The sequence below is a fragment of the Bolinopsis microptera genome, chromosome 10, assembly GCF_026151205.1.
Source record: "Bolinopsis microptera isolate Bmic1 chromosome 10, MBARI_Bmic_1.0, whole genome shotgun sequence".
In the NCBI taxonomy this organism is placed as follows: Eukaryota; Metazoa; Ctenophora; class Tentaculata; order Lobata; family Bolinopsidae; genus Bolinopsis; species Bolinopsis microptera.
The window spans coordinates 3,186,072-3,474,429 of NC_087081.1; the positions used below are offsets into that span (position 1 = coordinate 3,186,072).

Consider the following 288,358-nt stretch of genomic DNA (forward strand, 5'->3'; position numbering starts at 1 on the left):
CAAAACAGTCAAATCTACCATCACAGTTCTGGGAATGAGATATTAGTTGCTCTTTCACATTTGTCCGGTTCTTCGTATTCTCACAGACTAAATGGTTGGTACACATCTGCTCATCTGACCTGTCACCACAGTCATCGACTAGATCACAAACTTGACTATACTTTATACATTTGGCATTTTCACATTGGAAAATGTTGTTCTCATATTCAGCTTCATTAGACCTTGTCACAAGAGTCAAAGAATTGTTAGCGAGAGTGTAGACTCGATCAGGATACTGACCAGGACATGAATCATAGTTTAGAAAAGTGTTCTGAAGAGGACAAGTCGAGTTTACACATAAATCCATGCAACTTAAGAAGACATAATATTCGCCAAATAGACCTGTACAGTCCACTTTGGAATTTGGGACGTTGAGCATTATCTTGACACCAAAAGCATTTCCTGCTGGACTCTCAAACTCCCTAATATGACAAGCTGAATTGTATTCAGATTTCTTTATTGATTGACACAAATCTCGCCCAGCACATGTTTTGATAACAGCTGTTGTATCGATAGTTGGGAAATCTCTTGAAATCGTACAGATCTCATTTTCGACTTCACAAGAGTTTACACCATCACAAAGAAGATCAAACTCAACATAACTTTTCTTTGAATCTCCAGGACACAGCAAAACGTCCTGACAGGTTTTGTTTCCTACGATTAGTCGATCAGTACCTCCATCTTTCTCTCCACAGTGTGTCAGCTCAATGTTCCTTTTTCATCTTCTCCATTCAGACAATCAGATTGGTTATCCGATAACCAACTGACAGGAATCTCCATACTTCTATCAGGATTAAAACTACGTTCACAATTGAAGTAACCCACCGTTGTAAGTTGGCATATGTCAAGGGTCTCATCACTGCTATCTTCACAATCACTAATACCATCACAAAGTTTGTGTTTATGAACAACACATGATGTATCATGCTCAGATGGTAAAATACATTCACTATCTAGGTTATCATCACATAGATTTGCTGGGTTTTCTACCAAGGGACTATCACAAACCACGTACTTTGATACACTTGACCTATAACCATTGATCAAACAGTAACCACCCACTCTGTACACATCAGTGCAGTTTGTTTGGTCTAGATAACCGTAACAATACGGAGATACGTATGAACTGAGATCGAACACAGCACACCTAGTGTAGCTGAATATGGGGACCAGACTCTCCTCTCCATCCCAGTATTTCTTACCGAAATGAAGACAGGTCTCAAGCGTGGTGTTCTCAACATCAGTACAGTTCATCTCATCCTCCTTGTTTAAACAACTATAGTATCCGTTACAAACAAATTCAACTGGCACATACCCTCCAATTAAATCTTCAGTATCACAGTAAACTCCGTATACGTGACCACCACACACAGCCTCATCCTCACAAAACATCGAGTCACACTTGTCGTTACAACCATCTACTATGTTGCTGCTGTCATACCGTGACATATTAGTGTTATCACCCCAATCATTTTCAGAATCGACAAAAGTTTGTACACTTAAATTTGTATCATTCTTTAAATGACCTCCACAAAGGTAATTGCTATCTCCTGTTATTTTCGTGTTGAACCCACACGCCTGATAAAAGTTCGGGTCATTAACACACAGGAAAGTAGGGACTACGGGTGGAAGATGAATAATTGATATTCCAACAGCATCTTGTTCCCTGCATTGTGCTGATTCCGGGAAGCATTCTGTTTACGCTCTCATCATTCTGTAGGATGAGATATCGTTCATTTAAAATTGGGTAATTATAGGCCTGTCAAGGATTGCAGCCTAATTAAGAGCTGATCAATTGCAGCTAGTTGTGCCATATAAGGGATAACTGAGGTCACGTGACATTCAGTCCTATCACGTGACCGCTAATCCTATCACGTGACCTTGATTCGTAAAGCCTCGGGCACGTGATCACATTCGTAACGTGTCGTATGCCGACTAGGAGATTTTGTGACGTCACCAGAGCTGAAGCTACTTGATCAGGCCTTATATGGAATAATATCGTGTATCGGGTGTAATTGGACCTAATTAGAGCAGCTGAGCGCTCAATTATAGCAGCATCTGGTACCACCTTCTGAAACCCTGCAGACAGCTGGCCCAAAGAATCGAAATTAGAAGGATTATTTATTGATGGAAATCGAAGCGGAAACCTTGTAACCCTATGTTTTCGATGACGCCGAACAAGATTAAACAGGTTATAATTGTCCTACTCTCGTGTAAATTGCTCTAAAACGTGATTGAAATTTTAATGATGCTATCAATTGTAATACAGTTTTTACATTAAGCTTGTAGGGATCCCAGATATTGGTCGGTTTAAAGTTAACGGTATTTGGTTCCAAGTTCAAACCGTTTTATGTTCAGTGTCAATAGCCATTGCGACCTCAAGCAATTATTTGGCTCATTAGTTAAACCGTTTTTAAGCTTAATTAAGCAACGCCACGCACTGATTAGATATTTCAGATATACCGTTAGTATTGCCTCGCAAGCAATCCGCCCATATAAATAGTTAGAGTTTTGGAGTAAAGTTATCCCACATTTTCACTATTCCCTTTAGTCGGTCTTGTTTATACGTGTTGTTCTATTCCCTAATATACCCTTTTGTTCTAACGTTGTTATCCTCCTTGTTTCTCTTTGTTTGATCCTTCTCAAAGTAAAGAACGCAAAGTAAATTCAAGTAGGAACACGGCAAACCTACAAGTGGCGCGAACGGTAGGATCTATTCATCATCATGGGAGAACGAACCTTCGCAAACCAAGAAGAACTCGAAGCATATGTCGCAGAAAGGATTAAAGCACAGTCGGACAAGGACAACCAAGGCAAGGTACCCTACCTGCCCACACGAAAGCCAGAGCGGTTCAACCCAGCTCTGTCCACATTCTCTGATTGGATCCTTGGATGGGAATCATACATGACGCTGCTCCACCTGCCCAAAGGAGTCCTGGGAGTCCTCAAAACCTTCCTGGAGACGGATGCACTAAAACTCATCAGCTCGAGACAGTTCTCAGATGAGGAAGAGACAAACTGGGAAGAAACAGTTAAGCCGACGTTGATGGCCATACTAGACTCAGACAGAGTCATAGACAAAGAGGCCCTGAAGAGCAAATTCCTGAAGACTGCTCAACAACTATCCGAAGACATCGCTACTTTCGGAAGCAGGGTTAAAAGAGCGTACTTTGAGGCGTACGGGGCTGCGGCCAACGAAGATCTATTGAAGCTCGTGTTCCAGAATGGACTGCGGAACAGGAATCTTGTACTACAGCTTTCAATGTGGCAAATGGATTTGACCGATACGCCAAGGACATTTACCGAGGTCCTGACAAGAGCCCAGAAAATCGAGTCGGCCATGGGAGTCAGCACAGCATTGGAGATCAACGATCAAACACACGACATTCTCGCTATCAACAGGCATACACCAGAACCTCCTCGAACTAGGGCTGAATTCCCAGCTGAACGACGCAGCTTCTATCCTCACCACCAGCAACAAGCAAGAGCGCCTATGAACTTCAGACCTGAGCACACTCGAGGTATAGATGCAGGACAAAGCGGACCATCACGATATAGGCACCAGGAGACACGGACTTGTTTCTATTGCAACAGAGTTGGTCATATAGTAAGGGACTGCAGGACAAAGCAGAGGGACCAGTACAGAGACAGGAACCAGAATCAACACGGAGGTTCTTCATCCCACAACAACCCGGCTTCGGAAAACTAATAAGGCCCTCCCACGACAAAAGGGGGAGGGCCCCTGATAGTATATACCTTTGTCAAGGAGACGTGTACATAGAAGCCCAAGTCGGTAGCCGGCCTTCCGAGTTTATGTTGATTGACACAGGCTCCTCTCAAAACCTCATTTCATCAGAACACCTAAAAGACCTAGGAATTGAACAGAGAAACCTCAACAAGTGCACGGCGAACCTTGCCGGAGTCACAGGTACTAAAAAAAGTATTTAGTCGAGCGCTCCCCCTCCTCTGTCCATTTCACACGTGATCTGGTAATTGCACCTCTCACCTCCTGATCTATAATATGATTTAAATCCAACTCTGCTTCAAATAATTTCTTCTGTAGTATCGTACAGTTTACTAGATTCGAATCGTTTTTACAGTCTTCAATATCTTTTTTTAACTTTTCTTTTTTCACTGTGATTTCTTTTTTTTTTCTTTTTACCAAAGGTCATTCCAAACTGTTTTATTTTGATTTTTATAACGCATGGTTTTCCTTGTGGCTCAAAAGAAAACGAAGGATGTCCTTGTTTGTCGGAGGACTGTGACATGGAAGGCTGTCACACGTTCCATCAATAAAATCTGACAACTTCATTGCAATATTGAGAAAACTATTTGAGAAATGATCACTATTCATATAGCGGTGTTACATTGATTTTAGTTACGTTGCAATTTTACTCGACTCTTATCAGTTCACTTCTTATCAGTGCGATCGCAGTAAGTTTTACTGTGTGCAACAGTTACATAACTGTAACTGTATAATACACATAACATTAACTCTGTAATGCACTTCAAACTGCAGTATAAAGAGTACGCACTTCGCACAAATGACAAGAAGGTAATGGTAATACGATTTTTGGTATTAATATCTTAATATTAATAACACGGCTTGTTCGATTCAAGCCCGTTCAATGTGGTCAATACCTGATGTGCGGATCACAGGCTTCGTTATTTACAATAACTGAGATTAGGCAGATATAGCGGTTCCAGTCGTTACCTGGGGACCCCAGGCTGTAATATTCATAAAAATTGAAGCTGCGGCGGAATGACAATCTGGGATGAGTGCGGCCCAGGAATGCCAGCCGTTACGCCGCTCAGCTTAATGTAAAAACTGTATTACAATTGATAGCATCATTAAAATTTCAATCACGTTTTAGAGCAATTTACACGAGAGTAGGACAATTATAACCTGTTTAATCTTGTTCGGCGTCATCGAAAACATAGGGTTACAAGGTTTCCGCTTCGATTTCCATCAATAAATAATCCTTCTAATTTCGATTCTTTGGGCCAGCTGTCTGCAGGGTTTCAGAAGGTGGTACCAGATGCTGCTATAATTGAGCGCTCAGCTGCTCTAATTAGGTCCAATTACACCCGATACACGATATTATTCCATATAAGGCCTGATCAAGTAGCTTCAGCTCTGGTGACGTCACAAAATCTCCTAGTCGGCATACGACACGTTACGAATGTGATCACGTGCCCGAGGCTTTACGAATCAAGGTCACGTGATAGGATTAGCGGTCACGTGATAGGACTGAATGTCACGTGACCTCAGTTATCCCTTATATGGCACAACTAGCTGCAATTGATCAGCTCTTAATTAGGCTGCAATCCTTGACAGGCCTATAATTACCCAATTTTAAATGAACGATATCTCATCCTACAGAATGATGAGAGCGTAAACAGAATGCTTCCCGGAATCAGCACAATGAAGGGAACAAGATGCTGTTGGAATATCAATTATTCATCTTCCACCCGTAGTCCCTACAGGAAAGAGACACTGGCTAGTGTGTAAATCTCACGTTTTATACCTTCAACTAATCTGTTCTGTTGCACATAGGTTACGTTGGAATACGGGCACATGTGAAAGTACTCTTTTTTACTGTCATCAAAACACAGATTCTTCAGGAATCCCCCAATATTTGTTACTGTGCAACTAACTGGTGTTTGGATCCTTTCACTTCTCCTCGACACACCCTGGATGATATGTTTTGTCAATATCTTTGTTATAAAAATAATAATCTATTTTTTGTTTAATATTGATGTAAAGAATATAAACCAGGGACCATCAATGTCTTAACATATTCACCCTAAATAAATCTTGATCAGTTCGATATCGCTTACTCCTCAATTATTCAGTTAAACTAAACCTGCATGACTGAAGCAGTGTAGCCAAATAGTGTCTCCATATCGACAGTTGTTACTCATGATCATAACAACACAAACTGATATGTCAGTGTCATCCTTTTTACAGCTCACGTCATCCATTGTAGTTGGAACCTCAGTTTGATCTTGCCAGTAATTCCTGAATTATTAAACAGATGCGTGAAGACTAAACAATATTCAAAATATGTAATGACTCGAAAAGATACCAAAATGAAACAAGGTTTCCATTCCAACAGTAATGTAAGTTTATATACCAACTAAAACTCAGTGTCACTCACTCAGGAAGGTATTTCATGCTTCTAGAGTAACTCCCCCAATATGAGAAGTGATGCCCGATAGACCGACAGAAAAGCTGTGCTGAATGCCAGTTAAACTCGTGTTTACAAACAGCTCCTTTTTTCTCTTCCCCAGTTTGCTTGTTAATGACTGTTGCCATCAAAAGACCTTGGCTATCATTTACCACCTCTGTTCTGTTTACCATGTTTACTAGAGTTGCACCCCCAAATTCCCACACACGCTCTGAAATTATCATAGAAACACTAACAGTTGGTGGACGTTCGTTTTTACGACAATATAAAATCCTAAAAAAGGTAACATCACTACTTTGAAAGTTTGAACCGCAGAAACCTTATACTATTATGTATAATGGTCCACTGATTTTTGGGTATAGACTTTGAGTACCTCAATCGTGTCTTGTGAAATCCTCAGTGACCTTGTAAGATGGTCATTCAAGAAAAATTCAGTCGAACAGCGAAATTTGGGTCACGGAAAGCTGAAATTCGAATATGTCCTACAGGTAGGACATATTCAAAATTTTCATTGCATCAAAGTTTTCTCCGGATTTACTGCTTCCAGTACCTTGTTGGCGACTTGTGTCACTCTCACTGACCTCACTGATTGGTCACTGGTCAAAATTTCAATCAAAACCACGAAATTTCGGCCAAGAATATTATGATGATTTTCCGTTTATCAAAGCTTTCTTTGGGAATAAAAATTTGAGAACCTCAATACTCAATAGTTAACATGACCTCGTAGAACACTGCTGTTCATTGTACATCAGTTAATTTAAAAGTTATCCAACTACTAACCTATATAGAACGCATCTGACGCAGTGTCCCAATAAGAGTCGAACTCTATACTGCTCACTCTTCGTCTCCAATAAGTTTCCCAGGTATCAGCGTAGTTAGGGTGATCGCACGTGTCAGTGGATAATGTTATGTTAAGAACCAGCTTTCCGTTACAATAGATAACAATTCTGTAACCCCGTCTTTCGATTACCCAGTGTTTATCAGCTTCTACTGATAAACTTTCAGGGAAGAGGGCCCTTCCGTCCTGACAATGCGGCAGTCGATACTCCACAGTGGAAGAGAAGTAGATCACAATACCCCCTGCCCCATTCTCTTCATTGTCGTACTCGTAGAACGATATCATTGTCATGTCTCCACTGCCCACTAAACTGTTTGTTTTCAGGTGTAGGTATGATGTCTCAAGGTCAGCATGGATATATTTGTCACGTACTACAGCTTTCCAATATCTGTTGATTAATTAAAAGGGTCGTGATCTTTCTAAACAATAAGATTTAATCTTCACGCTGCAATGTCAAGGGTTCAGACAAATTCCACAGGAGAATTGGAATTTAGACGAATAGATTACCTGTTCTGTTGGTACAATTTAGCCACACGCTTTGATCACTACTGCAACTGTGTGCTGATATCTTGACATAACATTCGGATTTTCCATCATTAAGGTCCTTGTCTTTGCAGCTTACAGCACCTAAAATCATTGAGGTGTTGGTATTTTGTTTTAACAACGTCCTGAATTATTTTCATAAAATCATCAGAGCATGGCTTTTTGACATAACGTGTTTCAATCAATTATACAGGGTGTTTCAACACTCGTGTCCAAATTATTTGAGATTATAATTTTTATATTTTATAAAGGAGCAAATTAAATGAAATCGGTTTGGAAATGCTTGTTAGGTTTTACATTTTAGTCTGAATTAAACAATTGTTGGCGCGCGGTGCTGAAATGTTCAAGTACATTGTTAATTTCACCATGTACGCATCCCGCTAGGGACAAATTGATAGCATTGTATTATTATTTTGAGTTAGTATTACTATTTTGCAAAGACCCGTGTCAGGTTGCATAAACAATAAACATATTATGGTTACATAGAAAATAGAAATATACACGATTTTCAAATTCAATATAGAATTATATCAACTGGGCGGCGCTCGGCCTGTCTCTCCGCCATATCTGCATGCTTATATAAACCGCAAAGACTGGGGTCCCCAGGTGGTATGGAATATGATAAAATACTTCATCCCGGATCGGGAAATTGAGCGGCCATCCACAAAAGAAAAGCGGCCGCATTTCTTGTTATATTTTATAAAGGAGCAAATTAAATGAAATCGGTTTGGAAATGCTTGTTAGGTTTTACATTTTAGTTATTTCTTGAAAAATCGTGTAAAAAGCCATTTTTTCACAATTTTGCAATCTTTCGAAATTTTCTTCGAAAAATTTAAAATTTAGCCCTATCAAACGAGAAGAGAATAGATATCGTCAAGCTTCTCTGTGTCAACGGAAGCAGTTGGACGGCTGCTAGGAGTGCACTTTCGAATAAATACGGAAAATCAGGCAGGACAGTTCATCCCAAGACTATTCAACGACATGGGTGAAGAAATTTGAGAATGAGACTGTGGAGTGTGGAAGGTCCAAAGACCAGGGTGAAGGTGACTGTTTGGATAGGTCTCGGTAACCATGGTGTCTTCGGATCTCACTTTTTCGAGAATGAAGATGAGAAGGCAGACACGATAAGGACAGCTTCAGATCAAGTCCCAAAAAAGTAGAGCAGCCGAAAAACAACATCAGAAGGGAAGCTAAAAAGTTAAAACTTGACATGGTAAAACGTGCAATAGACAATATGATTTGAGGGTTCCAAACCTGTTATGCCTGAAGGGAGCTTGGTTTGGAAAGTTTATGAAATATTTGGGTTATTTTTGATATGTATTTTGAAATGTAATAATTTATCTATAATTTAAAACAAAAATCGAACTGTTTTACCTATTTGTTAGATTTTAAGGGCCATTCAAAATTTGGAATAATATAATTTATTTAAAACACCCTGTATTTAAAATAATTATTTAAGTATACCAAGAAAAACTCACTCAGAAATGAGGTGCAATTCGTTTGGCTTACTGTCCCACTCTCCCTGTTCGTTTCCAAGGTAACCACAAAAGGTATTTGCTGTGTACCAGTTAAAGTTCCCAAGACACACTGTCCTGTTCACTCTTTCTCTGCTTTTCTTATTGATCAAGTTTAAAACAAGCAACCCTTCATCTTTTAAACGAACACCAGTTCCGTACACCTCATTGATTAGGATAGCTCCATGAAACTGCCAATCTGAGATAATGAATTACAGATAGTGAACCAGGTAATCTGTGCTATTCAATGTAAGTTTACCTTACTCGGGATTATTATAACCGGGATAAAGTGGTGGGTTTTGGAAGATTCCGCCATATTTTTCCCGGTCAAAAATTTTACCAGTCATAAAAAAACCCGCCGACTCAGATTATGGGGTTCCAAGGGGGTGGTGATCATCATATTTTACCTGAAGTCTCATATGTGCTAGAGAAGACTTTTGAAGCAGTGGATGGAGGGCTGTAACTTTATTGGCGGTTGCTACCATAATTTCGTTATAAAAATCACAATTTGGTTATAGAAATCAGATTTCAGGGTGGACCGTGATTCTCACTTTTCTTGCCCATGAAGTGAGTAAACTGTGCCACTATTTCATGCAGGTCCACGGTGGATTGATTCCTGGAACAGTTGAAGATGCAAAGCCAAGACGTTCCCCAATACCAAGCGGTGGGCAGGAAATTAAGCTCCGGCTGACCTTCAGAGCAGTAGCCCCATTAGCGGACAAAATGAAAGTCTTGTTAAGACAACAATTCAACTTCGAATTTGACGGTCAGCAGCAGGGGGATATCAATAATGATAATGGAGGGGACATTAGCGATAATGAGAATGAGAATACGCTTTAATGAAGATTTGACTTATCATTGCTATAGATTTATTTTCCTTTAAATACTAGACGTGTCTTTTTTTCTATTTCTGAGTAATATCAGTAACTGTAAATTGAAATAACTTCTTTAACAAGTAACAAAAACAGAAATTTCGGTTGAAAATTTGTTGACCTTTGAAAAAAAACTTGAAAGGTCGGCCACCGGTAAATACATGACCGGGATAATTTGGCGGGTTTTGGGAAATAGTGTCATATTTTTCCCGGTTATTAATTTTCCCAGTCATAAATTAACCCGCTATAATATTCCCGAGTAAGGTACACATTATTTTTGATTTAGCTCCGAAAGTTGGTCTGCTTGTAAGATAAATCGTACTTAAGAGAGTCACAAAAACAAGATTTAACCTTTTATTTTTAAGTAGTTAGATCTTTTTGACTGACCCTGGTGCTCCTCCACAATTTTACCTTCTTCTCTGTCCTCAGCTCTAACCCCACAATTAAGCACCGTCATTAAACTGCAAACAGGAAAAGCTAATTAATTAATTGTTTTAATTAGTATTGACCAATATAAAAGATTTAATGCAAGACACAACTCTTGCTGCAATATTGCTTACATAGTTCTGATTTGATACTGTTAATATCAAGAATCCAGAAACGATAAACGAATCACTCCTTTAAATTTTAGGTAAAACTAAATGGTTCTCAGTTCTCACCCTATCAACCATGGAATCAAATTACACCTCATTTCGTCACCGATAAAACTAAAAAGTGTGTAATTGTATTGATTCTCCTCAGCGTTTCTCCTCGATCGTAAAACAAAATAGCCTTGCTATAATAATACCTGTACGTTAAAGTTAAAACGAGACTCGATCAAATAGTGAACAAATGAACTGATTTTCGTAGTTTTCATTATATTAATCTAAAGACAAAGGATACGAACGATTGGAAGCAAAATTGTTAATAGCTTGTCGATTATTCGAATTTTCACATTAATCTAAAGACAAAGGACACGTACGATTGGAAGCAGAATGATTAATAGTTTGTCAATGGATCGAATTTTCAAATTAATCTAATGACAAAGGATACGAACGATTTGAAGAAAAATGGTTAATAGCTTGTCGATTGATCGAATTTTAAAATTAATCTAAAGACAAAGGACACGTACGATTGGAAACAGAACGGTTAATAGTTTGTCAATGGATCTAATTTTCACATACCTTAGTTCCAAAAAATTTGTGATCTATTATATTGAGCTCAATATATACGAGCCCGAAAAATTTGGGCGAAAAATTTGGAATCATTTGGGCGACCAAATGATTCCAAGGCATAATTCCTTCGAAAAATGAACGATTTTCCTCTAAAACTTCAATTAGATCTATCAAACTAAGCGCCACATACACTCGGGGAACAAGGAAGGGTGTACAGAATTGGATATGAGGAGAAAACCATTTTTCCACGGATCTTAGGGTGAAATGTCAAATACCAAAATTTAGGTTAGCAAAAATTTTAGTCGACGAAAAAGATTTTAACAATTAATTTGTGTGCAAAAAATTTGGGCGACAAATTTTTCGTTGCCCAAATTTTTGGGGAATAAGGTAATCAAAGACGAAGTCAAGGAGAATGATTATAATTTGAAATTGCATGGTCATAAATGTCTATCTTCCAGATGGTATCTAATATATATTTCACTCAGTCAAATTGCAAATAGACTGCTTGTGATGGGACAAACAATATGAGTTGTTATTGACTGAATATGCTAGATCGTTGTTGCATTTAAATTTAATACTGATACACATAACAAGAACGTATTTCGAGTCTGTGTCAAAACATAGTACAAACACATGGACAAATTATCACTCTAATGCAACCTAATTATATTAGATATATATATGGATAGACATCTTTGAGCTCATAGCAGGTTAATCAGAATGGGCCGGTATCCGAAATCATAATTAGCAAATATATAATACAATATAAGGTAGCAATAAACAAATAATAAACAAATAATAAACAAACAATATATACCGATTAACACTGATATACCACTACTGCAGTGGGCAGTGGCAGTATACGATGATTACTAATAGGACAAAATATCAAACCGGGACAGTTCTTTTGTTAGTCAGTGCAAGTCTAGTTTACTATTGTAGGTTTTAACAGCTACTAAAGCCGTAGTACATACATATTACATTGCTGGGCGGCGCTCAGCTTGTCATTCCGCGAATCTCTATTCATACAGGGTGGGCCAAAAGTCAGTACCCATACGTTGGCCTTTATAGCTCAGTCACTCAGTGCCCAATTTAAATACTTCTTTCTTGTATGACTTACTACCACCACTGGTTCGAGGAATTTGTCAACTCGAAAAATATTCGCGTTCATTTTTTTCAAATGAGGTTCATTTTCCCATTTATTTGATAGTTTGGATAGTCAGATCAAGCTAAATGTTATTGAATTGTGTTTGGCCATTCGAATTACGTTTGTCCTGAAAGAATTCGAACTGTAGCTTCTCAGATGACCGAGATATGAAGCATAACGAGTTTATTCATTACGTGTGATCAGGTGATTGGTTTACCTAATCACGTGATAAGGTGACCCCGTTAACTACCCCGTTAAACATTATGGGAATTGTTAAGGGTGCCCAATTAAGGTGTCGTGTCACAGTGTCACATAATCACCCAGTCAATTTTGTTAACGAGATACAGAAAATGCTTGATAACTTCGTCATTTCTAATTCGTTTTGCCTCATGTTTTCAGATCATATGCAACATTTGATAATCTACCGTCTCTGAAAAAATTAGGCGTTCAGCATGTCCAGAGCAAACAATATAGGTGTTTTAATATTGAATGGGCGTGGTCTAAAATATTCGAATTTTCTAATTTTGGCGACGGAATCCTCGAACCAGTAAGTACAGTATGCCATCTGCAAAGCAACATCTCTCAAATATAAAACACGGCGGAGCTATTAAGGCCAACGTATGGGTACTGACTTTTGGCCCACCCTGTATGTTTATGAACATGATAGCCTGCATGGGGTCCGGCCCAGGTGAAACCAACGTTACGATGAAAACTGCGATCAAATGCCGCGCATTTATTATACAGGCGTACGTTTATAAACGTATATATATAAATATTAATATATTGCATATTTAATTGTTGCTCAGCAACTCACCCACGGTCAATTATTACTGCTTTTCATACAAGTTACAACAAAATCTTCATGTTATGTATTCTGGGTTTGGATGCAGGATATTACCCGCTTAAAATATTTCCAACGCGTTACATAATACTCAATAAATGTGATAGATTTGTAGTGTTGTAATTAGTTTAATTAGTTTATAATATTTCCAATACATATTGTTTATTTGTACGGGTATCACCCGTTGAAAGTTTGTATAGCTATTTGTAACTATAAGGATCTTCAATCGATAGTCTTTATAGTAGTAACAGTAATATTGAGACTGTGAGTGTGATCATCTCGTGATTTAGTCTATTCAGGTGCCTTCTAGGAACATGATTACGAAGAACAAGAATCAGTCCTTTTGGAACACAAGGAAGTGCCACGTGTTGTTACAAATATAAACAGTCTTTCATTAAGTCAAGTAACGCGAAGTAACGCTATAAGCTGCTAAGTAAAGCTTTGAACTGCTTTACTGGGCGGCGCTCAGGTAATGAAGTGCTCTGTGCTACTCTTACTCGAACATCCTTTTAAACTCTTGTCTGGGTTAATTTGATAGGTAACGAGAAAATAATTTCATAGTCGAAACCTGTATTCTTGCAAGCTCCAGACTGTCTGGAGTCCAGACAGTAGAAGTTTGAGTTCAAGGCATTTACAACTACAGCCTCCAAACCTTTATGAACCACCTAAACGTAAACACTAAAGAGAAAAAGGGCTGCATGAAGATCGTTGAAATTAGCATGAGGGCATCGTACACCATCTATCTGTCCAGAAACACTATTGTATGGACAGATGATTGGGAGTTAGTCTAATGATTGGGACTTATACTAACCATGAAAGTGATATTGCTGTGTCGTTGAAAGACCGTACTACCAGTCAAAGATGTACCTCATCACGCGACGACAAGCAGTTATGCTTGTAGGTGAATACTGAATATGCACTTATATAGTTGAAGTTGATCTACTGTATAATACTCCATTCAAAATAAATCTAAGATGACGTTAATACTTATATAATGTACTTAACATCTGCAATCTGCATCCATATTGGTTAGCTGTAATCAAAAAGTTACGCTTTCATCCCCCGATTCAAAATATTTAATACTATTACTATGAAGTAGCTATTGAATGGTGAAAATTCTAATATGGTGAGCAACGAAAGCAATGTTACTATGACAATTCAAACCAATAACGTTAACCTGCAATCAATACAAGAGATCACAAAAAAAAACTTCCACATGTTACATGAGTCAGCAAGGATAGGATTCCTTGACAGGAGGACAACATCTGATCGGACAAGTACTAAACCGTAAAGTCTGTGATTTCTGCACCATCATCAAACAGCTAGAGGAAACTGGTTGATCTGCTGTGGAGGCAGAACCAAATTGAAGGAACATAAAAAATAACATGCCAAGAAATTGCACTGTGCTTTGCTCAACTTGATTGGAGAGTACGTGTTCTATAACCGAAGATCCAGTTCTTTCACGGTCAACTACTATAGGTAACGTTACGGCACTGCATACCATGATGTGTCTAGTTAATAACTAAGTAATGTTCGGTAGATATTATGTAGTACTTGAACAGAGTGTAAAACGTGTGTACATCACCATTTTCTGTGATATATAATACCATTTGATGTATCTGTATTCAGTGTGTGTAATTTTAATTTAGTATTTTAACTAGTGTAGAATTATTTATAATTGTATACTATTTATAGTATACAATTATACGAATGTTTATAAACATTCGTACCAATTTTAGCCTGAATATGGCGTTGTCTCTTCAAACCGGATATTATCCAACTATCATTATTAACAAAGTAATCTAATACCCCCTTCCCATCTTCGTAACGGTAATCAGTTTTGTCTGTATCCAGAGTACACGCTGCAAGGAAGGTGTTTCGTAGTAAGTGGTTAGTGGTCTCTCTCTGTTCTGGTCAACAGTTTCTGGCCTCCTACTTAAAGAGTTCGTGCCCACAGAGTGCAACTCCCGCTAGCTGCACGCCAGGATTCCCAAATTACATACGAAATCATAAACAAATAAATATCAACGCAACAGACCTCTGGAGTCTTGAAGCTGTCGCTGCCTGTCTTAGAGCAAACCCACTTCCGTTGTAACGGTCAAAAGTGGTACAATGATGGTTCATATAGATGTTCACTTAAGGTCACGTGAGTGCCTTCTCCTGGCACTTTATGCATTTAATTATTATAACTGTTGAGAACATAATATGCCTCCACATAACTACGCGAATGTACCAGTTTTATTACAGATGAATGTTAAATTGAATGTCATTAAAAATAAAGATAACAACCTTTTTAGAATTTAATGAATTATTATAGCAGCATACATGACATAATATTAATAAGATTTGCTTGCAGAAAGTAAATTTCGAATTATAAGCTGTTACGGCAAGGATAATATTTATCTGCTTGATACCTTACAATCATAAAATCCATTGCATTTTTAAACGCACTTTTGACCGTTGAATCGATTAAAAGTGGTTTAAAGTGATTTAAAATAAATTTTCATGGTAAAATTTGCCATATCTGCTAAAATAAACCTAAATTTGATGTTTTTTTTTCCAAATTTTTAACAATATTGCATATAGATTTGTCAGTATTTTTGTAAAGCTGGTTTTTGAATGAATTATAACGGTCATACATGTATCAAATGAACCGGAAAATATTTGTATTCTATTTGTCTCAATTTTTCCTTCCGGGAAGTACCCACTTGATATACTTTATCGAAGTTTTATTTTGTTCACTCCACAGGTGTTTTAGATTATGATTTGTTAGGCCGCAAAAAATATAACAGAAAAGTGGCCTCCTTTCCGAAACAGCTTCTTTCTACTACAGTAAGCATTAGGGTTACTATAGCAACCCTACTCCCTAGTAAGCATTCATATGGCAATTTCATATAATCTCAACAGCACAAACGATTAAAAACGATTATGTACACAAAGTTCCCAAATAGGTAAGTACTTAAGTGTAATGTTTAAAAAGTTCAATTAAAATTTCAGTATTTCTATCCAATATTCATATTGACTTATCATCATTAAAAAACACTTAAGTCCAGAGGCACATATTAGGTGCGGTAAAAAAATCGAAATTATGCAGTACCGCACCCGACTATAAAGGTAAAATGTGCGGTAAGTTGCGGTAAATTTTTACCAATTATGCGGCAAATGTGCGGCGATTTTTTCGAAATTTGTGCGGGAATTGTGCGGTTTTCTTTTGCATTTTCTCAAGGACTTTGGAAATTCTAAACGTATAACCGCCGCTCTTATCAAAAATAGGTCTGTTTATGTGTTACTGAGGGTGTAGTTCTTTACTAAGACCATGATTGAACCTATATTGAGATTCAGTTATCTGAGAACAGTGACTTAGAGTAATCAGATGATGTGGTGAAGTTACGAATGATAACTGATAAACTATAATCAAAGTATGGTAACGACGAGGGTTTCATAACGGCCTGGATCACGGTCCCGAAAGGGCCTGGGTAACGGTCCCGAAAGGGCCTGGGTCACGGTCCCAAAAGGGCCTGGGTCACGGTCCCGAAAGGGCCTGTGTCACGTGGTAACTGGGTCACGTGGCCTAGGCATGAGTTCCAAAAGGGCCTGGGTCCCGGTCCCGAAAGGGCCTGGGTCAGGGTCCCGAAAGGGCCTGTGTCACGTGGTAACTGGGTCACGTGGCCTAGGTATGAGTTCCAAAAGGGCCTGGGTCACGGTCCCGAAAGGGCCTGAATCACGGTCCTAAAAGGGCCTGGGTCAGGGTCCCGAAAGGGCCTGAGTCACGGTCCTAAAAGGGCCTGGGTCAGGGTCCCGAAAGGGCCTGAGTCACGGTCCTAAAAGGGCCCGACTATAACATATTTTGGTTTTTACACTCGAAAATCTTAACGCGAAAATTTCAAAATTATGCGAAATTACGCGGAAAATGCTAGATTATGCGGAAACATGCAGAAAATTACAAAATGTGCGGACATGTGCGGAAAACAATAAATTATGCGGACACGTGCGGAAAACGGTAAATTGTGCGATCCCGCACCCATCGCACCTAATATGTGCCTCTGCTTAAGTCTAACAGTCTAGACTTGTTCGTCCGTGTTTATAATGCACCTTTCTATTGCTTTTAAGCTTAAACTTCGGCGGTTAAATTGCTAACTATGTTACATCTCTGTTCCTTGCCGTAAGGTCTTTCAACTTTCAAGCAAATTTTACTTCTCATTTCTACGAGAATGTGCTCTTGGAGTCGGGCGGTTCCTGGGGTAACATTTCTCAGTCCTTGCGAGAATTGAGAAGATCACTTATGTCACGGTGCACCCGGGATGACGGAGATTTCTCTGTCTCGGTTTGTAGTTCGTTTCGGGACTTTTACACCAGGGCACTGAGCCGCTCCTCGGAGTGCAGTTTCTTCTGTGGGCTGTCTGCAGCGCTGTTCTGGGATGGTACGACATTTGGTCTTCTCAGATTTTACACCACGACGTGTTACCCCCGCGATATCTTCACCATAAACCTCAACCATATCCCTATGTTCATTCCTCACCCTGAACCTACTGCACTGACCCTTTACGCTAACCCTGACCCGTGAATTGTTATTGTGGGGTAAACCTTCGTGGGGTAAAATGTTCGTTCCTCGTTCTAGGCGCTAGGACGAACCTGAAACAGATCAAATTAATTTACAATCCCACCATATACAAAGTTTAAAATTACTCCAGTTTTAATAAGTGGAATTATTGTTAAGTTGTTATGTGATGTGAGCCATTCGACAGTCACTTTATTTAATTAGTATCAGAAATTTCTGCATGAAAGGCAGAGTGCTTCAATAGGACAGACTAAAGGTAATTAATACAGATTCAGGCTCCCTATTTCTATTATTCAAACTGAATAATTCGAGACTTATGCACTTGATCAAACCTTTAAACCCCCAATCTCCAGATAAGGTGATAAAATATAGAGATTAGATAAGGACTAACCTTTAGATAAGGATTAGATAAGGAGAGATTAGATAAGGAGAGATTAGATAAGGATTAGATAAGGAGAGATTAGATAAGGACTAACCTTTAGATAAGGTGAGAGTAGATCTAAGATACTGTCTCAGACTCGTACCCCTTGTCACCAGGATCATGGGCTTCATCACTGAGTTAAGGAAGACACTTACATTCCCGGTGAAGTACACCAGGTAGTACTCGTGCTTAAAGAACCTGACGCTCGGGTTATAGAACAGAAGTGTAAGCTCGGTGATGAAATAGAGGCAACTGAAGAGAAGTGAGGAGACGGTGAGCTGGAGAACTGTAACTGTGATTGTCCTTTTTTGTCCTTGTGTGGCTCTGTTTGTTGTCTTCCTGAGCAGGGATATGCAGATAAACACAGCACAGACGACGGTTATAACAGCAGGAAGAACGAACGGGATCCCGAGGAGGATCACGTAAGATAACTCCTGGGTGATCTGCGGGTACACCTTCCACAGGAACTCGTTCCCTGTTTGAGCGTTAATCACGAGGAAGACAACACTAAACATGTAGTCCTTGACCCTCTCCGACCCGGACTCTATCACCACGATCTCGTTCACCACTAGAGCTACCCAGATAGCCGGGTACACCCAGAGCACCGCTTTAATGAGCGTGTTGTTAACCTGGTAGACAGGGAACAACACGTTGATAGCTCGAGTTATACACAGGACCAGGTTGTATAGGTTCTCCGTGCGGGAGGCGATGGCGAAGATGAACGCTTCAAATGGGACTAGGAGCCGGAGGGGGTGGATGGAGTAGTTGATAGACGCGGCCAGGATCCCACCGTGCAGTATAGCACACCTGAAATAGTTCTCAGGGTTATTTATTGTTCGTCACTTTAGAACAATTTCGCTATAAGGAAGAGAGCGATTGATACCACTGTTGAAATAAAAGTATCATTCATTTATTAAGCTCAGATGCGTTCCAAATCCTCTCTAATCCCCAAAAAGGTTTACGGAGTTTATATGTGAACATGCAGTTCTAAAGAAATGTATTGCCCTGAAATCCACCTCAATATGATCACTTGGGTCAAAGCCTAAACTGGGTTTAATCAAAATATTGATTTAAAGCAAGAACATGTGTGATAATAATTAATAGAAACTTATGAATTAATTTAATATCTTGCATTATAGCATCATGAACACCTTAATGCTTAGCATTATAACTGGAATATTAATATTCCAAACCACAGCTTGCTCAGTATTAGTAGTCATAGTATATTATGCTAAAGATGATTTAGAGTTAAAATGGTACCCTGTAGAGTGTAGACTTAGAGTATTGCATTTTAAATTTAATGCCACACCTTGAATTGGTCCTAACATTAGGTGTTATCAACTTAAGCCCAGCTATCAATGATTATACTAATTTTGGTGACCTGCTACCTGCAGCTTTGCATTCGAAGCGAATTTAATTCGAATAATACGTTTAAAGGTTTAATGCGAACTTAACAGCAGTGCCTGCAGTTTTGCAGAGGCTGGTTGATAAAATTTGAGACAGTATTTAACGAGCAAAACTGGTGAAGCAGACTACTGTAGTCTGCTTACTACAGTAAACTTTTGTTAATTTTGAAGTTTAAATCTCGGCCATTTCCAATAAACCCCATTATGAATGAATTTGAATTAAATACTTAAGTTTAGCGCTGATGATGTATTGATAAATAATTCGATCTGATTAGCAATCACGTGTTTCTTGAGAATTGGGAATTGTCATTAACAAAAGTTTACTATCAGAGTATCGTGAAAAATTGTTTAAAAATGCCACAGGGAGGTAAAACCGCCAAAATATCGAATATTTCTGGAAAATTGGATTACTGACTTTCCTTTCAACATGATCCCTGCATAAACCTGATTTTGAACAACTTACAAAATTAAGTGATGAGAGATTATGTCAATTTTCGAATTTTGGCTATCATACTTTCTGAACCTACTCTTAGTCTGATATATAAACAATAAAATAACCAAAAAATGAATCATTACTAAGTAATTAACTTACATGCCGAGAGAGCAGTCGAGAACAGCATTGTAACGGTAAATAATGTGCTGGATATTACTGTTCTTGTTGCGGTAGAATAGGAAAATGAACGCGTTCATACACACACTGAAAATGGAAAAAATGTAAATTATATTTTAACGTTATATTATAACGTTACGACACTAATGGGCCTAGCAGAGTTACTGCTTTTTCCTGTGCCAACAAACGATCTTACCACTGCAGCCTTTTAAAAGTAAAAGTCTTGGTACGAAGATTCTGAATGAAGCTACCATCCCTTTGTATAATTATAATCCAGCAATAAAACCGGAAACTGACTATAAATTTATGAAAATAAATAAATAAATAAATAAATAAATAAAATAAAATAAAATTATTAATTTAATTGGAAGTCCCACGACAATTAATTCGCAAAGTCTGCACTCTGCTGTACTGTATTTCCGAATCAGTAATATATCATGAAATATATATCGAATATTAAATATTGCTAAATATTACCTGATTACTCCGATAACAGATACTAGGAGGATGATGACGACATTGAACCTCTCATCAGTAAGGTAAGTGCTCAGTGTACTCGTAGTGTTGGGAATCTGTGTGGACTGCAAAGTTATCGGGTCATTCATCTTGAACCTACACAAGATTATTGGTCAGATTTAGAATAAATATTTTAAAATGTTTTATTTCTTCAAACCCGGTAACTTAAGGATAAATGAAATAAATTGAAATGGTAATTGTATATAAACCTAGAGTGGGAGAATTTTGTCCAAACGCAACTCTTGCAAGAATTTTCGAATATGTCAGTCAGAAAATCAATTTTTTAAATCTGCAGCAAAAGGACACAAAGTATATTGTGTCCGGTAAAAGCAGATTGCAGCAGTGAGCAGTGACAGATCACAGATGACTAAAGAATAACGAAAATTTAGTCTATGACTTTATAATATTTCTGATCCACTGTACACTCTTGATCCTATTAAAACTAAAAGCGACTTGAAACTAAAACTATAGGGTCTAGACATTGATCAAGATCGCCCAATCCAAGCAGGCTATATGTCTCGCTGACCTGCAAAAAAGTCAGCACTTCCTTGTAAGGATATCAGGCGATCATTAAATATTTGTAAGTAGCCATTCAGGCCCTGCGGCCTGCACGGCTACTTACAAATATCTAATGATCAATTGCAGGACCTTGAAGATATCGATTGTCAGAATAATCTTAAGAAAACTCAAAACGCAATCGTCATTTCAAAATTGAACTTTGAGATTGCTTCGGTTCAACATTTATTTTCAGCTCAATCTGAAAAATGCAATCGCTTTCTTTGGGCCCGTGTTATAAACTTATAACTATCCAATCAACCAAACCACAAGCCGTGTACCGCGTACGGATCAACGAGTTTTTATAACTGTTCCTTGGTCCCAGCACTTGATCACATGATCAGGTTATGCGCCGCGTGAGAGGATTAATATTAAAAACAAAGACATATGCACCGCGTTACTACACAATTAAACTGCAAGCAATAAGAAATTAATAGAATGTAAGTCTATAGATTTGATTCGTGGTTGTAACAAACTTTAAGTTTTCCCATATCGGATGCAACTGGCAAGAGTGTTGCGGTGTCCATAGGCATCTTCCGATTAAAATACAGGGACTGCTATAAGCATAAGATCCCCAAAGTTACTTCGTGTAACTTTAATTTTGAATTGAGTGGGGAACTTAAATAAACTCGAGATAATTTCATGGTATCTTTAAAGCGCAAGAGTGTGAGGCTGTGCCACTTTGCAAACCAACAAGTTTTTAGCCGCAATATAGTGGGATAAGAATAAAAAGCAAAACCACTGAAATATTAGTATTACCATTTTACCATTGCTATTATAATAGACTGATCCATACCAATACAACAAGTTTTGCACCAAGGCCAGAGCCCAGAACCAGTTTTATGTGGCGCTATTTATATCTTATTAAGTGTTTTTAAATGATTTTACTCTCATTTATGTAGGTTGATATATTTATAAGTTTATAAGTTGATAGTTTATAGGAAAAAAAAAATTCCCCAGCTTCTCAGCAATTGTGGCCACTTATTTCCATAAGGAATGTTAATCAATTATCCTTCACAGTTTTTGGATTACCACAGAGCCACATAGATCTGGAGGGGGATTAATTAAATCATATAACTATAAGTGATACGAAAATTAGACGATCATATCTCCTTAAAAATGGTCCCGGAAACCAACCTGCACATTTTCAAACTGGATTGAGACAAACGTCTTTAACATTAACAAGAATTGCGCCCGTTGTTTCGTTTCGGCGGACGTTATAGATTTCCATTCACTATAACTATAAATATAGGCTCCAATCAGCTCACTTCATAATAATAATATTGATACACATCAGTATACACTATACTACGCATGCCACGTACAAATTGGGCTCATTAGTATTTAGTATAACCTAATACTATACATTACATAGTATACATTAAAATACACTCGCGCCGCTCATTCATTGACAGGCTATAGCTATATATACATCACATCTCCGCAAGCAATACTCGCGCGCTGCACTGCGCGCTAGTTGACATGGTTACTAACGGAAGTACGTACAGACGACATATTTAAACCCACATACCATGTTCTCCAAAATCCACGTTTTTCTGCCTAAACGTCCATTCGTAACCTTTCACTATTGCCTTTTTACAAAAGGGTGAACGGAAAAAATTGTGCACAGAAGTTCATACTATCATGTTAAGGGAAAAATACCCCTGTACAGGGCCGGTCACTGCAAAGTGAGAACAATTCTATAATTTTGGTGAGTGCACAATTTAGAAACCAAGGACCTGCTTGAGTTGACACGTTATATACACCGCCTCGTGATATTCTATTAGCCAACCCGGCTGATCCCCCACCCCTCTCCCTATCCCACCCACTGCACCTTCCATTATATTATTATAATAATAATAATATATTATTAATATGACTAGTAGTGCACCGTCCTTCCCGAAAACCATTTTGAGTGTCCCTGAGTACCCCTTCTATAGCCGGCTGGATCCTATTAAGCACCATTCTATTTAGAGTCTTAGCTACAAGTGAAGTCAAAGATGGTGAAGTCAAAGATTGTTTTCGGGAAGAACGGTCTACTACTAGTCATATCTTGGCACTCAGAAGGATTTTAGAGGGGGCTAGACAGAAAAATTTACCGGCAGCTATGGTGTTTGTCGATTTTAAAAAGGCCTTTGATTCACTTCACCGGGGAATTTTGATGCAAATACTAAAGGCCTATGGAATACCGGACAGTATTGTAGATATCATTAATCTACTCTATGTAAACACGAAGGGCAAAGTTATAACACCAGATGGGGACACCGAGCTATTTGATATCCTGGCAGGAGTTCTTCAAGCCTCGAGGACATACGTTAGCACCATACTTGTTCATTATAGCCCTTGACTATTGCATGAGACAAGCCTTAAGCAAGCACCCTGAAATAGGATTTACCATTAAGCCTTATCGGAGTAGGACAGTCAAGGCGGAGAAGATATCAGACACTGGTTTTGCAGATGACATTGCTCTGATAGCAGATACTGTAAAGGAGGCAGAGACACTGATGCTAGAGGTAGAAAGGGTTGCTGCTACAGTGGGACTTAAAATGATTGAAGGGAAAACCAAATTCATTACTCAGAACATCGAGAACCCTGATACCATCAAGTCCCTGGGTAACAACACAATAGAGCACGTGGAAGACTTTACCTATCTTGGTTCTAGAATCAGAGACAGTGAGAGTGATATCAGGGTGAGGAAAGGAAGAGCATGGGGAGCATGACTGGGGAAAGTCTATCGAGACCAGAGTGTTCACAGCACTAGTCGGGTCGGTGCTTTTATACGGTTCCGAGACTTGGACTATGACGAAAAGGCTAGAGAAGATGGTTAATGGTTGCTATACACGAATGTTAAGAATGGCCCTTAACATCAATCAATATCGAGACCATGTCAGCAACCACAGCCTGTATGGTCCAAGATAACCCAACGAAGACTCAGACTTGCAGGTCATGCTCACCGACATCCGGAGCTGACACTGAACAAACTGATCCTCTGGAAGCCGAGTCATGGGCACACTAGCAGGGGGCGACCTTACTTAACACTACCAGATAACCTAAAAGCAAATACTGGGCTGAAATCAGTAGATGAGATAGCTAGACTGATGGAGGACAGAAAGTTGTGGAGAACTGTTGTCAGTGGATCTCGGGAATACTACCCGCCTTAAGTCAAGTCAGTCATTATTAATATACTATACTAAGTTTGTTCAAGTTCGCACATTACACTATAATAACTATAAGTGCTAATAAACACTACACACGGTATTACGCGGCTCTGCTATATCACAGTGCTGTGTGATATTATCACAGTACCCCCTGCCAAGTTAACTAGAATCGTGCAGTGCTACAGTGCTTCAACCTCAGGAATTAGCCTTTGTGTGTGTCTTGATGTGTAGCTTAGTTAGACTCGTGGTTCTTACTTAGTGCTGGGATCTATAAGTTTCTTTCTTTCAGATACCAAGTTTAAGTACCTATATAAGATTAGATGTAGAACCTTAACATGATAATAGTGATGTTGTTGATCCGTTTGAAGCTTTCTTTAGTTTTCATATTTCAGACGGCAGGACGGCTGTTTACAAAATCTCCCAAACTTGAACAGAGCCTAAAAATATTTAAAAAGGTGGTCATGTTAACTGCTGCTAACTCATGTGCGAATTCAAACAGAGCATCAAAGAAGTGGTCATATCTGAACCATTTCTCAATAAAATTGTAAATTACAGTCATTACAAGTGGCGGATTATAATAATCTTCATTTAAAGACACGACCAGCATTTCACTAAATTAGGTAATGCCAATGGTACTTAATCAGAGTCAATAACGGGCCAGCAGAGGCTAAATAGTTGACGTTCTCACGCGTTAATGCCTAAAATGCGAGTATGCGATCACGCGTTCATTTTCTAATTCTATTTCTAGAGCTTTACAAATAGACACAGCCTCTCTAAAAAGAAAAGAAAAGTGTTGCCTTCTTTACTGCTCCACAATCAACCAACTGAATAACTATTTAACAGTCATGGTATTTATTACTGGCCGCGCTCAGCCTGTCATTCCGCCGAATCTCTATTATGTTTATGAACATAATAGCCTGGGGTCCCCATGTAAGGTATTTAACGTGCTTTTAGAAACAGGTGAGAACAAGGTACAGAACTGCATTAATTAAAAGCTACTATAGCAGCTCTACCTACTGTTTATTCATTAAAAGCAAACCATTAAATACGGGTACTTTAATGTCCACTTTTCGGGATGGAATAAAAACTCCAGCTTCTATCCCGGTACCTCCCTGCCTCCCTGCTTCCCTGCCTCCCTGCCTCCCTGCCTCCCTGCCTCCCTGCTTCCCTGCCTCCCTGCCTCCCTGCCTCCCTGCCTCCCTGCTTCCCTGCCTCCCTGCCTCCCTGCCTCCCTGCCTCCCTGCCTCCCTGCCTCCCTGCCTCCCTGCCTCCCTGCCTCCCTGCCTCCCTGCCTCCCTGCCTCCCTGCCTCCCTGCCTCCCTGCCTCCCTGCCTCCCTGCCTCCCTGCCTCCCTGCCTCCCTGCCTCCCTGCCTCCCTGCCTCCCTGCCTCCCTGCCTCCCTGCCTCCCTGCCTCCCTGCCTTCCTGCCTCCCTGCCTCCCTGCCTCCCTGCCCCCTGCCTCCCTGCCTCCCTGCCTCCCTGCCTCACTGCCTCCCTGCCACTTATATTTTACCTAACAAAAATTAGCTAATTCTCATCATTCTATTTGAAAAAGTACTCTTTTACTTTAGCCGCGGGCAAATATAATCCTTTTTTATCTAAAAATCTGATCACAATTGCTTAGTTTTTCTGAAATGATGATTTCAAAAAGGATATTTGTTGGAAATTGGTGATTGATAAAGCAATAATAACGAAACTATTTGTCATGATGATGCACGAGGACATGACTTGATTACGGCTTAATCACTTAATGATGTAAGCGATTGAGAGACATGCACTATGGATACCACCCACTGCGGTTGCTCGGTGCTTTATCACTGATGAATTTACACATGATAGTAATAGTACATGTAAAATAGTCATGGTCACTTCAATACTTGCATCGTCTGAAGAACATTTCATCTTCGCCGGATCTTTGTGGTCGTGTTGGAACGTAAAGAAATATCTTTTATTTCCAACATTTCCCGCAAAAAAACCAAAAAGATTACCGACAGTTCAGAATGCACCTTTCATGACACCTGAAGTTGTAACTTGTTGGCAATATAAATACTTGAATCTCAAGCAAGAGTCTGCAAGTCCAGACAGAACGGATCAAGTGGTGCATGGCACATGCCACCCACTTCATGGTGCCCCGGGGAGCCTAAGTAAGATTTAATTGATCACGTGACTTGCTTTAGGTCACGTGACTTGCGCGCGTCTTAAGAATTATTACCATGTGATGGAATTATCGATTGTTTGATTAGTGCAGTTGTTGTTTTTCTGATTAGGTAATAGTTTTAGTCTATCACGTTTGTTGATACGTTTTGGTTTTCTTCCCATAACTTTTTTTCCTCAATTTTCTAAGAAATATTACAAATTTTGGTCCAAGTTATTGATTAGTGTGTTTTCCATTAAGAAAACCACCTCTATCATATAGTCAGATCCATCTCAATCATTTAAATCCGAGAAACTCAATATTTATGATTACCACCTACAGTCCTCACTCCTCTCTTCCTAAGTTCCTAGTATCTGAAGCTTCTCAAAGAATCTGTAAAGCATCTCATATAATACCCCATCATAAAGATATAAAGAGGTTTCACTGTATTTATACTCCCTGATTGAGCAATATAAGATCAAAGAGTTGCTTTAGGCTCAGACATCAGCTCCTGAGTTAACTAAAGTTGGTATTCATTATTTCCAATATGCTAAAATATTCGTAAAGAGCCGTTAATTTATATACTTATAGTCTCGCATTTAAGCTTACGTATTTCGTTACTATCCGAAAAGCTTATAAAACTGTATGTCTATTGTCTACGTTACGTAATGTCTGTTGATTATAATTTCCTGTCTATACTAAATACGTTTTCTTCCTTTATTTTTGCCATCGATTCACTGGACTTACCAGGGGAGAAGAAGTTTAGAAGTAGACCTTAAATTAATCTATTGATCTCGCTGGTTAGTGGTTATGCATTCATGTAAACGAAATCTATTTATTGATGATATTTTTTATCTGTTCTGTCTCCGTAATTTACTTTTAGCTTACCTTACTCGGGATTCGGGAATATTATAGCGGGTTAATTTATGACTGGGAAAATTAATGACCGGAAAAAATATGGCGGAATTTTCCAAAACCCACCAAGCATCAAAATGTATTATTACTAGTTTACCTTACTCGGGAATAGTATAGCGGTTTAATTTATGACTGGGAAAATTAATGACCGGGAAAAATATGGCGGAATTCACTTTATCCCAGTCATAATATTCCCGAGTAAGGTATGACAAGAGATATTGGCAGAAATTACAATGAAGTTTTGACATTTAGTTATTTGTTTTATAAAAATATTAGATTTGGGTGTTGTTTTTAGTTATCCCTTCTTTAGAACTTTTAATTAATATAAAGATATGACTTCGTCAAATAACCTAATGTCCCATTTTAAGCTATTCAATGAAGGTAATCAGCCTAATCTTGACCACTATTCTAACTTCTACTATAGTATCAAGTGAGTACCAAGAATTTATTAAATAAACTGACACTTATAAAGTTATAAAAATGTAATTAATTGATTAATTAATAAATCTACAACAACTTAATGATTTTAAAAATCTATCCAACATTCGGAGCATTCCTGTTCACGGGAAAGTTGTGAAATTGTAAAGCTATGATCAGTCTCGCCTTCGCGTCACTTTCTCGCTTTAACCCCAATCTGATCGCCTGACTGCCAGATCTATATATTAACTTAGCCATGTAACTTGACTTGTGATTAAAAATGGTGCTAGGCAATTTTCAATTTTGATTTAAAAAGGGATGATCTATTTCGGACAAGAGTTAAATAAATTAAACTGCCTGGTCGACTCTTTAGCAAGGATTCCTGCTAATAAAGTAATACTCTAATACTCTAATAGAACGTACAATTTTCAATTTTGTTCTGCAAGTCAACCAATATTGTAGCAACTTATATTATTTTCACTTTACATATATAACCCTTGTAACCACCTTGCTATATCTCAGAGGCAGGCAGAGCATCCGCATGCTATTCTTTCGTGGACCATCTAGGTCCAGTCTCTCTTAAAAACAGAAACAAAACAAAAACTTGTATTTGGTAATTTCATTACGATTTCAGAACACACTAAAGGGGAAAGAAATGTGATTAAATCAGATCATTTTATAATCAAGACAGTGTGGTACTTTTCCAAATTTAATATCAAAATTTTACTAAAAAACCAGCGAGTAACGAAACACTAGTTAAGTCTACTTCAGTGACCTTCAAAAATATAATTATGAAAAATGTAATAATCGGACGATTATACACAGGGATATGATTTTTAACTTTCATCACAAAACGATCAACACAATCATATTTTAAAAAAAATGATACAATCACAACCCAAAGAGTGAAGCAACGATATAAGCAGTAGCTGCACTGTATAGTGCTGAATATATAAAGATCTCCTGAAATCATTTCTTTAGAGATTTTGTAGTCACAATCACATATTATAAGTATAACATCATGCTTGGAACTGATTATATACTCTCGGCCCCAAAACCAATGTTATAACTAATATATATATTATTAAAATGTACTACCACGCGCGCAGGGAGCTTATATTCTGATGTTAGTTGTAGTTTTATAGGCCGTGTATCTGTTTATATAATTATAACATGTTGCTTGAACCAAAAACTAATTCTGTTTCCTCTGAAAGAATTTAATCTGAAAGTTCGTCCATGTTATTTAGTTATAGATGTAGAACAAGTCCAAATTAATAAACACGTAAAAAGTCAATGATAAGAAATACTGTAAGGTATTCGCAAAAATTAAGTGACATGATAACAATATAACGTTGATATGGAAATTTAGTGCCTCAAAAGGGACATTTTAAAAATGTCTCGTTGGGAAATAACGTATGCTGTCCAAAATAGCAAAGCCAAGGGAGTAGTTTATAAAGCATGCACACTGCGCAGACTATTGCCGTAGATTGGGGTCTGCAATTACTGAATTAGTATTTCTTCATCGTATTACTATAAGTATTAGGTGATATTTTAATAGAGGATAGAGGTTCCTCCATACCAGCTTACTTATTGATTGATTTCTGCACAGTAAACAATGGATCAGCCACTTATAGTTATAGTTCAAGTTGTACTGTGCCACCCACTTTCCAAAGAGCAAGCTGGTAAGTGGTAATGGTATAGTGGTATTGCTATTCATTGTGGATATTTGTTATATAACTGGTTAGAATTTTGCCAAAACTCAGATATGGGGATGAAAATGTCACGTGTGGTGTCTGGATAATGGCATTGCGATGGCAAATTCATTTTCTGTGCACCTGAGCGGTCGAAAGGACGTTGAACGTCAGCTATAATATAATATTTTAAGTTTGACAATGGTTGCAAAATAGAACTACAAGTGCGACAAACTTAATTTTAAAACTGATCCTCATTGGTTGGAAAAGTCCGTCTCGCATTTTCTAAGACAGTGCTCAGCTATTGCTCAACTTAAATGGAAATTATTTTCAGAAATATTACCTCTCTGTCAACAGGTCAACGATATCTTCGACAACCAACATAATTATATCATTGTAAACTTTGCAGTTTGCAACCTACACCGAGCGTGTTAATATTGTGTCCGAATCACTGGATCAGACCGGAGTAACCTAAAACTTATTTCGTTCGGCTGCATGGTTCTCTTCTTATGGGCTCAACTTCTCTCCAAAATTAAAAAAGCAAAAGAAAAACAAGGACTAATTTAACAGTTAACTTAACACAAATAAATCAATGGAAACAAAAATTGATCCTATCCGTGACTGATCTTTGAACTGTATAGTTCTCTAACTTCTCTAACCGAATATCGCAGAACTTGACATATGAACTGCGTTATAACGCACCTCGCTATAACACGAACCTCCTTACATAACGCGGTTTTTTGGGCAAAATGTGAAGGAAAAATAGGACACAACCTTAAAATTGCATGGATTGATGCTCTACAAAGCTCCTCCTAAGAGAACATTAAGTGCAAATGCAATATGTGCATCAAAAACTGATCAAACTTTGTAATAACGCAGACCCCGCTATAGCGCGTTATATTGGTATAATTATAAACTCTTTCCTCCCTCAAATATGTGCGTTAAATTGCGAGGAAATAAAGAGTCGAGTATGGATGCTGATTGCTACTTCATAGTAAGTTAATATCCAACCCATGACCTAAAAGGGATCTGCTAGACTTACTGCACGTGTTATTCTGCAATTGCAAAAATTTGCAATTCCGAGAAACTATATATCTGTCGGTTGCCACCTATAAGTATAAGTATTTAGCATTATCATTAAATGGTGGCCTGCAGTTCATGGTTGGTTTCAAAGCACCCACTGAACCTCAAAACTTAATTTTAAACTGATCCTCATTGGTTGGAAAAGTCCGTCTCGCATTTTCTAGGACAGTGCTCAGCTATTGCTCAACTTATATGGAAATTAAGTTGAGTGCAAAGGAAGCTGCGTCCACCGTTGCACTCGAGTATGTGCACCAAAAACTGACCTAAGATCAAACTTTGTTATAACGCGGCCGATCCCGCTATAACGCGTTGTATTGGTATAATTATAAACTCTTTCTTCCCTCGAATATGTGCGTTAAATTTCGAGGAAATAAAGACTCGAGTATGGATCTGCTGATTGCTTACTTCACGTGTTTTTCGGCAATTGCAAAAAGTTGCAATTCCGAGAAACTATAAATCTGTCGGTTGCCACCTTATAGTATTTAGCAATATTATTAAATGGTGGCCTGGAGTTGGTTGGTTTCAAAGCACCCACTGAACCTCAAAAGGAAGCTGCGTCCACCGTTGCACCTAACGTATAATGGCGTTCCTCAAATCTAGGGTAATGATATAAAGGCACATATCCTAATATCGTTACCACATCTTACAATGGTGACCAACTGGTAGTTGCACAATTTTGGAATGGTATGGGACCCAATTAAGACATATCAATAGATCTTACCCTACTCTCAAGATAGACCTGCAGACGGGGATATTACAGTGATAGCATTTACAAATAAATACGCGTCTCGTATATAATTGTGTGGGCAACTCCGAACATAATGGCATCTTTATCATACCCGGGTCCCGGCTGAACGATAAAATCTAAACGTAAAAATGATGGTCACGTCGTCAAGAAATGATTGCTTGAAAACCGGGAACACCGTGCAATTTAGTTATAGATAATGGCAGAGTGCAACTTGTATTTTACCCACGAGCGAGTTAAGTATTTGGGGGCGTCAGTAAATTCACCTGTCTAGACGTTCACATGAGCGATGTGAGTGGGTGCAGTGAGTATGATCATAGACCTTCCAGTGACAAACTTAAATGGTTATAATAGGTTCATGACCGACTGCACGATTTAATGATTATATATACGCGGGTCAGCAGGTGGGCGTTAATCTAATATCTTCTTCTGATTGGTCGGCGTCGACAGTAAGCCTTCCTTACGGTGGTTTTCACAACGCGTCCCCATTTCCCCAACTCCTGCTGCTGGAGAGAGAGACTTCCAAATTATATACCATAAATATATTAAACATATATATCGACAACATACTCCGAGAGTCGTGAAGTTCTGTTACCACTGCCCCTGGTGCAACCCCGCTGGGTTAACGACGGAGAGACAGGGACTTCCAGGGGAGGTCATGGCCTGCTACATGCAACTCGTAGGAGTATGCAATCTTCCTGTAATGTCACAGTAGACCGCTCCTCTATCGGTTTTTTGAGAGGCCGATCCAAAACCAAATCCTGGAGTTACACAGGACATGGAAGCCTGTGAACGTGTTAAATCCTGGGGTTACACGAGACGCGCGGTAGCCTGTGAGCCTGTGAACGTGTTAAATCCAGGGGTTACACGAGACGTGGTAGCCTGTGAGCGTGTAGACCGCTCCTCTATCGTTGTTTTGAGTGTCCGATACAAAACCAAATCCTAGGGTACACAAGACGTGGAAGCCTGTGAGCGTGTTAGAGTCTGTTAGCGTCCTGGGGTTACACGAGACGTGGTAGCCTGTGAGCGTGTAGACCGCTCCTCTATCGTTGTTTTGAGTGTCCGATCCAAAACCAAATCCTAGGGTACACAAGACGTGGAAGCCTGTGAGCGTGTTAGAGTCTGTTAGCGTCCTTGGGTTACAAGAGACGTGGTAGCCTGAGAGCGTGTAGACCGCTCCTCTATCGTTGTTTTGAGCGTCCGATACAAAACCAAATCCTGGCGTTACACTAGACGAGTAGACGTTCATGAAGCCTGTGAGCGTGTTTATAGTTTCCTGCGGAAGGTGTTATTATCCTGCGGACGGCGTTAGTTGCCTGTGGGAAGAGCGGTTATGCTGCGGTTCTAAGGTTAGTAGAGGCTCTTAGAGCCTTTCCTTTGTTGTAGAGATGACTAGTCCCTTCCTTTGCTTAGGTTAGAAACACCCATGCACCTCCCGTTCGAGCCACCCACCCCACACCGTGTGGAGGTTCAGTGAGGTTTTCGTGGGGCGTGAATCTAACATCATGATTAGCATCACTAGTATGAGCTACCACTTTACTAGTATAGTATGTTGTTTGTGGCAATCCTCAAACTGCTAAATGCTTCGGCCAGAATCACCACCAATTCTAAATTATGTAAAAATAGGCTGTTATATAATCTACTGATTTGTATGTTTGTTTGTTTATAGAACCCGCGTCCTCAATCTCGCGTCGTATACAGATGGCACACATCAAGGGTATCGATTAAGTTTTTTGAGCTTTCTGTAAAACTGCAGTTATAATTGTACTAAAATATTTATATTAGTAATTTTGATCGATATCAAAATATTGGTACTTACACTCACATTTTACGGGCACACTGAGTGCGACAATCCTTCATTCAATTTTATGAGCATAGTAGGATCCGTGTGACAAATATCTGTTGTAAAGGAGTATACGCAAACTGCTAAATGCTTCAAGCTATGGTTCTTTGACTCGCACCATATTTGTACTGTTTTATACCAGAGAAGAGAGGTCATTGTAGATCCTGATGGAAACGGAATCCACCTAACAGTACTGTCCAAGAGAGAGATAGCTCGCTCTCTTGCTACCTGTGTCAAAGAATTTATGGGGCGCAGCTACTTAATTCGAAAACACTGGCCGCTAAGACGGGAGTATGTTTCTTCATTGGGCAGACCTTAGAACAGCAATACAATCTACAAACATACTACATCGAAAATTTGGACATAATTATTAATCTACTAAGAATCGTACAGTATACGAACCATGTCTTATCTGCACCAGCTTGCGGCTAATCGAAATCTTATCTTTACTAAGTTGAACCACGTAATCAGACCACTAAGTACATACACTTACAAGTTACAAATACAGAATACAAGTCACATTCACATCTCACATACTTCAATTAACTTTTTAAACTTATTCCCACAGAACAACACATAACTGAATCGATTTCTCTAGTTAGGAGCTGAAGTTAGGGACCCGGACAGAGTGTTCACAAAACCTCGCACGTTTTCTCACTCTTCCCTGGCCCCATTTTCTTGGCTCACTCATCTGGAGTAGATACTTTCAGTGACTGTTTTTCCGTGTACTTTATTATATATTAATATACAGTAGCAAACCTGTATCTACATTTAAACAAGAGTATCATTTACAGCCAAAAAATGGTAGTTATCCGAAGTAGTAAAAATAGCTGTAAGGCCTGTACAAAGCGCCTAGTCTCACACAAGATAAGCATCACTTGTAGTATTTGTTATATGACATATCACCCAAAATGTGCTCACCTAACACCTAGCGACATAACTGAACTTACTGGAGAATGGTCTTGCTACAGCTGCATTTCAGAAATTCTTCCAGTGGGCGCCGTCATGCCTCTATTACCATCACGGCCTATACAAATCCCAGTCTCAAATAAACGAGAAAAATGTCACACTTGCACAAAAATTGGGAATATAAGACAAATGACCAAGTGTTGCTACTGTGACAACCTATCCCACACAAGATGTTCTGCTGGCTCAACAGGCTGCAAAGAATGCTTGAGAAAAATTTTCCCAGCATATGATGTCTCCATTAGACAGCTTCACATGATAAATTTCAGTAACACTATTAGGTTTAACCCCTTTAATCGCGACCACCTATCAAATCAAATAGGTGATCGTGATGATACTGATGCTGATTTGAATCCATGGGAAACAACGTCTAGTCTTCTAAATAACTGCAAATATTATACCGCGAAAGCGATAAAAAATACGAAGGAGTATGAATTAAAAGTTTTCTCGCTAAACGTTAGGTCACTTAATGGGACCATTGAAGAATTTCGGGAGAATATAGATCAATACACAAAATACGACGTTCTCTGCTGACTGCTTCAATGAAACAAATTGTAACACGGAATGTTTGCCTTTTCAGGGAGAGGAGCTCGAACTATACTAGACGGTTTCTATCCACCGTATGATCAGACTCCCGCAAGAGCGTCAAATCGTGGTGGAGGATTAGTCATATATGTTAACAAAAAACTATGTGAATTATCTGACATAAACGTTAAGAGCGCTCTATGTTGCCACGATAATCCTAAGATAGGAGAATTCTTGGTTGCAGAACTTACCTTGAAAGGGCACAAAAACGCGTTAATCTGTAATATATATCGCTCTCCAAGTGGGGATTTGAATGGTTTCCTCCGTAACTTAGCAAGACATCGAAACAAAAATATCATACTGGCCGGTGATACTAACATAGACCTACTTGATTACGGGAGAATAGACTCTGTTACTAAGAGTAAGTATGTGGACACTCTAGCAGAGCATGGTTTCGCTCCTGTGATATCAAGACCAACTAGAGTCACAGATCACAGTGCGACTATCATTGACCATATTTTCGTCAATAATTGCCACGCTGTTACAAAATCGGGAGTAATTTCTGAATCAATCTCTGACCACTTGGCAACTTTTGTCACAATTATGGTTGATCAGAATAGGCTCAGTTGTTAACTTCAAGAAGATACCACAGAAACATCTTCTCGAGTAATAAACGATGACAGTATCAAAAAGTTCGAGAACGACATTTCTGCGGTAGACTGGAACTTGGTTAATAACTATGATTCTGTAGATGAAAAATTTGAGGCTTTCGATAAAAAATATAGTGAACTATACGACAGAAATTTCCCAATTAAGGCAAAAAAGAGTAAACCAGGCCGCCGTAAAAACACAAAGCCGTGGATCCAAGAATGGTTACGGTGCGCGTGTGATCGCAAAAATAAATTTTATGAAGATTTTGTCACAAACCCGACCACTGAAAATGATATTAGGTACAAGAAAATGAAGAAATTTGTGAATAAACACGTGGATAAGGCCAAAAACAAATATTACAACGCGTACTTTACAAAATATTCTAGCGACAGCAGAAAACAATGGCAAATGGTTAATAACTTGTTTATGTTAAACAGAAAGAAAAAAGGCAAAATTAAGATAAACAAAATTAACTATAATGGGAGCGAGATAACAGATTCTCAGCAAATTGCGAATAGCTTCAATGACTATTTCTGCAATATAGCTGAGACTCTTAAGAGAGAAAATGGTCTCGTATGCTCTGAGGGCCGGACTATCGTAACAGAAACTCAAGATAGCAAATGCCAGCGGAGCATGAATCTAGAAGATTCGTCCGCATCAGAAATAATTGAAATAGTTAAGGGTTTGAAGATTAAGTCGACTTCTGATATGAGTATACTTCCCCTGAAAAAAGTGAGCAATATACTTGCACCAGTGCTTAGCTGCCTAGTCTCTGCGTCTCTACATCAGGGGAAGTTAAAAGTTTCCACATAAATTGAAAATCGCGAAAGTAATTCCACTTCACAAAGGTGGGTCACGTGCTGAAGTTTCAAACTATCGACCTATCTCACTACTCTCATGTTTCTCAAAAATCTTTGAAAAAATTATGCAAGCGCGACTATTAGATCACTTAAAGACAGAGAAAATCCTATTTGACTCTCAATACGGATTTCGGGCTGGGCAGAGCTGCGAACATGCTTTACTAGAAGCCCAAAACCATATTCACAGGGCACTAGAAAAAAAGCAGGTCACAGCACTGCTTCTATTGGACTACAGCAAGGCCTTTGACATGGTTGACAGCAGTATTCTTCTGAGAAAACTTGAGCACTATGGAGTTCGGGGGTTGGCTTTATCTTGGTTTGACTCATATCTAACCGATAGAGAGCAATACGTGAGCGTCAACAACTGCAAGTCCTCTCACCTCAAACTTAACTACGGAGTACCACAGGGCTCCATTCTCGGACCAATTCTGTTCATAATTTACATCAACGACCTTCCTCAGATTAGTAGTTTAGCTAAACATATTTATTTCGCTGACGACGCAAACCTAATAATAAGTACAGATACATTTGAACAACTTAATGCAATGGTGAATGAGATTCTGACTTTGATAATTGATTGGGCTACTAATAACGGGCTTAAATTAAATGCTAGCAAAACTAAATATATGATCTTTACAAATAAGAAAACTGAGGATATAGAAATCTACATGGGAGATGAACGACTAAAGCAAAGTTATCACGAAAAGTTTCTTGGCGTGATCATTGATACCAAGCTAAATTGGGCCCACCACATTAGACATTTAGCCACTAAAGTATCTAGAAATGCGGGCATTCTCTACAAACTCAAAGGCTCAGTACCTAACAAAGCACTCAAGTTGATATACAACAGCTTTGTTCAGTCTCACTTGTACTACTGCTGCACAGTTTGGGGAACAAGATCGCTAAACTCCATTAAAAGAGTCTTCTCGGCCCAGAAAAAGGGCATTCGCGCTGCAGATAACCAATACCACCGCTATTTTTATGACAAAGATCTGAATAGCACACCTTCACACATAAAGGAAATTTTCAATAAACTAGAAGTATTAGCTTTACCGAACGTGATAGCTAAATGTATATTATGCTTAATGCACAAAGTTTATTCTAACACTGCACCACCAAATATTATAAGAATGTTCACTGTTTCAAACTTAAACGCACCTAGAAGAGAACCTGAGTTCTTTGCAGTACCATTTAACCGTTTATGTAATTCAGACAAGAGCATTTCTTACATTGGGCCTAAGTTATATAACAAAACAGTCAACATTATTAACAAGGACATAAAATACGTCACCACTTGCCTACAAGACAAATTCCTAAATTCATTCAAGTCTACAGTCAGCAAGCATGTGCTTACTGCACAAGCACTTAACCCGGATGACAAGGACTGGAACAACTCAAATTTCGTATTTTTAGAAATTTAAATAATTTGGTACAACATACGTTGATCATAATAACGAGCAACAAAACTTTAACCTCATAACGAAATATGACTATCTTCGAGCATTTTTTTTACAATGCTATCGATACCGCGCAATTTCACTGTCATTTACAACTTTTAAAAGATAAAAATATCACCGCGCATTCTTCAGACCCTGTGTCGCTGTTCTAAATTTATGTCAAGAGATAAGAGTTATTCAAAAATGTTTAATAGTACTATTTAAATTTGCTAATAGCATAATCATACTTTATACATTATTAATATTTTATACATTGTGTGCATATATTTATATTTGATTGTAATTAAAGATTTTAAGGCGTTAGTGCCGAGTAATGCCTTCGGGTAGTGCTCCTCAATCAATCAATCAATCAAACGCGGGTAGTGTTCACTTTTCTGATATCGACTGCGTGTCCTAGTCCTACATACTTTAAAATTGCAAATTGATCCCAAAGTTTTACACTATGTACTGGGATTTTACAAACAGAGTGACTAATTAAATAAATAAATTCACTATATTCTTGATACAGTAAAACCCCGATTTAACGCGCCCTGATTTAACGCAAACCCCGATTTACCGCGGCAATTTCCTTTCTCCCAAATAGGGCTTAACATACACAGGAGGGGCAAAGTGCAAAGAAACTGCTGCTCACTGCTGCTCACTGCTGCTCACTGCTGCTCACTGCTGCTCACAGTGAGCAAGCAAAACCCCGATTTACCGCAAACCCCGATTTACCGCAAACCCCGATTTACCGCGGCTATTTCCTTTCCCAAAACTCCGCAGTAATTAATCGGCGTTTTACTGTAAAACTATAATTTAGTAATATAAAATGATGTAATCTTTCGAAATGTCAATTTATTACCTGGTTGCTTTGATTTACTCTGAACTAAATGTGAATAATGCTGCAATTTTTAATTGCTCAAATACCTATGAATTATAATTTTCTAGCAATAAATCCCAATTTTTAAATCGACAATTCTTCGCAATTTTTTTCCCTGATAAAGACTAAAAGAAATGAGTATCATCTAATGACACTATCAACTTATTTCAAAATTATATGCTTTGCTACTGCAGTTACCTTGGTTCAATTTTACTGCAAAGCAATTACGATGGCAATGTAACTATGTACTTTCCTTCAAACCACCCAAAACTTACTACTTTACCAGCTAACCAACCCATTATAAACAATAAGAATAGTCACTAGAAGATAGTTAGAGGTTGGTAAGATTGAGGGTAACCAATCATGGTGACCCTCGAAGTTTAGCACCCTAAAAGTATTGATTTTTGTCAGCAAAAGTTAAAGATTTTACTACAAAGCAAAGTCGATTGCATTGTAAACTTTTAACTGCTTTCCTTCAAAGCACCTTTAACCAGCAAATCAACCAATCACAAACAAAGTGAGATATCCCGAGAAATTCTATAACAGCTTTATAATTGTAAAAATTCAATTCTCGGCTAAGATTATTTTTTCTTGTAGCTTAAAAGCAGCCCTGTGCTAAAATGCTCCCATAACTGAACACGTTGACGAATACAAACGCTCTAAAGGTGTTAATATATGAGCGTATTAGAGGTGAAAAATCATTTTGGATGAGACTTTTTATAAGTGGATGAGTGATACGACAGGTTTTTATATCTGATTACCCAGCTTGCTGAACTACTATCTAACTTCTTTTAAATTAAGTCTCAGTGTGAGCTGTGGACAGGGCACAGAGGAAATTTATTTTCTTCGAAATTAAATTTCCACTATAGCAAGGTTTAATGCATAATTATTAGCGTAACTCATTACAAATTAATTAAGTAGCACCTTCCTGAATAGTTTCAAGTTGATTTGATAAACCTACAAAAAGTTTATACGCAAAAACACGCAGTTTTTCTAGTTTTTTGCAATTTTGACCGTGACAATCTTACTTTATATAAAGCGAGACGATATATATCCGTACCATTTTACTGACACCACGGCATCAACTTTAACACGACTTTTCGCAAAAACCGTGAAACTTTTTTGACTGGGTCAAATGTATAAATAGTCTTCAAATCAGCATGAAAAAATAAAAAAATAGGCCAAGAAATAAAAATGTTAGTGCCAAAAATTTGGACCCCCAAGTGTTGTCAAAAACGCGAATTAAATAGGTAATAATTTATTTAGTCTCTCGAGTCTTGACACCACTTATATTATTAAGGGTTAGACGGGTTCCTGCTAGTTCACTAAATACATATGTAATACCGATTACACCATCGTTTTTAACGCGTTAAAATGATCTAGCAACCAGTTCATATTAAAAATGTCCAAAACAGTTCCCTATTAATCTTATGTGAGCAGTTTTTGATAAATTTAGACGTGAATCGCTTAATTAAATCTTTAGACTACTTTAAATTGATTCAGCGGTAAAGAATACTTTTTTAAAAACAACAACAACATATGGGTTTTATTATTTTAATGTTCGAGCAGATATTCCCAAATAATCCCCGTAACAGGCTGTGGTTACCCGGCCCAGAAATTGAAGCTGCATTTTGGCAAACCAATATTACAGTAACAATAGGTAGTGCGCCATCGACAGTGAGCCGCGCGTGCCGACTGTAGGATGTTTTTTTAGCGCTAATTTCGGCCAGCACAATTTTCTTCAAACAAATAGATATTAGGTATCCTTCCCGACCTCTGATTGCAACAAAAATTGGTAAGCTTATCTCATAGACTTACAAGGAAAGTGTCCGAAAAGTTTAAAGCATATCCAACCATCAGACATTATGTTACAGCTAAAAGCAGCGTATTTTGCCCCATTTTGATCACTACATCAACTCCGATATCCACCAAATTTTTCGGACAGTCGTGAAAGCCCTATTGGAAGGTCGTCGCCAATTTTCAGAATGATCTCATTCAAGGAACTGAAGATATATACAAATAATACGACAAAAATCAACGAATTTGGTCAAATTTGGTCAAATTACGCAGCTAATTTTGCTCCAAAAGCCGCGCACCATCGAATATGGCACCTAGGCGAAACTCACTGATCTTTCCAAAAAGGTATGACAATTATTTGGTATTGTGAAAATTCTCACAGTCTCTAGAAAACAATGGTACAACAAATTTTTAAATCCGAGCAAGTTTATTTTTATGGTGCACCCCCTAGTAACAAGAATTGCGCCCGTTGTTTCGTTTTGGCGGACGCTAGATTTCCATTCACTATAACTATAAATATAATCCAATCAGCTCACTTCATAATAATAATATTGATACACATCAGTACACTATACTACGCATGCCACCTACATAAATTGGGCTTATTACCTAATACTATATAGTATATACTACATATTATACATTAAAATACAGTCGCGCCGCGCATTCATTGACAGGCTAGCTATATACATCATATCTCCGCAAGCAATACTCGCGCGCTGCACTGCACGCTAGTTGACATGGTTACTAACGGAAGTACGTACCGACGACATATTTTAACCCACCTACAACGTTCTCCAAAATCCACGTTTTTCTGCAAAAACGTCCATTCGTAACCTTTCACTATTGCCTTTTTATAAATAAAAAGGGTGAACGGAAAAAATTAGAAGCGCATAGTATCCTACGTAAGTTTATGGGACTATATATACAGGGTGTACCACAGAAAGTGTGACTTTTTTGAGAAATGATACAAAATATTATGAAGGAGCAGTTGCTAAAATCTCTTCATCACATTGTGTCACTACGTGTCGAATTTATGCATACCAAATTTCAACTTCAAGTCCCTATTAATTTTTGATTTCTCACAAATCGCTATTTTGTTATGTTTTCTAGCCGTTGAAAAACAAAATAAAGTTTAGCAATGCTTGGGAGAATGATCATCCCCGCTGCCGGCTGCAGCAAGTGAAGCTTATGAATTTAATGATGGTAAAATGGTGATCTTTACTCGTGTTATCAGTTGTTGATAAGTTGATAGTTATACTATTAATGCTTCTATCGATGTTACCAGACATATACCAGTTTCCTGGAAAATGGGGATTCATCAAGTTTAATAAATGGTATCATTTTATTTTGTCAACTCAGTAAAGAGAACCGCAAGTTTAATAGCACCAGCTATGAACTTAATGTCAATGATAAGATTATAGAATTCGCTTGGGGTCCACTATTATAATAGTGCACTGATCTCAAACAGGGGGTTGGGATTTATTTTGATTATATTAGTATTTCTATCGAATATATTTTACTAAACGGATTTTTGACCGTAGAAACGAATGAAAGTGGTCAGGTATAAAGATTGGATTGATTTTAATGTGTATTTTAATTAACTTAGTCTCACTTTGTGACTTCAACTACAGTGCCGGGCCAGGAGGGGACATGCACAAATTTTAAACTTTACTTATAGTCCACTCTCCCGGTAATATGTTGCAATCTGACCGGAAATGGCGATACTGTTATAGTTAATTAATAGTATTATTATTGTTAATAGTATTATTATAATTAATAGTATTATTATTACTAATAAGAAGGTATTAATAATACTTGATAAGGACCTGAGAATCCCAAGAAACCATGATAATATATTTGCTGTACGAGGGCTATGCTGATGAGGACTCAACGAAATGAAAGAAAGCTTTGGCAATCTGATATATCTCAGCAAGGCTAATATTAATAATATTAACAAATCAATAGTTATACAGCTTGGCATGCACCCCAGCTCATATCACCGCCCCACCATTTCATTGATGATAGAAATTAGAAATTAGAACGATCATTACAAAATTACATGTGTCTGATATAGTCTGACAAACCAATAACCTAGCCCATATAATAATAAATACGTTATTTATAATATATTACACAGTGTGCAGAATGCAGATAAACGTATTGAGTATGATATGATGATCCTTGCCGTTTTCCATATTCAGCTTTATAGACAATTTTGAAATTGTAACCAGATAACAAATAATATGATACAAATTTGATTTTGGGGAAAAAGTCCCAAACAACTCCTAGCTACAGAGTTCATTCAGATTTTTACAATTTCTTTGCGAGGACTTGAGAATGAAAGTGATATTTCTGAATGGAACTATATTGATTTATGAGTGACTAATCGAAATCGGACAGCAAAAGCTATAGGATTCTGGGGCAAAATTTGTAGTGTTCCCGTTGATATTGATATTATTATTATTCATTATTATAATACTATTAGTCACAGGAGGGGCTAAGTACTTACTACTTAACTACTATCGAGCTTCTGTATGGTCGATTGTATTAGAAATCGGAAATAGAGATCGTTGACAGGGTCACCGCGAGTAGGTGCAATCGATATCTCAACTAAAGTAATTAATTACAAATTATCTCACCTAAAGTAATTAATTAATTAATTAAAAACCGGTTCTTTTGCGATAGTCAAAACGCGACAACTAGCGCTGGATGGCGACAACTAGCGCTATCCAGCGCTAGTTGTCGCCATCCAGCGCTAGTTGTCGCTATCCAGCGCTGGATAACGCTGGCCAGCGCAAAATATATTTGTTCGATAATTGTCGCTATCCAGCGCTAGTTGTCGCCATCCAGCGCTAGTTGTCGCCATCCAGCGCTAGTTGTCGCTATCCAGCGCTAGTTGTCGCTGGCTATGCGACACTGTCGCACGCGATAGTTTGCGATGGCCAGCGCAACTAGATTGGCCATCGCAGAAAACAGAAAAAACCCAAAAAATTATTGTTTTTATAAAATTATTCTTCAAAAAAGCACAAACTTCAATAGCGAATATCTTTATGAAGGAGCAAGGTAGGAAAACTTTCCGGTAGATTTTCAGAATGCTTGAACAATTATCTAAGGTGAAAATGTCCTCAGATTTTGAATAAAATTACTCCTTAATGCTTTAAAATCGATTTGAAAAGTTGTTATTTTGTCAAAAATCAAGTTTTAAAAACACTTAAATTGATGACGTCATCAAGTGATGATGATGACGATAAATTATTTTTCGATATAATGTAAACTAAAGTATAAAAAATTATCTTCAAAACCTGTGGTTCGAAATGACTGTATCTTTTATACTTTTGAATCTACGGACACTTAAATGTAGGCTACAATTTACTGCAAAAGCGTCTATACATATATACATATATATATATATAGCTTCACGACAATCTGTTGTAAAACAGGGGTTCCAGAAAACCCACTTCCCGATACTCCTGCAACATGAAATTTTTTTTACAGTCGATTTGGACAAGGTCTAGACGCTCTGCAAAGTTTCAGATCTCTAACTCAATTTTAACATGGTTTTTAAGGCACCTGAATATGGCGATTTTTGGTTTTTTACCTAATTTCGTATAACATGCTGGCGCGTATTTTGCGCAAATTTCTTAAAAACCTCCACATAACTATTTCTTATTCCTGTCATCATTAACATTGAATTAGAATGTTTTGAACTTAAATATACCTGCTGAACTACTTTCGATGAGTCTTAATGCCTGGAAAACAATAAAGGGGATATAATAGTATAGGGGGTACATAGTGTTGTGAATATAAGGGCAACGGTTATGCTTGCCAGCATTGTGATATATCTTCACGACAATCTGTTGTAAAACAGGGGTTCCAGAAAACCCACTTCCCGATACTCCTGAAACATGAAATTTTTTTCACTGTCGATTTGGACAAGGTCTAGACGCCCTGCAAAGTTTCAGATCTCTAACTCAATTTTAACATGGTTTTTAAGGCACCTGAATATGGCGATTTTGGGTTTTTTACCTAATTTCGTATAACATGCTGGCGCGAATTTTGCGAAAATTTCTTAAAAACCTCCATATAACTATTTCTTATTCCTGTCATCTTTAACATTGAATTAGAATGTTTTGAACTTAAATGTACCTGCTGAACTACTTTCGAAAGAGTTTTAATGCCTGGAAAACAATAAAGGGGATATAATAGTATAGGGGGTAAATAGTATTGTGAATATAAGGGCGACGGTAATGCTTGCCAGCATTGTGATATATAGCTTCACGACAATCTGTTGTAAAACAGGGGTTCCAGAAAACCCACTTCCCGATACTCCTGCAACATGAAATTTTTTTTACAGTCGATTTGGACAAGGTCTAGACGCTCTGCAAAGTTTCAGATCTCTAACTCGATTTTAACATGGTTTTTAAGGCACCTGAATATGGCGATTTTGGGTTTTTTACCTTATTTCGTATAACATGCTGGCGCGTATTTTGCGCAAATTTCTTAAAAACCTCCACATAACTATTTCTTATTCCTGTCATCTTTAACATTGAATTAGAATGTTTTGAACTTAAATATACCTGCTGAACTACTTTCGATGAGTCTTAATGCCTGGAAAACAATAAAGGGGATATAATAGTATAGGGGGTACATAGTGTTGTGAATATAAGGGCAACGGTTATGCTTGCCAGCATTGTGATATCACGTGATCGATACAGTTTTTCGACAATATCTCGTCAGGATCAGAGCATTTTAACCCTATGTCATGGGGGTTGATTCGGAATTAGCGTTCGAAAATACATTGCATCGATTGAAGTTGGTTACAACCATCGGGGGCCCTTTTAGAACAATCTCGAAGATCGACTGTAGAGTGATTTAGCACGCTCGATATTAGTACTACTCGTCAGTCAGCGCTGGCCAGCGCAATATAGTTGCGATATTACTCGTCAGCTAGCGCTGGCCAGCGCTAGCTGACGAGTAATAGCGCAAAAATTTTGCGCTGGATATCGATGGCCAGCGCTGGCCAGCGCTGGCTATCGCTTAGCGCTGGCCAGCGCTAGTTGTCGCTATCCAGCGCTATTTTTCGCGACAATTATCGAAAATTTATCGAAAATTTATCAAAAATTGATATTTTGCGCTGGTTAGCGCTGGTTAGCGCTGGATAGTGCTGGCTAGCGCTGGATAGCGCTGGATAGCAACAACTAGCGCTGGCCAGCGCTAGTTGTCGCCATCCAGCGCTAGTTGTCGCTATCCAGCGCTGGCCAGCGCTAGGTAGTTATCGAACTGTTTTCTGCGATGGCCAGCGCTAGTTATCGAACTGTTTTCTGCGATGGCCAGTTGCGCTGGCCATCGCAAACTATCGCGTGCGACAGTGTCGCATAGCCAGCGACAACTAGCGCTGGATAGCGACAACTAGCGCTGGATGGCGACAACTTGCGCTGGATAGCGACAACTAGCGCTGGATAGCGACAATTATCGAACAAATATATTTTGCGCTGGCCAGCGTTATCCAGCGCTGGATAGCGACAACTAGCGCTGGATGGCGACAACTAGCGCTGGATAGCGCTAGTTGTCGCCATCCAGCGCTAGTTGTCGCGTTTTGACTATCGCAAAAGAACCTAAAAACATACAGCAATTAATTACGAATTAAGAGGACGTGCTGCGTGGAATATGCAGTATTCCCCTTCATAACACGCTTTTGTACAACGCGTTTACTGCATAATTTATAATATTACTAGCGGTTTTTCGGAAAAATGTTTCATCCCCTTTTACTTGGAGTCAACATTTTCAATTTGTATCCTTATTAGTTTGAACGAAATAGCGTTCTGGCATTTTATTCACTTCGTTCAAAATATGATGTTATTTTAGCTTTAAGATCATGATTAATTGTCAATTATGTCTCTTGTCATCTCTGCAATGCAAATAGCTCCTATGTTAGAGCTGATTTTAAAGCGACTAATCAGTGACCCTCTGTACAACGCAGTTATTTTACGATAAATCTATCATCCCAAAAACTGCGTTGTAAAGATCAGAGGGAGATATTACTGGGTGGCGCTCAGTCTGTCATTCCGCCGAATCTATATTGTTTTATATGAACATAATAGTCGGGGATCCCCAGGTAGAGGCCAGAGGGAGATACTGTATGCAGTATGTCAACTCATGCAAGGAAATGTTAATTTAAGCAATCACAAGCTATGAATAAATAAACCCTGTAAATTCTGCAGGTGTTAAGAGACTGTACTGCATGGATTTAATCTAAGAAAAAAGTAATTTATATTTGAGGGAGTAAAGTTATAACTATTGTATTTGTAAGGCTTAATTGCATAATATTGATTATTATCAACTACTAAATTAACACTGAGGAGAAATAAACAATATTGCTCGCATTTCTGTGGAATTTTATCGTTTGAAACAATTCACTAATTTTGAAAAATTAATATTTCTCTGGAAGCAAATATTTGTCGCGCTTGCCAAAACGTTTGAAGAGCATACTGCATAGAGATCGAATGAATGAATAAGGTATTTATTGGACTTGAAAATGAGTCTGGGAACTTAGGACATTGACTGGGAAAATAAATGTTAAATCGACGTAAATATTGAAAAAACTCACTTCCAATACCAGAGCGTGGCTTTTTAAACAGGCATCTAATATTTTGTTTATTCTCACGACTTCCATATTCACTTATTACTATTCAAGTATCTAGGGTATTTATATGTTATGAATATCTTTAAGATGAGAGCGATTGCTTTACTTCCTTTTGCTTTGGTTGTAAATCTGTAAATGTAATTGACTTGACGTCACACTGCATGGTAACTCCTTCATTTACATTTAACAAGCAGTTTGACAAGGCCCATTAAACAACCAAACTCTATCATCTGCAGGTGTCACTGATTGTAGTTTCGTAGCTTTTTATCTATAAATATTTATACATGGATCAGATATCAACAATTTTTTGGGAAAACATGTTCGGAAACATGACACACATTTATTGACACTAAACACTTAAATCTATTGATAACAACTGCGTTGACGATAGCGAGAAAACTATTGAGTGTTCATGTGTGCTGCACATCGTGATTAAAAATAAATATCCCTCCTATTTAGTTTGACACTTTTGACTGATATCCTGAGGGGACCTGAGTCCTGAATGAGCTATTTTACCCGGCTGCATAAGTGTACAATAAACAAACTGTGATACAATGGAAGTAGCAAATCAGCTCCAGGATAAAAAACACTGTCAAATATAGTGATAAACTGTGGATATTACTATTATCTTATTATAGTGGTAATCCTGCACTAAGCCAACCTCTTTAGTCTTTATCATTCAGGGACTCATCTTTGTACAAATAACCAGCTAAGAAGAGTTGTGCTTTGATCAAGAGCGACATGATAATGATATTATCATTGATAACATGGCCTTGACACCTATGATGCTTCGAGCTGAGCCTTCTAAACACTAACTCATACCTGTATACGCTTTAAATAAGCTAACAGATGCTGGTCAATATCTGTACGCTATAACCAGCTTTTACAGGCTGTTTCACTCATTGGCGTGTAGCCAAATTGTAATTTATTGGTCGTACGCCACGGATTGAAACCTTTGAAGCTAATTGGGTGGTCCTGGCCGGCCAGAATCATACAAACTTACAATTATAAAGGAACCAAACAAATCGACCGTTAGTATAATATCGAGTCAAACTGGATAATGGATACCAGAAGTCAAACTTTATGCAGAGTTCACTGTTCCCTTCATGCACTTAGTGACGAAAATGCCTAGTACCTAGACGTCCCTCCTGGTAAAATACTGGTGCTCTGAAACAAGCATTAAATAAGTTTATAAAATAGTATTATAAATGCTTTGGCCATAGTCCAAGAATATCGACACAGCTCTGAGTTTTTTGTAATTAAACTGTAGCTTCTCTCGGTAATGTCCTCATTATATGCAAGTTAAAACTATTAATTGAATAATTAGCTATAATGAATTCCCGTTTCGCTTTACTACTTTCATAAAATTTTAAGTTTTGAAATTTTCAAGACAAAGTGAAACAGAGATCTGCCCTTTTTAAAATGATGTATAATATAATATTATATAATTAATAATAATGTTTTCAACCGTTTCATCTTTATTGATACTAAAATTGATCCCCTTATTAAGAAAATAATGATTCATAGATATATCGAAGAGGATTCACGAAATGTTTCATGTTAATTAACTAATGAATGTGCAAGCCCACATCCTCTGGACACTGGCAAGCAAATGGGCGCATGGTCTCCATGTTGTCAATGTGAGAGTCATCGAATTCTCCCCATCGGGAGAATGAAAGAGCATCCTGTCCGCCCTTTTTCCGCAATTTTCTGCTCCCATTATCGTTTCCCTTCTTCTCATGCCAGGGGAATACCCAATCACTACCCTTTTCAGGTAGCACGAGTTCTCCATCCGTCCATACCCAAGTACCCTCTTCTCCTGCATCACTTCCTCCTACCCAAAGCCAGTTTGTGTCGACCCATTCGTTATCTTCCGTTAGTTCCTCGACCGGGCCGAGGAAATGAACCATGGCTGCCAAGATCTCCTCAACCTCTTCGTTGCTGCGGATTTTAGCAAGATGAAGTCCTGCTTCTTCGCATGCCTCTTTAGCATCTACCCATTTCAACTGTTCTTTGGACAGGACATATTTGCCCTGGTAGTCACAGGCGTAGGGATGTTCCAGTTGTTTGAATGTGTCGTCCCACAAACCATCGTGGTTGATCCTCATCTGGTTCTGGTAACATCTGGGTTTTTCATCGCACTTCTTATCTGATGATGACTTCTTGCCATATTTCAAAGAATATTGGTCTGGCTGTGCTTTCTTACGGTTATCAAAGTTGAACCACCTTTGGAAGTCAAGTGGATGTGATCCGTCTGCCCATTCCCAATCCAAGGGATCGTAGTCTCCTCGCTTCAGCCCAACGACGTCGTTGTTCTTTGTCTTTCTGAGACCAGACCACACCCACTTTTTGCTGGTCCAAGGTGATTTGTCGTCTTGATCTACAATCGGGTAAGCTTTTTCTAGAAGCGCCATCAGATCATGGTTCTTTTCCTCGTCATCAACTGTAGCCAGCCTTCCTTCTTCGCCTAATCCGGCACCAAGGTTGAATTTCTTGCAGTTAGCGCTCGCTTCTTCGTACTGCACCAGCTCAGTGAACAGGACAATGTTGCAGGTAGCGTACGCTTTGTCTCCGAGCCCCAGGAGTTTATTCAGCCCGGTTATCTGTTTGTGGTCGATTGATGCACTAGCACAACAAACTATTGTCAACAGGAGGATTACTTGACGATCCATTTTCAGACTATCGGATGAGTTTCAGAAAATGGGGATTAACAGGTTGAGAGGTCCGGGGCACTCTCTTAAGTAGTAGGAAACAGCACTGGATTTAAACAAAGCTGGTTTATTGTTAATCGTTTGGACAATATATTGAAGTTTTAATACTGATTTATATAATTACAATGATAATACTCAAATTTAATTAGTATCAGGATAATAATAAAATGATCTCAAGTGCTATGAGGTTAGTTTTCTAATTGTTCCATGTGCGTTATTGTGCGTATTTACCTAATACCAACCGTACCAATTTACCAATGATACTAGTTAAATACAATGAAAATGGTCGATTGAATTTAAACATAAATTTAATCTGATAAAAGTTGCGACTTGAGAAAGATTCCATGCTGTTCACAATCAAAACTAATTCTAAACGGTACAATATTTATGATACATAGGTAGAATTTATCAAATTTACAATGAGATATTTTGGTGAGAATGAAATGGATAATGACCAAGCTCCTATATCATTAAGATTTAAGATACTGGGAATTTGTGCCCGATGTGGCCAAATTTCAAATCGTTCGCGCTGCGATGTTTAATTTCGTTAGGTGATGGAGCTACTAATAAGTAATTCCTCAAATTTACCTGATATATTATGTACAATGAAAATAATATTTTGATGTTGAAAATTTAATCCAATTTGAATACTGAAACCACTGGTAATATTTTATAGTCAGGATGACGAATAAAATAAAAATCATGAAACTAAATATTCAACCAAAATGTACGATATTTTGAAAAAAAGTTTGCAATAAATTCGGTTTTAATTAATTTGGTTTAGAAATTTGTCTTTCAAGATTTTATTTAATATGTTTTGATTTTTTGAGACGAATTTGTTACGCATTGAGGTACAACTTTGAGGCACCTGGGAAAAAGTTTGAGGCACTGAGGCACTAATTGACTCACTTGAGGTACCAATCCGCATCACTTGAGGCACCACTTTGAGGCACTTGGGAAAACATTCTGGGGTATTTAGTAAGGGGAAAAGTGGTCGATTTAAGGGTTCCGTTGGATTTGAATGTTCACAAGGATTTCTCAACGGAATATGGTAGTTAGGACCCCTACAAACATAATTAGACTTGTCACCAATTTTGTATCTCACGGAAACACCTCTTTTTACCACTTTTTACCACCTTCTTACCACCTTTCTGGTTTGCCAACTATCTTTAGTTGTGAACGTCGTAGAAGGTTGCAAATTAATCGAGGATGTTCATCTCATCAAAGAGAAAAACTTTTTACGTTGGATAATCAGCTAATTGGATAATTACCAATTAGCTAATTACCAAAAAAAGTGAAACTTTTTTATTGGCTCAAAATGATTGAAATCGTTCGTAACACGGAGAAATGTAGTTTTTAGAAAAACTTCAAAAATTGTTCACTTAAAAATTTTTTTCGAGACTTGAAAAAAATTTCGAAAATTTGAAAAAAAAAATTTCCGCCAAAAGTGATCGAATTGCATGAAACGTGGATAAAAATGCTTTGCAGAAAAACTTCGAAGATTTTTAGATTGGGGAATACTAAAATCATCAATATTTGAAGTTGGAGTTCAGTAAATCTCGACATATTTTATTAATTAGGAATAGCTTAGCGGAAAGGGCTGAACCTGAAAAAGGTTAACCACACAATATTAGAGTTTCATAACTAATTACAATTCAGCGTTATCAAATTCCACATAAATAAACAGCACAAAAGGACCATTTAAGATCGAACCGATTTTACCTGCTGTACTATCATTTTATTGATTTCAATGATCAAAACCTCTGTACCGTCAATCTTGCCAATCTATACCGGGTATCTGAATGTACCGGACCTCTTATTTACCTCTATAATTAGACCCAGTTGTGCAAGAAATGCGATTTCTCACAGGAGTTTCTTTTAGTTTTAACTGTGCACTTTTTGTCACTCTCGCAAGAGGCCCGGTATTATAGGGGGTATAGGAAGCGAGTGTAAATATACCTTCCATCATCCACTGTGGCTTTATTGTATTGTGAATGCGCATGCCGCTTCGTTTGTTATGCCAGATACCTCAAATAACCCCCATATCTCATTGCCAGGGTCGGGATAGAGCTGGAGATAGCATCGAGAGGTTGCTAGAAATAGCTAGATTTAGAGTAAACTGGTGGTAGCTGGGTGGTGCTAGCATGGATGTAGCAGAACGTAGCTACACGGGGTTTCATTGGAGTTGGTTATTTTAATGGCCAAAGAGTGCCGGAACTAAAGTTACTTAAGATTGCAGTTGAGGGGCAGTGTAAACCACGGTGGAGTCACTGAGTCAGGGACACAGAGCTACAGTGCAGGAGTACTGCAAAAGAACAGTGCAAGTGATACAGTCTGCAACAGTAAAACGCCGACAAAGCTAGACTTAGAGTGAACTGATGGAAGCTGGGTGGTGCTAAAATGGAGGTAGCAGAACGTACTACATGATGAAAACAGGAAAACTAAGGCTGGTTGAGACCTAAAAAGTAAAAAGATGTGAATATGACCTGATAGATCCAGTGAAGAGCGAGTAGCGAAGAGTTTGATCACTAACCTAAAGCTCTAAAGAAGAAGAGGGCTAAAGAGACTCACTTCGATCAATAAATCCGGTACGGCAAGGTCTGTAGCCTTGATAAGAAGATACCATGAAGTAATTCATGCGGAAAAGTCGATTTATATAAAGGGTTTCGTTGTATCTAAAAAGGTTGGGTCAGTCTCTCTGTTTTCATCAGATTCTGATGAAAGGCTGTTAAGCTCAGGACGGTGATCTTAATAGGTCGGATAGCTGTACCTGGTTGCTTCCAGCCCACCCTTGTCGCTTGGGTATAAGTTCTCACCCCACCTCTTCCAAAAATACCTGAGCAGGAAACCCTCCTTCCTCCTCTTCTTTCAAACACAATCAGGTTCCTGCTCCTCTCCTCCTCTGCAGCCACAATCTTACTCATTCGGCGTTCTGTTGCAGACTGTATCACTTGCACTGTTCTTTTGCAGTACTCCTGCACTGTAGCTCTGTGTCCCTGACTCAGTGACTCCACCGTGGTTTACACTGCCCCTCAACTGCAATCTTAAGTAACTTTAGTTCCGGCACTCTTTGGCCATTAAAATAACCAACTCCAATGAAACCCCGTGTAGCTACGTTCTGCTACATCCATGCTAGCACCACCCAGCTACCACAAGTTTACTCTAAATCTAGCTATTTCTAGCAACCTCTCGATGCTATCTTCAGCTCTATCCCGACCCTGGCAATGATTTTTTTTCAAATTTTCGAAATTTTTTTCCAAGTCTCGAAAAAATTTTTAAGTGAACAATTTTTGAAGTTTTTCTAAAAACTACATTTCTCCGTGTTACAAACGATTTCAATCATTTTGAGCCAATAAAAAAGTTTCACTTTTTTTGGTAATTAGCTAATTGGTAATTATCCAATTAGCTGATTATCCAACGTAAAAAGTTTTTCTCTTTGATGAGATGAACATCCTCGATTAATTTGCAACCTTCTACGACGTTCACAACTAAAGATAGTTGGCAAACCAGAAAGGTGGTAAGAAGGTGGTAAAAAGTGGTAAAAAGAGGTGTTTCCGTGAGATACAAAATTGGTGACAGGTCTAATTATGTTCGTAGGGGTCCTAACTACCATATTCCGTTGAGAAATCCTTGTGAACATTCAAATCCAACGGAATGCCACTTTTCCCCTTACTATTTTTAATAATTTCCCTTAGATTTTTTTTCCCTATGTTTTCAAGCTAATTAAATTCGATTGTTAAATTGTACGCTCCCACTAAATTGCTCGCCCACATTTCAAGAAAATTCTCGTGAAAAGGCCCTGAGGGTACAAAAGTAATTTTAATCGGTGTATTTTGGACCCCGATTCCGAATCACCCCCCATGATGTAGGGTAAAAATGCTTCCCTGGCCTGGAGAGTTATGGTCACATGACTGGCTACTAGGCTAGTAGTACTAGTAGTAAAACACGAATTTTATTGTTTAGGGCTCGGGTTAGGGTTAGGGTTGTGGTTAGGGTTATGGATAGCTTTGGAGTTATGGTCAGGGTTGGGATTAGGGTTTATGTAAAACCGTTTTGTTCGGCTGCAAAACCATAAAAACCAAAGTCACGTGATAATTAGTAAGAGCCAAAATTCTAACTTGGTAAAAATTCAATCAAACTAATTGATTTTAGTATGAATATATTTTGCATCTTTAACAGCGGTGAGGTCATACTCATAACAAGCAATCTGCAATACACAGTCAAATTTTGATAAGCCAAAAATTAAAAAAAAATGTATGGTAAATAAATCATTTCGTTCTTGAATCGTAGTAAAAAATCTTTTACAGTCCAATTGCCAATATGCAAGTGGTTTGCAGTTTTCAGAAATTTAACAAAATGCCAACTGTTCTGATTAATATTCGCATTTTATAAATTAGTGGTATATAAGTTTTTAGTAGTACTGGTTATAGTGGTATGCTGCGTTGAGTGCCAGACTTTGGACGCTGCACTGTTTTATAAATTAATGGTATTTAAGTTTATAGTATATGGTACTTTAATATCACTGACATGAGACATCTCCGTGAACAGGTAACCTTGGTAAAAACTTTTACCGATTTAATCAATCGGACATTATAAATTGTGATATACCGCGCCGTAACAAGCTGGTAGTGGTAACCTTTAGTTTTATGAGTTATATAACCTGTCAAGGAATTTAACTACAACCCGTTTACTGCACCTCAACAGAATCATGAAACTAATTATATTCAACCAAAAATGTACAATATTTTCTTTAAGATTGAAAAAACAATTTTGGATAACAAAGTTAATATAACATGTTTCAAACAAAAACGCTAGATCTCACCGCCATCTAAAACAAATCAAGTCCAAAAACGCTCGTACACGTTCCAACGACTCAACACACTAGACTACGAACTTATACAACACATTAAGTCTAAGACGCACCAGCAGAAGCACTCCCAGACTGGATATCACAGTTACAGTGGGCAGCTCGCTCTGAACCGTCAGAGATAGAGCTGAGATAACAGTTCCAGTCATTAAGGAAACGTTCACCACGATGTTATAAATTTATTGCATCGTATAACTGAACTTAATCGCTGTTTAATATCACCGACATCTCCGTAAACAGGTAACCATGGTTATCTGTTATTTATTGCAATAATGACGTAGCGCTGTCGGCAGTGCGCGCTGATCAGGTACATTGGTACAAGCAATTTAGATCGACTGACGATAAAACTGTTTACGATTATATGCCATTTGACCTTGACAGTTGAGGCACTGAGGTAAAAACTTTTACCGATTTAATCAATCGGACATTATAAATTGTGATATACCGCGCCGTAACAAGCTGGTAGTGGTAACCTTTACTCATTTAGTTTTATGAGTTATATAACCTGTCAAGGAATTTAACTACAACCCGTTTACTACACCTCAAACCATCCAGAGCTTACCCACGTCTTCCCATCGCCTGGAGACTCCAACATCCACAACTGCATGGTGCTCGTCCTCATCTTCCTGCCAGACAGTGGATAACTTCCAAATTTAACAACAGAACTATTGGTGAAGGACTAGTTGTACCTTGGCCACCTCGTAGTTCTGACATGACACCTCCAGACTTCTTCTTCTGGGGATGGCTTAAGTATCAAATTTACAAGGAGGGTCCTGCTCATGACATCTTTGAACTGAAAAGACGTATTCATATTGTAGACTGCTGTAGAGATGTTCCAGTAAAGTTCCACGCTAGGCCCTAGGGCTTGCCGATCAGTAAAACGGCGCTGCAAGTTGGTCGTAGAGAAGAACGGAGGTCATATTGATAATTTTCTGTAGATTTATTGTTCATGTTTTTTATGATTGTGTGCATATTTTGAATAAATTTATCCTTTTGCAACAGTTATGTTTCACTATTCATTTTCCGCTAAGAATTCTTTAATAATTCCTAAGGCTCAGGTAGCATGCTTAAAGCATGGCATGTGGGGTAGGTACGCGATATCAGATTTACACAGTGGGAATTTTAAGGGTAGCCCAATTAAGGTGTCGTGTAACATGCTAATAAGATAAACTAAATGCTTAAGGGGAGATACACCAACAACGTTTTTGCTCCGAACATCGATTTTATTTGATATTATGGTTAAATAGACAAAAAGAATAAGATTGCACACCTTCAAAATTTTCTAAAAATATTCCCTCATCGAGAAAAAAAATATTTTTCTTTTTCGAAAATTTTTAAAATTTGGAGAAGTCTATCACTGTAATACCGATAGTTCAGTCATTTTCAAAGTTTTTTGGCTGATTTTTTTACTGAACATTACTTACACTCCGTACAAGACAACCCTTTAAAGGATTATATAATTGAACAATAAATGACCAAGTTACAGACCGAACAAGGTGAAAAAAGAAAAAGTGGGATTTTTGCCTACCACCAAAATTGTACATTTTACCACTCGCCCAGGTCATCAGATATCGCTTCAAAAATTCTTGTGAGTGTAGCTGATGATCATATCAAACTTTTTGGAACAGGATTTCTCTCAGTTTTGAGTTTTAAGGTATGAAATGTGGCCTCAAACGACTTAGTAAAATTCATCGTATAAAACACAGCGGAGCTATTAAGGCCAACATATGCCCAATGACTTTTGGCCCACCCTGTATTATATATGTATATACCTATAAATAGTTGTTGTTTGGTTTCCCAAAGAGAGTGCTCGACTGTAGTTAAGCAGGAGCATTATAATTCGAACAATTGAAACAAATCAAATACCAATCATCAGTGATGATTGGTATTGTTTTTATACATATCATGAAACGGATCGTTTGCCCGCCAATTTGATTTGTTTCAATTGTTCGAATTATGTATATACCTATATATATATTGCCTCGCTTTATATATAGTAAGATGATGATTTATGTGAACACAAAAACGAAACATATCGAAACTCGAAAGCGGCCGTCCATCAAAATAATTACTTTTTAATTGAGTGAACTGTTAAAATAATTAACATCTTCGGGCAAGATTGGCATTTTTTATTGTATGACGAACAATGCAATTTGCTTTCTAATCTTTTCGACGATCCTTGACCTAATCTCGATTCTCAACATGCGCGCTTGTTTCACATCTGAATTAACTTTAAGTTTTTTTTTTCACAAAATGCTCATACTCAATTACTAACAAAGGTACAGATTTCGATTTTACAGATATTGATTTCGGGTGTGAAGTGTACTTCATCCCAGTAACAACCAACTTAGTGGCGTTTTACGAGAAAACTGCAAGTTTCCAGGCAAGTGATGATATTATGACAGGCAAGAAGTTATTATAACATTATTATAACACTGTTATAGCTATGAAAGTTTGAGTTTATCATGTTAATTTATCTGGAAAAGTGCGTTATGAAAATCTCAAACCAAGTCAGTTTGTATTTTAAATATATGAGCGTAAAATAGTCATTAAAAGGTATAAAAACCTGAACAATGCATTATTCCAATCTTCATTGATGGTATTATATAATTCTTGTTTTTACGTTTAATTTTAACCCCTCACTATACAGGTTACTGTGTATCTGCTGCCAGAGATGGTATTAATTCTTGTTTTTAAGTTTAAGTTTAACCCCTCACTATACAGGTTACTGTGGTATTAATTCCTGTTTTTAAGTTTAAGTTTAACCCCTCACTATAAAGGTTACTGTGTATCCGCTGCCAGAGATGGTATTAATTCCTGTTTTTAAGTTTAATTTTAACCCCTCACTATACAGGTGACTGTGTATCCGCTGCCAGAGATGGTATTAATTCCTGTTTTTAAGTTTAATTTTAACCCCTCACTATGCAGGTTACTGTGTATCCGCTGCCAGAGATGGTATTAATTCCTGTTTTTAAGTTTAATTTTAACCCCTCACTATGCAGGTTACTGTGTATCCGCTGCCAGAGATGGTATTAATTCCTGTTTTTAAGTTTAATTTTAACCCCTCACTATACAGGTTACTGTGTATCCGCTGCCAGAGATGGTATTAATTCCTGTTTTTAAGTTTAAGTTTAACCCCTCACTATACAGGTTACTGTGGTATTAATTCCTGTTTTTAAGTTTAATTTTAACCCCTCACTATACAGGTTACTGTGTATCCGCTGCCAGAGATGGTATTAATTCCTGTTTTTAAGTTTAAGTTTAACCCCTCACTATACAGTTTACTGTGTATCCGCTGCCAGAGATGGTATTAATTCCTGTTTTTAAGTTTAAGTTTAACCCCTCACTATACAGGTTACTGTGGTATTAATTCCCGTTTTTAAGTTTAAATTTAACCCCTCACTATACAGGTGACTGTGTATCCGCTGCCAGAGATGGTATTAATTCCTGTTTTTAAGTTTAAGTTTAATCCCTCACTATACAGGTTACTGTGGTAAGAATTCCTGTTTTTAAGTTTAAGTTTAACCCCTCACTATATGAGTATACAGGTTACTGTGTACCCGCTGCCCGAGAACTGTGCAAACATAGACCGGAACAATATAACTTGGGTCAAACTTGATGGCTCTCTACCGATAAGCAGGTTAACAAATTCAATTGTGAAGTAATAAAATATTAATTAAGTGTTATTTACTAGAAATATTAAGTTGTGGGGTATTCGAATTACAGCTGCAGACTGCAATGAAATCCAGCACATATTTGGAATGATTAAAGGAGGGGAAATTCAAATTTATGACACAGCCACACAGGGTGTTTCACAAAAAGTGTCTAGTTTTTGATTTATTTTAAAATTTGCTACAAAAGATTAAAGAAGTAACTATTTATATTTTGGTTATAAACGGAATGAAATAAAACAAAACAATAATATGTGACTCAATAATTAATTATCTGCTCAACCCATCGTCCTTTATGGAGAGGATATTATTTTGATACCGGGAATTAAACATGAAATGACCAAGGAGAACACTAACGAACTCGTCTTGGTAATACAGCAATTCATTTAAAAAAGACAAGTAAAAAAGAATGGAGGCTGTGCAAAGGTAAGGCGGGAGGGTTATTTAAAACAGTTACATCACCGTACGTTAACAAAGTGGTATTTCACAGAATAGAAATGAGCTACGATCAGGAGGACACTTTAGCTACACTTAAAATGAGAGCCCTTGAAGAATCTGACTTGGGAGTTTACAGGTATGACATAATTAATTGTATTGGTATATGAAACTATAAAAATGCCGGTTTAAAAAAACCCGAATAGGAACTATTCGGGTAAAGTTGAAGATTGTTTTGGGTTGAGTTATTTGACATTTGTTATTGTTTTATTGTCCCATGGTCTCACAAATATGGCAATGAGTATCCCAGCTGCATATAATGCAGTGTACTAATAGCAGCAGATATGAGATAACAACACGATTGCTTACTGCTTTACTGATAGGCGTGCAAGAAATTCCTGAGCTGAGTAGGGCCGGTAGCTCAATTGGTAGAGCACCAGGCATGTTACTCGGAGGTTGGCGGATCATACCCGCCCTGGCCCTATGCCGGCCCATGATTTTCCGAATAACTTACCAGTGGAAATCTAGTCGATTCAAATATCTGCTTGCTTGGTACTCATGGTCGATACAATCACAGCCCAACTAAATTCTTGATCAGACTGATTCACCTACATGTGCATACGTCATCTGGGAGCCGTCAGTTGAGCTTGCTCTCTGACTCGTGGGTTGAAAACATCGTGTACAGTACTTCGTGAGTAGTACAGTACTTCACAACGATAATCCGCCTTACGAATTACTGCACGCCTTGGTTAGAACAATGGGACAGATTTACCGGCTTGTTTAATAAATAATCATCAAACATTCATCAAATCAGAAGTTTTAAAAGTTAAACTTGTTATACAGGTGCGAGGTAAACTACAAAGGAACCCTTTACTCGAGTGAAAACATCGCCCTGGATCTCCGAAGTAAGTTTTGAATAAACTTGGCTTGTGTACATAATATTAGGCCTTTTTTAAAAGGCTATTGACGTTTAAAAAAAGGACGTTCATGCTTTCATTTATTATTTCCTGTTATTTGCACTTCGTTACTAGTGAGCATTATAAACTTTTCCAATATTTATTTTTAATTTCGAAGCATGAAGCGCATGAAGAATATTACTTCTATTCCTAATTATTATAATCTACATGTTATATCCAGCCGATGCTGAAGTAAGAGCTCAACCTTATAACCTGTACAGCTTTATTAAAAAAACGTAGTTTACAAATCAACATACAGAGATATAGATTACTGACGTTAAACTAACCAATGATCGCGTCGTATCATGTTCAGAAAGGTAAAATGAGCTATTGAGAATGATATGAACTATTTAATTTAATTCATCCGTCAAAGATTTGATTGGACTGTCAGATTGTGTCTTAAATCTGATAGATGCATTAAAAATGCCATTATAGTCTGCATGAAATGCAAGTTAAAGTAAATCTGTAAATGACCTGACTATTATTCGTCTGGAGCTATAAGATTCAGATGCTTTAAAATGTACGGAAACGCAAATTCCTGAGTTGGGACTATTTCGACCAGTATAACTGGGAAGGATTCTGGTATCCAAACATGTCGAGATGAGTAACCAAAGTCCCAATATGAGTTGTGTCTCATAAAAAAACGGTTTGTCTCGCATATATAAATAAATGCGAATATTTGAGATTTGGGTTGATATCACGATTTAAAACCCAACAAGTGATATACTGAAACTCAATGCGTGGGAGAAGGAATGGCTCCTAAGATTCAATGTGAAGGATGGCAAGTGTAAGGTACTACATATTGGGCGTAACAATCCAATGCACGAGTACTTCATGAATGGGGAACGCCTCCCCCAAGTGAAGGCAGAAAAGGATCTTGGAGTTCTAACTACCAGAAACCTGGACTGGAGTGATCATATAGATAAGTCCGTGAAAAAAGCCAAGTCTGTTATAGGCTGGATCAAACGAAGTTTGATCTGCCGTAACAAATTTGTTATGCTAAATGTCTACAGAACTCTAGTTCGACCTCACATCGAATACGCTGTGCAAGTGTGGAATCTACCAGCAGAGCACGGAAACTGGAGGACTATTAAGAAGATAGAAGACGTTCAGAGAGAATTTACACGAATAATCGACGGGATTGGTATCCTACCATACGATGAGAGACTGAGAATCCTCCAGTTAACAACACTACTGGAGCGCCGTATGAGGGGTGATCTTATTGAAACCTTTAAAATAACGACGGGTAAAGTGGACTATGGACAAGATCTTTTCAGGATATCACGTAGCGGTACCAAGATCCTAAAAGATAAAAGAGGAAATCAGGTCCTCAGTAACCGTGTTGCCAATTACTGGAACAAAGTACCAAGTTCGGTTAAAGAAGCCAGTTCAGTAGACGCATTCAAAGCTCGACTTCAATGTTATAAAAATGAACTGATAGCGAGTGGAGCATCGTCAAAGGGTCACTTCTGGGATCTCAGCGAAACCTTGATGTCAAAAATAAATACATGTGAGCATGATTCATATGCACATTTCATGTCTAATAACCCATTGATTGCTAAATACCGAGGAATCAATGTTTCTTGATTGTTAAATTCAGAACTACATGTTAACGTCCTTAAAATAATTAATCATTAAATGTTCCGGATAGGAACATTTTTCTTTTTGATAATATTGTGCGAACTGCAATAGCGTAGAGTGCAGTTGGGTTTCAAGTTTTGTCGAGATGGCCATGTGGCCATACACAGTGGCTGCGCTGCAACTAGCGCACAAATTTGGCGCCCCGCCGTCAGTCGAACTAAGTAGACCTTACGTCGATTTATCGTTAACAACGCATGATTTTGCCATTTGCACAAATATTGTAAAAATGCGCGGTCGAGCCGCGCACAGTCAACACAATTTTTGATGAAACAGCTACAAGCTAGAGCCAATATACTCTGCAAGCTTTTCAGTCAGCCTCTTCCACATACCAGGCAGCATTAATTTGCATTACCTCTTCCACAAGTACTCCACTCAAAAATTAGATTTCTAGAGCTCAATCTAGGATCATTTCTTTGTGCACTGTTTCAAAACGCGATCGTACGCTACCTTTTGTTCGCAGTTTTTTACCTTCTGTTCACAGCTTTTTTAAAAATTTGTTATTCATTGTGTATTGGCATATTTGTTATATGCTTTTTATTGTTCATGAAGTTGATGACATGAGCATATTATTGTCATGTTTTGTTGATCGTGCAAATTTTAAATTGCTTCATTATACTATACTTCTCCGGTTTTAGAAAATGGATTCTGTGAATTCTAATAAAGATACACGCCCTCATATTGAGCTAAATACTCTTTTCGAGACAGGAGCATGATTAACCAATGGATCGTTTGTGAGTAAAAATGTTCAAGTTTCTATTAAGAATGCTTTTGTTTAGATAAATTCATCGTTCAAAATATTATGGCTCAACGTTATTAGTATTACCGTACACGTATCTATTTTACAGTTACTCTATTTTAGGATATGACCCGATATTTTATATTACTGTATCTATTTTACAGGACATTTCTACCGTCAGTACCAATCTGCTCAGCAACTCCTTTTCTAACAACCATCATATGGCCATCGGTATATAGGACGACCTCATAAGACCTTTCCGGACATCCTACAAGATCAGAAGATACTGGATTGCAATCTGATAAGGTTCGTTGGCTCATGAGTGATAGAGATAAATGGAGAGAAGCGCTGTCACGAAACTGGAAACTCGTTCCAGACTTCATCGACCTAGGCAGGTAGGCATTTTACAATTATTTCAGAATAATATGACCTGACATGTTAATTATTACCGTATCTGTTTTACAATTACTTCAAGATATGAATCAGTGTTCAAAAATGCGTCAATTCAAGTTGGTCTAGTTCGATCGGCCCTTCTAGAACTATATCCGTGTTTCCTAAAAAAGGTTCATCATTTTTTCCAGTTGTTTCTTGCACCCTCTAGATCTCCTCCCATATTTGGGCCATTCGTATCGGCCAATTGAGCAGAAATTCAGGAAGCTTGGTTTCAGATATTTTTGTGATATCAGACATGTGTAATTGTACGCTCCTGTCACCAGTGTACACATCATTTTAGACTACTAGTTCATCTTCCTATGTGGTTATTGGCCTTTTGTTATTAACCTCATTACACACGGTTAGCAAGCTGTTTCCACCTCACTTTCCTTAATTAGGCTTCTTTGTCACCCCTTTTGTTTACTCTACAGACTGACAGGCTTAGTTATACTCCATTAATTGGATGATGTTAGTTTAAGACCGGCATATGTGTCACGTGAATATATTTAGAGGCAATCAGGGAGACTGTCGGGACTCTTTCTCTGTATTACTCTTGATAAAACGTATTACTCTCGTAAAACGGTGAATTCAACGGTAAATGTACTTAAACGCACTTTTAACCTTAGTTGTAGTGAACGCTGAACTTAGTCGTACTGAACGTACGTTCCAATCATTTTGTAGTGAACGTTTGTGAACGTTAGTATACGTTAGTCAATATTTTGATAATTTTCCGATAGTTTTTAACTTAAGATGGATACAATGAGATAAAACCATGTTGTTGGAATTAGACAGTAAATAAACAATGACCAAACTGACCAACTATGGTTACCACAGCAAATATACTGTTCTCGTATCTTGCGGTCGATTTAACGGTCTGTTCATGGTACTTCCCAAAAGATTTGGGGTATGATTACCCTGAAGGCTGAAACTTAAGAAGTCAAAGGTAAAATTGTTAAACTTAAAGTTGCTCAAGGATACGTTTCTTTCTCTGGAATTTGATCTTCCACAAAACTTCATTAGGGATCGATGTGTAAAATGTACATCGTTCTTATATATACGATATTATAGTATAACAACCATTCAGCTCAAGATCAAACAACATTTGTATTTGTAACATACCTCAAGGCCCTGAAGGCCTGGCAATGGAAACGCTAGTACTTTGCCGGATAATTGGGCTATGTCCTGCATTTTAATTTCATAATAGCAATTAACTTTCCTTATGTTCCGAACGTTAAAATTTTTTAGCGAACGCGTTCACAAACTATTTTTAGTGAACGTTCCGTACGTTAGATAGCTGAGCGTGGTGATTAAATCACTCTACACTTGAATTTTGACATTCTTCTAAAAGACCTCCCGAAAATTCATGAATAACCTGATTTTAAGGTTCTTTGATCTAACACTGCCGGCGTCTCTTCCGAGGTTGTCTAATCTATTTATCAATTTAGCTCGAGAGCTTTAAACAAACATTGCACGTGCCTCGGCTGCCCCGATGGAGTAAAACATTTAGCTAGAGCCATGATCATTAGTGGCAGTGGCTATCCCTGCTGCATATAATGCAGTACGTGTACTAATAGCAGCAGATATGAAATAACAACAAGATTGCTTACTGATTCGCTTGCAAGAAATTCCTGAGCTGAATAGGGCCGGTAGCTCAATTAAAGCACTAGGCATGTAACCCGGAGGTTGGCGGTTCATACCCGCCCCGGCATTATGCCGTCCCATGATTTTCCGAATTGCTTACCAGTGGTAGTTTAACCCTGGAAATGAAGTTAAAGATTATAATTGTATTATTTTATAGGGACGTACTAAAGAGAAGAAATTAACGAGGTCAGCGATATGAAGAAGACTGAAAGTAAAAATGTGCGACTGTGCGTACTAAATCACTCAACACTCAAATTTTAAGATTTTGAAAACTGTCTCGACCACTTGATATGACGTGGTAGCCTGTGAGCGTGTAGACCGCTCCTCTTTCATTTTTTTGAGTAGCCGATCCAAAACCAAAACCTGTGACCTGGGTTTACATGAGACGTGGGAGCCTGTGAGCGTGTTAGTTTCTCAAAAATATGTCGGAGGAGGGGATAGAATATATGCAAAAAGATGTCCGAAATATAAGGTAAGCACTTTTATTAATAATAATATCACCGTTTTTCGTCGTTTATTGCAGAATAAATTTTAATAACGTACGTCTCTGCTATATTTATCCGTTTACGCTCCAGCATAATCCAGGAGATCTCTGAAGTCTCGTTTCTCTTTGTATTACGTAGATCAGAGATTATTACATAATTGATAAACAGTATAAATTACAGGAGTTCCCGGTCTTGGCTTGGAAACTACGTCAAAAATCTGGGCCAGACACTAGAAACATCGATTTTGCGTGGCGATCTGTTCCTAAATCACATTGTTGAAGGAATTCCTAGAGCAAGTACTAAGGAGGTAAACCGATTTCTTACAGACATAGAGTCTGTTGCAATATGCTGTACCTATTTAGAAATTCCACCCTAATTTTAAGACTCTTTGATCTATAGCTTCCAGCGTATTTATCGATTTAGTCCCACAGCACTAAACAAACATTGGAGATAGATGATACAATTTTGCGTTTGTAAATAGACATTTATTTTTATATACAAGTCAAAGATTACAATTGTATTATTTTATAGGGACGATATAATAACGGCAAACGAAAAAAGATCAAGTCTCTATATCCAGCCGACATTATAAGTTCCTCGGAGTTAGGCGGGCTAAATTTCTTGAAAAAAGTCATTATAGGATTTACAGAAATCAGCGATGGAGAAGACTGAAAGTAAAGATGTACATTGTACGTGCTATGTCATTCAACACTCGAATTTTAACATTTTTAAAACTGTCTCGACCACTTGATATGATATTCTAAGAATCTGATATTTCATTGCATGCTTTAGTTAGGAGTCTTCTTTCTCGGAGTATGTAGCTGATATCTTAAAACATAGATATCAGCTACAGACTCCGAGAGATTCCGTCGGGTTAAAGACGGAGAGACAGGAACTCTCAGGGAAGGTCATGGCCTGCTACGTGCAACTCGTAGTCGTATGCAGTGTTCCTGGTAGGTGTTACTTATAAATCTGGTTAACGGGATCGTCAAACAGTTGATACACAGTTGTCTAGGTACTGTCATGTCTAAGCGGAAACTTGTCTCTGGCCCTCACCTATGGGTTTATATCTCAAACCACACAGTGTCCATGTCCTGCTCCTGAATATTTCCATATTTTTGAACTGCAGTCCATTAATATTGCTAAAAGTAAAAGTGATTTCAACTACTATACCTTTAAACCTGTAACGTCACTGTAGACCGCTCCTATATCCTTGCTTCCAGTTTCCGATCCAGAACTAAATCCTGGCTTATACTAAACGTGGTCAGTGGTAGCCTGTGAGGGTGTAGACCGCTCCTCTATTGTTTTATGTTTATCTATATCGGTATTTTGATTGTCCGATCCAAAACTAAATCCTGGGTTTCCAAGAGACGTGGTAGCCTGTAAGCGTGTAGACCGCTCTTCTATCTTTGTTTTGAGTGTCCGATCTAAAACCAAAACCTGGGGTCGGTTACATGAAACGTGGGAGCCTGTGAGGGCGTTAGTTTCCTGCGAAAGGAGTTATTTGCTCATACTTGTGCATTGTGGAAAGAGCATGGTTATGCTCTAAGGCTAGTAGAGGTTATTAAATCCTTTCCTTTGTTGTAAAGATGGCTAGTCTCTTTCTTCACCTACGCATATATGATATAAGATCGCGCGCGTTCCGCGCATTTTGTTCAATTTAAAGTCAATATTGTAAACAAATAAGTATAATTCGTATAACTTTGATTAACGTTTTGGTTACGAATATTTTACTGCCGATCATTAAAACTTTGACTGTATTGTTATTTAGACAATTTCTGATCATTTCGTGTAAATATGCCCAAATACTTTTACTTAGTTAAAATGTTATGATCAAAACAAAATAGAAGACTTTTACTTGTTTTAAAATGCACTTAACTCTATTTACAGTTAAGCTAGAAATTTCAAAATTGCTAGATAATGATATTTAGACCATAAATTGTATGTTGTATTAAAAATCATACTAAAAGGATTGTTCTGGAATTTATGAAAAGCATTTAAAGAGTGCTCATAATATATATCTTGTCAAAACGCGCGAAAACGCGCGAAAATACTTAGTTTGCAATTTGCGCTTTTGCAGCCACTGTGCCATAATCCTATTATTATTTATTATTAAGTATTTTTCAAGTGTTTAACGAAGTCTGCGTAGCTGACTCGTTACCAAGGAACTAAGAATAATTAGTGCTTAACATCGTACTCTTCAGTTAAACCTATGAAGTTTAATTTGACTCCCAGATCCAACTATGCGGGCATAAATAAGTTAATATTAGGCCGTGCTCTCAGAACGTTTATGGAAGGAAGTGTTGAATGGCATGATATCCATCATATTGTCGGACAATAAGTATAACTAATCAACTTAGCTGATTAAACTGTCTGGTAGGCTTTATAAATTATAAAATGTAAATGTTATATCATTAAGGTGATGTCAGGACATAACCAGGTCTTCATAAAACCCAGGTATAATTGTTGCCAAATTAATAAGCAACTCAGCTGTGTGCCTCCTTAAAGGAACTTGGAACTATGCGTACTAGTATGGTTGTCACTTTTTAAATAATTTAGATATAGGCTAAACTTGACCGGGTAAATAGGTGTGCGTTCTGTGCGTTAAATTGCATAACTGTAGCGGTGTCATGTGGGGCATTAATAGAATAACAGCCTACAAGTACAGGCCTACTATTAATTCGAAATTGTTTTTTGACGAACATAATTTTAATGGTAAATATATGTATATCAAAGGCTATAATATGGAAATTTTCAAAGTGTCGTCAGATAATAGTAATACTGCGCCTAATGCACTTTAACGGCAGACGTCAGAGTTCAGACGACGTCAGGGATCTAAAATTGTTGCAGGTGAACACTAGTCACAAGAGGACTAAAGTGTGAGCACTAGTGTGAGCACTAGTAGTAGTGTGAACAGCTAAATATTCATCAGTTATGGATGACGTTATTTGTGTGATGAATCGGTAAGGTGAGTTGATTGGTGACCTTGAACGTGCAATGAAGTTAGACCCTTACAATTCACGAAATACACTTAAGTGATCACGACAAGACGAAATGGTCGGAGGGAGTGGACCAAGGTTGTTAAATACGTATTAGGAGGGAATACGTATTGGAATACGAATACGTATTAATCCTCGAAAATTGAAGTATTACGAAAAGGTGTGTCGTGCGCGCAAAAAATTGTTTGCTTATCGGATTATCCATGAAATTTGATTACAAATTTAAGTTATCATATTGTATAACTGCACTCCTTTAATGCATGATCAATGATGAGGGTGGCGCGCAGCTGTAATGTTTAATTTTGACAAATCAGCGTATTACGGTGTATTATGGCGTATTCGTGGACGTATTTAACAATCCATAGAAATTACCGTACTACGGCGTATTACGACGTATTCTTTATTAAGTTATTAGAACCAAATACGTCGTATTATTTGACGAAAATTTGACGTATTTAACAACCTTGGAGTGGACAGCTTAGTAATTATTGTTTTCCATGATTCTTGCTCACGTGGAGTAAGACTGTCTAAATATTCAATATATTCATTGAGAGTTTATAGAGAGTTATTATAGGTTTCTCTATTCGGCTATTATGTTTATGACCATAATGGCCTGGGGTCCCCAGCTAAGTAAGAGGTTTCCTGACACCAAGGTCCAAGGTGCTTTAAGTTTAAGAGGGGGGGGGGGGCAACAAACTAGGACCGGTGACCGAACTTTTGAGGGGGTCCCGGACCCCAACCGCCAAACGGTGCCGCGGGGCAACCACGCCCATATTTGGTTCAAATCAGGCCCAATTTAACCAAATACCCTGAACATGCCCAAAATCCAGATTTTAGGTGCTTTACTTGTAGCTAGTGGTCCCTTGAACTCGTATATGAATTTTCATCAAGATTGGACAAAAAATGACTGATTTATGAGCCAAAAACCATATGACCATATTTGGGCATACGCACCTAATTTGATCGATTTTGGCCCATAAATTGGTCAAATATCAATATTTTTGAATGAAACCAACTTTATATGGAAGGTAAGCTTATACTACACATTATCTATGATTATCAGCTCAGCATCTACCTAACTGTGGATTCTGTGTTCAAATAATCGCAAAAAATGAACAAAATTGCCCATATCTCAGTTCGCGATATTTGCAAAACTGACTTCGCTCAAAACAATAGAACTCAATAGGGTTTCAATATTTTTACATGAAATTTTCAGAATCAACGAAGAATTGCATTTCGACCTTAAGTTTTGGGACAAAATTTTAAGTTAGGCCTTTAAAAAATTTGGCGGCCAAATTCCAAAATTTGCAATGCAAAATTCTGAATTTATATCTCATCGGAAACTACTCTATTGTGTTACGATTACCATGGCATCTTATGATTGCATGATAGCATCAAGATGATAATCATTATCACCATTATCATCTCGATGCACAAAGCCAGAAAGACAAAATAGTTGAATTGAATATGTATAATTATTCCCAGAAAAGTGCTATAATGTCTAGTAGTCGGTCATTACGATTATATCTCATCGGAAACTACTCTATTGTGTTACGATTACCATGGTCCATGGCATCTTATGATTGCATGATAGCATTAAGATGACAATTATTATCACCATTATCATCTCGATGCACTCAGCCAGAAAGACAAAATAATTGAATTGAATATGTTTAATTATTCCCAGAAAATTGTATTTATATGGACTTTCAAAAATTCAAGTTTTGAAGCCAATTTTTGAAATCTTAAATGTTTGAAAAAATGCGTGGAATTAAGTTAGCTGGTGGATGAAAGTTATATTTCCATGACCTCGACACTGATTAACCTGTATTTTGAATAGCAACAAGTGGCTCAAGGTGAGATGAAGTTTAAATAGCGAACCTATCCAGGATCTCATACTTAAGGGGACCATATCATGACGGAACAATATTCAAATATAAACCTAATCTAGAGCTAAATAGAACGATTTTATCTGACCTTTATTATTATTATCAGCTGTAGTGAAATGAAATGCTCTCTCAAGTAGCCCACGTAGCTACCTTTAAGAACAACTAGTGCTTAACATCGTACTCTTCAGTTAAACCTATAAAGTTTAATTTGACTCCCAGATCCAACTATGCGGCATAAATAAGTTAATATTAGGCCGTGCTCTCAGAACGTTTATGGAAGGAAGTGTTGAATGGCATATTTATTATCCATCATATTGTCGGACAATAAGTATAACTAATCAACTTAGCTCATTAACCTGTCTGGTAGGCTTTATAAATTATAAAATGTAAATGTTATATCATTAAGGTGATGTCAGGACATAATATATAACCAATTCTTCATAAAACCCAGGTATTTGTTGCCAAATTAATAAGCAACTCAGCTGTGTGCCTCCTTAAATGTGACTGCTTTCTCGGATAGGCTGAGTAAACTAATATACTTTAATTGTGTTACGGATAAATGCTATTTAGTTCCCAAACTTATGCAGGCAACAACTGTTATTTGAATTTATATATCCACAGCAAAGCCGGAGGTAATTCCTCTAGAGACTACAGTAACAGCAGTGTTAGGACTAAGTGTAACTCTTAGTGTCACTGTAAAAGCAGATCCCCCTGCCACTCCGGACCAGATTACTTGGTAAATTGCCAAAATTATTTTTTCGATCGGTGTTTTCAAGTATTATTTGAGGTTTGGAAATTTGTTAGTGTTTCTGCGGTCATAGCTACCTATCAGGTGTTAACTTACATTCTTGTATTTTGATTCTTTCACTTTCACAGGGATACCCTGAGAGTGGTATGGGACGATCAAAGATTTCTAGTCAGTGAGGATAAAACGTCTCTTGCTATAAACGATGTTTCCAAACTTGATGGCGAAGGGTTAGATGCTTTCAGTTTATGATTTTATAAATTGTATGAATTTGAAATAAAAGGTGTCTGCACGGCTTGAACCAAAGTATATTTGTGTAGCAACAAAGCCTTATTCCTATACGTATTAAAAATTATGATTTTGTTTCAGGTATTTTAGCTGTGAAGTAAGGACTGATTATGCAAACGATAGAGCTTACATACGCGTTCTTGTAGTCGGTAATAATATGTTTAATATGTAATAATATGTTTCTTTAAGTACTTTTTTAGATCTAATTCGCTGATAAACAATCAGGAAAATGGTTGTACTTAAAGCCCTGTCTCATAGTGATTTATATAAACTGCTTTCATGCATTATCCATATTCTAAATTTCCATCTCATCAGAATTACCAAAGATAACAACAGTAAATGAAACTGTCAGCGTGTTCAGTAGTGAAATTCTGACCTGCATAGCTACCGGAGATCCTCTTCCAGAGATATCCTGGATTTTATCAAATAACACACGGGTAAGTGATGTTGTATGATTTAAGCATGAACAAAAATTGTGGATGAAAAAATATGCATTCCCCTTGAAAAATGGTTTTTGTGGGTTCAAGCGAAATTCATGGCCCAGTGTCTCATAAGGTCTGACCCTGGCCTAACACAAGTGCTCCTTTTATCTATACTAGTAGGAACCCGTCTAACCCTATAGTGGTGTCAAGACTCATGAGACTAAAATAATAATAATTTATTCAATTCGTGTTTTTGACACCACTTGGAGTCCACATTTTTGGCACTAAAATTCTTATTCTTAGGCCAATTTTTTTATTTTTTCATGCTTATTTGAAGGCCATTAAAGCATTTGAACCAGTCAAAAGAGTTTAAGTTGTATATTATATATCGTTTACGGTTTTTTTGTTAAAGTTGATACCGGTTATATAAACATGCTCGGTTCTTTTGCGATAGCGTAAACGCGATAGCTAGCGCTGGATAACGATAGATAGCGCTTGATGACGCAATCAAGCGCCAACTAGCGCTAGTTAGCGCTATTTAACACTAGCTAGCGCAAACTAAAAATTTTCGATAACTGGTGCTTTCTAGCGCTAGCTATGCGACATTGTAGAATCTGATAGTATGCGATAGACATAGTTATCGCAAGTTTGAGGAGTCTGATCAAACTATTCGATAACTATTGCTATACTAACTAGCGCTAATTAGCACTATAAATACTAGCTAGAGCTAAAAATCGTACCGTGATAGTATTAGTTATCGCTAGACAGTAACTAATACTAGACAATATATCGAAATGAAATATTTGCGATTTTATGATAAAGTGATAACTAGCGCTAGTTATCGCTAACTAGCGCAAAATGCCGAAATTGGATTCCGCGATATTACTCGTTAGCTTGCGCTAGTTGGCGCTAGTAAGTGCTAGCTAGCGCAGGCGTCAGTTAGTGATAACTGACGCTCGTTATCGCTAACTATAGCATTTACACTATCGCAAAAGAACCGTACATTCCACGATAGTAATGTATAGTATACGGCGTATACACGCAAAGGTTATACACCTATAAATATATGGTAGCAGTAGCACTGAATGGTGCTGTAATATGTTGATATTGAGTAGATAACATCCTAACTAGAGGTGATTTTCCCCACTTTTATTGGAACTATTCTGTTAGTCTGATCTGAATGATTACATCAGTAGAATGATTATAATCAGAGGTGCAGACTGCAGGTAGTACCAGTACGAGTACCTAATTTAAGCCACGGGGTTAACTTATAACCAATAAGATTTTAGATATTATGTCTCGTGAACAATTCAACACTTCTCAATGAAAAGTTCGGACCGAAATTTGATTTGATCATCGTGTCAATAGTTTGTTTCCGCATCAACATAAATTTCTGCTCAGCCTTTTTGGCTTTGCGAGCCGGAGCGAATTTAAAAGTAGAAATCCAAATTACGTGAGACAACGTTACGTCCATGTCGACTTTTAAGTTTTATCTTTTCATTTAGTCCTTGAAGTGTATTTAAAAAACAAGTTTTTTTTTTTTTTTTTTTTTTTTTTTTTTTTTTTTTGTTTGTTGGTCAACTGCTATGAATCAAGTTTCAGGCTAAACCCTTCAATTATTTAGTTATACTTTATTCAATATCTTTGTCGCATATAGTAGCGGGGTAGTAAGTACTGTGTTTCCTTTCCTTCCTATCAGCACATTGTTTAGGACTTTAAGTCTTCAAATCAAATTATAATCTAAATTTTCACAATTAAATGATAAAGATAGACCACGCGTGTTTCATCCCAAATGAATTATAACACTTTAATATCAGTATAATATAATAAACACTAACCAATGAAAATCAAAGCGTTTTAAACACGAAATGGACAACACGACAAATCTGGGAAATGTAGAGGATTTTTACCACCACGATAGGGTGAGCAGTGCCGGTCCTGAGATCTTGCTCTTCAAGGGACTATTTTATAAGCCAACCCCGGTTACCATACCTCTCTGTATAATCGTCCTGGTGCAAAACACTGTCTTGTTGGTGGACTACTACAGGGAAAGGACTAAGCTAGTGCCTAGCTTCTTCATGGGGATAGCCCTCGCGGATATTCTCAAAGCACAAGGAAATATAGTCCTGTCGGTGATCAGCATTCTCGTCTACACTGGAGTGTGCGATGTAGAGGTCCTGTACTGGAGCTTGCATTATTACATGACCACAGCACTGCCAGGAGTGACCTGCTCTAAAGTTCTCAATCTAGCTGTCACTCTGACGCTGACTGTTAATATCGCAGATCCTTTCCGCCGGATAGACAATGCTCGTGTTAAGAAAATCGTGGTCACAATCTGCTTGATAGTGACTTCTCTTCACTTCCTTGATACTATCAGCTTTGCCATTGACCGTTGCATTTTGTTTAAGTATGATTTTGATTTTGCGTATTTGCTGTATGCTTTTTCATTTCCTGGATTAGTCACGATTCTTACATTTCTGTTTTATGCCACAGTTCTCCATAGTTCTCAGACCATTGGTGAAGGTCAACACCACCAACGTTCTTGCTATAATAATGATGGAAATATGGCACCAATATTTGTTAATCGTAGTAATATTGGTGCAACTATTGTATATCTTTCATCTTTCGCATATTTCATAATCCCCCCTCTCATCATCTTGGTCTGCATGCTGATACAGATCAAGTATCTTAGACGGACACTGGGAGACACTGAAACTAGCCCACTTCTCTTCAGAACTACTCGTCACGTGACCAACACTGTCCTCATGGTATCTCTTCTCTACTTCACCTGCAACGCTGCTTTCTTTGTGATAATTGTTTTCCTGACATACAATTATGCAAAGTCTGAGTATTCTGACCAGGATTATGTTAACATTGGTATCTTACAAGGAGTTGCAGAGTTCACCTTGCCTCTTATCTACGCCGCAGTCTACCCTGTTATACTCCTGTGTAGAAAGCCTGAGCTGAGGGAGAGATACAAAAGAGGATTTCAACGAATCCTGGCATGCTGCCTCCGGGATTACCCCGCAAATCCACGTGTACGCCGTCCAGCATAGGGTAGTTTACAATCGATCTGATCAAGTGGTTTAACTGAAACTAAAAATAGATAACTTTTAAAAAGTTGTTATAAGAGTGAGGGTGAAAAGGAATTTATTGGAATTTAGAGGTGAAGTTTGTCAATCCAAGGTATTGGGACAATGTTTAGTTTTCTAAGTTTTAGCTATAGGCTTCCTTTTTTACTATTAAGTTTTCTTTTATCTGATTATCATAAAAAATTGTTATAGGACCCCGAATATTTGGTTAAGTAGTTAAAATCTTACTTTAAATAAACATATTAATATATATGTGTAAATTAATTAATATAGACACACCAACAAATTCATGTTAAAAATTGCTTTGAAGGATTTTTTTCGTTCTGATTTAGTTCAGTTAATTTCATAAAGGATTTTGTACAGGTAAATGATGGATTTAGTAGTTGTAAGCAGTTAAGTTCTAACATTGACGATCGTTATTCGTTTCGGATAGTATGAAACATTTTGTTTGTTAACTCGTTGTTTCAATTGTACATTAATTAATTGTATATACAGGAAGGGTGGTGGGGGCAAAATTCAGTGTAAATGTGTTGGTCTTTACTGAGTGCCCGATTGAGATGATTCATTTTGGTATCACTTACTATCACCACTCATTCGAGGAATATGTAAAATCAAAGAATATCCATGTTAAATTTTTTCGAATGAATTATCGTATTTATTTGATAGTTCTCATAATCGGATCGAGCCGAATTCTATTGGATTGTGTTTGGCCATTAAAATTAAATTTGCTCTTTAAAAAATAAAACCGAGATTGCGGATAGTAATGTATAGTATACGGCGTATACACGCAAAGGTTATACACCTATAACTATATGTTAGCAGTAGCACTGAATGGTGCTGTAATATGTTGATATTGAGTAGATAACATCCTAACTAGAGGTGATTTTCCCCACTTTTATTGGAACTATTCTGTTAGTCTGATCTGAATGATTACATCAGTAGAATGATTATAATCAGAGGTGCAGACTGCAGGTAGTACCAGTACGAGTACCGAATTTAAGCCACGGGGTTAACTTATAACCAATAAGATTTTAGATATTATGTCTCGTGAACAATTCAACACTTCTCAATGAAAGGTTCGGACCGAAATTTGATTTGATCATCGTGTCAATAGTTTGTTTCCGCATCAACATCAATTTCTGCTCAGCCTTTTTGCGAGCCGGAGCGAATTTAAAAGTAGAAATCCAAATTACGTGAGACAACGTTACGTCCATGTCGACTTTTAAGTTTTATCTTTTCATCTAGTCCTTGTATTGAAGTGTATTTAAAAAACAAGTGTTTCTTTTAACTTTCTGCTCCGATGAGACCCCCTTAAAAACTTGATCGCGGGTCCTAGTTTGTTGGTCAACTGCTATGAATCAATTAGTTTCAGGCTAAACCCTTCAATTATTTAGTTATACTTTATTCAATATCTTTGTCGCATATAGTAGCGGGGTAGTAAGTACTGTGTTTCCTTTCCTTCCTATCAGCACATTGTTTAGGACTTTAAGTCTTCAAATCAAATTATAATCTAAATTTTCACAATTATATGATAAAGATAGACCACGCGTGTTTCATCCCAAATGAATTATAACACTTTAATATCAGTATAATATAATAAATACTAACCAATGAAAATCAAAGCGTTTTAAACACACAATGAACAACACGACAAATCTGGGAAATGTAGAGGATTTTTACCACCACGATAGGGTGAGCAGTGCCGGTCCTGAGATCTAGCTCTTCAAGGGACTATTTTATAAGCCAACCCCGGTTACCATACCCCTCTGTATAATCGTCCTGGTACAAAACACTGTCTTGTTGGTGGACTACTACAGGGAAAGGACTAAGCTAGTGCCTAGCTTCTTCATGGGGATAGCCCTCGCGGATATTCTCAAAGCACAAGGAAATATAGTCCTGTCGGTGATCAGCATTCTCGTCTACACTGGAGTGTGCGATGTAGAGGTCCTGTACTGGAGCTTGCTTTATTACATGACCACAGCACTGCCAGGAGTGACCTGCTCTAAAGTTCTCAATCTAGCTGTCACTCTGACGCTGACTGTTAATATCGCAGATCCTTTCCGCCGGATAGACAATGCTCGTGTTAAGAAAATCGTGGTCACAATCTGCTTGATAGTGACTTGTCTTCACTTCCTTGATACTATCAGCTTTGCCATTGATCGTTGCATTTTGTTTAAGTATGATTTTGATTTTGCGTATTCGCTGTATGCTTTTTCATTTCCTGGATTAGTCACGATTCTTACATTTCTGTTTTATGCCACAGTTCTCCATAGTTCTCAGACCATTGGTGAAGGTCAACACCACCAACGTTCTTGCTATAATAATGATGGAAATATGGCACCAATATTTGTTAATCGTAGTAATATTGGTGCAACTATTGTATATCTTTCATCTTTCGCATATTTCATAATCCCCCCTCTCATCATCTTGGTCTGCATGCTGATACAGATCAAGTATCTTTGACGGACACTGGGAGACACTGAAACTAGCCCACTTCTCTTCAGAACTACTCGTCACTGTCCTCATGGTATCTCTTCTCTACTTCACCTGCAACGCTGCTTTCTTTGTGATAATTGTTTTCCTGACATACAATTATGCAAAGTCTGAGTATTCTGACCAGGATTATGTTAACATTGGTATCTTACAAGGAGTTGCAGAGTTCACCTTGCCTCTTATCTACGCCGCAGTCTACCCTGTTATACTCCTGTGTAGAAAGCCTGAGCTGAGGGAGAGATACAAAAGAGGATTTCAACGAATCCTGGCATGCTGCCTCCGGGATTACCCCGCAAATCCACGTGTACGCCGTCCAGCATAGGGTAGTTTACAATCGATCCGATCAAGTGGTTTAACTGAAACTAAAAATAGATAACTTTTTAAAAGTTGTTATAAGAGTGAGGGTGAAAAGGAATTTATTGGAATTTAGAGGTTTGTCAATCCAAGGTATTGGGACAATGTTTAGTTTTCTAAGTTTTAGCTATAGGCTTCCTTTTTTACTATTACGTTTTCTTTTATCTGATTATCATAAAAAATTGTTATAGGACCCCGAATATTTGGTTAAGTAGTTAAAATCTTACTTTAAATAAACATATTAATATATATGTGTAAATTAATTAATATAGACACACCAACAAATTCATGTTAAAAATTGCTTTGAAGGATTTTTTTCGTTCTGATTTAGTTCAGTTAATTTCATAAAGGATTTTGTACAGGTAAATGATGGATTTAGTAGTTGTAAGCAGTTAAGTTCTAACATTGACGATCGTTATTCGTTTCGGATAGTATGCAACATTTTGTTTGTTAACTCGTTGTTTCAATTGTACATTAATTAATTGTATATACAGGAAGGGTGGTGGGGGCAAAATTCAGTGTAAATGTGTTGGTCTTTACTGAGTGCCCGATTGAGATGATTCATTTTGGTATCACTTACTATCACCACTCATTCGAGGAATATGTAAAGTCAAAGAATATCCATGTTAAATTTTTTCGAATGAATTATCGTATTTATTTGATAGTTCTCATAATCGGATCGAGCCGAATTCTATTGGATTGTGTTTGGCCATTAAAATTAAATTTGCTCTTTAAAAAATGAAAGTCCTAGCTTCTCAGATGACCGAGATTGCGGTTCTTTTGCGATAGTGTAGTGCTAAGAGGAGAAATAGTAATACGTATCGTTTTGGAGGTTAAATACATACGATACAAGCAGTCGAATAAGTACGTACGATACAAGCCGTATTTTATTTTTGAAAAATACCAAATTTTCAGGATGTCATTTTCCCCCGAAATATTTATTTTTCGGTAAAACGCAAATGAGTGATTAAATTAACGCTCAGATACTATACTATTTACGCTCAATACACGGTTAACGTTCACGATTTTTAAGTAATAATCTCAAGAAATCTGTGTGTGTGTGTGTGTGTGTGTGTGTGTGTGTGTGTGTGTGTGTGTGTGTGTGTGTGTGTGTGTGTGTGTGTGTGTGTGTGTGTGTGTGTGTGTGTGTGTGTGTGTGTGTGTGTGTGTGTGTGTGTGTGTGTGTGTGTGTGTGTGTGTGTGGGTGTGTAGGTGTGTGTGTGTGTGGGTGTTTGTTTGTGTGGGTGTTTGTTTGTGTGTGTGGGTGTTTGTTTGTGTGTATGTGTGTATTTGTGTATGGAATTAAACGGAATTAAAACGGAATTAAACGTAAAGTTGTCGGAGATGGCACTAACACCATCGTCTCGACTATACATGAATGAATAACATATCTAGAGTAAGTAAAATTCGAGATTCAAGAATCATGAGAATTTAAAACAAAATCACTTAAAATTTAACTCCCGTACAAACAACCGAAATAGAAATAATTGCTGAAATAATAATTTAACAATAGAGGAAGTAGTAAAAGGCAACTTCAATGGTCACTAAACTGCGATATTAGTATTCGAGTCCACAAAAGACACATTCATACTCAAACAGTCCTCCCACTCACAGTCACAACGTACTGGAAACAGTAATCACTAGTGTTCCATGCTCGTACAACAGATCGTGAAATCTGCATAATGATGGTTGATCTGTATTATGTCTGTTGAGTTGGTAGTCCTGATGGGGTGACAGGCAGTATTGGCGTCTTTTTCGGGTTCCTGATGCGGTGACAGTTGCAAAGGAATTTGCCCAGTTCTTGCACATGGGCAGAATTCATGATAGCTCCGTATTCCTTGAGCAGCAAAAGACTCTTAAGGTTTTCCGACAGTGAGAGTCTCGCTGAGTGGTACATTGGACATTCAGTGAGGCAGTGTTCTTCATTTTCAATGATTGTTCCTTCGAAAAAGGGGAGATATTCTAAGCCTTGAACGTTATCCTTGTTGCAGCAGAATCTGCAGGCTCTCGTCCACGTTCCAGTTTCTTTTGTGTATCTCCCTCTCTCAATAAGAAGGTCATGGCTACTGGAGCGGATTTTTGCTATGTGCATGCGACATTGACTATTCTTTAGATTGAGATACTGCTCCTCTCCGAATACCTGTTTGATAGTGCAGTAAAATTGCATTTTCTTTTGGGATGCTAAATCTGTTCTCCAATCTTTTACAAAGTGATCATTGATCAACCAAATTTCCATGTGCAGTTGAGGTCGTTCCTTCTGCTCTGTGTTGGTCAGATCGAGCGAATTTGGCCGCTTTGGATTCAGACTGAGCGATCGAGTTCCAGGTCTTATACCAAGAGAGGTTTAGATTCTTCTGCTCTTGGAATGTCTGATGTACAAGAAAGTTTACGCTGCTCACGTCGGGTGATGTCTGAGACAATCTGTCGAAGTATCTCAGGCATTGTGGTAGTACCGACAGGGCCCATGGTAACCTGCCCGTATCTCCGTAACAGAAGTTGTTGTTAGCTTTCTTGTGTAAGCCGAGCACCCATTTCAGCATTTTCAGGTGTGTTGTCTCAAGTGCGTCCTTTGTTGCAGCTCTAGCAAGGTTCTGTCTTGAACCATCAGCGCAAGCCATCTCCTTTGCCATTTTTGTACACGGTAGCCATATCTGACAGGCATACGTAGCGACTGGTTTAACGAGGCTGTCTATAAGCTTGAGCATGGTTTTTGTTGTTAATGCTCGAGTGTCGACCATGCGTCTGATCGAGAAAAATGCTCTTAGTGCTTTTTTCCTCAGTTCGTTCATGGCACCTTTAAATGAACCGTTGAGACTGAATTGGATGCCTAGATAGCAGTAAGATTTGGCCGATGAGATGTCCAGGTTCCCTAGTTTGAACCCGTAGGAGCACTTCAGCAAACGAGAGCTCGAGTTGAATACCATGATTTTGGTTTTGTCGATGTTAATTGACAGTTCCCATTTACTTGCAAATTCGTGCAGGCAATCAAGTTGTTTCTGCAGGCTTTTGGCGTCGAGTGCCAAAAGTATCAGGTCGTCTGCCCACAGAAGATGGCTGACCGGGAAGCCGTTCAGTTCTGGAATTGACAAGTCCTCAAGAGCTGCTAGTCTAATGGAGAGGTCATAAATGTATACCTTGAAGAGCTCCGGCGACATTGGATGCCCCTGTTCGGTACCAATGGTGACATCGATGGTGTCCGACAGCTTCTTGCTCAGTTTGATACGGGTAACTGAGTTGCTGTACATGTTCTGGAGGCAAGAGAAGAAGCTTCCTCCGATACCAAGTCTACTGAGTTTGTACATGAGAGCCTCCCTGCAGACTGTGTCGAACGCCTTACGATAGTCCACGAAGCAAGCGAATATTTTCTTCTTCAGCTTCTTTGTATACTTCTCGATGATCGTTGTAAGGGTCAGGATATGGTCAGAGCACTGGGCACCAGCTCTGAATCCGAGTTGGTGAGGGAAGTCGGGACAGACGACTTTACGGAATTCGATCAGCCTATCAAGGAGGAGGGATGCAAAGAGTTTTCCAAGGCAACTTCCGACTGTGATTGCTCTATAGTTATCGGGGTTCTGCTTGTCCCCCTTTTTGTGTAGGGGGGTAGTTATTGAGCAGTTCCAGGGGTAGATTCCTTGCGTTAGGCAACCATAGTTGCCTAACGCAAGGAATAGTTTCAGAAGGACTTTTTGGAGACCGAGTTTGGAGCTCTTGAGCATCTCGTTGGAGATAAGATCACATGAAACGCTTTTGTTATTCTGGAGCTTATTGGTGACTTTCTCCAGTTCTTGGATAGTAAACTCTGTGTTGAGTTTTTCAAGTTCGACTGATGGCTCGAGGTGGTACTCGGTTCCCTGTTCACCAGCTTCGTTGGTCGAAGTGTTCGTTTGTAGTCCACCGTGCGAGGGGTCCTTGCACTTCTGATTGTATAGGTCGTTGAAGAACTTGTGAAATGCGATCAGGTCATATATGTCGAATGTATCGGGGTCCTTGCAAGCGGACGAGAGGTCTTTTAAAGCAGCCCAGTTGATGTTGTTGCTGAGGTTGATTTTCTCGTTAAGTTTGTATAGGTATGTGTGTATGTGTGTATTTGTGTATGTGTGTATGTGTGCGGGAAATTTCCGAGCGGTTATATTTAAAAAACGGTAAGAGTTACGGGACTAGTTTTTTCGGTATAGTTAGGGGATGAACGATAAAAATAAACTTGCTCGGATTTTAAAAATTTTTTCTAGAGACTGTGAGAATTTTCACAGTACCAAATTTGTTATACCTTTTTGGATTGATCAGTGAGTTTCGCCTAGGCAGGTGCCATATTTGATGGTGCGCGGCTTTTGGAGCAAAAGTAGGTGTAAAAGTCGCGTAATTTGACGAAATTAGTTGATTTTGTCAAGGAGGAATATTCTCGATCTGGGAACATTTCAACGGGGAGCCAATGTTACATACATTAGTTACATATCATAGCATACAATTTCTTATTACACGCAGTAGGGACCTGTTATGTGTACAGTTAGCGATATTTAATTGTTTATCATAAACATATGATTATGATAAAGAATGTAAGCTCAATAAAATTTAATTCATATATGCTCCACTAAAATGTTGGTCAACTTCAAAATTAGTCGTCAAAAAATTTTGTCACATGAAATTTGGTTTACAACAATTTTAGTCAAAAGTTTGACTAAATTTATGGTAGACTTAATTTGTCGTTCTTAAAGTTAAGGTAAAACTAAAAGGGAATATTTCAATTCTCTAAGTTATGTGGTCAAAAATCTTTCAATGAAATGTGTTATTCTATAATATTGTTATCTTTGCAGTGCACTGTAAATTGATAAACACAACACCAGATGGGTAATAAAAAAGTGGATTGTACACGACCAGCGTGTCAAAACTCAAAGTCAAACGCGACGTCAGGGACGTGTAACTTTTCAAACAGAAATGGCAACAATATTAATGCGCATGTTCGACCACATGTTCGATTTTTTCCAGGATAATCTTGATCCAATGCGTATGTTTGATTAGTTCCAGAATAATCTTGGTTCTTGCGCTTGCGGCACGTACGATCCTATTATTATGACGATAGAAAGTTGGCGCCAACTAGCGCCAACTAGCGCCAACTATCGCCAACTAGCGCCAACTAGCGCCAACTAGTGTCAACTAGCGCCAACTAGCGCCAACTAGCGGCAACTAGCGCCAACTAGCGCCAATAAGCGCTAACTAGCGCCAACTAGCGCCAACTAGAGCCAACTAGTGCCAACTAGCGCCAACTATAGCGCCAACTAGCGCCAACTAGCGCTAGTTATCGCAAATTTGTAGTTTGCGCTAGCTATAAGTGTTAAATAGCGATAATAAGCGCTAGTTGGCGCTTGATCGCGCCATTCAGCGCTATCTAGCGCTATCCAGCGCTAGCTATCGCGTTTACACTATCGCAAAAGAACCGATCACTGAAGCTTATACTTTAAAAATGAAACATATGGCCAATAGAACAATATGATGACGATGTTATATCCTGGATACGTCGAGACTCGAGCAGCAGAGCACGCCCAAACAAATATTCAGTCAACAAACATATGACTATGGCAAGTGAGACTCGACTATTTTGCAATTTAAATCTCTATGCGAGCGTTTAATTCTGTCCAGTGTTGGACCGTTATATAACTGGGCGGCACTCAGCTTGTCATTCCGCCGAATCTATATTTTAGCCTGGGGTAGTGGGTCCCGTTAAAGCAGGGGATCTTCAGAGGAATTCAATTCTCCCTTTGAATCAATCAAGCTAGATGATTTGTAGTAAATACTGAGATAAAACTATCAATTTACAGGCTATCGTCAAACATGTTGCAAGGCGTCATCTTCAGTGACATAAGCCTAAAAATTGTAAAAAGTTAGTAAAACCCAAAATTCCTTTAAAAATCTGAACACTCTTAAAACGGTTATATAATTAAAATTAAGAATAAGATGTTAAGAGTAAAGGAAGGCCAAAAGTTTTTATAGTGTTTATTCCCAAAGGTTTTAACGTAGTGAGTTGTTGGATATATTTATGTTCACGAACTTCTAAAGTTTTAGGACTAGAATTATCAATAATTGAAACATTGACAATTTTGTTAAAATCCTCCTTTTGTTTAAAACCATGATCAAACAAATGTAAGCCCAAACTATATTCATCACTTGTTTCATCTACCTTATCACCATTTAAAAGTTTGTTATATTTGACCCTATGTTCTCCAGTCCTAACCCGTAGAGAGTGAGTAGTGCGACCGACCTAAGCCTTTCCACAGAAACTACATTGGAACAAATAAATGATGTTTTAACTCAAGCAGTTTCCAGGGGAAGCTTTAACCTTCTTGCCGTTCACTTTGAATTCATGGCTGCCTTTGACAAGTTGCCTTTGACAAGCAGGGGGTCTAACCATATCTCAAGATGTGCAAATACAAACCAATCGCATGAGAGTGCATAAATCAGTAACCATTTCACGGACATCTGCTAATAATTAAAATCTACTATAACCAGGTAAGCTGTCTGCAGTATATACTAAAACCAGGTACGAGGTAAGCTGACTACAATAGCACTACTATAGTAGTGCTATTGTAGTCAGCTTACCTCGTACCTGGTTTTAGTAGATTTTATTTATTTTTCGATATCTTGCACCACGCAACATATTCTGTATGAAAATATTAAAATTCCACTTAGTATTAAGTCAAATTGTAGCCATTTTTGTTACCATATTCTTCAGTTAAATGTTCACAAAAATAAAGAATGAACTAGAGGAACTCTTATCGAAGGTGAGCTACACAACTGGCTTTATCCAATAAATCGTTAAGGAAAAGTTGCGGCGATCCCAATCTAGGATCACCTTTAAACAAGGCGCAGTCAATTCTGTTCATAGTATTGATCATACTATAGTGGCTTAACTGTATGTCCTTGTTGCAAATGCAATCAGCATGGTGAATACGAAAGGAGCGTTATGTACTAGTAGTAGCGGGGTAACAATGCCCAATTGTTGCCATCTGCATGGTGAATATGGAGGGAGCGTCATGTATTTATAAATGCGTGTCACTCCTTCCTTAACGATGTTAATTGCAACACGGGCATGTGTTACTCAATACCCCGCGGCTATGCAGCGGTGACCGTGCACTGGTGGTAAATTAGGTGGGACAAGCCGTGGTTAACAACTGCAATAAGGACATGTTTTAGCTTGTCAGCCGGGTCTCACACCGCTATAAATGCCAATATTAAAAATATGATTTTATTCCGTCCTACTATAAGCCGCTGCAAAGCAACAGGGTACTAATACCATTAATTGTAACCATATTCTCAATTTATAGGAGCGTAGTGGTTTTACTGTGCATATCCCTATCAATCTGAAAGAAATATTAAACTAAATTTCTCAGTATGACATATTCTGCAGTTAAATGTTCAAGAAAATAAAAATGAACTGGAGCCAAGGAGCTCTTACATCTTAGTCTTATAACCGGAGCTAAATTTTCGTAATTCTCCACTGTCACCGTTAGTGATCACCCATTCCATGCGTGATGCATAAAGCTACAGCCTACAACAAATTTATTAGAAAGCATACCAAAGTAAGTGAAAAACGCCTCGGATGCCACCCACTTTAAACTTTAAAGTGTGGCTGCAAATAACATACCTGGGTCCTGCTGGGTTTGTACTTGGTCATTGAAACTTTTCAAGGACTCTTGAGAACGTAATAAAAGCTGTTCACCCATAGATCGATGAGTGGCTCTGGTTCTGGTAATGGAAACCATTACCAGAACAGCTTGCATAATTATTCTCTTATAGGAACACTTTAACAGAAACGAACGCGAGAACGTTCCACAATTGTCAAGTTTTAATGCAAACTATCGTATTACAGGTAAAAGTTCTACCCCTAGACTCACTAACACCACCTCCATCTAAACACACAAATATGGGTTGTTGTAAAGTGAGATCAGGAAATTAAACTAAGATTGCAGATTAGTTGATTTAAGCTTTTAAGGCTTTTAAAGCAAGCTGCACTGCAAACGTGCTATTTCTATAACTGCTGTTTTCTTCGACACGTAATGTTTTTAGTCTGTCTCTGCCTTTGAGGAAACAATATAATACACGTCATCCTTTGATACTGCCTTTAAAGTCTATCAAAGAAACCTGGCAGACGAATAAATTAAAATTTAAAAGAAAACTGAGTCTCGTACCACAAAAATACTTTATGATCTTGTAAATGTCTCGGCAGTGAACGACAGTATTTAAATTCAAAGGTTGTAAGCTCAATCTGTTCGGTTTCATCAGCAAAGAATAAACTTTCCTTTATTGATAAAATACCACACTATTTCTTTTTTAAGCAGACTAAATGTGAACCAAGGGCCCATACAGCCAGGGAATATATATATGTAGGACTATATAAGCAATTCCGAACTTATCTTAAAAGTGTTAAGAAGTGGACATAATCAGGGCTTCTAAACATTAAGCAATTGCTCCAAAGTCCAATAGGATTGGATCACAGTGCTGGCAAGCATGACCGTGCCTCTTATACTTAACGGGTGATACTCGTAAAATCTTTGTTTCAAATATTAGGACCGTCGACGAGTCCAACTCGGCGCGCGTCCTGGTAGGTTATAATCCTACAACTCTTATACATAATATAGAGAGGGAAAGAGAGACACTGGCAGCGGTCCACTCTACCCATGATTGTGGGTTTTGGTCAAATCAATCATATTACAAGACCGATAACTAATAAATTTATTAGAAGGGGTTCAAGGGACCTTTGATGATATAGTGTACTACTACTACTTGTACCCTAATGTTTGTTTGTAAACAAAAATAAAAGTGTAAACAAAATAAAAATATACTTACTTTTTATTCCTCGCTCTCTTCATGATTGATTGCTGTGGAATAAATGAAAGTTTCCGCTCACTATAATGCTTTTGTTTATAATGCTTTTGTGTATAAATACTCCAAACATCACCTTATAGTTAAGGCTTGGATGGTGCATAAACCTATTCGGTATCTGTATCGTGCCACAATATTTTTCACAGACCTTATCTATTCATTTGAAGTTGAGTTTCTTAGATAAAAAGGTTTATTTACCTTAAAAACTTCAAACTTTTAATAAGATTGCAACTCATAAATGATAAACATGATAATGAACCTAGAAGATTGTTCTTATTCTCTTATTCCACCGTCCAACACTCTGTGATATTCATAGGACCTCAAAAGAACCTTGCTAGCTCAACCGTTAAAACGGAAAATTCTACAGTCATTCTTTGATCAAAACTCACTCATTAACTTAAATTACGGGAGCAATCGTTTAAAGTTTTATAAAATCGGGAATAACTATCATTGAACCGTCCTTGATTGTCATTAAACAATCGTGGGAATACATTTAATTGTCAGATATTTGGCTTCGACTGACCTTTGGTAGCATTTTATTTATAGCTTGACGATCAGAACATTACCCAAATATTCACAAGTTTACAAGTTTACAAGTGGGCACTGAGCTTTCATTGTATGAAATGAGATATTTCTCAATTAATCTATTTCTAATGAAGTAATGATGATATATTTGATTATCTTTCTCATGTTCCTCACAATTTTCTCACATTTATGGCAGTACCCATGTCATTAATTCCTAAATCCTCATTCACAACTTACCGACATATTAATCTGAGTCATGCAATTAATTTGATATTGGTTCTAAATTCTGGTAGAGATTATCAATTTTCCCTCCCAGACTCTAAGAGTTTCCCTAATTAATATCGCTTCAAAACGAATAGGAATCTAATCCTCATAATGGAAAAAATGGGGCGAAAATATAACAAAAATAGAACCTTACATAAAATGTTTGCAGGTCGGCGGAGAAGAGCTTGAGGTAACTGAAGCTGGAGATTACAGATGCGAAGCGACAAACTCTGCAGGGACAGATACCAAGACATTTGCCGTTCTTCTTGGAGGTTGCCTTTATGTTAACTCCTATATTTCAGCTTACTATTTAATGTAATGAATGTCCGAGTAACTATTTTTATTTGTTTATTTTTTCAGTTATTTTTCTCGTTAGTTAAACACATAACATCAAAAATCAGGAGTCAACGTGAGAACTAAAAAAGGTTATTTCAAAATCGGTTAATAATTAAATAAGAAATTGAGGCTTCAACCGTTTATAAATCATATAATGGTTATTTAAATATGACATAAAGCCTATCACACGTTCCAATTTTTTCCTTTTCACCCTTTTGAAAAAAGGCAATAGTGAAAGGTTACGAATGTACGTTTTTGCAGAAAAACGTGGATTTTGGAGATTGCAGTAGGTGGGTCTGAGTATGTCGTGTTCCTTCCGTTAGTAACCATGCAAACAAAAAGTTGCGCGCGCGAGGATTGCTTGCGGAGATGTGATGTATAGATAGCCTGTGATCTATGAATGCGCGGCGCAACTGTGTTATAATGTATACGATATAATGTATAATATTAGGTTATAAGCCCAATTTGTACGTGGCACGCGTAGTGTATATTGATGTGTACACGAGTATAGTTTACCTTTGCTTACAATTTAAGTTCTTTGCTTTACAAGTTAAGTTCTTTGGCAATTGAACTGAATTTCAAGTTTTTCCTGTACTTAATGCATCATTTATCAATATTATTATCATGAAGACTGAAGTGAGCTGATTGGAGCTTATACTTAAATTTATAGTAAATGTGAAATGGAAATCTAGCGTCCGCCAAAACGAAACAACGGGCGCAATTCTTGTTTAAATCATTGATGCAACTACCAGTACCAGAAAAATTCAATAAATGGTGTCAAAATCAAATGAAATTTAACATTTTCCGACATACCTGCATACCGTCTTATAACTTGAATCTAAAGTCTAAACGGTTTAAACGTTCCATATAAGACCCAAACTTCAGCGAGGGTATTAAAGCAGCTTATTTTTTCCATTTCACCCTTTTGTAAAAAGGTAATAGTGAAAGGTTACGAATGGTCGTTTTTGCAGAAAAACGTGGATTTTGGAGATTGCGGTAGGTGGGTCAAATATAATATATATGTCGTGTTCCTTCCGTATGTTACCAAGCAACGAAAAATTTGCGCGCGCGAGGATTGCTTTCGGAGATGTGATGTATAAATAGCCTGTGATCTATGAATGCGCGGCGCGACTGTGTTTTAATGTATACGATGTAATATATAATATTAGGTTATAAGCCCAATTTGTACGTGGCACGCGTAGTGTATTGATGTGTACACAAGTTTAGTTGACCTTTGCTTCCAATTTCTTGAATTACAGATGCAAGTTAAGTTCTACGGCAATTGAACTGAATTTCAAGTGTTTCCCGTATTTAATGCATAATTTATCAATATTATTATTATGAAGATTGAAGTGAGCTGATTGGAGGTTATACTTAAATTTATAGTAAATGTGAAATGGAAATCTAGCGTCCGCCAAAACGAAACAACGGGCGCAATTCTTGTTACTGTTAGTATGACAGAGATTGATAAGTGTGAAAATGAAAGTATTGGGGACAGTAATTAAAATAATTCTTAAATTGTAAGTGGGATTTAACCCAATAACCTAAACTTTGAATGACCTTTAAACAACGCATCACAACTCAGATGAGATAAAGACAATTTTTTTAAAAACTGATTCGAACTCGAATTTAGTGAGCGAATATGATCCTTTGTGAAGATAAGTTTAGCATGATATAGGTGACTCAAGTAGATTGATTGAAAGCCCCTCGTGAGGGGATTCTCTCTAATGGACTAATTAAAATTTATTAACTACATCATAATCATAATAAAACCCCAGTGGGCACTCCTGAAAAAACATACCTACTATAGAAAATATATCAAAACTAAATAGAAAAGTGAGGTCAAATGAAATTAATCGTAACAAACTGCAATAAATGCGAATACGATCATCAAGTCGTTATTTTATTGGCACGCCGCAAATTTATAAAAATTGTAATAAAATAAAATTCAAGCAAAAGTTTTGTTTACAAATCTGGACGCTGGAATTAACCCCAATTATCAGCAAAAACAACTACGAATTTTTATTTCTATTGGACCTACGGAGGCCGCTGATTTCGTGGATGAGGAATTTACTCGTGGACCACTCATTTACATTAGATTAAGTAACTGTCTTTCCTTTGGTGAATAACTTTTCGCTGTATAATCCTTACTTAATAATATGTTATATTTTACAATGATCGTGGAATGATATTTTAAAATTAATGATCTGAAATTTTGATCGATTTCCGGGAAAGATGATTCTTTTAAAGCAACAAAATGCAAAGCTGCTGAAGTGAGAATTGAACTTGAGAACTATATAACTCTATAAGAAGACTCGAATTCAATACTCCGGACGTAGAAATGTCGATACGTCATTCAGCTATTTATTTCCATGGAATTCAATACTCCAGTTGGAATTATAAAATAATGAAAGATTGAACTGCAATACTCCCGTAAGAATTAGATTGAACTGCTGCTTGATGCCCGGGTTCGATGGAAGTGGTTATAAAGTAATTTAATTTGCAGATTGAGGTCAGCCGATAGAATTTGTAAGTAGCAAGCTTGAAGTTTGAATATAACAACACTAAAATATCCCACGTGCAGGCAGACTTTCTTACATTAAAACTTGCGAAATTTACAGTTTCCATACTCAATACAGATACCATGCACGTCCATGATGATGGCAATGAATAATTTTACAGGCCAATGAAGTCATCTGCAACAAAAACGAATGTTGAATGTGGCACCAATTTGTGTACCCAGAAAGTTACATTTTTTGCATACTTAAAAAAAAAGTTTTTAAAAGAGAGGCTGGGCCTGGTTGGCCCACGAGAGGATAGCATATGGATGCTTTGCCTACCTCTGGGGTATGGCAGTCCTGTGGGAGGATGCCGGTGGAATCAAGATGTGTAATCAAGGATGATTTAAGTGGTGGTTGAGTGTGGAAGAGAGAGGCGAACTAAGACGACGTTTGAGTAGTCGTTATGTTACACCGGTCTGGTGACTGGTCCAACATTTTTTGCATGACTACTGCGCATCATTATGGTTTCCTTTAGTACACAGTTCAATCAAACAACAAATTTTAAAATATGTTATGCCATTTATATTACCATCAAAACTAGAGTAAAAACGAATTAATTTGATGTTTAAAGGAAGCCTAAGGTTACCTAGTTGTTTATATTGAAGTACCTGCAGAGTGCAGACTTTGTGAAACTAGTACACTACTTAATGGGCCAGTGTGCTGTATACAACAATTTGGACATTTTTACATATAATTTATGTCAATAGGATAATATTTGGCTTAAAGTTTTCTGCTCTAACAGAGTTACCAAAGATCGAGGGATTAAAGACGAATCACTTTGTCAAGACGACTGGGGATTGGATCGAGATAATCTGTACAGCTACTGGAACCCCATCCCCTGAAATATCATGGAGTTTTAAAGGTGAGCAGAACGAAACATAAATGTTGTTAGCATAACTAAGATCCAATACGGCGATGAAAACCTAGTTTTTAGACGACAAAGTGATGCTACATATAATAGCATAATGAAGAATTCATGTCAGAATAATACAATATATTATTCTGACAAAAAAATTCTTTCATCAAGATATTGCATATATTATTAATATATGCAATATCTTGATGAAAGTCTTTTTTGAAAAAGTTTATATTTGGGTCATGTGCAAAGCAATCTATTTGTCTTTGATACTGAAGATAAATTTAAAAATGCGTATCCCATTCCTCTGACCCTTTTTAAGATCAATCTGAAATTTTACAGGAAAAAGCGTGTCAAGCTCAGGACAGCTGAATCTAACAGTGGTATCTGAAAATGATCTAGGTGATTACACTTGCACCGCTGAAAACTCAGGAGGGGAGGATCTGGCAACAACAACAATTGCACTTGCCGGTAAAGATCCAATTAACTTGTTATTTTAATAATTTGATATTTTTACTATAACTGTTTAACAGTTATCACGTGGACACAAATTGGAATTCCCATTTCACCATGAATAAAGCAATATTTACCTGTGATTTATACTTAGTCTAATTCCCATTTCACCATGAATAAAGCAATATTTTCCTGTGATTTATACTCAGTCTAATTCCCATTTCACCATGAATAAAGCAATATTTTCCTGTGATTTATACTCAGTCTAATTCCCATTTCACCATGAAAAAAGCAATATTTTCCTGTGATTTATACTCAGTCTAATTCCCATTTCACCATGAATTAAGCAATATTTTCCTGTGAGTTATACCCAGTCTAATTCCCATTTCACCATGAATAAAGCAATATTTTCCTGTGATTTATACTCAGTCTAATTCCCATTTCACCATGAATAAAGCAATATTTTCCTGTGATTTATACTCAGTCTAATTCCCATTTCACCATGAAAAAAGCAATATTTTCCTGTGATTTATACTCAGTCTAATTCCCATTTCACCATGAATATTTTCCTGAAAGCAATATTTTCCTGTGATTTATACTCAGTCTAATTCCCATTTCACCATGAAAAAAGCAATATTTTCCTGTGATTTATACTCAGTCTAATTCCCATTTCACCATGAATTAAGCAATATTTTCCTGTGAGTTATACCCAGTCTAATTCCCATTTCACCATGAATAAAGCAACATTTTCTTGTGATTTATACTCAGTCTAATTCCCATTTCACCATGAATAAAGCAACATTTTCCTGTGATTTATACTCAGTCTTCAAAAACTCAATTATCTTCTCAGAGGAGCCTTTGATTACTTTGACGCAGCATTCTCTAAACGTAAGCTTGGGGGAAGACGTTCGAATCATTTGTTCCTCAGAAAGTCAACCTGCTGCATCAATAGAATGGGTAAGCTGACCAAGTAAGAATATAGATTAATTTCATTACAGTTTGGATCTTTTTTATTGAGGAATGATGAAGATAATTTGTGCAACATCCCAACCTGTTCACTCCAATCGATTAGTAGAGTTGAGAAATTAACACAGTTGTTAGTTGCTTCATAGACTGGAAATTAAATTTTCCTCATTAAAAAATGGTCATTATATAGTTCAGAATTCAGATATCATAAAGTTGCTTCCTTAAAACTTAATGATTATATTGTGTGGAAGGAATATTTATAAAACGGTTAATTTAACGTCCTGTTTCTGATTAAATTATTTTCTCTACGTCTGGTAGGAAATATAAACCTAATTTTATATTTGTATCACGCTATGCGATGTATATATCAATATTCGTCACAGACACCACAAAAACTACGACCAAAGTCCAAAGTTAAAAATTTTGTATGTAGAGTAGAAAATATATTCATAACTATAATTCGTAACAGGACTTCAAAGATGAAACAGTTTCCGGAGTGGGTACATTAAGTATCGAGAATGTTAGCGAAAATGACACAGGGGATTACTCATGTGTGGCTGATAACGAATTCTTTCGAGCGGAGAAGATGTTCAGTCTCTTTGTTTACGGTTGGTGCATGACTTTATAATCTGTGATCATTGAAAATGGACGAAATATTGTCTTTTAATGAAATAATAGAACAATAAATTCTATTATAACTGATATCGAAGCAAATTGCGATTTTTCGCACATTCTAATAGAATGATGAGTATTATACCAAATATTTGTTTCTGATCAACAACAAAAAAGAGTTATACCTGGATATTGTGATCCTATTCATGATAGATTTCATGTTCACTATGAGGAAAAAATAACAGTAATGAAATGGTAAAAAATAAAAGCTGCCTTTTTAATGTGTTCATTGTGATGGCATTTTAAACTGCACTGCGATCGATAGCTTACAACGTTAAAATTTAAATCGAACCCACCTCACGGCTTTTTTCATCTTTGGATGATACTATTTAGTCTGAAAATAGCATCAACAAGGAATTATTTAACAGATTTTAGCACATAAGTGATAAGTGAAAAAATCACTTTATTCACATTATGATTATGCGAGCAATAAAAGAATAAACTTAAAGTTATAAGTGAACAAATGTTCTCAGTTAATATTATCACATTGCAAATAATGAGCAAGAAATACTATTCCAGCTCTGATAAATTAATAGCTGTGAGGCTATCTTTGCCGGTTAGCGCACCGATTATTGCACTTCAATAATTTAGGGGAACAAATTCCCACATCATCCATTCATATCGCATCACAGACTGAATAATTTATATAAACCATTTGACAACGCTTACACCTTACATATTTTGGTGCGTAATTGTGTAAATGAGACAAATATTAAGTTCTCAATCATTTTTTAGAGGAACCTGAAATTAAAGTAACGACGGAGAACGCAACGGTCACCAGAGGGGACCGGATAGAACTGAAATGTGAAGGGACTGGAATACCCTTACCCGAGACAATCTGGTACAAAGGTAATGTAAACATTTTGTTTCCTCTGGGGGGGGGGGGGGGGGGGGGGGGGTGTCAGTATACGTACACTGCAGGATGTGAATCATATGTTCGATCGAATTAATTTTTCCTGTTATGACTTGCTAAGATAGATAATTTTGCGATAGTCTAAACGCGATGATTTGTACTAAATCCAATTTTGATATTTTGCGCTTGTTAGTCATAGTGCTAACTAGCGCTAACTGTCGAGCTCGCCACTATTAGATAGTCATGAGCGCTGGCTATCACTTTTATAGCGCTAACTGACTAACTCGCGCCAGCAAGCGCCATGGGTGGCACAACGTGATAATCAGCCCTAGTTATATTACTTATAGTTAGCACTAACCATCACGTTTAGATTATGGTGTATGGTAAAATAACCATAAGACAATACTATGATGGTTCTAGTGATACATTTAAAGGTATAATTACAGTCACACCTCTCCATTGACGTAGTACGATCTGGGACTGTACTATATGTTAAAGTTGCACCTCTCCAACAACGTCAATGAAAAGGTGTGGCTGTATTTAAAAGTATTCTAAAGAACAATTCAAGTCGTAATACTGATTTAAAACGCTAAAAAGCGTCTTTATCAGATGTTTTATGTACGTCTAGCATTTTGAATTTTGCGAAAGATATCGATATATTACAATAAACTCACGAAAAAATGGAGCGTTTTTCGGTCTATTCGCTGCAATTACGAATGAATGCCTGATCCAGAGGATGTCACCATTTAACCTTCACACAGACATCAAACGCTGTAAGAAGATGACGATCAGACCTCGTTATCGAAATGAACTTTACTAGTAATTACTGCGCCACCTCCATGACGAAGATGTCGTTGCTCATGGACCATGGTTCTGACTTTATGACGTCTGGTGCATGTTACATAACCGTTAATGAGACTAAATCGGTTTAATTTGTTTAGGACTTTGTAATTAGTGTTGTAACCCTACAAATATACGACGGTTTACTGTCGTAAATACGACAGTCAATAAAGCTGTCGTATTTAACTGTCGTGTGAGGATCAATACCATGTGCTTTACGACAGGAATGCCGCGGTACGACACAATTTCCGTAGGGAAGCAGTGCAGAATTAAACAGGAATTAAACAGGAATTAAACAGGAATTAAACAGGAATTAAACATGAAATGACCAAGGAGAACACTAACGAACTCGTTTTGGTAATACAGCAATTCATAAAGACGATCAGAACTCTAAAAATTGAGACGTAATATTTTACGGCGAGTGTTCCATGGAAGTATAATCGAACAGAATGTATTGATATAGCACAAAATTTTGCTAAGTGGTTCAACAGATCCGGTTAAGCAGCTAGGCAGTGTAATTACGGTTTTAGGAGCGTTTCAAGTTGAAACTTTCAACCCTTTAGAGCTTTATTATATATAACTGAACAGTGAAACCCTTGCAGCAGCTATACATATCTTTTCATAAAAAAATGAAAAATCAGTATGAATTAAAATGAAATATTGCATCTATATCCCGCTTATAGTTATATCAACAACAAATATTATGAAAAATAAAAATTTCATATGTCGATTCTAACTTAAAAATGTCAAAATAGGATATTGCGATATTACTCGTCAGCTAGCGCTCATGATTGCATCTGCATGGATACAAAGGATGACACATCAAAACCTGTTGATCGGGCAGAGGAATTATACAGTCTAGGTAAACTATAGGTAAAAATATAATATTAATCATAAGCTAAAATGTACTAATCTTTGTATTCTAAATGGGGAAAAAGAAGAAACATTGTCAGTCAGTCGAGAAAATTGTCAGTCAGGCTATATGGCAGCTTTGTAGTTTTGATGAGTTGCACTTGAAATATCTCATCGATCTAATTGAAGAGGCTACAATTGACGTTGATTCTGTTGACCTAAGAGACATCGGAAACACGAAATACGACAATGTGCGAACCGTAAATTCGAGGGGTGGATACCTAGCTACACATTGCTTCATATGTATAATTTCGTACAATAAGAACTTTGAAAGCTATCAGCTTCGATGGATTTTTTTCTTTAAAACACATGTATCGTGCTCTGAACAATTCTTTAACACCCAAATAAATTATTCGTTATATCATAAACCTTGGGAACTGTACAAAATTTAACACTGAACGTACTCAACTTACCCACAGCACTTATTGGGCGGCGCTCAGCCTGTCATTCCGCCGAATCTCTATTCTATGTTTATTGTTTATGAACATAATAGTTTATGAACATTATAGCCTGGGGTCCCCAGGTAACCACAGCACTTGCACAACGGAGACCGTTACTGATTCAATTAAGTGACGAGAACTGTTGCTATATATCTACTACTGGCGTAATATTTTACGGCGAGTAATATAGTCGAACAGAAATTATCAATAAGTCAATAGAGCACAAAATTGCGCTAAGTGGTTCAAGAGATCCGGTTAAGCAGCTAGGCAGTGTAACGGTTTCAGGAGCGTTTCAACCCTTTAGAGCTTTAGGTATAACTGAACAGTGAAACCCATGCAACAGCTTTACACATTTTTCATACGTTGATGGTCGTACAAAACTCAGCATGAAATAAAATGAAATATTGAATCTACATCCCGCTTATATCAACAACAAATATTATGAAAAATACAAATTTCCTATGTCGATTCTAACTTTAAAATGTCAAAATTGGATATTGCGATATTACTCGTCAGCTAGCACTGCCACTTATAGTTAAAAAATACAACTATAATTGAATTTAATTTTTACAGATGAAGAGGAGTTAACTAAAACAATAAGTGATGAAAGCAGTTCAAGTCTCGTTACGATCGAATCAGCAAACCTAGAAGATACGGGAAGATTCAGTTGCAGCGGAGAGAATAACTTTGGGAGTGACAGTGACTATATCGACATCCTCATACTCAGTGAGTCTGATTCCCAGTATTATTATTAGTTTATATGCTAGGTTTGGAGTTCGGTTATTATACTATTAAACCTTTTAAAAGCTCGTGGAGTTCGGTTATTATACTATTAAACCTTTAAAAAGCTCGTGTAGTTCGGTTATACAACCTTTTAAAAGCTCGCGGAGTTCGTTAATTGCTTTTAAAAGCTCGTGGAGTGTGTTTCCCCCAACTATCTAACTATGTCAGTAGTGAACCACTACAAATGATAGATCATTCCATTATATTGAACAAATTAAACAAATTGTTGGGTTGACAACTTTATATCTTTATTTATTTAATTAATAATCGTGAACAATAAAAATAATGCAAGATCGAAAGTGACAATATCAATGCAGATTCTTGCTTTGTTGATTAAGATTGGCGGTTTAATGTTGTAAGTTGTTCTTTTGTTAGGCTTCTTGTTGATTGGTGTCAGCAACTCTCTCAGCTATAGTCACAGTTTGATTAGATTGAACGATTGTTGTACCTCATTGTGCGCAATTTTACGTCATCGTTGGCCATTGTAAGCCCCATGAAAGCAAACCAATTATGTGTCATTATAAGCCTTAAGTATTTTGGATCCCCATTTTTGCCACAGCCAGCATAGCTTTCTGCCAAATAGAATTTGCTACTAAGTGGCTGATTTCGTAACATATTTCAGGTAATTTAATCTAATTATAATACTTTCAACACTACTATATAACAAATAATTTGAGGTACAGCTGATGATGAACAAAAATATTCTGCCCATGTTGTAAAGATTGAATTGGAAAGTTTTTAAACTCATTCGTTCTCCTATTGCGGGATATACTGATAATTATTGATCTGTGTTTTTAGGTAAACCCTTTTGGACTGAAGAATTTGAACCACAGCTTCTAAATGTAACATCTGGAACTATGATTAACATTCTGTAAGTATCCAGCATTAATTGTTAAACAAAATTCTTTTTGTAAAAAGATAAAACATCCAGATTTCTTAATAATCATGTCAAATTTTCAAACAACGATAAAAAATACTAAAAAACATACGTATTTCAGCTGCAAAATTGATGGGTATCCTGCTCCTGAACCAAAAGTCTACCTGACTAACATAAACCGCATTAAGCCTACCAATGAACCTCCGCAAGCAGATGAAATAGAGATTGATGAAGGAGCATTTCTCATGGCACAAGATAGCACGTATTCATTTTCCTGGTTGACCAACAAAAGTGTTGAATCAGTTTTACTCCTGTGCAGAGGAGTAAATGAGTTTGGAAGTCTGTCCGCGACACGAATCTTGTACGTTCATGGTAAGGAAAATCATTATTTAAAAGAAAAACGTGACAAAATGTTTGGAGATTTAAACATAAAGATTTTGTATATAGAAAGTGTAAAGTTTTTGCATTCAATCTGATAATATCCATCAACCATCTGCAACGTAAAGACTTCATTTTCATTTTTAAAATAATAATAACTGCGGTGTGTTAAATGACTACAATCATGACATTGATTCGATTATAATTACTAATAGTGAAATCCCCGCCAAATTGGGGTGATGATTCTATAATTTAAAAAAGTACTAATGGACTTAAAATGTTACAAAACCAAGATTTTCTATGAAAGTTTTTGCCTATAGATTATAGCGCTATAGTTAGGAAAATAGATTATTTTTCGTTTTAAATCTACAAAAGTTTGTATGATCCTTTTAAAATCTGTTAAAATGTCCATTAACAAAGAACATTTCATCTTCAAAGGTTCTCGCAACCATAAGTAATCAACAACATGGCGAGCTCAATCCACTGTGCACACGCACAGTTTGCGAAGCTGCATTAATCATAAAACTCAATAACTGGAAACAATTTCTTATTGCAACAAAAACAACCCGGTAGAAAATAAACAGTTCTGATGATGCTAGTAACGTTGAAACTATTTATAGTAACCACGAAATTGTATCGTTATTAATATCACCTGACTATTCACAGAACCGTTCCACCTACAAGAAAACCTGACATTAGAAAGGACGGTTTACATAGAGACAAAAGGGTACGAATTAGTTTGTCCTGTAGAGGGACACCCGGCACCTAGTGGCACGGTTTGGAGCTTACCTTCTGGTACCACCGTCACTACAGAGGGGCAGGTCAGAATCATGCTCCGTATTATTAAATATCATTATTAAATGACATTTTCATGATTGGAAAGTTTAAGATGAGGATCAAGTATGCTCTAAATATCTTGAAACTTTTACGTAAATAAATTCATTCAGGATCCTCTGGTAATTGAATCGTTTGGGTTTGCCGATGAAGGGGAATACGTTTGTACAGTGAAGAACGAATGGGGAATGACAATGACTACATCGACTATCCTTTCTATTGATTACGGTAAATTAAGATATCTAATCATGCAGCATGCTGATCACAATAAGGAATATTTCTTATATTACACTTGTGAAAATTGTGAACTTTAAAGAACATCCAGGATTTGTAAAACACTCTTTACGTGCAAAGTTAAATTTTTTGGTGTTCGTTTTGGAATCTCGAGTTTTTCTTTTAATACTTTGCTACCGTACTTGCATAGTCTAGACGGGAGTGTTAGTGCTCCCTCTGATAATTTAATGTTTAATTACTGTTTAATTCCTTTAATCAATCTCCTTTTACTTTTAGATAAGCCTAACGTGACGCTGGACTACAAGGATGTACCTGTGGGTAATGTGGGAATAATAACCTGTATCGGACACGGACAGCCAGCTGTGAACCTCACTTTATACCGGCAAGGGGATAAAGTAATGAATGTTACTACTCATTTGTGAGTTCTCTGTTCAAGCTTTTCAGCACTTTTATTGTTTACATCGGTGATTAAATTGTAGTGGAAAACTAAAACAAATTTTACAATTCTTTTCCTTATAATTCTAACCACATTTTCGTATAATCTCAAAAATGTTTATTCATATAGTAGTGAATTTCATTGAGTGTTAAGCGATTGGTGATTATGTGTATTTGAGCAACACAAAACATTATCTTTGTGAAGCCCGACTATCCGAAGTAAACATACTTATTGAGAGTGTTAAGAGTGTTAAGCACCGCAAAGTAATTAATTAATCAAAGCACTTATAGTTTGGAAGTATGCTGGATTATTTCTGAAAATGTGAACAATTTTCTGTATTACTAGATGTTTTTAATACCCCACTTGGGGTATCTATACAGTAAAACCCCAATATATATTTACCACACAACCCGATTTGCAGCGACCATTCCCACTCCCCCAATTATAAGGCCTCGCATAATTTAAACTTTTAAACAAACAAAACCCCAATAATTTACCACGGACCCCGATTTACCGCGAATCTTTACTACCCCGTTAAACAGGGGCTTTTACTGTAATTATTGTGTACTAACCAGGGTCTTACAGAAAATCTGATTCTAGTTTGGGAGAATACGTTGTGCTGACCTACACTTATCTAATGTCTGCAGAACTTGTCGGTAATTGGAGCTGTAAAGCTATCAATGTGTTGGGGGATGTAGATGAAAGAGAGCTCCGGTTGCTATTTTATCGTGAGTAGTATAGTCATAGATGAAATTTGTATTACTTTATTTGAACGGAAATTAATTGAACGCTGGAGGTCCTAGCGTTCATCTAAATTTCCGTTCAAATAAAGTCCGTCCGTTTAAGGTCCGTCCAAGTTGAAGTCCGTTAAGATTTTTTCCAATATTATTCCACTGCGAACTCATGTTTAGGATATGACAACTTTTTAATTTCAGTCAATTGTAATTTCTTATATCATCGGATTCGGACTAAACTATATATCATTGGATCAATGAAAAACGAGTTACTATACAATTTAAATAGTCTAAAGTTCTAAGTATCACATTATGGTATGATCACCTTCTTGATCTTCGGCTTCCTCATCCACTTACCTCCACATCTTGTAAAAGTTTACACTGAAATGCAGGACTGAGGTGGTCACATAAAATTTTTTTTTCAAAAAGCAGGTATTACCAATTATTGATATGATGCTTTAAGCATGGAATAATTTAATGCACGATAACCAATTTGAGGAAGATGACCTGTGATATGATTATCAAGTCTAGTCATATTTCATATCTGTTGTTTTTACACAACTTTCATAATCATAGACACTGATCTACAGATATTTTGAAATTTTTTACTGCTTAACGACTGCCTTTCTTGCTCATTGTATGAAAAAGTAATTTACGAATTATCTGCTGAAATTTTAAAAACGCCAAAAAAAAGAGGAACAAATTTGGATTTTTTATGGTTTTGAATGCCTAGAGCGTTCAATTTAATGTCCGTTCATAATTATGTCCGTTCATTTAATGTCCAGTCAAATATGGTCCGATAAGGTAGTTGATAGATAAATTGACCAGTTTTAAGATCTGAAATAGTGGTTTTATTAGGGAAGAGTTAAAATTAAAACTGGTTTCAATTGAACCAGACGCAGTACGCACTTTATTATATAGGGCTGCTAAGTGCATCATGCCATGATTTCTGAAAACACTAACAATAGAATTTATAATAAATGCGACTGCGAGCGCCGAGGATCACTTTAAAGATTAAACTTATTAAAGTCTAGCAACAATTGAATTTTGATCGCCAAATTATAAACTATAAATCAAATTAGTCAAAAATATACTGTCTATAGACTTGGATCAGACTATGTAGATCAGTGGGTTGTTGAAGACGATTAACACATGACATATAAAAGCTTCTAAGCTAAACGTATCTGTCTCTACTCTCTAGAAATCATTCAGCTTACTATATTTAAACCATTGCAGCATAAAATTTGAAGGAGCTTTGGAGTTTGGAGGTTTAATTTTGATAATTTCTTAGGTTTAACATAAACAATTCTCTAGGTTTTATATAAGAATATAACCTTCCTCTTGTTATACGATTATATAGGCTATTCATTGTCCACCAGGTGAAGCAGAGGTAGAGCTATCGCCACCAGTAGAAAGAAACAGCAGATATAACGAAACTGAACCAACTGATATATTTTGCAATTCTACTGGGGTAAGAACATAATATCATGCATAATAGTATAATATGTAGTATTGCTGTATTGGAAAACAGAGCAAGATATGATGAAATCTACCACAGTTATTGCTACACGTTGCGTTTATACCCTTTTATACAAAGCAACGTGTGTCACCGCAGTTATTATATTGTTTTCAACTCTGAGGCTGATTGTTGTGTTGTAACCATGATTCGGTTTGAAGCTTTCATCAAATACTGACCAAAAATATAAACATTGAAAAGTTGAAACATAATCCAATCATGAATGAATGATCAAAATAGCATTATAATCTGAACGATGGTGAAACGGCACCGTAGTCAACAAATTAAAAGCATGCGCGCTAAACATTTTAAAGAGTTGGAGGAATGATCATTGGCCTAGTGACGTCATTGCCTAGTGACGTCATTGCCTAGTGACGTCATCGCATACTCCGCAGGTGCCTACACCGATTGTGACAGTTCTGATCAACGGTTTAAACTCAACCTCCGGCTCTAATTCACCCGGAATACTCGTATATAACCTTGGTAAGTCACACTGGTTACCTTGGTAAGTCACACTAGTTGGATATTATAATATCTTCAGCTGTTATTATAATCTGGTTTATGTTATAAACATGATCAGTAAGCACACATCTTTGAAAAATATTCCTGGAATTCGACGGGTAACTTTTAAGAAAATGTAATCTGAACGGAATACTTATTGAAAGCATATAGCTGTTATATAAGTTGGTTGTGACTACATGTGGCCAATGATAGCTAACCACATATACATGGTAACCTTGGTTACCATGGTAGTATTATATTGCATTGGTTACCATGGTAATATTCTAAACCTCAGGAGAAGGAAGTTATCAGGTCAGAGTTAAAAACTCCCAGTTGGGAACTACCAGGATTGAGTGCTCAGCGGAGAACATTTGGGGAGGTGACAGGAAAACTACTAATGTAGTTAACACATGTAAGTTTGTTCATTCATTTAAAAATAAGTTTAACCTCTGAAATAAATTAATCTGTGTGATGACATTGATTTAGGTTAAAATGTATTATCTATGGGCTTTCATTATGATTTATCAAATTCGACATGACGTGTCAAATGAAAAACAGCAAAGAGAAATGTATTATGTATAATCTTTACATACATTTATAATTATAAAGATTTTTGTTGTTTTTTACGTGTATGTAACAAAATAGATCGTTACAATTGTATTAATACAGATACCTTCAGATTCGCTGTCTTGTTATAAGTGTATTACTAAGGTGTGCGCGTCCTCAAATGCAGATATTTCTATTGCTCATATCATTGCAGGTTAGACTTTTTAATCTTCATTTTTTAAATTCTCGGGCCAATTTTTTTCTAGGATCTGCACCCATTCGCACAATGCATTTGTGGTTGGATTTCTAGACAAAATCTCATTTTTTGTGATTTTTCCATTGATCATCATTTGAGACTGAAAGTAACTATAAAGCTACCACAACCAAAATTCACCCAGTCTACCCGGAGCCAAGATACATTAAATGGAACGTTACAACTATCTCGGAAGTGTTGCCAAGTTTCCAAAACACATCCATTCAGATAGACCCTGGCTTTGTGGAGTATGAGGCTTTTATCAGGTTTGCTTAATTGTCAAAATTTATGAGTTTGAACAACATTTAAAAAATTTGGATTATCTTTGATAATATTTTTTGTTTCGCTTTAATTGTTATACGCGTTTTGTTATTCCCTTTTTGTTTCTTTTTTTTTGTTAAACTATTAAACAATTCCGCCTCCTAAGTATAATTTGATTGAGCTGCATGACTGACTACTACACAATGAAATATAAATTAATATTATTAATTCTGTCTCGACTATAAAGTGACAGCTTTATAAATACTATAACCACACTACAACTACATAACTAATTTGAGGAAGCGATGTAACAGTCAACTTATATTCTGACGAGGTCCCACCGTACTAGCTCAGCTTTTTCAGCTCGATAACATCGGATACGAAAAGTGTCCACTTTGAAATCGCAGACTCGAAAGACGGTACTCCGTTGTACGTTCATACTGACCTCGAGATTTATGGTTAGTCAAATTATTATTAATAATTGCTACTGGGAACTTATTGGAAGTAGTTAGTGAGTATAAGAATTAAGAACAGATCTTTAAACTCGCGACGAATAATTTAATTTAAATGGTAAGCAAGCATCTTAAGCAGACAGCCTGAGTTAAATCAATAAAATCAGTTAAATCAATAAGATTAAACGGTTGTCAAATGTCAAGCGATATAAGCAAATAGTCGTAGACTCTGCTAGACTTGTACCTGCGGTACCTGACATGTGCAAAACATGTAACGTGCTAAGTCGTATTGACTCTAGAACTCTAGAAATCAAACCTGGTATAAATAGCTTTATGATATAGGGTCCGTCGTTCACATATTAGGTAATCTGCCGAGCGGGGTGCAGGTGGTTTCCAAATGATTACGCTAGTGTAAGTTTGACACAATAGCTATGTGTAAAACTGATTACGGAGGGGAGGGGGTGTTAAATATTGTCCAAAACGTGATTACGTTATTTGTGAACAACCCCTAATTAAAACTGAATTTGTTCAGAGCCGATATCGGCGGTGTTAATGGCTCCATCGACCTCCCTAAGACCAGGAGACAACGTAACTATTACTGCCTCCGTTACTGCCCAACCACTCCCTCAACTCAAGTGGTTCCTGAACAAACTGGAGATATCTTCCTCTGTAAGTTTTATGTTATATAGTTACTAGCGGATACTGCGGGTCTGTCTAGACGATACAAACTTAAAGGGAACTATTAAATTTAAAGTAAACGTGAAAGGAAGTTTTAAACGAAAGAAATTGTGGGTGGTCTCCATTTAACTAATGTGCAGGTTTGCAAAGACCACAATTCGTTTAAAAACTTACAATTCAAACTACAACAAAGTGTATTTTTAACAAAGTGTATTTTTAACAATCATAATTCCATTACTTCCGCAGACGAACAACGCAATAGTGGGAAAGTCCAGACTGACCCTGGTCAACGTAGCTGGGGGATCTAAACATGTTGTAACATTAGAGCTGGTCCCTGTCTCCTCGTGTCACACCGGTAAGTTGCATATTTCGTAACTCTTAGTAACTGTTACTAGTGCAGTTACTATAAACGGTTACTATTTGTTACTAACAGTTACTAGTTGTTACAAGGTCAACGTAACTGGAGGATCTAAACAAGTCAGTATACACATGATACGTTGGGCCTTTTAACGTAGCCCTGCTTCACATCTGAAGATGGTATACTGTAAAGCTGAAAATACTCATTCGGGGATTCCGTGGCCAAAATTTGGAAATTCGAGGTTTAGAGGCCACACCCAATCAACATTGAATTGCTTATTATAGGCGTGTTTGCGAACATGCTACAAGTAAAAAATCCATTTAAAAAATCATGTGATAGCGTGCTAGTTATATACCGTATAATTGGGCTTTCTGCACGATTTCCATATAGTGCGGATCTAGTGCGGATCTAGTGTCAACCCAATCACCTGATCACACGTAGTAATAATATATTATTACTAATATCGGTTAATTTAGAAGCTAAGGTTTCCACTTTTTAAAGTTCATGTGTTATATATATCAAAAGGCCAAGCACAATACATTACAATTTGACTCGATCCGATCAAAAATATCAACAACAAAAAAACACGGATATAACGATTAATTCGGAAAAAAATGAACATCGATATTATTTGATTTCATGTATTCCTCGAATGATTGATGATAGCAAGTCGTACCATAAAAAATTATTTCAATAGGGCACTCTGCAGTAACTGAGTGACTCTGTTACTGAAAAATAAGCCCCAATATATGTACTGATTTTTTTTCCAGCTCCCTGCATGGGCTGTGCGCCAATGAAGATGTAAGCTTATTGTAAGTAAGTCACTTTATATGTTCAATCCATCTTTAATATTTATAGTTTAACCATGTTAGTATGTGCACTGCTTAGTGAGCAGAACAACGATCATATGTTTTAAATGTTAATGCTAGGCAGTGCCGGTGATGGTAGTAATTTATATAAGTAAAACCGCAACGTGTTTACTGGGCGGCACTCAGCCTGTACGTCATTCCGCCGAATCTGATCTCTATTATGAACATTGAACATATAAATAGCTTGGGGTCCCCAGGTAACAATGTGTTCACTAAAAATGTAATAAAAGGGTTATTGTATACTCAGAATAATGGTTTTACAATTTAATTGTATTGGTCAGTGACAAAAGGCCGCACAATTGCTGATTCGAGGCTATAAAGCAATGAAAGGCATTAGTTTGGTCAAATCAAACGGAACATATGCTATCAGACTTTCAACTGACTATGGCAGGGTTAAAACAGTTTTAACGCTAGCAACGATCCCCTTTTACATAGTTCCACTAAAATGATAATTTAAGATTAAATATGTATACTGTATAGTGATAGGTAGATAAAGTAAAAAATGTAATAAAACGGTAGGAATAAAGTATACTAAGCAAACGTAGTCGATACGTCATAAAACGAACTGCCCCAAACTCCAATTACTCCCGCGTAATTTCCCGCGTAATTCTAAGACTCCGATTTGCGCCGCCGCAAATTTATTATAAAACTAAATTCAACACGTGCGACAAATATTTTGCAACATTAGAAAAGGATGCCATAGGTCAAGCTATGGCATTAATATATTTCCACACCCAATACCAAACTTATTCTTTAGCCCGTGCCTCTTTACCACTGATAAGTATATTTTACTAAGACGATCCCGTCTAAAACCCAACTCAATTAAATCATCAGTAAACTTTAAAACTCTATCAGAAAAAGCAACAACGTTATTACAGATCCTAGAATATCTCACAACCTGTGAACAGTACGTGCCATATAATACACTACTAGCTTGATTACTCATCAAAGGTTGAAACTTAAAGTTGCTTATACTTTGTCATTGTAGATAAACTTATAATAAAAATTAATATCGTCTTTCGCTCGGACCAATATGTTTCCATGACTAAAACGCGTTTCGGGGAACAAAATTCCTACAATGTGTTCAATTTGTTAAGTGGTTTCTGCAAAATAAAACATTTGCATTTGCCCAAGATCAGAGCTAGCTTAAATCAAACTATTGACAACAGACTTAATCGTTATATCCGTGCTGCAAATGGCGCAGTTAGCAGCAGTTAGCAACAGTTAGCAGCAGTTAGCAGCAGTTAGCAGCAGTTAGCAGCAGTTAGCAGCAGTTAGCAGCAGTTAGCAGCAATTAGCAGCAGTTAAGGAAATCAGATCAGGGAGTGGTACTGGTAGCGAAACTAGCCGGAAGGCTACCCATGACCTATTATATAAGCTATGTTACGCGTCAAAGTAACACGTGACCGTTTACCTGGTATGCTTCATAGGTATTTAAATAACACGAATGTAATACGGATTAAACGATTCAAAAATAATTACAAAACCCTCGTAAAAATATACCCTCGTTAAATAAAAAGCACAATTTGCGCAGTTTTGTGGTTAAGAAGCAGAAAAATGTTTTCTATTTACTGCAAATTGTGCTGTAGCACATTATATTATGCGCACTTTATAATACTGATCACCCAATGGGCTACTGTAAAAAGTATTGCTTTAAAATGTTAATTAAATCAAAAACTCCATAATGATTAATGATCAGAGAAAAACATCCCAAAAATTGTTTGATCGAAACATGAAATCGTGGAAAAGTCTTTTTTCCAATCAATTGATAAAAATCAACTGCAGTAAGTGTAATGAGTCTGTAAAAACAACTGGAATAACGGTTATAATTGCAACAGAAGAACATCTTCACTTCCTTATATTCGCAAAATGACCATACTTATGAAGTTATATCATTTTAAGTCAGCATAATAATATATTGAAGATAATATAACTTTCATGATCATGAAGTAGTCAGCTATTTATTATCGAAATTTTAAAAATGTATTCAATTTTTTTAAATGCGATATTATCAAGAGTCAATATTTCCCGCAATCAGACAACGAATTAAACTTCCAATAATATTTTTATAACATTGGTAGAATATTTTCTTTCATCATCAGTTATACCTAATCAAAATGTGACTATATTTTAGAAATGCAAAGATTATTTCTCAATCCAATAAAAATGTTGTTGCCTGCATCCCCCGACTTCTCACCCTGATTTATTCAATAAACTGAGCAGTTGATCGGTCAGTTGATATTAATAGGTTCTTACCAGACAAATTACTGTATCGTTAAAAGGTAAGTTTACCTAAGTGCATGCAATAAATAAGAAAATATGGTGGTGATAAAATAGGCAAGTTTCAGTTACTGAGCGATTATTAGTTACTATTTCCGAGACTGTTATACCGTTTATCAACGCTTTCAAAGCACTTATAAGCTTATAAGAGGTTCACAAATAATCGTTTATAATCGTTTATGACACTTCGTGACACCTCGTGACACCTCGTGACACCTCGTGACACCTCGTGACACCTCATGACACCTCGTGACACCTCGTGACCTCTGCGGACCTCACCCACATCTGGTTCTTCTTAACTCCTTAACTATTTATAAAGCATTAAGATTTAAGATTAAACATGATCACTTAAATTTCAGCTGGATTTTATTCCGCGAATCTAACAGTCTCAAGGTTTCTCGCTTTCTGTTTCATGAGTGTATGATGCAGCTTGTATATTAAATTTAACCATTAAAGCATTAAGATTAAACATGACCACTTCAATTTGTGATGATGCAGCCTGTATATTAAATTTCAGCACTATTTCAACACTATTTCAACACTATTTCAACACAATTTCAACACTATTTCAACACTATTTCAGCTCGATCTCAGTCGGTGATCGTAACAGTTTTAGGAGACAGTCCGCCGAGGATATACGATATGCCACCTCTCATTGAGAAAAGACAGGTTCGGTTCTTTTTAATATTAGGCCAGGGTGCAGTGACACTATCGGACTACGATGAATGGGGACTTGTTACCCCATAGCAACATCTTACTAGTTACTATATATAAAGCGAGACGATATATATATATTATGTATATACCACTAGGTATACTACTTAAGGGTTAGACGGGTTTTTGCTAGTTAATATAACCTGCCCCGCTCTTCAAGTTCAAATGATTAATTGTTATTGTTCATTTAATCAGTGATGATCCTTAAAACTTCTGATTATACATTTTTGAATAAAAAAGAAAACAGGCTACGTTTCAATCGTATGAGCACTGAGCAGCACATGGTATTCATGAATTCAATCATTTGGCTACAGATTAAGGGATTTGCATTGAAAGTACTCAACATGTTTTCAAACTTTTGAAATTATAAAAGTTTGATTTCTTGATCAAAATCTCACCAGATCAGAAGCTCACAAAAAAGATATTCTATGATTTACCAAACCCCAACCATCGCATCAAAATAGTGCTTAGTCGTCATGATTAACGTAATTTATCTAGTTCAAGGACAAGTTCGTCATGGTATTTTCGAACGTCACAAAAATATTAAAACTTCCATATAAGGTGTAAAACAAATTAATTATTAAAACGGTGATCACGTACCTATTTATCGCCTGTTAATGACCAGTTAATGACCTGTAATTAGTAATGACTATATACCTGGTTACCAGGGTGATAAGTTGGACCTAGTGTGTAGAGCTGCGGGTGATCCGGAACCAACTGTGTCTTGGTACAAACAATCTGACACACACTCTGAACTAAGGTAAAGTAATAAAACAAATTTAGTTAATAAATAAAATATTTATGTAGTATTAATAAGTTAATACAATTTTATAATCTGGTTACCATGTAACAACGAGAATATAAATTTTATGAAATTTTATTGGAAATCTTCGCAAAGCAAAGACGTTATGTTTTTATAAACAGAAAACAAGTACCATTCCCAGCGGAAGGTAGCATATTTGTGTCGAGTTTTTTCAAGTTTGACAGTGAGACAAATTTTAAATATTTGTATGCGTGTCAATTGAGTGGAATTGTGATTAGAGGGTTTTTGTGAAAGGCTTTGGATTAAACCATCACGATCTGTGACGTACGTAAACGTTCTAATGACATAGTCTGTTTTTGGCATGGCTACCATAATTAATTGTTTCCTTGTTACCCAGGTTTAGTGCAGTTAAAGAGGTTTTGTTGAGAATAGAATCAATGAGCAGCGGGGATGCTGGAACTTGGGAATGCAGGGCTACAAACAATGCAGGTAATTAACACAATGCAGGTAATTAGCATGTGTAATTTGCAACTATTTTGAGCAACACAGGACCAAACAGTGAACCTCCACTTGAGGCGTTTGTTGGCAGCCCTCAGCCACTTAACAATATCCATTCAGGTCAAACGGACATCAGGTTTCTGAGACTGATTCTGTCCCCGGAGCCTTCTAGTTCGTTGGGATCGGAGTCAACTACGGAGGTTATACTGATAGTTATATAATTATCTTATTCCATCAAACTAATTAAATAGAAATAATATTTCATAAATAAAATAGGGTTCAATATGGAAACTGATATGATTGTGACTCTGACTAAAGCAGTACACCAACATCAAAGTTAAAATATTCACGAATGTGATTCTGAATCTGACTAATTCTATCAAAAAACAATGTTCAAAAACTCGCAAATAAATTATTCTGAATTTCAAGCTACCTCAGATAATTCTCTCTTCGGTGCTGTCAGTTGTATTTGTTGTGTTGGTTGGACCACTGTTGCTCGCTGTATACTGTTTGAAGAGAAGGAGACAAAGACGGTTAAAAGTAGGTTCAAGTTTAATTTTTGTTTGAAGAGAAGGAGACAGAGACGGTTAAAAGTATGTTTAAGTTTAATTTTTGTTTGCTTACTTGTACTTGAAAAGGTCTCCTCCTAGTCGTTGGAGTGGCCTGCACCACATAGTAACTCCTTTCTCCGGTGTATTAGACCTCTCCAGTGCCTGTCTGTAGCTTGTTGTTCTGCATCTTCTATCGTGATGTTATCGACACCTGTGAAGATTGCTGCATCCTCCCGGACACATGACAACCAGTTTTTCCTAGGTCTACCTCTCGACCTTTTACCATGCTTTGGGATCCAGTGCAGAAGATAGTTGGGTATTCTTTCTTCTGGCATCCTCACCACATGGCCAAACCATCGGAGTCTAGCTGCTCGTACGAAAGTATCAACAGGGGCGATGTTAGCCCGCTTAAGTACATCAGCATTAGATACATGATAAAACCATTTTATTTTCAGGATTCTCCTCAGACATCTATGATGGAACACCTCAAATCTTTTCATCTGCGTCTGTGTGGTATTCCATACCTCACTTCCATAAAGCAGTATAGTGAGAACAGCCGCTTTGTAAATCCTGATTTTAGTTGGAGTCTTGATGTTGCGACTGTACCATATACTGCTGAGCTGATAGAATGCCCCAGAGGCCTTTTGAATTCGAGCTGACAGTTCTTTGTCAATTGTTCCATTCGCACTGATGATTGCACCCAAGTAAGTGAAATTGCTGACCTGCTGTATTGGGAGACCTTCCACATTGATGTCCATAGTGTCGTCTTTAGAATACGGCCTCTGCGATGCACTTTTGCTGACAACCATGCTCTGTGTTTTGCCAGCATTAATCTTCAGACCCGCATAGGCACTGTATTTGCAGAGAAGGTCAGTGGTTTCCTGCAGCCCCTCTTTTGAGTTATCTAACATGGCCATGTCATCAGCGTAATCAGTGTCCAAAAGATGTTTCTCTTCTACCCCGGGGGCTGGCAGCTGCAATAAAGCCCCTTTGCTAATGACCTTGTTCAGTTCCATAAGGTATGCCGAAAAATTCAAACAAAAGTTGAAGACTGGTGGTCCCTGTATATCACCTTGCCCAGTACCCGAGTTGACATCAAACCAACCAGTGACCTCTCCATTGACCCTAACAGCACTAACTGTGTGAGTGAAGAACGCCTTCATAATTCTAATGTACTTGTCAGGTAAGCCGTAGTGCTGCATACTTCTCCAAATGAACTGCCTGTCAATTGAATCAAAAGCTGCTTTGAAATCAACAAAATTAATATACAGAGGGATATTATACTCAATGCATTGGTGTATAATACAGCGGAGTGAATAAACCTGGTCAATACATGAGCGATTCTGTCTAAAACCACTTTGATTCTCCCGGAGGAATTTTTCCATGCCATTGCTAAGTCTCCGCAGGAGTATCATCTGTAGGAGCTTCGAGGCTGTGGATCTTAAAGTAATGCCTCTGTTGTTAGCGCAATGAGAGGTGTCACCTTTCTTTCCAACGATGATAATAACACCTTTGGACCAATCCTCAGGAATCTTCTCATCTTCCCACACTTTCTTGAACAACACAACTAGTTGATCGACCAACCCATCCTGTCCATACTTAAGTTGCTCGTTGGTGATACCATCCACTCCTGGACTTTTGTGATTCTTGAGTTTTTTGAGGGCATCAACAATCTCGTTTCTTGTAGGAGCTTCATCCGAGTCGGAAAGGTCGTCAAAACTGGGTTGCGGAGGGATGTTGTCTAGGTCAGAAATATTGGCCTCTTGCGGGGGAGGGTTCAATAGCCTAGAGAAGTGCTCTTTCCACCTTTCTTTCTGGGCATGTGGGTCGGCAATCAACTGGCCAGATACGTCTCTAACTGCAGTTGACTGCTTCTTCTTCTTTCCAGATATGACATTGATCTTCTGCCATACCTCACGTTGCTGACCTTTTCTAGCAGCTTCTTCCAAGTCATTGGCCATTCTACGTGCCCAGTTGTTATCGTCCACCTCGCTACTTTTTTTAAAGAGCTTATTCAATCTAGAATACTCTGATCTGTTAGCGTTTGAATTAGGGTCTTTACGCTTAAATTCCTTACGGTTCTTCAATAATTCTTTTGTCTTCTGAGATTGGTGCCTGTCCTTCTTTTTTCGAGGTCTTTGCCCAAGGATTTCCATGGAAACTTGTTGGACAGTTGTCTTGAAGTTGTCCCACATTGATTCCAGGTCAACCTCAGGTTCCAAACAGTCAAATTTGTTTCTCAGAACAATATTGTATTCGGAAACAAGTGAATGATCACGCAGATGCTCAATAGCAGGAATCTCAAGCTTACGTTCCTGCTTCTTTTTCACTGACATAAGCTTCATTCTCAGTCGTGCTCTTACCAAATAGTGATCAGACCCAATGTCAGCCCCCCTACAAACTTTTACATTTAGCAAAGAGCCTCCAAACTTCTTACTGATACAGATGTGGTCTATTTGGTTTACAGTACGACCATCAGGTGATCTCCACGTACCTTTATGTATATCCTTTTGCTGAAACATAGTGCCACCGATGGTAAGTTGGTGGGCAATGCAAAAGTCCAACAATCGGGTACCATTGTCATTTGATGAGCTGTGAAGCGAATGTCCACCAATGACACCTGACATAGAACTGCAGTTTTGTTTGCACTTGTTGACAAATTTTCACCGTTAAACTTCAACATTAAATTGAGCTACCCGCCAAAGCAACACTGAGTCACTTTATAAATTTTTAGCTACAAGACAGCATATGGTTTCAACTTTCATCGTAACGCAGTTTTTTCAGATAAATACTGTATTCAGTATTGCTATCACGTCGTGACCCTGTATCGTTTATACGATACAGGGGGCCGCGTACTCGTGCGCGACGGGTCATATAACGTATGACAAATACTGTAAACGATGCACTTCCTCCAAATAAATCATTAATTTTCCCCGTATTCAGGTAGTGACCCCAATGTCTGAGAGTGGTTTCATTGAGCGGGGCTCTCTTGAGAAGGAGATAAGGAAACTAGTAACTCCGGAGTACTACCACAATTCTGCAGCGGATACAGTAAGCTTAGTGTACAAATCATAAAGCTACACATATCTTTTTAGAGTTACACATACGTGTACCTTTTTCATCCTAATATCTCCGTTTTTAAAAAGTTTTGAAACTTTGAAAGACCGGAAGAAGTTAAGGCCGGTTAATCCAGGCCATACAACCCATTAGGCTTCTTACAATATGAAATTTAATTGTTTCATTCGCGTTTTTTTGTTTCAACAACGATTTTCAATTTGGAAGCAAATTCAAAGATCAAACTACATAACGTTTAGGTAGAAGATAGTGGTAACGAAGACACCAACACCCCTAACCCTGCACTTTACGTAAACCCAGACACTTCAAACAAACTCCCGCCTCTCCCTAGACGATGCAATTCTGCTCAAACCGTCAGGTTAGCTGCACAACCTTTTAATCTTAGCACGATATATTTTGCAAAATTAATATGGTGCTTTCGTAGCTCGAGTCTCGCTTAAATTAGTAGATTGCCTTCATTCAGAGAAATCTACAGCAATCAAAATTGGCATCTTTTTATGTCATCCAAATATCAAGCCGAATATTGACTGAGCTCGAATTTGAGTTTTGAAGATTTGTTGCAATCTGCATGATGATTAAAACTTTAAAACAAACTTCTTGGTAGCCAAGTTGATCAAAAACACCAAAAATCATAGAACAGCGTGTTTTTTAATTGTATCTGTGCTAATCGAAGACACTGTTAAAAAACTATCCATCAGAGTTTTATAAAACATTTTTATTCGAAGTGAAGATATAAAGCGATGCGAATTAATAAAAAGTAATATTGCCATATAATGTGTCTAGTAAAATGAAGCTGATAGTGATAATGATATAGTGTTATATCAATATGTATCAGAGTAAGTAAGCTCCGCTCACTTAGTTTTATATATCATGATCCTGGACCTATAATATGTACCTGTGGCAAGTTTGCTCAAAGAGAGAAAAAAGGTAGCTCGCTAAATTATTCCCTATCAGGCAGCTTTCTCATCCACATATTAGACATGAATAACATTAGAATCATTTACAAACCGCCATTAAGAAAGGTGTCCTAGAAAAATTGTGATCTTAGTGATAAAACGTTAAAAGTATCATTTTTACTAGCATATCAATATCATATTCTCCACAGACCACAATAATACCCAGGACAGATTCGAAATGGTCGGAGAGAGTTTAGTTTATCTTTAAAATAAAGTACCTATTTAAGAGTTTAAGAGTATATGTTTCATAATTAAGTTTCTTCCCGGGACCCGTTTAATAAAATATCTTTCATAATTAAATTTCTTCCACGACAAGTGTCACCATGTCAGCTGCTTCAACATCAACAATTTTGTATTTATCATAATATTCGTTGTTGATATAAGCATGGGATATAAATAATAAGAAGCACGATTTAATTTCATAATAAGAATAAAATAGTAGAAGAAGGCTTTACGGGCAAAAAGTGTTTTCTGCTACAGGTTTGGCGACTTCATCATGTACACAATAGTATCATATAAAAAGAATCAAGAATCTGTTTTGAAATACAAATGAAGCCTTATCAACAAGTTTTCGAGAAAACCTGCGGAGCGAAAAATAAAATGTCGATAAAGTATATCAAGTGGGCACTTCACAGAAAATAAAAATTGAGACAAACACGATACAACAACACCAACGAATGTTTAAACTATAGTCAATACATAATACAATTAAAATGTATACAGAATGCGTCCAAAAATGGATTACGGTCAACAATAAGTCTAGTGAAGTGAATCTGGGCTTTTCACTATAACTTACTTTCTTGACAAGTCACGTTAAATAAAATATTTAAGTGAATATTTTTCGTAATTAAAGTTATTTCCCAGACAGGTCACGTTTAATAAAATATTTAAGTGGATATCTTTCATAATTAATTTACTTCCCCGACAGGTCACGCGGAGATGACAATACCAGGGTTCAAAGTGCATCGCCTTCATGCTCCACTCCAGCCAACGACAATAACTGTAACACCGTAGGTACAGTTTATCTCTGTGTTTCTTTTTTAAACAAAGTGCTTTACTAAATTATTTTAGTAAGATCAACAAATGTAGCCTGCTGTAAATTTGATACACAATTGTTATCTGGCATGAAACTTATAGTTAGCTAAAAATGCACTCCTACTAAATCGCTCGCCCAAATTTTAAGAAAATTCTTGTGAAAAGGCCCTTTAGGCACGAAAGTGATCAGGATCGGTGTATTTTTGGACGCTGATTCCGAATCACCCCCCATGACGTAGGGTTAAAATGCTTCCCTGGAGAGTTATGGGCAAAAAACCGTTTTGGTCACGTGACAGGCTAGTAGTAGTAAAACGTGAATTCGATTATTTAGGGCTCGGGTTAGGGTTAGGGTTGTGGTTAAGATTATGGATAGCTTCGGGGTTATGGTTAGGGTTAGGGTTGGGATTAGGGTTTATGTAAAACCGTTTTGTACGCGGCTGCAAAACCAAAAAAACCAAAGTCACGTGAAATTTTTGGGCGAGCGATTTAGTAAGAGCCCTAAAAATGTTGTCTTACAATAAAAGGATGATCACAATTTTAATAGCTTCATTAATTATGCAATAACCTATAATTGCTTATTGGGAGATTCAAAATGAATGAACAATGAACAAACTATCTTTTTATCGATTTTTCACGCTTTATCAGCGAACTGAGAACAAGATAATCAACCGTTTTACATGAAAATACGGGGTGTCTTACCATACCAGGGGGATCGATCTCAATACATTTTATTTCCGGGCCTTGTATAGTTTGATCATTATAGAAAATGAATGCCGGGTGATCTAACTGTCATTACCTGGGGACCCCAGGCTATAATGTTCATAAACATAATAGAGATTCGGCGGAATGACAGGCTGTCATTTTTGCGTTTCTTTTTCGATGGTTTTCTGTACTTTCTGGAACTGATGAAAAACACATTAAGATGATATGGACATTATATTGTGCTGCTTTTCTCATCACTAAATATATATAAATATCTTCCTCATTACTTTACCTGTAATAAAATTACTTACTACTTAGTCATATTTAGTCCCAGCCTAAAATCATGCCATATGTATATCCAACTATTTCAGATCATGCTGACAGAAAGTTCAGCATCATAGCTCAACGAGGGAGTTTCTGATTCTGCTCCTTTATAAAGACACCCAGCAACCCTTTACCCATTGACAATTATTCAAACTATGACGGTTCACGAAAAGATCAGAATTTATTGGGACCAGGATTACTTTTTAAACTTTTAAATTGCTATCCAGCAATACATCCGTTTAACTATTTTTAATTACTACCGTAAAATGTTCAGAACATTTTGCGCTACAGTTTATATTGTAAAGGTTCCGTTGGAATGATTGGTTTATGACTATGTTGGGTAGCGAATGTTATAGTACTTATAGTGATAGTGAAATTACCAATTGAAGTGAATTGTGAAATACCTATTTGTTCTCAATATTGATATTATGATATAATATGCTTGCGGAGGAGAAACGCTTGCGGAGGAGAAACACATGCAGCATGTTAACATCGTGTTTACAAGATTACATTTTACATGATCACACTGGGCTCCTAAGCAAAAGAAATTATGAGCAAAAAATGTATTTTACTTCAATTTTTTATTAAATGAATTTAATTAAACATAGTGTTTGTGTTGTCCAATCGAATAATTTGTTCGAAGATCTGATGCGTATGAAGGTTCAACCGATAAATAGGTCAGGAAACAGCATGATGTCATTAACTCCGGATATGATATTGATAGAACACAAGAAAAATTAGACGCCATAGAATTAGTAAGATCGCACACCACTCGCATGTATACCATTTGTGCACTGCTCAGCTAAGATTATTAAATTCTCCAACACTTCCCACACTGTCTAGGTTACTAGGTTACCATATGTTACTAGGTTACTACTAGGTACAATAGGTTACTACTACGACACAGTTTCTAGGTTACTACACAAAGAGCCTTTATAATATCCGTATAATTATCCTCCTTGTAATCACTGGAACTACGTCAAGCTACAGTGTGTGATATGACAGGATCCCACCGCCAATAAATCATTGTAATTACACAAGGCAGTGCTTGTGTACAGCTGACAGACTTTTCTTTGTGTTATGACCCATGATCTTGTGGCAGGGTCTGTGCTACCAGGATAGTATTAATTGACATGGCTTTGTTGAAATGTTGGCCTAGACTTTGGTTTACCTGGCATTGCAAGTGTATTGCATCGTGATTTTGCGTTTAGACAACAAAGCACGAGGAGTCTTGTTAGTGAGTAATTATACCGTATCTCGTTTGTGGCGTACACTTCTCCCAAAAACAGTGAACTTTTTGAGACCAATCACTCACTGTAAATGGCGATTAAACATTGAAGTACTCATTACAGCATATCCTATGCATAATATGTTCGAGATAAGTGACAGTATGTTCAAACTTTTAAAGATATTGCACTAGTGACGGTATAAATACAAGTATGACGATCATTTATCAATTACGGTTGCTGATTCGCACGATTTCCACAATTTCCGCTTGCAATATCTAATGTATAATTGAGATTGTTAGTAAATCGTTCCTCTGCTTTAAGTATTTACTTTTTTAGTCGAATTTCGCCCTATTTTCACATTAATTGTATTATTTTTTTTCATTATTGTTATCCTTTTTCGTCAATTAATCATAATTGAATCATAAGTTAATTAGTATAGGTATCGGAGACTCCAGTTTTTGAAATGAAGAGCAGTTCGCGGTTTTGTGGATCAATTCTATCTCCCTTCAGACAAGTAAGTGAGGTTTAAGTGAGGTTTAAGTGTGGTCTAACTGTGGTGTAAGTGTGGTGTAAGTGTGGTGTAAGTGTGGTGTAAGTGTGGTGTAAGTGTGGTGTAAGTGTGGTGGAAGTGTGGTGTAAGTTTGGTGTAAGTGTGTTGTAAGTAATACCTTACAAGACATATTTATAAAGTACGAAATGTGGCGGTTTTCCGAAAATTTCGCCATATTTTCGGACCGCCAAAATTTCGGTCGTCGTAATAGAATCCGTCGCATTATCTTTTAGCTTATTTCAATGACTGTGCCTTCACTGCTTTATTTTGTTTCTAAAAAGTAATATCAAGTAAAATAAATAAATAAATTCTGGCATCTTGGGACAAATTATCACCACACCAATGACGAATTGAATGTCAAGCAATACAGTTTAAATTTGCATTAAAATACATGTATGTGCTAACATGAAAGTCTTACAGTCTTAATACAGACTAAGTTTGAACATGATTTTACCGAATTTCAGAAATTTCCTTACTGCTTACTGTCACAAAAAATGATGAAAAATACCCTTATTTTCTGTGACGTCCGAAATTTGACGGTTTTTGTTCAATTTCGCCATATTTTCGGACCGCCAAAATTTCGGTCGTCGCAAATTAAGCCGCCATAAATGTGTCTTGTAAGGTAGTTGTATAATGTATAACATGTATCTCTCTATTTTATAATAATATTTAGTACATGTATATCTTCTATTTATTGGATTCGGACAATTTCTCTTTACTTTATATATGCCGAAATGTCTATAAAAGTATAAACGGTCACTTATCTGTGCGTATTTCTGCATTATCCCATTATACAGGATCCTCTTTCTCAATTAAAGATTTCGTATTTGAATACATGGTTTGTCGCACATGGTTGCACAATTTTCTGCTACAATTTTCTGCTACAATTTCTGCTACAATTTTATCAGATGCTTGAATGAAACATGTACATGAGTCATGGCGTCAAACGTTAGATTCAGCTCTGATTGTTCTTAAAAAACACAATTAATTGACCGTTTATAATTACTGAAGGACACGTCGTAACATGTGATGTTGCTAGGTAACACGAGATGTTACTAGGTAACTCGTCACGTCGCGTCGTCCAACTGTCCAATTGCGATAGGATGACGACAAAGAGACGCACACGTAGTGATTTGTTATAAAGCTATAACCATGCGTTCCTAATGCACACTCCTGATCGTTTAAATACGTACTCACTTTCTCAATTTTTGTGTATGGTGGATTATCAGTCTACTGTAATCACCCTCACGTTACTAGTTTTGTTGTTGCACGTCTGTAGGCTTGTCTGATGCATAATCCAAGAGTTTAACCTTTTGCAATGACCAAACATCCCCTAAGACCTAACGAGAAAATTGACCTTCTTCCTGATCAGTGGCGTAACGTTGCCTGTTGTTCCTGATCAAAGTAGTTTTCAGGGAAGCTTCTCCACCCTTATATTATCTTATGTGATTTGGGAAGAGCTTCCGAAATAAATTCAATCACTGGAGATTTCAACTGCCATATTGACCCTGGAAGATTTTTACGTTACGCAAATGCCGGAGTGATCTTAAAAATATCAAAAGCGGGATTAGTTCATATTTCCATAAATATCGATTGAAGCGGATATATTGGTTCAAAGAACTTTAAAACATACTCAGGTCGGAGCAGATCGTTATTCGTTAGGAAAATGATTAAAACATAAACAAAGTGGCAAGAAAAATTACTTTAAATACACACCATATTAATTGAATTAGATTTAATTGTGTTTTTGACCCTCTCTAGTCTCTCATCAAATGTGATTTACCTGGGGACCCCAGGCTATTATGTTCATAAACAAAGAGAATAGAGATTCGGCGGAATAGAGATTCGGCGGAATAGAGATTCGTCGGAATGACAGACTGAGCGCCGCCCAGTAAATATAATATCAATGGATATACAATATAGTCATAGAGAATCGGCGGAAAAGAGATTCGACGGAATAGAGATTCGGCGGAATAGAGATTCGTCGGAATGACAGACTGAGCGCCGCCCAGTAAATGTGATCAGTTCAGGAAGTTTTGTAGTGGTCGATGGTACTTTCACAAGTCTTAAGTTTGGTTACTTAACCGGTTCTCTCGCAGTGTAATTGACGTTAGGTTTTTTCACCCAACATCTTCATAACTATTTTCCTGTATGCAGATAACTATCTCGTTACTTCTTTCATCTTTTGCCACACTTATCACCGCTTTGTCTTTAGCTCCACATCATCTATTGCAACACTTACCGCCGCCTTGTCTTAAGCATCTCCAATATAATAATTGGCATGGCTGATTAGCTCTTAGCTTGATCAGACATAACAGCAACCTGGTAGTTTTTAAAGTTGATGATTAATCACTCTACACTCGACTATCACGTGAATTTTTTAACACGTCCTCTAAGTGGCTCTGAATGTCTATTCGAAACCCTAATCTGATCCCAAACCTAACCCTAAGTCTAACCCAATCCCTAACTGAAGCATATGCTGAAACCATAATCCAGTTTTTCGCTGATATCTTGCTAGGGGAGCATTTTAACCCCTTAGTCATGTGGGGTGATTCGGAATCAGCGTTCGAAAATACATCTACTTAAGTAGATTTCAACTGCCAGGGGCCCTTTTAGAGTATAAATATAATCGGCTATAAAAACTTCCATTTTTATAACCGATTATACTGCTTTGAAATGGTTATTTTTAGTTTCTTAGATAGTTAGATAACTTATCTGCTCGAACGATGATTTATTGTCGCTAGTTTTTGTTTGCAAAACATCCATATCCCCGTTGTATTTCTCTCGAATTTCAGCTTCTTCTGATAAATGTTGCGAACTGATTCACAATTCACGTTGTTTATATGTTATTTATATTGATTGAATGCATAGTAAGTAATGAATAAATATGACTAATTGTACAAATCATGGGATCAGACTATTTTAATATTTTATCCTGATATTATGTAGACAGCTCAAACTCTGAATAAAGATCACGTTGATTATAAGCAGTGTCTCATTTCTCAACGACGAGCACAAATAGACATAACAAAACTGCAATTTCAATGTAAATGTACCGAATTCCTGTTGGAATAACGGATATCTGACCCAATTCAAGTTGAACATTATAATTAAGAAGGTTGAATTCTGGAGCCATAGTGTTCAACATGATGCACTGATCGCTGATGGAGATGGTTACATTCTCGATTAAAGCCATGACCACAAGATCAGTCCAGAGTATCCGATTAATTATCTATAATTCCTTCTGGAGATTAGACATGGCTCTAAATATATAACTACTATATAAGAGTAGAAGTGCAATTAATGAATCAAAAGATCCACATGTTTCATTATAGTTGATGTTAGTCTGCTCATATATTATCTGTAATATGTCAGATATAATCGGACTGTTCCTTAGGAACAGTCTGATTATAAGCTTGGCTTATTAAAAGCTTGGCTTATTTTGTCCTTGGTCACGCCTTATCTGTGTTTTTACAGCTTGGGAACCGTTTATTTTTTCAAAATTTTAACATTCGACATAAGCTAAAATAAAAACAATCATGAATTATGTCCATCCAAGTACATAAGCAGCTTATAATAGAATCACACTATCTCTTTAAAATTTTTGCGAATGACTTCAACCCGTCAATAGATAGAGTGATCTTAAAAATATCAAAAGCGGGATTAGTTCATATTTCCATAAATATCGATTGAAGCGGATATATTGGTCCGAAGAACTTGAAAACATACTCAGGTCGGAGCAGATCGTTATTCGTTAGGAAAATGATTAAAACATAAACAAAGTGGCAAGGAAAATTACTTTAAATACACACCATATTAATTGAATTAGATTTAATTGTGTTTTTGACCCTCTCTAGTCTCTCATCAAATGTGATTTACCTAGGGCTATTATGTTCATAAACAAAGAGAATAGAGATTCGGTGGAATAGAGATTCGGCGGAATAGAGATTCGTCGGAATGACAGACTGAGCGCCGCCCAGTAAATATCAATGGATATAGAGAATCGGCGGAATAGAGATTCGACGGAATAGAGATTCGGCAGAATATAGATTCGTCGGAATGACAGACTGAGCGCCGCCCAGTAAATGTGATCAGTTCAGGAAGTTTTGTAATGGTCGATGGTACTTTCACAAGTCTTAAGTTTGGTCCAGTTACAACTTAACCGGTTCTCTCGCAGTGTAATTGACGTTAGGTTTTTTCACCCAACATCTTCATAACTATTTTCCTGTATGCAGATAACTATCTCGTTACTTCTTTCATCTTTTGCCACACTTATCACCGCTTTGTCTTTAGCTCCACATCATCTATTGCAACACTTACCGCCGCCTTGTCTTAAGCATCTCCAATATAATAATTGGCATGGCTGATTAGCTCGTAGCTTGATCAGACATAACAGCAACCTGGTAGTTTTTAAAGTTGATGATTAATCACTCTACACTCGACTGTCACGTGAATTTTTTAACACGTCCTCTAGGTGGCTCTGAATATCTATTCGAAACCCTAACCCTCTAATTTGATCCCAACCCTAACCCTAAGTCTAACCCAATCCCTAACTGAAGCATATGCTGAAACCCTAACCCAGTTTTTCGCTGATATCTTGCTAGGGGAGCATTTTAACCCTAAGTCATTAGTCATGTGGGGTGATTCGGAATCAGCGTTCGAAAATACATCTACTCAAGTAGATTTCAACTGCCAGGGGCCCTTTAAGAGTATAATCGACTATAAAAACTTCCGTTTTTATAGCCGATTATTCTGCTTTGAAATGGTTATTTTTTAGTTTCTTAGATAGTTAGATAACTTATCTGCTCGAACGATGATTTATTGTCGCTAGTTTCTGTTTGCAAAACATCCATATCCCCGTTGTATTTCTCTCGAATTTCAGCTTCTTCTGATAAATGTTGCGAACTCATTCACAATTCACGTTGTTTATATGTTATTTATATATTAATTGAATGCATAGTAAGTAATGAATAAATATGACTAATTGTACAAATAATGGGATCAGACTATTTTAATATTTTATCGTGATATTATGTAGACAGCTCAAACTCTGAATAAAGATCACATTGATTATAAGCAGTTTCTCAACGACGAGCACAAATAGACATACCAAAACTGCAATTTCAATGTAAATGTGCCAAATTCCTGTTGGAATAACGGATATCCGACCCAATTCAAGTTGAACATTATAATTAAGAAGGTTGAACTTTGGAGCCATAGTGTTCAACATGATGCACTGATCGCTGATGGAAATGGTTACATTCTTGATTAAAACCATGACCACAAGATCAGTCCAGAGTATCCGATTAATTATCTATAATTTCTTCTGGAGATTAGACATGGCTCTAATTATATATAACTACTATATAAGAGTAGAAGTGCAATTAATGAATTAAAAGATCCACATGTCTCATTATAGTTGATGTTAGTCTGTTCATATCTGTAATATAATGTCAGATATAATCGGACTGTTCCTTAGGAACAGTCCGATTATAAGCTTGGCTTATTATAAGCTTGGCTTATTTTGTCCTTGGTCACGCCTTATCTGTGCTTTTACAGCTTGGGAACCGTTTATTTTTTCAAAATTTTAACATTCGACATAAGCTAAAATAAAAACAATCATGAATTATGTCCATCCAAGTACATAAGCAGCTTATAATAGAATCACACTATCTCTTTAAAATTTTTGCGAATGACTTCAACCGATAGTTGAGATTTGGTGAATATGAACCATGCCTTAACTGGCACTTCACTGCTCAAAGTGCTCATATAGTTTTGACCGATCATAATTACTTAATTACTCTTAATTTGACCGCTTTCAATCAGGACTTACTTGATTCTGAATGCTTTTAATTTATAGCCACACATCAAGACAATGAACATGGGAACAATTTCAATTCTAAAAGGATACTAAATGCAACTATGTGATACTACAATAATTTAATTAGTTCGATTTCAATCTCCTGGTGGAATGCTCTATCACAATGATTTTAGGTTTATTGTATTGATTACTCTAGCGGGGATGATTCTGTTTAACCTGTACACTTTGTAGCTCTGTTTAATCGCAGTTTTATTGAGATTAAACCACAAACATTTGAATCAAGCCTGATCGGCCTTTATTCTTTAATCAAAAACAAATTAATTTTGATGATATTGAATTCTTTAAACTCTTCACTCTGTCGAGATCTGGTGAGTTGCCCTTATTTGGACCATGTTCCTTTCTTTACCAAGGTTCTACCCCTAAGTTCCATGAGCCGTGTAATTGAACTGCTTGGTCCGTCCCAAAATTTAATAAATTATCTTGTTCGACCTAGTAAAATGCGTTATTCTGCTTTTATACTTATTATGGGTAAATCTTGAATACATTTGACATGATGCTTTAAAATTTGAAAGCTTTAAAAATAATAACCATTTTGCCCTTGTGTAAAGCACAGCAACCGATTAGTTTCAAAACTTATCAATCTAGTTCGACCAACGAATATACTAAACTACTGGGAATCGACAAAATGCGAATATATATATGATATACATTTTGCTGGAACCATTTAACCATCTGTTTAAGGTCGCAGAGTTGTTTAATGGTTTGACTTAGTGCCGAAAGTGATTTAGCGAACTTCAAATTTGATCTCATTTGATGGGAAATCATGGATATGTCTTAAGTGGTGCATTCAAGTATCTTTAAATTCGCTGTCTGGTTGCATTTTCATATGACAGTTGTGCAGGGCACGCAAAACTGCAACTTTAGATATGTTTGAGCTTGATTTAAATTCAACATAAGTTTATTTTTAATTATGGTTAATGAAAGTTTTACTACACTCTAGGGAGGAAAGAAGACCATGGGACTTAGCCTAAAGAATGGAAACTCACCCGCACAGTTCACAGAACACTCGCAATTAAATCAGGTCAGTTTAAAAAATATTTGAATTTTACTATGGTCTACCACGACGGGAGATAACTACAACTAAAAATATTTTTGTTGTTGTTCAGGCATGATGGGCAGTTTGCAAGAAGCCCGACCCAGTCCGCCGACTGGTTGAGAGGTAAACTTCAACCATGTCTGTTCCAGCCATGACCAATCACCATCCAGAATCATGAGTGTAAATTTTTCAAAAGAATTGTCCACTCCCCACTGCAGTTGTATTTGGGCTTTGAGAACAACATTTTATTTCCGGTTTACTGTGTATAGACCTGAATCACAATATCAAATGGTCCTGTGTTGCATTTACAGTTCAATAAAACAATGCCGCACCATGGGCGATCGGAAAATCAAAATGTACCAGTGAGAGATTTCAATAACGCAAATATGTTTTTAAACGTTCCAGTGATTACCCAAATAAAGTGTGACATCGGCCAATCAATTGGGCTTATCGCTGTCAAAGTGTAACAGCGTAAGTGTAACAAATCAAAGAAATTTGAACAACACGCCGTCGTCCGGTCGTCCTATGATCGTTACAAAAAGTCATAAAATGGAAAGCAGAAATTATGTGGATGAACGGTGCAATGGAAGAAATTCAATCATACAATAAGATATCACAATAGATTTATGTAAAGCGACGGTTACTTGATATACGCTGGGGTTTCTTGTGTGTTTTTAATCATTTGTTCGTTGCATTGAGATCTTTTGTGGTTTGATCACGCTTTACGATGTTGTACGCATTACTTCGAATATTTAAATCCTTGAAAATTTAAAAGTTTGTGATAACCATGGATATCTAAATTACAAATTTGTATAAGATTTGAAACTACCAGTACCTATAAAGATTAATTTACGCCCAGGAAACCTTATAGTTTATCGGCTGGGGCCCATCTCCAAAAGTAAAATAAATAGAATCGTCCGGTTTTTTTGACAAATGTTCGCCTTGTAAAAATAACGTTTCCTCCCCAGGAGGAAAATTAGGGACTTCGTAGATTTTGAGTTATCCCAAAAAGTCTTATTTTGGGTCTAATAAAAGTTCGCAGCTTTAACTTTGCAGATTCTTGTCCTCTGATTGGCTGAATTGTGTCACGTGAAGCTGGAATGCGTCACGCGTGCAATAAACTTAAGCGCGGGCGCGATCACCTCTAGTAACACGTCTAGCCAGTAAGGTTTGCTGGGTGATCAAAAAGATACAAATATTAAGCGCAAATTCCAAATCGATTGTAAAACTATAATACAGTTTAGCCTAAACTATAATACAGTTTAGCCTAAACTATAATATAGTTTAGCCTGATCTTTGGAATTAAAACAGTATTACTATTAGCCAAATACCAAATAAACTTTTAAAATTATTAATTGCTAATTTAATTAACACCCTTATACCAACTTTATGTTTTATCTGGAAGTGGATAGGAACATCATTTATAAGTTCATTTTTTTAATGCTGAGTGTTCGAAATATCACGTTGATAGAACAAAGGGAAACTGCTTTTTTAGTTAAATGTAGAAGATCAGCGTTTCAATATACCTCAGTTTCAATGTAACTTAGACACCTGATAATGATTCAAAGGATAATATCCGGTAGTAGAGACAAGTGGAACTATTGTTTAGGAGCAAACGCAGCTGTAGGTTTCACTTGTCCTACCTAGTCTCTACTACCGGATATTATCCTTTGAATCATTATCTTATCAAGAGACTGATAAATAGCGAACATCTCCAGGATCTCATTAGACAACTGACTACACAAATGTAGTTTATCGCTTTTCAAGCTGCAACAATTAAGAATCTTTAACTTTCTTGAAAATTACTGGGAGGAAGAGTAGGTATACCACTCAATATACTGTTTAGAATGGTTCAGTCAACAATAGTCTATATAGTTTCATACTCTGCCAGTAGAGCATCAAATGAATCTATTCATTCATAAGTGTTATTCGTACCGTTTAATGTTTTAATGACACAATTTATAAACGTATAAAATTGTATCAACTTAAGACTATACGCCCTGCTTGATATATTGGCGTCGCAATCCTATTAGCATTGTCTTTTGATTTGAATATTGCCCATTTTTTGCCATGAACCAATTAACTGAAAGTGACTGTTTTGTCTTATTGTGAAAGACCGCCATTCTTCAAGTCTCAATACTGCTATTTTATCAATAAGTCAATAGATGACTATAATATGTTCAAGATGCTGCCGTAAAACTTTTCTGTACCTGGCCTTTTTCCCTAAACCTTTCGTTACTTACATTAATTTTGTGGATTTCAAGGCAGCGTTCGATTCTATCAGAAGGGACTTTATTTGGTGCAGTATGAGACACTATGGGCTGCCTGAAAAATATGTCAGAATATTTCAGTCATTTTTTGGGGGTACCATGAGTGCCGTGAGGGTTAATGGGGAGCTGACAGACTGATTTGATGTTAACTCAGGCACAGGTCAGGGTGACATTCAAGCACCTCCTGTCTTTAATTTCTGCCTAAACTTTTCTGCATTTCTGGCTGAGACCAACAAGATCATCAGTCAAGGCGCAGTGCTGCAGAAAGAGATGAAGACGGTCGAGGAAAAGATCATTCTGGACACCGATTATGCTGATGACATGGCTATTATGGACAACTCAGGGGAAGGCCTACAGGAATCAACTGATCTATTAGTTCATTACAGCTCCTACGCTGGGCTCAGAATAAATGCAAAGAAGACCCAATGCATGGCTGTAAGCAAGTGCGCCTCCCAGCGACCTTTCATCAAGGATGATTGTATTGAGCTGTCGGTTGAGGGTGAACCCGTCGAGCAGGTTAGCAACTTTGTCTACCTGGGTGCAACTATTAGTGGGGATGGGACAATCAACAGAGACCTGGATGTCCGTATCCAGAAGGCTAATGGCGCCTTTCATCAGCTCTGGAACATTTGGAATAGCAGAACTATAAAGACTCCAACCAAGATCAGGATCTATAGTGCTGCTGTCCTCACCATCTTGTTGTATGGAGCTGAAGTCTGGAACACCACCAAAAAGCAGATGAAACGTTTCGAGGTTTTCCATCAAACCTCCTTGAGAAGGATCCTTAGGATTAAATGGTTCTTTCATGTAACCAACGACGAAGTTCTTAGGAGGGCTGGCATCAAGTCAGTTGAGACTTTCATCAGTGCTGCCAGGCTACGTTGGTATGGACATGTAGTTAGAATGCCAGACTCTAGACTACCGAGGTTTCTGTTGAACTGGAAGCCAAACTATGGAAAGAGGTCAAGGGGCAGACCCCGTAAGAACTGGAAGTCCTGCGTACTCGAAGATGCTGCTAAGTTTACAGGTGTTGAAAACATCGACAACGACAGAAGCTTTGGCTACCAACCGAGTACAGTGGAGACATATGTTACGCCGCAAACGCGATGTGTGTGATGCAGGCCACTCCAACGACTAGGAGGAGACCTTACCATGTAACATGTGTATGTATGTTTCGTTACTTTGCTCGTTTCGTGCGATAAAAGTGATTTATCATAGCTCACTGTTCATGTCGCATTTTGTGGCGATTTGAGTACATATTCCATCACAATACGACAATTATAATACCTACGTGTACAATATTGGGGTATATATGAGACCCTTAACTGCAGGCTATGTGACAGGGTATACGTGTACAATATTGGAGTATATGAGACCCTTAACGGCAGGCTATGTGACAGGGTATATGTGTACAATATTGGGGTATATGAGACCCTTAACGGCAGGCTATGTGACAGGGTATGTATAGACACTGCTGGGGATTGATCATGTAAACCAATCTATAGGATTAGGACTATACCAGTATTCCGAGTTTTTTCTATACCACTTTTTGTTTCCCCGGTATAAAGACGTTTGACTGCAATTGTTTCATCATTTCCCTTTATTTCGTGTTGTTTATCACAACCTTGATCTGGTCATTTTGGTCCGATGAGACTCGGTCAGGCTCGATATAACTATATGATATTATAAAGGAGTACCTTATTACTTATATATAACTATATAAGTAATAAAACAAATTTGACAGTTGACGCTTGGAGATCCCTGTGGTACACAGTGGTATAATGGTAGGATCCCAACCCTTACATATAAGCATATATTATAATTAGTATCCCATAGTTAGTGTTATAACTTTATAAGGCTTGTGATATCTACACAAAAGGTTCCACTATAATTACCATTGCTATTAGTGTCATCAACTATACGATATAATGATGAGCTGATAATCCGTGGATCGTCACATTGCCTCCTCTTCATATTTGTGTAGTCTTTATTAATATTATATAAGAGCACATATTGTATAAAGATATCACGAATTGTAGTATATAATAGTTGTTGTTGAACTTTGAACTACGTAGGGTGCACGATGTGTTATGGCAAAGCAGATTGTTTTTATAACTGACTCAGAAAATTAGTTGGACAATTTTCTTAACTAACGACCAATTATTCCATGTTTATGATCATGCCACAGAAGATAATTAAATATCCTATCTTACACACATGAAATTTTCTTGATTAAAATTTAGATCATGGCTAGTTACAAAAAAAATTTAGAATGGTTAGTTTGATACTATTGCAAATTTCCATCGACACAATTCCAAGATTTCTTTGAATTCATTTTATGCCTGATTTACATCATTGTTTCTGTTTTAGATTTTTGGCAATTAGTATTAGTCATCAATCGGTGACATACACTAACTTAAACGGTTAAATTACTATTAGTCATAGTCATAAATTTGTCAATCCATAGTTTAATAATAGGTCTTTTTACTACTGTCTTTTCAATTTTCATTGATGCTGACCAACAAAATCAGTTATACAATGTTGACTGTAGTTTGGGAACGGACGGTTAAGCAATTAAATTTGACGCTTTCAACGTTCCAGTATTCTGTTTTCCTGTAATCAGCTTGCCGTGATGTTCAAAACAAGCTATGTAGCCGTGATTCCGGATATAAGGTCTCCGATATCTGTAAGACAAAAGAGAAAAAGTTTGCCAGCTAACTCTGCCGAATTTTCTAAATTCCGACCAACCAGATATGTGAGTGTTTATGACGACCTTGATGTTTGCAATTTATTTTTATAATGTTCCAGCTGCTGTGTGCATGACCAATGTGTGGTAGTGATGTTTAAGCCGAGCTATGTTACTGTGAGCCCAACAATGACTCCAATTCCTACGAGGAAAACGAGGAACAAAGGCTTACCCTCAAACTCTGCTGATGTGGCAAAACTTTTACGAACTAGTTTTGTGAGTTTATGACAGGAACTGTTCAATATTAATTTTTTGAATTCTTCAAACACTTATGTAACACAAATGATTTGAGAGGTTCTCTTAAGATAAATAATTTAAAGATTTCTAGAGCCTATTCTTTTATTTTCGTGTATTGATCCGCGCCTCTCCAACCAAAACTTATCAATGCAGCCATGATATTTGCCATTGCATTTAACTGCTTAACTTAGTTTTCAAAATAATCAATTAAAAGTATGGCTGAACTTTTCGATAATTAATCCTTTACGCAGTCAACATGTTAGTTTGCACCTTAATTAAAGTTTAATGTAAAATAATAATGAATGCGATGTTGTTACATCTTTACATTGGAACGTAGAACAATTCATTATCCTGATAAGAGCCTTTAATAGTCGCAATAAAACGGAACACTAACAAGAATTGCGCCCGTTGTTTCGTTTTGGCGGACGCTAGATTTCCGTTCACTATAAGTATAACTATAAATATAAGCTCCAATCAGCTCACTTCATAATAATAATATTGATACACATCAGTACACTATACTACGCATGCCACGTACAAATTGGGCTTATAACCTTATACTATACATTGCATAGTATACATTAAAATACACTCGCGCCGCGCATTCATTGACAGGCTAGCTATATACATCAAATCTCCGCAAGCAATACTCGCGCGCTGCACTGACCCACCTACTGCTATCTCCAAAATCCACGTTTTTCTGCAAAAACGTCCATTCGTAACCTTTCACTATAATTGCCTTTTTACAAAAGGGTGAACGGAAAAATTTTGCCACAGAAATTTGTAGTGTAGCTGTGTGACACTGACAGTGGAACAATTTCAAAAGTAATTCGCTTTTTAAACTTGAGGACAATTACGAAAAGTTTTAAAAACACTATTATTTTAAGAATAAGTGACAGTTCAAAAATGCAACTCGAATACATATAATAGTAGATTGATTTAAAATGCGGTTTAAAAAAAGGAATTTGTCAGAAGTGGGATTTGAACCCACGCCCACATTCGTGGACCAGAATTTAAGTCTGGCGCCTTAACCACTCGGCCATCCTGACATGTTTCCATAATAATTTTGCAAATTGTATACCGCTGAATACTGAATAGAGCCTGCATCATTTTATTATTATTTCCATACATGGATTTTGAGTAGCTGCGGGTATCTAATGTCATCCTCTCATGGATAATATAACGTTATGTTATCATCCATTATTGTAAAAACACTGCAAATTTTGCCACAGAAACACGTAAAATAATAAAATAATCTACAAAATGAATCTGGCAGTTATAAACTGCAGCTGGTTAGCCAATCGCGAACAATAACCGCGATACGATCACGTACTGTGCAATATGGCCTCTATATGGAAGATGGAGGAAAAACATCATCGTGACAGAACATATTTAACGAGTTTCTGCTGTCAATGTAAAATGTCAAACTTATCTTGCTTTATTTTTTAATTCTATATCCAATTTTATTATTAGATATTATGCTCATTATGTGAGATTATATGATTCTTGTCATTTTTTCGAACTTTCATAAATTTCAGATGAAAGGCCACTAGTCCCTTCATCATGACGATTAGTTCATTTCAATTTATCAGTGAAGACTTATTCAATTGTTTGACAAGATACATTTATTTTTCATCCATTCTTCATGTTTAATGAAATTTTAAACATCAAACTGGTCACAAATGTAGTTATATAGCTTTTGAGCTCACTGTGTCACACCATCAAGATTAATATAATATTAAAATTTACCTACACTCCACAGAATATATCAGTACATGTTTTTAATTTCAGTTGTCTGTCCCCAACGAAGGAAATCACAAAAATGACCTACAGAATTCTTCTATTACACCCGAGGTTTGACGTGTAGCGTTAAAAAATATTTACAAATAAGAAGTGGGCTAGATTTTGCAACACTTATTGATGCGGATACAAATTAATAGAATTAAGATAAATATCATTTGAATTTTAAGGAGTGCGCATGAATAGTATTTATAATACATGATGCTCTTAACACTCAAATACCTTTAAAATCTTGATAACAACGAACAGACAAAAATACAACCACGTTCCTCAGAATGGCCCCTCGAAACATGATCTCTCGTCAGATAATTCATCTTCAACTAGCACTGGCTGTGACACAGACGACATTATCCGCCTAAACATAAGTGGAGGTTACTTTGAGGTATCTTTTCAAAATGTATTAATCAACAGCTGTTATATGCATTAGTATAATTAGTATGATTAGTATAATTAGTATAATTAGTGTAATTAGTATAATTAGTGTAATTAGTATAATTACTTCTGCAGCTTCTTAAGGTGGTTAATTGTTACACCTTGATTTGTACAGTACAGAACAGATCTATTTCAAATTTTCGTTCAATGATATTTTTCTATTGAACTTGTACCATATAATATTTGGTTTTTGTTTGTTTTTGTTTTTGTTAATTCTCTTTCCGCATTAAAAGTAGACGGCACTCCTCGTATAATGAAAAAACAACAACAACGTTTTAAAGTTTTAAGGTAACCTTGTTACCTTGTAAACAGAAAACGATAACTTTACAAGGTAACCTTGACGACATTAAGCAGATACAGCGATACATTGTTGGGTTCGGAAAATGACCTGAGGAAGTATTACTTGGAAGATAGGAATGAGTACTTCTTCGAGAGGAATCGACTTATTTTTAGGTTTTTCAATTCGTCTTAAAAATCTGAAATCTTTTGAGGAGAATTTTAAATTGACTATTTTTTATTTTGGTCCAAAGATAATTAATCGTTAGGAATCAGGAACCGTCCATATTCAGGTTTTCGATTTCTGAAATCAAATACAAAATACTTATTTTAAGATAATATCGTTACTGGTTACATTGATACTATTTATTTTTGATAATTGTTTAAGGAGGTGAAAGTAATAGTTTTTAAATCATTTCAGCGCAATACTATACTTCTACCAAAGCCGAGGAAAGTTCTACCGACCTACCTGTGTGACAGAAGAACAATTTTCGGAGGAAATTCGCTTTTTCAAACTTGAGGACCATTACGAAAAGTAAGGAAAAAAACTTATTACTTTAAAAATTGGTGCAGTGGTATAGTGACAGCTCAAAAATGTAACCCAAATATATACATATAATTATAATAGTAGATTGATTTAAATCAGTTTTAAATAATATAAAAGTTGCCAGAAATGGGATTTGAACTCACGCCCCACATTTGTGGACCAGAACGTTCACTCGTACAAGTGAACTTTTTGAGCCTTAGACCACTCGGCCATCCTGACATGTTTTGATAAGAATTTACTATCTTTATACCACTTATAGAGCTTGCGTCATCATTTCCATTCATGGATTGTGAGTAGCTGCAGGTACGTGTATCTAATGTCATCCCTTCATGGATAATATAGTATAGATCGCCTGTTGGAAATGTGCTAATTAAGGTCAAGGATACAATTTTGATAAAAGTTTGAAGGGTGTTCTCAATTTTTTAACATATAATAGTAGATTGATTTAAAATGCAGTAAAAAAAAGGAATTTGTCAGAAGTGGGATTTGAACCCACGCCCACATTCGTGGACCAGAGTTTGAATCTGGCGCCTTAACCACTCGGCCATCCTGACATGTTTCAATAATAATTTTGCAAATTTTACACCACTGAATAGAGCCTGCGTCATGCATGGATTTTGAGTAGCTGCAGGTATTTAATGTTTTTTTTCTTTCTGCAACCAAGAAAAATCAGTTAAACTTATCGAATTATTCGAATGCCAAGACAACAGCTCAACTTAAGTCAAACTTCTGTTTCATAACAGTGCATAGGATTCATTTTTCAGATATGTAGAGAACATGGATGATGAAGATAAAGATTCGATCTCAGACGAAGATAAAACCTTTTTACGGAAATGTTGGGATTTCTTCGAAGAACCTGACTCCTCTAGGGCTGCACGTGTTTGGGCTATTCTTGATGTTTTGGCCATCACTCTAGCAGTTGCCCTCTTTATCGTGGAGACAATGCCAGAAATCAAAAAAGCCATTGATTCAAAGGAGCCAAACAGCCAGAAAACGACCTTCTTAATAATAGAAACAGTTTGTATCATGTTCTTCACCATTGAGCTCATCGCTAGATTCATCTGCTGTCCTGACAAGTTTCTATTCATAAAGACTGCCATGAACTGGATAGACTTAGTCACTGTCCTGCCGTTCTTCATACAGTTTATGACAGCAGAGAATAAAGGGGGAGAAGCTCTTGTCATTTTGAGGGTTCTAAGAGTGATCAGAGTCCTAAAGCTTGCAAGGCATTCCAAAGGTAGGAATACTTTCTTGATATGTCATTGGTTAAAGTAAAAACTTATAAATAATGTTGCAGAATCATTAATTGCGGGTTCTTGTATATAGACTCGTTAACGACGTGAGACCGAACTTCGGTCTCATACTTCGGTCACCGAAGTATTAAACTCCAATAACTGAATAAGTGCAGCTTACCTATGGAGAATTTGAGATACAAAATAATAGGTTACATATTTTATTGCCAGCATTAATTAAAAGATAGAATAGTGATTACATATCAGTCAGTATTATACGGTCACTTCCAGGCGAATATAATTTTAATCCGTTCTGTAGATTGCTCGGAAATAAAACCAAAACCTTTGGGCCTTCCCCTCTCTAACCCCATCATATTATATATAAATCGAGACGATATATATATATATGTATTGTTTATTTATATATCCGTACCATTTTATTGACACCACGGCATCAACTTTAACACGACTTTCCGCAAAAATCGTAAAAGATATACGAATTAAACGTTTTTGAGTGGTTCATATAATAGTTCTTTAATGGTCTTCAAATCAGCATGAAACAATAAAAAATTGGCCAAGGAATAAGAATTTTAGTGCCCACAATTTGGTGGTGTCAAAAACGCGATTTAAATAGGTAATAATCATTTTAGTCTCTTGAATCTTGACACCATTTTAGGGTTAGATTAGACGGGTTCCTGTTAGTTACTTTAAATTGATTGAACGCTCTTGTGAACTACAACAGATTACACTTCCATAGGTATTGTGATAGTAACAAAGACTCTAGCAGCCAGTGTAAACGAGTTAGCACTCTTACTTTTCTTCTGGTTCATAGGAGTTATCATATTCGGTTCTATAATGTACTACTTGGAATTCAAAGAAGACTTGGTTGGTTCCGCAGACGAGAGCAAGTTTAGATCTATACTAGAGGTATAATAACAGTATATTTCTATCACCATTTACTGAAAGTTAAGCTAATAAGCTATTATTGTGCTAGTATAGTACTATAAAAGCAATCACAGTTACTTTCTCAGAGCTCGTGGTGGGCAGTAGTAACAATGAGTACTGTTGGGTATGGAGACATGGTTCCTCTAACCCCATTCGGTAAGTGCATGTTTCAATAAACTAATAAAGCGATCCTTTTGTTCCTTGATAATAATATGCGTTGTGTGTAATGGTGATTTGATGTTAGTTATTGATTCAAATTGCACTGTAAATTTCCATGCATTAATTGGGTTAACAACTTTTACTCTTCCAGGAAAATTGATAGCCTCAATCTGTATGATGTTCAGCATGATAGTGATCGCGCTCCCAGTAACAGTGATTGTCAGCAAATTTACAAGAGTATATGCTAAGTACAAGGACAAACTATGAGACCTTAAAAACGAATGAAAAACAAGCCTTGCAATTATCTACAGAATATATTGAGTATATTTATGCTGTATAGTTGACTTCTCATTAACAAAATGTATAATAGATACAGCTGGTGACAAGGAAACTACTACACCGATTTTCTTATTCGAAACTTATTACCTTACAAGACTTTTTTGTGGCGGACCAATTTGCGACGACCGAAATTTTGGCGGTCCGAAAATATGGCGAAATTGAACAAAAACCGTCACATTTCGGACGTCACAGAAAATAAGGGTATTTTTCATCATTTTGTTTTCTGACACAAAGGAAATTCAAAATTTTCTAAAAATCGGTAAAATCATGTTGAAACAAAATGAAACTTATGAATCGATTTCTTCATCTTCATCTAAGGGGTCCGGCTCGACCCTTTCAGTTTCACGCTGTTCTCCAGTGTACTCCCAGGAGTAAGATTCTCGGATAAGCTGCTTCATCTTGTACACGATGTCTCCGAGGCCTTTGAAAGTAAGTTTCAACTTGACTTCCAATCCACCGGAGGGTATAGGCCATAGGGGAACGACGGTGTCTGCTATCCTCAACAACTCCATTAATTTCCCCACCGTGGCACATGAAATAGTGACAATGTTTACTAACTTCTAACGGAATATGTCCGACGGTTACCAACTGTGGAACAAGCAAACCTCTTCCGTCCTTTATCCGCTTCACGGCACACGCATACCGATCATGTTGAAGAGACACATCGTTAGTTTCCCGATGGATAGTAACCTTATCACCATCGTAGATATCAGTCCATGTGGTTACTTTTCCGGAACAAGATCCTTTTTAAATTGACTTGAGTAATAAGATGATTACTGATTAGTGCTGATTTTAGTATTTCAATCTAAAATCTAAATTTTACTCTACTGATCAATGACAGTATATCTGCATCACATGACTTATTGAGTTTGGTATTAAATTGTTTATCTTGACTTAGTCTCTTATAAGACGTTTATGTTAGCACATAGTAGTAGTAAATCTTTCAAAGTACGAAATATCTCTTTAAAAGAGCATCCTAGGCACCTTATAGATATCAAAACGCATAAAAAAGAAAACAAAAACATCAACCATCTTCTAACTTCTTCCACTCCTCCCTATCTAAAGCTAAAAATCTAAGGTCTTCGAAATCAGTCAAATTCTTAAGTCTAATATCAAGATTTCTACTAGTCAAGTCTTTTCTAATAACATCTAATAAGTTTAAACATGGTCTACCCCGTCTCCCTTCCATAAAAATATCAGAATTTATAGCAAATAACATAGAGGTGTATGCTGGTGAGTCTTCCTGTCCTCTTAAGATATGTCCTAACATTAGCACATAAATGTAATTTATTGTAAATTTAAAACGTATTACTTGACATTAAATTCATCATGGAATATTGTGTTTATTTGTCCCACCATCATATCACTAACTTTTCAAGAACAAAATGAATCGATGAAGCCACAATTATTGGAATAAGCTAAAAATAATGCGACGGATTCTATTACGACGACCGAAATTTTGGCGGTCCGAAAATATGGCGAAATTTTCGGAAAACCGCCACATTTCGTACGTTATAAATATGTCTTGTAAGGTAAACAGAAGGAAACAAAAAATATGGAATCTTGACTTTCGATAAGACAGTGCACCGGGGTTAAAAAAAGTTCAGCATGTAGATTTTAGAGCGTGATTTTGCAAAACTATAATCATATGATGTTCATACACTATATATATATATATATGTTATCTGCAGCAGTTGCTCTACTACTACTATGTAATACTAATACATAGTATGTATGTATGTACTATTATTACAATCTTCTAAAGTTAAATTGGGAAAAACGTGGTCCATCTCGTGCGAACTTTCTTAGACTTAATGACCAGGGTGCTATGAGTATTGAGTATGCCTTATATGTGAAATAAGTTATACTTTTGTTCGCATTTACAAATTTGCTCACAACACGCATCGCCATCACTCGCGGCAGTAAGCTCTGTTCTGACATGGTTAACCACCTAGTCTTCTTTGTGTTGTTGGTTAATCATATGAAAGAAATTGATATGGTTCTCCCGGCTGAAATTAACCAGGAACACAGTGAAACAATTATCAGGAGGAAGCGATCTTTCAAACCCTCTCAAAATCAGCGAGGCTATGAAAACCCCTTTTGTTCATTACTGGAACAAAGAGAAAAAACTTAACCGAAAATTGGGGTTCTACAACCTCATCAAGGCAAGCTTCGGTTGCGAAACATACCTGTCGATCAACCTACAGCCACTGCAGCAGACTGAGAGACTTGCGCAACTAGCTCAAAACAAGCTCGCATAAATACAACATCGAAACAGGGAGACACGGCATGCATCGCCATAAACTTTCCAATAGGGCATGCAAACACTGTTCTACTATAGATGTGAAACTGGAATCACTCGCAAAAGTGAAAAGCCCTCTCTGTGTCCTGACAAAGAAACGTGCTGGATAACTTGCCATTCAATACCTGCTTCTATTAACTTTCTGGAATTGATATTGACTTTGTCACTGTGCCCTCTCAGTCAGATTCAGGATCGAGTCGCAATAAACACCAGGTCGTCTTAGTTCACCCTTCTCTTACACACTCAACCACTACTTAAGCGTTCATCTATGACAGACCCCACAACACTTACCATCATCCTTGATTACACATCTTGATTCCACCGGCATCATCCCACAGGACTGCCATACCCCAGAGGTAGGCAAAGCATCCATATGCTACCCTTTCGCGTGGGCCAACCAGGCCCAGCCTCTCTTTAAAAAAATAAATAAAACAGGTTTAATAAGGGAGCACAATGAAAAGGGCTTGGTTCCAAAGCTAACTCTAGACTTGGACTACTTAAAAGAACATGTCATTTCACTACTGATAAAAGGCAGAAAAGAACGTTCTATTTACCTCTAGTTGGGTTTATATTTGAACAATGTTTCCCTCAAACTGCAACTCATCTTCAACAGTTTGTTGCTATCCAAAAGAGGGTCATTAAATGGATCAATGGTGAACCCTACTCCAGTTATAATGACGATAAACTTGCAACAGAGCAAAAGAAATTAAATATTCTCCCTGTTAAACAGAAGTCTATTCATAACGATCTTATGACCTTCTATAAAATAGTGAATAGCATAATTCCAGTTTCGCTCCCTACTTATATAAGTCGGGAAATTGGGCGATTAGGTTTGGCCTTTATACCCCGGCTCAAGCTGTTCATAGGAATAAGATTATCGTGCGATATTTGCGCTGTGGCCAAATTATATAAGTATATACCATCCGATAGGAAAAACGCCAAATCGGATGTCGCAAGAAAAGCGAAACCTAGCGCAGGTTCCTATAAAAAGTTATGACTAAATAACTGGTCAAAATAAATATTTACACCGCGCAGCAAATAAAACAAACGAATATCAAAATAACATGCGCGTCGCTATTATGTATCGCTAGGCGTTACTATGGTTATGGCGTTACTATGGTTATGACGTCACAAATGACTATATTTGGAAATGAGGGGAAGGCTCCTTTCTCGCAACGGCGAGGTAGCGCAGTTGGTTAGAACACCAGCTTTGCAACCGCGAGGTTGCGAGTTCGAATCCCAATGTCTGCCTGGTTGTGGGGTGAGCGTCGTTGACGTTCAGCTAAGGATCCTGAGTGGTCTATGCAGCCCCCCGGTATACTCAGCCGAATACTCGGGAAATCGGGTGTGAGGGTTAAATGAGGAGCTGCACATTGCAGCAGTCTCGGGCGAAGTAAGTATGGTACACACTACTTTAAGTTTAACAGTCACTGGCCAAAATAAATCCTTCGGCTTCCTGAGCTGCAATTGGCTGGTTGCACGTGTGTAACAATGTAGCTGTTGGAATACTTCGAAGTAATATGTATAAGTGTCTTGATACAAAATTACTGTCATGTACTATATCATATATACTGTAGTCGATCAACTTAACCGACTATACCATATCAATTATCGTATGATTATTTGTACCATTAGTTCTGATTACCAATTCGCACTTGCAACTTGCTGGCCCAAAACTTATTCCTTGCCAAACTTTTATTTTTTCGTATTGTTTGACATACAAATGGCCATATAATAAGAATCATTTGATTCAGCCAGTGTCATTGATAATGGTATTGGTATGTTTTATCTCTCTTTTCGTGAGATTATTGTTGAACTTGATCTCGTGGTACATGTCTTCACATACAACCACTATACCTACGGGGGCGTTTGCATGGTTTCAGCAAGCTCTTGGCTATTTTACCAACCAGTACAATTCACAGACCAGCGCAATAAATTGTTTTAGACTATAATTAGAGTACTGCTCAAAGGTTACTGTGAGTATGACATGCGATTATCAGTTCTACAAAATGTCTATTAATTAATAGTTAGATTGATAAAGTTCTTTAGATTTATTGAATAATCTCGGTCAAATAGAGTGGGTTCCTTGTTACAGCAAGACAAGAATTCAAACACATTTTATTCTATCAATAATTCATTTCAGTCATATTCAAGATTACAGTCGAAACATCCCATGAAATGCTTACTCTAAAATCTTTAAGTAAACGGTTGTCAACATTGCAGTTCGTCTCCTGGCCATGTTTTAGAAACCTTGCAGTCATTCGATCTGCAGACACAGCTTGGCAGCGAATCCGTCGCTGTACGAAGATTCATCTGCAAGTGCAGGCCCAAAATTGTTGAATGCAATGCCCTATCCTATAATATCTGAATTACACCATCTTAAATCAAAACTCGTCCAGTTCATGCTCTCTCTCTTCCTGATAACCTGTAACCACCCATCAGGGGCTACTCTTCTCAATTTAAACTGGCTGCTTTGCTAGAGGAATGACAGAGATCTCCTCTCCGTGGTCTGGGTGGTCACACGATGCACCAATTACGAAAGCGATGTCAGCTATTTTAAATAACCTAACAGTTAAGACTCGGTTTTGATATTAAAACTGTTCGTGTTACAGGGTTATGGATATACAAATATTGTGTCAATGAAGATCACAAATAAAAGGTACAAAATACTTTCGGATGATGCAGATAAAATGGAATCATTACAGACCTGGCTGACTATCTAATTCTCTATTGTGTTCACAGTAGTTCAAGCCTAACATAATTGAAGATTCTAATAATTTAAGCATTGATCGTTGAAACACAGTTCAACAATGATCAAATAACCTAGCAGTAAGGTTGAAATATAGTACAATCGAAAGTATAACTAAATACCAATATCATAAAACCGTTAATATCAATAATCAAATGTCGAATTCATAGTGCAGCAAAAACAGCAGAGAGATAATCAATGACTTCGTACTCCTGGTTATTGTAGGCTTGCATGAAGGATTCCAGAAGGGAGTCGTACCTTATCCACTTGGCAGCTCTCTGGGGTGGAGGTCTTCTCATCAGCCTATCCGTGATCTTCTGGTCTGTTAGTCCTTGCTCTAGTTTGAGGGCTTCAAGGAATTTCCAGATGGTAGGATTTGAACACTGGACGAGGCTGCGGAAACCATTATGTCATCCTTCTGCAAGGTTCAAAGAGCGTGGGAGACCAGTTAGACAGCAATCGTACTGGTTCCAGGACAGGTGATCGAAGCGAGCAGGTCTGTTTGGTGTTCCCATCCACGTGGACTCAAAGTATAATGTAAAGACATCCATATCTGCGGAGAGGATAGGTCTAACTCTAAGGGTCTGCCATGCGTAGTGGACGTCACCAGGAGGGATGAAAGGTAGAGCTCCGATCCGTTGGAAGGCTTTCCGGATGTCGGATCCAACCACCTGATACTCCGGAACAAGGTCGGAGCGAGCGAAGTTCCTCCATAGAGCCTGTTTGAAGTGGAAGTAGCAGCCATGTAGAGTAGTCCCGGGCCAGACAGCAGTGACACTGTTCCGTAGCCCAGCTTCATAATCGCAAAGGGCGGTGTCTGGATGGAAAGGTCCAAAGCGATCCAGTTCTTCTAGTAGGTTTGTGTAGTGTTCTTGCCGCTTTCCAGGGAGAAGACCAAACGCCAGAGGATGTCTGTAATTGTCTGGGGTGATTCCATGTACTGTCAGGAGTTGGGTGAATAGATTGGGTGCCACCTTTTTTTGTTTTGTGTTGCTGCGCTGAGAGGTGTTTATGTTGGTCGGCAGCTTTCTGCTTCAATTCTGCTCTGAACTCTGCTTTCTTAGCTAGAATTTCTTTAGCTAGGCAAATTTTGTCTTTCGCACGTACGTCTCCTGAGGAAAATAATTATTATTAATAGTCAAACATGAATCATAACACATAGAGGGGGGTTTGGTCGTTGATTACGTTATCAACATTTTCTTTTTTACCCCCTAGAATAATAACAATTTGACAATATTTTAATTCAAATTCCACTCAATTTCACTCTGATAGTGATAAAATTTAGAAATTGATCGAATATCCGGCTATAATACAGCAGGGTGTCATAATTATTGGCGTAAAATTTTAGCCCACCCAAGCTTTTAGAAACGATCATTACTTGACTTCTGAGTGTCAGTTTCCTATGGAGTCTTGATCATTTAAGAAATAATCCTTCATACTACAGTTTAGTCTAAAAATGAAGTCCGAAAGAAGTTAAATTTTGTCGATAATCACGACGAAAGAGAAAAATTTGGATTACTGGACTTAAAGCCTTCGGCTGCTTACCCTAAATTCCGGGATGAGTCCGCCTGACTATATTTTATTGCGTCAGTTAGAGGAGAAAGAGAGCTTTTATAAAATCTATAGTTTTCTATATGTTTCGCTATCGCCTGAAGAGCTGTGCACTTTAGTCTAAAGAATAATTTCAGAAAAAATTCACCGAAAAAAAATTGCACATAAAATCTCTTACTTCTTCGTAAATCTAACCAAGTATGGAATCGACCCTTTAAATAACGGCCTAAATTATGGGTTTTGAGGTACATCAACACAAAATTCTGAAATCAAGAAAAAGTTCAGACGATTATCTACAAACCAGTTTTTGAATTTTGAAATTTAGATATTCAGAAGTAAAGTTATGACCCGGCGAAAAATATTGATTTCATCATAAAATACACATAAAATTTCAAACACGCCAATAATTCTGACACCCTGCAGTAGTAAGTAGTTTAGAAGTTGCTTGGCCGGATATCATAACAATGATTTCGGCTCATCATCATAGCATGATCAGGGTAACATGAAACGTAGAAAAAGTGTTTTCTAGGAAAATAGTCAAGGGGGGGGGGGGGGGAATCAGGCCATGATTACGTACTTTTGCTGTCAGGAGGGCCGGGGGGGTTGGGTCTTGATAACGGTTGATTACGGAAGGGGGGAGGCCAGGGGGGTAAAAATTTGTAAATGCGCGTATTACTGCGCGGCGCTAAAAATTATTCAAAAATGTTGACACTTTGGGGGTTTTATCAGTATAAACAGATCGCGCCAGGGGCAGACAGAAGATGAATCCGAGATTGTGGAACCAGATGATACGGTTTTCGAGGCATTTTTATACGGTCATTTCAGTCTGTTAGAGTAGTTTCAGAGTGCTGGAAATGGTTTCACGGTGTAGGGGGATGTGTTTACTAACTATTTTGACGTCAATCAAAATTGTCGCCAGAGGCTCCCTGAGTCATGGAATGAACAGAATGAACAAAAATGAATTTTTTTTCTAAAACTCGTCGGATTGCCCCAAAACAGGTCGGAATCGTTTGGTATTGACCCTTATAGTGTTCCTACAAAGTTTGGTGGCCCTAGCACTCCCAGAACGCCCACTAGAGACTTGATTCCATTTCCGTATCAAAAAGCTGGTTCCTAAGTATCCGATATTGATACGGTCATTTCAGTCTGTTAAAGGGGCTGCAGAGTGCTGGAGATGATTGTACGGTGTAGGGGGATGTGTTTACTAACTATTTTGACGTCAAAATAGTCGCCCAAGACTCCCTGAGTCATGGAATGAACGAAATGAACAAAAATGAACATTTTTCTAAAACTCGTCGGATGGCCCCAAAACAGGTAGGAATCGTTTGGTATTGACCCTAATAGTGTTCCTACAAAGTTTGGTGGCCCTAGCACTCCCAGAACACCCATTATACCCTTGGCTGGATTCAAGAATTTAGAACCAGTTGAGCAGATAAAACAGATTTTGAGAAATTTTGTCTGCTTGTGTTGTTGCAGAGAGTTGAATTTGGTTCAACAGTATTCAAACAAGATGTGTTCCAACTTAGTTTTGTAGCCCTACCAGTTTCAGAACGTCCACTAGAATCCGGTTCCATTTCATTTTTGTTCATTCCGTTCATTCCATGACTCAGGGAGCCTCTGGCGACAATTTTGACGTCAAAATAGTTGGTAAACACATCCCCCTACACCGTACAACCATTTCCAGCACTCTGAAACTACTTTAACAGACTGAAATGACCGTATCAAAATGCCTCAAAAACCGTATCATCTGGTTCCACAATCTCGGATACTCATGAACCAGCTTTTTGATACGGAAATGGAACCAAGTCTCTAGTGGGCGTTCTGGGAGTGCTAGGGCCACCAAACTTTGCAGGAACACTATTAGGGTCAATACCAAACGATTTCGACCTGTTTTGGGGGCAATCCGACGAGTTTTAGAAAAAATTTCATTTTTGTTCATTCCGTTCATTCCATGACTCAGGGAGCCTCTGGCGACAATTTTGACGTCAAAATAGTTAGTAAACACATCGCCCTAAACCGTACAACCATAATTATCTATTTTTTATCCAAAATATAGTCAAAATAACGTTGGTTCCAAACCGTATCAAAACCGTATCATTGGTTCCAAATTGGTTCCAAAATCTCGGATTCATGAACTCGGGGCAGAAGATTAAACCGAGTTCGTGGAAACATTTGTGTCCGATTTGGAAACATGTTTTTGGGGCCCAGATTGCCGAGTTAGGGCTAAATTTACAGGGTTCTGAAGTGTCTAGGAATAATATTTAAACCTTTTTCTAGCCTGCCAGGAAGATTTGGAAATTTGAAAATAGAATCAGGTACAATTTTTTTGACGTTGAAATGGAGTTCGTTTTAAAACATTACCCCTAAAATGTCATTTCTATATGTGCGATAATTACAAAATGTACAGGAGGCCTGATTTATCTTTTGTCACTAGAACTATTTGTTTTGTCTTATTAAAACATTAAGCTACTTGAAAACATTCACTCACTAAAGGAAGTACCTCAAAACCATAATCACCCCCTAAAATGTCACGTGCACCACCCCTAAAACTTCAGGTAATATACAGGTTGTGTAGTACTCAGAATATTGCTCAATTATTAATTTTTAACTACTTCTGGGACTAATATACCTATTTCTGAGAGGTGTAAACTAGAATTTCTCTCTCTGTTGAAAAGAAATGGTGGAATTTAGTCAATTTACTTTTTGTGACATTTTGGGGACTTTTTTTTGAATACCCAGAACTTACGGCAAAACAGTAACTCAGTCAACAAAATTAGCACCTGTAGATATCTAGAGTTAGATTATCTAGTTATAAACTAACAATTGGCACAAAATAAATGGATTCAATGTGATTTTAACCTTGTGCAAATTGCATGTTTTAATTGCATTTTTTGGGATTTTTAACATCATCCTGCATTTTAGCAATTTTAGTGACCTGTAGTTAACTAAGCCAACCCAGTAATCGATCTGACCTTCTCTATAGACTAGATTTGACTGCTTTTAGCAAAATTGGAAACATTTGTGTCCGATTTGGAAACATGCCCTTGTAGCCGCATTTATGCCTATTGCCTTGACTGACTTGAAATCGATCTGGTATGGTAGAGGGTCATTTGTACTAATGACAACATTTATATGCAATTTATAAAGCAACATAAGGTCTCCAGTGCTTCATTTTATAGACATTGGCAAAAAACTATTTTTTGGCTCAGCGAACCAAAAATGGCACTGAATTTTGGTAACTTGAACTAGGAAGGTCGTAGAGACTTGAATTTTAGCTTAAAATGACCGCAAATATCATATTTATACACAACTTATAAAGCAATATAAGCCTTTTAATGCTTACCTATTTGTTAAGATATTGACAAAAATCGGTTATTTTGGTTGCACGCGTGAGGAAAAATACCAAATTGGGGAACAATTGTTGGTCTTTTTTTAACAAGTTTTGTGCTCAAGTTATTAAAATGTGCTTTGCAGTTGTAGATCGGGTGTTTTCTTCCAATATGGGTTTCGGTATAAATCAGGAAGCACCCGGTTCATGGGTGATAGGGGTTAAGAACCCTAAAATGTCAGGAGATGGGCGAGACAATTGTCTGAATTTGGTTATAAAATCACTCTTTGCTAGGGTTAGCTTTTTTCCGCTACAGCGATCCGATTTCTAACTACTAATCATCCCCCTCTACATCATTCTCTTTTAGATACGTGATTTCTATAAGTTCTTCAAGGTACATACGGCATGATGTTAAGTCTGGTGGTTACAATTCGATAAAATCAGTATTTACAAGCAAAAAACTGCCCCAAATTTCTCCTCCGAATATGGTCCGCTAGTTCGAAAATATAAACGTTATTGAGACATTACATTAGGGTAATTTACCACTGAGACCAGATGTAGTGATCTAGATTCAGATAAAGCGAAGAAGGTGCATATATGAATTAAAAATCGATTTAATTGGCTATCAATTAAAATAATTACCAGGCATGAGGATATTTTTCCTTCAAACGATCCAATTCCACCACACTGGATTTGTGCTTCATTTTAGCATAGTTGATCTTCGCTTTAAAGATGTCTACGTCTTGTTTCTTCTAACACCCTGCGGTTAAGATAATTTAAATTAAAGGTTTAGTTAATTGGAGAATTTAAAAGCTTACGAAATTAACTTCGGGATAACTTCTCAACTGCACAAAATATCCAAGTTAACAACCATTTAAATTTTAAGCAATTTAAATGGTTGTGAGCAATTTAAGCGTCTATTTCTTTATCCATGGGAATGTTAGCCTTAGTTTAAGCATTTATTTACGTACATATAAGGGTCAAAACAAATAATAATATTGGAGTGCTACTAATGGAGCTGTTGTGACTGCCACACCGCACTCATCGTAAGAGCTACTAACTTTTTTATGTCAATATCAGCATTACCAATCATCTAAGATTCTAACCACCGAATTGTTTCTGTTGCAGATATAAATCTTAGTGGGCTTAGTTAATACTCGAGAATCTGGCAAAGGTCCTGCCTTCAATGGGACTTCCACGAATGTGATGATTCTGACCGTTCTGATGACAAAGATAAGCGTTTTTCCTAAGCGCAAAAGGATTTTCCTAACAAAAGCAGTTAACATTGCTGTGCAAAACTTTCTACTTACTAGTCATTTCACTTTCACAGTTTCACTGTCAAGTGTCAGGACACGTCATTTTAGTGTCATTTAAAAAACATGTCCTTAGTAGGCTGTATCAAAAACCACAAACAATAATTTATTCACCTTCTAAATAGGTGCATTAAGTCATAGGACTCCCAATTGACATTTAAATAAGTGTTAAATTGAATTTTTTGTTCAATTGAGAAATTGTCAATAAATAGTTAAAATAGCACAGTTACCTGCATAGTTGACAAGTTCATTAATGTTGTTTCGGTGAACAGGGCGTTCTTTCTCATTCATTTCGTATCAGGCTGAATTTGATTATCATTATATTTACCACCCTACGCGCGTGGGGTGGACTCCTGGGGTGGACTTTTATTCAGCGCGTATTTTGTAGCCTGTTCAACTTGACGTTTTGATTCGTTACTATCTCAATGTCACAGATACACAGAATGTGAGGTGATCATCTTAAAGAGAAACGTCTCAGCTTTCACCTGGTGTAAAGTTTATCTTTGAACTCAAAATATAGCTCGCTCAGTGTGCAATAGAAGTTGACAATACAATAACCACGTCTGCGACCGGTCGTCAGATACCGGAGTGTTGCACAAAATTGGGTACCTAAATTAAAATTCTATGACACAGTTACCATGCAGAAATGTCTGGAGTAACATTTGGTGAAAATTTGAAGGGTCTACTGTAAATATTGCAAAAGTTATTGAAAACAAACTAGCTTAATCAGAAGTTTTTGGGAAAATTTCAAATTTTGTACGTAGTGGGGTCTACAGGGGTGGACTCTTGCGGCGCGCATCTGACGGAGTGGCTTTTTCAACAGCCGTCAGTACGGCCAATATCAGAGCACAAATTATTGTGAGTAAGACCTTAATGATCAGCTATGAACCCCTCACTAGAGTAGTAACCGTATCTAAAAACAAGGAAATGTTATTCCGTCAAAGCTCAAATTTTTTACTCTTCTCAGTGCAGTTAGTGTTACTATGAATGTACTAGCTAAGTATCGTTGATCGTAGCTGCATTACACAGTAGAAAGTAACCAAGGAAGACTGCTGATTAACGAAGCAATTTCAACGTGAACAGTTCCAAAATACATAATCATGGCGACGATAGTTCAACTTGAACCTTTATAGTTTTTACAGTCTAAAATCACAATAAAATCACGTGAACTGCAAATCACAAAATCAAATCACTCAAATCTGATAGTCCCGTTACAGTACGCTTTCGTGACAACCTCAACGCTTAAAAAATAAATATTATCCAGTCTTGTGACCACCGATGGCCCTAACTCTCCCTTGTCCGCGAGGAGCATCGTTGCGACCATGGGGTTTCAGTTCTTTGTTCTTCCCACTCGGCTTCGATAGATCGAATTGGCTGGAAGTCAATCTATCAGAAAGACCTTTGTCGATCTCAGGGGCGTGGTAAATTGTGGATGTCGGAGTATAAAGCTTCCTGAAAAGATTGAGACATTCACTCGGTCTGTTGTAAATATCAAATAGTCCTTGTAGGCAGAGATTTAACTTATGTTGGGTTTGATAACTAGAGAAGGCGATTTGATATTCATTGATAGTATAAGCATATAAGCATAAGTGATAAGTTTATATACCCTTTTTATGGTACCTCGAGGCTCGATATCTGTATTCAGTAATCATCACTCAAAATCTACTTATTAAATTTATTAACTAAACAAGTTAATGTATTACCGTCCTAGAGAGGTTTCCTGAGAATTTGAAGTCTCTGTAGGTTGCTGGCATGTCTACTAAGCTCTTCGATTGAGGAGTTTTGGACCCCTCGGCGGTCCAAATGATTTATAATGCTGTGGGCATTTTCAACATCTATCGAGGTAAACGCCCTCGCAGCATAACCTGTAGAGAATGAACATGTCATCAATGTGAAGTTCAATGATAAAAATCAGAGTGGCCGATTTCAACGGGCAGAATTCTAATATCATGGCCATGGGGAATGGACTATTTTTTGTCGATTTTGCAAACCAAACTGGCAAACGATTGTTGATTTTCGTCACTAGTCTAAAATGAATGCAAACGTTCGGCCGAACATTTACATGATTAGAAACTTACCGGTTTCTTTCGTTATTATGTACAGACATGGCCGGGCTTGGGTTCCGCATACGATATCTTCTATCAGATTAAAGTTGAACCCACACTTTGTACTGCTCGTGGGAGGAGGAAAGCAAACGGAGACCTTTTCCATGAGCATCTCGTGTAGTACCATCATCATGTCGATTCTGATATCAGCTGCAAAATTCGTCTATTACTAAATGCTAGCTTTTCGAACTTCGTATCTTGGAAATAACAACTTCTATGAAAGAACACACACACACACACACACACACACACACACACACACACACACACACACACACACACACACACACACACACACACACACACACACACACACACACACACACACACACACACACACACACACACACACACACACACACACACACACACACACACACACACACACACACACACACACACACACACACACACACACACACACACACACACACACACACACACACACACACACACACACACACACACACACACACACACACACACACACAGACAGATACACACACCCACAAACACATACAGACATAGACACACACACACAGAGACACAGACATACAGGCATACAGGCATAAACACAGACACAGACGGACACACAGACAGACACACAGACAGACACAGTTACACACAGACAAGGACACACAGACACACACCCACAAACACATACAGACATAGACACACAGACACAGGCATAAACACAGACACACACAGACACAGACGGACACACAGACAGACACAGTACACACAGACACACACAGCAACACACACAGACACACACACATAAACACACATAGTTCACTTCAGTGCACTACATTACAATTACAGACACACGCAGTACAATCAGAGACACACACACGATACAAAGACAGACACAGACACAAACACACAGAGTACACTTCAGTACAATCACAGACGCAGGCACAAAGACATATACAAGAAGAGCAGATTGAAGTACCTTCATTTGCAGATGTTGACGCATTGATCTGTGGGATATGTTCTTCAGTCTGTAACTGATCATCTGCTAGAACTGTCTCATCTGGATCAACCGGAGGAGTATCTTCCGGCAGGAGTCTGAGTGGGTCTATCGGGACAGCCATGGATCGCTCTCCCTACCTTGTTGAATTAAAGACAAAGGTCAACGACGGATGTCGCATGTTAGTCCTGTAACTAAATGTAATCCAAAATAGTGAATAAATAATTTTTACATCTGAACGATTGTATGTCTAAATGGTGATTTTTAATCAATGAACAAAAGTTCAGGATTTTACCTTCTGTTAAGCTGTTAGCAATGACTCTAGCACCCTCTCCCTACAAAACGACCATATCTCGGTCTGAAGCTTTAAACCGTCTTGCCTCAGCAGCCATCTAGCACAGTCGACCTGTCCTGTTAATTGTGTGATCATCAAGTTACCAAATTTAATCCTTCAATATTCAAATAATTGATTATTAGACAAAACAGAGTTTAGAGCTCGACGTATGCTTCAGGGTTTCACACTGTGCTGTTATCAAACGCATGACTAAAACCTCTTGCTACTATTACCAATAAACCCATATTGTTAAGGCGGTCGAATGATTTACCTGAGTTGATCGCGTCCATGAAAGGGTTAAACTGCGTTCTGTCCAGCTTGTTAATGTCCGTTCCAGCAGCCAGCAGTGCCTCCGCCTCCGTCACTCTCCCTGCTTTGCATGGCCAGTGAAGCGTAGAGCTCCCCTCTAAGCTCTTTGACGATCCGACGAAGGATCCAGATTCCCTTCTTTTCTTTTGAGATTGCTTCAATTCTTCCTGGAGTATGCGGATTACCATTTATATACTTCCATACAGGGCGCGTGAACAATCAGCAATGAATTATCAATTAATCAATCTAGTTTTTGAGTAGAAAGTCCACAGATTGTGATACATTGGATTTGATATTGGAAAAGACATAGCTTACCAAATACCTTTTCATGGGCTTTTTGGAGGACAGGGATGACTTATTCCTGCGTGCCATTACACCATAACTATCTGCTGTAACAGCAAAAATTAGAATTATGTCGGACATAATTCTAAAAAATTGGAACATCGTAGTTAATCAGTGTGGTGCTAACAACAGAGAGCGATTTGAACGGTAGGCAATTTCATAAATTCCATTAACGCGATATAAGGATGATTGGAACAGGCTAAAATCTACTATGTAGCATTGATAACTGGCTATATCGCTGCATTAAACGATAAAAGTATTGCTAACTATGGATATTCTAAGTGATCTAGGCAGAGGGGAACCGGCACAGCCAGATTGCGTTGTCTTCAGTGACTAAGTTTCACGATAGTAAAATTGACCTTATTTATTTTTAAAAAGGATGCACAGTTCAAGCAATAAATCGATCAGCTGCTCATATGATATTTGCATTTAAAGGAGGGCCCAGTGCAGTGACAAGTAAGTCTGTTAAGGCAACATTCAGTTCTGAGATTAGCTGAGTCTTGACAAAGATAAGTTGAGTTTCGAGAAAGTGCACACGGATAAAGTTATCAAGTGAAAATGATAAGACTAAGTTAGGGTCCAGTCAACAGAATGGCAGCTGTAACAGAAACAGTTCATTGGATAGGAGAGTAGGGGATTATGACGGAGTGAAGTTTATATAGCAGGGCAAACAAAAAACAACTGACAGCACTGAGCAAGTGAACTGGAAAATTGAGGAAGGGAAATAACTGTGGTTGTCAGCCCTTTCCGTAGCAATCAGGATTTCCCAGGAGATCGATCAGGCAATCAGGATTTCCCACGAGACTGCTCCATCCGATGCGCGCACTTTTGTCACGTGACGGCCACGTGACGCTCAAATCGTTGTCACGTGGTACAGAAGAGAGGTTCCTAGAGCGTTGATCTCGACAAGAGGGAGTTTCTCACGGTTTATCTTCAATAACTATCGCTATTTTTATAGTAGAGAGTTGAAACTTTCACCAAATGTTTCCCTAGACATTTCTGCATGGTAACTGTGTCATAGAATTTTAATTTAGGGACCCAATTTTGTGCAACACTCCGGTATCTGACGACCGGTCGCAGACGTGGTTATTGTATTGTCAACTTCTATTGCACACTGAGCGAGCTATATTTTGAGTACAAAGATAAACTTTACACCAGGTGAAAGCTGAGACGTTTCTCTTTAAGATGATCACCTCACATTCTGTGTATCTGTGACATTGAGATAGTAACGAATCAAAACGTCAAGTTGAACAGGCTACAAAATACGCGCTGAATAAAAGTCCACCCCAGGAGTCCACCCCACGCGCGTAGGGTGTTTACGCTTATTTATAATTGTACCAATCAAAATCATGTGAAAAGCTTGTATATGTTATAATCCAAAATTAAGTCTCACGCTAGACAAACCATCTGCATCCTGTGAGAGCATCTTTGATTAGAAGATCTTTGGGGTGATCTTGGCAACTCTTTCTAAGCATAGTCTGGATCTATAAACATGTCAGCTTCTTGTGGTGATAGTCAAGTTATGATATTATTATTATTATCTTATCTAAAATAGCTAATAGTTTAGTTAATTATTAACAGGCCCCATAACGTGGGCAATAACATCCTCTTTACAAGCTGAAATATATAGTTCGGAATTAATAGTTCAGGAAAATAATTCAGGGTAGAGCGATAAAAAGGCATGTAGTTCTAATGTACCTTCACAATAGTGACTTTAAATATATCAAGCAAGAGATTAAACTGTATTAGAAAGGAAAACAAATTTTTTTAGCAGAGGTACTGAAATGATTGTTATCTAAAATGAGTACCCTTAGGACACGTTAAATAGTGCATGAACCATAAATATGTTTGAACCATAAATTAATTAACCGTAGTGGGTAAATGTGTTCACACTTCCATTGGATGATCAGTTAAGTGGTCAGTTGTACAATTGTGCAGTTCCAAATCGGCAAGCCAATACTGAAAGTAAAAAACGAGTAGGAAAACAAAATAGTTAGGATAACAAGATCCTATGAAAAAACTGCTGTATCAAATTAAACATTGATGAGACGTGTTAGATAGCTGCTTTAAATAACATTACGGGTAACGGGAAACAAGAGTAAATTACGAACAAAACAGAAAGGACATCGGAACATGGTTTCTCACATTTGTGTAATGAAATGCTATGCTAATGGTAGCGCTCGATCTGTTATGCCTTTAACTTTAACCGCGCGCACTGCACACGCCAATTGTCAGAGCGTTTTTCACCACTAAAATGTGCTACTCCTGTTAAATTCAAAACTTTCTTCTCACTGAAAATGCTAATAAATTTTATCGAACAGTATTTTTGGGTAAAAATATTTCCAAATGCGACCATAAAATACCTTTAAATGTTTGCGCGCGAAAATCTATTGTTTGTAAATTTTTTTTAATGTATACTGAGAAAATTTTTAGAAATGGTTTGTGATTTCTTATGATATTATTATTAAAAGATTTTGATTATAAAAAGTTCTACATATTGTAATGTATTAAAATGCATTATATGTGAGGCGTTTCTTCATACTTACTTGCCGAAATTGCCTGAAACCTTGAAATGTGAAAGAATAATAAGCATTTAAAAATGAGATCCAAGAACCATTTGAATGTCAAAAAGATTTTAAACCAGGTAACTTTAATTTACAATTTAAAACACTTTAAAATGGCGATGACGCACGTTAATATATAATGGTCAAAATTCCGGATGATAATTAATCACTCTACACTCGACTGTCACGTGACAAAAACGCCGTGATTTCATTGGTTAACCTGATAACGCGCCGCAGATCTCTATAAACACAAATTATTCATCGCGCGTGCAGTAAACTCAAATTAAGTCCTAATTTGTTACCGAAATTCAGAAGGACTTTCGTCAAAACTGTAGGTACCATAATATGGATTGGTCGAAAATAGAGTCTTTTAGTGGATAACTTAGAATATATTTTCGATTTTCTCAAGATCTGACTGATAGATTTTCTTTAAACTTTCCAGATAATTACATGGCTATATGACGGATAATGTGTACGAGTTTGGGAGAATTTCTAGGTGCCAAACTTGAGATATGACTTTAAACAACAGAAAATATCTCCAAATTGGCGGTTTCTAACGGAACACAGGCATATATTTCAAGATCTAACTGATACATTTTCTTTAAACTTTCTAGATAGTTACATGGCTATAAGACGGATAATCCGTGCGAGTTTGGGCGAATTTCTATGTGCCAAACTTGATATATGACTTCAAACACGACAAAACTGTACCATAATATGGATTGGTTGAAAATCGAGTGTTTTAGTGATTAACTTAGAATATATTTTCAATTTTCTCAAGATCTGACCGATAGATTTTCTTTAAACTTTTTAGATGGTTACATGGCTATATGACGGATAATGTGTACGAGTTTGGGAGAAATTCTATGTGCCAAACTTGAGATATGACTTCAAACACAAGAAAATATCTCCAAATTGGCGGTTTCGGCGGAACACAGGAATATATTTCAAGATCTGAATGATAGATTTTCTTTAAACTTTTTAAATGGTTACATGGCTATATGACGAATAATGTGTACGAGTTTGGGAGAATTTCTATGTGCCAAACTTGAGATATGACTTCAAACACAAGAAAATATCTCCAAATTGGCGGTTTTGGCGGAACACAGGAATATATTTCAAGATCTGACTGATACATTTTCTTAAAACTTTCCATATAATTACATGGCTATATGACGGATAATGTGTACGAGTTTGGGAGAATTTCTATGTGCCAAACTTGAGATATGACTTTAAACACAAGAAAGTATCTCCAAATTGGCGGTTTCTAACGGAACACAGGCATATATTTCAAGATCTAACTGATACATTTTCTTTAAACTTTCCAGATAGTTACATGGCTATAAGACGGATAATCCGTGCGAGTTCGGGCGAATTTCTATGTGCCAAACTTGATATATGACTTCAAACACGACAAAACTGTACCATAATATGGATTGGTCGAAAATCGAGTGTTTTAGTGATTAACTTAGAATATATTTTCAATTTTCTCAAGATCTGACCAATAGATTTTCTTTAAACTTTTTAGATGGTTACATGGCTATATGACAGATAATGTGTACGAGTTTGGAAGAAATTCTATGTGCCAAACTTGAGATATGACTTCAAACACAAGAAAATATCTCCAAATTGGCGGTTTCGGCGGAACACAGGAATATATTTCAAGATCTGACTGATACATTTTCTTTAAACTTTCCAGATAGTTACATGGCTATAAGACGGATAATGTGTACGAGTTTGGGCGAATTTCTATGTGCTAAACTTGAGATATGACTTCAAACACAAGAAAATATCTCCAAATTTGCGGTTTCGGCGGAACACAGGAATATATCAAGTTTGGCACATAGAAATTCTCCCAAACTCGTACAAATTATCCGTCATATAGCCATGTAATTATCTGGAAAGTTTTAAGAAAATCTATCAGTCAGATCTTGAAATATATTCCTGTGTAATTCCGCCGAAACCGCCAATTTGGAGATATTTTCTTGTGTTTGAAGTCATATCTCAAGTTTGGCACATAGAATTTCTCCCAAACTCGTACACATTATCCGTCATATAGTGATGTAACCATCTAAAAAGTTTAAAGAAAATCTATCGGTCAGATCTTGAGAAAATTGAAAATATATTCTAAGTTATTCACTAAAACACTCGATTTTCGACCAATCCATATTATGGTACAGTTTTGTCGTGTTTGAAGTCATATATCAAGTTTGGCACATAGAAATTCGCCCAAACTCGCATGGATTATCCGTCTTATAGCCATGTAACTATCTGGAAAGTTTAAAGAAAATCTATTAGTCAGATCTTGAGAAAATTGAAAATATATAATATTATATTCTAAGTTATTCACTAAAACACTCGATTTTCGACCAATCCATATTATGGTACAGTTTTGTCGTGTTTGAAGTCATATATCAAGTTTGGCACAGAGAAATTCGCCTAAACTTGCACGGATTATCCGTCTTATAGCCATGGAACTATCTGGAAAGTTTAAAGAAAATCGATCAATTAGATCTCGAAATATATGCCTGTGTTCCGTTAGAAACCGCCAATTTGGAGATATTTTCTTGTGTTTGAAGTCATATCTCAAGTTTGGCACATAGAAATTCTCCCAGACTCGTACACATTATCCGTCATATAGCCATGTAACTATCTGGAAAGTTTAAAGAAAATCTATTGGTCAGATCTTGAGAAAATCGAAAATATATTCTAAGTTATTCACTAAAACACTCGATTTTCGACCAATCCATATTATGGTACAGTTTTGTCGTGTTTGAAGTCATATATCAAGTTTGGCACAGAGAAATTCGCCTAAACTTGCACGGATTATCCGTCTTATAGCCATGTAACTATCTGGAAAGTTTAAAGAAAATCGATCAGTCAGATCTTGAAATATATTCCTGTGTCCCGCCGAAACCGCCAATTTGGAGATATTTTCTTGTGTTTGAAGTCATATCTCAAGTTTGGCACATAGAATTTCTCCCAAACTCGTACACAAAGGATTTCAAAGGATTTCAAAATAAAATGATCATTACAATAAACATTGTGTCGGATCTAAATTTTAAAAAATAAAGATAAAATGAAAGTCAAAAACGAAAAAACCGAAACCTGTCCTGAAAAATGCACGGTTGACGGTTATAGTCTAAAGAGTTTAAAAACCGAGCTATTCTAAAAAGGAATGTTCATGACGCGAACAACCAGTCCTTTGTGTCCATGTCTAAGATCCACACATAAATTCCACACTAAATCAAAAGTGTGAAACGCACACGAAAAATAACACACTGTCGGATCCACGTTTCGCATGTTGAGTCCGTGAGTCATGTTGTAGGTCCTTCCTTTTCTTTTCTGTCACTCGGGGGGAACCTCCGCTTGTTCACTTTACTCAAGAATCTGGCAGTTTCTCTGATCAATAGGATATCCTTGAAGAGGTCGGCAAAGGTCTCCGCTCCAGAGGTGATCATGGTTCTCGCCTGCTGACCTATGTTTCTCCTCAGGTCGTCGTAAAGCGAACAATCCGTGAGAACGTGTTTCTCATCTTCAATGATCGGCTCAAACATTGGTAGTTCGGCCAGTATACCGACAGCTTCAAGGTCTGATGAAGAACAGTGCTTACAAATGCGACTGAGCGGATTTTCACGGTTGATGGCGTATCTACCGGTCTCGATGTTGAACTTATGAGCACTCATTCTGAACTGCGCCAGCCGCTTCACCTCTTCTCCACTGAGCTGCAGGTTCAGGTACGCTTCAGCTGTAAATTCACTTTTGATAGTGTTGTAGAAACTGAGCTTCCGGTTGTTTTGCCGCTCATCGTTCCAACAGTTAATAAAAGTACTACGTAGTGCTGTTTTGAATTGGTTGGGGTAGGTCAACCTGCGAGATGATACTGACTGAAGGCTTTGTCGGAGATCTTCTATACCTTTGTACCATGGCAGATTGAGTGTGCGTTGTTCTATGAACGCCTGTCTGGCTAGACTTGTGCAACCAGCTCTGTCCATTTGCTCAAGTCGGTTGAAATACCCAAATACTTGCTTTGATGCCTTTATCACTAGGGGGCAGCGGCCTGTATCACCCCATACACTCGCATTTGAGGTTTTTCTGCCCACTCCTAAGGTCCACTTGAGGAATGAGAGATGAAGCTTTTCGAGAGGATCTCTTGCAGTCTCCTTCAGGAGAGATTTGGTGTTGATGTTATCTTGATAGTTTCTGACAAAGAGAGTCTCTGGGAGCCACACCTGACATCCGTATGTCACAATCGGTACCACAAGCGCGTCGAATAGCTTGAATACGATTGTTCGCCTGAAGTGTCTTAAGTCAATACTGCTTTTTAGCGCGAAGTAGCTTCTGAGACCTTTTTGCTTCAGTTTGTTCTGTGCTACTGCTGAAGAACCGTTGAGGGTAAAGGTTATCCCGAGGTAGCAATATTCTCGAACTGATGTGATGTTGGTTTCGCCGAGTTGGAATGTCAGACTCTCTTTAAGGAGCCTCCCGGAACGGTTGAACACCATCACTGCCGTTTTTCCGATGTTAACGGTTAGTCCCCATTCGATACAGTAACTGTGTAAAACGTTTAGAAGTTTCTGTAGTCCAGTATGGTCAAGGGCAAGAAGTATAAGATCATCAGCCCAGAGGAGATGAGTGATATTAACATTATTCAGTTCAGGGACGTTGACTACACATTATCCACCATATAACCATGTAACTGTTCAAAAAGTTTAAAGAAAATCTATTGGTCAGATCTTGAGAAAATCGAAAATATATTCTAAGTTTTTCACTAAAACACTCGATTTTCGACCAATCCATATTATGGTACAGTTTTGTCGTGTTTGAAGTCATATATCTAGTTTGGCACATAGAAATTCGCCCAAACTTGCACGATTATATATATTATTCGTCTTATAGCTCTGGAAATATCTGGAAAGTTTAAAAAAATTCTATCAGTTAGATCTCGAGATAATCGACTTTCGTCAAATATTGTACCATGGTACAGTTTGGTACGGAAAGTCCAACTCCCGAAATTTGGCAACTATCAACATCATGGCACAATTAAGTCGCATGCTCAGTAAATTGCTAATCAAATGTACTGCACTTATACAGTCTACAGTGTATGAATTCATGAACGAATTTATTAAGGCAGATTGGTATAACAACTATCGTAAATGCTATTTTGTATTAACAGCGGAAAGTGTTCTTAAGGGAGTCATGCCGGGAGTTATAAAACACGTCATTAAAAACACTTTCCAACTACAAAACTTAACCACAAAACCAGCTTTGAGCACTATTTCTAGGTTCTGAAACGACTAAATGATGCGAATTATAAATCCTCAGAGCTGATCCCACTCTACATTAAAAACACTTTCCAACTACAAAACTTAACCACAAATCCGACTCTGAGCATGACGTGTCATTCTTTTTGTTTTAAATTTTTAATCTTAATTTTAATTTTCAGTACGTTTTACCTAACAATATCATTTTTTAGCTAGCAGAATGGTTTTCAGAGGGCATTAATGAAATGTACTATGTATGAGCTGGTCCCAAGTCCAGACGCCATTTTATTCTATTATGTAATTTTCAATAACCCTGTCTAGTCATTGACTACTGATTATACATGGAAACATATGTGGTCATAAGCTATCTATATTATACATTGCACATCATGTATGAATTGTAATTAAAGCAAGTTGTGATTACATTACATTAGCTGATATTGGTCATCTTTCTTAGCTCTTATGAGTGGGTCGATCATATAGTTTGATAGTTTTTGTTATTAGTTCAAACAAATCTATTACCTTTATTGAGCTATGTAAGTTATTGTAACGTCCTGTCTACGACAAAGGCGTGTTGCCGAAACGTCGACAGCTAATATGTTTTGAAACACAGAGTGGAGGATCCAACTTAGTCACCAACTATTAAAGTTTAAACTATAAATAAATTAGCTGATAATAGGAATTTTTCGTAAATATAGAGTGGATGTTACCATGGAAACATGATCATTTTACCATGGAAACATGTAGTCATTAGCCATCTATATTATACAACATAGATTGTAATTAAAGCAAGTCATTGAATGTTTTATCTGGCAACAGTTATAGTGTGCACTGTGTAGGAATGTGCATTTTTTGTACTTATTTACGGTGAATCTTAACGTGGGCTAATTTTATTTGGTGATTTCAATTATTCCATAGCCAAACTGTTGTCTATGAAAACCTTCCCCATGGGGAAGGTTTTCATAGTCAACTAAAACAAATAGTAATTAAATTAAATTAGCTGATAGTAGAAACTTTTTGTTAATAAAGAGTGAACAGTGACCACATATAAATTTGAGAGAGAATTGAGAGAGAAATTCGTTCAGCGGACACATACATTATACTGTCCAGAGATATTATGGGAGGTTCAAGCTTATTAAAAGATTCTTTGAACTTTTGAAAAGTAGCAAAATTTGAGATAAATTGATAACCTAGGACCGGGAGTTGGTTTACACATTATATAAGTAATACGACATGTTTTATTTAGCAGAATTATACAATATGCATATGTAATCGTCTTTAATTGGGGATGATGGGGCGAAGACGTGATTTATATATATGATAAAGTGCCAGGTGGTGACAATAATTGAGGGCGTGTGGATGAAGAATCAGTCTTGATGCAGCTAGGAGGGTGAAGGAGGTAAAAATATGTACAGTACAATATCATAGAAACTAAGAACGAAAATCCTCTTACATCAGTAAAAACCGATATGCTTGCCTTCAATTAAAAACCTTGCTTTAAAAATGATATTATTATTCAAGTTAAAAGCCTTCGAAGTTTTGTAATAATCTATCGCATGATATTGTATATCTGACATCAATCAAATTGCAACTCTTAAGTTAACTTGTTGTTTAATTATATTATTGAATCACAGCTGAACACATGTATAAGTACGCGTACCTAATATTCGGCGGTTATTGATCAACTTTTCCCATATTTTACATAATGCTGCTGAACCTGATAATTAAAATATTCGCTGTAAATATCTATAATATAATATTCACACTATAAGATTCTAGAAGGCAAAGTTCAAATGAACCAAACATCATATTAATATATTGACCAACAAATATATGGATTCCTACAGAATATTTCGAATTGCAGTCGGAACTGCAGACGTACTGTATTATGTTAGTTTACTAAATTAACTGGTCGAAACACTTCTATAGAAATAAAATCAAGTTATACAATAAATTTATACTCTATAAACTACACAATATAATTATATTATAAATATAACAATAATGTCAGTTTCGGCTGCTCACTGCTCAGGTCACAATCCGATAACCTATCATTTTTGCAGCCTAGATTTAGGAATTATGATGTCAGAAATTAAGGATTCAAATAAGAAGCTTAGTGATTCTAAAGTGAGCAGCATTTTAGACCGTAAACGTTTACAATAGCTGGTTCAGCCGGCTTAAGGAACAACAATAGATGCTCTTCGTATATAAAAGAAACACCATTAAAACGAATGTAAAATTTGCAACTCTAGGATCACACAATTAGCGCAAACGTGGATACTGGATATAATAAGTTCGTAATGTTATAACATATAACATCTGATTGATCATTGACTAATGGACACGATATCAAAAATATGTTTAAATAGGACTCAAACCATCAGGCTTAACCTAAACTAGTTTAATGATAATTAGTTTTGCTTTATATTAAAATCTCAGCACATGTAATTTTGTAATGATCTTTCTAATTTCTAATTCTAATTTCTAATTCTAATTTCTAATTCTAATTTCTAATTCTAATTCTAATTCTAATTCTATAAGGTATAACACAAGTGGCACTGATGCAGATGAATCATGGATAATTATTGACTGTTGACGAAAACTCGAAGTTTGAAATCCAAAGTATAAAGCTGCATGTAGTAGAAACGTAATTGGGAAATCAGGATTAAATATGATCACACGTAACGCGCGGATATAACATGTGCTTTATCCAATGCGAAACTAAAAGAGATGAACATAAAAAATCGACTGTAGAGTGATTTAGCGCGACCGCAAAATTCCTTATAATATATAAACAGTTTTTATTTTTTAAACGATTATTGGCGGGTCGAAAAGTAACATAAAAAATAAACTCTTCGATATTCAGTATTTGTTAATTATTACCTAAAGACCTCGGTAGTAAGCCTTTAGTTGTCAATAATTATAAACACATTCAACATTAAAAATAGAGTTATGGCGGAACAAAAGGCTAAACACCGCTCAGCAGTGAGAAAGTTACAATACTTTTAAATTTTTAAATAGTATTTTCAATGGGACACAAAACAATCAACATTTTACTCAAATTTTAGTATAATTTGAACCTGAAAAGTGTTTCGAATATTTTATTCATTAGCTGTTATCTTTAATTTATTAAACGATATGAATTAATTCATAACTTGATGCGCGGTTTTGGGTAATGTTGTGCAGCGCGCGGCCGAAATTGTGACAAACAGAAGGAAATAACTCGTCATCAAAATGTATCGCGCGAGAATGTTTTAGTAGACGCGCATGTGACGTCACAAGTGAAGAGCTCGCAGTGGGACGGCCCTATATGGCCCCTACACGGCCACTATACGGCCTTTATACGGCCTCTATACGGCCTTTATAAGACCACTATACGGCCTCTATACGGCTTTTATACGGCCACTATACGGCCACTATACGGCCACTATACGGCCTCTACACAGCCTTTATACGGCCACTATACGGCCACTTAAAAGATATATTTCATGGTCTTTATACGGCCTCTAAACGGCCACACAAAACATCTAATCTATGGCCTTAATTTATTTTTGTTGAACCTCGCGACTTCAACGAAGTCCTGAGGGACAGTTTTCAAGAATTTATGATCAATGTTTTACTTTTAGCACACGTACTAATACTATTGCTTTATATTAAGAATTGTTAATAGGGATTTTTCAAAAAGTAACTCTCATCATCCTATGACAATTGAGTGTCGCACAGCATTTGTTTTATAGTAGCACTAGCAGGAGTAGGAATCTCAAATTATTTTCTAATATAATAATATGTGTATTCCGTGTAAAATTATCTTTATCCCGGTTGTTGCGACAAGTAAAAATGCTCTTATTAGGAAAAGGAGTTTTAATACTTTCAACACTACTATATAACAAATAATTTGAGATCATGAATACGATGTAGTTACATTAAAACGTCGAGTAAACTCCTTTCCCTAATAAGAGCATTTTTATTTGTCGCAACAAACGGGATAAAGATAATTTTACACGGAATACATTACAACAATGCGACTCATAAATAATACTCCAATCCGGATTTTACTTGTAGCGCGATGCGTTACTGTGCCGCGCCGCGCACTCAATGAGGCTACTGTGCCGCGCCGAGCTGCTATGAATTGACATCGTCAATTAAGATTTTACATAATAATATGTAGTACTAGTATATATTACGTAGTAGTATTGAAGACGAATAAAACTCACGTGTATCAAATTAAAGATATCAAACATAAAAATTTGAAATTGCCACCATCGAGCGCGCGCAGAGCTGCCGGCGCCGCTAACAGTACCAATATTATAATTATAGACTTCTGAAATCGAACTCATATCATAAAATAATATTTCGTTATTAATCATGATCTCGTGGTTGGTAAGAGTTTAACATATTTCGTAGCAGTCTAGTGGTTCATATTCATAAAAATAACGCTTATGTAATTACTGTGAATGGTCTCTTGCTGGATACATTTCATCACGATGCAGATATTTGCTGTTATCAATATTCGTATAAATCAAATTAATGACAAGAATAATCATGAACCTGAAACCGATAATCTTCGTTAGCTTAAAATTAAACTAAAATTACAAAGTTACATTAAAAATTAATAATTCAAATTCGTGCACAATCGTAAGCTTAAATATGGCCAACCTTCAGGTGGCAACAATGGACTTGAATTTTTATCGCGTAATCAGTGAAAGATAAAAAACATTGTATTAACAGTTAATAGATAATAGATATATCAAATAGAGATCAATAAACGAATCTTACCACGCCGTAAAAACGTGAATCATATCATATTTAATTTAATTTCTTCATGCTGTTTTGATAATTATGTCTCGTGCTCGATTCATCTGATTACAAAATCTGTAAAGTTCACAATCGTTTTATTTATTTAACTCACAAATTATGATTTAATAGATTCGGCTTCCATGATATCAGTGAGGAAGCTATTTTTATCGACACGTGAAGACGTAAATTTCGCTTTTATTTTTTATTGGTCGATGCTGCAAGCTGATTGTTAATCGCAGCTGGCCTATAAACGAGTATAATATAGCACCACCTGTTAATTACCTTCACTAACTCTAACAGATGATAAATAATTTAAGCCTATTTAAGCTATCTATTTAAGCAATATATTCAAGCATCTGTTAAGGAAATAATCCATATAAGGGAAATGTGGGCATGGAATTGGAAAAGCACATAATTTATCTAAACGTTATATCAAAACCTGTGACGTCACATCAAAATTTATGACGTCACACCAAAACCTCTGACGTCACACCTCATACTCTGAATCACTGCTCAATGATTTCAAAATAAACTCTCTTCCTTCGAGATCGTCCCTAGATTTCTTATAATTGTTCCTCTTAATTTTGTCGAGGGAACGTTCCGCTACTCTTTTTAGCAACGCCAGCTTATCCCTTAGCTTTGCCTCAGCACTGAAATTTAAGTGAAATATAAGTGAAATGTAAGTGAAATATAAGTGAAATATAAGTGATTTATTTTAAAGTTTACGATTTAAGAAATGTAAAAAAGATTCGGTTTGATGGCCAACAAGCGGGCAATCACATAAAGTGAGGTAACATGGGTATAAACCCTTCGCCTGCACAAAGATAGCATTATATTCATGTTTTCTAATATAAGAGTTACTATAAGGGTACCACAAAATAATAACATTAAATCATTATTTTCTAACAGCATAGAAACGTTTGACAAAAATGCCCATGCCCCTTCAATTATTTTAGTATGGCAGCTAATCAAAACTTACAACTTGTCTCACTAGTTAGATTCATCAATCTGACGTATTAGGAGTCAGATGATCTTTATCATGTCAGATTGAATTACGCAAATTTAAATCGCCTCATTTATTATAGGTGCACATAGGGCCCGATGTAATTGCTACGACCAGTGTACTGGTCAACTGCGTACCGCGACAATTGACCCCCCCCCCCCCCGACAATTGACCCCCTATGTAATTACACTGGGGTGAATTGTCGCGAAATCTAGGACTTAGTACGACAATTGACACTGGGGTGAATTGTCGCGAAATGTAGGACTTAGTACGACAATTGAACCCACACGAACATTGTCAGCTGATGTCTGGTAGGTCACGTGTGTATTTGTCGAGAGTGTAGTATCCTTTAGTCTTGTTGTTCAGGTCAGTCAGTGGCCGCCCCAAACTTAGGAGTCTCCTAAAATGGTGGGGGTCCTAGTCAGTAAGTCAGTAGTCAGTGCATAATCTGCATATGCATAGTGCATACCTTATCGGACGTTATTTGAACGGACATTAATTGGACGCTGAAAGCCCTGCCCCTAGCGTTCATTTTAATGTCCGTTAAAAATTATGTCCTTTCACGCAATGTCCGGTCAAATAATGTCCGATAAGGTAGTAATATTATAAGTAACGGCGTGGAATTCAAATCAGTAACTATCATTATCATTCGGCACATCATACTCAAAAATGGTATACAAACATTTTGTTTTCGTGCTCAAAAACGACGCTCGAACCACTTTTAAATTTCGAAGAGCTTCGTGATATGATATTATACAAATGATGGTTGAGCCACAGTTTTCACTGGACCTCTCCGATAGGTCTTCATTTTGTTCAGGTTTGGATAACGTTAACTTAGGGGTCGTTCACACATTACATAATAACATTTTGACCAATTTTTAACACCACTTTAGAGAAACATGGGTGCCCCGGTTCCTGCTAGTTAATATAAACTATGTGTATAATAATAAATATAAACTGACCTCTGTACATCTGCAGGTTTTTTGTAGAGTTTAAGTAACAGAGATGAAATAACAACACAAAGAGATGAACACATCATTGCTGCGGCTGCCACAAATGGCTTAAACGTGAACCCTGTATTAATGAAACCGAGATTAGAGTTAGGACGCAGATTAACTAGAAATGCTAGAGGAAAGTTTATTAAAAAAGTTTATCAAAACGTGGGTTAACTCTTGCTAAAGACGACAACAAGCAATACGGTTTAACAGGATTTTTTTGAAAATAAAAAACAATCGTGACTGAAGAGATTGATGAAAACAGGGAGTAACAGATCCAAATTGGAGATTTGCCAAGTTGGAGTCTTGCCAAATTGGATATTTGCCAACATACCCCAGGGTTTAAGGACTCCAGCAGCTATTGGGATACCCAGGACATTGTAAAGTAACGCCCACACGAAGTTGATCCTGATTCGTCTAACTGTGACACGTGACAGGTGAATAGCCACTGGTACGTCGAACAAACTGTCCTGAGAAACGTGGTCATATTATGTGGTATTATGTGTCATATTATGTGGTATTATACTTCATAATTATGTGGTATCATACTTCATCTACAATTATTGGAATAATTGTCAGATTAAGTAACAAATTAGGTAACAAAAACGTCACTATCGCCAGTGACATCACTATCGCCACGTGACGTCACTATAATTGGAGAAGATAACTAACCTTGATAAGAACGATATCAGCTGCTTCTATGGCAACATCAGTTCCCGTTCCGATAGCAATCCCCACATCAGCCTGAACCAATGCGGGTGAGTCGTTCACACCGTCCCCAACCATTGCAACTTTACACTGGTATTTCTCTTGTAGGGCTCGAATCTTTGATACCTAGGATTATTTCAGGCTCAAATAAGTGCATTTATAATTAATTTCTAGTTTAGCATAATACAGGCTACAGCCCAAACGAGGAGGCTGTGACATCGCACAGGTTCATTTTCTTAGAAAAGGTAAATTTCTATCCGCTAACTAGTTTACCAAAAAATAAACGCGAATCGTCCTTATCATGCTTATATTATATGTACTGCAGCCTTACATAAGGTCAATATACAAAAATAACACGGAATTTTACGGACGATTACCGTGTAATTACAGTGTAATAACCGTGTAATTACCGTGTAATTACCGTGTAATTAGTGGAAAATACCTTTTGTTTGGAAAATACCTTTTGTTTGGAAAATACCTTTTGTTTGGGGAGTACTCCAGCGAATATTCTCTCTCTTGGGATGTTTGCTTCTTTAGCGATGGCAGCTGCCGTTCTGTAGTATTAAAAGTATTTTTGTGGTTGTTTTTAATGAGCATACTTGATTGAGAGTAACTGATACAAATTAATAATAGACAAACTCCGACACCCACTCCGTACACATTCTGCACTATACCTCTCTTTATACTTCTTCCAGTCCTGACTCAACATCCCTATTATACACAATCCCCACCTCAATAAGTACCAATTAATTTGCCACCCTCGGTAAACCCACATCAACAGATTAATTGGGGCCAATGTTTACCAATATGATATCTTTACTACATAATTATAATTATAAAACATAAATAGATCAACTAAACGAAGTTGAGAAATGTATCATTTGGACAGGTTACCCAGGTTACCTGATATTGTCCCCTGTTAGTAGGAACACTTTGATACCCCACGATCTGAGCAGGTCTACTGCGCTTGCTGCATCCTTCTTAATAGGGTCACTGATTGTTATGATGCTGCTTAGTTTACCTGTGAATACAATTCATTATTAACAGAGGACAAATGTAACGTGATCAACAATATCAATATGTCATATTATTTAAGGCTTAAGCACTGGATCTTTACTTCTTTAGACGGCAGTGAGGAGATAAGAGAATATGGGGGAAATATGAATCATCATAATATTATATAGAATGATACCATTTTGTGCCCTAACTTACCATCTACAACCATGATAACGGCAGTATGACCCCTCTCCTCGTAGTCTCGCATCATAGTCTCTGTCTCGGAGTCTAGAGATATCCCACTCTCACCGATCAGCGTTCTGTTCCCTATCGCTACATCGTACTTTTCAGCTACGTGTACTCCTACAGTTCAACGATTTATTGATCTGAATTAGTTTTGTGCGTGGTCGCACACGCTCTTGAAGTGCGTAATCCATAAAAGGAACTAATTAAGATAAGGATGTGCGCGTTACGCGCGTTAATTGCAATCGAGTGGACAGCCGGCCGGTTAATTTTCGATATTGAAATGTCTCCGCGCGCAACGCTAACCCAGAGTGGACAGCCGGCCGGTTAATTTTCGATATTGAAATGTCTCCGCGCGCAACGCTAAACACCAATTAGGGGTCTACCGCAGTAGATGTTTTCTTCTCAAAATGTGGGTATGTCGCTTTTCAAAACTATGGTTATGCGCACAAATTTGAACCTAAATATTGCAAAAAGGTAGGTGCGTGCGCGAGTTTGCATAGATAAATAATACTGTCAGGAGAAGACTACCCGGAGAAGGCCTTGTATTGTATGTATATTGACTATTGTTTATGGTTTCTGAAAAATAGATATAGGCTGGAATTATCACACATGATATTGATCGGAAATACCTTTAATAAACAGGTAACGAACAGTGCTTTATTGAGAGAAGTTTCACCAATACAATGATAGATCTCCACCGCTCAGGATATACTAGATACTGCCGTAGTGCATATGTATTACTATCAGGCTTGGGAACCATGCCACAAGGTGGAGATGATATGGTCCGGTAACGGTCGAAATCTCAAGGTACTGTAAACTGTTCCTGGCTACAGGCTCTCGCCTCTCATATTGCAATTAGTAATGAAAATTTAAGTGGTCAAACTGGTTTTGGTGAAGGATGTAGATTTAAGAATGTGAATGTTTTGAATTGACCCCATGTTTTAACTGGTTCCATGGTACACCGTAGTTACTAACTGAAAGTGATGAATCTAGGAATGAAGTTCCGAGCCAATTTCTCCATTAAAAGTTTGAAAAAGTGACCTCTTCAACTGTGGAACTGACTTATTAATCCTAGCAGGTAATTAACTCTGGATCCTCATTACATTGATTCCATTCTATATTCTAACCATAAACAAAAAAACATTAACAGATAACTCCGTTTACCATTTGACATGTTCCAGTGTGAACGAGGCCATCTCCGGACAAATCCTTGAAGGCTGAAGTCCGAACAGTATAATTTATCTGATAGTGTTTTACTAAGGTGCTCTGCTGATAATTGTAGTAAAGTAATCAATAAATGCCAAAAAAATGACCTCTGACGAGGCTCGAACCGGGATGGGCTCAATAACATGTGCCGCCTTAGCCGTCGTGCTACTAGAGGCTAAGCAGATTTACAATATGTAACGGTATAATCTATATAAAAATACGCGCACGCAAGTAACTTTTCGTTATTTACGGATCCGAATAAAAGCGACATACCCACAATTCTGAGAAATAAACCTCGCGCGACATAAAGCGACATAATCGCAATTTCGCCCACACATTTGCTAGAACACCTCCTCGTCTACCGCCAGAAGGACTCACGTCAAAACTGTACCATATCAAAAGGTCGAAAATTGAGTGTTTTAATAAATAACTTAGAATATATTTTCGATTTTATCCAGATCCTAATGCCATAAGACGGATAATCTGAGCAAGTCAGATCTCGAGATAATCGACTTTCGTCAAATATTGTACCATGGTACAGTTTGGTACAGAATGTCCACATCTCTACCGCACATGACCCTGTAGCGTACCCGAGAGTTCTACTTAATACGTATACACTATACAGTATAGAAAACTGTATCGTCCTATTAGACTTGGTCAAATAGGATGTAATTTACATTCTTACATTCCTTTATAAATCATTTACCCATTAATAATTAAACAATTAAATAAGGACGATGCATACAAAAGCTGATAGACACATGTAAAATAGCCTATCATACCATTCCAGATGGAGGTGGTGTCTGGGATAGAACTATTACCTGTAATAGCCAATAGGTATATCTCCAGAAATTGTTCCACCATGCATTTGGTGTTTATATATGCTATTTAAAGGACACTTTTTACCCTACGTAATATAATGATATAATGATATAATGCTTCATGATGTTGTTTCTTTCATTTATATTATTGCTGTATGTTATATTTATTTTATATCATACGTTTTGCGAAAGTTTCAAATCAAAATCAAATCATTAATTCATTGAAAAAACGACTTACAACATGTCACCTAAGTCCACTAATTTTGTAAAATCACATGCTTATTTCTTAACTAAATAAGATAACTAAGTTATTAACTAAATAAAACAAACTAAGTTATTAACCAGATGACAGGTCGAAGAAATGCCGGAGATTTGTCACGGTACATTTTATACCCTTTCCAGGAATCGCAATAAAATCGTCTACCGTTCCGAGCTGTTCCACGTCCAATAACTGAAACAGGAATGTGATGTTTTTATTTTTTACAAATAAATTTATAAATCATGAGCGATATCCTAGAGTTCAAGTTCTATATAATATTTTGTGCTGTATATCAGATATTTTGTTTATATAAAAGATCGAAGCAGTGACAAACTTAAGAAATTATAAGCTGAATATGATTCCCAACCTGTTTAGCATGGTTAGTGATAGCTTTTCCTAGGGGGTGCTCCGAAGCACTCTCAGCGGATCCAGCAATTGCTATGGCAACCAACTGTGTCACATCTTTGGATATCTGGTAATTTATTTGGTTGTTATTTTATTAATAATCAACACTAACCGGTGAATTTTCAAGAATTTACAGTCGGCACAGCATACAACCCATATAATACTATAATAATTAATGTTAAAGTTGCTACAGGTTTCAAGATTTTTAAATGAGTTATCGGACAGATAAACTTCCGAATAATAAGCAGAAATCTGAAATGTGCAATGTGCAATGTAAAATATACAATGTACAATGTACAATGTACAATGTAAAATGTACAATGTTAAATGTACAATGTACAATGTACAATGTACAATGTGCAATCGGTAATGTACAATGATCATCGCAAATTTATTCCAACTGCTATTAAACAGACGATTGTCTAAATAATTAATTAATTAATTAATTAACTAATTATTACCTGTATCATCCTGCTTACGATAGGTTTTCCCAGTGTAACAGTACCGGTTTTATCAAACACACAAATTTCTATCTGAAAATGGACAAATTAATTGCTTTTTAAGTTTTTATATACGTAATCATCTGCTAATAACTTGACCAGAAGAATCAAATATGGAAATCGAAACCTAAGAGTCATGAAATTTTCCCATGGCATGAGTAAATTTCACTTTTCGACAATATATCAAATGTCACATTGAAGATTGCAGAGCAAAGTGTTGCGATGTTCGTCATTATGCTTTAAGAGAGCAAATTTATGAAACGTGTAAATGCAGCGCTTTTGCTGATCGCTGCGTGCGTCAGTAAGTAATCGCAATCCAATCAATTAAGTAATTATCCAATTAACCTTGTGAGCTGTCTCCAGTGGATCGCCTCCCTTGATTAGTATCCCGTTTTGAGCCCCTACTCCTGTGCCAACCATTACAGCAGTCGGGGTCGCTAAACCTAGGGAGCAGGGGCACGCTATTACAAGGACACTGATAGCTGCTAATAGTGCCCACTCTTCGTGTGAGTAGTGCTGAGGGTAATAAGGTGATAATTATGTAATTATGTAATTATGTAGGTATTTAAATAATTGATCAGGTTTTATTTGACTCGCCAAATAAAAGACTGAAGATAGTGAAACGTCCGTCACATGTTGGAAAAGTATAATTAGTATTGCACGTTAAATGAGTACGACAATATTTCAGAACTAATCAATAATTATTCAATGGGGATCAATTAACACATTAGTTTACCTCGTCGACCATAATCCCGAGATGACCAATTATCTCCCAGACAACAAACGTTAGCAGTGATAATAAAATAACTACTGGAACAAAATACCCGCTTATACTATCTGCCAACTGCTGGATAGGGGCCTGGGACGGAGTTATTAAGTTATTAAGTTATTAAATCATTAAGTTATTAAGTTATTAAGTTATTAAGTTATTAAATTATTAAGTTATTAAGTTATTAAGTTATTAAGTTATTAAGTTATTAAGTTATTAAGTTATTAAGTTATTAAGTTATTAAGTTATTAAGTTATTAAGTTATTAAGTTATTAAGTTATTAAGTTATTAAGTTATTAAGTTATTAAGTTATTAAGTTATTAAATCATTAAGTTACCAAATCATTAAGTTACCAAATCATTAAGTAATTGAATCGTTAACATTTCGTTCTAGTGATGTAACGGCTGAATACTCTAACTAACACGTCAACTGTATTAAATAAATTTGTCTCAAGAACATGGATATAGGAAAGTGCATTTTCTCCTCGAAAATTGCCGCTAGAAAATAAGCTGCTTTACGTTTATTATAAATTTGTCGACTAATTTCATCGATCAGGTCAAAATTATCCTGGTGGCGACTAATGAAGACCTCACAAGGGAAAACACTTATCACTCGCACCTCACATATTATATTCAAATCAGTAATTTGACCGACAAACACATTCGTTCTTAAAGGTAAACTACTTTCTCTTTCATGTTATCTATCTTCTCCACATGTAGTTGTTAACAAACATCACAACAATATGTTCACATAGTTACTCCACTAGGACTACTTCTTCAGGAAACACACTGAATACAGTGTTTTATTGAGTAAACAATACTTTGTGTAGTACAGAACCTCGTGAAGTATGGTAACTCTGCATGAGCTATGCGAAATATGCATGGAATGCTGTATGAATTACAATGTACAGTATCGCACGTTGTACGACATAATATGCATGCCTGCATGTTGATCCAGGAAGATGTGGTTTTTACGTTCAGAGAAATTGACTTTTGTAATATCATTCATCTTGCGGGAAATTTATAAAAACCTACAGTAATTATACTGTTTTGACTTTTTGAGTGTTTATAATAATTAATACTCAAAACAGTATAAATTTCGGTAAAATTCATACTTCCTCAATTAGCAGCAGAATAGCTGATTGATCAAGTAATTATCCAATCAGCTGATCAGCTGATAAATCAATTACCTTAGAAGTTTGAGCTTCTTCCACAAGTTTGACAATCTGGGCCAAGGAAGCGTCTGCTCCTACATGGGTAGCTTTGACGAGAAGTAAACCTTGCGCATTGATAGTGCCACCCATGACTGTGCTGCCTGGAGATTTAATATGATAAAATAATAATATATTATGTTGACTCGTATATTCAATAGTCATAAGACTAATCCTAAATTTTAATTATAATTCTAGATACAGCCTGATTAATCTGCAAACAAAAGCTTATCGAAATACTTAAAATATCTGAGGAATATTCAAATATTCAAAACACCATAGATTGCGAGATTGTCTGAAGAAACTAACCTTTCTCCTTTTTAACAGGCATGCTCTCCCCTGTCAACATGGCTTCATTAACAGTACTTTTACCTGATACAACCTCACCGTCCACGGGGACCTTGGCTCCGGGTAGAATCTGAGGTATTTGAGGTGAAATGTTAAGAATCTGAGGTATTTGAGGTGAAACGTTAACAATCTGAGGTATTTGAGGTGAAATGTTAAGAATCTGAGGTATTTCAGGTGAAATGTTAAGAATCTGACAAACCTACCTTAACAATATCTCCCTTCTGCACGTACTCAATATCAATATTCTCCTCGTGAATCACGTCTAGAGTACCAGGTTCTAACGTTACTATCTTAGCACTGTGAGCCTGCATTGAGAGGAGGGTGGAGAGAGCTGCTGACGTCTGACCTACAGGTAATTAGCTGATTAGTAATTAGTTAATTAGTACATATTATATATGCGGTATCTAAAAGTGTATAGCGAGCATATTTAACAATTTTATAATCAATAATGTATTGCGAGGAGCTGTGACTTAGATATCGCATGACAATCATATAACTTAAAACTTTAATTTTACTGGAATATAAGGAAAACAAAATTAATGTCAGACCCGTCGCCACTCTCAGCAGTCAGCCAGCGCTAATAAAAGCTTAATAGCGCCTGGGTCCTTTCACCAGCTGTGGTAATGTGAGTGGCGGTGTGGTCAGACGTACCCACTTTAATAGCGTGTATTATTATTTAACACAAGCGCACTAGCTGCTAGCATACTTGTATCATTTACTTTGAAATCAAGTTTATTCGGATATATATTTATTGATTGATTGTGTACATTGTATTGGTGATAAATAATAAAATTGTCTTTTCTCAAAAAATTGTCTTTTCTCAAAAAATTGCCTTTTCTCCGTTTTCTCAACGTTTTACCACAGTAAGCTCAAAGCTTTCTAAACCTACTCGCTACATATAATGCCACGTTACAGGCACGTGACAGTAAGATTTGTCAACCTTCTTAATTCTTATCACATCATTAGGCTCCATCAGTAATATCATATTTCAGGATGAGGATTAAGGAGGAACCAGCCAAAACTGATGGTTTCGTCTTATTTTAATCATAACCTTACTCAGAAACTTGATAAAATAGGAAATTCCGCTAATAACCATGCATTTTTAATCAAAACGTGTAATCTAATCAACCTTGTGGGGATAGGACATTTTTAATACATCGGTGTGGTACAGTGGTACGATATAACAATATATATTTACTCAGATTTTAGAAACATGTGGCATTAGGCATAATATATCGCCACTGAACAAACATTTACAGTATAAAAACTGCAGCTGAGCATTTTTAATTGAGTCTCAGAACAGTTATTGATATATTCCTTTAGTAGTATATATTATATTATAAAGTTATAACACACTAACTGTTATATATAATATTATAATACATGTACACCAGGAAAACTGCCTTGTTCCACTTACACTCAGTGTGGAGATTCTGGCCATTTAATTCTACATTACAAGGTCGACAGCACCGAGGAATAGCCCAATAATCACGAAATGACAGTGTACACACGTAGAAATGGCTGGTATTGTTATTAATACTGCTGCAGTGACTGCGTAGTGCACTCTGTTATAACACCCCCAGTATTATAATGCAATATAATTTTGGGTCTGAATATTATATTAAATTCGACAAGAGAAACGCTATATTAGGACGTGAAGAGAGTGAGGACTACTCGGACTACATTAAATCAATTCCTTCTGTAACGTCCTCGATAAATGGAATAGCTTTGTAGAGCTGTATTTAGCATAATTATTATAATATTAATTAGTTGTATTTACAGAAATGTTCGAGCGAGTTCCCACATGGATTACCTACAATAATACCTAAGGCATTATGTCTATGACACATTAATTAATAGTATGGAAGGGTTGAAAAGTAATCCTTGTGTTTCAAATGAAGGTATTGTTTAACAATCTTAAAATTACATTCGCCTACTTGAATATGAAATAAAGATAATGTGTAAGACTTGGAATAATATATACGTTGAGAGTCAAACACTAGTATAACTACATTCGTAATAATCGAACCGTCTTACAGTTACACAGTAACAGTTACATGATATTTCGTTAAAATCTACTTCTTAATTTCTAGTGTTTTAAAAAGCGATACGACGTAAACTTGAGATTGTATCGCATGCACAACTACAGTAATATGTACGTAATATTATGTCATGTACGTGTTGAACTGTTGACGTATAATTATAGTTAGCACGATGAAAGCTCGCGTTTCTTCCTAAACAGTAGTTTCACTTGTCCTACCTAGTCTCTACTACCGGATATTATCCCTAAAATCATTATCTTATCATGAGACTGATAAACAGCAAACCTCTCCAAAATCTCATATAATGACAGTGTATAATTACAGTACATTATAATATAGTATAATAGTGTACAATTACAGTACATTATAATGTATTATAGTGTATAATTACAGTGCATTATAATGTATTATAATGTATTTAGCCGTAGTAAACTCCCACTGACGGATCACACTATTGTTGTTAATTAGCTCAGACATCTAGAGCTCCTTGTATAATCTGCCATGTACTACCGCTTAGGTCATGAGTGTGATTATATAATACAATTACACTTTACTATGTTGTGCGACGTGCGTCACATTTACCATATATGACATAATTTAAAGATATAGCCTCCCCCCCTCACCCTGTCCCAGATGTGATGTCCCAAACATTTTCCGAGTAGATTTGTAAAGAATTACAACAGTAGAGCCAAACTTTTATTTAAGATTTTTTTGTTTGTTTTATAGTTTTTTCTTTTGTTGAATTTGAATGCAAATTATGTTCTATAAAAATGCGCCAATCTAAGAGAAAAGATTAGAATTGTAATTAAGCCAAAATAGCAGTAAGTAAGTAAGTGTTTAATAACTAAATTTACAAAAATTAAACACCAATTTAAGAGCACTTTCACTTGATGCAGTCTACTGAAATACACATTCCAACATCTAACCCAGCATACCATTTGGTGTACTATAATACCGAGTGAGATATAGGTTCTTTCTACCTGATCACTACCAGCTGACCCACTAATTAAATTAATTAGCCCATTTCTAGTTCCACTAGTTAAATATCCATTGTATTACGCACCATGTGTTACCAACTGGCGTTATAACTCTTTTTACATCCGTGCTTAGCATTGATTATAATTTAAGTATTATTTTTAATTGTAGCTAAGGAGGTATCTCTTATCTACTAACTCGGACCACACTTGCACATTCTTGACATAGTTTTACCAAGTGATAGGAGTTATTATATCATATTATCATTATTATTATATTATATTAGGTTTAAATAGTATCTCAGTAGTGTTATTGTATTTAAATGGTGTTACTGTAAAAAGTGATAGAGTCACTACTGTGCAGCTATTATACACTACAGTAGAGATATAACAGTAGAGATGGTATTGTGTGAAAGGAGGCGAGCTAGTCACGCAAAACGTTACTTACACACTTTTATACTATAATAATTACGTCACCTTGTTAAATTTGTAGGTATAATGTAGATAACTAGGTTAAACTGGTTAAAACTGGTTAAACCCAGAATAAACTTATGTTTGTGGAATGAGTACGATCTTATATCTTAGACAATAACAAATCATGAAGCCATCAATTATTGGGTCGGTTCCTTGTTCTTACTTTGGATACTTTGGAGAGATTCGTAGATTCCTCTACTGGGTCATCGAATAGTTCGACAGCCCTTGCAGCATCGCTGCTGCCTTATTCATACTCCAGTCCAGCAAAGAATTTCCATTAGGACAGCTGTAATTGCTCACAGGTGGGTTATCTGGAAACGGTTTAAGAAATGCTGATAGTTTTGCTTTGAACAGCAGTGGGTCTTCATTCTTCAATGAGGTGAAGATCTGATGGAATGGTGTTCCATAAACGTGGCCCCATTACTGCAAATGAACCATCATACAATGACTGTTGTCGTTGAGTACTGCTCTTGCTGAGACTTGGAATGGTGGCCTTGATTCCGTGTCTTGATGGAGTAGAAAAAAGAATCCCAAGGTCATTTGGGCAGCGTTGATGTAAGATTTTCCACATGTGGATGATAATATAACTCTCTCTCCTCCTTTGCATCGACATTAGATTTAGTGCTTTGAGCCGCTGCCAATAGTCAAGATGTTGAACACCCCAAATCCTTGAGGTGAAAGTAAGCTGTACTCCTTCAATCTGTTGGATGTCTGAGATTTTACTGGTATTCCACAGAGGGCAGCAGTACTCTAAATGACTTCGGATAAGTGACTTGTAAAGTGTCAACATTGTTATTCTATTTCTGCACTTGAACGCACTGAGCACCCAGGATGCAACTTTTCTAGCTCGAGATGCCATAGAACTGACATGATGTGACCACGACATATCAGAAGACACTATAACTCCAAGATCCTTAACTTGGTCTGTAGGATAGAGCATATTACCGCCTGACCTTGTATGTTTGTGTTTGACATACAAAAGGCAGCTCATTACAGACTCTCATTAGGATTCCCCCGGTTAACTAAGACCTCAAACTTATCCTCATGTAAAACCATAATATTACGTTTGGCCCATGCAATGACATGGTCGAGATCTTGCTGAAGAACGATAACATCCTGTTCTGTACATATGTGCTTCAGTATACGGGTGTCATCAGCAAAGAATCTTATCATTGAACCAGTCACAAAAAGCTTCATGTCATTTATGAAGAGTATAAAAAGGAGGGGTCCAAGAACGGTTCCTTGGGGGACTCCACTGATAACCAAGGCCGCGAAGGAAGACACCCCGTTCAGAACAACATGTTGATGACGGTCCGACAGAAACGCTCCTTTATAACTTTATAATAACTTACTTTTAATTATCTAAATAACCGTTAAAAATGTGCAATTATGACGTAAACTGGTAGCATGTAGTGGTTAGAAATCTAGCACCCGCCACGGGCAATTTTAGAGTACATACCAAAATTCCAGCATGTTAGATCTACATTTAAAACTTTATAATTTACCTTTAGCGATGTTCTCGATCCAGCGTCCCAAACTGACAAATGTGTATAACATGAGAGAGGTCTCGAAGAATACCTGGAAATATTGGGGCTGGTTTAAGAATACCTGGAATTATTGGCTGGCTTAATGGCCGTGTTATTTGACAGCTGTGGTGTACAGTTCAACATTATGCTATACAGACTGCGACTGGTGTGACTTTGGATGTTCCCATTTTCGGGTTGTCCAAAAAACTTGTACACCCGTTTGTGTGGGTATAACTTTTCTGCGCAATCGATTAACCAACAAGCCGATTACCAAATTATCTCTTTAACTAACTATCTCATTAACTAATTATCTCATTGACTAATTATCTCATTGACTAATTATCTCATTGTCTAATTATCTCATTAACTGATTATCTCATTAACTAATTATGTGCACTAATCACCTCGACAGGACCAGTTCTGAGAGTAAGAACAGCATGTAGCAACACACCAACAGAGTACAGATAACTGATCAGTCCTCCAAGAGAGATGAGCACGTCCATGTTGGCTGATTTGTGGAGGATAGACTTCCACGCTGTGACGAAGAACTTACGTCCACCTATGTACTGGGATGGGTGGTTTATTTTAGTTAATTTTATATTTTAAATGGTTTATTTTAACAAAGTTTAATTTAATGCTAGATCAATAATTAATTAAATTAAATAATAACATATTAAACAACCCCTAACCTGTCCAGGAGTAGCGATGACAAACAACAGAAAAGGTCTCAACTTTAACCCCATAATCACATTACTCGTTTTGGGTACTGCGTACATGACTATCATGCTAGGAGCTGCCAGCATAAGACACAGCACAAATGTTAACCGCCACGAGTTTATAGTTTTACGGTGGGACAGCGCTTCCATTTTAGTATCCTAGTAATAATGAGTAATTAGTAATTAGTAATTAGTAATTAGTAATAGTAATTAGTAATAGTAATTATTAGTAATAGTAATTATTAGCAATAATGATTGATAATAAGGGGGTTGTTGGTTGATATGTGATTAAATTACTAATTACTGACCTTGCTAGGTATTTCAGCCTGGAATCCGGCATCCCGTATAGCACTGAGGATTGTCCGTACACCGATCACATTGTTGTCGTATTGTATCTTACCTGTAGAATTGAATCTATGAATTAAATAATAACTTAATAAATGATTAATAATCAATTCTTAATAACGAGCAACAAATAATTAATTACAGTTTAGCGAGTTTCGACATTCCTTTTTTGGTGATATTATGATGTAATCCAGTGTGTTCAGAACACTGTTGACCACGTGTTGACCACGTGTTGACGGTTGACCACGTGTTCTATACCGTTTGCGAACATTACAGTTTGTTGCTCGCTTTTCAATTGTTAATGGTCAAGGAAGCGATCAGCGGACAAAATGACATTATCGAGAGAATCGTTGATGTTTGTGTTGTCACGTACAGTCTTACATAAAGACATAATTTTACAACATTATAACAATAAGATTTTTATATATTGTGTGTATAAGCGACTTAAGTGACTCGATTCAATGAGTCGAGGGATTACGATCCAGCTTGACAAGTTATTCATTTGCCAAAACTTTGCATTTTATGTTTGTTAATTTATAGCTGTAATACATAAGTTGTCGATGTAAAATTGTATTAGTGGCGGCAAATAATGCAGCTAATTATGCTGGCTTGTGTGGATGATTAAGAGCGAAACGGAATTGAAGGTTTGTCTTAATGAAAATCTACACCCAAAAATGAAGAAATTCTCTCAACTTGATGGTTTCTTTTAAGTTTAAAATGTTCCACAATTACAACTACCTCATCGAAGAACGGTCACAAAACACAAAAGGTAGAGGGCAGAAAAAAAACGCTAATTAACTAGAAATTGAGAAACATTGCGGTTTAACAATTATTTATCTACAGGATAGGTCAGTTCAGCATCTGATCATTACGAATTGCTCACCACTTCCACATTTTACGGTTTTCATATTCTCTGTCTTATTCTAAACGTTAGACGTACTGTTTTGGAAAATATTCACATAACATAATATATCTCTAATTGGTAACTATATAATTGAGCGATGGAACTGCTCCTTCATAATATTTTGTATCATTTCTCAAATTCTGTAATTGAGCGATGGTAGTCTCGTTGTTCCTGGATTGTGGTAGGACTTCCAGATTTTCCAGAGGTTAGGATGAGGTTCCTGTTCAGTTCTATCCAGTATTCCTCCAGTATTCCTCCAGTTATGTTCAAAAGTTTTGCACTCAAAATAATTGGTTATAAATTAACTAATTAATGGCTGTAGGTCTAGATCAATTATCACGGTCCCTTATCACGGTCCCTGTATCAGCTGCTGACAAACATTATCAGGGAACAATAACTTAATAATAAATCAGTAAATAAAGTTACCGAGGTCGTTAAGTTAGCATATGAATGATCTACCAATATTGCAATTTGCAGGTCAAACAATGCTGCGTCAGGTTGTGCAATGGTTTTGCAAGGGTTGCATCTTGCAGGATGATTATTGATAAACCAGATAAAATTGGTTCAAGTTGTCCGCTTTGTCGATAATCCCCGTGCTTCATTGTACCCTACGTAACGTGAAGGTGGACCTTTAGGATAGGTTCCGATGACTGTTGAAAAAATGTGGCCTTTAACGGAATAATATGATGCCATCGCCTGACTAGCGTGCAGGTCGTCATTCGTCAAGCAGTTCCATTATTGCCAAATTGTAGTATTTTTCGTTTGTCACGGTATTTTAGAATTTTGATTTGATGAAATTGATTTTAGAATTCCTTGCACAAATAGTTTATGCCAAAATAAAAGTTTGAACTGAAATTACACAATATAGTTCATCCAATGCTCTTGTGTTGATTTGATTTCCTATATCGCATAATCGCATTGTCAAGACTCAAGTGTATTAATATTACCGAAGATGAAACAACGAAAAGAAGTGCTGACATTGGGAACTGACGATGAATCATCTCCTTTACAAGATACAGAATTAAAAGATGACCGGCTGCCTGGAGGTAAATACGCATTCCTAGTTTTAATTATGTTTTCACATTTAATTAATACATTGCTATGGGGTTTGGAATAATATCGTTGATTTGATAAATATTTTGTCGTAATAGTATTCATGCAGTTTGACATTAAAGTATTAATATATTTACAATGAAACTCACGACGATGGAAGAAATAAGGCACTTGACTTCATGTCAATAAGATTGGAAATAAAAAGTTTACGAATTAAATTACTTTTGGAGCCTGGAGGTAACTTCAATTGAAATTATATACTTTTCATTCTACGCTCTCTTGAATGGCTCTTCATGATTGTGGCTGAATCATTAAGTTATGTATATCAGGAATTTCTCACCAATTAACTTTCCAGATCTAACGAGATGGCATCGACTGATAATAGTGGCTTTTGCTTGCCTTGGAATGTTCGTAGTTTTCCTTACCCGGCTTTACCCTTCTGGGTTTTACTTGTACTACGTTCAAAAATCTGGTTTCATTGAAATATTCGGTAAGATGTTAATACGTTCAACAGATAAGATGATGGTTATTCATCACTTTTGAGTTTTAACCCAACTGACTTTTAAATGCTTATTTTTTGTTGTTGTTAAAATTGCTAAAAATGCTAAATTCCTACTGCCATGTTAGTTACATAATGTTTTTTTTTGCGCTAGGATGATCCTCTAAACTTTATAAAAGATGTCTAATGTTTACCTTTATTTCAGGCACGGTTTCTATTTCTGCCACCCTCGTCACCAGTCCCCTGGGTCACTACATTCGCAATTTTTTACCAAAAACCATCAGAAATGCTTCTATTTTCAAGAGGTACCTAGCATTGAGCCTTTTTAATCTAATCTTCACAGCGCTGATGGCGTTGGTGCATGTTGCTGATGATCTGAACTCTGGGCAGTATGTTATCTTTGGAATGATAGCCCTACTGAGGGGTTTCCAGGGGCTTGTTATAGGGATCATGTATGTATTTGTTCAGGTGAGGAGTGAATGTGATTATGATTTATTGTGTCGTCTGTCAAAAGTGTTTATTGAGAATTAATCACTAGGATTAAACAAAATCTAGAAATAACACATCGGTTTTTGTATCAGGCAGCAGTTTCAAGTTTGCATATTAAATAATCTCACGATGTTTCAGAGGTTTGGACAATCGTGAATTGATCATTATATTTCAGGGCGAGATAATAGACTTGTACCTAAAAGATGATCAGACAGCAATGATCCTGATCAGCAGTTTCCAGCAAGTTGGAGTGATCGTATCATCAATAGTAGGAACTGAGCTGTATGTATCCGGAGGATGGGTATTAGTTGGTGTAGGGGTGTCTGCATTTAACTCACTACCTCTTGTACTTCTACTATTGCTTAAAAACATCCAGTTGAAGGAAGGCTTCCACCAAAAAGTTGAGCTCTGCGAAAATGAAGATTCCCTCCGTCGGAGCAGTGTTGATTCCCAGACCATTTCACTCTGGCAACGGAAAACCGCATTCTATTTCCCCGATATTCTACTTCACCAACTCAATAACAGCATTCATAGAATACATCCTGCCCGTAAGAATTGTGTATTCCAGCACCATACCACTGGCTACAGCGGTACTCTTACTCATTGGCACCCTGGGCTTCGTTTCATTCCTCTCCGCTTTATCCCTCAGTTACATTTCAAGTCGAGGTAGTGGGTTTAACATTTTAAACACAATGATGGTCGGGAACTTGTTGTTCCACAGCGGAGCAGTAGTGGCGTTTGGAGCAACAACTAGTAACTTCAGATTCATGGACTTTACTTTGCAGCTGCTGTTAGGATTGTTTCTCATGGGCCTGGGTGAAGCATGTCACTTCAATCTCTGCATCCCCAGCAAGTTTGAGTTTTACGACAAGTGGAACCTGGAGAAACGGGCTCTGGGAGAGCACTCTGCCAAGATTTATAACATCGTGGTGAACGTTTCCTCCATGACTGGAACTGTTATCTCAGCTCTATCGCTGACGGTTCAGAGCGAGCTGCCCACTGTAACTGTGATATCCAGTCTGGGAGTGCTTCTGCTGGTGGGTCTTGTGTTGTGTAAGTCCGTAGTCTAGTGTGTTGAGTCGCTGGGACGTGCGTTGATGGACTTAATTTGTTTTAGATGATGGTGAGATTTAGCGTTTTTGTTTGAACCATGTTATAACTTGTTTTTTGCATTTGAACTGAAAATATCGTACATTTTTGGTTGAATATTTAGTTTCATGATTTTTATTTTATTCGTCATCCTGACTATAAAATATTACCAGTGGATTCAGTATTCAAATTGGATTAAATTTTCAACATCAACATATTATTTTCATTGTACAATGTACATAATATATCAGGTAAATTTTATGAATTACTTATTATAGTAGCTCCATCACCTAATGGGATTTAACATCGCAGCGCAACGATTTGAAATTTGGCCACATCGGGCTCAAATTCCCATTATTTTAATAATATAGGAGTGGTCATTATCCATTTCATTCTCACCAAAATATCTCATTGTAAATTTGATAAATTCTACCTACGTATCATAAATGTTGTACCGTTTAAAATTAGTTTTGATTGTGAACAGCATGGAATCTTTCTCAAATCGCAACTTTTATCGGATTAAATTTATGTTTAATCATTTTCATTGTATTTAACTAGTATCATTGGTAAATTTGTACGGTTGGTATTAGGTAAATACGCATTATTAACCTGATACTAATTAAATTTGAGTATTATCATTGTAATTATATAAATCAGTATTAAAACTTCAATCTATTGTCCAAACAATTAACAATAAACCAGCTTTGTTTAAATCCAGTGCTGTTTCCTACTACTTAAGAGAGTGCCCCGGACCTCTCAACCATCATTCTGTTAATCCCCATTTTCTGAAACTCATCCGATAGTCTGAAAATGGTTCGTCAAGTAATCCTCCTGTTGACAATAGTTTGTTGTGCTAGTGCATCAATCGACCACAAACAGATAACCGGGCTGAATAAACTCCTGGGGCTCGGAGACAAAGCGTACGCTACCTGCAACATTGTCCTGTTCACTGAGCTGGTGCAGTACGAAGAAGCGAGCGCTAACTGCAAGAAATTCAACCTTGGTGCCGGATTAGGTGAAGAAGGAAGGCTGGCTACAGTTGATGACGAGGAAAAGAACCATGATCTGATGGCGCTTCTAGAACAAGCTTACCCGATTGTAGAGCTGAACGAAGACAACAAATCACCGTGGACCAGCGAAAAGTGGGTGTGGTCTGGTCTTAGAAAGACAAAGAAAACTGACGTCGTTGGGCTGAAGCGAGGAGACTACGATCCCTTGGATTGGGAATGGGCAGACGGATCACATCCACTTGACTTCCAAAGGTGGTTCAACTTTGATAACCCTAAGAAAGCACAGCCAGACCAATATTCTGTGAAATATGGCAAGAAGTCATCATCAGATAAGAAGTGCAATGAAAAACCCAGATGTTACCAGAACCAGATGAGGATCAACCACGATGGTTTGTGGGACGACACATTCAAACAACTGGAACATCCCTACGCCTGTGACTACCAGGGCAAATATGTCCTGTCCAAAGAACAGTTGAAATGGGTAGATGCTAAAGAGGCATGCGAAGAAGCAGGACTTCATCTTGCTAAAATCCGCAGCAACGAAGAGGTTGAGGAGATGTTGGCAGCCATGGTTCATTTCCTCGGCCCGGTCGAGGAACTAACGGAAGATAACGAATGGGTCGACACAAACTGGCTTTGGGTAGGAGGAAGTGATGCAGGAGAAGAGGGTACTTGGGTATGGACGGATGGAGAACTCGTGTTACCTCAAGAGGGTAGTGATTGGGTATTCCCATGGCATGAGAAGAAGGGAAACGATAATGGGAGCAGAAAATTGCGGAAAAAGGGCGGACAGGATGCTCTTTCATTCTCCCGATGGGGAGAATTCGATGACTCTCACATTGACAACATGGAGACCATGCGCCCATTTGCTTGCCAGTGTCCAGAGGATGTGGGCTTGCACATCCATTAGTTAATTAATTATTTAATTAGTTATACTCGTGGATGTTGAAAGATTTAGAACGTTTAACTAAACATGGAAAATTTCGTGAATCCTATTCGATGTATCTATCAATCAGAATTTTATTAATAAGGGATCAATTTTAGTATTAATAAAGATGAAACGGTTGAAAACATTATTATTTTTTATATAATATTATATTATACATCATTTTAAAAGGGCAGATCTCTGTTTCACTTTGTCTTAAAACTTTCAAAACTTAAAATTTTATCAAAGTAGTAAAGCGAAACGGGAATTCAGTATAGCTAATTACTCAATTGATAGTTTTAACTTGCATCCAATTAGAACATTAACGAGAGAATCTACAGTTTAATTACAAGAAACTCAGAGCTTGGACTCTGGCCAAAGAGCCAAAGCATAAATACTAGTTTAAAAATTTATTTATTGCTTGTTTCAGAGCATTATATTTAGATACCTGCAACTGGAAAATTAGTATATCCTGTAAATTGGGGCAAGGTTTGACTGTGTATTGTATTTGTCGTCAATTGTGAGATATTTCTAATCAGTTTGTTGGGGTTGCAAACCGAAAAAGAGACGTGTGCAGTGTTTAATTAAACTTTAATTTCAAACGAAATTTAAAAAATGCAGAGCTTTAGGTATCAAAACGAAAAAAAAACGTTTGTCAAACACCCATTTCATTTACTTTTTTTATTAAAACCCATTTCATTTACTTTTTAAAAACCCAGTAATTTGCTTTCCAGAATTATTGCAGTAAGCTTGTAGAATACTGCATTTGAAAACATTTGCTTAAAATTTGCCACTCATCACTTAAACAGATAAAGATCATAGCTTAAAATGCCACGATCAATATACATCATGTAAAACAAATGTAAAACACTGTACGTACCGATATTGAGTTTTGAGAACACTTCAATCTAAGTTTTAATGGTTTAAAGGAGATTAATTTGTCATTTCATGCCCGATAACCCAAGACCTTGTCGTGACATTTGTGATATTAATGAAATAATCAAACGAACGAGTTTGACTATTTTCCTAATCGCACAACAAGGGGACCGGTGAATACCTTTATAGTGTTGTTTATCAGTTGCAGAGAGTGATCAGTGAAAATACCGGCACTGCTACAAACTCAGCTGCAGTTGCACAATACAGTTAAGCCTCTCAATACCGGGCATCTCGGGAAAACGAAAAGTGCACGGTATAGAAAAACTCGGTATAGAAGTTTAACATGAACCCAATTTATAGTATCTGAAACCTCTCAAGCGTCTCATTTACCCCATTAGTCCCATTAGGGACCTTTTATAACCAAACTTAAAATATTTCATCTACTGCACTAAAGTGGTAAAGCAACTTAAGCAGAGTTGGGTATTATCACATTCGAACAGGACGTGTTCTCATGAAGTAGACTGGTAGTTAACATTACTAGAATTGTTTAACATTGCTACAATAGCCCCTACTTTCACTACAATAGGCCCTATTCACATCATGACATCTGTAACAAGAGACCTCTATGGGGTCCATTTTCACTACACGTCCATTGACGTAAAATTCTTTTGTTGTAGGGTATTGCACTGAAGATGTCACACATGTCTACATAACTAGTGTATTATACATTGTATTAACCTTCTTTATATTTTTCCAACGGTACGATACAATAATCACGTCTACAACATATCAGTTAAAACAGTAAATATATCAATACGTTTACTCAACAAAAAACATGCCACTCACCCATTTCAGTAGTGAGAACAACAGATGCCTCCTTTACCCCCTCTAACTGGAGTAACATTCTTTCTATACTGTTAGTACAGGAACTACACGTCATACCTGTTATGTGCACCGCCAGCTGGATAAGGAGTGGGGTTAGGTGTTGTTAGGTGTTGTTAGGGTGTTGTTAGGGTGTTGTTAGGTGTTGTTAGGTGTTGTTAGGTGTTGTTTGCAAGGAAACAGACTTTAAGGTACAATTAACTAGAGAAGCTGTTTCAAGAAAGAAAAAAAAGGTACAAATTTGAGGAAGAAATAGGGTAATTAGTGGACACTTATGATAGAGAAACACGAAGTAATCGGAAAATAAAGTCCAGCAGGGAGAGGGAGAGAGAGGAACAGGTAATAACAGGGACAATATGCTTACCTCGCTGAACCCGGAATGTTTTCCGTCCTGAATTATAGTACAGATGAATCCCATACTGTTAATCTTGTCCTCTATTTCTTTAGAGGTGATATGACCGGGCTGATACTCTATTTCTCCTTTCTCTCCCACCAAGTTAACCTGCATGGGGGGATACAACGGTCATTAATGTGCATTAATGGGTATAAATGGGCATTAATGTGCATTAATGTATATGTATATTTCAGCAAAATTCTATAATACTGACATTAATGACCAGGTTTTTTTGCAAATTTTGTAGTAGTTCGTGGTCATTTATGTGCATTAATGGGCATAAATGGGCATAAATGGGCATAAATGGGCATTAATGTGCATTAATGTATATGTATATTTTTATAAATTTAACATATATACATAAAATTCTATAATACTGACATTAATGACAAGGTTTTTTTTGCAAATTTTGTAGTAGTTCGTGGTCATTTATGTGCATTAATGGGCATTAATGGGCATTAATGGGCATAAATGGGCATTAATGTGCATTAATGTATATGTATATTTCAGCAAAATTCTATAATACTGACATTAATGACCGTTGTATCCCCCCCCCCCACCTGCATGTAGGGGGTTTGTTACATTACCTAGATTAAACCAGGATTAAGCAGAAAGTATTTCACTTTCCAAATAATGGTATTGGAGCTTCTATTCTATACTTCTGGTTCCCTAGCTTGCTTCCATCTTAAGGTCGTGGTAAGTCACAGTCTTCAAACTATTACTATTAGCTAAATTATCTCCCAACCACTACGATAATAAGTAGCCAATTAGTAACCAATCAGTAACCAATCAGTAACCAATCAGTAACCAATCAGTAACCAATTAGTAACCAATTAACTACTCACCCTAACAGATCTCACTCCCAACATCTTGGTAACATTGGTCTCTATAGCGTTAACACAGGTAGCACATGACATTCCTTGAATAGCTACCAGGAGTCTGCGGGGTGAGCTATCTAGATCCTGTAGTTCAACTTCTAATGTGGTAGATTTCAACTGAAAATAGTGGTTAGTTAATTGACTGCCAGGGAATTGTTTGGTAGTTTATTTTTCGATATTTCGTCGTACCTGCTTGTTTTTTAATTCTGTTCACTTTGGATGGAAGTCGTCTTCAAAATGTTCTGCATTGAAATGAAACAGGGTATTCATATCCCTCTTGCATCAAAATTAGATAATAAATATAACAGTTGCCGATGTCAAAACAGCCCTCCTAACTTAATTACTGATTATTTAATAATTAAGAACTTAAAAAGTACCTTCTTTTCCTTTGGAGGTTTCTTTTGTCGAGATATGGTTTTGTTAACCAGAGCCAACACTTCATCGTAACTAATAACATCTGATTCTGCTTCCAACACTATGCACTTTTCGCCTGTAATAAATGTTAAATGATACTTCATTGATAATTAATGATTAAAATCACTTTCAACACATTTTATTCTCTATTGCAATCGTCCTTTTTTCGCTTCATTTCATAATCGAAAAGGAAGTAATTTTTTCTTTCGAATTGTTCATTTTTTGGATTCTGGGTATTTTTACAAACTAAAACAGATTCAAAACAAACAAATTAGTCCATACTTCCAGACATCTACCCGATAGACGACAATCGTTATTCAATGATCACGCTAACGTTTGTTTTCATAAATCATAACAAAAAAGCCCGTTGATGAAAATGAACAGACTTTTGATATGAACGATTTGTCATTATCATTATTTCAGTTTTCTTCAATCATTGATATTGAATACGATTTTATCATCAGACACATTATCAATGCACTATTGAACGAAAGTGAAAAGCCTGTAAGATTCGATCCAAGGGACTGATTGTTTAGAATTTGTCATTTTGTCAAGTTTTACTCAGTGTAAACCACTAACCAGCTACAAAATTTGAAGCACGTACATGTAAGTAATATGTAAAGTAAAATGTAAACACTAAACAACTTATTATGCTATAAGTATTATTAAGTAAAATAACGCACTTATGCTATAAGTATTATTAAGTAAAATAACGCACTTATGCTATAAGTAATATTAAGTAAAATAACGCACTTATGCTATAAGTAATAAGTAAAATAACGCATTTATGCTATAAGTATTATTAAGTAAAATAACGCACTTATGCTATAAGTAATATTAAGTAAAATAACGAACTTATGCTATAAGTAATAAGTAAAATAATGCACTTATGCTATAAGTATTATTAAGTAAAATAACGCACTTATGCTATAAGTATTATTAAGTAAAATAACGCACTTATCCTACAAGTAATAAGTATAATAACGCACTTTAAATGCTATAAGTAATAAGTAAAATAACGCACTTATGCTATAAGTAATATTAAGTAAAATAACGCACTTATGCTATAAGCAATATTAAGTAAAATAACGCACTTATGCTATAAGTAATATTAAGTAAAATAACGCACCTATGCTATAAGTAATATTAAGTAAAATAACGCACTTATGCTATAAGTAATAAGTAAAATAACGCACTTATGCTATAAGTAATATTAAGTAAAATAACGCACTTATGCTATAAGCAATATTAAGTAAAATAACGCACTTATGCTATAAGTAATATTAAGTAAAATAACGCACTTATGCTATAAGTAATATTAAGTAAAATAACGCACTTATGCTATAAGTAATATTAAGTAAAATAACGCACTTATGCTATAAGTAATATTAAGTAAAATAACGCACCTATAGAGATCTGTGTGACCCCCGGGACTGGTGAGAGTAACTGGTCGTATATCTTCCTGCTCTGTGGAGTGAGCTGCTTTCCTGTGTCTATGTACAGGTTTACTGTATTACCTGATAATGATAACAGTTAATTAATTAGTTGGTTAATTAGTTGGTTAATTCGTTGGTTAATTAATAATTACCTGATAATAATAGCTAATTATACAAGAATTTGCTCAGTTTCGACTATAATACTGAGTGTTACATTCACAACTCAGCCTTTTGTAGTTACATTTTCACTGCTCTGTAATGATTGGAGAAGCATATATCAAGAGGAATCGCGTTGTAATAGTATCGGTTATATTATCGCCTAGTCTTGCTACAGGTACCCATTTTGAAAATAGCTTTCGAACTTTCGAACATAAACATTTAAAAATTAATGATTTTGTTCACCATTTTTCATTGTTTTCTCATATTTTCAAACGTTTTTAAGTGAACTATGTACCCCCCCCCCCCCCCTATGTAGTTAAGACATGATATACAGGGTGTTTACAAAACATTGGTACGATCTTAAACATCTGTAAATTAATTTATGAAAGAGCAACCAGCTATATTTTGTATCTATTTTCTTTGTAAATCGGTTAAAATCGTGCTAAAACCAGTTGGGGTATAGGACACGAGAGCGGATGACACAAGAGTGGAGGATACGAGGGTGTACACGAGGGTGTACACGAGTGACGAGGGTGTACACGAGGGAGAATCACATGATACTCACCTCAACATGGACAATAGTTCATCATTTGGGACCCCCTTAGTGTCCTACGTGTCACCCGCCTTTGTGTCCGGTTCCCAAAAGGCTCCTTAACCTATACCTTACCCTTTACCTTGTAAAATATAGTAATCTACATACCGTGCATACCTTTACCTATTACTTACCCTTTACCTTGTAAAATATAGTAATCTACATACCGTGCATACCTTTACCTATTACTTACCCTTTACCTTGTAAAATATAGTAATCTACATACCGTGCATAGGAGAGTCTGATTTAGGAAAAGTATTAAAACCAAGGTCACTGATAACTTTGCAGAGGGTAAACACGGTGAAGTCCGGCAGTGCTGTGTACTCGACCACTGCTAACTTGTCTCTCAGGGACACCTGGGGTAATTAGCGGTCAATTAGAATAATTATGGGGTCATTAGTAATGAGGGCCGCTGCCAAGTGTCAATTAGTTGTTACTTAATTTATAAGACTAGAGTGAGAGTCCAGGATATAATATAATGGGCCCAGTTTTGCTATTACATTTGATTGTAATGCAGTAAATTTATGATGTAAGAATGTAATGACATTGATCTATGATGCAATTACTAACTTACTAGCAATAAGGTAATACTAAGGGTATAAAGTCCTGAGTCAAGAGCTGACTTCTCATTTTTGTTCACTCTTGAGTCCAAATCACAATGCCAGTAAAGGTACACAAATTAAAATAAATACTCGCTTCTCTGAGAAAAGCAGAAAAGCTAGTATTTATGTTAGAAAAGTTGTCTCTCAAATGCCAAAATAAAATTGCTAAAATCATCAGCTGCACAGCCAAGCAGCAATATTGCCGTGAATATTGGATATTTATTGGAGTTTTAATATCCCAGCTCGAACATTTCTCAGCCTAGATGATTATATCAAATATAGGTACTGTAGTTAGTTAGTTACTTTGTGGCACACGATATTTCATATTAAACGCTGTAAGATTGACCTGTCAGATGGCTGTCAAATCAAATTACAGTGCAAGACAATATGATATCTGCACGTAAGATTGACCATACATTTTTCTATTGTAGGTGAAATCTGACGCTTCCACTGATGTGTTGTGTACAAAAAATACTGCCATTACCAAAATAGAACATGAAGTGCGACAATATATTGCGACACACTAAATTACGATAACATTATATTGCGACACACTAAATTACGATAGCATTATATTGCGACACACTAAATTACGATAACATTATATTGCGACACACTAAATTACGATAACAATATATTGCGACACACTAAAATACGATAACATTATATTGCGACACACTAAATTACGATAACATTATATTGCGACACACTAAATTACGATAACATTATATTGCGACATACTAAATTACGATAACATTATATTGCGACAAACGGAAAACTAAAAATGATAAACTCAAGTAAACTGAGGTAAATGTAACAGGTAAATGTAACAGGTAAATGTAACAGGTAAATGTAACAGGTAAATGTAACAGGCAAATGTAACAGGTAAATGTAACAGGTAAATATAACAGGTAAATGTAACAGGTAAATGTACCAGGTAAATGTAACAGGTAAATGTAACAGGTAAATGTAACAGGTAAATGTAACAGGTAAATGTAACAGGTAGATGTAACAGGTAAATGTAACAGGTAAATGTAACAGGTAACTGTAACAGGTAAATGTAACAGGTAAATGTAACAGGTAAATGTAACAGGTAAATGTAACAGGTAAATGTAACTCACAACAACAGATCTGACGTTAGAACACTTGACAGGAAGTGTATCCTGAATAACACTGACACAGCTCTGACACGTCATCCCTTCCACAGTTATACTGCACTTTCTGGTATCCCCCACGGGGGGTGCACCCCCGAACCCTAGGGGGTCTGAGGGGCGAGCTGTGAGGTTAGGGGCGCTGAAGGGGGAGATGGGACCCCATTCGCTGGGGGTGGGGGCTGTGGTGGGGGTAGAGCTGTTTTTCTGTTTGCAACTGAAATGTTTTAAAGGTAAGCGGAGGGTGGGAAAATATGATTAGATCTGTTAACCGTGCAGCGCACATGTGCAAAGATTTAGAGTTCGTGACTCGGCGATTGCTCGATTAGTCATTTAATTAATTAATTAGTTAATTAGTTATAATTGTGCCAAAAATATTGTTAACACATCAATTTTATCAGTTGTTATTTAACCACAACATCCTCAATATTCTAGTTAAATTCCTTGTTTCTCAGCTACGTACTACAGCATCACACATGAATACAAATTATTATTACTAGGTACCTATATGAATTACATACTAGTACGTACTTAGTACGTACTTAGGTACGCCGCTCACGTCATCTAACATTTAACTAAATTTAAAAACCCTTCAATCTAACATTTAACTGAATTATAAAAATGCTAAACGCGATTCTCTTAAAAGAACATTACCCTTCTCAAACATTTTCGTCAAACTAATTTATCCTAACTTGTACAATTAACATTCAATAAAATAATATTTGATCTGAAAATCCAAAAATATCATGATAATGAATCCGTTAAGAAAAACCATCGATGGTAAATACGTCAAAAAATCGCCTGTAAATACGCCGTATTCAAAAATTCTAAGAAATACGTGAAATACGGCAAAATTTGGCGCTTAAATTCTTTGATGGTAAAATTTTTCAAAATACGCGCGTATCTCTTTCGAAATACGTGATTACAGATTAGTGATATTTGCGCGTGCGTCGCTGGCCCAGTGGTAATGGTATATTAATATAGCAATACTGACAGTCGTTTTGGAGACTTCACGGTGCTCGAATGAAAACGCTGCAGCGACTTGCTATTCTTATGCTGAACCAACCAATCAGTCAGTCTGCTGCAGAGCAGAGCTTCTCAGGTTATAAAGCAGTTATGCCTCCCTCGAGGAATAGACTTTCAACCGAGACCCAGTTCCAGTGCATTTTTATCTATTACAATATTCGCAGACTAAGATCACAAGTCTCTCTTGCTTGAATTTTGAAACCGGTTACCGGATTAACACGGACTTCCCAGTGGCATAAGTTTAAAAAGTGACTAGGAATCCAGCCTGGAAAGAAAGAACGGCTATAATAAACTTTTAAAACGGCTATAATAAATTTTTCGGCCGGATGACGATTTCATTTCACCTTGCTAGTTATATTACAGAGGTATTTTTAGTTATTCATTAGTTATTCATAATTGCCAAAAAGTATGGGAAAAATTATCCTATCCGAGTCACGAACTCGCAATCTGCTGATTTGGAGCTAGCGTATTAACCAATTAGGCCACGATTCCATATGCTGTGATGTAATATTTATATATCGATCTTCGCGCGTTACTGCAACTTAATTTGAAATACGTAATTTATCATCGGGAAATACGTATGCGTAGTACCTACGCGTAGTCTCCCCAAAACGCATTTACCATCCTTGAGAAAAACGGCAGAATGGAACAATCCCGACCCACCTTAAGTGGGAAGCTTAGGTGGGAAGTTTAGGTGGGAAGTTTAGGTTTAAGCTTCCCACTTAAGGTGGGTCGGGATTGTTCCATTCTGCCAGAAAAACATCTTCATGATATCCTCTCATGAGCCACCAGGTCCAGCCTCTCTTTAAAAACAGCAAAACTTAAGTAGACTCACGTAAACTTCCCGATACTGTTGATACAACACTCCACAGCTAGAGCAGTAACTAATGCTGGGTCGTGCTTCACCACTGCTTCACAGGAGGGAAGACTGACTGAGGTAGTTAGTACACCTTCCAGCTTGTTCACTGTATCCTGGTGAGGAGGAGATGTGTTTAAGATGTGTTAAAGATGTGTTAAAGATGTGTTAAAGATGTGTTAAAGATGTGTTAAAGATGTGTTAAAAATGTGTTAAAGATGTGTTAAAGATGTGTTAAAAATGTGTTAAAGATGTGTTAAAGATGTGTTAAAGATGTGTTAAAAATGTGTTAAAGATGTGTTAAAGATGTGTTAAAGATGTGTTAAAGATGTGTTAAAGATGTGTTAAATTATTTATTCTTGTCCAAGTGATATCGTATATGATCAGCAGACATTTTTGCCGAATAAAACAGTAGCGTTATAGAGTGAACTTATACCTGTATTTTAGCTACACATCTCTGGCAAGTCATTCCCTTTACTTCGAAGTAGGAAGTACTCATTTCTAGCTTCTCAGTGATCTGGATTACAGAGAAATTAAAGTAACAAACTACCAAATTACATGAGTCTAATTGATTAAAACATGTTTGGATGCACTCGTAAACTGCTGGGAGCTGGCACTGCTACAACCGTCACGATAAGAATTGATTAAACCAGCTGTGATAAACGTAAGACAAATATAATGAGGTAAAATGTATGCTGATGATAGTGTGTACCCACCACGGATAAAATTCCAGAAGATCGTTTGGACGGGGTCGCAGTAAACTTGGGTCCGATATTATTGATGATATCCGCTATCGTGTTTACGTCAAAATCTTTAGAACAAACAAACAATCCACGGTCTTCTTTGAGCCTGTAAAATGGTTGCTTCTAATTCACTTCTCATTTCTTCATTTACTTTTAGTTCTCAATTTCTTATCATCGTTGATTTAAGTGCATTTTCTAGACGATCCTGTAAGGTCAACGTTACGCTAAGCATTATATTAAGTTATGTTATCACTATATGCCGTAAAACTTGACACCATCATTAATCATTATGTTAAGTTAAGTAATGTTATCAGCTGCCACGCCTTCAAAAAGCTTCTTAAAGAAGCTTCTAGAACAATTCTCTAGTACGTCTAGAACCAGTGTCCGCTCTATGTAGACGTGACGCATCTCAGAGAATTACTAACACTAGGGTAAAGTCTGCCGTTTTCTGACAAAACTGCTTAAAGACCACTTAAAAATCCGAGATTTCAAGCACTTTTGACACATTCATGACAACTTTTGTACAGGTGCGATGAACGCGACATGACGTAAAGCATCGCCTATTTGTATTGTATAGAAAAATTCTAGAACAATTGTATACATACTTTAACAAATACCTATACCAGTAGTTCCGCGCCCCGTTTACAACAATTGCTATGGTAACCACTATACAAAAAGCCAACAGAACAATAGCTCAAGTTTGCTATTGCAAACTTTACAAGTGAAAGTGAACAAAGAAGGGGTCACGTGATTATTATAATATCATCATAGCTTTACTGTGCCTATAGGTGTTAAGTTAAACCTTGATGTTAATTTAACGTGGGGTTGGGATTAGGTTCATCGTCTTATTGGATGTTTGAATATGATGCTATAATATATTATATACGTTGCCAACGCGAGTCGAGTCTCGCAGTAAAGAAGAGATAATATTTCTTTCGTAAATCGCTGGAATTAAACAGGAATTAAACATTAACTCGCTGTAATAAAACACCCAAAGGATCGTATCAAACTGTTAATTTATATCGCTTACCAGTCATATTGATTATATTATGGAGCGTACTTGGCAAATACGTGTCATACTATTGAGATATTTTGCTCGTGTTACTCTTGTTACTGATCAATAATAATGTATTGTCAAACAAGGTTCTCTACAAACATTGTAACATGGTGTTTGCAGTACAACTAACTCTGACCTCCTTTAGACATTCTTTTAATTCAGGGTAGAGTTAGTAATAGAACCAATAAAGATAAGCATGACGATATAAGTTATAGTCAAAGATTAAATTCCATGATGGGGTATCATTTAGGCACACAGACAAAGTGACTGTACTCATAATGCTTGCTACTTAAACAGTTACTCCTGGCACGTGCTGCAGTGCTGCACGTGCAACAGGTCTCTAATAAGTAGCACGTGCTAAATCATAAATGCTAAATCATAAATACTAAAATTTCATAAATGTAAATGGTTTATATTTTATAAGAAATCATGTCGAGCTACACTATACAGAGTTTAGCAGTTAAATGCTGTTTTGTAACACAAATACCACGTTATTTACCTCAGTTCAACATCGTATGAATACAGGTAAGGTAAACGTGGTAGTGACGAAGATCATAATATTCTTGTGTCATTTATAAAGCACATCTGTCTATGTCAGTTTTATAACCTTATTCAATATTTTCCATCACTTAGACGCTCGATAAGAAACTTTTCATTGAGCGAGACGGTTAGATTGTTTTGAATTCCATATAAATTTAATTTTAAGATATCACTAGTTGTGTTATATCTTGTATGGATCTATGATAGAAGGGTGCACACCTCAGCCACTCGCTAAAAAGACTAAATTTGTCAAGTTATTAATAGCGGCAGCTGAGATATTCAACCTAGGGAAATCATGTAACTTGTCCTCCCACCAGATACTTAGATCTAATTTTAAATTACTTAGATCTAATTTTATATCAATATCAGCAGATCCCTTATCTTGGTTCCTCCCAGATAACCTCTGGATTGAAACTAATTTTAAATACGGTGAAGCGACGACTAAAATCTTCTTTATCATATAAAACGGGCCATTAATTGTTTCATTTGTTGCCAATAATGCTGCTTATCTTAGTCTGGAACGAGGATTCAGGAATAAATTGTGGTACTAATTATAATATTGTTGCAATATATTTCATGGTAATACGATCAAGTCACGTTGCAGGAGCATCTAGGAACATATTGTAGATACGAGCATATTCGAGCAGTGGTGTACTTTGGTAAACGTTGGATTAAGGTAAGACATAACTTTAAAAGTTGTAAAGACATTATAACTTAATTCAACAGAAAAGTCGTAATTTGAGACATCGGGTACCTACTGTCCTACTTAGTTATAAAATTATTCACACAAACGTAATGTAGCTGAACTGCTGGAGTTGTGAAAGTATTCATCAAACGGATCAAGTGAAAGTGAAAGTGAAAGTGAAAGTGAAAGTGAAATTAGCCCACCTGATCTGGAACATCAGTAGAGGGAGCTCCTGAATACTCTGTGAGATAGCGTTCACACACCTCTCACAGGACATCCCAAATATGTGAACTTCGTGTAGAACAGCGGCCGTGGCACCCACTTGCATTCCTGATATTATGCTCGTAATACTAATATTATATTATTAATTTATGCTCATAATATTATAATTACATTATGGTGCAGAGTCAGGTAAAGGTCTCAGGTTTGCCAACAGGAGACAGGAGGAGATTGATAAGTTGGTCATTGAGAGGAGAGTGCTGAGGAGGAAAGCCAGGAAAGCTTGTTCCCAGTCTGTAAAGGATGGTTTCAATGCTTTGCTTAGAGGCCTGGCAGAGAAGCTGTGTAAGTTGAGAAGAGCAGAGGCAAGGAGGAAGAAGCAGAGAGAAGTGAGGAGACAGAGAGGTGGGTTTACTCGAGATCCTTTCAAGGCTATTAAAGGTATTCTTGAACCAAGCCCTGTGGGAGAGTTAAAGTGTAGTAAGGAGGAGTTAGACAACCACCTGTCTAATACGTATAGTGATGCCAGTCGGGCAGTTCCTCTTGGCGTTCTGAATGGGTTACCTGAGGCAGCTCCTAGCCCAACTGTGGGGTTTGACAGCAGGAATATAACCAAGAAGGAGTTCGAAGAGGTTGTTAAGAAAGCCAGAGGTAAGAGTTCACCTGGTAACAACGGCATCCCGTATACGGTGTACAAGAGGTGTCCAGGAATATCTCAGAACTTGTGGCATGTGCTGAGAGGAGGCTACAAGGCTGAGGAGTACCCAGACAACTGTAGGTACTTTGAAGGGATCTACATTCCTAAGGCGGATGGAGATTTTGGACCCAGCACAGGACGTCCTATATCGCTAGGAAACATTCAGGGGAAGATATACCTCGCTGTGTTGGCGAAAAGATTAACCAACTTTGTTGTCGCTAACGGGTATGTGGATCTCTCAGTGCAGAAGGGTGGAGTTCCTGGTGTACACGGATGTACAGAGCACTTTGGAGCTATGTGGGAGGTGCTCAAAGATGCTAGAGTTAAGAGAAAGGATCTGAGTGTTGTCTGGTTAGACTTGGCGAATGCTTACGGGGCTGTTCCACATTTACTTATTGTGAAAGCACTCCGCTTCTATCATATCCCCGAGAAAGTTATCAACATCGTTATCAAATACTTCTCGGAAGTTTACGGAAGATTCTCCTCTAAAACAGTGACATCAGAGTGGCAGCAGTTCGAGATAGGAATATTTATGGGCTGTGTCATCTCGGTGATCTTGTTTGTGCTATGCATGAACCTTTCTGACGAGTACTTGAAGATGAAGGTACCCAGGAGTGTCGAGTACATTAAGGATGGAACAGCTATACCACCCCTTAAGCTGTTTATGGATGATAGCTGCCTTACCACGGCTAAAATGGTAGATATGCAAACCCTGCTTGATGTTTATCAGGAGTTCGTTGTGTGGTCAAGGTTCAAGCTTAAGTCGTCTAAGTCTAGGGCACTAGTCTACCAGAAGGGAGTGACAGTGGAGTGGGTTGTAGAGAGTTCAGAAGGTAGTCAGGCGAGGTTGCAGCTTAGCGGGGAGGTGATCCCGAATGTATCTGAGAAACCAATCAAGTTTCTAGGGAGGTGGATTCGGGCAGAAGGAAAGGACAAAGCTATAATCGAGAAAACACACGAGGATCTTGTTACATACCTCAGTAGACTCGATCTTAGCTCCCTCACCGGCCTGCAGAAATGTTGGGGGTATCAGTATATGGTCCTTCCAAAGATGAAGTGGCCACTTGCCATTTATGATATCCCGATCAGCACTGTTTCTCGCTGGGAGCAAACAACTAACAGTCATCTCAGAAAATGGCTAGGAGTGGGACACACGCTTAGTAGCTCTTGCCTGTTTAGTCATTCATCCAGTGTTGCTCTCCCCATCGACAACCTAACCGACACTTGGAAAGTAGAAAAGTGCCGTCTCTTGCAGTCATATCAAACATCTCAGGATGCTTTGATCAGAGCGGTGCAACCCCAGGTGCGGTCTGGGAGAGTTTGGAAGGCAGATGCTCAGCTTCACGAAGCTGAAAGAGACTTGGTGTGTGAGTCAGTGCGAGGTATGGTGCAACCTCTTAGTAGAGCGGGAATTGGTTTCGGTGATTGGAAGAAGCCCTGGGAGAAGATGTCAGAAAAGGAGCAGCAGAGGGAGGTGTTGGATAGGGTTAAGGAGAACATCAGGAAGGAAAGAGAGGTGCAGTTGGGTACGTTGGAGATGCAGTCCAGGTGGGGTAATTGGAGAGAGCTGGTGACAAGGACTGACATGAGCTGGCACACGCTCTTCAAGTATGGGGACTCATTAATCGGTTTTCTGCTTAGTGCTGTGTATGGCACGCTTATTACACCAGCTTTAGCATCCAAGTGGAGCGAGGATGAGGATGGGATGTGCAAGCTGTGTGGTGACAAGTTGGGAACTGTGCCGCATATTCTGGCTGGTTGTCCTGTGGCACTAAGTCAAGGGAGATACCGATGGCGCCACGATAAGGTGCTTAAACAAATAGCAGACCAAGTGAAATTCCATTGTGAGCGGAGAGTCAACAAGAGGAAGAGCTCTTGTGTCACTCGGAAAGCCATTGAGTTTGTTCCAGCAGGAGGGAGGTTTAAGGAGGTGAAGAGGTCGAAAGTCAGTGAGTTTGGGATTCTGAGTGGGGCCACTGATTGGATAGTATTAGCAGACCTGGATGAGCAGCTGAAATTCCCGTCGGATATAGCAACGACCAGATTAAGACCAGATTTGGTTCTTTTCTCGAAAGCTTCCAAGAGAGTAATCTGGTGGGAGCTTACAGTACCGTCGGAAGAGAGAATAGCTGCATCCCATGAGCTGAAGCTTGATCGGTATAACAGTCTACAAGCGGAAATACAAGCTAATGGGTGGTCATGTTTCAGCTTTGCTGTTGAGGTTGGTGCTAGAGGTGTGGTCGCAGCAAGTTTGGAGTGTGCATCAAGGAAGATTGGTCTGCCTGGGAGAGCCCTCAAGAAGTTGGTCAGAGATTGTGGGAAGGATGCAGCCCATTGTTCAAGATGGATTTATCTGCTGTCTAGGAAAAGAGAGTGGGAGATGAGAGCTGTTTGAGCTTTATGACTTCACCTAACAGCCAGAGGTGCCATAAGCTAACTCGTCGTAAATCGCGAGCTCTAGCAGGTATCCTCGGGTGATTGTCAGATCAGATGGTGGTCCAAGAGAGACTGCTGGGGCACCTGACAGAAAACCGTATCGCAATGAAAGCCCCGAAACGGTGTCAGGTTTGTGACTGAAGATTCTGATCAAGCTCAGGGTTGAGTCTACACAGTGTCGCCACTTGCCGATGCCAGTTGATGCGAGAAGACACTGATGTAAGTGGGAAGTTATGTCTAAGAAACAGCGTGTGGTTCGGGTGCCGGTTGAACGCATGTAAAAGGGAGGGTATATCCGTATTTCGCTGCTAGTGATGCAGTCCTTAGCCCGGTAGCTAAGGCTTCCCCGTTTCTCGCTCATTTGTGCTCCGATGGGCTTGTGACCTCTGCGGGGGTCAAGTGCAGGATGAGGGACATGGCTGACCAGGAGAAGGTTGTTTTTGGGAGATAGAGTAAGGTTGGTTTGGTGTTGTGCCTTCGCAGTTTAACTGTATCTTTACTCTATGCTTCTCATTTATTCGTTACACTGACCGCTCATGACTCGCGTAAACACAGATCGTTGTTCATTAATCAGGTGTTTTCTTTAGAGTTTCGAGACTTAAGACTTGGATGTCAGAAATATTAACTACTTTGAATTCTGAAACGCTTTCATTCTCTAAAAGTCTCGATAAAATAAAATGTGTAAAATATCAATTTAAAAAATATAAAAATATTTGAGTGATTTGAGGTCTCTTTTACTTTTCTACTTACCAACCGAAGAAGAGAAGGAGTTCTCTGAAACTACTTTAACAGTTTTACCAGACACTTTGCAGAGACACTGTGATTCTGATGCTGAAATGAAAACCAGGTTAAAAATCGGTAAACTTCATTTTCAAATTCCAATACTGACAGATCCATCTGAAAAAAATCGGTTAACTGACACAACGAGCTTTCAAAGGATGTTTTAGTCCAATTAGGTGTCCTTTGTGGATGATCAACTTTTCCAAACATTTTCAAGAGTCTTGAAGCCACTTTGTTGTGAACATCAAACATAATATAATTTGGTTTGATTGAGGACGCCAACGCAGCAGGTATGCGGCAGTAAGTAATATTCCGTTAATTTCGACGACCGGTAAATAATTAATCAATATAGATATTTATCATTTCATTCATATTGTATGCAGAAAACAATGTTGCAAGATATTCGCATTCCGATGAGGAATGCAGATAATATCTTGCAACATTATTTTCTACACTACTGCAGGCAATATGAATGAAATGATAAATAATTATATATAATATACTAGAAACCTGCTAGTCGAAAGCTTTGTTCGAGAAAATTAAAAAATCAGTTATTTTTTAATTTCTCTTCATCATCTAGATGTGTACTGTAGTATGGATTTTATTTGACAATGACGACAAAGTTGTAAGTATTCAAATTCCCTAAACAATACTTTTTACCGCATCGAAAAATATCAATAAAAACGTAAATGTGAGCTAGTTATGACGTATCATTATAAAGCATGGCAACGTGCGTTGACAGATTCTTCACGTTACGAGTTCAGAATTATTTTGCAAACACGTTACACCCCCCCATTCCATACTTATTATAAACGTACCAAACTTTCTATCTTAGAAACCGTTTAAATTCAATTTAAGAAATTCACAAGATTACACTTACATAATATGTTAAAACATTTGAATATTGAACTTAACAAGACGTTTAGAACGCAAGTTAGGTGAATAAGCGTGATTTAAACTTTGGCCTTGTGCCAAATGATAAGAAGTTTTACTCGACAAATTTGCCGTATTCAAAGTCTAGAATAACTCATACTATAAAACTGTTTACGGAGGTGGGGGGGGGGGTAAAAATTGTCCAAAAAGTGATTACGTAACAATATGTGAACGATCCCTAAGTACCATTTTCTGGCTTTAGTGGTATTGACGATATTATGTTTTCCAACGTAAGTTACTTTTCTTAACTTAGTATTCATGTTATTTTCTGGGATGGCTAGTTTAAACACTGCTGAGTATAGGTTTTATTTTAATAGCGGTGTTATTAAATTTCTATTTATTATTATAACAACAGAAAGTAGTCGTTATTTGTTAATGATATGATGATAGCAAGTACTTGATACTTTGATGAAGCTGTATCTTAATCTAGCATCTAGTTGCTATGGTATAGTAACTATAGCAACTACAAGTAGTACTAAAGTAGTACTGGCGAAGTAGTCACTTTTATTTCTCTGTAAACATAAAGGTGTTACAAAAGGTGTTACAAAAGGTGTTATAAGATGTGTTATAGAGGGTGTAACTATTACCATAGTACACGTCCAGGGGATGTGAGATGTTGGCGTCACGCTGCTTTACTAGTAGGGCGTTTTATAGGATACATGTAAATTATCACAGGGGTCTGATACCAATATAACCGCTGCTTACACAGTACAGCTAAGTGTGACAACTCAATATTATCGAGTGCTTGATTGAAGACATTGAGCCTTTAAAAGTTTGAATTACGCAAGAAGCACGCACGGACACGTAGCATTGGATATTAATAAAAAAGATGTATAGCATTGGATGGGGTGATAATTTGCACAATCTAGAATAATCTAGAATAATTCTATAGTTCCAAGACTCCTTTCTAAAGAAAGATGACAGTACTGCAACTGTATGATCATCAGCGCTGTGAACTGTGCAGTGATCCGTAGGATCGTAGCATGAGCAAAGTTAAATACACATATTTATAGATAAATATTAAATACACATAAATACATTGCTAAACATTCTTTTTAATTGTGGTGAAATGGAATGGGTACCTTAAGAGAATTTGAGATTTTAGCATCTTGGAATTCACCAGATAACTCTTCATTGCAATGAGTAATAAGAAATAGCTCTATTTGCAGAAATCTTTATTTTACCTACAAAGCCAATCCAGAATCAAACCCTTTCAATTTGATCTCTTTAATATGAACACTAATAGCAAGCTCTACCATAACATTAGTTATTGCACTCACAATAAACTTAGCCAAGAACTATTTTTGTCTAAATTTTACCGTTCACTTTTACCATACAGAACATTACAGCACAGAAACTAATTAAGCTAATAATGAAATATATTAATACTCAAAGTAAGGACCAAGGTCTAGCCACATCAACTCGTGTACTGAAGGGTTTTAAGGGGGCCGGGGGTCTCCATCAAAATTCTCTCAAATTTCGAGAAAACCCCCCCCCCCCCCCCCCCCCGGCCCCCTTAAGACAAAAGCCTCTCCAATAGAACAGCTGACACATCAGCGCTGAATGAACTCAGTCTCATGATAATTGATAATGCCACCATTAATGCCACCATTAGTCCTCTGTATTAGTGCTCTGTATTAGTGCTCTATTCAGTGTTCAGTGTGAGTATTGCAAAGTAAATTCTCTGTCAGAGCTCAGTGCGGTTTGTGTTTGTTAAGCTACTGTTCTGCAGTTTTTTAGGTTTTGGTGGTTTCTAATGAGGTTTATTTGTTAGTTCTTATAACAATGGGTATTGCGCCTTCATAAGACTATAAGATTCTCAATAGCAATATGTGAACAATTCTTGTGTGCAAAACTCAAAATTCAATTGTAATCATTACACCCGAACAACATCTAAGGTAGCTACTGAAAACGATGCCTGGAACTGACGACCTCAATTCCCATGTACTGATGTTCTCCGAACTCTCAACTTCACCCGAAGAAGGCTGGGACATAACACTAGGAACTCTGATTCTGCTTGCTGGACTTCTAGGAATTGTAGGGAATAGTCTTTCACTCAGATACTTCTGACAAACCAGAAGGAATGACTTGGTTACACAATTGTATCTTATAATCGGTGCTATTGATCTTTGCACATGTTTGTTCCAATTTCCTGTTCCAGCATCCTTGTTTAAGCGGAGACTCCCTGTTTTATTCAACAACATCTTCTTCTGCACATCTTGGACCATTCTTTTTGACTTCCTCAACAAAATGTCCATGTTTTTGGTCCTTCTTTTAAGTTTAAGTCGGGCTATTGCCATCGCTAGACCATTTTATAGAATTAGAAAGAAGCTCATTTTCGGAGGCTTCTTTATGTACTGCCTACTTTTGATCGCACACAGTATTTGTATGTTACTTTTAAAATTTAATGCTATTTACGGGGCTGATGCTACTTACTGTTACCTTTATTTTGAGACAGGCGAAGATACGATAACTGAGACTGAAAATACATTTATAACCACGGAGTATGCACTTATTTCAATAGAGTATGGTGTTCCTCCCCTCATAACTTTCTTCAGTTTCCTGGTCTGTCTGGTCAAATTGTTAAAAGGATCGAGAGTTGGGGCAACAAATGACAAACGGAGAACTGCTGCTGTCACAGTGACAATTTTCACAGCCGTTTTCTTGCTCTGCAACTGCCCACTTTTTTTGCTGGTCACTCTTTATACAACTTTTTCAATTGTTTACAGTGATGAATTCTCTATAGATGTCGGACTTTTCAGCAATTATTTTATGCTGTGGTATTCCTGGACGATATGTCGAATTCTGCTCACAGTTTTGAATGCTACCCTCAATCCTATTATTTACTTCTTTCGAATGGTAAACTTCAAGAAATGGATAAGGAATGGATGTAAACTAGAGGAAACACAAATTACTGTGAGGTCTACTTGAAGAATGATAATCAAAGTGGGGATTATAAATATAATAATAATAAGGTAAACAACAATCATTCCCATCTTACCTGCACGCTCAATACTGGCAATATCAAGGTCATTTGCTGAGAAGAACGTATACACTGTCACATCCATATTTACAGCCTTAATGAGATGGTATACAGTCTGATCTAGGGAGGATGTGGAAGGAGCTGTTGTAGAATTTAGGGTCTCTCTGAGTTTGGGTCTATACCAGATTTGTGTTTAAATCATATTATCTTGGACAATATCCTCAGCTCCATGGTTTACATGTCAAGTCTTCGTAAGACCACTCGCATAACTAGATATATGGTAATGATTAGTAATATATAGAGTATTAGAATTAGAATAGCTGTGATCCAGCAATTTTGAGTTGGCGCAGGTTAAAATTTCAATACTTTATTACAATAGCTGTAAATCACTGCTCAGATTTATGAATATGATCAATTAATGATTATTTCTTGTAAGTTTTTAATAAGTTGAATAAATTGAATTAGTAGTTGAATAATATCAAGGATATTGAGATACAATTTATTTGAATTAGCTTTTTCATAATATCTGCTTTTCAGTTAGGAAACGACCAGGCCACAATGTAATTTTCCGAAGCTGAACTGAACTTATGGAACAACCTAATGTTACTTTCCTCAACAGACCCAAGCCTTGGGCGTTTCCTAATTCCAGCACAATAATTCATATCTTATTTAACTTGGTAAAAATACAATAAACATGTCCAGTGAAACCCTGAAAAATCATACTATGGAAGGGATAGAAAGTAAAATTATGCAATTCTGAAACGGATTTCAAGATTCATAATTAAGGGTTGCGTGTGGGCAGTTACTTCTGGGCCACCCGGTAAAGTATCCTGGATGATGAAGAATCTGTATTAAATTTTGAAATTTTGAAGAAACCAAGTAACAGTGAATTTATGTAAAGACTGGTTTTTCTGGGCATGGTTTTTCAGGGAACGCTGTAATTGAAACTTTTAAGAATAACTTGATTGCATGCACACTACCAGGACGCAGGTGAATACAACTTTGAGTTGTACAATATTTCAAATATTACTACACACTGAAGCTTTTAAATGTCATCTGAATAATATTATGAAATTATTTAATGATAATAAATCCTAGATAAACTACTGAATTTTAAAGTTCACCAGAAATTCAGAGGATTAGTCTCCAATAAAATCAAAGTTAATTATCCAAATTAAAATAATATTATTTAAAAAAAATGTATATCAAGATAACCAATTACATAGATCTTTAGATACTGATACTTTATCATGATGCATAACTTCATATAACAGGATAACAACATACTAAATCCAATTAAAGTGAAGCAGTAAATTTAGAACCTATAGAATTTATTACACTAACAATCATATTGATATCAATGCCCTCACTAAGGACAAAGTCTCCAGAAGCCTTCTCAAGACTTATGGAGAATGCTAGAACTGGAAGGTCTTTTACAACATTGCTGATTGCATTGACGCATCTGAAAACAATTGTTGTAAGCGTTTCAAATGTAGATTGTCATTTCATAATTGGATTAAGGTTAGTTAATGGATAAGTAGGGTGTTATATTACAGGGTGGGCCAAAAGTAACGTTACATAAGTTGGGCCTTATATCACCAACGTGTTTCATATTTGAGACCTGTAACTTTGCAGATGGTATGCTGTAGCTACTCGTTCGAGGATTTGGTCGCCAAAATTCGAAAATTCGAATATTTCAGACCACACCCATATAATATTATATCACCTATTTTATTGTTCTTTCCGAACATGATAGATGCCCAATTTTTTTTCAGATTTCTGTAAATAATTAATTGCTTCATCTGATCTGAAACAATGAGGCAAAACGGATATGCAATGACGAAGTTATCAACCATTTTGCTTATCTCGTTAACAAAATTGGTTGGGTGATTATGTGACACGTCACCTTAACTGGGCTGCCTTCACAATTTAACAGGTTACCTAATCAGTCAATCACCTGATCACACCTTGTAATGAACAAACTCGTTATGCTTCGTATCTCAGTCATCTGAGAAGCTACAACTCTAATTTTTCTTTTTTTTTGGGACAAACATAATCCAAACACAATTCTATAAAATTTGGCTAGATCCGATTATCAGAACTATCAAATAAATGCGATAATTAACCTTCAATCGAAAAAATTGATGATGTGTGATGATGTTTGTGTCATTATATTTTGATTTGATTTATGATATTTGATTTAACATATTCTTTGAATGAGTGGTGATAGTATGTCATACGGAAAAGAATTATCTCAATCAGGCAACCAGTGACTGAGCTATAAAAGTCAACGTATGTAACATTACTTTTGGCCTACCCTGTAATATTTTAATATGTAATACTATGTTTAGTATATTATATTATATGTCTATCAACCAAATATAGACTAACCTGAAGCATGTCATTCCAGTTATTTTGACATTGTAATTAGATCCATGTTCACTTGAAACCAGGTTACCTGAAATAATTTAAAGAATTTGAATCACTGATGTTGCTCAATTATTTATCAACCTCACAACATGTACGCTCTAGTAAATAGTGGAAGTTAGACATCATGAATTGTAATGAAAGTGTTCCAAAGGGCCGACCTGTCAAAAAACAGGATCAATTTTGCCTACAATTTTGTATCTCAAACAGATCTGTAATCACAGAGCTGTTTGAATTTTGAATTTATTTGTGAATATAACATTATGTATTGATTGTTTTGTGGTAAATAAAAATTTCTTTCTTAATTAGCTTTACCTTTATCTGATGTGAATCCAGATTGAGAACAGACTTTAATCACCTTATCTCCTTTACTTGTGAACAAAACATCAGATTCTGACTGAGCCAATTTCTCAATATCAGTTAAGCTTGACTCATCATTGCAGTAATATGTAAACACTCCAACCATTATAGAGCTATTAATGATAATAATTGTTTAGCTAGTACACAAGATATATGTTAGGAGCAAGTTATGTGATAAATTAAACTGCCAGCATGCTTACACTAGAATTTATACTGAGGATCATATGTATAATTGGAAGAAGGAAGATGTTGTCCTATTTTGTAGCATACTAAAGGATCCTGTACCTTTCAGAGTGTCCTTCAGTACAACCATAAAAGGACCCGAGACTGGACCACATTATTTCTAACCTAAAATAAGTATGTATATGCAATAAGTTACTCATGATTTGGCAAATACTCAGATTGTATCACATTCTGTGGCCTCTCAAACCGTACCTTATTATAGAAAAGTGCAAAGTATCACAGTAACTAAGGCGTTAAACATAATTACGTTATACAAGCAGTAATGATCACGAGCTAACAACATCAAGAATGATGGGGGGAATGTTAAATATTGGGCAAATGAGCTGAACAAAAAGCTCAAGACTATAAGTGAATTGTGCCCTTACGCTAAAATAATTGTTTCACCTATACTGCCAACTAGGTCCTCCTTGCTGAACGAAAGGGCTATGGAGTTTAACAAGTTTTTATTTGGATACTGTGATACCAATCCTAGAATAGGTACATTAGATTTTAATAGCTTTGTTGACGAAGATGGTCTGCTGAATCAGCAGTTTTGTAGATATAAGAAGCCGGATGACCCAATTCACCTTGGATCAAACGGTATATTCAAACTCTCCCGGGCTATTGCTCATAAGATATTTGGTAGCCCTGTTGACGGGAGATCATTCAGTGATGTTGTTAATGCCAAAGCTAAAGGCAGATTTTCCCCACGACCACGTAGATCTATATTTCAGTCATGATAGTTAAATTGATATGCGAAATTTGCTGCTGCTGCAATAAACCTGTACGAGCTGGACACCCTTTCATAATTTGTCAGATGTGTGACAAAATAATGCACAAAAAATGCAAAACTAATGACAACATAGTCAAATTTCGAGATGAAATATACTGCAAAGTCTGTATTGAAGCCAACGATATTATTCGATACAACCCTTTCTACCAAGCTCCCCACTTTGCTAACAACGGCCTTATTGATGATGAGCCAGTTAATTATATTGAATCTATCTACAACAGCTCAAAAATTCTTGAAAACTGCAAAACATTCTCCATAACAGAGTTGAATGCCACCACCCTGCCTGGAAATTCAGTCGAATATATGTCCACTTTATTTTTCAACATTGATGGGAATGCAACAAACTTTGACAACTTTGCAGTTGAGCAGTCTAGTATAAACCACAAGTTTTCTGTTATTGGTCTTGCAGAAACAAACACTGATGCTGACAATGGAACACTATATCAGCTTAGTGGATACTCCTCGTGTTATCAATCCCGTTATTTCTGTCAAGACAAAAACCAGTTCAAGGCTAAAGGATCAGGAGTTTGTCTTTACCTGAACAACTCTCTAAACTTTAATAAGATTACTGGGTTATCTCTCTGTAATGAGCACATAGAATCACTGTTTGTATCTATCACCAGTATGAAAGACCCAACCGTTGTAGGGGTTATCTACCGTCCCCCAAACGCATCACTTGAACTGTTTAACGAAGCATATGAACGTATTCTCTCTAAACTGAATGGCAAGAAGGTATATATCCTTGGGGATTTCAATGTTAACATTTTAAACCACCCATCTTCATCAGAGGACAAATTCCAAGAAATAATATTTAACAATGGTTTTATACCAACTATATCAGTGCCAACTCACCATATGCCTGGTTGTTCCAGGACTTGTATTGACAATATCCACACCAATGTATTAGACCAATCCCTTATCTCTGGTGTCATATCTGACAAGATCTCCCATCACCACCCTATATTCACTTTTGTTAAGCTTTCCCCCGACTCTGTGTCACTATCTGATTCACCAGACAAAATTACTATACACTACGACTATAGTAATGCTAACCTAGAGAAGCTATGTCTTGAAATAGAAAACGATTTAGATAGGTTCCACTACAGTTGCGACACATTTGACTCTTTTATGCAGCTATTTCAAGAAAAAATAGACTTGTCTTGCAAACTTCTAACTCCAAGAACTACTAAACGTAATAGCATAACCAACCCTTGGATTACCCAGGGCCTAATCAATTCCATCGAGAAGAAAGCTAGATTGTATTTCGAATGGAAGAAGACTTGTACATTAAAATTACCTGACGGGGATCCGAATAAGCACATTTGCTACAAGGAATTCGACAAGTTTCTCAAAAGCTCAATAAATATGGCAAAGGCTATGTGCTACACTAGAAAATTCGAAAAGTACAGCATGAACTCGAAAAAGACATGGGAAGTTATTAATGAACTCCGTGGTAAAACTATGTCTCGATGTAAGGACGATTTTGTCATAAACGGTCAGAGAGTTACCTGCAGACGAATAATTGCTAACAAATTTTGTGAATATTTTACATCTCTTGCAAGTAATCTCAATAAAAATGTACTGACGAACAATAGTATTTCTCTGGAACCAATAGAATCATTTGCTCAGTTCATGTCAAACTCAGTATCTGACTCCATTTATCTGGAAGAGACTAATGAAGACGAAATAATCGAGGTCATCAAAGATTTTCAGAATGGCAAGGCGAGTGACATACCAATAATTGTTGTAAAGAAATCATCAAAGCTCATATCTGGTACCTTGGCCAGGCTTTACAACAAATGTATACAAAGTGGTACATTCCCGAGTATTTTTAAAACTGGTAAAGTTATTCCTATTTACAAGAAAGACAATAAGGAATGTATTGAAAACTATCGGCCTGTATCAATATTACCTTTATTTGGAAAAATTTTCGAGAAGATCATTTACAAACGGCTCTATAATTTCTTCACATCTAAAGGTGTATTGACAGACTCACAGTTTGGATTTAGAAAAGGTCATTCCACCACTCATGCTCTACACAAATCTATAGACTCCGTTACAAAGACTCTAGCTGGCAATAAACATGTCTTAGGAATATTCATTGACTTAAGCAAAGCCTTCGACACCCTTGACCACAACATTCTTCTAAGCAAGTTAAACTCCTAGGGTATTAGGGGCACAGCACTTACCCTACTTAAAAGCTATTTGACTAACAGAAAGCAGTATGTTATGTATAACGATGTACCATCAGAAACAATGGATGTGAAATTTGGGGTACCACAGGGGTCAATTCTAGGGCCATTACTCTTTCTACTGTATATGAACGATATAGTGAACTGTTTTTCAGACAGTGAGGTGAAATTTGTACTTTATGCTGATGACACTAATATCTTTATATCAGGACCATCTAGAGAAGCAACATACAAAAAAGCAAACTTAGTTCTTAAACATGTGTCGATTTACATGAAATGTAATCTACTCCATATCAATATGTCTAAATGTTGCTACATCCATTTTAAACCTGCCTCTGAATATGATGAGACCTGTGCAAGGACCAGACCATTTGCTAACCTGCTAGATGAGTCTAGGTCAATATTCATCGATGGTAAGGTTATTACTAAAGTCAAGGATACCAAATTCCTAGGTATTGTTATAGATAGTAAGTTAAACTGGGCTGCCCATATGCACTACATTCGTAAAAAACTTCGGTCCATGACTGGTGCAATCTGTAGAATTCGACACTTGATACCTGGTGAACTATATTTGAAAATATATAATGCTCTCTTTGAATCACATCTCAGTTATGGTATAAGTGTTTGGGGCGTTGTCCTTAAAGAACGATCAAATGACAGTATTTTTATCACACAGAAGCACTGTGTAAGGATCCTTTTTGGTGATCTCGACTCATATTTAGATAAACAATCAACATGTGCACGTACTAGACCGTATGGTATGCAAAAATTAGACCATAAACACTTTGAAAAGGAGCATACAAAACCCATTTTTAATAGACTAAAAATTCTAACGGCTCAAAACTTGTACAAATATCACTGCATTTTAGAATTCTCTAAGATTATCAAGTACCACTGCCCCTACTCCCTTTATGAGGCCATCAACATTTCAAACCGTGCAACAAGTCTAAATGTTATTCTTCTAAATAAATCAAATACCTTTTTGTTTAATGCAGCCAAGCTTTGGAACACAGTTCATAAAAAAATTTTAACTTCAAGCAATTGCCTAGAAACTTCCATTAACTTGATAAAATTGAGAACCAAAGCACTATTAGTACAATCACAGGCAGCCGACTTAAAAGATACCTGGACTCCAACCAATTTTAAATTGCAGTAATTAAATTGCACATGCAGCGGCACACACCTAATATTACTATCATGATTGAACTATCAGCTGATAAGCTTTCAGATCCATTTTTAACCACTTGATGTAATGTTTTTAATAATTAAATATTTTATTTTACAAATTTATATCAGATCGAACCTATATTTGATAATCGAACCTATATTCGATAGTTAAATTAATGCGATAAATTGATATTGATATTATTATTGTTGAGTGAAGTTAACTCCTGAGATAAATTTTATTAATTTTTAACAAAGGGACTTGGAGTATAAACGACCAAGTTCGCATAAATGCCTACCCAACCAAGAATTTAGGAGGCAAGGGTGGGTGCGTAAACTTTACGGTCTGCACTCTCCGATCCTGTATCACCCTGGATTCTTTTTGACGTATTTTTGTAATAGGTATATACCTTTATCCATTCTCTTGCTACTCCAAGTCCCCTAAGATATCTGGTAAAAAGGTCCTGCTAGTTATATATAAAATATATTTATTTTTGCTTTAATTGATACTAAATAAAATTGTTGTTTTCTTGAGCTCAACTTAACAAGATTGCCTGGCCTCCTGTACAAAAACTGTCTGAGCAGTAAGGGATCACACATGTCATAAATTCAATCTATTATACGACATGAAGAAATGTAAATAATAAAAATTCAAACAATCTACACATAATATAATAATGACCATATATAAAAATTCAGTAAAAATCTGAGTAATATTTATAAAACCCTTTTATTTGAGTAGAAAAAGAAGCCAATTCAATGTACTGGCTTTAAATTTATACGTCATGAAGTGATAGAATTTAAAAACATCTTTAATACTGGATATTCAATATTCATTTACGTTTAAATTGAAACGTCTAACTGTTTAATTGCACCCGTGCGCGGCTGGGCTACAACGTGAAACAAAGCATTATAAATTATTTAATTCAATGAAATTTAAGCATTTAGAATACAACTAAGTTAATGAAATATTTTTAGAATAACTTTCACTTCTAATTCATCAACAGGCGGTACATATTGGGGCCGGATGACGCTACCTGACGACCACAGGCTATTATGTTCATGAACATAGCCTGGCGTAATTGAACCCTCTTAAATGTGCCCAGAAACCCTGACCGGATGGGGCTTAACTTCGAAAGTAAAAGAGTTAGAGACTTCCGGTTTTTTGTAACATGTTCCTCTTTTAAAAGTAACGTTACCTCTCCAGGAGGAAAATTCAAGACAACGTAATTGTTGAGTTATCTCAAAATCTCCAGAAAAGTCCCCTTTCAGGCCGATCAAAAGTTTGCAACTTTAACTTTGCGGATTCCTGTACTCTGGTTGGCTGAATTGTGTCACGTGGTAGCTGCCTGAACATTGGAATACGCCACGCGTGCAAATCATGCTTGTTGTTGCGCGCGAGGTCAAGCCGTCTGTTTAAATTAAACCAACTCTAGTACCACCACCAGCCGGTAACTTTTCCTGGGTAAGAAGTAACCAATTAGGGCTATTAAATGCCGAACACAAGGATATTTCGTATTCGGATCATATGCCTGCAGGCTGTCTGTCGCTTAAGACCATGGTCGCTCTTAACTGAGCGATAAGTGACGTTAAGTGAGACCGTGAGCACCACTTCTTGCCAAATTTGCTTTTGAATTACGGCCCCCCCCCCTCCCCCTCCCCCCCCCCCCCCATCATGAAGTAAAACAGTACAAGTTGTGGTTTAACGGCAAAATACAGCGAATTCTAGCCCTTGAAAGTTGTAGGTTTGGAAGATCAATACGGCTGCTTTAATTCTTAAAATTCTTAAGTTAGAACGGCCAAAACACCCTACTCGGCGTCAGTCAACTGCACCCAGAAACCCTGACCGGATGGGGCTTAACTTCGAAAGTAAAAGAGTTAGAGACTTCCGGTTTTTTGTAACATGTTCCTCTTTTAAAAGTAACGTTACCTCTCCAGGAGGAAAATTCAAGACAACGTAATTGTTGAGTTATCTCAAAATCTCCAGAAAAGTCCCCTTTCAGGCCGATCAAAAGTTTGCAACTTTAACTTTGCGGATTCCTGTACTCTGGTTGGCTGAATTGTGTCACGTGGTAGCTGCCTGAACATTGGAATACGCCACGCGTGCAAATCATGCTTGTTGTTGCGCGCGAGGTCAAGCCGTCTGTTTAAATTAAACCAACTCTAGTACCACCACCAGCCGGTAACTTTTCCTGGGTAAGAAGTAACCAATTAGGGCTATTAAATGCCGAACACAAGGATATTTCGTATTCGGATCATATGCCTGCAGGCTGTCTGTCGCTTAAGACCATGGTCGCTCTTAACTGAGCGATAAGTGACGTTAAGTGAGACCGTGAGCACCACTTCTTGCCAAATTTGCTTTTGAATTACGGCCCCCCCCCCCTCCCCCTCCCCCCCCCCCCCCCCCCCCCCATCATGAAGTAAAACAGTACAAGTTGTGGTTTAACGGCAAAATACAGCGAATTCTAGCCCTTGAAAGTTGTAGGTTTGGAAGATCAATACGGCTGCTTTAATTCTTAAAATTCTTAAGTTAGAACGGCCAAAACACCCTACTCGGCGTCAGTCAACTGCACCCAGAAACCCTGACCGGATGGGGCTTAACTTCGAAAGTAAAAGAGTTAGAGACTTCCGGTTTTTTGTAACATGTTCCTCTTTTAAAAGTAACGTTACCTCTCCAGGAGGAAAATTCAAGACAACGTAATTGTTGAGTTATCTCAAAATCTCCAGAAAAGTCCCCTTTCAGGCCGATCAAAAGTTTGCAACTTTAACTTTGCGGATTCCTGTACTCTGGTTGGCTGAATTGTGTCACGTGGTAGCTGCCTGAACATTGGAATACGCCACGCGTGCAAATCATGCTTGTTGTTGCGCGCGAGGTCAAGCCGTCTGTTTAAATTAAACCAACTCTAGTACCACCACCAGCCGGTAACTTTTCCTGGGTAAGAAGTAACCAATTAGGGCTATTAAATGCCGAACACAAGGATATTTCGTATTCGGATCATATGCCTGCAGGCTGTCTGTCGCTTAAGACCATGGTCGCTCTTAACTGAGCGATAAGTGACGTTAAGTGAGACCGTGAGCACCACTTCTTGCCAAATTTGCTTTTGAATTACGGCCCCCCCCCCCTCCCCCTCCCCCCCCCCCCCCCCCCATCATGAAGTAAAACAGTACAAGTTGTGGTTTAACGGCAAAATACAGCGAATTCTAGCCCTTGAAAGTTGTAGGTTTGGAAGATCAATACGGCTGCTTTAATTCTTAAAATTCTTAAGTTAGAACGGCCAAAACACCCTACTCGGCGTCAGTCAACTGCACCCAGAAACCCTGACCGGATGGGGCTTAACTTCGAAAGTAAAAGAGTTAGAGACTTCCGGTTTTTTGTAACATGTTCCTCTTTTAAAAGTAACGTTACCTCTCCAGGAGGAAAATTCAAGACAACGTAATTGTTGAGTTATCTCAAAATCTCCAGAAAAGTCCCCTTTCAGGCCGATCAAAAGTTTGCAACTTAACTTTGCGGATTCCTGTACTCTGGTTGGCTGAATTGTGTCACGTGGTAGCTGCCTGAACATTGGAATACGCCACGCGTGCAAATCATGCTTGTTGTTGCGCGCGAGGTCAAGCCGTCTGTTTAAATTAAACCAACTCTAGTACCACCACCAGCCGGTAACTTTTCCTGGGTAAGAAGTAACCAATTAGGGCTATTAAATGCCGAACACAAGGATATTTCGTATTCGGATCATATGCCTGCAGGCTGTCTGTCGCTTAAGACCATGGTCGCTCTTAACTGAGCGATAAGTGACGTTAAGTGAGACCGTGAGCACCACTTCTTGCCAAATTTGCTTTTGAATTACGGCCCCCCCCCCTCCCCCTCCCCCCCCCCCCCCCCCCATCATGAAGTAAAACAGTACAAGTTGTGGTTTAACGGCAAAATACAGCGAATTCTAGCCCTTGAAAGTTGTAGGTTTGGAAGATCAATACGGCTGCTTTAATTCTTAAAATTCTTAAGTTAGAACGGCCAAAACACCCTACTCGGCGTCAGTCAACTGCACCCAGAAACCCTGACCGGATGGGGCTTAACTTCGAAAGTAAAAGAGTTAGAGACTTCCGGTTTTTTGTAACATGTTCCTCTTTTAAAAGTAACGTTACCTCTCCAGGAGGAAAATTCAAGACAACGTAATTGTTGAGTTATCTCAAAATCTCCAGAAAAGTCCCCTTTCAGGCCGATCAAAAGTTTGCAACTTTAACTTTGCGGATTCCTGTACTCTGGTTGGCTGAATTGTGTCACGTGGTAGCTGCCTGAACATTGGAATACGCCACGCGTGCAAATCATGCTTGTTGTTGCGCGCGAGGTCAAGCCGTCTGTTTAAATTAAACCAACTCTAGTACCACCACCAGCCGGTAACTTTTCCTGGGTAAGAAGTAACCAATTAGGGCTATTAAATGCCGAACACAAGGATATTTCGTATTCGGATCATATGCCTGCAGGCTGTCTGTCGCTTAAGACCATGGTCGCTCTTAACTGAGCGATAAGTGACGTTAAGTGAGACCGTGAGCACCACTTCTTGCCAAATTTGCTTTTGAATTACGGCCCCCCCCCCTCCCCCTCCCCCCCCCCCCCCCCCCATCATGAAGTAAAACAGTACAAGTTGTGGTTTAACGGCAAAATACAGCGAATTCTAGCCCTTGAAAGTTGTAGGTTTGGAAGATCAATACGGCTGCTTTAATTCTTAAAATTCTTAAGTTAGAACGGCCAAAACACCCTACTCGGCGTCAGTCAACTGCACCCAGAAACCCTGACCGGATGGGGCTTAACTTCGAAAGTAAAAGAGTTAGAGACTTCCGGTTTTTTGTAACATGTTCCTCTTTTAAAAGTAACGTTACCTCTCCAGGAGGAAAATTCAAGACAACGTAATTGTTGAGTTATCTCAAAATCTCCAGAAAAGTCCCCTTTCAGGCCGATCAAAAGTTTGCAACTTTAACTTTGCGGATTCCTGTACTCTGGTTGGCTGAATTGTGTCACGTGGTAGCTGCCTGAACATTGGAATACGCCACGCGTGCAAATCATGCTTGTTGTTGCGCGCGAGGTCAAGCCGTCTGTTTAAATTAAACCAACTCTAGTACCACCACCAGCCGGTAACTTTTCCTGGGTAAGAAGTAACCAATTAGGGCTATTAAATGCCGAACACAAGGATATTTCGTATTCGGATCATATGCCTGCAGGCTGTCTGTCGCTTAAGACCATGGTCGCTCTTAACTGAGCGATAAGTGACGTTAAGTGAGACCGTGAGCACCACTTCTTGCCAAATTTGCTTTTGAATTACGGCCCCCCCCCCCCCCCCCCCCCCCCCCCCCCCCCCCCCCATCATGAAGTAAAACAGTACAAGTTGTGGTTTAACGGCAAAATACAGCGAATTCTAGCCCTTGAAAGTTGTAGGTTTGGAAGATCAATACGGCTGCTTTAATTCTTAAAATTCTTAAGTTAGAACGGCCAAAACACCCTACTCGGCGTCAGTCAACTGCACCCAGAAACCCTGACCGGATGGGGCTTAACTTCGAAAGTAAAAGAGTTAGAGACTTCCGGTTTTTTGTAACATGTTCCTCTTTTAAAAGTAACGTTACCTCTCCAGGAGGAAAATTCAAGACAACGTAATTGTTGAGTTATCTCAAAATCTCCAGAAAAGTCCCCTTTCAGGCCGATCAAAAGTTTGCAACTTTAACTTTGCGGATTCCTGTACTCTGGTTGGCTGAATTGTGTCACGTGGTAGCTGCCTGAACATTGGAATACGCCACGCGTGCAAATCATGCTTGTTGTTGCGCGCGAGGTCAAGCCGTCTGTTTAAATTAAACCAACTCTAGTACCACCACCAGCCGGTAACTTTCCTGGGTAAGAAGTAACCAATTAGGGCTATTAAATGCCGAACACAAGGATATTTCGTATTCGGATCATATGCCTGCAGGCTGTCTGTCGCTTAAGACCATGGTCGCTCTTAACTGAGCGATAAGTGACGTTAAGTGAGACCGTGAGCACCACTTCTTGCCAAATTTGCTTTTGAATTACGGCCCCCCCCCCTCCCCCTCCCCCCCCCCCCCCCCCCCATCATGAAGTAAAACAGTACAAGTTGTGGTTTAACGGCAAAATACAGCGAATTCTAGCCCTTGAAAGTTGTAGGTTTGGAAGATCAATACGGCTGCTTTAATTCTTAAAATTCTTAAGTTAGAACGGCCAAAACACCCTACTCGGCGTCAGTCAACTGCACCCAGAAACCCTGACCGGATGGGGCTTAACTTCGAAAGTAAAAGAGTTAGAGACTTCCGGTTTTTTGTAACATGTTCCTCTTTTAAAAGTAACGTTACCTCTCCAGGAGGAAAATTCAAGACAACGTAATTGTTGAGTTATCTCAAAATCTCCAGAAAAGTCCCCTTTCAGGCCGATCAAAAGTTTGCAACTTTAACTTTGCGGATTCCTGTACTCTGGTTGGCTGAATTGTGTCACGTGGTAGCTGCCTGAACATTGGAATACGCCACGCGTGCAAATCATGCTTGTTGTTGCGCGCGAGGTCAAGCCGTCTGTTTAAATTAAACCAACTCTAGTACCACCACCAGCCGGTAACTTTTCCTGGGTAAGAAGTAACCAATTAGGGCTATTAAATGCCGAACACAAGGATATTTCGTATTCGGATCATATGCCTGCAGGCTGTCTGTCGCTTAAGACCATGGTCGCTCTTAACTGAGCGATAAGTGACGTTAAGTGAGACCGTGAGCACCACTTCTTGCCAAATTTGCTTTTGAATTACGGCCCCCCCCCCTCCCCCCCTCCCCCCCCCCCCCCCCCCCCCCATCATGAAGTAAAACAGTACAAGTTGTGGTTTAACGGCAAAATACAGCGAATTCTAGCCCTTGAAAGTTGTAGGTTTGGAAGATCAATACGGCTGCTTTAATTCTTAAAATTCTTAAGTTAGAACGGCCAAAACACCCTACTCGGCGTCAGTCAACTGCACCCAGAAACCCTGACCGGATGGGGCTTAACTTCGAAAGTAAAAGAGTTAGAGACTTCCGGTTTTTTGTAACATGTTCCTCTTTTAAAAGTAACGTTACCTCTCCAGGAGGAAAATTCAAGACAACGTAATTGTTGAGTTATCTCAAAATCTCCAGAAAAGTCCCCTTTCAGGCCGATCAAAAGTTTGCAACTTTAACTTTGCGGATTCCTGTACTCTGGTTGGCTGAATTGTGTCACGTGGTAGCTGCCTGAACATTGGAATACGCCACGCGTGCAAATCATGCTTGTTGTTGCGCGCGAGGTCAAGCCGTCTGTTTAAATTAAACCAACTCTAGTACCACCACCAGCCGGTAACTTTTCCTGGGTGCAAATAGGCGCCTTTATGCGATTTTACAATCAAATAATCAAATTTTCCAATCTAACTCAGCGCACGGCTCTTGTATCGCATACGCGTACGTCACTTCTTAATTGACGACGTCAATTCATTGCAAGGCACAATATCGCATTTTGCCGATTTGTTGCTGTGAGAAGCCTCATCGAGTGCGCGGCGCGGCAGAGTAACGCATTGCGCTACAAGTCACTTTTTTACATCGGTAGTTGGCGTGCACGTGATCTTTTGGGCGACTGTAATAGCAATTGGTTCTGAACGATCACGTGAATGCAAGTCACGTGCGCTCTAATATCCAGCATAAAAAGTGTAAATATTGTCATACGTTGTATGACCCGCCGCGCACGAAGTGCGCGGCTCCCCCTGTATCGTCACCATAGTGAAACGACCGTGGGGGTCGCAACGTGATACAATGTAAATAAGCGTTTGCACTTTTTTCAGGGCGGTGGAAGTTATAATTCACTCACATTTCAGTTCGAATAAAGATTCGCCTAAGTTTAAATTGTGTAGTTTGAGGATACAAAATGCAACTTTAAAATGGATATTGGAGAGCTGGTGAAAAATTATGGTCGTTGTATCAATGGTTATAATAAGCTATAAATATCTTAAACTATACAGTGCTAATTAAAAATTTCATTTTATTATACTGCATTATCAAATTAAATCTTAAAAATTCAAAAATATAAATTCACTTTATTTTATTAAAGACTTTCTCGAACATAATTTACTCACAGAACAAGACTTGGAAAACACTAGACTAGGGGAATTTCGCTGACATGTGTGTGACCAGCAAGTAGTGATCGTTCGAAGACAATATTGTTGCAGTCAAAATCTTTGATTACAGGGTGTCCCAGAAGTAACTGCCCACAGTAACTGTCTTTTTGCCCGTAAGAGCCTCTACTAACACGCAACCCTTTAACAACTCACGTAATTGTTCTTTGTTCTTAGAATTGCACAGAAATTTCAGAGAATATAGATATGGGTCAAACTTAGATTTCCTGAAAGTTTCGTCAAGTTTAATTAATTACAGTGGGTGTGGCACACTACTCCCCCTTTTTCACTATTGTCACCATAAAGTGAGAACGCTTTCAGCTAGGAACTTCAAAGTTTTTAGACACATTTGGCTTGATAATTGAAGTGCTTTCCCAAATTTTCAAGTTGGTTGTTCACAATTAAACCGGGTTATGACCCTTTTAAGATCTTGCAGATACGTGGTCCAGCAATTAATTGGTGATATCTTCACTCAATCAATGCCCTGACTGGTTGGAGACTGCTTATAGGACTGCCACACATAGAAATTCAATATTCTTCATCGGCCCACTCCTATTTGTAGACGCATCGATAGATGAAGCTTTCAATTCAGTGTCATGCAAATCGCTGAAGGCTTTCAAATCACAATGCAAGATAACAGTACTGAAGCTGCAGAAGGGGGTTGATAATGTAAATGTGTGGTCCACGAGTAAATTCCTCATCCACGAAATCAGTGGCCTCTGTAGGTCCAATAGAAATAAAAATTCGTAATTGGTTTTGCTGCTAATTGGGGGTAATTCCAGCGTCCAGATTTGAATTTCTAATTTGTTTTTCAATTCCTATCAGTGATATCAATTTGAAACCAAAACCCATTCTAAATGTGATTTGTGAACAAAACTTTTGCTTGAATTTTATTTTATTACATTTTTATAAATTTGCGGTGTGCCAATAAAATAACGACTTCGTATTCGCATTTATTGCAGTTTGTTACGATTTATTTCATTTGACCTCACTTTCATTTTAGTTTTGATATATTTTCTAGTAGGTATGTTTTTTCAGGAGTGCCCACTTAACTGGGGTTTTATTATGATTATGATGTAATAAATTTTAATTAGTCCATCAGAGACAATCCCCTCACGAGGGGCTTTCAATCAAAGTAAAACAAATTTTAGTAAAACAAATTTAAATTTTGGTATTTATTAATAACAATCAAAACATATCATATCATAAAAATAAAGCCGCGCGTTGGTTGACTGCCTCAGTATGGTGAATAATTTAAGCTTGAAGGTGCCCTGCGCATTTACAGAACATTATGCGGCGATCACATGATCACGAGGACCTGTGAGCGCCAAATTTAATTTAAACTTTCTAGAAATCGTACATCACTACGAGTTACTCATGCTTTTGAATTATAGGAGTGCGGATTGTCAGGTATTTCATTCATTCATACTTAATCGGTTTAAAGCTGTATATTTAGAGCTCACTATTGTTTGAACTATGAAAGCAGAACGTAAATAATGGACAATATACCGACGACAATACCAAGGACCCGAGTGCCGCATTGACTTTTCCGGATCCGTTTTTACCGAAGGCTTATCCACCAGTTACTCATGCTGCATGTATAGTCTGATAATATTTTGTTTTATCTCTAGCAAGCATTCTGTAAGTTGGAGTGTCGTATTTATTATAGAAGAGCCAGCCAACCTCCGCATTACAATCTTTTGTATGCCAGGTTCGTTTATAAAATCTAATCATATAATAAGATTGATCCAATAGTCTAAGATGAACGGTATATCTTAGCTCATCGTTATTCAATCAGCAACCGAAGCGTTATAAATTGAATTTCTTCACGTCACTATCAGTAGGATACAAGGATACAAGGATACAAGGATACAAAAGTGATAATTATTTTATTGAATTCACAATAGTTATAATTCTGAAATAATTTAAGGTTACACAATTCTAGTTATTTACAAATGTGTAGGGATAAAATAGAAATGTTTTATAATACTATTTTTGAGGTCCTATAGCATTATGCATTGGCCAGTATTTGAGTGGAAATCTGGGCTCTTATAGTAGGCTGTAAAATGTTCGTTCACAGAGAGAATTGAATGGATTGCTCTTGCTGTGGCATTAAATTTTGTAGGGTCTAGTGTTTTATCGGATAGCAAACCGGCTAGGTCAGTAATATTTTTGGGATGGAAGTTAAATTTTTCTCTAACTGAGGAGTAGAGTAAACAGTCAGTTAGAACATGAATTTCGTCCTCAATAGGCTTAAGCCCCTTGCTGAGAAAGCAAAAAGTGCACCATCGATGTTCTCTTGGTACTAGGGGGGTTTCGTAACGGCCCCTCTCAATGTAAAGATTGTGGCAGCTAATACGAAACCTTGTTAAGCTTTTCCGAGCATCGGGGATCTTAACCACTCCTAAGTATGTTTCTGGTTCAAAATCATGTTTAATTTGATTGTAGAATTCTAATTTAGGTGAGGATGCCTTGGCAGATTTCCAGGTATCCACAAATTCTTCCCTCATGTTGTGACTGATTTGGGTAGAGAGCTTGGATTTTGAAGAGGATGAGTGGGGGAAGTTATATTTGGTGAGAAGATTAGAGATGTTGGTGTACCAAGGAAGGCCCAGCATAATCTGCTCGTGAAATGCAGCGGAGAGAAGTTCATTTTCAGTGCTTTCAAGACGACTATAGAAATCTATTGCAAGTTTGCAGGCTTCAAAGAAGAGGGGGTGGCGCCCACTTTCGCCCCAGCAGCCTATATTTGATGCTTTTGAATGGACAGACAAGGACCACTTGATAAACTTAAGGTGGAATCTTTCATAGTGGTCTTGTGAGATGTACCTGAGAGTATGCTGGGGGTTGGCTTTGCTATCTGTTTTGGAGAGGTATCTCATGGTTTTTGAGTGAGGACATAAGATTTGGCAGCCATAGAGCAGTATCGGTTTTATTAGAGAGTCAAATAGAATGTTTAGGGAATGGTGAGAGAGGGCATCTTTGACGATATTGCCTTTGAGGCCATAGAGAGCACGGAGAGCCTTGGCCCTCAGTTCAGTATTTGCTGCTGTAAAAGATCCATTTCTGTGGAATATAATGCCAAGATAGCAGTATTTTTCGGTGTGTTGGATGGGCTGGCCTCCCAAAATGAATGTTTCATAGGATTGTTTTCTTTTAGGAGGGCAGAATATGAGAATCTTGGTTTTTTTAATGTTTACTTCAAGGCCCATAGAGTTACAGAAGTCGAATAGGATGTTTATATTGTCTTGCAAGGCCTTGGGACTTAGGGCAAGTAGGACAAGATCGTCAGCCCAGAGCAGATGTGATATTAGGACGTCAGCTAGAATAGGATAATCACCAACAGATTTCAGGAGAGATGACAAGTCGTTGATATAGATTTTAAAAAGGTCCGGTGATAGGGGGTGTCCCTGCTCTGTTCCTTTTCCAATGTCAATATTAGGGGACAAGAGTTTGGAGATTTTTATATGAGCTTTTTGAGTTTCTATACATATCACTTAGGCAATTGAAGAAGTTTCCAGTTATTCCAAGGCATGTGATTTTGTGCAGAAGGAGGTCCCTACATACAGTGTCAAAGGCCTTTCTTAGATCAACAAAGCATGCATAGAGGCGAGCTTTCTTAACCTTGGTATATTTGTCAATGACTGTCTTAAGGGTAAAAACGTGGTCATTTGTTTGAGCACCCTTAGAGAACCCTAGTTGTTCTTTTGGGTCAGGGCAGTAGAGCTTTTTGAAGTGCAGTAGACGCTCAAGTAAGATGCTAGAAAATAGTTTACCCATACAGCTACCAACAGCTATTGCTCTGTAGTTGTCCGGGCTGAAAGGGTTGCCATACTTGTAAATAGGAGTAATGATGCTGGTGTGCCATGGATAGTAACCAGAGACCAGTGAGTGGTTGAAGTTTTTGAGGATGGCTTTGAGACAAAGCGGAGTTACGCTCTGAAGCATCTCGTTGGATATCAAGTCGTTTGAGCAACTTTTACCTTTTTTGAGATTTTTGATGGCAGAGGTCACTTCAGATTCTGACATGAGCTTATTTAGGATATCCAGATCTGGTGGTTCAGGGTAATGTTTGTGATTGTGGTGAGTGAGATCTGGCTCCTGGTCTGGTTTTTTATAAAGGGATGCAAAGAAGTCATGGAAGCTAGCTAAATCAAATTTGTCAAGTAAGGGGCTAGTGTCATGTTCTTGTTTAAGCCGTTTAAATTTTTTCCAGTCGAGTATGTGACCTTCTTCTATAGCTTCATTTAACTTCTTAAGGAAAGCTACTTTCTTACTGTTTACAAAATTGCTATGCTTGTTGCGTTGCTTAAAGTATTCTCGTCTGAGGATACAGTTACAGTGCTTACTACCAAGCCGGTTTGCTAGCCTATTTAGGTTCCGCCGTGAGGAGTTGACTTGTGGGTCGAACCATTTCTTACGGGCAGAATTTTTGGGAGGCTTTTTCACTTTTAAGGCTATATCAGCAGCACTGTGGAGACATTTTATGACTGCATCGTTCAGTTCGTGATTGCCCTCCAGAGTACTGCTAAATTCATTTGTCACAATGCTTTCCAGATTGTTGATAATTTCGGGCGAGGTAAGGGCTTTTTTAAATAGTGAATGGGAGGTGTTGCTATCCCACTTATAGCCACAAGGAAAGTTAGAAAAGTCTGGGAGCTGGAAATTTGCGACAAATGGTTCAAATGTAGTGAGTTTCAAGACTAATGGACAATGATCAGAGTATGATGTAAACTCTTTTACTTGGAGAGAGTTTACATGATCTCTTGCCCATGAGGTGATTACAAAATAGTCAACCACACTGCTTCCATTGTATTTGTGACAGGTCATTTTTCCAGTGGTGTCCCCAAGGGTACGACCATTAAGAATTTTGAGTTGGTTATTGATAACCATGTCAAGAAAGTGTTGGCAGTGGGGTTCAGATATTGTAAGGTCAGAATTATTTCTTGGTTCTTCTATGTCGTGCTCGAGTCCAATGTCGTTATAGATGTCATGGATGGCAGGTGCATTACAGGAAAGGATATAGTCTGGGAGTTTTCCAGTTCTTGCATTTGCATCGCCACACATAATAACTTCTCCCTTTTGACGTAGTCTGATACAGATAGAGTCAAGAGCAGAGAAGGTATTAGCAGTATAATCTGGATTCTTCTTGACATAGGACGAGTATGCAGGGCTAATATAATAACATACCAAAAATAGGTCAAAATCAAGTTTAAAAAAGTTCTTGTCCAGTTTAGCAACAATAATGTCATCAGATTCATTACAAAGCACACTAGAGACACCTTTTCTTAGGCCATTTTCAGCAAGAATGCAGACCCCTCCTGAGCGTGAATTTTTGCGGTTGCTATTAAAAGAGAGGTATCCTTCAATCTTAACTTGCTTCTTTGTTTCTTGGAGACAAAGAATGTTAGCTTGTTTGAGGATTGACAAAAATTCGCTATTTTCAAATTTGTTAGACCCGTCTCCTGTGCTGTCCTGGATGTTCCAGGACATCACAGCGACTTGATCTCGTGATACTTGTTTTTTCTTGAATTTTAGGGTTAATCTAACGCTCTGTAGGGGGCTGCTTTCTAGGGGATCTCATACCAAAGGCACGGTATAGGCCAAGTTTAATATTCAAACAAAGTTTTTTCAAACCATACTCTGAGACATGGAGTTGGTCCTCCTTCAACGGGTTAGGAGAGTCTTGGGATGACTCAGCAGCAGAGATGGCACGGGAAAAGTTTCCAGTATTGTTTACAGTATATAGGCGGCGGTAAAAGTCACTTAACCCTCTTTTAGCTGAGACAAATTGTGTTATTTCTGAGACAAATTGGTTGGTAAGTTCACTGATTAATCCAGGGGTTGGGGTGGGTAGGGAGATGACAACCTTTGCGCTGGAGCTCGAGAGGAGTTTATCGATGACTGATTTTGCATCCTCAATCGCTTTATTAACAGAGCAGGTTCTGTATCTGTAGTCGTTGACTCCAAGCTGGAGAATGTAACAGTCGACCTCTGGCTGTTTAATGACATCTCTCATACAGTGGTCTTTTATCATGTCAGTATAAGAGCCTACTTTCATTTTTTCCACCTTGAACCCAGAGGAAAATGACTCAGGTAGAAAGTTGTTCATCTGGGAGTCATGTAGGAGTAGAACCTTTTTCGGTTTTCGCGTTTGTCTACTAGGGCTGTGGGTTGGGTGGTTCTGGTTTTGAGGATGAGGCGATGGCTTTTTTCTTGATGGGTTGGTGCGGTCATTAAGCTGGAGAGACTGTAGGCAGGCCTTAGAGTCATCTACTTTGTTCTTAAGGCCAGAGGGGGGGGGTAAGGGGTCAAAAAATTCTACCAAAATATTATTTTCTAAATCGATTTAATTTTTAATGACAAAAACATTGCCGCTATTCACATATTTGTAGCTGATTAACTTTATTTTATAATTGAGGTTAACCGATTTTCACAAAATTGACTATACAATATTGAGGTTAATAAAATTGAGGTTAATATTTTATTACACGCCATAATTTTTTGTTATTTCGGTCAGCAAATGTAAACTCTAAATTTTAGGTTCATAATTGTCAGAAAAAGTAATATCCAAACGTGATTAAATGAGGTTAACCTCGTCTTTTAGATATAGCGAGAATAGATCAAATGATAGAGTTATTATTTTCATCGTAAGTTTACGGTATACACATTTCTAAATAGATGACGTGTTGATTGACTTTCTTTTATCTTGGGAAAATGAAAAAAATGAGGTTAACCAACACATTTTGGTACCGTAGGGAATATACATACGGTTCTTACTTATGTAATGTACCACAATATCGAAGTGAGGTATCTATTGGTATCACAATGCCTACAACTATAATCACGTGACAAAGGTGATTCGAACTGACCATATTTTAGTAGAAGATTTTACCCGTAAATGGCTAAAAAATGAGGTTAACCTCTCATTTTTTGAATACCTGACTAGTCAATTACATGTTAACCTCAAAAACTTAATCGTTATACTGTGCAAATGTTTTACTACATATATAATAACATTGATAAACCAATCCCAGTGTTATATGGTCTAAAGCGAGGTTAACAACCAAATTTTAAGCAGTTAGTGTTTACAGGAAGTCTTGGTTAACCTCATTTTTTACAATACAAGGACATTAACTACTGAAAGTAGCTAAAATCATTTAGGGGACGGCCAGGTCTGATCAAGCAAACGTTATTAAGTGTATAAAAAGTCCTAACTAACGAACTGTGAAAAATTCCAGTGAATATTCAAAATTTTGAAAACACTAAATTGCATCTATCTCAAAACACATTTTTTGACCTTTCGATTCCTTAGTTGAGAAAACCGGCCACTCCCTGATCTTGAGGTTTGGTACAGTGGTTCCTTAGACAATTATCCTCATTTATTATGTGACCGATTTTTTTTATTTGACTCGGTTCTCGAATTATGAGGTTAACCAGCTAAATTTTCCGAATTTTTGACATGGTTAACCTCATAATTCAAGAACCGAGTCAAATAACAAAAATCGCTCACATAATAAATGAGGATAATTGTCTAAGGAACCACTGTACCAAACCTCAAGATCAGGGATTGGCCGGTTTTCTAAACTAAGGAATCAAAAGGTCAAAAAAGTTACAGCCGTTTAAAGATCCAGTTCAACATGTAATTACAGGTAAACCTCAAAATTTAGCGCGCGATATCTCAGGAACGCAAGGTCAGATTTTGATCTGGTTTTTTTCTTCTTGTTCGTCTCCAGCAGCTATTATCAAATATGCGAAAACTAGAAAAGTGCCATTTACCCCCCCCTCTGGCCTTAATTGCAGTGACATCTGCTTCGAAGGCTTTAAGGGAGGTGGCAGTTTCATGTTGTTTTTCGTTTATGCTGCTCATTATATCCTCTAACTTTTCAAGTCTCTTGTCCATAGTGTTGAGTTCATTAGACAGGTTAGGGGGGCTGGCACTAACTTTTTGATTGGAATTACTGTCAGAACATAAGACAAGTGTTTGGAGGGTGCTATGTTGTAGACTTATTTTGGATTGTAGATCAATAACAGAGTTTTCCAAAGTTTGGAGGGAATGGGTAACGCATTCGGGCTCAGCTGAGACTACTGGAGGCTCAGCAAGAAGCGTGCTCAGGCGTTTGTGACATGCTTTCGCAACTTTCTTCAGTCTTTTCTTACAATCCAGAGGGGTTCCAGAGTTTGTGCTGCCATGACGAGAAAGTTGGCTTTTCACGGTTTTGTCTTTCATAAGATCAATGGCTTCAAGCATGGCATCTATGCTGAGAGGCAATGTATCACTATCAGAGACTGATGTTTTGCTGCTGGTTATGGAAGGAGAACAGTATTCACTCAAATTGATCAGATCGTCATCCACCAACATGCTTGTTACCTCCTAATGAGGCTCATTGTTGCTCGCTAGTGAATAGTGTTAATATGTGTTCACAGGACTTGAGTTGTTTACAAGAGAAACTCGCTGGGTTTGAAATAGAAACAGAACCTGTTGAAATAGAAACAGAACCTGTTTCTCTTGATGAGATTACTGATTAAGTGACGAAATCACTGATTAAGTGCCAAGATCACGTATCTGCAATATCTTAAAAGGGTCATAAATCGATCAAATTGTAAACAACCAACTTGAAATTTTGGGAAAGTACTCAATTATCAAACCAAACATGTCTAGAAACTTTGAAGTTCTTAGCTGAAAGCGTTCTCACTTTATGGTGATAGGGATTGTCGTGCCGCACCCACTGAAATTGGTTAAATTTGACGTAACTTTCAGGAAATCTAAGTTTGACCCATATCTATAATCTCTGAAATTTCTGTGCAATTCTAAGAAGAATTACGTGAGTTACCGACCATTCCTATCGTATATTCCTGAATGATGGAATGATTTTTTGTCATTTGGCTATAAAATTCTTGCTGCAATTGATTTGTTGTTCTTCTAAAACATCAAGATCTCACAGTTATGCTCAAACAGCTTCACAATTGACATTCAATAGATTGGGCTCTGGGGATTTCTTCTTGTTCAGTACAGGAGTTGAATTTAAAGTTAATGAAAAAAGCACTTAAAATTTTAATATTATGTAAACGGATACTGTAGACGTAAATATTATATACTTTTGATTTTGTATATTTTAGATTTTCATTTGTACTAACCAACTTACATTTTGCATAGGGCTTATGCTTTTCCTGTGAATACAGACCAACTTATAAGTAAAGCACAGCATCCTACAAACTGTAGATGGAGTGACCTCACATCAATCTGAATGGCTGAAGGAGGTAGTTATATTTCAATGATTCTTGATGTATCATAATATTATGTTTGAATCATAATTACTCTAGATAATATGTATTTTATATGGCGTTATTTTTTGGGTATTTTGTTTCTTAAAAGCTTGCTATAAATGCTAGCATTATTTATTCAAAAATTTACCAGAAAGCTATCACAGGAATAAGTGGCCTATTTTCTCGTTTTACTGGAGGTGGAAGAGGCAACACCCAAGGAGGTCTAGATGGAACTAACATTGACAAACGAACTATTGAAAGGTAAGAACTCCATAGTTGCAGTTGTTCTAATTTCCCAGAGAGTGCTCAACTAAGGAAGTTTAAAATGTTTTTTTTTATTTTTATTGCTGAAATATATTATCTACAGGGTGCAAAGATTTCTAGAGAAATTGGTGAAACTATGCAGCAACCCTCAGCTAGGGTTGAAAAGATCTCCTCCCTACCTTCTAGATCTCTTACCACATATGTTCCAAGTGAGTGTAAGAATAACACTGATAATTTCTTTAAATCAACTGAGGGATTTCTTGTGTTTTATCACTTTCATTGTAAAATTGTATACAGTTGACATTCCTGTACTTAAATGTTTTGGAAAACTATGAAAGCATGTTGTTTTCGTGCAGAATGGGCACATTTAGATGGTGATTTCAAGTCTGTAGGCTAACACACTCCTTTCAGACCCTGTCAGAGATATTCAAACAATATGACAGTCGGATAGTCGAACTTAACAGTAACCAGTACTTCCGACTCTTCATTGACAACATCTGCAACAAGGTACATGTTAACTATTACAAGGTAACCCTCTTAATTTTTTCCAGGGCACATTGACAATAACTCAGTATTTCAACAATACATAGATGTGGATACTGGTGGGGAGGTGAAACACATTTGTTTACTTTAATAGTAAGCACATGTTCAGCGGGTTGAGGAGGTGAAACACATTTGTTTACATTTTTAGGGTAAGCACATGTTCAGCGGGTTGAAGAGATGATACACATTTTGTATTATAGAAGGCTTGTAACACTTGTAACGCTTTCTTGTTACCCCCTTTGAAGGCCCCGAATTATTTTCTGAACGAAAGCTCAAAAATAACCGAGAAATCGACCTTCTTATTAACTCATTTTGATGACTGTTTCTGACCTAAAATTGCACGAAAAATCGATTTAGCTAGGTTTCAGAACCTATAAACACTTCCTTATCCCTCAAAATTGATGTTTTATAGTTGATACGAGCAACAAGCAACATATGTTTTGATCCTTCGGTTCTACTCATGACCTAGGCAGTTAAGCTGAACCCGACAGATCGAGGCAATCCTCACCTTAACTGATCAAACTGGTACTAACACAATTTTCAGATATAAATGTTCTTTGCGATACGTTTATTGCAGCTTTGCAACTTGAGTGAAGACCAGAGTACGAAAACACACAGCAGGTAAGCAACTCACTTTTGGTGACTGTTCCTCACGAACATTCTGATCCTGTAACAATTTAGTATACGATAGCTTAGAAGTGAAACCCACTTATTGTAGTACCAACTATGGTCATACGAGACTAAGGAATAATGTACATAAATAAGTTACATAATAAATTACCATATATTATAACAAACATATGAACAGGGAGATCGTCTCCTTAACAAATTGAACAGGTACTATCACAATTTCCAGAGCAGGTACTATCACAATTTCCAGAGCGTAATTTTCACAATTTCCAGAGCATAACAAAGTCAAAAGAAACACAACGAAGGTAGGTTACCAACACCACAATATAACAATTATACTAACAACTGAATTAAATTTATTCTGACGACGGGCAGCCCTGATGTGCTCCGTCATCCTCAACGAGCGACCACTTGTAATAGAGGTGTTATGTCATGTGACACCGATCCGTCCAATCACAAACAGGACGAGTCAGCAGATCGATATCGTGTGTTTACTTTCCTTATCTTTATTTGACCCTCTGTTCACATTGTTATCTCTACCACATCTCGGCTCGGCAAGGTCCACGTGCAATATCTGCACCGCGGTAAACACGCCATGATTACGTCATGAACTTGAAATAATGTGATTGTTGTACTTATATAACCGTGCCCATTGCCCAAGTACAATACAAACTGTTGGGGGGGGGGGGGGGGAGGGGATTGTAGGAACTTATCGTCCAGTCATGAACAGAATATTAACATAATTTTTTAGTTATTTAAGCAGACCTGGTCATTTTAAAAGAATCACTGTCCACTTCCCTCAAAAAAACAGGGTTCAAATTAACAAGTTGGGCACACACGAATGCGATGTCGCTCAGATAAGGCAACATCTTCGCCACAACTTTGTTTCCCAAAATCTTGTACCGCTTCAGATAGCCAATTGAGCGTTCCACGTGGATGCGGGCGATGCTGACTTTTCTGCTGGCTGCTACTTCTTCCGGCGTGAACTGAGTCTTGCCCCACATCCCCGCTGGGATGTTTAGTGTAACTCCTGAAATTTAATTCGCTTTTTATGCCGCTTATTCTTAACTAACCGGACGTTGGACAACTAAACCGAAACATGCTATAACTAAACAATGATAATGTTCCGTTCCTGATTGAACATTTAGCATCACAGTCAGTTGGAGGAGCGACCAACACACAGAATTAAGACACAGAATTAAGAAACATAATTAAGAAACATAATTAAGAGGCAGCGTTGTGGAGGGTGGTTGTGGAGTTTGGAACCAAGGGATAGAGATATCTGAAAGGTTGAGGTAGGCATGATTGGGACACTTAATGGTAGGAGGGTTGTGCTTCGGCATCGCCAAGCAGAGTAAATGGCTGTATCTTTAGCCTTCTTTCTGGAGTAGATGAACCCGTCCGTGTCCACCAGCTGTTGAGATCCTCTCTGTACTTCATTGAATTTGGAGAAAGCAAGCATTGAATTGAAACCGATACTTTTCATGTTCACGTTTCAGTATATATACTAGAAGTGCAGTTGTATATTAACAGCTGATCAACTCTCTATACTTGTGATTGTATGTCTCGTATCACTCCCATTGCATGCTCGGCTCACATCCTTGGATATGAGAACCAGCCCCTTTCGGACCCGGCTCACGTCCGTTATGTGAACACATGCCGAGGGCTCAAACACTTCTTAATATACTTCATAATACACAGCTACTTACTAAACTGTCATGTGAACCCTACCCAGGTTCTTGGGTAACAGTCTGTTGGGATGGTTATAATATGGATCACATCACAAATGATACGTCACTGATTGGGCCATGTGATGTGATACCTGTGGGAGGCCGGAATGAGAGGTTCCTAGTTGTCGGTCACCGCAACAATCACACTATTTCAAGTTCATGACGTAATCATGGCGTGTTTACCGCGGTGCAGATATTGCACGTGGACCTTGCCGAGCCGAGATGTGGTAGAGATAACAATGTGAACAGAGGGTCAAATAAAGATAAGGAAAGTAAACACACGATATCGATCTGCTGACTCGTCCTGTTTGTGATTGGACGGATCGGTGTCACATGACATAACACCTCTATTACAAGTGGTCGCTCGTTGAGGATGACGGAGCACATCAGGGCTGCCCGTCGTCAGAATAAATTTAATTCAGTTGTAAGTATAATTGTTATATTGTGGTGTTGGTAACCTACCTTCGTTGTGTTTCTTTTGACTTTGTTATCATGCTGTGCTCTGGAAATTGTGATAGTACCTGTCCGATTTGTTAAGGAGACGATCTCCCTAGCTGTTCATATGTTGCAGGATCAGAATGTTCGTGAGGAACAGTCACCAAAAGTGAGTTGCTTACCTGCTGTGTGTTTTCGTACTCTGGTCTTCACTCAAGTTGCAAAGCTGCAATAAACGTATCGCAAAGAACATTTATATCTGAAAATTGTGTTAGTACCAGTTTGATCAGTTAAGGTGAGGATTGCCTCGATCTGTCGGGTTCAGCTTAACTACCTAGGTCATGAGTAGAACCGAAGGATCAAAACATATGTTGTTTGTTGCTCGTATCAACTATAAAACATCAATTTTGAGGGATAAGGAAGTGTTTATAGGTTCTGAAACCTAGCTAAATCGATTTTTCGTGCAATTTTAGGTCAGAAACAGTCATCAAAATGAGTTAATAAGAAGGTCGATTTCTCGGTTATTTTTGAGCTTTCGTTCAGAAAATAATTCGGAGCCTTCAAAGGGGGGTAACAAGAAAGCGTTACAAGTGTCACAAGCCTTCTATAATACAAAATGTGTATCATCTCTTCAACCCGCTGAACATGTGCTTACCCTAAAAATGTAAACAAATGTGTTTCACCTCCTCAACCCGCTGAACATGTGCTTACTATTAAAGTAAACAAATGTGTTTCACCTCCCCACCAGTATCCACATCTATTAATGCCTAATAATGATTCACTATGAATGTTCATTTCATGTACAGGTCACACATGTATAGGTCAGCCAATGTTGTTTCATGCCCCTATTTGAACAATAGTCAATATACCTTATACTTTGAAATTCGGTCATGACTCCAATATTGATAATATCTATTGAGAACTGCAATATTATTATCTGATGGTTTCATCATATATATTATACTGGTACAGCTAAATATTCTAGCTTAATCCAACACGAAATGTGTTTAATTAAATAACATACAACAGCTTTAAATTGTTGATAAATACAATGACATCGGTAACAGATTGGCTGATAAACTACAAGATCTATAATATTTTAACCAATAAAATTAAAGCCGAAAGTTTAATAAGTATCACAATGATTATTCAAGTAAACCTCACAGTAATTTGTGTTTCCTCTAGTTTACATCCATTTCTTATCCATTTCTTGAAGTTTACCATTCTAAAGAAGTAAATAATAGGATTGAGGGTAGCATTCAAAACTGGGAGCAGAATTTCACATATCGTCCAGGAATGCCACAGCATGAAATAATTGCTGAAAAGTCCGACATCTATAGAGAATTTATCACCGTAAACAATCGAGAAAGTTGTATAAAGACTGAACAGTAAAAAAAGTGGGCAGTTGCAGAGCAAAAAAACGGCTGTGAAAATTGTCACTGTGACAGCAGCAGTTCTCCGTTTGTCATTTGTTGCCCCAACTCTCGATCCTTTTAACAATTTGACCAGACAGACCAGGAAACTGAAGAAAGTTATGAGGGGAGGAACACCATACTCTATTGAAATAAGTGCATACTCCGTGGTTATAAATGTATTTTCAGTCTCAGTTATCGTATGTTCGCCTGTCTCAAAATAAAGGTAACAGTAAGTAGCATCAGCCCCGTAAATAGCATTAAATTTTAAAAGTAACATACAAATACTGTGTGCGATCAAAAGTAGGCAGTACATAAAGAGGCCTCCGAAAATGAGCTTCTTTCTAATTCTATAAAATGGTCTAGCGATGGCAATAGCCCGACTTAAACTTAAAAGAAGGACTAAAAACATGGAAATTTTGTTGAGGAAGTCAAAAAGAATGGTCGAAGATGTGCAGAAGAAGATGTTGTTGAATAAAACAGGGAGTCTCCGCTTAAACAAGGATACTGGAACAGGAAATCGGACCAAACATGTGCAAAGATCAATAACACCGGTTATAAGGTACAATTGTGTAGCCAAGTCATTCCTTTTGGTTTGCCAGAAGTATCTGAGTGAAAGACTGTTCCCTGCAATTCCTAGAAGTCCAGCAAGCAGAATCAGAGTTCCTAGTGTTATGTCCCAGCCTTCTTCGGGTGAAGTTGAGAGTTCGGAGAACATCAGTACATGGGAATTGAGGTCGTCAGTTCCAGGCATCGTTTAGTGCAACCTAAAAAGTTATGTATATGGTCAAAAAAAGTTTTTTTGTTTCATATTGCGTAACTAACTTGATTTTTCTCATTCGAAGGAACACTACTCGGAAATGAAAAAAAAACATTAAAATTTTCAAAGGGCTTTTAAACACTAAAGTAATGAAACTTTTGGGATGATCAACAGCATGATGTGTTGAACAGTGATGAATGTTTTACCAGAGTTATAAATTTGTTCGAGTAGAGAAATAATTGCTGCCCCTAGACTGATACCCTAGTGTATGCCCAAAATTGATGATTCTGGCTAATGCAGACCTCTTGGAAGTATTTGAGGCCTAAAATTGGCATGAACACAGAATAGAGGTCACTGAAGTCTGAACAAAATGAAAGTGTCAAGTGGAAGATTTGAAAAAACGTGCGTCCGTCACAGTCGCGTCCGTCACAATTTGAAAATGGCGCCACGCAAACAAAAATTGAGCAATCTCCAAGAAAATGACATCTCCAAAATTTAATTTTAGCACATTTCACAGAATATAAAGATGTAAAACAATTCTTAAAATATAATGCCCATTTGGTGTATGACTTTTTGTCCTTGACTGCTAGTTTGGTTTTGGAAGGACAGGTAACTAACGGGGCAAGGAATAATATCGTTCGTAACATGTTTTAAAAGAGGGTGGTTGATTCAGAAGACAAAGTATAAGACTGCACCAAACCGGAAGAATCTCAGATGAGAGTACTAATTTGGGTCACGAAATCCTCTCCGAACCTCCACGTGGTGTGGCCTGGTTGGCACTAACGGGTGGTGTGCTCTCTTGTTGAGTACAAAGGTTGGGACTTGCCAACTCAAAGTTCCCATAGGAACCAGGAAGTCAACACTAACAGCTACCAAGCACCAGGAAATTTCTCTTTCAGATATCAGGTTACAAGATAGTACACACACAAACGACGATACGTTAGACACAGATACATAGCTCTAAGAGCTATTAAATCACCAGGAAATTCTCTTTCAGCTTTCAGGTCCCATCGAAGTCACCCACCACAGAGCTAGGGATTCCAATTCGCTCATCCTGACTACAAGGACACACCGATAATGAGTAGTCTTGGCACTTCTCCCTCCAGTAACCACTTTTCAGGTCCTTTCAGTTAAGACAGCTAATGCGTTAGGGCTGACACACGCTAGACACAGGCTCGTGATAAGACAGTGTTAGGGATGTCAACTCTGACTACGAGGACACACTGATAGCGAGAAATCCTCCAGTAACCACTTTTCAGGGGACCGGGTTAGCTTTGCCACACTCTTCATTGAAGTGTGACTGGACGCTCTACAATCATCTAGTAGCCAGCAGTGTTTGACTGACACCCCTACTGCAACTGGTTCTATTCAGTTCTACAGCGGAAGTTCTCAACACTCGAAAACAGTTCTCGGACATCCTGCAGAGATGCTTTTTCACAGCCTGCCCCATTACACGGGGAACCCTTAGATCTACAGTACCCTGGTGGACAGCATAGCTCACTAAAGCATAGTGGACCTCTTTAGTTCTGAGACGCAAAGCTAACCGGACCAGGAATAAACATCAATGCAATGCTTAGGGGATGCAAATAGGACATACAACGTTTAACGATTTACTCTAACTTTTGATTCATTTTTTAGCTCGACGATACATGGTATCATTTCAGGACAGATATTCCTTCTTCAGGTTCATTGAGGAAATCGTACCCGCTATTTGCGTTATACAATGGCAAGTATCTGGACTAATGATAACTTAGGATCTCAGATTCCCAGGCTGCATTTAAAGCGCTTAACAGCACCAGTTTTAACTCCAGGTTCGTTCTGAACATCTCAGACCAACTCAACTCACTAGGTATTCTCATCGAGTAGAACTTCGTTCCAGGACATGAAGGAGTATACGGTAAAGAACTAGCGGACGAATTCGCAAGGGACGATCAATCCAACAACATCCCCATAGGACCAGAACCCTTCCTCCCAATTAGGCCACACTCAGTGACAAAGGAACATTCCACTTGAGATGTTCCTCCACAAATATAAATACAGGAACTTTAATTTTTCTGGAACTCACATCAGATGGCTTACATGGTCGCTTTCAGGATAGGTCACAGCCCACTAGTTTATTTTCAGAACGTGGCAAACAACGTCAACTTCGAGACGCAAGATTGTGAACACTTTTCAGGAGAAGCAGAAACATCCCAGCACCTCCTCTGCAAGTGCATCCAGATCATGACGTTCAGAATGAGGATAATTGGTAAACTCTACCTTAAAATCAGTATTAAACTACAATCATATCTTCAAATTTGTGGAACAGTCGACAAGACTGGATAGGGAAAACCCTTATGGGTAACCTCCTAGGATTCTTCACCAGGAACTTTCGCTAAATCCCATACTAGGAACTCAACCTAGGCCCATCTCCGCATAGAGACATATCTCCCAGGCTTTGACCTTGCTCGGAAGTCCCTTGTCTGCCCGCAGAAGTACTACAACGGAAGTGGGTTTGCTCTGAGACAGGTAGTGACAGCTTCAAGACTCCAGGGGTCTGTTGCATTGATATTTATTATTTTATGATTTCGTATATACTTTGGGAGTCCTGGCGTGCAGCTAGCAGGAGTTGCATTCTGTGGGCACGGTGAGAAGGCCTCCATCTTTTAGTAAGAGGCCAGAAACCGTTGACCAGAACAGAGAGAGAGAGAGAGAGTACTAATTGAGCAAACTCCAAACACTCTTAAATATAGCATTAACAGGTAAATAGATACACTGTGCCCTAAAAATAGCACCACTATTGAGGAATAACAGTACTATTATGAATTGTCACGGAACTCTAACAGAAATTAAAATTAGTGGTAACAGATAGATACATTGTGCCCTAAAAATAGCACCACTATTAAGGAATAACAGTACTATTAAAATTATCACGGAACTATTATCACGGTACTATTATTAATTAAACGGTACTATTATAAATTATCACTTGCTAGTGATTTAGTCTTATGGGAACGTACGCACGGTAGAGCACAGCAAGGCCGACCAAGACAAAGCTACTTGTCTATGTTACTGAAGGAGGTTGGGACAAACTCTAAAGAGGAACTGCGAATCCTGAGGCGGGACAGAGATATATGGAGGGGGTTATCTGGCGTAGATTGGACTTAGTTCCGACATAGTAGTAGTAGTAGTAGTACAGTAGTATTATCACGCAACTCTAACAGAAATTAAAAATAGTGGTAACAGTAAGAGCTCTACTTCTAAAAGTTAAACCAAAACTTGAAAGTTAGAATTTATTGATACGAAAATTAAGTTTTACTTTTACAACTTGATCAATGTTAATTTCAGGTCACCGTGTTATTTGCCACAAAAAAAAATCAATCAATTCATAATTGTTGATAACATCGGAGGGAAGAAGTAGCAAGTCGTATTTACAATAATTTTTGTCTGTATAAAAGTTAATTTCATTTATTTAAACTTCGCCTTTATTACAGTTGAAAAGAGGTATCAAGTTGTTCAGAGACAGCCGTAATGTGTATAATGAGAATAGCACAGAACGGAAGACACTTACCAGACTATCTCTTCATATCAGTCACATGTTGTATGAACTACGAGCCCTCTTTCCTAACAGGTAAAACCTTTTTTTAAATATTTTTTATCAATAAACTTTCAAAATTTAAATGTTTACAAATACATCATTTTATTTCATAGAAAATTCGCCGAATGACCTTACATGCCTTGACAAGTGACCGATTATAAACATTATTTATTGATTCTAATTCCTTTATATTAAAGATTTATACCTTGATTTACTGTCACGATCAGATGCAAATATTACTCACGATTCACCTTTTCGTATACAAATAAATGTTCTTCTGGAGTTTCAATTATAAATATTATGTGTTTTAAAGATATTTTATCAATGTTTCAGTATTTTCATTGGAGCAGAGTTCCGAATCACAAAAGAAGAAGCTGCCGAATTCTGGAAGAATTCATTTGGAGACAAGTAAGTGACAAGTGTGATGACTGTCTAACCTACACATTATTACTGGTTTAAGTTAATTATCCATAAGTTAACACTTACAACATTCTTAAATTAAAGGAGAACCAAGCCAAAGCGAACTTTTGACTTTCGAGTTTCTGTAGGCAACACAGTGGATCGTAGTTTGTTACACAATGTAACACTGTGTTACACTGCGACTATTGGAAAAAAGTCGCATGTAGGAAGTGGAATCTGAGATGCGACTTTTTTTTTGTATGAGGAACTATCTAGTATAATATGTTACCTATTTCATACCCCACAATGAATAAAATATGTGGATTCTGGTGGGGAGTAATATATCTGTTACTCCAAAATCCACATCTATGTACAATGTACATTGTAAATTGTACACCCAGTGTACAAGTTTCACCTCAACATCGACAGTGCCGCATACAGCTATACAGGGTATACACTATACATGTTCTCTCAATTTTGACAGTCCAGTAGTACACAACTGTACAATATTCTGCACGTTTTGCAAAGCCCTCCCCTACCTGTTAAACTGTAAACATTGGAAACCAGATTCTTCAAATACCGGCCACATTCCAACAAGCGAATTAGACAAATCTACACATTAACTCCCTACTTTTCTATTATTTCAGCCTTCGCAAGAAGAAAACTTCTTGTAGTTAACAGCTTGTTCTGCAGAGCTTGTTTTCTTTATAATATCACATTAAAATACCGAATACGCAACAAAATGTGAAAAAGTAGTCAGACTAACCTGTAACTCCCTATTTAGTAGTCAGACTTTAACCTGTAACTCCCTATTTTTGTATATTTTACAAGAGTTGTACAACGTATAAGGGAGAAGAAAGTACCAGTAATATAGTACTAATAATTGTATACATTACGTGAGAGTTTTAGTTAATATAACTTGTATGTTTTACAGGAGTACTAGCTCCGTATCAAGGTATAAATGAGAATATTACCAGTTATACTAGTTTTAGTTGTAGTTGTACAAGAGTGTACCACGTGTTGTGTACCACGTGTTGTGTACCACGTGTTGTGTACCACGTGTTGTGTACCACGTGTTGTGTACCACGTGTTGTGTACCACGTGGTATAACACCACGTGTTGTAACCACGCCCTCCCCCTACAATTACAACACATGTCGTCACTTAGCACTGAGTGGAAGCAGTGCTATTGCAAGCTCGGCTTAAACCCATGTTAACTCTCTTTTAACGTCCGCTGTCACAGCGCTGAGGGGTTGTATTATGTACATTTGTTGATTGCTATGGCGACATCAGATGAGGCAGATGCAGAAGGAGGGGATATGAGGGGCTGGAGGGGGGACTATATTTACTATGGGGGAAGGGCCGGAGGGGGGGGACTATATTTACTATAGGGGAAGGGCTGGAGGGGGGCTATATTTACTATGGGGGAAGGGCCGGAGGGGGGGGGGACTATATTTACTATGGAGGAAGGGCTGGAGGGGGGACTATATTTACTATGGGGGAAGGGCCGGAGGGGGGGGGGGGACTATATTTACTATAGGGGAAGGGCTGGAGGGGGGCTATATTTACTATGGGGGAAGGGCTGGAGGGGGGCTATATTTACTATGGGGGAAGGGCCGGAGGGGGGGGGGGGACTATATTTACTATGGAGGAAGGGCTGGAGGGGGGACTATATTTACTATGGGGGAAGGGCCGGAGGGGGGGGGGACTATATTTACTATAGGGGAAGGGCTGGAGGGGGGCTATATTTACTATGGGGGAAGGGCTGGAGGGGGGCTATATTTACTATGGAGGAAGGGCTGGAGGGGGGACTATATTTACTATGGAGGAAGGGCTGGAGGGGGGACTATATTTACTATGGGGGAAGGGCCGGAGGGGGGGGGGGGGGACTATATTTACTATAGGGGAAGGGCCGGAGGGGGGGGGGGGGACTATATTTACTATAGGGGAAGGGCTGGAGGGGGGATATATTTACTATGGAGGAAGGGCTGGAGGGGGGACTATATTTACTATGGGGGAAGGGTCGGAGGGGGGCTATATTTACTATGGGGGAAGGGCCGGAGGGGGGGGGGGGGGGACTATATTTACTATGGAGGAAGGGCTGGAGGGGGGACTATATTTACTATGGGGGAAGGGCCGGAGGGGGGGGGACTATATTTACTATAGGGGAAGGGCTGGAGGGGGGCTATATTTACTATGGGGGAAGGGCTGGAGGGGGGCTATATTTACTATATGGGGGAAGGGCTGGAGGGGGGATTTATTTACTATGGGGGAAGGGCTGGATGGGGGCTATATTTACTATGGAGGAAGGGCTGGAGGGGGGCTATATTTACTATGGGGGAAGGGCCGGAGGGGGGCTATATTTACTATGGGGGAAGGGCCGGAGGGGGGCTATATTTACTATGGGGGAAGGGCCGGAGGGGGGCTATATTTACTATGGGGGAAGGGCCGGAGGGGGTTTAAATTACCATAGAGAGGTAAGGGAGCAAGTGAAGGCTAAGATTATTATTAGAGAATGAGTGGAGAGCTGACTCTGGGGAAGGCTGGGTGGGGGCTGCAATCAACGTTCTATATAATGAGTATCGTTGTTCTGACACATAGTTGGGATTATCATCATCTCAGCTCATAAATGTGTAATTCATCGTGGGCTGTGAAAACTTTTAAGTATAGGCGTATATAGTAGCACTTAACGTATTTACTTAGCAACTTGCCTGTAAACTATACAGTGTATAATACATACAGCTATACAGTGTACAATAAATTTCATGAAATATACACTTACAACAGCGCTTTGAGTAGGAAAATGATTTTTTGTTAGTAGTAACGGATGAGAATGGATAGACGTACTCTGTGACGTATAGCAATGTACTTTATCATATTTTTCTTATTTCCAAAGAAATGTTAAATAGTGTTGAAATGTGATATTCCGCTGTATAATAGTATAATGTAACTGCTACAGATTGTAAATAATCGCATAATCCAGTTCAAGTACGCTTGTGCGAAGTCATATGACAGTGCAGGACATTGAATGACAGGACATTGATTCGAATCTCAGAAGCTTTCAAATAAAATGTGTCAATCGTCTTCAGTCGACAATAAGTTATTTGTATTTCATTATCTCTTAATCTACAATATCTGTTGTTCTGTAGGATCAAGATGACGTGGTCATAGTTTAATCAAAGCGTAAAGTGTCAACAATTCACCATGCCTGTGCCTTAGTTAAACCAATTAAGTCGCTTAGTTGAGACAATTACATCACTTAGTTCAAGCCATTATATAATTAAAATCAACAAAAGTAGCACGCAATTGTATTAAGACTTGAGTAATACAAGGGAGTGACGGGTTTTATAATTACCAGCATAATTAGCGGAGTAGAACTTCGAAATTTACAGCGCGGCTCAGGTTCATGGCGTTGTATTCTTATTTTGCTAAATACCGACTTTGTCGAGTAGATTAGGGGGGGGGGGGGGCGGGGCCGTGGGGGGAGTACTGGGCCTAGACTAACTCTCCTGTGTTCTGCTCCCAGTTCATTCCATGGCCAGTAAGGTGGGCCAGTAGCATGAAACACTTGTCTCTCGTTTGATTTATAACCGTACCCTGAATTACTTAATGCTTAATGTGCGTCAAATAGCAGCTCCATATAAAATACTCTAACTAAGGGTTTGTGGTTGAAAAACGTGAACTGTTTAGAAATCAGAGCTTCTTAATGAACGATTTGACCCGTTCCTCGGTTTGAAGAATTTCTTGAAGCAGGTCCAAGTTGGGATGTTCCGAGCACATATTTTAACAGTGTACAAGTACAACCTGATATATATAACAACACAGGCAGTACGTAAGTAGTAGGAGTATATGGAGAGTAGGGGAGGAACTGTTTAAAAGTGCTGAAGACTTAGTAGGCATGTTGCAGTTACTAATGGTAATGCGCTGTAACTAGTGGTAACTAATGGTAACGCGCTGTAACTAGTGGTAACTAGTGGTAACTAATTATGGTAACACGCTGTAACTAGTGGTAACTAATGGTAACACGCTTTAACTAGTGGTAACTAATTATAATGGTAACACGCTGTAACTAGTGGTAACGCACTGTAACTAGTGGTACACGCTGTAACTAGTGGTAACGCGCTGTAACTAGTGGTAACGCGCTGTAACTAGTGGTAACTAGTGGTAACTAATTATGGTAACACGCTGTAACTAGTGGTAACTAATGGTAACACGCTTTAACTAGTGGTAACTAATTATAATGGTAACGCGCTGTAACTAGCGGTAACGTGCTGTAACTAGTGGTAACAAGTGGTAACTAGTGGTAACGCGCTGTAACTAGTGGTAACGCGCTGTATATTTAGTATTTACAATGTATGGAATACTTGAATTGGAGTAGTTAGTAGTATACATCATATTATACTGTTTGTGGAGTCATGCAAAATAGTTATAATCGTCGATCTTAGGACTCTCGAATCAAAGGAATAATTGAATGATAGAGAAAACTTATGACTATGTTCTTTCATTAACTGGACTCTAGTTCAAACCTAAAATCGCACTATAACCGAAGCCTTCGCAATCTTATGACTTGTTAAATTCTCTAGTTATTTAATTATTCGGTCATTCACAAAGTTAATCTCTAAATAAATCACATTTTCAGAGTGATTGTATCTTGGAAAGATTTCCGAATGTCGCTGTCGAATGTGCACCCAATAACGAGTAGCTACGAGGCTATGGCTCTGAAGTCTACCATCGACCTTACTCACAATGACATGGTTTGTTCAGCCACTGAGGGACCAGGGGGGGGACCTTACTCACAATGACATGGTTTGTTCAGCCACTGAGGCCAACTGAGGGGCCGGCCCGGAGGGGGGGACCTTACTCACAATGACATGGTTTGTTCAGCCACTGAGGGGCCGGGGGGGACCTTACTCACAATGACATGGTTTGTTCAGCCACTGAGGGCAACTGAGGGGCCGGCCCGGAGGGGGGGACCTTACTCACAATGACATGGTTTGTTCAGCCACTGAGGGGCCGGGGGGACCTTACTCACAATGACATGGTTTGTTCAGCAACTGAGGCCAACTGAGGGACCGGCCCGGGGGGGGGGGGGGGGGGGGGGCTGGGATTGTTCGACCTTACTCACAATGACATGGTTTGTTCAGCCACTGAGTGGTTTGTTCAGCCACTGAGGGGCCGGCCCGGAGGGGCCGGGTGGGGGGGTTTGGGGCTTGGATTGTTGGCGCTAAACAATCAGAATATTACAATGGCATAGCTTGGCGGGTCACAAATCTGCCCTCCCTTACCACAGATAATAGAGCCAGTTCTCGCATCATAAATACGCCTCATTATCTAATATTTATCCATATTGTATAGTGTAAATATTATTTTTATATCGTCAGAAAACACCTATCTTTCTCGTGATATGTTTTGCTAACAACTGTGATCGTGTGATCTATCTAACTTCGTTTGGTAACTAGTGGTAACTAGTGGTAACTAGTGGTTACGCGCTGTAACTAGTGGTAACTAATGGTAACTAGTGGTAACTAGTGGTAACGCGCTGTAACTAGTGGTAACGCGCTATTATATGTTTTGCTAACAACTGTGAAGGTGTGATCTATCTAACATTGTTTGATCTAAATTGTCATGTTATCTTGTATTCCTTACTTTGTAGGGCAGTAGTTAAGTTATTATCTATCACATGTTATCTCGTTAAATATGTAATTATCTAACACATATCATTATCTCTAGGTATCAGTGTTCGAGTTTGATGTGTTTACTCGGCTCTTTCAACCGTGGGATACTCTCTTGATAAACTGGAAAATGTTAGCTGTAACACACACAGGTGAGAGAGAGAGACAGTTACAATAGTTATGGTAAATAGTGTAGGTTCGGTTCAGAAACGGCACTAGCTAGAGTTATGATAACCCCGCCCGAAATACCGTAGTTTCACTGCTATTATGATCTTGTAGATGTAAGCAAATATGTTAATTATTTGATAACGATTAAATTAACGACGCGACACACGCTACAAATGACCAAAAAGTGGAAACTCCTCCCAAAGTAGCGTTTCCTGGTCTCTTTTACATATCTTCTCACATATTTCACATATCTTCTAACATATTTCGCATAATATCTTCTCACATATTTCATGTGATATCTACAGGTTACCAGGCATTTCTGACGTATGGTGAGGTAAAAGAGCGGTTACAGAAATACATTCATAAACCTGGAACGTAAGTAACCTAAAAGGGGATATAAATAAATAATAAATGAATAAAATAAATTTTCATCCAGCACAGTTATAATATAATAAGTTGAATTTTTCTCTCAAATTTCTCCATCCTCCTCCAAATTTGAATTTTTCCTAACACCAACTTATCCTGTGTATACAATGAATTATAACTTGTACAGTAAAATAGTAGTAACAGTAGTATATAGTTTGATGCTTCCAAACTTGATACACTCTTAATCACATTCCAACGAGTGTCAAGTAGTAACACATACGAAAGTAACAACAAATTACAAAACAATCTCACCTCATTATCAATTACAAATTACAAAGTTACAAAACAATCTCACCTCATTATCAATTACAAATTACAAATTACACGTTACTTTAAACCCCCTCCTCATTACAAATCACACGTCAGTCCTGTGTAACACTGGGTGTTAAGTACCCTCATTAGTCCCTCACTCCTACATAGACAGACCTGTATAGTAGGACTATAACACGGTGTATATACAGTGTATTAGAGAAGTAGGACTATACCGTATACCGTATAATCCCAGTGCAGTGTATACCGTATAGTATATACCGTATAGTCCTACTTCTCTCTCCTTCTTACTGAGAACAGTATAGGTAGCTAACTTAGCTACCTATGCTGTTTAAGCTAACTGTGTTATAGTAGCTGTGTGTTAGACAGTGCTCTCTCTTTGTACCTCTTGTTGAACAGTGTAGAGAACCAGGCACGTTACCATGGTAACAGTGTAAATCATACACATACAGCTCCTAAACGTGTAGTGTAGTGTGTACTTGAAGCAATCCTTACTTTAAACTTATCACGTACCGTCTAGATGTAAGGAATTACTAAACCATTTAATTATTGTGATTACATTTGGGGGAGAGGAAATACCCGCAGTAAACGGGAATCAGAATGTTACTACTTACAAGCACGACCTCGTGTCCCATTCAGGTCCAGCTTCTCTTTTTAAAAAAGAGAGAAAGAAAAGAATACACGACCCTTGAAATTTCACAATAATATAAACTTTAACGTACAATGTAGATGCGTCCTATGCGTAAAAATATGTCATTTACATTTTACATGTCACACTACACCAGCTATAGAATGTAGATCGTTATTGATGTTTAATTAAAGAAACACCACTCTTGGACGCAAATTATAACCCATCTTACTACGTGAACTACAATCCTTCTGTACTAACATCTCAATATATATTAGTGTATTGAGTAACTCCGTCATTCAATACACTATATAGCTATATGACATTGTGTCCGTCTGAGATTGTAAACACTTCAAGAATCAGTGGTTGCGTCAGCGTTATCTGTTAAAGCTCGTCTTCTAGAACTTGGGCCTATTAAAGCACCGAAACCATTTAAGTTCGTAATATGTTGTAAATATTGTCGTGTTTGAGCAGCTCTGTTGCAACGTAAAGTAGGCAGTACTACAGGGTGTTTCAAAAATACATTATATATGTACAGGGTGGGCCAATAGTCAGTACCCATACGTTAGCCTTTATAGCTCAGTCACTGACTGCCCAATTGAAATAATTCTTTCTGGTATGACTTAATACCACCACTGGTTCGAGGAATTTGTCAACTCGAAAAATATTCGTGTTCATTTTTTTCAAATGAAGGTTAATTTTCGCATTTATTTGATAATTTGGATAGTCGGATCGAGCTAAATTTTACTGAATTGTGTTTGGCCATTTGAATTACGTTTGTCCTGAAAAAATTAGAGTTATAGCTTCTCAGATGACCGAGATACGAAGCATAACGAGTTTATTCATTACATGTGATCAGGTGATTGGCTTACCTAATCACGTGATAAGGTGACCCCCGTTAACCACCCCATTAAACATTATGGGAATTGTTAAGGCTGCCCAATTAAGGTGTCGTGTCACGGTGTCACATAATCACCCAATCAATTTTGCTAACGAGATACACAAAATCCTTGATATCTTCGTCATTTCTAATCCATTTCACATATTTTTTTCAGATAAGATGCAAAATGTAATAATCTACCGTCTCAGAAAAAAATTAGGAGTCCAACATGTTCAGAGAGAACAATATAGGTGTTTTAATATTGAATGGGCGTGGTCTAAAATATTCGAATTTTCAAATTTTGGCGACGGAATCGTCGAACAAGTAGGTACAGTATGCCATCTGCAAAGCAACAACTCTCAAATATAAAACACGGCGGAGGTATAAGACCCAACGTATGGGTACTGACTTTTGGCCCACCCTGTATATTATGTGCGTCAGAAAACTCAAAGCAGTTCAACAAACAACACCTCTTGTGCCAATGGGGGTACTATCTTGAGGTTCAATTGTACAGCTCATAAAATAGCACTTGAACGAGATAGATTTGAACAAAAGACCAATCTTTCTTGCATGCCTACCTTCATTTTGAAGAAAGCAAGATATTAAAAAAAAACCTCTGATCTGGACTCAAGCACTTAAAATTGATAATGGGCTTCTCGGAATATCATCACGATTTGGCACCTTCCCCTGTTCATGCATATAAGAGAGATGGGCAGAGTCAATTTGCCACATTTTAGTTTTTGACTACAGTAGTAGAGCTCCGATCATCAAATCCAAATGTTTTCCAGTTCAAACCTTCTCTGCGTCTTAGCTTTCTGGGTAGCTTGTTGGTTTTTGGCATCTGTAAATGCATTGTCCCCTGTAGTAAACATGACTACCCTTACAAGGGTATTGGATGGTGAGACCCCTGTATTTGGTCCCATTGAGCGAATGTTATCCAAGGTGTTCGAGAGGCAGACCTGCACCGAGCTGGTGACTCAGTGGGGACTTCCTCTGGCAATCCGACATTCTGATCTTTTCCTTCAAATAGATCTTGCTGAGAACCTGACTGAGAATGGTACTATGATTGATAATAAGGATGGGTACTCCACGTGCTTTGACGGGAATAGCTCAGCCACGTTGGGTTGTGCCATATCCAACAAATGGAAGTGTGACGGTTACTCTTCGTGCCTGACAGATGAATGCGGGTGCGGGGAGGACACCTTCAAGTGTGCTGATGGTAGAGGATGTATAACAATCAGCCAGCTGTGTGACAGTAAGCTCGATTGTCTTGATTACAGTGATGAGTGTGCTTGTCATGATTACCAACAGTGTCAGAGGATTATTTACTTCAACAAGGAGAGAACCAACGCGTCAAATGTCTGCTTCATAACGCCGAATTGTTCGAAAATTTTGGCTCAAGAAACTGCGAGCGAAATTTTGAAGTTGAACAAAAATTTGTTTTTGGAAGTTACGTGGCAATCCTGGTTAGATAAGTTACCACAGAAAAAAAACAAAAATCTCCAACAAGTATAGACCCAGCAGAATTAGAAAATTGCATAAACAACACAACTCTTGGCTTCCATTGCAAAAAGATTGAATCAGGGCTTGACCCCACCTACAACTGTACTGAAACCTCCTCAATTGAACTGACTTATGACTCAACGCAAACATCGTCAAAATCTTTCGTTTTCTGTGACCGAATCAAAAACTGCAAAAACGGTGTTGATGAACAACATTGCCCTGATACATTCTACTGCAAATCAAACCAGCTTCCAGTTCCCAAGAAGCTAACCTGTGACTCTATCCCGGACTGCTCTGATTCCAGTGATGAGTGTGATAACTGTACCATGTCCTCCTACTTCTCATCTCAAACGAGCCTGATAGCCAGCAAGACCATGATTGTTGTAATGATGGTAGAAACACTGGGCATATTTTGTTTAAATGCATATGCTATTTCGTACCATATCATGAGATACGGGAATGGCAAGCGCACATCACTGAAGATAGACATAGTGCAGTGCGTGACGTTGGCAGTGTACGATGTACTACTTGCAGTGTATTTGCTCATAGTTTGTTGGAAGCATTGGGAGTTTGAGGGGGAATACTGTCTACATGATGTGTCTTGGAGGTCATCAGTTCTGTGCAAGGTGTCAGGAGCATTAGCATTTGCCTCGACCCATGGCGCACTGCAAGTTGCTGTGGCTACTAGTGTGTGTAGGAGTTACACCTGCATTAAGGGACTCGGGGCCCAAGAAATTAAATTCCAACAATTTTCAGTGCTTTACATTATTATGAATATATTTAATGTTGCAATGGCTCTGTTGCCTTTAATAGCTACCTTTACCAGTTTTGAGTGGGCAGCTGCTTTTGTCCATGAGTACTTTTTCAAAAGTAATCCACTCATCAGAAGGGGAAGAAAGGCAGATTTAGCTCTGCTGGTTAGCCTTTACAAAAGGTTGGATCTCAACACTACACTTCAGTACACCACTAGTGATCTGTTGAAGTGCTGAGGAACATGACCTGGCAAGGTGAGTTGTTCTCCTCTGACAAGATGACTTCAGTTGGCCTCTATGGAGCATCTTCAATGTGCTTTCCTGACTTGTTTTCAACTGAAGGCTCAATGCTTACATACAAGATAGTTTATGTGGTTGAAAACTCCATCTATCTACTTCTCATAGCGATTTGTTATCGTTGCATAACCCGCGAATTCCTGAAATCCAAAGCAGCAGTGAATCCCTCAAATAACCAGGATCTTGACAACACTCCGGAAACTGACAGAGCATTCTTTCTCTCCTTCAAAGTTTCCATCCTCGTTGGATTACAAGTTGCTTGCTGGTTTCCTGTTCACGTGACAATGATTGCAAGTCTCCTTGGAAAGACAATACCTCATCATATTACTGATATTCTGACTATGACAGTAGTGCCACTAAACGCGCTCATGAACCCGATACTGCACACGGATCTACTGAAGAGGGTTTTTTATCTTGCTTCAGAGAAAGTTTTGTGTATGAAGGAGTGGATGATGGCCACTTTCCAATACTGTCCAGATGCAGATGCTGATCAGTTTGAACTCAATGAACGTTGAGTTCTGAATTGAAAAGAAAAAGATGGTTCTTTGTCCTGAAACTGTTTCGCCAGACTTTTAAATAAAAGTATCAACATTTAAATGTCATATTTACAATCCAAACACTTGGCTGGTTTCGTATGTTGAATATCTAAGTTTATTTTAGTTGCTTGTAGTTATTGTTCAGTAATCCGTGCGCTAAGAGTTAAAGTGGTGTGATCACGTGACTACATTTCCCTCATTTGCTTGACTGTGATTTTTAGTTCCTTTAGATTTAAGAACGAGCTACTTACTTACTTATGGTGTTGTCAGACGAAATTTTCATCTGAGATGCGATGATCACTAAAATTTACTTCACTTTTTCATGTGTATTCTCTCTACTTTGACTTTTACGAGCGGCTTTTCTTGAGGTTATACCATGATATGTATGTACCATGATGTACTATAATGTACTATAGACCATTACGGGAAGAACGATGATTACCTAACCAACATACATGACATAAGAAACACTACGTATATTGAGCAACTGTATATAATTGTCTAGATTTGTATTGTAAACTGTCAGAATGTACCCTACACATTTATATACAATAATACAGCTGCTGTGTACTAGTTTTCATCATACATCTCGCGATAACACACTGCCAAACCAGCTGTAATCAGTGACATAATCACCATGAAAAAAGTCTGGTACATTACTCGTTGTAGGAGATGCTGTTGAGTGTAGATATTATAATATTGAGTTATAACTTTATAAGTAGAGTTAACAGATGAATTTGTAGAGTTAACAGATGAATTCGGCTCTCTGAGATCACTGAAAATCGTACTGATTTCTTATGTCTAATCTGATGAGGACAAAATTCCAATAATCGTGGACTTAGAGGCCAACTTCATTACAATTTACATGACAACACTGTAAAGTTAACTTTACATGTTATAAATATTATGATGCAGGACATAATTTATGATAAAATACACTGCATAGTGTTAAGTTAAGAAGTTAAGGTAAGTAGGAAGCGAATTGTCTGTAATATACGCTGCTATATTTACTCCGGGTACATTGTATTGTTTTTATTTGTTATTACCGTTATCACAACTGTATCTAAGTGGGTTAACATAAGATAATATTATATTAAGATAATATTATGTTCGTAAGTACCGTACAGTTGCAAACTACAATGCAATAGTTTTATGAAAACCAAGAAAAAAAAGTAGCGCGGCTTTAAATACATCACTAACAGCCAATCAGAAAACACTATTCACACCACGTGACAGAAACCAACCAATCTAAGCCCAGTATTCACACCACGTGACAGAAACCAACCAATCTAAACACCGTTTTTGTTTCAGGTACATATTCCGCTTATCGTGTACCAGACTGGGACAGTGGGCTATTGGCTACGTTACAAACGAACACGAGATCTTGCAGACAATACCACAGAACAAGAGCTTGTGTGAGGCCCTGATTCTCGGTGCTCAGGAGGGATAGTAAGTTATTAACTTATTGATCAACATATTATTTTAATTAACTGATTTAATTGTACTCTTTTTGTTCTTCGAAGGGGGCTGTGGTCAAGATGATCACTGTAAGAATCATGGAGCCCTGTGCCTACCCCGTTAAAATTAAGTAAAAGTTAAACTTTAAGTTTTGTGAAACGTTTCGGCGAGTTCTTGAAACCGATAATGTTTGGGAATTAGTAGATGTCCACTATGTCTGTCACACTGAGATAAAAGGAGTATCCTCCTCGTTGGAAATACCACCATTAGTTGTATCCCTAGTATCTGTTTAAAACGATCGCTGTTTTTGTTTATTGATCCCTATTGACTGTTAATCATTGAATTACAAAACTTTAACGTTTCTGAACGATGATAAAGCTGTAGTAGTTTCCAACACAGCTACCTGTATCCGGACGGCAAGGAACAGAACCCAGACCTGACAGTCATACAACACGAGAAACAGAAGAAAGTGATACAAGTCACGGAGGAGGAGTATGAGATTTATACAAGCATGGGATCTACTTTCCAACAGTGCAAGGTTGGTGTCTGTAACTAGTAGCGTAGGTGTGTATTTTGTTGCTGTGGGTAGAGAGGTTACTAGTAGCGTGTACCATTATTTGTTTTTACTCAGTGAGAAATCCCGACAACATCGAGCATTTTGTGAGCCAATTTGTCGTCCTGTGATATCATAGGTGTGGGACCTTGTGAATAATTCTGCAATGTTTACTTGTAACCTGATTACTGTAAAGGGGTAAACTAAAAACGCCCAATTATTTCTTTCGGCTTTTGAAGTTAAATGTCGGCCTATTTCTGTTGTGTATATTATGCTAACAAATCGACCAGTGCTCGCTAAAATATTATTACATAGATAAAATGAAATGTTGTTATTACAGCTGAGTAATCGCGTTTGTTGGCACTTGGCTTGCTTTTCCATGATATTGGAATTTGTTCCCCGGTTTGTCACTGAATGCTGCGCGCCGCGAACTGCACTTTAATTTCATTGTGATGTGATGAAAGTTTTCAATAGCGGCATAGTGGTCGCACGCGCGTACTTTTTAGCTCTCTGTTGATTGCTGGAACGCGACATATTTACTCTTCCGGTTTTGTTTTTGAGTGTATCATTCTGTGAAATTTAAGTTCCTTCAACATTAAGGGGGGGGGGGGGGGGGGGGGGGGGGGGGTTCACCCTGATTTTTTTGTGAAACTTGGTTTCGAGATAGCAGCTGACCAACAAACTAACACCGGTGACCGAACTTTTGAGGGGGTCCCGGACGCCAAACGGTGCCCGCGGGGCAGCCACGCCCATATTTGGTCTAAATTAGGCCCAATTTAGCCAAATACCCTGAACATGCCCAAAACCCATATTTTATGTGCTCTACTTGTAGCTAGTGGTCTCTTGAACTCGTATATGAATTTTCACCAAGATTGGACAAAAAATGACTGAGTTATGAGCCAAAAACCATATGACCATATTTGGGCATACGCACCAAATATGATCGATTTTGGCCCATAAATTGGTAAAATATAAATATTTTTGAATGAAACCAACTTTATATGGAAGGTAAGCCTATACTACACATTCTCTATGATTATCAGCTCAATATCTAACTTACTGTGGATTCTGTGTTCAAATAATCGCAAAAAATGAATAAAATCGCCTATATCTCAGTTCGCGATAATTGCAAAACTGATTTCGCTCAAAACAATAGAACTCAATAGGGTTTCAATATTTTTACATGAAATTTTCAGAATCAACGTAGAATCGCATTTCGACCTTAAGTTTTGTATTGGAATTTTGAGTTAGGCCTTTAAAAGAATTTGGCGGCCAAATTCTGAATTTCGCATTGCAAAATTTGGAATTTGGCTGCCAAATTTTTTTAAAGGCCTAACTTTAAATTCCAATACACAACTTAAGGTCGAAATGCGATTCTACGTTGATTCTGAAAATTTCATGTAAAAATATTGAAACCCTATTGAGTTCTATTGTTTTGAGCGAAATCAGTTTTGCAAATATCGCGAACTGAGATATGGGCGGTTTTGTTCATTTCTTGCGATTATTTAAACACAGAATCCACAGTTAGTTAGATACTGAGCTGATAATCATAGAGAATGTGTAGTATAGGCTTACCTTCCATATAAAGTTGGTTTCATTCAAAAATATTGATATTTGACCAATTTATGGGCCAAAATCGATCATATTTGGTGCGTATGCCCAAATATGGTCATATGGTTTTTGGCTCATAACTCAGTTATTTTTTGTCCAATCTTGATGAAAATTCATATACGAGTTCAAGAGACCACTAGCTACAAGTAGAGCACATAAAATCTGGGTTTTGGGCATGTTCTGGGTATTTGGCTAAATTGAGCCTTATTTGGACCAAATATGGGCGTGGCTTCCCCGCGGGCACCGTTTGGCGGTTGGGGTCCGGGACCCCCTCAAAAGTTCGGTCACCGGTCCTAGTTTGTTGGTCAACTGCTATCTCGAAACAAAGTTTCACAAAAAAATCAGGGTGAACCCCCCCCCCCCCCCCCCCCCCCCCCCCCCCTTAAATGTTGGAAGTGTCACTTCTCGAGGGTGCGCAGTAACCTACTCTCAGGTTAAAATCTCACCTCAAATCCTCCAAATTTCAGATCTGCCAAGAAAACGACAAGGACGTTAAACTACAACCCTGTGCTCATCTTCTGTGTTCCGAGTGTCTGTTCCAGTGGCAGGAGCACGATAAATCGAGCTCTCTAACCTGTCCCTTCTGTCGAGCTCAAGTCAAGGACTACGAGCACGTAGAAGTGGACCCCTTCCAGTAAGTTTTCGTTTTGAATTGGATTGTTCTACAAGAGCATGGTTTAGGATGTTCTTAAAAGTTTCGTGGGTTTCAGCTGTATTTGTAGTGAAATAAAACTATCAGTTTGTTTAACAGACTGCTTATTATCTTGCTACATGCATTTGGTCGGTTTACACCCATCTCCTGTTTTGTTTCCTCAGTTTTATCCCGGGAACTTGGTTATTTCTGGCGTGTTTGAACTGCTAAAATTTATTTACTTTTTCACTTCTAGTGGCAGCGTTACAACCATACAAAAGTCGAGGTAATGTTATGCTATCCAACTGCAGATATCACTAAGAGAGGCTGAGCGCTTTTAATTCATTTTCGTTTCTGTCTTCCAGTCATGTTTTCTCCTTCAGTCCCCTCTACAGCATTTAATGTTAGCATGACGTGATCTATTGTTGTACGCACTTTTTGCGAGGTTCCAAACCGTCTAGAAGATTCTTTAATAGTAGCCTAGCATCGCAACAGCTACAAAGCTGTGCTGCACACTTGATGTTTCCATATTTTTAATCTACCTTACTCGGGATTATTATGACCGGGATAAAGTGGTGGGTTTAGGGTAATTTCGCCATATTTTTCCCGAACCACATTTTCACCGGTCGTTAATAAACCCGCCTACTCAGCTTTTAGGGTTCCCAAGGGGTATGGGTGCTCATATTTTAATCGTTGTCTTATATTCACTAAAGAAGACTATTGGGACACTTGTTGTAGGTTTTTCGACTTCATTTGGCTAAAATTGCAAAAAATTCACCTTTTTGCCCAATTCTTGTCATATATCCTTATTGTCAAATTTGATTTAAATAGGCCAATTTTTAATTTCTTAGGTATTGACTATCTCTACATAATGAAATAGGACTCAAAGTAAAAGTAACAGTTAAATTAAAACTTGAATTAATTAAAACTGATGAAAGGGATGATCCAGATGAAGATAACGAAGATGATTACAACTTATTGGAAGACTAAACAGCTCTCCCTTTATCTTAATATCGATCTAGTTGTTACGCTTCAAATGTTAAAAATTATTTTCCATCTAGTTTGATTAACCACGAGTCATTATTTCTGTCTACTTTCAACAATTATTGATAATTCGACTTGTTTCACAAGTTTTAGCAATGCGAAAATTTCTAAACTTGCTTATCTCTAATAAGGAAATTTACATCTGAGACAAAATTTTTGAATCTAAAATTGAAAGGTTGGACACCGGTAAAATGGCGACCGGGAAAATGTGGTGGGTTTTGAGCAATTTCGCCATATTTTTCCCGAACCATATTTTAACCGGTCGTTAATAAACCCGTCGTAATAATCCCGAGTAAGGTATATTCTATATTCGACACTCCACCGCCCAAATTCTCGAAGTAAAGCATTATTGTTACACATATTTGTATATTTGACGTGAATTGTGTAATTTTGTAATCTCTTATAAAACGGAAAGCTATGTACAGGTACGTCTTACAACAGCACTTATTCATGAAATCTAATTTCCAGCTGATTAATATTTCATTTCAACGAACATTTTCAAATAATTGTTTCTTCGAAAAGAGCCCCCAAGTGGGGTCAGCACTTCTCCCACTCAACCATATCCGTGTCACAGGAAAGAGACCAACAAGTTAGCACGAGTTGCAGAGGTAGTAGTAGACGGAGCTGGACCGAGTAGAGCAGCTCCACCTATACCAGGCGCTCCACCCATCCCAGATAGGCGGACTAGTGTTAAACAACAGGTAAGGAGACTCGGCATCTGGATGTTATGTGGATGGGGGCGGGGATTAGGATTGTGAAAAAGTTGTGATTTTAGGAATATGAGAGTTTTTTAGATTATGAATTATAAATGCTGCTTTATCCTTTCGCAAAGCTGTACTGATCATATCCTGTGAGGTGTGAGCTTCATAATTGCACACGAACAATCCCAGTACACTCTATGAACTCAATTCACACAACTTTAAGATAACTTAAAACATCACTAAAAACTCTGCACTTGAACTCGAAAACTCCCCACTCATTAGAACTCTCTGGCACACTCACTATAACACTCACTAAACCACTAATTGCACTAAAGCTGTCCAGACACTAACTACCTCCTGAACTGCCCCCACTACACCACTACACGAATACAGTCTCGCTTAGAACACTCAAAGTTGAGCTAATGCTGCTTTTCAGTCTAGTAGTGGTGGGAGCCCAATCAAGGGGCAAGCTCCCGCGCCGCCCTCCATCCCTCGCAGACCGGGTGACAATGAAACACTCGTGCCGTCCCGCCCGCCTCCCTTACCACCTGTAAACACCATGCCCAAAGTACCTGATCCTTTCCAGGTGCCGAGAAATATATATGCAGTTTATTTATCTTTTTTATACTGTGATTTTTGGTTCACGCATCTTTTTTTTACTGCCGCGAACCTGTTTTAACACTTAAATGATTGTTTCTCAATCTATAAACTGCTGATAAGAAGTTTTTAAAAACTGTTGAACTGAAAAACCTAACATTCTACAATTATAATAAATATTCTGAACTCATCAAATTTTCCGTGTGCGCCTCCTCACTAAGCACCCTCATAGCCTCCTCCCGTGACGAGCCAGCCACCACCCATGCCAGGGCAGAACGCGCTGCACATAGCACCCGCACCCCCGCCCATCCTCACCGCACCGCCGGGCGGCGCTCCCAGCCTCCCTCTCAGCCAGCCTCCTCCTCTACACAGTACCCCTGGGAACGACTCTTTCTCTTCCTCGGTTAGTTTAAGCTGGTTGTGTTACTAAAAGAACAGTAATAATATAATAATTAACGTATGCGTCAGTTATTTAGTATAATCATGAGCAATGAGCATGCTGCAATGACTTGATGTTATGTTATCACGTATGTGACCGATGTGCATGTGTAGAAATAGGCCATGGTGCTGTAGTTGAGGATACAGATATGTTAGGGAGAGAGCGACTTATAATTTAGTAGGCTATTTAGACTGCTACTAGACTTAGATCTAGACTAATAACCTGCCTGTAACCTGCCTGATATATTAAGACTAAATTTACATAAATCTAATAATGTCACCTGCTGATGCTGGTTGAACTCTGTAGTATGACTGTGGCCGTTGCATTGTGTGTTCCTAGCTCATGAACAATTCAATAACTGCTTAAAAAGTCAAAAGCATGGATCGTGATTACCAGAACCAAGCATGTGCATCTAGATATTATGGAGTTTACAATTTAATTTCATGGCGTGAAGTAAGAAAGAATTTCCTCCACAATTACAAGGTGCCACATTGTGATGAATAAGTAATGGGGTATATAAATTAATGTATACGAATAGTTAACCTGGGCTTAGTATTGTTACCCTGTATAGTGTACCTACTAGGGACCCAAGAACCCTGTGCCTTTCCTTGCATCCGCTTACACTCGAAAGAATAGCACAATAGCCCTAACAATACACTGTAAGCTCTCCGATCTTCTCGACCAATGACAGCTCGGTATAAACGTCACGTGATAGCTCTCTACCAATGGGTAACGTGACAAGTGGCAAGTGATCACGTGGTTTCTTTACAGCACAATAATGTTATGTTCCCCAGATGAGCGCGACCAACCCCTTCTTTTCTGATGTTCAAGCGTTACGCAGCCAAGATCCCCCTGGATTGACAGGTAAGAGAACAGCTTCCCGCCTTTTTGTAATTAATTACCCTGATTAATTACTCCTAATTAATTACTGGTTCTTTATTTGTCTTTATTGTTAGTCAGTTTCTAGCAGTTTCTGCTCTACGTAATATATGAGCAATCCTTTAGTTGCTTAGTTACTACATAATATTAAGTTAAGTTACTAAATTAGTTACTATTAGTTACTATCTAACTATCCTGGTTTTCATTTTTCAGATTAGACCCGCACTTTGTAATTATACCGATCAATCTGATTTACGCTCACCGTATTGTATGCCAGGGGTACAGTGCAGTGTACCCGGTACAGTGTACCCGGTACAGTGTACACGGTACACCCCTGTTGTATTGTATACCTAGAGTATCTAGACTATGCTTGGAGCCTCCAGGTCGTTCTGTCAGGCATCACCTAGCTTGCTAGTCAGGCATTACCTAGCTTGCTAGTCAGGTATTACCTAGCTTGCTAGTCAGGCATTACCTAGCTTGCTAGTCAGGCATTACCTAGCTTGCTAGTCAGGCATTACCTAGCTTGCTAGTCAGGCATTACCTAGCTTGCTAGTCAGGCATTACCTAGCTTGCTAGTCAGGCATTACCTAGCTTGCTAGTCAGGCATTACCTAGCTTGCTAGTCAGGCATTACCTAGCTTGCTAGTCAGGCATTACCTAGCTTGCTAGTCAGGCATTACCTAGCTTGCTAGTCAGGCATTACCTAGCTTGCTAGTCAGGCATTACCTAGCTTGCTAGTCAGGCATTACCTAGCTTGCTAGTCAGGTATTACCTAGCTTGCTAGTCAGGCATTACCTAGCTTGCTAGTCAGGCATTACATAGCTTGCTAGTCAGGTATTACCTAGCTTGCTAGTCAGGCATTACATAGCTTGCTAGTCAGGCATTACCTAGCTTGCTAGTCAGGCATTACCTAGCTTGCTAGTCGGGCATTACCTAGCTTGCTAGTCAGGCATTACCTAGCTTGCTAGTCAGGCATTACCTAGCTTGCTAGTCAGGCATTACCTAGCTTGCTAGTCAGGTATTACCTAGCTTGCTAGTCAGGCATTACATAGCTTGCTAGTCAGGCATTACCTAGCTTGCTAGTCAGGCATTACCTAGCTTGCTAGTCGGGCATTACCTAGCTTGCTAGTCAGGCATTACCTAGCTTGCTAGTCAGGCATTACCTAGCTTGCTAGTCAGGCATTACCTAGCTTGCTAGTCAGGCATTACCTAGCTTGCTAGTCAGGCATTACCTAGCTTTACCTAGCATTACCTAGCTTGCTAGTCTCTTGTTCTCTTTGTCCCACGCACAGGGATTGGTGCACCAGGTAATGTCAGGCTATGAATTATTATTATTCATGATCACTGATCAGTTAATGAGATATTGTCAGATTCTTGGTACCGATTTCATGGACTCGCTATTCATGTCGATACTAATGATTATGACTATCTAGATCACAGTAGTAGTGGTACAGTAGTATTATAGTAGTATCACAGTAGTAGTTTTACAGTAGTATTACAGTAGTATTACAGTAGTAGTGTTACAGTAGTAGTGTTACAGTAGTAGTGTTACAGAATAAGTGTTACAGTAGTAGTGTTACAGTAGTAGTGTTACAGAAGAAGTTTTACAGTAGTATTACAGTAGTAGTGTTACAGTAGTATTTGAACTTCAGAACATGACCTGCTTTACAGTACCTGGGTACCAGGAAATGAGGAACCAGTGCAGCTGTTAACTATTAGTCACAGCTGTTCGTAACTACTACTGTCCTGAGTCCATTCCATCAGCCATGTATACTGCATTAGTCTACTACCAGTGCCAGTAGAATATGTTTCTAATGTTTGTCCTTTGCAACTAGCTACTTTCTACATGATACTGTACGACTATCAGCTGGTGTTGTTCAACTTAGCCCTGCACCTTAGGATATGTCACGTTACTTAGCCCAGCACCTTAGGATATGTCACGTTACTTAACCCAGCACCTTAGGATATGTCACGTTACTTAACCCTGCCCCTTAGGATATGTCACGTTACTTAACCCTGCACCTTAGGATATGTCACGTTACTTAACCCTGCACCTTAGGATATGTCACGTTACTTAACCCTGCACCTTAGGATATGTCACGTTACTTAACCCTGCACCTTAGGATATGTCACGTTACTTAACCCTGCACCTTAGGATATGTCACGTTACTTAACCCTGCACCTTAGGATATGTCACGTTACTTAACCCTGCACCTTAGGATATGTCACGTTACTTAACCCTGCACCTTAGGATATGTCACGTTACTTAACCCTGCACCTTAGGATATGTCACGTTACTTAACCCTGCACCTTAGGATATGTCACGTTACTTAACCCTGCACCTTAGGATATGTCACGTTACTTAACCCTGCACCTTAGGATATGTCACGTTACTTAACCCTGCACCTTAGGATATGTCACGTTACTTAACCCTGCACCTTAGGATATGTCACGTTACTTAACCCAGCACCTTAGGATATGTCACGTTACTTAACCCAGCACCTTAGGATATGTCACGTTACTTAACCCTGCACCTTAGGATATGTCACGTTACTTAACCCAGCACCTTAGGATATGTCACGTTACTTAACCCTGCCCCTTAGGATATGTCACGTTACTTAACCCTGCACCTTAGGATATGTCACGTTACTTAACCCTGCACCTTAGGATATGTCACGTTACTTAACCCTGCACCTTAGGATATGTCACGTTACTTAACCCTGCACCTTAGGATATGTCACGTTACTTAACCCTGCACCTTAGGATATGTCACGTTACTTAACCCAGCACCTTAGGATATGTCACGTTACTTAACCCTGCACCTTAGGATATGTCACGTTACTTAACCCTGCACCTTAGGATATGTCACGTTACTTAACCCTGCACCTTAGGATATGTCACGTTACTTAACCCTGCACCTTAGGATATGTCACGTTACTTAACCCTGCACCTTAGGATATGTCACGTTACTTAACCCTGCACCTTAGGATATGTCACGTTACTTAACCCTGCACCTTAGGATATGTCACGTTACTTAACCCTGCACCTTAGGATATGTCATGTTACTTAGCCCAGCACCTTAGGATATGTCACGTTACTTAACCCTGCACCTTAGGATATGTCACGTTACTTAGCCCTGCACCTTAGGATATGTCACGTTACTTAACCCAGCACCGGTTAGGAGTTAGGACGGGTTCTATGTTTTCAGCTGTGTCGTTGTAATATTGTTTCATTAGTCCTCGTCTTTGTTTCGGTGGTTCAACATCTTTTCTGCTAACAGGTAACCGGTCGCGGTCGACTAACTAACTAACTAACTAACTGACTAACTAATTAAATAACTAACTAACGAACTAACTAATTAACTAACTAACTAACTAACTAACTAACTAACTAACTAAGTTCTAACTAACTAACTAATTAACTAACTAACAAACTAACTGACTAACTTACTAACTAACTAACTAACTAACTAGCTAACTCACTAACTTACTAACTTACTAACTTACTAACTTACTAACTTACTAACTAACTAACTAATTAATTAACAAACTAACTAACTAACTAACTAACTAACTAACCCACTACAGCTCGCGGTACCGAACTCTCTCTCTTTACCCCTGAAGGTACTCCCCCCTCTCAGCGCCGTTCGTTTTGTGTCCCGTCTTTCTCTCTCAATAGATCTTCCATGTTTGAGGATGACGCCTCTTCCACTGGTCACGACGGTAGCACCTCTTCCACGGGTATCAAATTCTCCAATAGACGCATGTCGGAAGGTGGCAATACTCTATCTGAGAGCTTGTATATGAATAACTTGAGCGAGGTGGTAGATGAATTATACATGAACAACCTGACTGACGAACAAACAGGCTCTAAAACTGACAAACAGGACGAGGAATCTCACACTTCATGGAACCTGGAGCCCCTTGGCTTCACCGGACGTTCCGTCTCCAGGACCTCCCTGTTTGACGACAACAGCCATGGTCCTGAGGTGGCTGAGGGAGCTGGGAGTGCTGGTTCTGAAGCAGCTTCTCAATCTGATCCGCTTTATGAGGTGGAGGGAGCAGGGAGTGCTGGTTCTGAAGCAGCTTCTCGATCTGATCCGCTTTATGAGGTGGAGGAAGCAGGGAGTGCTGGTTCTGAAGCAGCTTCTCAATCTGATCCGCTTTATGATATAGTGGCTAATCTGTTGGAGACCCCTTATGATTGTGTGGCAGACTCTTACTCAGATCCTGTATTGAGAAGACAGGCATCTGACGAACTGACAGACGAACTGACAGACGAACTGACTGATTTAAAGACCAAGTGGGATGATATTCCTATGCCAGGTGATTATAATGTTGTGTTTAGCGTTAATGTTATGTCATTGTGTGCTGTTCCTGTTGGTTTTAAGGGTGTCAAGATTTGCAGAAATTAGCAGTGGTAGGAATTGTACTGGAAGTACTGGAGGTAAGCGTACTGTGTACTGTGTATGTACTATGTACTGTGTATGTACTGTGTACTGCGTATGTACTGTGTAAGTAAGCGTACCTAAAGGTCACAATATGTGGACAGATGTTGTTAAATGTGGCCCATCCCATATTACACTAAGGATCTATACATGTGCTGGATTTAGCTTAGTGACGCAACAGTGATGTATAGTATTGATGTTGTAGTAGATGATCCAAGCACATTATCATGATTATGTACTCGATCTTGCCGACTTGATATTTATAGGCAAATGGTTCATGGTAAATCTCTATTTACAAATTGGGGAAAACTTGACTTAGCAGAATGTGCAGTGCATTGTTTTTTGTGTTTTCGTTTTTAACTGCGCGTTTTCAACCCCATTCTCTCAGGCCCTTTATCTGCGCGTTTTGGAGTCATAAGCCAGATAATTTCCAGGATTGTGCCTGGTTCTTACCTGGTTGTACGGGGGTCATTACTCAGGATGGAGTTAATCTACCTGCTCCCAATGACCTGACCCCTCCTCCTGAGTCCTAAACAAGGCCCCTCTCTTGTAGTGAATGTATCGTGTATCTCAGTATCTGGTGCCTCTTTGTTCTTTGTGGCCCTCATCAGTTAGAATAGATATACGTGTTCTGTCTAAAGGAGGACACGAACACTTTACATTGACACATTAAGTTAGTTACCCCGCCTTTATAGCAGCTCTCTGTACTTTACACGTGTACTAAGTAGTTCATTAAGTAGACAATGTGAAGCATGTGCTCACAGTGCTTCAGTTGGCCCTGGTACGCATACAAATTCTCAACAAATTATAAGTTATAACTTAGGTGGGTTCTAATGTTATACTGTAAATATTATGTATATACAAGAAAGTTATTGTCGTAGTGTTGCAAATATTCATGCCCTTGAAATCTTGATAGTTACTGAGTGTCGGCTACTTATTTGTCATCATTTGTGATGGTCATCTGGTTAATATAGTGGGCCCAAAGCTAAGTGTCCAGCGTAAACTTCTAAACATTTCGAGAAGTTTATCTGGTATCTTTACACAGGCTACTAACCTAAACGTTTAGTAAGCTGGTGTGCAATATGAGGGTGTCAGAAGAGTTGAAACAGATGAGTTATTGTTACTGTAATATCCCCTTGTCAGGCAACGCGGTTCAATTGCCACCGGAACTCCCGCTACCTCCGATACCACGTGACACACCACGTGACGACACCAGTGACGACGAAATGTCCTCAAATCGTGATCTTCAGGAGCGTGACGAGGCTCTTGGGGCCCTCGGTTTATCCGGAGGAAACGCTCCGCTTCCTAAACCTAAGAAGAAAACTAAAGAAGAGAAGAAGGAGAAGAAGGAGAAGAAATCAAGCGAAGAGTTGAAGAAGGAGGTGCTTCAAAACCTTGGACTGGGTGACACTGAGAATTTGCTGTCACCTAAAGAAAAGAAGAAGCCACTCCGGCCCCCGAGGTCTCCTAAATGTAAGAAAGAACTGAGTGAGAAGGATTTGAAGCACCGGAACGAAGCATTAATAAGCATGGGTTTATCACCAAAAGACACAAAACTTCCCAAGAAAGTTCGAGAAGTAATGACTACTCAGGGTACTCTCTCCTCCTTGAAACCCCAACCTCCCCCTCTTCCCGTTACTCCGATTCCAGGAGCGGGTCCTCCTCCAATACCAGCTAGAGAAGTTCAAATCCCTCAATCCAGCTCAACCCCTCCACCGCTCCCTCCCTCGGCTCCACCCCCCACTTTACCTCCTAATGCCTCGTTAACAGGAGGAACAGCCCCTCCACCTCCTCCCCCGATTACTACTTTACCACGTGACCCAACTCTACCACCACGTGACGCAACTCTACCACCACCCCTTCCCTCTACCCTCCCACCTGAAGATTCACCTCCACCCCTACCATCCACTCTACCGCCTGGTGATTCCCCTCCCCCACTCCCCTCCGCTCCCATCCCGGGAACCCTTCCCAAATCAATCGAGCAGAACCACGTGATCATATACGAAACAGAGGATGAGATTCCGGTCAGTTCTACTAATCTGAACCACGCAGCGTTCATCAGGTCTGACTCATTTGATGGCATGATGCCAGAGGAGGTGGAGTTTAATGTTGATATCAGTGGGGAGTCCAGTTCGGCGGATACCAGTAGGACTAGTACCATGGAGGATCCGAACAGCAAGGGTAACGTCACTGCTGACAAACCAGTAAACCAAGATGTGGTGCCAGTGGCTAAAGAAGAAACTCTTGTATCAGAATCTGTACCGGGAGATAACAGTGGTGAAGGAGAAAATGGTCCTACTGAAGGAGACATTGGTCGTACTGAAGGAGACAATGGTCCTACTGAAGGAGACAATGGTCGTACTGAAGGAGACACTGGTCCTCGTGAAGGTGATGGCTCCTGCAGCTCTGCTGTGTGCCACCAGCTCTCCTGCCACCTCGCTCTTACGCTTCCACTTTCGACTTAGCTCAACCAGACTTGTCTGTGTGAAAATCGAAGATCAAAATTTGCAGCTTGCCATGCTCCTAGCTACAAAACGGTTGGATTTAATTATCATCCACTGATTGTTTTACCCATTTTGCTTGATTAAACGGCCGAAATCTTAGATAAGCTGGCTGAAGTAACAATTATAATGCTGTGAGAGAACAGTTTCCAAATTTGGCAAAATTATAATTGAATGATCCGCTGTAGACCAATTGATTAATACAACACTTGAGCTGTGAAGATGAGCTGAATTTATAATTCATAAGCAGTCGCTGATTACTCATCAATAATATGTTTAGGGCTGGAAAATTAGTTGAAGGCCGGATTTTAATAATTGCTGGAATTTGGAATGTTTGGAAGTTCAGTATTTTTGAGACGCCAAGAAATTAATGTGAAAGTGTCTACGGAGTAAAGTATACAATATGAATTTTAAAAGTATATAGCTGGTTATAGTGTGGTTTGATATGGTTAGAATGGTCTGCTCTTGTTAGTTGGTATCAGAAAATCTAAAAGTTTAGTCCACGTTGTACTTTCGAACTTAAATAGTAAAACTTTTTACGTTTCTAACTGGTGAACTCTTCAGATGGTGCCGAGAAAAGGTTAACGAACTATGCAAACGTAAGCTTATTAGATTGCGAATGTTTCCAAGGAAAATATTATCAGTTTTAAATTTTAATCAAAGTATTTTTCGCCGAGTAATTTATTTTGCTGTTAGAAGCTGAAACCTTAGCCTGCGAGACCGTAGATCGCATGCCATGGTTGCTAAAAAACCAATTATAAAAAGACTTGACCATTACCAATTATTATATACATTATTCAAGTGCGTCATACATAAGGATTTAAGGGGAAGTAATGGTGGAGCATATGCCTTATACTCGTGACAGAGAACGCTGGCAAACCAAGCTACCAATGATTTAAATGAAATTCGTCAAATTTGTCACGCGAAATTTATATGCTCCACCTTTTAAATAACAATCAAGTTTAATTAAATAAAAATAAATTCTACCTTCAATTTTTCAAAGGTGGAATACTATGGAAATAGAACAGCGGAATACACCGACAACATTATAACCGAACCGGCTGACAAACGAATGACCATATTTTCTGAGGTAGAGAAACTCACGTGTTGTCATAGAGGAGGCGTAACATTATTGGTCACATAAAGCCATAGTACATACATATTACATTACGATGGAAACTGTATTACGATGAAAACTGCGATAAAAAGCCGCTCATATAACATAAAAACATGCGCGATGTGCGGCTTTTTATCGCAGTTTTCATCGCAATGCAGTTTCCATCGCAATGTGATATGTATGTACTACGGCTTAATTGCTCACATTATTGTGTGATGCCTCCCTGATAGCAGCGACGTCTTTAGTTCGTGTCATCTGCATGTGCATGTTAAATATTTTCACTGTTTTGATGGTCAATGGCGAACACTCGGAGAATATTCCCAACTATATAAGGCGGGACGTATGACCATTGACCCCCCCCCCCCCCCCCCCCCCCCCCGCAAGTATGAACTTCCCCCAAATCCATCAAACGCCGACCTCCGTGTCGGCGGATTTTGTGGGGGGGGGAGGGAGTGCACTACACTTTAGTGATTGCTCAAAAAAAAGTAGGAGAAGATAGACTTTTAGATTCGACTTCAGGGCGCGATCAAAAATCGCTCGTGCAATACAATTACACACACACGCTGACCTTTGACTGGCAATAATTTATTTTAATGTAAATTAGTGTAAAAAAGTGTAGTGCTCCCCCCCCCCACCCCCGGTTTTGTGGGTTTAATGCTAGCACCCCGCCTTATTTGTTGGCACCCCACCTTATTTATTATATGCATGATCTGCAGTGAACCGTGAAACTCTTGTGGCAGGTACACATACCCACCAACTCTCATTGTAAAAGTGAGGATATCATGATTCGGTCAGTTGAGGTAAATCGAAATGCATACATGATATGATTTGGGAGATTTCAAGTGGATTTTAATGAGGTCCAACATGAATTCCACTGCGATCCAGCATGGATTTTAGCTAAACATCGCGCATGATACAAAGCATGATGACTCAAGACACGACCGTTACTATGGTTACGCTACTGACCTGACATTTCTTTCATCTACTTCTTGGCATTAGCATAAGCAAACTGAATGACTCACGTTCTCTGATGTCTTATTTAGATTCTAGATGCATCTTCAACAATCTTTATTGCACGCTTTTCTTGAGATTTTTTTTCAAATGCATGCGGAAATATCCTTAAGATATATCAGTACCACAATGATCTTAATAATATAACCTATTTGGCACAAATTAATTTCATCTCACTCTGAAAATGCTGAAAATAAAAGTATCACCATTATGTCATAATAATTACATAACTATAAAACTCCTAATTAGTTAATGACCTAATTTCTTAGATCCAGTCAGAAGATACGTATAATAATGTAGAGGAGGACCTTAATAATGGTACTGTTAGTAGAGGAAAATTCTCAGATGCAGACCTATTTACTGTGGCTCCAAGTGGATGGGATGCTGGTCAGTCTCCGTTATATTCAGCTTACAATTAGCTTACAATTTAAGCTTCTAATTAGCTTATATAATTAGGGGTTATATAATCCAAAAAATGATTACGTAAAATGTGAACGACCCTCTACTTGAGAGCTTAAATTATATCTTTTAAAAGCTTAAATTTTATATATTTTAGGCCAATTCGACGATTCCCTCCCAAAAGTAACGACCACGGAAAACAACGACCTGTACTGCAACGTCGAAGCCCCGCAACAACAACCAACCCCCACTGATGACGTCACCAAACAGCTGCTGACGTCACCAATGTCTGGTGGTAAATCCACCTCGCCCCTCCTCAACATAGCCCTCCGACCCACCTCAATGTACGACCCGGACCAGTCCCTGTTCGAGGGAGGAGAACATGTGAACAGTGTTACGTCACAGGGTGGTGACGACATCTACGAGAACCAACCGATTAACAACATGTCGTCTCCCCACAACAACCAACTACCTGTGACGACAAAAGATAGGTTGCTTGCGGAGGGTTTTAGAGAGACAGACATACAGCGAGCTGTGGACATTGTCGGTGAGAATGAGGAAATGGCCAGAAAATCCTGCAGAGTTTCGTTGCGAGAAACTGAGATGAGGGCACCTCAAAATTCTAATGTTGATTGAGAATACATGTGTAGTGTTGATTAGAGGATGTTTGAGCTTGGCTAAGTTTTGTAATATTTTCTTTATAATTTTTGCTGAGCTAGTTTGTTAAATTTGTTAAGATGTTTGATGCGTGTTCTTCATCTGAACTTTATTAAAGCACCGTTGATTTCTTGGTCACATGACCCCAGGTTCGCTGTGACAAGTTATTTAAGTTTTGTCCGATATCTAGGGCTACCGGTATGATGTTGCACGTGTGTGCGCGCGCATTATTTTTCCATTCCCGTTATCAGTTGTACACAGTGTCCAAAAGCTGCAGCGCGGTCCGAAATTCTGTTGCGAATAAGTTTGTCACAGTGAAAATAGATCTGTAGCAGTTGATTGTTATTACACCGTTTTAAGCCAATCAAACTTTTTCGGTAATTTTAATTTTAGACTTTTTAAACTCCCTGCAATAGCGTTTTAGATAATAATACGAGGTTTACTTTTATTTTGATCGTTATGATTCTCGCCTGTGTCGCGATTTATATGCGAGAGATTTTACTCCAAATTGTGTTATTTCTTTAGTTAGGGAAAAAAAGTGTTTCAGATACCTATCTGGCAGAGAACTGCTCTTTTGGATCCTCACTAACGCCAAAAAATATTTGTAGCACTAGCTTCCTAAGGAAGAAGCCTAGACATCCCCATTTCCAGATGCCTTAACTTATACGCGTACAAATGTACGTTTACATGCCTACTGTTATACGTGTACAAATGTACGTGTACATGCCTACTATTATACATGTACAAAATATGTACGTGTACATGCCTACTATTATACGTGTACATGCCTGGGGGGGGCCAATGACTACTTTTGGGGACTTGGGGAATTACGTCAACGATTTTACCCCAAGTCCCCATGATTTTTAGTCCCCAAAAGTCTCCATTAGTTCCCATTTAGATGATTTTTAGTCCCCATTAGTCCCCAAAAGTCTCCATTAGTCTCCATTTAGATTTATCCTACCCTTATCTTGGACAAAACATCTCGATCGTATCGTTATTAAACTAACTTGAAAACCATAAATAACTGTCAAAAATTCTGGGGACTTATGGGGACAAATGGTGAATTACGTCAACGAGCTGACCTCTAGTCCCCATGATTTTTAGTCCCCAAAAGTCTCCATCGGTAGTCATTGGCCCCCCCCCCCCCCCCCCCCCCACATGCCTACTATTATACGTGTACATTGTAAAAATCCTCTGCACTGACAGTATGTTAGTAGGGACCCTATAACGTTCTCTGGTTAATAACTCATTTGATCTAGGTTTTCTCAGATTGATTCAAATCCCCCTAAATACCTGGTTAGTCAGTTAGTGGTATGATAAAGAAGTTTAACTTAAAGACGTTGTTGATTTACAATCAAATCCGTTGGCCCGAAACAAGAGGCTAAAACGGTTGTCGCAAAGAAAAATCTGAATGAATTAGAAAGGTCCTAGCTTGTAGCTCTGATTATTAGTTGGTCGGACAAATGGACAAGATTTTGTATCTCCTTAGCAATTACTGTTTACCTGAAGCTAAAAACAGATTATTTTTTAGTTTTAAGGCGAGACAACTCATTAAGCTATCCTGCTGAAAGTGGAGTTTGGATTATTTATGGCTCTTTGACCGTAGAGTGGTTAAATTGTTGCCATTTTATTCTGAGAGACGGAAGTATTTATAGTTATACGTTGCAAGGGCGGATCTGTTGAATTTATAGAAATTGGTTTTACATTTTATTTTTGAAAATTGTACATTATCTTCGTGACGATATGAATATGATTTTGTTGATTTCAATAATTTTCTTTACCTTATACCTAAGTATTTGGTCTCTTCTTTTTGTTTCCTCGAAATGAGCGGTGGGTTAAGGGCCGATGTTTACAAGAAAAACCGTTTCGGTTGAACGTGACATGACAATATAATTTAAATTATAAGTGATAAGGAAGATGGTCTAATTTTTCGTTAGGATTAAGGTTTAAGCTTGACGGATGTTACTCGTCTAAATTTCTTCGAAGTAGCGCGCGCCGCTTTCTTCTCGAAATGTTAGCACGAGCTGCGAAGTAGCGCGCGCCGGGCCAGATCATTAACAATGGTCAAGGTTTAAGCCAGGGGTGAAGGAATGATTTTCTTCATTGTTCATGAGGAGGCAAAAATCTTTGAGTTTTTCAAATTTAGCACGCGCTCTGAGCTTGGCCACAGCCTGAATTTTAAAAACGTTTAGTGTCAACCATGCCTGTACAAAGTTGTTGACTGCGTTATATTAATCAACATTTTATTTCTAAGCAGAGGATCTGAAAAAGACCCTCTGGTGTCACCAATTTCAGCTCGCAAATGGAGTTGAAACCTCGTTATTTTTAGCAGGGTTGTAAAAATAGGATAGGAATAGTATATATATATAGGCTATAGCAATTTTAGAATTTTGCGCTACAACGTATGACAACAGACAATAAAAATGCACGTGCGCGACTTTGTAGGTTTATAACCTACCAGGACGCGCGCTGAGTTGGACTTGTCGACGGTCCTGATGATAATCGGAACAAATATTTTACGAGTATTTGATACATGATTCGTATCCCAATATCATGTCAGAGATATTATATTATTATTTTGTATTATTATTTTTTCGCCTTCGGCGGCGCGCGCTTCGCGCGCGTAAAGTGGCATGCAACGTATGTCAAACGAGTATCAGTATCAGTATCACCCGTTAAGCGCGAGCAAGAACAGATTAGCAACGTGCGTTGTTGACGGATGTTAGTCGTCTAAATTTCTTCGAAGTAGCGCGCGTCGCTTTCTTCTCGAAATGTTGGCCCGACGGCAAGTGCTACGAAGTAGCGCGCGCCGGGCCAGACCATTAACAATGGTCAACGTGCGTTGTCATGCTCCATGATTAATGATACGTCATAACTAGCTCACATTAAAATTTGCGCTATGACTATTTATAACTTTGGTTGTGATTGATCACACAATTTTTACCGCATAAAAAAACATCAATTTGATGTTTTTTATGCGATAAAAAGTATCGATTTGAGCGCGCGCAAAGCCGGCTTCGCGTGCACGAGAGGTATACAACGTGTATGGTGTAGCAAGGAATACTTAAATAAAACCTTCATCGTTAAAACATAACTGTGTACGTAAAATGACAAAATTTCAACAAAATTGTTATTTAGGAATTATTTTAATTAGACTTTTTTATTGTTTCCGAAATAATTGATAATGTGCTGGCCGAATAGAAATACGAGCTAAAAACCCATTCAATGGTCAGTGCGCGCGTTTTACGGTCGATGGTGCACGGCCTAATTTTTCTTGTAAGCTAGTAGTACAAAATATACTAGCTAAAGCTTGTTTAGGATTACATGCGATGAGCTATTCTTACTTTAAGTTTATAATTATATATCACAGTTACCTGAGGACCCCAGGCTTTAAATAATATTGTTAAACGAATAGAGATTAGGCGGAATGACAGGCTGAGCGCGGCCCAGTAAATATCACAGACACAAGATCCAATCATGTCCTAATATTACCTACTCAAAGTCTATATCACATTCACTGTAATTCTTAAGCTAAGAAGGTAGTACACGCGCGAAACGTGTGTGAACAATGTTCATGCGTTATGAACAATCCAGCAATTGTCGTGCAACTAGTAGTACTAGTAGTACCTACCTTATTATATCGGACCCTATTTGGACGGACATCAAATGAGCGAACATAATATTATGAACGGACATTATAATACGATTATGAACGCTAGATCACAGATCAAAGGGCATTCAAAACCATAAAAAATACAAGTTCTTTTCAATTTTTAAATTTTTTTTTATTTCAGCAAATGATTTTTAAATCCATTTTTTATACAGTAAATAAGAAAAGCAGTCGTTAAGCAGTAAAAATGTTAAAATATGTGCACAGTACATGATCAGTGTCTAATATCACATTTAAGCTTCCGAAAATAAGGTGGAAATGCGATTTAGAGTCGATTCCGAAAGTTTCGTGCAAAAAATGTGAAAACTGATTGAGTTATTTCCAAATTAATGAATAGTACAGACAGATCCGTTTAAAAAAACCGATCTGCTGACACTCAAAGCTTTCAGAGGTTTTTTGACGTTTTTTGAGTCCCATTAGGTGCCCTTTATGGCTGGACCAACTTTTTCAAACTTTTCCACTTGTCTTAAGGCCACTTTTTGCCACTTTACCACTTTTTACCACCTTTTTTGTTTGTCGAATATCTTTAGTTGTGAACATCGTAAAAGGTTGCGGATCAATCGAGTGTGTTCATATTATCAGGAAAAAAACTTTTGTTCAAACATTTTTACGTCAGATAATAAGTTAATTGATAATTATCAATTAACTAATTAGCAAAATTCCTAAAAAATTTCTATTGGCTAAAAATGATCGGAATAGCTTAAAACACGGAAAAAGGTATTTTTAAGAAAAAATTTAAAAATTTTTCACTTACATTTTTTTTTCGAGACTTGGAAAAATTTCGAAAATTAAAAAAAAATTTTCCGCCAAAAGTGATCAAATCGCATGAAACACGGATAAAAATGCCTTTCTAAAAAACGTAGTGAATTTTTCGTTTCAAGAATACTTAAATCGCCAATATTTGTAGTTGGAGTTCAGTAAATCTCGGCAGATTTTAGTAATCAGGAATTAGTATTACTAAACTTGAAGAGGTCTGAAACTGAAAAACGTTAACCATACGATCGCGCGGCGATATAAGAGTTTCATAAACTAATTTTCACAGAAACTGCACCAATGGCACAGTCAAGATCAAAACGATAGCCTGCTGTACTGTCATTTTATTGATTTCAATGATGAATCAGTGGGGTTAAGATAATCACATTTGTAATAAAATATAAATAAAACATCTCTGTACCGTCAATTGTGCTAGTCTAAACCAGCCTACCTGTATTACCAGACCTCTTCTTTTCCTTGACAATCAAACCAAGTTGCTCATATCGCATTTGGTGGGTGATGTAAGTAGTAATACATATCGAGCTGTATTCAATCACAAAACGACACAATGCAATACGTGTATATTATATTATGGCCCTTAATCACAATGCTGGCAAGCATAACCGTTGCCCTTATATTCACAACACTATGTACCCCCTATACTATTATATCCCCTTTATTGTTTTCCCAGGCATTAAGACTCATCAGAAAGTAGTTCAGCAGGTATATTTAAGTTCAAAACATCTAATTCAATGTTAAAGATGACAGGAATAAGAAATAGTTATGTGGAGGTTTTTAAGAAATTTTGCGCAAAATACGCGCCAGCATGTTATGTGTTTATACGAAATTAGGTAAAAAACCCAAAATCGCCATATTCAGGTGCCTTAAAAACCATGTTTAAAATTGAGTTAGAGATCTGAAACTTTGCAGAGCGTCTAGACCTTGTCCAAATCGACTGTAAAAAAATTTATCATGTTGCAGGAGTATCGGGAAGGTGGTTTTTCTGGAACCCCTGTTTTTACAACAGATTGTCGTGAAGCTATATATATATATATATAGACGCTTTTGCAGTAAATTGTAGCCTACATTTAAGTGTCCGTAGATTCAAAAGTATAAAAGATACAGTCATTTTGAACCACAGGTTTTAAAGATAATTGTTTATACTTTAATTTACATTATATCGAAAAATAATTTATCGTCATCATTCATCACTTGATGACGGTCATCAATTAAGTGTTTTTAAAACTTGATTTTTGACAAAATAACAACTTTCAAATCGATTTTAAAGCATTAAGGAGTAATTTTATTCAAATCTGAGGACATTTTACCTAGATAATTGTTCAAGCATTCTGAAAATCTACCGGAAAGTTTTTCCTACCTTGCTCCTTCATAAAGATATTCGGCTATTGTAGTTTGTGCTTTTTTGAAGAATAATTTTATAAAAACACTAAAGTTTGATTTAGGTATTCTCTGGTGTTGGGCCATCCCTTGGGTTGTGGAGCTCAATTTTGCTTCCTAAAGGTCTAAATTGTGTTATAGGCTAGTTTTAAAGTTGAAAATCGAAAGTTGCACACATGGGACACGCCCTAATTCATTTAAAATAGCTAAAATCACTAAAAATTGTATTTCTCACGATTTTACAACTTTGGAGTCACGTTGTGATCCAAGTTCTTTTTGAAATCTTCTGAAACTTTTCATGCTTATCAACTATATATTAAATAACACTATGCAAAAATTATGGTGATTCAATATTTTATGCGCACGCAACGTCCGCGTCAAAGTTTGCAACGTGCGAAAGGTGAGAATTTTGCTCATTCGTGATTTTCGAATATATTTTGCTTTCCCACGATATTAAAATGGCATATATATGAATTTAATGCCAACTTGAATGAGTAATAAGTGCTATATTCAGTCTGTTATTGACAGATATGCCTACCTAAACACAAGGAAACGTTTTCAAAGTAAAATATCGAAATCGTTGAAATTACCTCCTTATTAAGGTTTTCGACTGTGTAAATTATCCTGACATTATAATCAAAAAGAGATGATTTTGACCAAAACCATAATCATGGGTAGAGTGAACCGCGGCCAGTGTCTCTCTTTTCCAACAAAAGAAAATGATATTAATTTGAGGAACCGTCCGCAAATTCAAATTGATACCGAGAATGAAATCGGTCGCTCGCTTTTCCCATTCATTCACGGCTTACGTATTGTATTAAAGCTTATTGATGGGAAAAGCGAGCGACCGATTTCATTCTCGGTATCAATTTGCATTTGCGGACGGTTCCTCAAATTAATATCATTTTCTTTTGTTTGGAAAAGAGAGACACTGGCAGCGGTTCACTCTACCCATGATTATGGGTTTTGGTCAAATGAGGTATATGAAACATTCTATATCGTACACTTCTCGTTTCTCCCGTAAGAGGCCCAGTATGGAGAGGTTTTAACAGTTTATCACGAAACGTCTACTTGGCCTCATGGCTCAAAGAAGGCAAGAAAAGACAAGAAAGCTTTCAACTCGCTCTTTTTCAATGCCCGTCCATCTGTCCCACATTAATCCTGAGCTGATCAACATAGCCCCGAATATCCTACGGGAAGAACCTGTATTTTTACCTTCACGACGTCCGATTTCAAATCAACACCCTCAATAACATTAACAATCCTTCCTGATCAGAATAGGTCTCTATTAGCAATTTCCAAAAATACCTGACTCTCGTGGAATATTTCACTGAATTAATTATTACCGGGTTCTTTACTACCCCTTGCCCGTCACTCGTATCTACATCTTACCCTTGCCAGTATGTTACCCTTGCTGATTTTACACCGAGGGCACTGTGTTAAGGTGATTTAAGTGGGTCCCAATCCCCACCAACCATTCTTCTTTGTGTCATGAATACTTGCTTCATCATCTCCTTTTAATAAAATCACGGTGTCCTTTATTGACTAAGCGCATTACTACTTACATCCCCACCAAATGCGATATGAGCAACTTGGTTTGATTGTCGAGGAAAAGAAGAGGTCTGGGTAATACAGGTAGGCTGGTTTAGACTAGCACAATTGACGGTACAGAGATGTTTTATTTATATTTTATTACAAATGTGATTATCTTAACCCCACTGATTCATCATTGAAATCAATAAATTGACAGTACAGCAGCTATCGTTTCGATCTTGACTGTGCCATTGGTGCAGTTTCTGTGAAAATTAGTTTATGAAACTCTTATATCGCCGCGCGATCGTATGGTTAACGTTTTTCAGTTCAGACCTCTTCAAGTTTAGGTAATACTAATTCCTGATTACTAAAATCTGCCGAGATTTACTGAACTCCAACTACAAATATTGGCGATTTAAGTATTCTTGAAACGAAAAATTCACTACGTTTTTTTAGAAAGGCCATTTTTATCCGTGTTTCATGCGATTTGATCACTTTTGGCGGAAAATTTTTTTTTAATTTTCGAAATTTTTCCAAGTCTCGAAAAAAAATGTAGTGAAAAATTTTAAAATTTTTTCTAAAAACTACTTTTCCGCCGTGTTTTAAGCTATTCCGATCATTTTTAGCCAATTAAAAATTTTTTTAGAATTTTGCTAATTAGTTAATTGATAATTATCCAATTAACTTATTATCTGACGTAAAAATTGTTTGAACAAAAGTTTTTTTCCTGATAATATGAACACACTCAACTGATCCGCAACCTTTTACGATGTTCACAACCTAAAGATATTCGACAAACAAAAAAGGTGGGTAAAAAAGTGGGTAAAGTGGCAAAAATTGGCTTAAGACAATGTGAAAAGTTTGGAAAAAGTTGGTCAGCCATAAAGGGCACCTAATGGGACTCAAAAACGTCAAAAAACCTCTGAAAGCTTTGAGTGTCAGCAGATTGATTTTTTTAGACGGATCTGTCTGTACTAGAAATCAATTCCGCGACGGCGAATATCGCGAACGAAGATACGGTCAATTTTGTTTATTTTTGGGGTATTTTCGCCTTAGTATCCACATTTAAACAAATATAAAGCTATAACTTACAGAAAATGTGTAGTTTGGGCTTATCTTTCATATAAAGTAAGTCTCATTCAAAAATATTGATATTTGACCAATTTATGGGACGAAATCTACCAAATTTGGTGCGTATGCCCAAATATGGGCATATGGTTTTTGGCTCATAACTCAGTCATTTTTGTCCAATCTTGATTAAATTTCATATACGATTTCAGGAGACCACTAGCTATAATTAAAGCACCTTAAACTTGGGTTTTGGGCATGTTCAGGGTATTTGACTAAATTAATTGGGCATAATTTGGACCAAATATGGGTGTGGCTCCCCCGCGGGCACCGTTTGGCGGTTGGGGTCCTGGACCCCCTCAAAAGTTTGGTCACTGTTCCTTACCTGGGGACCCCAGGCTATTATGTTCATTAACATAAAGATTAGGCGGAATGACAGGCTGAGCGCGGCCCAGTAAACTGTTCCTAGTTTGTTGGTCAACTGTATGCAAACTCAAAATCAAGTTTCACAAAAAAATACCCATTGGCTCATCCCCCCCTCCCCCCCTTAAGCTAAGAAGGTAGGTAGTACTAGTACTAGTAGTACACGAAACGTGTGTGAACAATGTTGCGTTATCCAGCGAAGTACCTTGTACAGCTTTACATGTCACGAGGCACACTGTTCCTACTCAAGTATTGTATCCTACAAATCTTCTCTCCAGATACTATTTATTCAGGCAATACTATCGAGAATATTATCTATTTATATTTTAAACTTGAAAAAAAAATCCATAATTTCTACAGTATAATAACAGAGCTAGATGATGAAGAAAAATGAAAACATAACTGATTTTTAAAATTTCCTCGAACAAAACTTTCGACTAGTGGGTAGTACAATATAATAAATTTTATTAACACACCGAACAAAAAACAACTGGTTAAAACTTAAAACCAAAAAACAAGAAATGGATTCTCGAAAAAATTATACAAAAAAGATCTAACCACTAGCAATAGCCTAACCAGGCTATAACTGATCATACAAATAGTTCTTCAACTTACTCTTAAAAGACACAATATTATCGATGTTACGGACATCAAGAGGAAGAGAATTCCATGATTCAGTTGCATAGTTGCTGAAACGCCTGTTAGTCGCCTTCAGTTTAGAGCACTTGGGTATCTTCATAAGTATATTGCATGCTGTTTTTGGTCTCGTTTCTTTGACAGCCATGTCATTGTCATTTCTATTCAATTGAACCAACTCCTGGAGGTACATCGGCGCCAATCCATGAGTCACCTTTAAACAGATAAGGCACACTTTGAAATATATCCTCTTTTCGACAGGGAATAAATTTCAAGATCACATTCTAATTATCATATTTTACTGCCCTATTTTGGCACCTCATTTCATCAGTCTCAATTCTCTAATATAAACCAACAACAGTGGCGGGTAGGACCCTGGAGCTGGGTAGGATGCTTGTGGCGGGTAGGACCCTGGAGCTGGGTAGGATGCTTGTGGCGGGTAGGACCCTGGAGCTGGGTAGGATGCTTGTGGCGGGTAGGACCCTGGAGCTGGGTAGGATGCTTGTGGCGGGTAGGGCCCTGGAGCTGGGTAGGATGCTTGTGGAGGGTAGGATGCTTGTGGCAGGTAAGAGGGAGCTTTAGGAGCATCACCAGCTTGAAGACTTTGAGCTGCTAGATTTTGAGGAGCATTCTTCCTCAGGAACATGACTACGATAACCAAAGCAGCTACCACTACTAATCAATGAAACAAGAAATTTTTCAATGAAACAAGAAATTTAATTTTTAGCACATTTTACAGAGTAAAGAGATGTAAAACAATTTATAAAAATATAATGCTCATTTGGTGTATGACTTTTTGTCCTTGACTGTTAGTTTGATTTTGAAGGGACAGGCAACTAACGGGGCAGGGAATGTGCGTGCCTGAAAGCTTTTGCACACACCAAAACGCTAGTTCAGTTGAGTTTTTAGAGACAGGGCTCATATGAGGATCAGAAGAAAATTGTTAGCAGACGTTAGGGGTTCTGTTTGTGTTTGTTACTATGGGTTACAGTCTTGTTGTGACAGAAAGTCTACACTATATATGTGCCTAAGTTTAAATTGTGTAGTTTGAGGGTATAAGATGCAACTTTAAGATGGATATTGGAGAGCTGTTGAAAAATTATGTTCGTTGTATCAATGGTTATAATAAGCTAATATAAATATCTTAAACTATACAGTGCTAATTAAAAATTTCTTTATACTGCATTATCAAATTAATGTTAAAAATTCAAAAATATACATTCATTTTATTTTATTAAAGACTTTCTCACACATACTTTTCTCACAGAACAAGACTTGGAAAACACTAGACTAGGAGAATTTCGCTGACATGTGTGTGACCAGCAAGTAGTGATCTTTCGAAGACAATATTGTTGCAGTCAAAATCTTTGATTGTCCAATCAAGCGGGGCGTGGCTGTGTTGATTATTTAATAGTGCACGTTTAAGCTTTCCCCGCAAACACATCACACTCATGGTAAAGTCATCCATTCTAATTTTTGGAGTAATCATGTTAAAAATTTGGTTGATCTTGTATTATGGTTATCAGGTGGGTCAGCCTGAACAAATAAGTAGGGTCGGCTTCCTTGTCGAGCATGTGTAACCTTCATGTAAGGATATTGGAGCACGAAATTTCATTATCTTGTAGAGCTCGAGGTAACAGTGGTATGTATAGAGATTTTGGATAGCTAGGATATTATTATGTTTGAATAGCGGTTTAGTATGTTCTTTTATGAAAAACTTGTTGTTAAGTCTTTGGTGCCCTATTGGTCTGGTACGTGCACAGGTCTTAAACTTATCAAGGTAAGCCTCCTATCACCGAACATAACCCTAAGACAGTACTTCTGGGCGGTAAACAGAGAGCTTATACGATGCTTCGCTGCCCCACCCCAGACAGATATACAGTAAGAGAGATGGGATTCAAACAAAGTATAGTATAGTTGTTGATGTAGAAATTCTGGAAGGGAGCAGCGAATGATGGACGTCAAAAAATAATAATCAAGAACATTACTAAAATCAGTTGAACAGACAACTGTCCAGAAACCTACATTTAATGAATTCAAGCTAATGATAAATGAGCAGGCAAATGTAAACAATGATCGATGTAACCTGAATTGGTTGGCAGTTTTAAAAAAAGTTAAAATGGCGAGGATGCCTGACACAATCAAAAGCTCCAGCCATAATCCGATTCCGTTTCCTAGAAAAAAAAAGCTGCCAATTCCAATAGCAAATCCAATACTAATAGCGTATACAAACTTTACAATAAAAAACTGAACACAAACCCCAAGAAGAATGATTTCTGGGTTCGGCAGTTTGGTATTTTCTTCAGATATATATATTGATCTGACGTTTTTTTTATTTCAGCAAATGATTTTTAAATCCATTTTTTATACAGTAAATAAGAAAAGCAGTCGTTAAGCAGTAAAAAATGTTAAAATATGTGTACATGATCAGTGTCTTATATCACATATCATCTTCATCAAATGAGTTTTCGTGCATGAAATAGTCCATGCTTAAAACATTAGTAATTTCTAGCTTAATGGAAACCTTTTTTTATCAAACTACCCCGGTCCTGCATTTCAGTGCCATTACAAGCCATTCGGCGTGAAATGGTTTTATCTTAGACAACTTTAGGTTAACATTAACATTAAGTGGAGCTTTCCTAGCACTGTTTCATTACCTCCCCTGAGTAATATGAACTATAACAACGTCGGACAATGTCCTTGGCAACACGATTTACCGTAATGTCATGTTGGCGGGGACTAGCTTATGAACTATGTTGTTGAGTGCCATAATTTCGTTGACTTTTTCCGCCAAGTGACTCTTGAAAACATCATAATATACTAGTAGAGTTATATTTTTTTAGAGAATATTTTAATGGTGTCCCTACAGTGTAAGCATAGTTCAAAAATGTCTCTATTGCCAAATTGCTTCCAGGCGTTTTGCACGAGTAAAATGCTCAAAAATGTTTGCCTTCGACAAACTTTAACTGTACGGTACTACTAGGGTACCTACTATATAGTATTGAAATTTATAAAACCTTTGAAATTCTGACTGTGGCGCACAGAAGATCATTCCTACACCCCTGAATTATCTGATATTACATGTGAACATTGCGAGGTATCTAGTCTAGTAGGGTTAGGACAGGACGAATTATTTTACAGAAAATTGAATAAAAATTGAATCAAGTAATCAAGCTTTCTTGGAAACGCGTAGCACTAGTATAGACATGGTATCCGTATAAGTATCTTACTATATATAAAGCGAGACGATAGTTTCCGTGCCATTTTACTGACACCGCGGCATCAACTTTAACGCGACTTTCCGCAAAAACCGTAAAAGATATACAACTGAAACTTTTTTTGACTGGGTCAAATGCTTTAATGGCCTTCAAATCAGCATGAAAAAATAAAAAATTGGCAAAGGAAAAGGAGTTTTAGAGCCCTAAATTTGGACCCCCAAGTGGTGTCAAAAACGCGAATTAAATAGGTAATAATTATTTTAGTCTCTTGAGTCTTGACACCATTTTAGGGTTATACGGGTTGATCCTGCTAGTAAGTATAACTTACAAGTCATCATCAGGGTCAGGTACCAACTACCACATCACGATTGAGAAATTTAATTATATTTTTTTTTTTTTTATTTTTTTTTGGGGACCGGTTTTTTATACCCGGCCAATGTCTACAAAATAATATAATACATAACAATATAATTTTATTTAATATGCGTGAATATGAAAAATGAAAATGTTGATTACGTCTATTCATTAAAAACAAAAACAGAAACTTTAAAAATTAAAACTTGTATATCATGATTTATTATCATATACGGGTAAACCGCCCCTAAAATGTCACCTGTTTTTTGGGCCCAGATTGCCGAGTTAGGGCTAAATTTACAGGGTTCTGAAGTGTCTAGGAATAATATTTAAACCTTTTTCTAGCCTGCCAGGAAGATTTGGAAATTTGAAAATAAAATCAGGTACAATTTTTTTGACGTTGAAATGGGGTCACTTTTAAAACACCTCCCCTAAAATGTCAACTCTATATGTGTGATAATTACAAAATGTACAGGAGGCCTGATTTATATTTTGTCACTAGTACTATTTGTTTTGTCTTATTAAAACATTAAGCTACTTGAAAACATTCACTCACTAAAGGAAGTGCCTCAAAACCGTAATTACCCCCTAAAATGTCACATGCACCACCCCTAAAATGTCAGCTAAAACAGGTTGTGTAGCACTCAGAATGTTGCTCAATTATTAATTTTAACCACTTCTGGGACAAATATAACCTATTTCTGAGAGGTGTTGACCAGAATTTCTCTCTCTGTTGAAAAAAAATGGTGAAATTTAATCAATTTACTTTTTGTGACTTTTTTGGGACTTTTTTTTGAATACCCAGAACTGACGGCAAAACAGTAACTCAGTCAACAAAATTTACACCTGTAGTTAGATTATCTAGTTATAAACTAACAATTGACACAAAGGAAATGGATTCAATGTGATTTTAACCTAGTGCAAATTGCATGTTTTAATTGCATTTTTTGGGATTTTTAACATCATCCTGCATTTTGGCAATTTTAGTGACCTGTAGTTAACTAAGCCAACCCAGTAATCGATCTGACCTTCTCTATAGACTAGATTTGACTGCTTTAGCAAAATTGGATGTCAAAAACTACTAGTTTATGGTAAACCTATGATATGCCCCTAAAATGTCATTTTTTTCTCCCCTAAAATGTCAAATTTGTTGTTTGTTCGCATGGTGTGCGATAATAGCTCTTGTTTTGGCACTTGTTAATTATTAACATCAACTATTAACGATATGTGTAGTAGGGATAAGGAGAAGAAGAAATTCATTAAAAGATCAAAGGCATAGCAGAATTAGCAGGCATCTAGAATTAGCAGAAACCGCGCGTATATATATATAAATATTACAGACCTTACTAGGACCTGGTGGCTTGAGTGGTAGGCACGTTTGCTCTCTAGCAGCAGATTGCACGTTCGATACCCGTCGGAGGTAATTATTCTCCCACATTTTTTTGGCATTTATGAAGAACTTTATTTTAAATTGAACTTTTATTGACTATTGGCATTTTCTAGGCCAGATTGAGATAAATTTGGCTGGAAGGAGCTGTTCTTGTATGTAGCAATGCATTGCATCTTAGGAAAAGCCTGAGTAATTTGATCAGGTTAAAATGACATTTTAGGGGGGATAATTAGACATTTTAGGGGATGTTTATTACGATTAATAATATAAAACTAATTCCTTGAGCTGCCAAAGCTTTCCAATATTACCATTAGATGCTAAATATGATGTTTAATAGGCTGGTACCTCCATTTTATGGTGCTTGTAGTCTCAAAGCCAGAATCTGATAAAATGACATTTTAGGGGGCGGCCAGGTGACATTTTAGGGGAGGGTAGTAATATTGAGTAATGTATTACTTTCCATATCTCCAGTCATATGTACAAAGTTGCTAAAATATGTAAATATCACTATCCTAGACCAAAACCGAGTTAATATTAATGAATCCCAGAGTTATAAAATTGTGCGCTTTTTTTCAAAAGTAAAAAATTCGTACAAAGTGAAAAAAAATGCCCTTATGGCATCATTTAGATTCAATTTCAGGATGTGGCAGGGTCCGAATGATATTTTTTTATGTTTAGGAGTTACAAATGATTAGGTAAGATACTTTTTAAGAAGCTGGGATCCAATCAATCAAGAGTGGCATTTTAGGGGTGGCTGACATTTTAGGGGCGGTTTACCCGTAGTGACAAATAATTTGATTTGATACGACAGATGATCACACGCACTGTTTTATAAGCTACTTGAGGTTAAAACAAAAAAGAATAACTGAGCCCATGTCTTATCAGCACCTGCTAGCGCTATCTATATGATGCTATTAATATGACAGTGTATGGGCAGTGAAAAAAGTGGCATATGGTTGATAGTGACTAGTGTGCTAACCGTCTGGTTTTATTTATTCTTAGTTTATTCTCGGTAGTTGATTTGTTGTGTGCCTGATCTTGTCGATTTACGTAGCCCGGGTAAATTATGTAACAGAAAAGGTGGCCATTCTTCATCGTTTCCTGAGCTTTGTAGTTCTATCATTACACGCTTCGCTGATTTCTTATATATGCTTATTGAGAAAATGCTAGATGGGCAAGTTATGCGACTAATGTTGTGCTCGGTAATAGCTAATATAGGACCTTTATACAGAACACTAGCGCGTAGATCTGGTTGAGAGAACGTTGTTAGCCAGTCGATATTGTCGTCATAAGACGTGCCATACTTTGGTATATCGGGAGGAAATAAGTCTTTTATCGACGACGGCAGAAGGCCAGGCATGTAAGTTATCTTGTGCATCAGAGTCAGAGCATTTTTTATGATGACCCCGTGTACAGATAATATTTCGTACTCTTTAAACGTAGTTTTAGTATGATCCGGAAGCTTACCGTCCTTGTAATAGTAATTCACGTAGCCCGGCATAACTGCTCGTATTCCCTGCTTTTGTTTAGTGAACAGTGATTCAATATGGGATTTTGCAGCAAAGCCCCAAACTAGTGAACAGAAATTTAAGTGAGATTGTACAAAACTTTGGAAGATCTGTAAGCGTGCTTTGATTGGTAATTTTGCGTTTTATTTGAACATAATACCTATAAACCGTGACATTTTTGTTTTGACGGCTCGGATGTGGCTGGCCCATTTTAGTTTGTCGTCGACGATAACTCCTAAAAACCTGGCCTCCGTTTTGCGTTCTATAGGAGAGTTGTCGATACTTACTTGTAGAGACGATAGATCTACCCGTCTTTTTGAAAATACCATATAGCAAGTCTTCTTCAGATTAAGAGCTAGGCCGTTCGAGTTAACCCATTTTATCAACACGTCAGTGAGGTGGTTTACTTTGGATATAATGTCTTGTACATTTGATCCGGTGATAATAATGTTTGCGTCGTCTGCGTATAATATAAATTTAGCTAGGTTACTGATTCTTGGTAAGTCATTGATATATATGACAAAGAGCAGGGGGCCTAATATGCTCCCTTGTGGAACACCGTATATCATAGATTCCAATGATGAATTGGAGCCGTTTAGGGAAACAAATTGACTGCGACCACTGAGGTATGACTCGAACCATTTCAACGCAATGCCACGAATACCGTAATGCTCAAGTTTCCTGAGTAATGTCGCGTGATCTAGGACGTCAAATGCCTTGCTATAGTCTAAAAGTAATAAAAGTGCTATTTGGTTCTTATTTAGAGAATGCAGAATAGAGCTCTGAGCATTGAGAAGTGCGTGCTCACATGATCTTCCTGGTCGGAATCCGTACTGATTCTCGAATAGAGAGTTATTCTTGTCGAGAAATTCTAAAAACGCGTCTGTGCATTAGTTTTTCATAAATTTTGAGAACGAGCCCAGAAGCGAAATAGGTTTATAATTCGCTACGTCGAGTTTACAACCTCCTTTGTGTATAGGTGTAACTTTTGCCGTTTTCAAAGCTTTAGGGAAAGCTCCCTCTACAAAAGATGTGTTAACTACTTTTGCTAAGGCGCATAAAAAATTTTGGCATGTGCTGGCTATTTTCAAGGGCTCAATCTTTGAATCGAGAGTTGCCTTATTTTTTAGGCCAATAATAATTCTATGAATCTCGGTGGGCCCAGTAGGTTCGAGGTAGATAGACGTTGGACATGACCCGGTCAGATACTCCTGGAACCCCCCAGGATCGAAGGTCTGTCGGGAACTGATCTGAGACTTGATGTTGGCTGCGATGCTGGAAAAGTAGCCATTGAACTTTTCAGCGACTGCCGAGTTAGTACTCAAGATCGTCCCGTCAGTATCCCTCAATCTGATTTGATCAGATCCCCGTCTTTTTCTGTTTAGCAGGGCCGTTGATTATCTCCCATTGTTTTTGGAACAGTCCTGATATTTTTCAAATTGTTTTTTGTAATACCGCTCCTTGGCAATGTTACGTGTTTACTGCAAAATAGTTTCATTTTATCGTATGCAGCTATGTTTTCATCAGTAGGCTCTGTGATATTAAGATGGTATAATTGCTGTTTACGTGCACAAGCTGTTTCGAGCCATGGAAGTATCCACGGCTTCGGATCAGACCGTTCATTTTCACGACGATTACGATTACTCTTACGGGGTATGCAGTGTTGTAATGTTTCATGTAGATTTCTGAGAACTTGTCATACTGTTCACCTCGCACTGCCTGATTCCCGTGCTTCCTCCCACGTCTCCCCTTCCAATAGCTCCTTGAACATGTAGCATTGCTGGCTTCATTCATAGTACGTGTTTCACGGTATTTTGTGGTATCGGTCCTATTTGAGTGTGTAGTGTGCTTTTGTGATACTGCACGTAACTTTATAGTGGTCAACGTTGCAGATGATTGGAGATGTCGAGTGTTAACACGTTGCTACTTAATGTGTTTTCAATATTATTTGTGTACACATGGTCAATAAGGGTGGCACTGTGGTCAGTGACTCGTGTTGGTTTTGAAACAGTTTGACAAAACCATATTTTGCCAGTGTGTCAATGAGGTTCTGGCTTGAGGAATCAGTGTCATATTTAATAAGATCAATATTTGCATCGCCATGAAACATAACGTGTTTGCGTGAGTGTCTATCTAGTCTATTAAGTACGTGATCGAGTAAGCTAATGAACTTATTTGTATCTCTTGACGGTGATCTGTATAAATTTACTATAACCTTGGTTTTGTTAAAACCTTTGCAATTATGAATTTTGACTAGTTGGAACTCGCCACTCATGTCTTCAGGATCCAGAGCTAAGTCAAGACGTTCAATTTTATCAAAATCGCACACACGTTTGTTTATATAGATTGCTAACCCACCTCCTCTCCCCGATTTTCGTAAAGGTGCTTGTATAACAGGTTCGTGAAAACCCTCGATTGTGATATCATCAATACCATTAGGCAGCTTATCAATGTTACAGTTAGTTTCATTAAAGCATAACACATCACATTTTGAGAAGGTGTGGATTTCTTCTCTAAGATATGTTATGTTTTTTGCTAGTGATCGTATATTTAATGAAAAAACTTTCAACTCGTCTTTGGCGGAGTTTGTGACGTTTTTAGGTTCTTGATATTTGCACTTGGTTAAGATTTCGCTTATTTCATTCCAGTATTCGTTGTTCATGTCACTATTCTGATCTAAACTATTGCCGATGGAATTTATTACGTGCGAGCGATCATATGGATTGAAACTAAGACGTGATGCGTGAAGGTGGTCGAACTTATCATAGAGATCGAATGTCTCTACATTGTAACCTGGAATCATTGATTCGCAACATCTGATGCAACCTAACGTTTCCTGGAAACATTTCCTATGCACATGGCCCTCGCACCATGCACAAGTACGCAAGTTAGACTTAGAGTAACACCAGCCCGGACAGGCCGTGCATTTGATTTTAATTTTTTGACTATTGCTAACTTCACCGTTTGTGTTCATGATGTTTTTAAATTTCGTTGTGAATTGATTAATCAAAATAAATGTTTATGATAAGGTATATAAGAATATATATGAAAGTCAGACCTGCTTCGCGAAAACTAACAGTTTTTGTGAGCTAACAGATCCTGACTGATACTAAGTTACACTAACTGATTAATAATCTTAAACTATCTAAAACTAACTATCTAGCGAGTGTGCTAGTAGAGGCAGCTTAACTTTGACTGTACTGTACTAAAACGTGTAACTTTAACTTGACTGTAGCTTAACCTCACTGTACGAAAACTTGCTTAGTTTGGAACTTGTAAGACCTCGCCTACAATTGCACTCCGCATTACCCGTCCGTTAACAAACAAAAAACAAAACAAAAAAACTTTCATTAGGTGTGTTGATGTGTAATCAAAATATTATGTCAAAGATTTGTGATGAATATGAGAGTTGGACGATATATGTGTATGGCTGCTAAGTACTAAAATTGTCTTTGATTAAAATTTCGTAGCTGAATAATG

General features: G+C 37.7%; 6 protein-coding genes, 4 long non-coding RNA genes and 2 other non-coding genes across 16 annotated transcripts; 4 read left to right on the forward strand and 8 right to left on the reverse strand.

Annotated features, from left to right (window-relative positions):
- The first annotated feature begins 27,780 nt into the window (after positions 1-27,780).
- Positions 27,781-116,569, forward strand: LOC134821802 (hemicentin-1-like). The gene is made up of 39 exons (XM_063832584.1): positions 27,781-27,842; positions 56,831-56,913; positions 58,079-58,170; positions 58,692-58,775; positions 59,480-59,541; positions 70,037-70,151; positions 70,292-70,390; positions 70,530-70,597; positions 70,764-70,885; positions 86,642-86,744; positions 90,112-90,231; positions 90,568-90,696; positions 91,529-91,635; positions 92,114-92,252; positions 93,052-93,165; positions 95,935-96,087; positions 96,943-97,015; positions 97,143-97,393; positions 98,066-98,220; positions 98,347-98,461; positions 98,744-98,885; positions 99,489-99,631; positions 101,017-101,108; positions 101,549-101,636; positions 101,950-102,066; positions 102,334-102,414; positions 102,599-102,719; positions 103,078-103,172; positions 103,699-103,835; positions 104,091-104,199; positions 107,935-108,020; positions 108,734-108,825; positions 109,226-109,317; positions 109,447-109,526; positions 109,765-109,866; positions 112,821-112,928; positions 113,192-113,310; positions 114,837-114,922; positions 116,017-116,569. Exons 1-39 carry the CDS (start codon positions 27,788-27,790, stop codon positions 116,064-116,066), a joined length of 4,179 nt encoding a protein of 1,392 aa, XP_063688654.1. The 5' UTR covers positions 27,781-27,787; the 3' UTR covers positions 116,067-116,569.
- LOC134821842 (uncharacterized) lies at positions 48,362-49,675 on the reverse strand. Its single transcript, XM_063832653.1, has one exon. The coding sequence runs from the start codon at positions 49,622-49,624 to the stop codon at positions 48,521-48,523; it is 1,104 nt and encodes a 367-aa protein (XP_063688723.1). The 5' UTR covers positions 49,625-49,675; the 3' UTR covers positions 48,362-48,520.
- On the forward strand, positions 61,867-65,381 carry LOC134822274 (uncharacterized). Its single transcript, XR_010161160.1, has 5 exons — positions 61,867-61,964; positions 62,134-62,364; positions 64,200-64,514; positions 64,708-64,834; positions 65,059-65,381. It is a non-coding gene; the product is annotated as an uncharacterized LOC134822274 (long non-coding RNA).
- Positions 96,798-135,728, forward strand: LOC134821804 (potassium voltage-gated channel subfamily A member 1-like). The gene is made up of 11 exons (XM_063832585.1): positions 96,798-96,821; positions 117,633-117,712; positions 124,570-124,650; positions 131,710-131,772; positions 131,993-132,100; positions 132,482-132,603; positions 132,848-132,961; positions 133,738-134,210; positions 134,963-135,132; positions 135,237-135,306; positions 135,461-135,728. Exons 2-11 carry the CDS (start codon positions 117,662-117,664, stop codon positions 135,574-135,576), a joined length of 1,368 nt encoding a protein of 455 aa, XP_063688655.1. The 5' UTR covers positions 96,798-96,821; positions 117,633-117,661; the 3' UTR covers positions 135,577-135,728.
- Positions 126,413-128,329, reverse strand: LOC134822154 (uncharacterized). The gene is made up of 3 exons (XR_010161140.1): positions 128,286-128,329; positions 128,117-128,222; positions 126,413-126,903 (listed from the first exon to the last, which is right to left on the reverse strand). It is a non-coding gene; the product is annotated as an uncharacterized LOC134822154 (long non-coding RNA).
- Positions 130,885-130,967, reverse strand: Trnal-uaa (transfer RNA leucine (anticodon UAA)). The gene has a single exon. It is a non-coding gene; the product is annotated as a tRNA-Leu (tRNA).
- Positions 133,445-133,527, reverse strand: Trnal-caa (transfer RNA leucine (anticodon CAA)). Its single transcript has one exon. It is a non-coding gene; the product is annotated as a tRNA-Leu (tRNA).
- Positions 135,729-140,066: 4,338 nt separating the features above from the next.
- LOC134822002 (uncharacterized) lies at positions 140,067-152,455 on the reverse strand. Its single transcript, XR_010161099.1, has 4 exons — positions 152,356-152,455; positions 147,122-147,193; positions 146,221-146,338; positions 140,067-141,811 (listed from the first exon to the last, which is right to left on the reverse strand). It is a non-coding gene; the product is annotated as an uncharacterized LOC134822002 (long non-coding RNA).
- Positions 147,948-150,778, reverse strand: LOC134822063 (uncharacterized). The gene is made up of 6 exons (XM_063832907.1): positions 150,572-150,778; positions 150,262-150,377; positions 149,949-150,106; positions 148,970-149,146; positions 148,595-148,756; positions 147,948-148,343 (listed from the first exon to the last, which is right to left on the reverse strand). Exons 3-5 carry the CDS (start codon positions 150,088-150,090, stop codon positions 148,599-148,601), a joined length of 477 nt encoding a protein of 158 aa, XP_063688977.1. The 5' UTR covers positions 150,091-150,106; positions 150,262-150,377; positions 150,572-150,778; the 3' UTR covers positions 147,948-148,343; positions 148,595-148,598.
- A 10,759-nt stretch (positions 152,456-163,214) lies between the features above and the next one.
- LOC134822337 (copper-transporting ATPase 1-like) lies at positions 163,215-205,720 on the reverse strand. Of its 2 annotated transcripts, XM_063833348.1 has the most exons (32): positions 205,446-205,720; positions 201,482-201,562; positions 197,583-197,709; positions 195,071-195,203; positions 194,791-194,871; positions 194,334-194,470; positions 192,443-192,689; positions 190,946-191,075; positions 189,939-190,049; positions 188,496-188,608; positions 188,086-188,235; positions 187,211-187,348; positions 186,811-186,925; positions 179,083-179,174; positions 178,748-178,933; positions 178,463-178,624; positions 178,038-178,110; positions 173,246-173,388; positions 173,004-173,112; positions 172,674-172,798; positions 171,452-171,574; positions 171,061-171,231; positions 170,677-170,748; positions 170,178-170,282; positions 169,894-170,002; positions 167,495-167,641; positions 167,186-167,303; positions 166,761-166,836; positions 166,247-166,408; positions 165,909-166,044; positions 165,542-165,653; positions 163,215-164,226 (listed from the first exon to the last, which is right to left on the reverse strand). In XM_063833348.1, exons 1-32 carry the CDS (start codon positions 205,510-205,512, stop codon positions 164,064-164,066), a joined length of 4,014 nt encoding a protein of 1,337 aa, XP_063689418.1. In that variant the 5' UTR covers positions 205,513-205,720; the 3' UTR covers positions 163,215-164,063. The 2 variants fall into 2 exon arrangements, with proteins under 2 accessions (XP_063689418.1, XP_063689419.1); XM_063833349.1 differs by lacking the exons at positions 194,791-194,871; positions 195,071-195,203; positions 201,482-201,562; positions 205,446-205,720 and having other exon boundaries at positions 197,583-197,588.
- Positions 205,721-205,888: 168 nt separating this feature from the next.
- Positions 205,889-208,323, reverse strand: LOC134821786 (uncharacterized). Its single transcript, XR_010161052.1, has 3 exons — positions 208,170-208,323; positions 207,819-207,885; positions 205,889-206,889 (listed from the first exon to the last, which is right to left on the reverse strand). It is a non-coding gene; the product is annotated as an uncharacterized LOC134821786 (long non-coding RNA).
- A 21,573-nt stretch (positions 208,324-229,896) lies between these two features.
- LOC134821785 (E3 ubiquitin-protein ligase CBL-like) lies at positions 229,897-270,712 on the forward strand. 4 transcript variants are annotated; one of them, XM_063832557.1, is made up of 22 exons: positions 229,897-229,996; positions 230,167-230,263; positions 230,370-230,475; positions 230,678-230,773; positions 239,250-239,386; positions 239,687-239,761; positions 244,391-244,505; positions 245,482-245,575; positions 245,897-245,966; positions 252,195-252,332; positions 252,741-252,879; positions 254,973-255,139; positions 255,393-255,422; positions 256,755-256,881; positions 257,318-257,467; positions 257,711-257,881; positions 258,712-258,781; positions 264,386-265,630; positions 266,308-266,342; positions 266,747-266,833; positions 268,141-268,258; positions 268,428-270,712. In XM_063832557.1, the coding sequence occupies exons 1-22, from the start codon at positions 229,984-229,986 to the stop codon at positions 268,904-268,906; spliced, it is 3,759 nt and encodes a 1,252-aa protein (XP_063688627.1). In that variant the 5' UTR covers positions 229,897-229,983; the 3' UTR covers positions 268,907-270,712. The 4 variants fall into 4 exon arrangements, with proteins under 4 accessions (XP_063688627.1, XP_063688629.1, XP_063688630.1 ...); XM_063832559.1 differs by lacking the exon at positions 266,747-266,833; XM_063832560.1 differs by lacking the exon at positions 257,318-257,467.
- Positions 270,713-288,358: the final 17,646 nt, after the last annotated feature.

Excerpts from the sequence above, each read along its gene's own strand:
- LOC134821802 (XM_063832584.1), top strand. The coding sequence starts at position 27,788 with ATGAAGGTAATCAGCCTAATCTTGACCACTATTCTAACTTCTACTATA. Across the intron at positions 102,415-102,598 it reads TATTGCTCATATCATTGCAG|TCTACCCGGAGCCAAGATAC; the intron begins GTTAGACTTTTT and ends AAATTCACCCAG. Across the intron at positions 109,867-112,820 it reads GGAGACAAAGACGGTTAAAA|GTAGTGACCCCAATGTCTGA; the intron begins GTAGGTTCAAGT and ends CCCCGTATTCAG.
- LOC134821842 (XM_063832653.1), bottom strand. The coding sequence starts at position 49,624 with ATGGATCGTCAAGTAATCCTCCTGTTGACAATAGTTTGTTGTGCTAGT.
- LOC134821804 (XM_063832585.1), top strand. The coding sequence starts at position 117,662 with ATGAAGAGCAGTTCGCGGTTTTGTGGATCAATTCTATCTCCCTTCAGA. Across the intron at positions 132,101-132,481 it reads TAAGTGGAGGTTACTTTGAG|GTAACCTTGACGACATTAAG; the intron begins GTATCTTTTCAA and ends TAACTTTACAAG. Across the intron at positions 135,307-135,460 it reads GGTTCCTCTAACCCCATTCG|GAAAATTGATAGCCTCAATC; the intron begins GTAAGTGCATGT and ends TTACTCTTCCAG.
- LOC134822063 (XM_063832907.1), bottom strand. The coding sequence starts at position 150,090 with ATGGCTGTCCCGATAGACCCACTCAGACTCCTGCCGGAAGATACTCCT. Across the intron at positions 149,147-149,948 it reads GTCAACATCTGCAAATGAAG|CTGATATCAGAATCGACATG; the intron begins GTACTTCAATCT and ends CGAATTTTGCAG. Across the intron at positions 148,757-148,969 it reads CATAATAACGAAAGAAACCG|GTTATGCTGCGAGGGCGTTT; the intron begins GTAAGTTTCTAA and ends CATTCTCTACAG.
- LOC134822337 (XM_063833348.1), bottom strand. The coding sequence starts at position 205,512 with ATGGATGTGACAGTGTATACGTTCTTCTCAGCAAATGACCTTGATATT. Across the intron at positions 171,232-171,451 it reads TCGGGATTATGGTCGACGAG|CACTACTCACACGAAGAGTG; the intron begins GTAAACTAATGT and ends TATTACCCTCAG. Across the intron at positions 166,837-167,185 it reads CTAACAGGGGACAATATCAG|AACGGCAGCTGCCATCGCTA; the intron begins GTAACCTGGGTA and ends TTAATACTACAG.
- LOC134821785 (XM_063832557.1), top strand. Across the intron at positions 245,967-252,194 it reads TACATTCATAAACCTGGAAC|GTACATATTCCGCTTATCGT; the intron begins GTAAGTAACCTA and ends TTTTTGTTTCAG. Across the intron at positions 266,343-266,746 it reads GGTTAACGAACTATGCAAAC|GTGGAATACTATGGAAATAG; the intron begins GTAAGCTTATTA and ends AATTTTTCAAAG.